The 288,358-nt window shown below is 45.9% G+C and overlaps 1 protein-coding gene, 4 long non-coding RNA genes and 1 other non-coding gene across 14 annotated transcripts; 1 reads left to right on the top strand and 5 right to left on the bottom strand.

Moving 5' to 3' along the window:
• Positions 1 to 33,937: 33,937 nt before the first annotated feature.
• On the bottom strand, positions 33,938 to 40,680 carry IRX6 (iroquois homeobox 6). 2 transcript variants are annotated; one of them, XM_015242265.3, is made up of 6 exons: positions 39,259 to 40,680; positions 37,999 to 38,256; positions 37,196 to 37,305; positions 36,711 to 37,018; positions 35,308 to 35,919; positions 33,938 to 34,386 (listed from the first exon to the last, which is right to left on the bottom strand). In XM_015242265.3, exons 1-6 carry the CDS (start codon positions 39,301 to 39,303, stop codon positions 34,382 to 34,384), a joined length of 1,338 nt encoding a protein of 445 aa, XP_015097751.2. In that variant the 5' UTR covers positions 39,304 to 40,680; the 3' UTR covers positions 33,938 to 34,381. The 2 variants fall into 2 exon arrangements, with proteins under 2 accessions (XP_015097751.2, XP_006207899.2); XM_006207837.4 differs by having other exon boundaries at positions 33,938 to 34,389; positions 39,259 to 40,678.
• A 35,307-nt stretch (positions 40,681 to 75,987) lies between these two features.
• Positions 75,988 to 90,308, bottom strand: LOC140698127 (uncharacterized). 3 transcript variants are annotated; one of them, XR_012075637.1, is made up of 5 exons: positions 90,219 to 90,308; positions 89,584 to 89,641; positions 87,752 to 87,829; positions 84,139 to 84,280; positions 75,988 to 76,136 (listed from the first exon to the last, which is right to left on the bottom strand). It is a non-coding gene; the product is annotated as an uncharacterized lncRNA (long non-coding RNA). The 3 variants fall into 3 exon arrangements; XR_012075636.1 differs by lacking the exon at positions 75,988 to 76,136 and adding an exon at positions 78,169 to 78,313; XR_012075638.1 differs by lacking the exon at positions 75,988 to 76,136 and adding an exon at positions 79,816 to 79,858.
• Positions 90,309 to 102,426: 12,118 nt separating this feature from the next.
• Positions 102,427 to 102,559, bottom strand: LOC116281975 (U11 spliceosomal RNA). Its single transcript, XR_004191449.1, has one exon. It is a non-coding gene; the product is annotated as a U11 spliceosomal RNA (small nuclear RNA).
• A 29,387-nt stretch (positions 102,560 to 131,946) lies between these two features.
• On the bottom strand, positions 131,947 to 208,080 carry LOC140698124 (uncharacterized). Of its 2 annotated transcripts, none has more exons than XR_012075627.1 (3): positions 207,889 to 208,080; positions 206,719 to 207,132; positions 131,947 to 132,025 (listed from the first exon to the last, which is right to left on the bottom strand). It is a non-coding gene; the product is annotated as an uncharacterized lncRNA (long non-coding RNA). The 2 variants fall into 2 exon arrangements; XR_012075628.1 differs by lacking the exon at positions 131,947 to 132,025 and adding an exon at positions 194,405 to 194,534.
• A 321-nt stretch (positions 208,081 to 208,401) lies between these two features.
• On the top strand, positions 208,402 to 275,527 carry LOC140698125 (uncharacterized). Of its 5 annotated transcripts, none has more exons than XR_012075631.1 (5): positions 208,402 to 208,923; positions 250,077 to 250,208; positions 259,290 to 259,458; positions 262,466 to 262,539; positions 275,356 to 275,527. It is a non-coding gene; the product is annotated as an uncharacterized lncRNA (long non-coding RNA). The 5 variants fall into 5 exon arrangements; XR_012075633.1 differs by lacking the exon at positions 275,356 to 275,527 and adding an exon at positions 274,685 to 274,837; XR_012075629.1 differs by lacking the exon at positions 275,356 to 275,527 and adding an exon at positions 264,484 to 267,920.
• LOC140698126 (uncharacterized) lies at positions 245,800 to 256,282 on the bottom strand. The gene is made up of 3 exons (XR_012075635.1): positions 256,161 to 256,282; positions 246,197 to 246,339; positions 245,800 to 245,907 (listed from the first exon to the last, which is right to left on the bottom strand). It is a non-coding gene; the product is annotated as an uncharacterized lncRNA (long non-coding RNA).
• Positions 275,528 to 288,358: the final 12,831 nt, after the last annotated feature.

The raw sequence follows: 288,358 nt of genomic DNA, 5'->3' as shown, positions 1-288,358 counted from the left end.
CGGAGCCGAATGGCTTGGGTAGGGGGGCCTTCTTAGGCCTGGGGCAGAGATGGGTGTGGGAGGGGGCACCAGGTTCCCCACCCCAGCCGTCTGGAGGGCCCCCAGCCCAGGGAACTCACTTGAGACTCCAGAACACCCCTGAGCTGGAGCTGGGGAGAGCGAGCCGAGCCGCACAGGGCTGGTTTTACGCTTTTAGTTCTGAGATAGCGATCGTAGGGGAAAATTCCCTGCGTTTGTGGAATCATAAATTTTTTAAAGTCTCTTGGCTCCACTTTTAAATTTAGTGCCTGAATAAAATGTTGGCTCGAGCTCCATATTCGATTATTAAAAATCATACTCAGGCCTGGGAGATGAGTATTTACACATCTTCCTGCTCATCTGAAGACCCACATATCAAAATGTGGCTCCCATCAAAGTGCTGTTTCCTGGGACAAGAGGCTCTTGAGAGCTGAGTGCTGCATTTGTTAAATGAGGGAGCGGAAAACTAGAAAGTCCTTAAAACTCTTCCTTATTCTAACATTTGTAAGTATTCTTGGCTATCCTTTCACCAAAAGCATTGTTTGTTTCTTCTCCTGATTTTTAAAGACGAACATGAATGCATACCGATGTGTGTCTGTAAATTAATTAAATTAATAAAAGAAAGATCTGGAAGGATACAGACTAACTTGATAACAGTGGGAACCAGGGTGAGAAGGGGTAAAGGTCAAAGGTGACTTTAACCTGATATGTAATGTTTCCTTTTCTTGAGAAATGTGGATTCACAAATTACTCAATTATTTTTCAACAAGCACAGGATCCCTGTAGATAATCCAGAAGCCATAGAAAAGTATAAAAATGAAAATAAAAATTCATCATGTTTTTCACATCCCAGATAAAATAGTGTTGGCATTTTGGCATTTTCATTTTAGGAAAAGTTTCCTAATTAACAGGTCCACTCACAGGAGGTGTTCCCGTCAGGGTTACAAGGACATAGCTTTTAAAGACAGGCCATAGCTTTGGTTTCACTGCCAAGAGGGACGAGGCATCCTTTCCCCTAAATAAAAGTCAATAATAAAATACCCTGAGGAGTGAGATATGGAACATGTCCATTTTGGCCCGTTAAAAAAAAAAACATCTGTACATTTTATTTTTCGTGGATTATGGATCATGAGTCCCAGGCATGGTAAGTATTTATACAAATGAGGGAGAGGGGAGAAGTCACTAACAGCAGCAGGAGAGATGGAAGATGCTGAGAAAAGGGGAAAGCTCATTTCTCTTTTAAAGGAAGTTTGGGAAAAAAAGATAGCTTCCTCCCAATGGCTCTATTAGACCTACAGAAATGCCTTAAGAACACCTGCACGAAACCTGTGTTGTGCGCATGGCAAAATGACAAAATAAATAGATTCCCTAAAAAAAGAAGGAGCCTATAAACAGCTCATCTGTATTTTGGCAATTTCTTTGCATGAACTTTTTTTACTGGATTTGAACAATAGCAACAAAGTATACGTGTGCACATATGTGGGGACACACACACACACACACACCTTAAACACATCAAAATGGAAAAACAAATGCCAGTCACTGAAAAATTTTTCAAAATATTAAATGAGTCTCAAAATCATGCCCCAAATATGAATGTACAGTACAATGGTAATCTATAATATTAAAAAAGATAAAAAGCCCCAAAGAGACATAGCAATGCCACTTCTGTTAAGACCATGGGAGACGGAGTGATTCAGCTTCTGTTTTAAAAAGGAACAGGTGGTTCTGGGTTGAGACGAGGAGAGAGAAGAGCAGCAGCATGAAGAAAACCCATGTTCGCATGCTTAGCACGCATGAGGTCCTAGGTTCAATCCCCGGTACCTCCGCTAAAAATACGTAAGCCTAATTACCTCCTCCCAATAAAATGATTAAATAATGCAATAAGAAATAAATGAAATTTTAAAAATCCCATATTTAGTAGGAACTGACCAAGACAAGAGCCCTCAGCCATCCGGGGCCTCCTGATACTCACGTAGGGCCAACCTGGGGGCAGTGTCCAGGTATCAGCCTTGGCCCCTGATCTACCCAGCCTGCAACTCTGGGCCTCTGGGGGCCAAGTTCCTTTTAGGGGAGCCCCTAATATGGTATGTAAAAGTGTTGGGTAACAGGAGAAGTGGGTAGGGTTTTGGGGTCGGGTGGAGGGGCCACATTCTTAAAAGCAATGTCTCGCTTTCTTTGCTTTATGCATGGAATCTCTCATTTTAATCATCTCCATAGCAACTCTACCCTCATCAACATAATTTCCCTGCTAGAAAAGCTGGGTCACAGATGAGAAAGACCTGATTCGAACACTAACCTCTGCATCCTGAAAACAGACTCACCACGGCTCGGGGCTGGGGGCGATGTCGAGGGTGTCTAGTTGAACCTGCACCTGATGCTTGAATTTCTCCGGTGACATCCTGTTAGGCGCTCTGCTCTTACACGCCCACAGGGGAGAGGAACTCATTACCTCCTCACATCTGAGAGTCAGGAACTTTTCCTCTTATTGAGTTAAAACCCAGCTCTAAAAATCTTTCATTCAATGGTCTATGCAGTGGAGTATCCATGACAACAGGCTGTCACATCTCCCTGGAGTCCTCCTCTGGTTTCTTTAACTATTTGTCACACGTTTTTCCAGGTCCCTCTCCCAGGATCTCATTGGGCTACCAATGCCCACCCCACAACCCACACGCACTTAGCTGGGAAGCTTAGAACCTCGTCTGGTTTGGGTTCATGGGTGTCTATAATTCTGTCGTTCAAGGCAGAGAGCCGATGGATGGAAGAGGTCATATTATTCAGGACTCCTTCCACAGTAAGGGGTAGGCCCAACTCAAAAGGGCTTCTGTTAAAAAAGGGAGTTGATTGGCTCCCATCACTGACAATCCCTGCATGGCTTCATCTGTGGGCTCGCTAATCTCCCATCTCTCCCCTCGGCTTCTCCCTCTGGGCTCCCAGGGGGGCAAGGTGGCCGCCAGCAGCTCCAGGCTGCCTTTCACAGCCCCGGGCCTGGGGGAAGAGAGGGCTGAGAGTTCTGGGCCTGATTCACATTGGCCTTAACTGAATCCTGTGCCCATCCCCACGCGGGTAGCTGAGGTCACAAGTGGCGTGTGGCTCTGACTGGCCAAGCCTGAGACCAACCCCCACACCCGGAGCTGGTATCGGAGTCAGTTTCCCCTCAAACACATGAACGGAGGGTGGGATTTTCTGGAGGGAAACGGGAATCCTGTCACCCGAAGGAGGGAAAGTGGAAAATGGGGGGAGTGAATGGTGAATGTCCATCAAATCAACTGAAGAGCTGTCATGGCTCCTGTCCAGGGCTCACTGATGGGGACAGTGGAGAAATTTTTGAGGAGTTCAGGAGAAGCTGTGGGTGGGTTACCGTGCAGGTCAGGAGCGTCCTTTGTCAGCACGGAAGCAGTCAGCCTCCCCCTGGGCTTCAGATAAAAGCCTTTCCTCACGGGTTCCTGAGCTTTAGCACCATCTCTCACAGCTTTCAGGTTGTTGCTACATTGTTCAGAAGGAAAGCTGATTTTCACACTTAAATTAGGTTGCTTTAAAAAAACCCACCAGCTGCCCTTCCTTTCCTCCCTCTCTTTCCCCCACTTTATTCAAAGACAATATCCCTTATCCTGGACCCAGCAGAGCCTTTGGGCGCTGGATGCATATCCCAGGCAAAGGGATGGAGGAGTCCAAGTCGAGACACTGCCTGGCCCTAAAGAGGGTGGTCACAGGAAGGTGGGTATTGCTGGAGCTCCAGGTGGTGCTCTGATGTGAAGTAAAGAGAGTTCAAATAGTCACAAAAGGGGAACCCTACTGGAGCGACTCCCCCACCCCTGCCACACACTACAGTCTCGGGGAGAGGAATGAACGAGAATGAGACTGCCTACCCACCAACGACTGCGTGTCAGAGCCAGATGCATGCCATGCCAAACTCGTGTCCTTCCAACGTTTTGATAAAAATACTAAAAGATTAGTTAAAAAAAAAACCCTAAAAAACAAAAACAAAAAACCTAAAAGGCCACAAGCAAAGTAAGGGAGAAGTATTTCTGTTAATACCGGGACAAAACATTAGCATCCCAGTTATACAGCATCCTCTTACCAATTCGTTCGACTAAGGTATATTAGTTCGACCAAGACAAATACCCCAGCAGACAAACAGGTAAAAGATGTCACCAGGTGGTTCCTAAATGAATAAATACAGATGCAAGTTCAACCTGCACAACTTCATAGCAATCAAGGAATGAGAAACACCAAAATGCAGTATTTGGGGCCTATGGAAAAGGCACAGGTATTTAAAATGATGCCACGCAGGGTTGCTGGAAGTGTGGGCATGCCCTCCTGGACCCTGCTCGGGAGCGTGTGAAGTGGTCCAATGTTTCTGGAGGGCACTTTGGCAATTTCTATCAAAAGCTTGAAAAATATGCATGCCCTGTGACCCAGCAAGTCAATATTTAGGAATTCTCCTGAAGAAAGTGTCATGAATATTTATGAAGATTTATGTGTAAGAATAATTACTGAAGCCTTATTTGCAATAGCAAAAAGTTGACAAACCGAAATTTCCAATAAGAGGAGATTGGTTAAAAGAGCCATGAAAATCGTACTTTGGAAGAATGTGATGACATGGGAAATGTTTATAATGTACCTCAAATTAACATGCAAGGTATGAAATAGTGTATATATTATGTGTATGAAATAGTGTATATATTATATGTCATATATATTACATAGGCTTAAAAGAAAGACTGGAAAGATAATCTCTGGAATGTTAACTCTACTTATCTCAAGGTTTGGGATAATGAGTGATCTTTTTATGTGTATTTTTCTACATTTTCTATCATTAAAAAAACCCCACAATGATGACAATGGCTACTATTTACTGAGGATTTAATCACACACCAAGCATTGTGATAAACTCTTTTCATAAATTAATTTATCACACAACAACCTTGTAAGATAGGTCTTATGATTATACCCATTTTACAGATGAGGAATCTAAGGGGATGTGACCACCCAAAGCCCATGTCCCTCTTCTAGTCCTTGCCCTCGAAATCCGGAGCCTAGTTTTCTGCTGAAAGCGCTCCTCTACAGCTAGGCCTACAGAGCAGGGCCAGTGGGGAAAGTGGGAGAGATTCACCAGCTGCCCAAGTCCTCTTTCATTAGTTAATGCTCACTGATGTCAGTGTGTGTTCTGAACCAACTTCCACTGTCCTTCATTATCCTAAAAGGGGGAAGCAGAGCATACCAGAAGGAGCACTGTGTAAAATTCCAGTCCTGGTTTGGCTGTGTGACCTTGGGCAAGTCACTTCCCCTCTCTGGGCCTTAGAGTTTCCAGCTAGGTTTAGACTTGCTGTTCTGATGCTTCATGACTCTACTCACTAAAGAGGGTCTCTAAATAACTCAGGGGACTTACTGGGAGCTGGAACAAGCAAATCCTCTTTGCTCAGGCCCTGAAGCAGGCTATCTAGGCTCACAACTCTAGGAGCCCTCTGAGGCACAGATGAAGAGATTCACTCATTCACTTGCTCATTTATGTAATGAATTCCTGGGTCCTACTTTCATGTGCGTGTTCTTATTCAGTCCTCCACAGGGGCTATACCGGGGTGGGTATTAAATGACTCATGATTGACCTTTGATTTCTGAAAAGAAATACATTTTTACATAGATTCATCAGCCATGGGATGAGAGTAATCAAAGACAATTAAAGTGTCCTTGTGTCCTCTTTGAACCCCCCTGGAGAGTTTAGTTGCAGAATCAGCTGTCGTTTTATTTGTCGTCATCCACCAACCCGTTGAGCCTGAGTGAGGTGTGTGGGTAGCACCCAGAGTAAGTGGGTCTTCACATTCTAGGTATTCAAGCCAGTCCTGACCCATTTTCAGTTCCGTGCACCTCAATGAGGTGGCTGCTATGCGTACACATTGTATGTAAGTACTGGGAGGGAGGTGAGAAGCCTGTGAATACACCCAATTCTATGCCTTAAAAGCCTCCAACAGAGACCGCAATTCAAACTCCTCACCTGGGGCCCACAGATTCCATATGATGAGGCCCTGCCCACCTCTCTGATCTCACCCTCTACTCTACACTCCAGCATCCTTAGCTCCAGTGCCCTGGCCTTCTTTAGACTTCAGGGATACACCAGCCTTATGCCCGTCCTGGGAACTTTGCCATTACTGTCCCTTCTGTCTGCAAAGTTCTCCTCCTAGGTGCTCACTGGTGTGTGAGCTCAGCCTGGATGTGCGCAACTGGCTGGCTCTTTCTGGAGTTGACTTTCAGTTGTCTCCTAAAATGCAGGGACCTGCTTTGTCTCATTCACCACTGAGAATCTCTGGTCCCTAAAACAATGCCTGGAACATAGCAAGCCCTCAATAAAAAACTTGATACATGAATAATTCTTCCAGGAGACATCCCCGAGTTCTGCCTGGAAGAGGTGGCATGCAAGCTGGGCACAGAACACCAAACAGCTCACAGGGCCTCCCTTCTTCTGGCCCGTTTCACATATTTCCATCCTGACACACACTCTTTCCCAGGATGACCTCATCCACGAGTGTACTCGCTTTCAGCTACTATCTTTGCTCAGGCCTCTCACTGCGATGCCGTTCCACCATCCCTCCCTTCCCCTCTCTTTGTCCATTCTCAGCTGTCCTATTTCTGGTGCTTAATTACAGTCCTGCTATGCAGACAATGACGATGCCATCATTCTCAAAAGATGATTGTGTCTGCTCGCTCTTTTGTCCTGAGCAGAAAGACGGCAAGACTGTCCAGGTCATAAAAATGAGTGCAGGGTTAGTTAGAAACCATTTCAGAAAGCCCTTGCAGAAACGCCGTCTGTCACCATGCTCACGGGGCTCACCCAAATGGCACACAGAGCTTCTGAGCTGCTCTGGGCAGGACGTTTTATTAAATTAATTACAATTTTTAGAACTGAATCCTTTTTTTTAGAAGCTTTTAATACAGGTTTTGTCTTGTTTTGTTTTTTGTTTTTGTTGCCCTTTTTCCCCCTCTTTGGTTTAAACTACAGGAACTGGAGTTCTTCCAGCCAGGAGCAAATTTAGACACTAAATAGTTTGGGTGGGAAACACGCTCGTGGGTTCAACTCCAGTTTAGGTCTTGGCAAATAGAGCTATTGCCTTCACTGAACACAACAGGCAAAGGGCCAGAGGCTCAAACTTTTCAAGGGCCTCCTACCTGGAGGGGAAAAAAATCACTGGCTGCAAAAGGAATAAAGAACACCACTCACTGAAAATGAATAAATCATGTTACAAACAAAACTAGATACTTCTTTCTCATTCTGTATAGTAAAAAAAAAAAATTACGTCTAATGTTGGATATTATGTGTTTTATAATTTTAATCATATAGTCTATAAATTATATAATTTTAACGTAGTTTAGTATGTTCGATACAGCATAGGAAGGAGCAATGGGAAGGAGGCAGATCCAGCCTGTGGGAACTTTCGCAGACCTTGCTGCTAACCAGGGTACCGTTCTCTTGTCTCCCCACCTCCCTAGAAGCCACTTGAATGCTCAGCGGAGAAAGCTTTTGTGGGAGAGGCTTTCTTTTCCTCTATCGCACATCGGAGAGTTTAAACTTCACTGGCAAGAGGAAGATGGAAGAATTAAAATGATGAAAACTTATAAAAATCTTTCCAACAGGACGGTAATTGCAGTAATAATCCCCTTTGTTATAGAAGCTACTGTATTATGGGTGACCTTGACTTCTATTATGTACTGTTACCTTTAACTCAGAATCTATAACTCAGGGGACTATTAATTATCTTGCCATAAGTGCTGGCCCGAGTGGGGGACTTTCTGGAGAAGTAAATGCCACATCGATATGAAGTGGAGCCCCTCGGTCGCTTGACGGCTGTTATCAGCGATTAGGGCTCAGCAGCCCATGGTCAAAGCCAGGAGATTATTCCTGCTTAGACTCCCACGCCGTCTCAAACTTTTCTCATCGCTTTGACCTCTATCTGTGATTCACCCCAGCTTGCAAAACAAAACAGTTTACATATACAATTTAAACGCTCTGGCTTTTTCATCAACCAATCCCTGGGGGGTGTTTTGCTGCCAAAAGTTGCATAAAAATAAAACACTGTTTTTCAATATTTCCTTCCTTGGGGCATTTTTTCCCCCAATTTATGTTTTTCCAGTGGAACTTTGTCTTCCCATCTTCCACCACTCATTATCATCAGGATAGAGAATGTTAATTAAGCCTCTATCTAGCTTAATAAATGTTAAATATGCTATGTTGAGGGGAGACACAAAGAAGATAGGTTTTAAAATGAGCTAGAAATCAGGTAAAAAAAAAGGGGGGGGCATTACATTTGCCATTTTTTTCTCCAAAGGGCAAGCCCGAGCCAATAGTCTGACTACCCCGCATCCGCTGGAAATTTTATCCTTCGATTCAATCTTCAGTTACAGCTTAGGAACTATTCTGAGAAGTTCTCAGCAGTCTTGACTAACCCCAGAGCAAAATTTCCATTTTCCCCCCTAATGCCCTAATTGAATTTAGGAGGTTGGCTATGTTTTGCATAGGCATCTACCCCACATCAATGGCATACGTTCAAAAAGAGCCTTATGGAGTGGATCAGCTAAATATGGGCTGCAAATGTGCTGATTTACCCCAGCTTGTAAAACAAAACAATTTACGTATACAATTTAAACATTCTTTCTAGTTTTTCATAAACCACATCCCTTGGGTGTATAATTGAGATTTCCTTGCCACCCAGAAGATAGCAAGATAGTCCACTGGGCTTTGCTCCTCTCCTTCAGGAGGGCGGCTGCAACTGCGAGCTGCTTCTTAGAAAGGAGCTGCCGGCAGCTTCAGATGGGAGGCTGTCAGATGCTGGACCCGGCTGGCGACGCTAGGGAGCAGACCGACACAAGGATTATGGATGCGCTGCAGACGCCCCGTCTGAAGAGGCAGAAGCCGCTGCAAATAAATGAAAGCGTTGTCTGTTTCCTCCTTTATTTCGGTTCTGGATATTGCCACAGAGTGGGGAAGAAAAGAAGGAAGGAGGGCATGTTTCATGCTCAAAGGCTCCTGCGTGTTTGAGTCAAACGGATCGGGGCCCTGGTATAAAAAAGGCAAGAGCAGCAGCCAAGGAGGAGGAGAGGATATTTTTGTACCTTGGTTCTCCGGTGACTGAGCCCTGGAGGAGAGGATGTAGATCTTCCCGTAGGTGAGGCTGTGGCCTGTCCTAGGACCTGAATGAAATCTACATCTATAATCAAGGGACGTGGACGCCATTTTCCTAACTGATGTCCGAATAACCTTAGTAAGCTGGTTCCTTCCAATCGCTCGTCAGTAGGGGAACGAATGAGTGAAAAATAAATTTAAAAAATTTAGAAATCACAAAATGGAATACTAACAGAGATGACATAAGTTGTGGAGTGGGAAAAGCTGGTTGTAGAATTTCATAAACACATCTGGTGATACTGTGCTGACTTAGGGAGCCCCATACATTTAGTAACAGTACAGAACTGAGGGCGAGAAGAAAACATACAACCTCCAGCCCAGTCTCTGGGGAAGGAGAAGGGAAGGAAAAGGGGTTAAGACAGAGAGAGGGGACAGAAAGGACTTATTTTATGTGCATTGATTTATGTCTATTAAAAAGATCTGTTGCAAATATGACATTAAATTTTTTTTTTCTTTCTGGGTTGTAGGAGGTTTTTTTTTTTTAATTCTCTGAAATTTTTTTGTTTTTCAGGCAATGCTTTTTTAAAGAAAAATAATTGGAAATATGAATGTGTAACCCACAGACAGAAGTCCACTTTCAACATAGCTCAGGCCTTGGGCCCATAAGCCCCTAAGTCAGAATATAGCTCAAAAGTTGCAGAAGTCAGTCACCTTTATAGTTTCAAATTGCACCATTTGGGTGTAATTGAGTCACTTTTCTCCCCCGCCCCTCTCCTTTTAGTCAAATTAAACTTATTGATTAGAACCCATTAGTATGTAATGGATTGTTAATTTGACTCTTTTTACAAATCATATTTATCTGCACCAATAAAATATTTGGATTTAATATTCAGATGTCACATTTATGGTGATGTTGATGGAGGGCCAAGCAATTTGAAGTGAAAGCAGGCAACTTGTCCTTTATTCACACAAGGGAAAATGCCCAATTAGCTGCTCGGACTCTTCCAAAGGTGGGAAGCTTAAATATAAAAAAAATTAGAGCAAAGGAGAGAGAGGTCCCCTGCCCCCGGCTTTTTCTGTAAGCTTGAAACTCCATATGATGTTTGCATCTTCCTTAGCCATGGACTAGAACTGGGGTACTCCAGCGCGGTGTTCGATTTATCGGTAATGTGGTTGCAAAGCCTCTGTTAGCAAGAAGAGTCTGATTTTTGGTAACCATCAGCTGAGCTGTGGCTTCTTGTCCTCATTTTACTTATTGAGGAAAACAGAACCTAAAGAAAGATCCACTCCTTGCCTTCTATGGCTGGCAGAAAGCAGTTAGTAGGCAGTGGCTCGAAGGGAAGCCACGAACATACTTTCTGTATGTTGTGAATGTGTATTTACTGAATACTGCAGGTGATAATGGCTCCTAGGAATGCAGGACACCAAATTGAAAACTGCTACCGTTTATCGAATGCCTCTTCCCTGCCTGGCTCCCGGGGTGATGATAAAAATATCTAACAACCAGTCCAGCATAAGCACCCACCAACTGGAGCGGAAGCCAGCCAAAAACAAAACAGCTGGTTAGGTCTGGTAAGTCGTCCTGGTGTCCCAGCTGAGTTTCTGTCCTGCTAGTTTCCTGAACAGGAAATGTAACACCTAAGTTCATTTAATGCTCCATTATAGGAGCTGTATTTGCCTAGGCTAACAATGTGTTCGATGATTTTCTTTCTTTCCTTTTTTTTTTTTGCCTTTAAAACATTTTGTTTTTATATTTGTACCAGTCTTAATGCATATAGTTTTCTATATTGGTTTTGGTTTTTGGTTTTTGCCACTTCTTCCAAACCTTCTGAGGAACCAGAAGGCTCTATGTTTTAAATAAATAAAAAATAAATACATGCTTTCCCTGATCCTGGCCAAATCCCATTATAAAGTGAACCAAGGTACCATCAAAATTCCTTTGTTGCCCAGGGGTTACCCTATCAATATTGTATAAAGCAAGCAGGTCATTGGCTAGGTCTCAGAATTCTTTCTGTTATTTCAAGGATTTGGGGTGATGTTTGTTGTAATGAGAGCCAATCTGTAAAAATAAAATCTCTTTTTGCAAAGTGAAAACAGAAAAGCCTTGCACAGCCAGTGCTGGGCTGTGACAATATTTTGTCCATGGTCTTTGCAGACAAAGAGCTAGGCTGGCCATCATTAATGATGGACCATGATCGCTACAACTTTTTTGACAGCCGGCTTCAGTAGAAACTCTACGCGGTCTCATGTCAAGTCATTTTACTGAGCTCAGGAAATTTCCATTTGTCACTGAGCAGCCATGTGTCAGAAGCCAGATGCTTTGAACACAAATTGTGATTTTTTTTTTCAGTATCTCCTAAGAATGTACGTTCTTTCACCACTATGAAATGACCTAGTTTTTGAAACAGTAACCTTTATAAAAACAAAACAAAACTATTAACATTCAAGTTTTCATATTGAATACCATCATAATTTTGTTTTCTCTACGAAACTCAATCCCCTTCATAAGCCGGCATTATTTTAGATAAGGAGGGAGGGTGAGCCAGGACACAGAGAGGAAGCGGGAGGTTTCCCTGGACTCGGCACAAATTTGGTGTCAGAAGCAGAAATTGCTCCTTTTAATACGAGGCTAATAGTTACATTAGTTCCTTTACAGCCTAGGTTCTAGGGGATAGATTTTTTTACCCAGATACGTTCTGGCTCTGGACTGAATTGTAAAATGCTAGAGAACAAGGAATAGATTCCATTTGTTTATTTCTCTCTGCGGGACCTAACAAAATAAGGATTTGTTGATTCCACGGTAGACTTGGGGGTGAGAAATATCCCTACAATCTTGACCAAGTTACTTCAAACTCTGGCAGTGCTGTTTTATCATCTCTGGACTGAGATGGTAATATTTTGAGGATTATTGAAACGTTGGGCAATTCTTGTGCTATTCGGCTGTTGTAGGAACTGAATAACACGGTGAAAACATTTATAAAATACATAATCATGATTCATACAGTAAGTTATACTCCCTTAGGCAAAGATGTTCTATAAACCACAAAGTATTTGGCCACTGCAACATTTCAGACATCTTAAGATACTTACATATCATGAGATTTCTAAATAGTTTAATAGTTAAATGAATTTAACTTTGAAAGTTACCTAATATTCTGTGAGGTTTGAGGTCAGAACTTGTTTTTCTTTTTTTGTGTTTGAATGGGCTTCATTCTGGTTGATGCAAGCAAGTTAGGATGGGTACTTAATGGCATATCATAAAGGATTTAACTTAATTCCACCGTAATGAATTAATTCTCCCAGTGACACTGTTTTCATTATAGATTTAATGACATCACCTTGGCCAAGATTCAGGAATCCAGAGCTCTAAGTTCCCTGAATTATCTGAAAACGAACATGGAAAGATGATTCTGCTTTGTGTTTCTGTGTACTCCAACGGCGGATAAGAGCACATGGGGAATATCTCTTATTTTGAGTAGTTGAGTTAAAAATAAAACTCCTGACACCAGTGAGGGAATTGGATCCCACATTCTCTTAAATTGTCTTTAGGGAGCTTCATTTTACAAAACACGAAACCAAGAAGAAGAAAGCTCTGATGTTTCTTTTCACTTGCTTATGTCATGGTTATTTGCTGTAAACATAAAAGGATAAATATGCAATCTCAAATCATAAGCCAGGAACAAGTTTTTACCAGCAAAGGAAAGGGGGAGTGGGTGCAAAAAATATGGATGCTGTGTTTTTAAGGACTGTGTTTGATTTCCTTTTGGATTTGTTTATTTTGTGGAATTAGAGGGATGGTGCATCCTATTTTTATAGGCTTGTATTGTTACCCCAGGAATGTTTTGGCAGATGCAAAATTAGAAACAAATTTTGCGTGTTCTCCAGTGCCCTTCAGGCCTTAAAGGACAGGAACAAAGTGTGGTGGTTTGTCATCAGGACTCCAGGAAGCCACAAGGAAACAGAGCTTAAGAACCAAATTGTTCAGAATTGGGAAGAAATGAAAAATGTGCAGCAGATGCTCTCAGCCCCGAAGTGTAAGCTTCAGGAAGAAGGGACCACCAGTAATGCTAATTGGTCTTGAACAATGGCTGCTTGCACAGAGACACGAGAGAGAGCCTGGTTTCCCTCTGATTCTGTTCTATAGACATCTTTCCAGGATTTGAAATAGATAATTGTAGACACAAAGATACACTTGGCCTAATTTGCCAGCCTATTGGAGTCATGGATGTCACCCCGCATGTCTGCATGTGTGCAGATGGTTCCTGCCGGCTTCAATAAAATTGGAAAACACAAAATCTGTATTTTTTTTTCTTTCAGACTATTGAAAGGGGCTGGTTGTCAGTGCCCTGGTTGTTGAAATGAGAAATGTTATGCTGATTTTTTTTTAGAAGTGTTCTTTATGCTTTAGGCCATCAGCCCCATCACATGTAGTTATTTGGGCTAAATTAAGGGATAGGAAATTAGAGCCAATCAGTAGATCACTGTATAGAAAGTAGAACCAATCACTAAACAAATCTGAATTAGCGAAAGCTTTAGCAGAGCAGACATCATTTCCGAATTCCATTTGTAAGCAGCACTTCTGCTTTAATCAGTTAAGTGTTTATTAATTTGCAAACATTGTTCTTTAAGTATCAACTTTCTGACTTTTTTGGCTGATCCAGGTACAACTTATACTAGTATTCACCTATTTTTTTCTGTTCAAACAGACTTCATTGTTTAAGTAAATAAATTAATTTTTAAGAGAAAATTTATATCACTTCCATAAATGGGAGGAAAACCCACCAATGACACTGCTTACCACCTTTACAAAGTAACCATCAAAATAATTGTTGCTTGCCTAAGGCTTTGTGAGTCCCAGGCCTTCTCTTTCTTCATTAAAAAGGGAGGTTATTGGTGTCCTGTGTCAGAAAGTTGCTAAAGATGTGTTAGTACCAGTGGAGAACATCTCTTTGATAATCAGAAGAATGTAAAGAACAGTGAAAAAAAGACTATGATTTGACTTCACTCAAAGTGCTCACCATGGTCCCATTCCTCTGGGCAGGAACCAGAAAACAGTTTTGCTTTTAAAATGCTTGCCTGCTGGGTTACAGAATATTTGCCCATTAGAATTGTTTATCTATCTATCTGTCTATCTATCTATCTATCTATCTACTATTTTTCTAGAGATGTGCTGAATTTTGTCATATGCACACTAAGTTTCATAGGAATTTAGAAAACAGCTAATTAGCAGCTGCCTTTGATCGAGTGCTTGTTTTGTGTGGGCACTGTGTGAAACGTTTCTCATGTACTCTCAGATTTAATCTTTACAGTAAATCTAATTACACAGGCATCCCACTTTACAGATGTGGAAACTGAGGCCAAGAGAAGTTAACAGGCCCAAAATCACACAGGTGATAACCCAATTTAGGCTGCCTACAATGTAGGAAGTCTTAGTGTCTACATTTTACAACAAATAAAGCTTTTTTTCTCTTGGTATTTTATTTATAGACAAATATAAACTCACTTCTAGAAAACTTCCCTTTTGTATTGGTTAGCTATTACAACAACAGTGCTGCGTAACAAGCCATGCCAAAACTCAGGGAGTTGAAACAATAATTGTTTATTATCACTTATACATCTGTGGGTTGATTGGAGAGATTCTGCTTCAGGACAGAGCAGCTGAGACAGCTCTGCTCCACATGTCTCTCATTCTCCTCCTTCAGGAACATTCAGGCCAGCCAGGATATGATCTTAGAGTGATGGCAGAGAAGCAAAAGGGCAAGTCTGTCTTTGCAAGCACAACTGCACAAGCACATTTCAAACCTCTGGTCACATCATCTTTGTGAACATCTTGTTAGCCAAAACAAGTTACAGGGCTGAGCTCAAAGTCAAAGGATGGGGAAATATACAACAATGTGACAAATGGCATTGACATAGGGAGAGGTGATGAATCAGGGCCAATAGACTCCAGTCCCTCTTTTTAAGCACAGGAATATATCCCCTCCTGTGACTTTATTGGGTACTCTCGATCTGGTAACGTTATTTACAGGTATATCATTCTCCTTTCCATTGGGAGGGCTCCTTGGGGGCTGAGTTCCTGCTGATTTAATCTCTGTCATCCCTATGAACTTATTAGTGTCTTTAGGTCAGACACAAGGATTCCCTGCTGCTCCATGAGTTCGTCCCAGGGCGCTGAGGGCAGTCCTGTGCCTGCTGTGGGAAGAACTTGATTAAATTTGAACTGTAACTAGTCCTTACATTGGCACTATATTTTGTGGTTTTAAGAAGCATTTTACAAATTGGAATTGTGTGCCATTGACTCAGTAAGTCCATATTCCCTGGGACTGATTTTAAAAGAAAAGAAATAGTAAAAATATATTGAAAATATTAAAACACAAAGATGTCCATGACAGTGATTTTTATAATAGCAGAAGTTTTGTAGCAAAGCCAAGATCCAACAGTAGGGAACTGTTTAAGTAAATAGTGCTCTTGTGTAGCCATTTCAATGATGTAAAAGTACATATGGAATAATATTAAACAGAAAATAAAATGCCAAACTGCATATAACCTATGACCAGAACATGAAAGTGCAATTTTTTCCCCAAAAGCACAACCCCAACCCCAAATCATGAATGATAACAAACTAGAAAAAAAATCCACACCATTAGTTGCTTTGGGTTGTGTAGATTTTAGGTAATGGGTTTTAAAATCTGTATCTGGGAATTTCTCTATTTTGTTGAACAAGTACTTATTACAGAGCCAGCCTCTTATTTCTTCTTAATTATTGTTATTTCTAATTATTGTTACTTCTTGAACATTGTTACTGCTGATCCTGAGATAATTTATATCTGTGTGATGGAAGTGCTATGTGACATGTGCTATTCCAGCTGTGTCACTTTACCCAACTTCATGGTCTGTGATGTTATACTGGTAGCTCGAAATTGGCATGAGTATTTACCCTCTGGGTATGAGTATTTACCCTCTGTGAATCAGCCCATTTTAGGACAGGGTTTCCCTTTTCTCCATTCTACAGAGCCAGCCAGTTGTTAGACCAATGCACCAACACCTGGAGCTGCCCTTCAGAGCCACTCACTCTAGTGGCCATTAAGTCATGTGGTTGAATCAGGCAGCCCATTGCTGTGGGAGACCAGAGGGTGGAGCTACCTCTGGGTCCCTGAGAAGCCACCATCTCATGAGGTTGCATGAGGAAAGCAGAGTTGAACCTGGGTGAGGAAGAGCCCCGGACTGAGATCAGTGTTGTGCTCTCAGGGCATTTGAGACTCGGCTATCCGACTCGGTTGCTGTCTTGCAAGTGGCCCTGTGACAGACGTGAATGAATGAATCCACTTTTCTTCTGTGCTGGTGGAGGCCATCAGATGAGAGACAAAGAGGAAGGAGGTGGGCAGTTGCTAGGGAGGGAGAAGAAAAGAAGAGGTCTGTGGCAATTTCCTCCCGGGGAATTTTAATAACTACTATTTGAAAAAATAGAAATTTATTCTCATGGTTTAAAATATTCTGAACCAGGATCTATGAAGTGTGAAAAGCAGAGTCATCTTCTCCATTCCCTCCCCAGCTGTGGATTCCTAGGCAGCCTTCCAGACATTTCTATGCAGATGCAGAGTTTCCCATTCTCTCCCCACCCCAACCCTCTCTGTGTTTTTCAGTAACTTGCTTTTTTTTCCTTGTTGTTCACTTAATGGCATAGCCAGGCTCTGCAGAGAGGCAGTGCAACCCAGCATCGAGAGCATCACTTAGGAGCCAGACAGCCTTGGCTCATCAACTACCAGCAGGATAACCTTAGACATGTTGCTCCCCTTTCTGATTCAGTTTCCCAATCTATAAAATGAAAACAGAGTAAAAGCTCCTGTCTCATAGGACTGTGTGAGCCTTCTGTTCATGAATATATGTCAAGTGTTAGAGAGGAAGTTGTATGTGTTATCTTTCTACATCAAACCATTTCTCTCACCTACCATTCCATTATATGAATGTACTAAACTATATTTAAGCAGATCCCTTTATATTTAGGTTATTTCCAGTTTTTTTTTTGCTACTACAAACAGTGCTGTAATGTACTTAGACAAATATATTTGCACAATTGTGTGAGTTTACACATGAGAAAAACATTCCTGAGAGTGAAACCACTGAGTCAAAATTTCATGGCTACTACCAGTCTTTCCAAATCAGGTTGCAACAAGTATATGCTTTCCAAACAGGGCATCAGAATGCCTGTTACGTTTCAAAGGCAACAATGGTGGGCATTATCCAACCGTCTCATATCTGCCAGTGCAGTGAGTGAAGTGTTATCTTATATTTACTAATATGTTTAACCGTCGGTCATATTTTTTATTATCCATTAATATTTCTTTAAAAAACATGAATGTTTATGTATTTTGCCCTTTTCTTTATATTTTTGTAGTTTGTCTTCTTTGGACACACAAAATATTGTTATGCAATCAAATGTATCAGTCTTTAACGTAACAGTTTCTGGCTGGTATGTCATATATAGAATAGCGTTCTTCTGCCATTTTATTAAAATACATTATGTAGATTCACTGTTAGTTCTTTTGTGGTTTTACATTTTCTATCTAAATACTTGAGACATCTGTAATAGTTGTAAAAAGTGCATTACTAATTAATCTCATTTATTTCCAAATATTTAGCCAGTTTTCCTAGCACCGTTTATTGAGTAAGCCAGAGTTTCTTCAAATTAAGGTAATACTTTTATTACGTGTAAGATCTCCATATGTATTTAGCTTGAATTCTTCTAATTCATTAATCTGCCTCCTTAGTTCTGCTCCAGGGCCAGACTGTTTTAATTTCTGCAGCTTCAAAATATGTTTTAATATGCAATAGTGCTAGTTTCCTTCAATATTTTTTATTTTCAGAATTTTCCTGGCTATCTTCTAAGATTGTTTTTCCATATGAATTTTGGTATCCTTATGTCAGGTTGCTCCAACAAAACCTATAAATGTTTAATTAATAATCTCCTCCTTGATGCATGTATTAATTAACCCAATGGGGGAAAGTCCTTTCACAATGTGTACAAATATCAAATCATTACATTGTGCACTTTAAATATCACAATTTTAATAAAACTCAATTAAACTGGGAAAAATTATCACCTCCTTCTTTGAAAAGATTTTTCTGTGCCATTTTTCTTTTATTCCTCATAATAATGCTGGGAATTCCTCTTTATAGGTAGAAAACCTGAGGCTCAGAGAAGTGATGACATTTGCCCATAGTCACTCAGCTGACTCTGGAGCAGTTAGCACCACAAAGCGCTCCAGAACTTCTTGCTAATATTATGTATTAAGTACAAGCATGCTGCTGCTTTGGGCTGCTGACTTAAGAAGGGAGGGAAAAAAAATGATAAGACTTTGATCTCATGTTTTAAATCTGGCTGTTAAAAATAGATAGAATTTCAGCTTAACTATACTAATGATTTTTTTCCCTATGCAAATTATATCGGTTTCTTAGCAACAGAACAAATAAGTGTTTCTCCTCCAATTCTGTGTATGTTAGTTTAGAGAAGGCACACAATAAGTTAATTAGAGAGTGGTTGGGGGTGATTCGTAAATGTCATATTAACATGTTACTAGCTTTGTAGCGACTGAAGACTTAAAAATAAATGGATGCCATTTGCTGGCATGGTTGATTTTTTATTTTTTTGTCTTTAGAACATTTCCCCAGCTAATATTTGGAATAAAAATTTGGAAGTGATATGTGATGCCTTTAGTTGCAACTTCTAATTACATACATATGTGCTCAGTTTTGAGGAAAACAGATATATAAAAATCTAACCTGCAAATGAGGAGAAAACAGAATATTGTTTAGAATATTGTTAGAATATTGTTAGAACCCCAGTGTATCAGAGGTAGTCCTTATAACCCTTTTGTTTTACCAGGGGGACAACTTGGGCTTAGACGGGGCAAATGACCTACGCAAGTCCCCGGTGTCTGCGCTTGGCTGTGAGATTATAGAAAATACCTATGGTCTTTGCCCCTGGTTCCTGGCACAGAGGAAACCCTTGTAATTTTCTAAGTGGTAAGAACACTAGGAGCATCTCTTGTTCTAATATTGGTCTTTGACCTCTCTTTCTGATCCAGAGCTCCTGAAACCCTTGTAATTTCCTGGGTGATGGAGTGTCTTTTGTTCTAATGAAGTGACTCTGGGTGGGCTCCTGGATGAGGGCTGCTCACCAAAATGACCACCTCATGATTAAAAGTTTAGAATTTTCTGCCCCACCACCCTCCACCCCCATTCTCTAGAAAAGAGAGAGGGATGGAAACAGAGTCCATGATTGATTATGCTTATGTGATGAAGCCTCTATAAAACCCCCAAAATACAAGGTTTGAGAGCTTCAGGGTTGGTGAACATGTGGAGGTGCTGGGAGAGTGGTGCCCCTGGACAGGGCATGGAAGCACCGTATCCTTTCCCACATTCCTTGCCCTACATATCTCTTCCATCTGGATGTCTATCTGTCCATCCTTTATCGTATCCCTTCATAAACTGGTAAACATAAGTGTTTCCCCGAATTCTGTGAGCCACTCTAGCAAAATCATCAGACCCAAGGAGGAGGTCACTGGAACCTCCAATCCATAGCCAGTTGGTCAGAGCACAGGTGACAACCTGGCTTGCAACTGGCATTTGAAGTGTGTGCATTGGAGGCAGTCCGGTGGAACTGCATACTTACCCTTTGGGATCTGACACTATCTGCAGGTAGATAGTGTCAGAAGTGAGTTAAATTGTGGGATACCAGCAGGTGTCATGGAGAATCGCTTGTTATTGGGGGGAAAAACTTGGTCCTTGGGTGTTAGTGCTGGCCTCTCTCATGGGTACCATTGTTCATCACTTTGCAATAAAAAATAAAATAAATAACCTGTGGATGAGGAGTTTCTAAGAACAAAAGTCTTGAGATATTGTCCATTTTGAAAGTTTTCATTCATTAAAGAAGGATGAACCACTCTTGAAATTTGTTTCAAAATCATTTGATGACCAGAAGTGTCAGAAGTGAAGCACTTTTTGTGAGTGTGGCAGTCGTGTGAGAGTAAAGGAGACACAGAGGGAAGAAATATACAGTAGAAAAGAGCTGGATTTTTCCCTATATAGGGGGGAAGTTGAGTTTTCCCTTTATGCTGGCGAAGTTTCTACTCAAACCCAGGGCTCCCTATTTTGTCTGCCATCCTTCACTTTCATGCCAGGGCCTGCCTCTATATTCCTTAAATTACCAGTTCTTTACTGTATGTTGGTAAGATTTTGTTTATACTTCTGTCTGTTCTGGACTTGATTTCTGCCAAAAGTTACCCTTCTGTTCCTTGCTCCCACCATGGGTGAGCTGCATGATATCTGATTCAAGAACTGATTTCAGGGAAGAGGGAAGGTGTATTGAGGGGAAGAATTCTATCATACCCAGGATAAATTCCGAGGTCTAAAAGCTGAAAAAAAGCTTTGAGAAAAAAATTAATTGATTCATTAAAATAATAACTTATCTCCTATTTTGATTGTTTCAATTGCATGCTGTATTAAGTTTCAGCCTATATTTATCTCTGTTTAAACCACCACCCTTATTTTGATTATTAAAAAATCTAAGACAAAGACTGTCTCTATATTTTACATCACCTAGCAAAAGGAGGAAGAACAGTTAAACAAACAATGATACAAACTCTGTATTCAGAGATAAAAACAAAATTTGTGTCTGTTAGGAACGCACTTAGCTGCAAGTAACAGAAAATTCGACCAATAGTGGCTTAAAGCAAAGGACATTGTTTACATTACATTAAGTCTGAATACATGCAGTTCCAGTATTGGTTGTGAAGATAAATGAATTTGGGGTTGAAGTTGTGCTCCCAGCTGTGCCACTGTCCCAGATCTCATGACCTCATGTTGAGCTGTCCAAAGGCAGGAAACACATGGAGGCCAGGAAGTGAGTGGTCTCCTTATGAATCACCTTCCTTGTAACAGGAAAGAAAAATCTTTGCCAGAAGCCCCCGGTGGTGTTCTGTTACATATCATCGGCCACAGCAAAACCAACCATAGCTGCAGTGATAACAAGGAAAACTAGTTCGCTGGGAGGCAGGCAAGGATGCAGCGGTTGGGCGTGCTGCTGACTGGCAGCCTGCAATGCCTACCACGTTCTGGTCCTGCTAGCAGAATGCCCAGCCCCTATCCCTTTGGCACTCACTTTTTTGTACACTGTCCATGCTAATTGCATTCTACTGTGAGGGGCCAAGGACTTTCTCTTGCCTACAAGTTGGCAGTCCCTTGTGCTGGGGAGTTATGCCTCTGGGAGTAAATTGGACATGGAAGACAAATTAGAGATGGAGGATTCATACCCCAGCTTCCTTGCCCTTGAGTGGGACCAAACTAAGACATATTTCTTACCAGTTCCCAGTGGTTTCCAATGGAACTGAGCCCCAGTTGCCCACTGATGTGTCCATGCACTCCAAACTGGCCTCCTTGTTTCTCTACCCTCCCACTGGTACTTCCTGAGGTCATCTTCCAAAGAAACCATTTGTATTCAAGTCTTGCTTTCAAGTTAACTTCCAGGGGAAATCCAGCCTAGGATATTAGCTATGTGATGCTCCCTACTTCTTCTGATTGTGGAAGGGAGATAATAATCCCCATTCAGGTGGCCACTTGTAAGGGTCAATGACAAAACATATATGGAAATGCATTGCAAACTGTAAAGCATAAAATGGACACAGGGATAATGTGGGCTGGAAAACATAATGTGTTTTTCACTCAAGCCATTGGTTTAGATGACATTTCTGTAATTTTACACATACCTGCCAAGGACTGAGTCTTTGGGCAGAGATCCTTTCCTTTGACAGGTAAAGGAAGTGTAATTGCTAAAGTGGTCCTTCCCCTCAATCTCAGCTAAGAGCCTTGTTTTTATGGCTGGTACTGCACTAGGATTGCAATTAGCTCTTACTCTACAGAGATGGGGGTTGGTGATAAAATGGTCTGCATGGTTGCATTATAGTTTTCAATATTTAGTATATTGACAAAGATAAACAGTTAATTCTCCTTCACAGCTACTCAACTGGAAATCTCTTAGGACTGCTTCAAAAAATTTCACCCCTGTTTTCATTTCTCCACGGGGGGAAAAAGGGCACCTCGATGTATTGGAGACAATCACCTTAATGAAGGCAGGCTTTTAAAAATTAGAAGCAAAGCCATCTATTTCCATGCAGTTGAAACTCTCATCTTTTTAAAAAAAATTGTATTATTATTTTATTGATGTATAGTTGCTTTACAGTATTGTGTTAGTTTCAGGTGTAGAGCAAAGTGATTCAATTATACAGATACTGTATTTTCAGATTCTTTTCCATTACAGGTTATTACAAGATACTGAATATGGTTCCCTGTGCTATACAGTAGGACCTCATTGTTTATTTTATATATAGTGGTGTGTATCTGTTAATCCCAAACTCCTAATTTATCACTCTCCACCTTCCCCTTTGGTAACCATAACTTTGTTTTCTATGTCTGTGAGTCTGTTTCTGTTTTGTAAATAAGTTCATTTGTTTTATTTTTTAGATTACACATATAAATGGCATTATATAATTTTTGTCTTTCTCTGCCTGGCTTACTTCACACAGTATGATAATCTCTAGGTCCACACATGTTGCTGCAAATGGAATTATTTCTTTTTTTTTTGAAATTATAACACTTTGTGCAACGTTTTGGTCCATTTCTAGCTTCTTTTTATTTTTATTTTTGTTTATTTTTATTTCATCCTTTTTTTATGGAAACCTCGTCTTAATATGGCTTGAGGTTTCTTCTCTGTGGTCACTGTTCTTATATTCTTGACCTCCAGCTGGGAACACTCCAGGCTCTATTCTTTTAACTCCCATCACTTCCTTGGTGCTTTGCTTCTGGCTTCACCTGACACCGCCCCCCTCTCCCCCCTCCCCCCCCCCCCCCCCCCCGCTGTGGATCTGTGCCCTCTCCGGGCTGGCTGCCTTCCATTCCACCTCCTTCTGATACGAGCACTTGTGCTGGGGATTTTCCAGCTGCCCCTCCAGATCCGTGCTCCCACTCTTCACCCTGCTCTGGGTCCCTGGATGTTGACATCTACAGACTGCCGCCCCAGGCTCCCTCGCTCTCTGGTTTTCTATTGGAGAGTTCTAGCGGGAGCTGGGAGGGCATCAGGAGAGAGGCGTGGGTGTTTAGGCCCCTGGTACTCCTGCTGGTAAACTGGTGTAGGGGTGAGAAAGGTAACCTCTCCAAAGGAAATTGGGGTGCCGTCTCCGCCATGAGGAAGCAGAGGGTGCCCTTGAGGAGGTGACTACAGAGATTTTGCCAAAGCATTATTGACAGTGATGTGGACTGAGGGAGCCGCCGAGGGCTAGTGCTTCACGCAGAGACCTGCAGCCGTGGAAAGCCGTTGCTGCCGCTACACCAGAAGGAGCCAGGAGCCGGCATCATTGGTAGCACCAGAGACAGCTTTACTGACGTGCAACTGACATACAAAAATGGCGCATCTTTAATAAATACAATTTGATGAGGTGGGACAGATGCAGTCACTGGTGAAAACACGACCACTTTCAAGGTAACAGATACGTCTGTCATCTCCCAGAGGTTCCTTGTGTCCCTTTCTGTGTGCATTGGTTTTTGTTTTGGGTTTTGTTTTGTGGTGAGAAGACTTAACATGAGATCCATCCTCCTAACAAATTTTTAAGTGCCCAACACGGTATTGCTAACGATGGGCAGGTTTTTCTTGAACAGGAATGAGACAGATAAATCACACTTTAGCCAAAAACAAACAAGCAGAGACATAAATACTGAGGGGTCCCAAGATCTTGAACTCAAGAGCAGAAACTTGGGCTCATTTCATATGCCTTTGATTTACTCCCTAACTCTCTATAAACCTCTCCCTTGGGCCTTGCTTCTTTCTCTTTTCTTACCTTCCTTTCTCCTTCCTCACTGGTTCAGCTTTCCACATTTTTTTTTTCTTTTTTGAGGGCATCTACCTCTGATGGGGCACTGAGCTCGGTGTAGAGAGCAAAGCGGATAAAACAGACTCCTCCCTGCACCCCGCCATTGACTCATCCTGCCACCTCTCTTTCTCTTCTGTCCCGAGTCACTTTCTATCATTCACATCCCACCTGTAGGCATTCATTTTCCTCTATAACTTACACCCTTGGAAACATCCATGTATTCAAGTGTCTTCTCCATCAGTCAGTATTCCCTAAACTGTCAGCTCCGTGCAAGAGGCCTCTCTCTGCTGGATTTATGGCTTGGTAAAGCCATTTCATAAAAAGTGATGAATGATCATTAACATTTTAACTTCAGGCCGTTTAATGGCACCCGACGAAGGGGTCAAGTGAAACTCATGGGTGTCATGTGTCAAATGTCACAGTTAAGGGATGGGGCTGAACAGTAGCTGAGAGTTAGGTGGAGAGAGTGTGGGAGGAAGTGAAGACTGAACTTCTGCACCCATCCGGGGGCTGGCTGCCCCCTTGGCCACCGTTAAAGGGATCCGTCTACACCCCAGATTAGAAGTACCTGCACTTCAGTTAAGATGCATGTTTGAGTATTCAGTTTTGTACAGAATGCAATAATAGCCCACTCCCTTCTGCCTCATGTGTTCAATGCACTGCATGCTGCACATTAAGGAAAGTCCATTGGACATCCAGCATTAAGGGGCTTCATTTCCTGAACGTCCCCACCCTCCTCACCCGACAACTTGTTCCTCACTCTCTGAAGTCTCTGAGCTGACATCCTCAATGCCCATCCATCTCCATGTCCTCCACCCTATCCACGCTTCATCTCTGCTTCTCTCCCAAGTCCTTCCCCTCTCTTCTTGCTCTCTGAAAGTCTATGGGTCCCACCAGTGCTCAGGAACCCCCTCCCCCAGGGTGGCCTCATCCACTGCTCTGCCCCAACCTCACAGATGGGGCCTAAACACCAACCACCATCAACAAAAAGTTGAGCATAAAATGAGACCAGGAACCAATGTGTTTCAGAAATGGAAAGTTGGAGTCCTGCTGGGAGGTAATGAGATGGACGATCAAGGACTAGGCAACATGGTGGACACTATGTGCTAGATCGGCATTCCGGGGAAATAGGAGCTTGGTATTGAGATAATGGCTGGTAAAAAAAAAAAAAGCAACACATTCTTGGTTCAGATCCCAATGAGGAGAAAAGTGTGGTAGTGAAACAATGCTTCCATCGGAGAGTGATATCACATGCCCAGATTTCATCTTTGGAGAATGGCTCTTTGTGGACAGAATTGGGACCTCACAGTGGGGTGACACCTGAGACACTCAGGACTGTAGTCTATCATAATCATAGCAGGTACAGGGATGGCAGTCTGTTCATCCCTTCCCCAGGGAGCCCAGTTGTAGTGGAGAAAGTTAATTTGATCACAGCCAACATTTACTGAGCACATGCACCAGTCCCTTTGCTGAACACTTACTATTTCTCAACTGAGTTCATCCTTACCATCCCATGAGCTAAGTTCTAATTTTATCCCATTTTGCTTATGAAGATACTGAAGTTCAGAGATTAAGGCACTAGCTCACCATCACCAGGTACTATGCAGTCGGTCTGGCTTGCTCAGCCTTCTATATCCATGTTCTTCCTCACACTTCCCCACCACCTCTGGACCAGCTGAATGTGTCATGATGACCACACAGTAAGAGAAGGGTGGGCATAAAGAGCGGGTAGTAAGACAATGCTCCCTTTTCAAAACCACTTATTAAAAATGTAAAAGTAAGTCTATTTAAAGAAAAATATCATAAATGCACCCCAATGTTCACAGCAGAACTATTTACAATAGCCAAGACATGACAACAACCTAAATGTCCATTGACAGATGAATGAATAAAGAAGTTCTGGTATACTTATACAGTGGAATACTACTCAGCCTTGAAAAAGAAATAAAACAATGCCATTTGGCAACATGGGTGGACCTGGAGATCGCCATTCTAAGTGAAGTAAGCCAGAAAGAGAAAGAAAAATGCCACATGATATTACTTATATGTGGAATCTTAAAAAAAAAGACACAAATGAATTTATTTTCAAAACAGAAACAGACTCACAAACATAGAAAACAAGCTTATGTTTAACAGGGGTGGTGGAAAGAAGAAGGGGGTAGGGAGGGATAAATTGGGAGTTTGAGATTTGCAGATACTAACTACTAAATATAAAATCGATAAACAATAAGTTTCTATTGTAGAGCACAGGGAACTATATTCAATAACTTGTAGTAACTTATAATGAAAATGAATATGAAAAGGAATATACGTATGTATGTGAATGACTATGACACTATGCTGAACACCAGAAATGGATACAACATTGTAAACTGACTATACTTCAATAAAAAAAATATATATCAAAAGAAAATAGTACACATTTGGATATGGCCTGCATCTTGACGGTGAAAGGAACACCAGTAGAGGCCGACAGCTCTGAAATGGACAGAGCAGAATCCAGTAAGTGGTGCTAGTGGGGGTGTCTGAGGCACAGTAGGGAAAAATGAAGAGTTTTCCAATATAATAGAAAAAACTTCTCCACTGTTAGGCCCAGTGACAGTCCCTGTGGTCGGCAGCTCTCTGACCTTGCCTCCCGTGTCAATGTCAATAGCTGTTGCCACCAGTCAATGGGCCTCCCATTTGGTACTTAGAGGTTCTCTTTATGCACTTAAAAGGCATCATTAGTACCAAGTGGCTATTAAAGCAGTCTTGCTGTTCAGAATGATTTTCTGAAGCAAATGCAGAGGAAACGTGTTGAGGGTTGAAGTCATTAGCTGCGACCACAGAAGGACTGACCGTGGGCAATGGTGCCATTAATCTTGATAAGGGGGAAGTGTGAGCAATTCATAAAATCTGCTTGGTGAGGTTTCTCCCTAAATGGACACCCGGGAGAATGACCCCATGTCTTTGCTTTAGGTAAGAAGGACACTTGTGAGCTGTGACATCGACTTGGCAGAATGAGCCAGGGAGGCAGGGCTGCTGGGGGTGGGGACACGACAGGGATTCCAGAACTCACTGGGGAGGCCGGAATGTGGCTGGGCAGTGGGGTAGAATAGCAGCAGGGGGAAGGTTGCCGCTCGAATCTTACATAATACATTCTACGGACCAGGCACAATTCTAATGCTCTGCATATCAACTGTTCAATCCTCACAACAGTCCTGTGAGGCAGGCACCATTATTATTCCCATTTTAGAGATGAGGAAACTTGAGGTTCAGATCGGTTATGACACTTGCTTAAGGCTGCACAGCTAGTAAATGGCAGAGCTGGGATTCAAACCCTGGAAGTCTGGTTTCAGAGGCTGTGCTCTTACCATTTCACTCTGCAGCATGATCTTAGAGGAGATGCATTCAGCCTCCTTCTACCTTCCCTTGGAGGACAGCATAAGCCTTGGGGTCACACAGTCCTGGATTGGAACCCCAACTCTGCCACTTTCTGGATTTTGCAACTTGGAAAAAAGGACTTCGCTTCTTAAGACTCCGTTTCTTCATTTACAGAGTGGAGAGTTTTTATGAAATTATACATGATGTCAGAAACACTTAACAGCTTGGGAATATACGTCACTGCCTCCTTCTTCCACATTGAGGCAACAGACGCTGATGGCCAGGGCAGGACACTGATGGGGGAATGTGATGGACAGATGGATGCCTGCCCAAACCAGCACCTCTGTGGCTAGGGACTGGCCCAGGCCATTGGCCAGAGAGCCAGAGCCCTTTTCTTCATCACTTTCTTCCTAGTTGGCCTTGTTCATTTTGGGTTCTTGGCTAGAGTCTGTTATGAACTCAATGTTTATGGCCCTTCAGAATTCTTCTGTTGAAGCCCTACCCTCTAATGGGGCTGTATTTGAAGACAGGGCCTGTGTAGATAATGGTCAACTGAGGTCATGAGGGTTGGACCTTGATCCAATAGGGCTGGTGCCTTTATAAGAAGAGGAAGGAATACCAGAGCTCTCTCTCTCTACCATTGAGGACACCATGAGGAGGTGGCCATCTGCAAGCCAAGAAGAGAGCTCTCACTAGGAACTAAGTTGGCTGTCACCTTGATCTTGGACCTCCAGCCTCCAGAACTGTGAGAAAACAAATACTTGTTGTTTAAACCACCCAGTGTGCGATATTTTGTTAAGCAGTCCAAACTGACTGAGACAGAATCCCAAGTCCACATGCTGAATGGAAGACTTAAGTCTGGAAGTACATTCAAAACTGTGCCTTCAGCAATTATCCCAATTTAGGTAAAGAGGACTACACATTGGATGCTACTCCTCCCATTAAATGGTAGAGTTGAATTCCTCTCCTCCTGACTCTGGACAAGCTTTAAGGACTTGCTTAGCCAAGAGAATACAGTGGAAGTGACATTCTGGGACTCGTGAGGATGGGTCATAAGAAACCTTGAGACCTCTACCCAGGCCTCTTGGAATCCGTGCTCTTGAAACCTACCTGCCATGATGGAAGGAAACTCACGCAGCCCATGGAGAGATTGGAAACTTCTGCAGGGGCTGGAACCCCACATCCTCTTTGGAAGGGGGTCCTCCAGTTCCAGTCATGCTGCTTCTTCTAACACCTCATGGGTCAGAAACAAACCATTCCCACTGAACCCTGCCCAAACTGCAGGTCCATGAACAACATCAGTAACTGTTGGTGTCTTGAGTCATTAAATTAGGGGTAATTTTCCCTCTGCCATTCACACCTCGGGACACTAAGAAGCACTTCCAAAGGGCTCCTACCCCTTCTCAGAGCCACCTCTGAGCTGTCCCAGGGATGACTTGCTCACGTGCCTAGGCTCTCCCACCTGGAAGCATCTCCCCTGACAATTCCACTCCACGTGCAGGCAGCTGAGATATGAGGTGGACAAGGCTCAGGGAAGTCTCCCCTGGCTTGATGCTGGCCTTTAATACCCAAGATTACATCCATCTTTGGGTTCCTTATAAATGATGTGATAAAATATAAATATTAGACCTCATTTCACCAGGGGAAAACTGAAATCCATAGAGGCTAGGGAGAAACCACAGGCTTCCAGACTCTGTCTGCCAAACCCCACCCTCTCCTCCTACACACCTAGACAATGCTGGGGCTGGAAAAGAAACAGCCTGGTTGTAGTTCACTGGTTCTCAACCTTGGCTGTACACTGGGATCACTTAGAAGTTTGAAAAATACTGCTGGGACTCACTCCTAGGGGTTGGAATTAATTGGTCTGGAGTTCAGCTTGGATATTGGTTCAGAAGATCAAAACAAAACAAAACACATTGCTGGCTGATTTTCTGCACCACCAGGGTGAAGAACAAATGCTCCAGCCTCATCATTATCAATGTTGGCATTATTGTTCTAAGGCAGGTTGTCTAAGACTTTAAATAAAGTCAAGTTGGAATCTGGAGATGGTCCCAGGCAATGAGGGAAGACCTCACTCTCTGATGATCTCAGAAATAATAACCTCCCTTTACATGAATACAGATTAACTTGCCAAACAGTCGAAGGTGTACCAGCAGTGATGTGAACTGGCCATGGCGTTAAATAATGCTGGATCTCAGAGTGACCTTCCCGCTTCAACTTTTTTCCAGTCCTCTGATTCGCAAAGGAGAAGCCTCTGTTTGGTGCTAGCTTGGCTTCAACATCTCTCTAACTCTTGGCAAAAATCAGGGCATTGGTTTGCCTCTGATCAAAATTCAAGGAACACTGATTTAAATCTTGGTTCCCATGGTGGCTAGAGAAATTATGAAAGAGCCACATGGTTCAACATGATCTCAACCTACCAGGAGAAAGCTGAGTCTTAGAGGCTTTTGGCGACTTACCCAAGGACTCAGGTCAGTCTCTCCACCCTCTCCAATGTAGCATTTAGTGAAGAAAACCATGCCAACAGAGGGGTCCTCCACCATATGACTGGGAGACAGCAACTGGACTCCATTCTTGCTCTGATCTCAGAGTAAGAGCCAAGCAGTCCCACTGAGAGGACGAGGGGAAGAGGATGCCAAGAGGGTCGGACAAAGAAGAAATCATGAAGGAGAGTAAGACTTGTGGGTTCAGGAGCTAGATTTCAGAAGTGACATGGCAAGCATTTGGCTCAGAAAAGAAAGAACTTTCTAATGCCACCAAAGATGCAACTGGCTGTATCAGGAGACAGCGAAAGACCCGCCCTCTCCATCAATCCTTTTATTTGCTCAAGATACAGTCTCTCCTTCCTGGTGGCGGCATTCCCCAAACGTGTAGGGATTTTGGAATGCGTGCTCATTTGGGGGACAGAATTCTCTTACACTCTGAGGTGCCAGGGCCTCCTAAGATGCTTCCAAACCTGGAATCCTAGTTAGCCGTCAGACAGCTGGAAAAGGCAAGTTAGTCTCCTAGGTTCCCCCACTCCCCTTCCAATAACAACACATCTTTGAGCTTCAGGATATTGGAGGGGTGCCGGGGGGGAGGGGGGAGCTGAACTAGATGAGGTGATTGCATGTGAATCCAGATTAAATAATAGAGAAAATGTTTGCACCTGTTCTTGGGATGTGATTTACTCCTGGCCAACAGCAGGCGTCCCTGGGCCTCATGCTGAGCTTAGGGTCTGGCCATCTGAGAGTCAGCCACTGCCACTCAGGTTAGAAGCCCATCAGGCCACCCAAGATGCTTGTCACACAAACAGATCTTCCAGCCCACCTCCCAGTGGGATTCTTTAGTTAAAGGCTGATTTTGATGGTGGCGATTCCTGGGCTACATTCTGCCAAACACTGAGCAGGGGTGTCTCACATAGCCATATCCCAGGGTGTGGGCAGTGGGGAGGGTGGCAGAGGCGCTCGGCCAGGATAGAGGGGCAGATCCAGGAGGCTCTAGAAGTCCTTGTCCATCAGACATTCCTGAGAATGGATAAAGGGCAACCTGGAGTCCCAGAGGCATGAGACAATAGACTCATAGAAGTCAGAGTCTCAGAAACATAGGCTCTTCTTCATAACAGAATCCAAGAATTTTAAAATAAGAGAATGCATTAGCAGTAGAGCTTGGTGGTTAAGAATCAGTCCTACGCAGAGTCTGACTTCTTTACTAACTGGGTAACTGACATCAAGTTATTTAACCTCTCTGAGCTTCTGTTCCCTCATCCAGTAGATGGTCATACAAGTAAGTATCATATAATGCTCCCTGGGACTCTTGTGACATATAAATGAGTCAATGCATTTAAAGGACATGGCACTGAGTCTGGCACATGGAAAGGGCTCCAGAAGCTCTCATCGTCATGACCAGGGTCATAGGATGTTTGAGCTGAGAGTGAGCAGAGAGATCTAGTGAGTCCAGTGCCAACATAGCGACTCCTGCCTGATGGGAAAGGAATCAATAAAGGAAGAAGATGTTTATGAGCTGTGGCTTCCCTGGCTCAGCTCTCTACCCAGCTCCCTGGTGGTTGCTCCCCCCAGCCGAGGGAAGGAGCACGTTAGCCATCAAGGGGTTTTGGGGGGCAACTCCTACAGACTCTCCCAACTGGAGAATGGCACCTTTCTGCAGTCACTCACTTTGCAGGGCTCACAGGCCAGCTGTCTGAGGGCACCGGCAAGCTCAGCTGAGGACAACAGGGCTGCACCCTCCCTCCCCTTGCTCTGGTGTTTCATCAAAACAGTATTCAAAATATGATTCTGGGAGATTATATTGGGAGATTTGCAGGAGGCTCTCCGTGGGGGCGGAGATGGTGGGAACAGATTGCTGCGGGGGGCCGGAGGCTGGGATAATCGCAGGCTCAGCCTTGCCTTTTGCAGGCCTTCACCTGGACTCCTGGAGCCCACCATCAGCTCCGGAGCGAACACCAAGCACCTGGGTGGCGACCAAGATCATCTCCGCACTTGACAGCTGGGGAAACTAAGAGAGGGGAAGGGGCTTGTCCACGGCCCCACAGCAAGGTAGTAATGGGACTGAGGCGGTACAGTGGTTTCCTAGGATTCAAGGCTACTCTTTTCAGCCCTTCGCACACTCGACTGCCTCCAGCCAACCAGGTCCAGATCTTTGGGACAATCCTGGGCTGCAGGCTCCTGTTCTGGGTTGTGGGAGGTGGGGAGAGGCTGGACCTCCCAGACCAGAGATGGAGAGACAATCTCCAGCGATCCTGGGTAGTAAAGCAGATGACCCCAGATGGGCCTCCTTTCCCAAGGCTCAGGGTCCTATAAAGGCTGAATGGCTGGGGGCCGTGTGCAGGTAAACCCTCCTCCCACCCCCATCCCCCACTCTCTGGACCCTAGTCCCAGTTCAGCCACGTGATCTCGGGCTTAGGTGGGTCCCTTCTCTCTGGCCTTCAGTTTCCCATCTGCAAATGCTGACCCAATCAGATGCTAAGGGCCCCTCTTTCCTCCACAAAGTGCCTAGCTGAAGCCCCACCCCCAACTAGAGGCCCTAGGAACCAGCATCTGCAGCTTCAGCAGCCTGGAGCGGGGGTCTACCTGGACCCCCCAGGAGGGGGTGGGGTTGAGAGCGCCTTGAAAGAAACCTCTAGCTAATGCTCTTTATTACAAGCGTTAATCCTGCAAAGCCGACTGGAAATAATGTTTATCTTTTCGCAGTTTAATTTCCCGGACCCTAAGCCGAGGGTCAGTGAGGGGGCCTGGAGGGTCCCCGGGGATGATGAGGGTAGGAGCAGCTGTTGCCCTGAAGCAAAAGGAAAACAGGAGTGGGGGCGGAGGGGCAGTTCCAGAGGAAGAGAGGGAAAGGGGGCAGTGGACCCTGAGGGGAGGGCTGGTTCTCTGTGACCCTGAGCCAGTCTCTGGCCTCTCCTTTGGCCTGTTTCCTCATCTGGGGAAGGGGTTTATGCTTTTATAATTCATGATCTCTAAATCCCCTTCGACTCTGGCCATTCTCTAGAAAATTAGGGGCTGGGAGGTGGCAGGCTCCCCTGTTTTTTTCAGCCCCCACTTTTCCTCTCTGCAGCCTCCAAGGTTCTTAAAATCTGCCGAGGAGGATGTGGATCCTTCCTGCCCCAGACTTCGGTGACCAGTCAGCTGGCACCATACAGGTTTGAAAGGCTGTCACCCAGCCAGGATGGCAGGGCTAGAGCCCAGCAGTGCAGACACAGCTCCCCAAGGATCCAGCCCCTGGGCGCACATCTCGGCTGCCTTCCCATCCCCATCAGCAACCCGGACCTTCCTCCTAGGGCACTGTCCCGGGTTCACCTCCCTCTTTTCAACTGTGTGCACTCGCTGGCTAAAGCCGAAGCCACTGGGTCGGGGACGCGAGCTCGGGGGTGGCACCGCCATCTTTAAATCTCTCACACACCCGACGCCCACCCAGCCCTACTCCCGACACGGCTCGCTGGGGGACAAAGCCCCTGCCCCGCTCGTCAGCTCCCATTGGTTGGCCTGTACCGGAAGTGTTTGCTGGCACTTGACTAAACGAAAGAATGCCCCCTCTCGCCGCTAATCGACCCGGCAAGCTGACAGACGTCGCCATTCGGTCCCACAGGAGGAGCGCGCGGGGCCCCACCGGCGCGCTAACGGAAGGCCAAGGGGATCCGCATCGCCCCTCCTCCCAACAAACTTAAAACCCAACTACGAGCCCGTTAACAACTTCAGCTTCCAGACGAATATCCTGACAGCTCCGTCCCGCTCCTCCCCCGCTCCTCACAGTTGCAGGTCCCCCCCCCCCCCCCAGCACACTTATCGGCCTGGCTTCAGCCAAACTCTGCAAGTTGGATGCCCCGCAGAGTTTGGTGGGCTAAGCCACAGGAGCCTTCGTCTTGGCCATTATCGAGTCAGTTCCCCCCCCCCCAGCTATGAAAGGGACTGAAATCTGCAGCTCATGCTGCCCTTTCCTCAGCACCCCTGACCACATTCCATCCTCCCCTTCACCCCAACCTCTCCAAGCACCCCAGGAGCAAATAGGCCACACAGCTCCGGCTTGGTTTGATTATTTTTAAGGACACAAGGAGTGGGAAGGCAGGGAGAAGACGCAGGTGGTCCTTGGGGGCCAGGTCAGCATTGAAGTTACAAAGTGAGGGTGATGGGAGTGAGCAGGAGAGGGAGCAGCTTCAGACCCTGAATCCAAAGGGGAGACGGAGACTTGGGCACTGAGTCGATGCACCAGGCAGACTCGCCCAGCCTTCCCACCTGGCCTTCTCCAAGGTGCCCTGCCACCTCCTCCGTGGGAGTGGGATCTGGCATGTCTGTCAGCCACTCCCAGCTCTGCGTGCAAGGAGGGCTAGTAGGAGGGTTCTGTGTGTCTGTCTCTTAGGCGAAGTGAGAGCCCCAGACCCTGGCGAGGTCTCTCAGCTTCTTAGTGTGGAGGTGAGTTCGAAAAATTAGGGCTTACTTCCAAGATTCTTCTGCAAATCGCAGCCATTGCGCTAACCTGCTGAGAGAGGAAAGGTTGATTAAAACCCAAAGGCCACTTGGTGGTGATTCCTAGGAAATCGGAGGTCGGTGGTGTCTCATCCAGAGGGAATCAAAAATCTAGAGGCAATTTGCTTGCCAGAGGTAACATTTGGACCCCGTTATGTGTAACTTCAAATAACAGTGTAACCCAATTTTCTAAGCCAGTAGCTAATCCTGAGAGAAATTACTTCAAAGAGCACAATCTGACAGTAATTGCTGGAGGCTGCCAAATGCTTGGGGAATGTCCCTTTGTCGGGTGAAATTCCCTTCCACCAGGCACAGCCAGAGAACCAGCCAGGGGCAGAAGACACTGATTGGCAGTCCTGCCCTACTTGGGGGTGAGCTCTTGGGGGTAAGTGCTCTCCAGGGACAGCACCCACCTGAGCTACACTCCCTAGGGATTTTAGTGGGTGACACAGAGGGCTGCAAGCTGAACTTAAGCACTGGCCTTAAATCAATTGTCTATATTTGACCCTTACCCTTAGACTTCTCAGAAAGCCCTGGTGCCTGCCTACCCCTAGCAAAGTCTTGGTATAAGAATGTCAGGAGCCAGCTGGCCTCTTCTGATGGGCAGGCACGGGACAAGGGTACCTGTGCCAGAGGGCCATGATGATGCCCACCTGGCACGTTCAGCTGAACATTGGAGAGATCTAACCTGCCCATCTCTTCAATGACTTTCTAAGTGTTCCCTAGGTAAGTTACTCTCTCATTCTGAAATTAGTACTATCATTTGGCTTTGAAATGTGGGTACTAGAACTAAACAGAACTCTCTAAGCTTCTGTTTCAAGGAATGCTGAGAGGCAGAGGGCGTGTCCAGCGGCTGGGGAGCATGCGGGTGAGGGATAGCAGCAGGTGTCTTTTGGACGGACACTCCCAGCGCGGTTGGGGGGCCCACTACCTTCAGCTCCCGACGGGTACTGGCACTGCGCTGCAGGCTCCCTCCGCCACGGACACGGCGCACAATTCGGCGGCAGACCCTGGAGGGCAAACGTGCGGTTTCCAAAGGCTTTGGCTACTCGAGAAGGCTCTTCGCACGCGGAGTCTCTACGGACCGTGGGTCTCGTGCCCGAGCCCGGAGGCTGTCCAGGAATCAGATGGCACTCAGGACTTCGCGTCCTGGGCAGGGATGGAGGTGCCCCTTCGACGCCGCCGCTGGCTGCCGCCGTGTGCGCCAGAGACCAGATGCGAGGTTTCTCGCTGCATGGGTAGTGCATGGTCAACCTGGGGCCTCCTGGCTCAACCCGGAGGAAGTCTGCTTCTCCCGACCCGCGGGGCTCAGTGAAGGAGAAGCGGGGCGCCGCCAGACTGCACTCCCTACGCTCCGGCCGGCCCTCTCGCGCGGCCGCACGTTGAACCTCTGGCAGAGACTGACTGTCTTTATGGAGCTCAGCCAGCCTGTCCGTAGCTGTGACCACTTCCTCTTCTTCATCTGCCTCCTCATCCTCTTCTTCCTCCAGGTCTTCCAGGTCACTCAGCCGGAGCCCCCGGGCCTCTTGGCTAGCAGTAGCGTCTGCGGGAAATCAGGAGTGGAGTGAGAAAAGCCCCAGGCCCCAAGGGAAACCCTTGGGAGTGCCCATCCCTGAGAAGCTTTTAGCAAGATGCACCCTGCACTCAGGGCATTCTCGGTGTAATTCACCAAGCTGGCCACACTGTCTCCTACATTTGCCCCAGGGCTGCCTGCCTGCCCTGGGAAAGAATTTCCACCCCCAGACCTGCCCCTACCCTTTGAAAGACTCCTCCCCTTCCATAGCCCAAGGAAACGGCCACTTTTCATTGCCTAAAGCCTGGATCTCAGTTTCTCAACGTTAAAAAAGCAAGGGACCGTTTTCACCCAATTTCAACACCCACAGCTGGGTATTATTTAATTCAGGAAATATTCACTGAGCGCCAGCTAGGTGCCAGAAATCATTTAGGCATTTAGGTCTTAGGAATTTAGAAACTACAGCAGTGGATAAGATACTTTCTAGTGGAGCGGACATTCCTGAGGGGGTAAGTATGGCAAAGGCAATAAAATAGGCTGATGTGACAGAGAATAAGTTGGGAAGCTAGTTGGCAAGGGTGGCCAGGGAAGGCTTTGAGGAAGTGACACTTTAGAGTGGAGAAGAAGCTGGTTCTGCAGGGAATCCCAGGCAGAGGGAACCACACAGGTAAAGACCCTGAGGAATGCGGGAGTTGCAGCTACAAGGGTAAGCCAGGGGCTGCCTTCTGTGAAAGGTCCCCCACGGAGTGGTTGTGAAAATCCAATCAAATTGCTTGATGGCTGGAAAACCCATGTCAGGTGGGGAGGTGAATGTTTGATACCTTTGGTGTCACCGTTTAGGCAGCCCAGCAATTCCTCTGTTCCACCCTCCACCTTCCTCTCCTCCCCGCCTTTGTTCTTGGGTGCCCAAGTCATCTTGTTCTCCTTCTTGAGGCGCCGGCGTGCATTGGCGAACCAGGTGGACACCTGAGTGAGGGTCATCTTGGTGATGATGGCCAGCATGATCTTCTCGCCCTTGGTGGGGTAGGGGTTCTTGCGATGCTCGTTGAGCCAAGCTTTGAGAGTGCTAGTGGTCTCACGGGTGGCATTTTTTCTGCGCCCAGCACCGCTCAACTCCACTGCTCCGTACCTGGGGGGAGAACCTGGCTCTGGGGCTGCAGACAGGAGACAGTCTGTGGCCTGGCAGTGAGGATCTGCTCCCCTCCCAGCACACAGCTCCCCATGCTCTGTGGATTGGTCCCACCTTGGCAGGGGAAGGGGAAGGGGAAGGACTTGCAATGCCAGTCACCAATGCCCCATGCCTTACCGGTCATACTGGTACTGCCCCAGCGTCGGCTCATAGGGATAATATGCTCCTGGTTGCGCCAGGCTGGGTGTAAAGTTCCCTGCAGCCTCCTTAAATTCATACTGTGGATTCTGATTGAGGAGGAAGGATGGATTCAGGACTACATTTGGGGAGGAGGAGAGGGGCGGCGTTGCTAAGAATGTGAACTCTGGAGTCAAGTCTGGTTCAGACTATAGTACCACAGCTTGCCTTGGCTGTGTGATCCTGGGCACAGTAGTTTAACCACTCTGTGCCTCAGTTTCCCCCTTGGTAAAATGGGGATAACAATAAGACCTATAGGTAATTGAAGAACAATGTTTGGCAGAATTCCTCGTGCAGAATAAGCAGTAAATATTAGTTGTTATTACTGTTACTCCTTGTCTCACTCAACCTCCCCTCCTATTACCTGGGGGAACTTCCTTTACTTTCCTCCCCCAGACTATTCCCTGGCTCTTTCTATCTCTATGACTTTGGGTAAGATTATTTGAGTCCCTCTGCACCTCAGTTTCCTCATCTGTGCAGTGAGCCTGGCGATGACTTGCACAGCACTGACTGAGGTACAGATGTTTTCTAAACAGTACGGAGTTCTGCAAACTGTAAAATGTGAAGATGTGGGTCCCCACCCGCATCCTTTATGTACAATCCTAACCATTTCCTTTCCTCAGAGTGGTGCGTCCTTCCTATGTTTTCCTAGATGGAGATATCACACTGGATTTTGCCCCTGCCGCTCCTGCTCCTAGGCCGGATGGGTTCCGGGTCACAGATCCAGGCTCCAGTGTACTCACCAGCGCCCCGTACAGTGCTGGCGGCTCCGGGCTGTAGGGCAGGTAGCCTGGGTAGCTCTGGGCAGCTGCAGCAGCCGAGTAGGGAGCTCCATAGATGCCCAAGGCCGCGCCCAGTTCAGGCCTCGCACTGCTCAGCAGCCGACTGTCGTAGGGTGAGCAGCAGAGTGCAGCCGCCGGGGTGGAGCCTGAGGCCACGTCTGGGACCGAGCGCGGGGCAGATTCGCAGCAAGTGGCGCTGGAACTTGCAGACACCAGAAACTACGGGGGCGAGATACGGGGCACTGGAGGTCAGAGACCGGCGCCTGGGACTGGCTGGAGCCAGTGGAGGAACTGCCAGATCATTCCTTCATTCAATGTAAACTCAATGCCACCGGGCGCCGAGCATTCTAAGTACTGAGACGGGAATTATCCGAAGACTCAATTTATCCGAACTGCCTATATAGATACTTATAAACCTTTGCTAAAGTTCTAGGGGGTCCGGGTCGTGGGAACGTTCTAAAGCTCAGATTGCAGAAGCCAAACTCCACAAGTTCCCTCGCAAACCCTCTCTCCCGGCTCACAGGATCTAAAAAGGCCGATCTAGAAGTTAGCTAGCGTTAGAGACCACGTCTCACTCCCGCTCCCTATTTTATAGATAGGGAATGAGGGGTAAAGGAAATGAGGACTAGAGACTTATCCTAGACCACAAAGCAGGGCAGTGGTCAAGTTGGACTAGCCTTCTGCACTCCGCAGAGAAACTGTAGACAGGGCTGAATGTCTCCAGAATTTCCCCAGGAAACCCTTGTCACTGCACAATACCCACCCTGGTCTGGAAAATCGAAGGAACCAGAAGCAGAGAGCTTGAATCTACCCAAGGAAGGGGGAGGATAAGAACAGAGGACAAGAAGTAAACAAGCACAGAAAACGAGTGAGATGGGCAGGTAGCCTCTGGACTGGAATTCTGAGACTCTCCCGGGCACCTCGGATATCTGTACAATAAGGCCTGTTTGGAAGATTACCGAAATCCACCCACCTCGGTGAGCGCGTGGTCAGAGTGCCCAAGTTTCGGGTCACACGATTTTTCAGCTTGCACTGGGGGAGTGGAACGTTCTCAGCCAGGGATTGGGGATGTCAGAGGGGTCCGTGGCACATTACCCAGGTGTCTGCTCACTCTGGCTTCCCCGGGGACTCGTGGGAGAGGAGGGTGCTAAAGGGCAGGCTCGTGCACTGGCCACCCCCTCCACTCAGTCGGCCCCCATCCTCCATGGTGGAGGCTCTTACCTGGGAAGCGCTGCCGTACGGGTGTCCGAAGTGCGAGAAGGACATGGTGGCTATACCTGACCCGCCTCCCTGTTCTCTTGCGAGTTCCCGCCTCAGCCCCGCGGTTCTGCGCCTCCAGCCGTCCGCGGCCTCTGTTCCTTACACGACTGCCCGTGCCCAGCGCCGGGTCCTCCGCCCGCTTGGCGCGACTGGAGGCAGAGCCGAAGGCAGCCTGGCTGCCGAGCCCTGCGCTCCAGAAGGCTCCCCTCCGGCCCGCGTGGTCCGGAAGACAGTAGGGCCCATGGATGGGCAGGGGAAGGGAGAGGTTGCGGGTTCCCAAAAGCGCGCGGTGGCAAGGCAAGGTGAGGCGCGGCGCGGGGCTGTGCGGCTCCCGAGGTGCCCCAGTCCAAGGTGGCCAGAGGCTCAAGGTGACGTCACGGTAATCCCGGGCCGCCAGACAAGCCCCCGGGCCCTGGGGCCCCGGGCCACCAAGCCTGCCGAGCGCAGCCAGCCCGTGTGCGCGCGCGCACTCTCGCCACACTCACACTTGTTCCGGAAGGTTTGTGCAGCTGGTGAGAACGTCAAAGACCCTGACCCTCTCTGCTTGGCGCAGGATCCTACCCCTTTTCGCCTAAGCTCACGCGCGCGCGCACATACAATCTCTCCAAATTACCCGGGAGAAGTAGTAGAAACGCCTCCCACTGCGCCGCGCAGGCCCCAGGCGCGGCGCGCTTACCTCCTCCCCTGCGGCCCGGAGGAGGAGAGAAGCGCCGGGCGGCGAGGGAGGAGAGAATACAAAAGAAGAGACAGGAGGAAAAAACAGGAGAAAAGTGGGGGAGAAAGGCTAGAGGGAGAAGGAGGAGGGGAGAGGAGAGAGATGAGGAGTCTGTATGAACAGAGGCGCGCGGGGGAGGGGACGGAATGGGGGTGGGCGAAGGCTGGGCGGAGGTTGAACGCTGGCAGGTGGAGGAGAGCAGTGGCTCGCGGAAGAAGCCTCCAGCCGGGCTCCCCCGCCCTTCCGCTGCAGGAAAGTTTGTTCACGCCACAGGCCCCGCGCTCCTTAGGGCAGCGCTGGGCAGCGTCAGTGGATGTCAGTGATCCGGCCGTCTTTGTCCACGGGGAGCTGGCTCTCCACCCTAGTCTCTCCAAAACTCTAGCTCGATTCAGGCTCTCCATGCCCTGGCCTTTGCCAGGGCCTTGACCCCGGGGCTTCTCTGTCGCCTTCTGGCCCTCGAGTAGGCCGAATAGCGCCCCCTCGAGGTCAAGGTTCAGATCCCCTCGGAGTCGGCCTGGAAACGCGCCCCTGGCATCTGCAGACCGCGGGCTAAGACCCCAGGGCATTTCCTCCGAAGGTGAAACTTGGCTGCCTTGTACGCACCGCGCTGCGTGTCCACGGGAGAGCGGAGAGCCGCAGGAAGGAGCTGGAGACGAACTGCAGCCGCTGCGCTCCGCTGGGGGGTGGCGCTGGCGAGCCGCGGTTCAGTGCGCGGGGAGGACAACTCATTCCCCTGCGCTCCGCCGGGACGCCCCGCCGGCCCGGCCCAGCGGCCAGACCGCCCCTTCATCCCAGAGGCCCTCAAAGAGGCACTGATGGGCGGAAGAGCTCGTTGGTGCCTGAGAGGAGGCTGAGCACTCTAGGCCTGACCCTCAGGCAAGCGGCCACCAGATCCTGCACTCCTGAAGGCTCAGTCTTCATGTCCGCAGCTACCCGCTTAGAGCCTCCAACCTGCGAGGTCTGGGGGCGTAAAGGGGAGGCCAGTCTGGTGGGGCTAGGTTTTGGGGGATGCTGCCGGGATCCGAGTGGAACTCTCGGGTTTGGGGGTTTGCAGGCCAGAAACCTCGGAATCCCTCGCCTTTCACTTATGGGGTTACTGGGCTTAAAAACGTTCTCCCAGGCCCAACTGCACCTCTCCAGAGGAATCAGGGGGGTTAGGTCAAGGGCCCAGTTTTATCTTCTAGTTGAAACTGATGAACGTGTGGCCCAGAAGTTAAGAGCAACCTGGATCTCTGCCCTGGGTTCTGGCGAGGCAAGGCGGAAGCCCAGGGACCGGCAAGATCTGGGGCCTGGCACGCGATACCTGGCGGAGAGCTTTCCTCTGGCGCCTTTCAGAGGAGACTAGTAGGCCCAGGAGCCCGCGACCTCTTTAGAACGACACTGGCTTTTTTCTTTCTTTCTTTCTTTCTTTACGGATTCTGCAGAACGAGCACAGAGCTTGAATAAGCCGCAAACCGCAGACTTCTCCGCCTAAGAGATTATTAACAGGAGGACAAGCTCCATTCTAAATACGAGCAAACCGAGCCAGATTTCCTGGCTGCTGCTGGGTGTCGTTACCTTGGAGAAACCTTGCGTTCAACCCGGGCAAACTCCTAGTTAGAAGAATTATAGTTATCGCCAGATGGATTTAGTGACAAAAATTCACCGTAATAGATAAGAGCCCTTGATTTTTCAAAATGCACTTTGGAGCCATCTACACATTTGCAGCTTGGATACATCTAAGCTATTTTTTTTTAAGTAAGAATTGGAGAGAATTCATTAAATTAGTCCCTTGGGGAAGATTACTGCTAATTAATTAATTGCAAACATTTCCAGAGGGAAGGTATGTCAATTGTAAAGTAATAAAATTAGATAGTTGAAATACTTACTCAGCAACTTTGATTGCCCGTTTGTTCCTAAGCAGATTTTTTTTTTCTTTTTTATGACAGAAAAATAGGGAGGGTGGTGAGGAAAAAGCATTAGTTCTGTCCCCTGGCGATCTGATTGCAAAGGAGAAACTACCATAAAGAATTTATTGATTTTCAGCTGATTTATAAGACCTCTGCGGTATCAATGCTGTGTGCAGGGCCTCCAGGCCTACCTCTTGTCTCTGCTCTCTAGGGTTAGAGGAAAGCAACAAGATTTTTCAAAAGGAAAAGGAAGAGGTGGAAGAGCAGTGGTAAAGTGAATTGGAAGGCAGGACTGTAAAAATACCTCAATGTTTTTCTTCATCTGCAGAAAAGAAAACAAACAAAAGAACAGGGTTTATGTTAAGGAATCTTTCTGTTGTGTTCAAAGTTGCTATAAGTTATCAGAACATTTGGGGAAGGAAGGCTGTTGTTTCCAGACATGAGAGATCTTAATTTAACATTTTTTTCCTTGGGGAGAGTCTGCACCCACAGGGCCACTGACAAATTTGATTGTCACAACTTTGAGTGTTTAGTAGGGTTCCCTTAAAGTTGTTCTTATGAGGTGTGCCTTTTCCCTTTATTTTGGGACCCTCATTACAAAACCAAACCAGCAGGCTTAACCAGTATCAGCCTCTGTCTGGCAGAAAGCTCCAGTGAGAAGAAGTCTTTCCTGGAAAGTGATTCAGGGATGCTGCCATGGAATTTGCTCTCATCCTCCTGACTGTCGACAGGCACTCACTTCCACAGCCAAGTGCTCTGAGCTTCTCTATAGTGCTGGCTTTTGATTGCTTTGTTCAGCACTGATTAATTTAGTTTTGGGGGAAAATACCCAACTGTCTACGTGTACACATTGAATTTCATTGAAGCAAGTAAATAAACCTATTAAATACAGACCCTCCCAGTTATATTTAAGGGTGTCATTCCACCTAAAGTATTTTATATAAATGATACAGATTCTTTTGTTGTATTATGCCACATGTCTTGATAATTCCTCTAGCTGCTCATTAAAACAAATATGAAACAAAGTAAACAGCCAAAGGCCTATTTGGAGTGGGGAGAGTGCCACATTGCTTTGCTTGAAATGCACTGAGGGACCTGAGCAGGCAGAGTAAAGGATATGTCTTTAACAATGAACTTGAATTGAATGCAAGTACTACCAGAAAAAAAAAAGCAAGAAAGGAAGGAAGGAAGGAAGGAAGAAAGAAAAAAAGAAAAAAGAAAAGAAAAGAAAACAAATCATACTGCATTATTTTGGGTTAAATAGCTATCATTTCTAAATGATTTATAAAGATAGCAGATTTTACAGGGAGGGAGTGACAACTTCCAAAATGCCCCAAATCAACTTCCAATGCCTCAAATCATAAATAGAATGTGTGAATATATGGGTATAATAACACAAATGAAAATGTGCTAAATTGTATTTTTTTAAGTATGATTTTTTTTCAGTGACTGTTTTTGAACTAAGAAGAATGAAATTTCCTCAAATCTATGCATGAATGAACAAGTGCATCTGGACAGAGGCATCTATAATTTATACTGATCAGTCACCGCAGGTCTCCCCGAGTGAAACCGAAATGAACACTAATTGTTTTGACGGAAGTAGTGTGCATGGCATCTGATTGTGAAACACAGCGAGCCCCTGCCTTGCCTGAATACGTATTGTCAGCAGCAACTCTGGCATCAGGAGGGGAAAATAAAAAGGCAGTAATTCCCAGATGAGGGTGCTGATGTTGCTTGTCAGGATGGTGGCAAATAGAAAGAGAGGATGAACTTCTGGATAAAGTAAAAAATGAGACAATGCTGAGATCCTGGTGCAGCAGGCCTGATACAAACCTAAGCTTAGAGTTAAATATTATAGCTTGTTAATAATAACATTCTTTTGCATTTATAGCATGCTTGGGAGCTATCCTAAACACCCCTGCTTTATCTTATTTGAGGCTCAGGATAAGGAGACTGGAGAGGTGGGAAGAAAATCCAAGATCATATAACCCAGTAGATGACAGAGGAAGAACCAGAATCCAGACCTCCTGACTTTGGGTCTTGCCACAGGACCGTATTTCAAATATATATAAAGCCAGATACAGCCATGAGATATTGCTAACTCCAGCTGGACCGAGAGCATTCTCATTTAGTGCCCTGGGATAACACACTGTAATTTAGCAGAGAAATTATCAAAAGAGATGCCATGGCAAGCACACAAGTTCAGGGTCTCTATTACATGCTTTTGTATCATCTTGGATTATGAAAGAGCTTATGTAATCATTTGAGAGTTTCAGAAATTCAATGTTGGTCGCTAATTAAAATAGAAAACAGCAAACAGACCCAGCTGTGACCGGTAAGAACATTAAAAAAACAAAACAAAGCCAGCAACAACAAAAATGCCTCTAAAAAAATCAAGCCAAGATTATGTCTATATTTCTATGCTGGTCTGAAAAACCATTAATGGCATTTAGTTAGTGACTATTTTCAGGAGGATGTATGTATATCTATGTGTGTATATATATATACACACACACACACATCTTTGTTTTTGCATCAGTAGATTGGTGGGGAGAATTGGTGCATTAACTTCTCACAAAGCAGATTTTATGTATAGAAATTCTTGATTATTTTTATCCTCTGGATGGTGACATCTTTCTAATGATAAGCACAAGGCATCTCAAGGAATTAAAATTGAAAGTCAACAACAGATGTATGGATTTGAAAACCAGGGAACAGTTTTTGAAGCCAAAGTCTTTGGGAAAGAAATGCATGTGAAAAAGAAAGACCTGAAAGAGACAACATAGAAGGCCTTGCCTGGATAAAATACAATGGCCTTTCTCCTCTTTGCAACACAGCCTAGGAGCAGTTTGAGTGTATAATTAGGGGACAGAGTTACGGCCTAGACAAACGGAAATGGAGCTGATTTGGTGCTGGCTCTGCCTCCAGCTAGGGGCTGTGTATTTTTTGGGTACAGCTCTCTAACTGGACCACTGCTAACAAGCAACTTTTAAGAATAAGATTTTGTCATCCTTCTCCCTAAAGGATTTCACTATCGTAGACTTTAAGGCTTCAGTGAAAATCTGAGGACCTCCAAGCCATATACGTTTTGTCTGATTAGTGGCATTCCCCCAGTGTTCTCTTTCACTGGGGTTTCTCCTACGTTTAAAGCTGAGCATTAGAACTGGCCAGGAGCCTTCTTTTTTGTGCCACCTGGGGCCCGCTACTTTAGGGAAGCTGGGACCATTTGTGATGTCACGTGCTGGCCCCAGTAAATTACGACAGATCTTCACAAATCAATAAAAATATGGGAAGTATATCATTTTTAAAGGGGGAGAAAAAAAAAGAGAAACACATGAGACATGCCCATTAAGGGCACAGCCATCCTAATACCCGCATGTCTGCCTGGGTCTGCAATTAAAAACATTCTGATAATAAATCTCCTTGCAGTCTCTTTTAATGCTTTTAACTTTCCTGAAGGTTCAAATTGGTATCCCAAAAATGTGCCAGGACTTTCACAAGGTATTTTATAGACTCATAAATAAATATGGCAATTAATCTCTGCTATATTTCTTTCATATTTGATGACAATTTATTATGGCATTCACCCATTTGGTGCACAAAAACTCTAATGCACTTAAAATTGGATTTCAAACCAAACATTTTATGGGAAAATATAGTATTGATCATCCATTTAAAGATATCATGAAGATGATTCATTACCTGCTGTAAAAAAAAGATCTTATGAGAATCTTACAAATGAGTGGGGTGGTGGGAGAGTCTATTCATAAAACCAGAACTGTTGGATCTGTGCCTCTTGTTTTCTTCATTTATCTTGGAGCTTTCCAGCACTGATGACTTTAATAAGTTGCTGTTTTATAAGAAAAATCTTTTTCCATGACATTTTTCACAGTGACAAAGGTTGTGAAATTTCACAGTATTTTTCTTGCACAATTTTCTGTTGAAATTCAGGAAGAGTTTCAGGGGCAACAGAAGATGTTTCTGTTACTTTGGGGTTGAAACTATTGTATGGCCTCTGCTTATTTGCTATTGACTGATCGTGGCGGCTCTAAGCAGCCTGGAGCCCCTGAGAATTACAGTCCTAACATCCTACGAATGCTTGAATATATTTTGTGTACACACCAGACGAGGGCTAGTGAGAATCTAAGAAAAATCTCAGGTGCACCCAGCCTTTCTGGGAAGAACCCATATCATTCATTCAACAAACATTTATTGAGTGTCTACTGAATGCTGGGCATGGTTCCAGGAGGTGAGAATTCAGCCCTGAAGAAACAGGTTCCTGCCCTCATGCTGGCTACATTCTAATGAGTTAAATAATCTCACATCATCCTGAAATCACTTACCTAGCACCATCATAATTTGGGAGAGTGGCCTAATATTTATTGAATGTTCAACAGACTCTAGGCACGAAGTTATGCATGTTTCATGTTACCCTCCATTCACTCCTTCACCAAGCATTCACTGAGTGCTTGATATTTATTTAAGAGCACTGACTTAGGGGCTGTGGATTTAGTGGTCAGCGAGACAGTTAAACTCTCTGGCCCCGTGGAGTTTACAGTTTAGCTCTAACGTCTACCTGAAATGAGCTATCATTTGTTTTACAGAAGTTGGAACTTCAGAGAGCATGACTTGCTCAGGATAGTAGAGCTAGTACTGAAAATCTGGGGCTTGAGCTCAAGCTGCAGGCTTTGCAGGCTGGGGAAAATAACATATTTCCAATCAAATGCTTAATTCTTAAGATGATGCCGTTTCGAGAAATACCCACCTCACCTAATACACGGTTGATCTGAGCTGCTATGCTTTTTTAGAGCCTGTGGTTGCCTTCCCCTCCCTTTTTAAGTTTATGCAATCCCAAATAGCTGCATAGAAATAAAAAAAAAATAAACAAATGGAGCAGCTCAGTAGCCATTTTGGTCTCGTTGACACCAACACCTTGGAGTCTCAGCTGATATTTTTTACATTTGCCTTCAACTGATGACCAGGGCCACATATAACGTCTAAATGACTAGGAAAATACATCTCATAAATACTGGCTGACGAGCATGGGGGAGGGAGCATTGCTGAGCTGGAGTTTTAGGGCATCCGTGACTCTGTTGCTTCAAGTCTCCCCACATGACCTGCTGCAGGTCTTACAGGCTCAGAACTTGCTCTCTTCCAGTCTCCTCGTTATCCTGGGGGTTCACTGGGGGAGGTGTTCTTACCCTCTTCTCACAAGTGAGCAACCGGGGTTCAGAGGGACTAAGCTGCTGGCTCAGGCCACATACTGATCAGCGTTTGAGGCAATCCCGGACCCACTGGGTCTCTGAATTGCTGCTTGGTCCTCTTATGGGATCCAGCACCTTTTGCAAGAAAGCATGGAGTCTGACCTTGGGGTTCTAGACAGGCTTTGGGGGGTAGCTCTGCAGCGTTCCCCACCTGTGGGAAGGTGGCACCTCGCTCTCTCATTTTGGTTTTGCTATCAGATTTCCCCTGGCAGTTTTCAAGCCACACATACCTCTGCTTTCTGGTTGTTCAGGTTTGCTTTCATCAAGAACTCAGAAAAGTTTGCCATGTTCATAGCAACCACACAGGCATGACACTGAGTATGGGGCATTCAATCAGCAATAATACATCCACCAACAGGACCTTGGGTCTCCTCGCCTGCATTTCTGAAACCCTCTGCCCCAAAGCTGTCACCTTGCAGAGGGGGTGCCTACCTTTGCTCCAGGCACACGCTGCTTTGAGTCTGCGGAGATGGGGACTTTGGGACAGTATCTACCTTGTGGCTTGGAGAAAATGGACCTGACGGAGACAGCATGAAATACACGGGTGGGATTAGACTGTCAGTGTAGACCGGAGAAATAAACCATTTCCGGTGTCACTCTCCAACTCAAGGGCAGGGGCAGAGCAGAGGGGAAACCTGCAACTATAATTACGGAATGTAAATTTATACATATATAAAGAGGAAGCCTCAGAGTGGATATTAACCACTAAAACTCCTTTTACATTATAAACACCACAGGGATATGGAAAAGCAGTGTGGGGATTAAGGGCATCTTTTTGCTTGGGGACAAATTTATTACTCTAGATTATGCCGTTAGCAGAGAAAGGGAAAATTGATACTTGGTTGTTTCTCTGTAAAAGTTAAATATGCGTGATGGGAGTGTCCTGCTCCTGGCTGTAAACACTTGATGGAGAAGGTGGCCAAGATCTTAAGGGAGCAAAGCGCTGGTGTGAGAGGCAATGTTGGAATCTAGCTCTGGTCCTGCTACTGATTGCCTGGGAGGTTTTGGACAAGTCTCTTTCCCTCTGGGAGTCTCAGTTGACTCATCTGCTAAATGGAAAGCCTGAGCTCCATGAGCTACAAAGGTCCCTTGGGCTCACATCTTTTCCAGGACTTAAAAACCCTTCTGCCACCTAAAAGGACAGACTCTCTGGAAAGTTCTTTTTTATTGTGATGGTGCATCAAAATCTTTTCAGCGTCTTCAAAAAGCACACATGCCCAGCCTCACCCTCTGAGATTCTGTGGCTTGGACATCTGTATTCAAGAAAAATATAAAATAAAAGTGGAATATGCACACAGTAAAAAGCCAAACTGACACCCGATCCCTGCTTCTTCCTGCCTAAGCACATGCTGATATTGGCTGGTGTAGCCATGTGCAGTTGTAAGCACTTGCTCCTGGCTGTCTTGAATCTTTTGACGGGGGAGAGGAGGATGCTATGTGAACCAATTTTGGCCAATAAGGTGCAGAGGAAGTGTGCGTGGAGGATTTTGGGACAGCACTTATTTCCATGATAAAAGAGGACAGAAGCTGTGGTGGCACCTGCCCTCCCTACTGAGTCTTGAACGCGGACGTGATGACTGAAGCAGCAATATTCATTCATTCACTAGTTCAACAAATATTTATTGAGCATTTACTCTGTACCAGGTAGGACTCTGAGGTGCTGGGGTGTGGCTGAGAACAAAAGCAAGACTCCATCCTCATAAAGCTGACCTTCTGGAGCAGGAAAAGGGCGATAAACAAGCTACCCAGGTAAAATGTAGAGGTGCTAGATGAAGATAAACGCTATGGAGGGCAAAGTAAAGCAAGGAAGGAGAGTTACCTCGAGCATAAGGCCAAGATAATTGCACAAAAGTAGCCCTGTTATCAGGGAGCCAATAAAACACTACATCTTGGACTTCTAGTTATGTCAGACAAATAAACTGATTTTGTCTGTCTCTGTTAATTGGGTTTTCTATTACTTACAGCTGAATGAATTCCTGAGCCAGTGTAGTGGGGGTACCAAGAGACAACTAAGTCATTTGATTATTTCATCCCCACTCTCCAGGGGCATGGACTCCTAACAGTTTCTTGGCTGATTTCCAGAAATTTTCTATGTTAATACAAGCCATATAAGTATAAGCCATATATACAATCTCTCCATCTCTATCTCATTTACACACACACACACACACAAACACACACACACACACATACACATACACACACACATAATTAATGACAGTGTAGCCTTGAGGTTGAAGGTCTGGATGTAGGCAACCTATATAGCAGGGCGTATGTATATAAATAGTATTGAGTGATATGCAGGCTGCCTCTAGAAAGGCTCCAACACTTTCTAAGCATGATTGTCTTGAATAAGTTTCTTAATTCCTGTTTTTCAATTTCCCCATCAGGAAAATGAAGATAACAAGCTTACCGCACAGTTTCTTCCGATGACTTAGCCCATTATTATGTTAAGCATGTAGAACTGGCCCTGGTACAACGTAACCGCTCAGAAATGTTCGCTACTTTACACACAATGGGTATCATCCCATTCCCTTAAACACCTACTCGTACATCTTCCCAACATGCACATAAATAGTCGTCCTTTTGAAACCTGCGTAGAATTCCTCAGTATGGAGATCAGTATTTTTTTCTTTTAAAGTCCAGGGGACATTTGAATGAGCCCTCTTGATGGAGGACCATGTCCTAAAAGGGTCTGGGTTGCACAGAAGCTGGCTAACAGCCCAAGGAGAATCAGCTGAGACTGGCCTTCTTTCTTCTTTGTTAGCCTTCCCTTTACAAGGCTCCCTGTCTCCCACTCTCTCTCTCACCCTACTCTGTACACCTTCCCCTTTAGTTATGTGCAGGGCCAGGCACACTCATGGGGCAGCATTTCTGATACATTCTACTTCAACATTTAAGAACTGGATCTTTGCAGACTTTTACTTTATGAGGCTGCATCTCTTGGATGGAAAAACAAACAAACAGACGCACAAACAAACATGGAAATCAACCCAGAAGTTCCCTAAGTACAGATGCGCATAATAGCTAATTTGGTGGCATTAATACCAGGAAAGAAGAAGTCTTTAAATAGCAACTAGTCCGATGGGGACACAGAGATGAAATATATCAGATAATAATACCATAACACGTTAAGTGTAATGAGGGAGAATAAGCATAAAGGGCAATGGGAGTGACTAATGTTAACTAATTGTGCCTTATAGCTGCGTACAGGAGATCAGGAAATGATCCGGCTGCGACAGACAAGCTGGGTTTCCACTCAGAGAAGGAGGAGGGGGCATCCTGGGTAAGAGAGGAAGTAGCATATGCAGGGCCATGAAGTGAGATACTGGGGATCCTAAGGGGTAAGTGGTGGGGCATGTGTGGGACGGGGCCAGAGAAGGTGATGGGGGCAGACTGAGAAGGCTGAGTCCTGAGTCTCTGATTAGCTGCTCTGGAATCCAGCAGGGTCATAAATAACAAAGCTGATGAGATGTAGCATCTTCTGGAACTCTAACCCTTCTAGCTTTCCTACCTTCCAAGCGACACCATTCTGCAGGGGCTCCAGAAGAAAGTGGGTGAAACTGCTGAGTTGGGGGAGAAATACAGAAAAAGTAGGTCACGGGCAGTGGGAAGGCTCATGATGACGTGCCTCTGTCTTGAGAGTGGGTGCTTAACACAGGTATTAGACAGGATTCTTTTGGTTGCTGCAAAAGAGGGACCCCAGCTCAGTTTAAGAATAAAAAGGTAAAAACAATATGAAAACGAATATATGTATGTATATGCATGACTGGGACATAGTGCTGTACACCAGAAATTGACACACTGTAACTGTACTTCAATTAAAAAAAGAAATCTATATATACCAAAATAAATAAATAAAAATGAAGTACTTTTGAAGCTGGGTTTAAATACGCACATCAGGAGAATAAGGAGTGAATACAAGAGAATTTCAATAAGCTATTCTTTGGAGATGCAAAAAAAAAAAAAGAACAAAAAGATAAAAGGACAGTAAGGTGAACGGAAGAGTTAGAAATCTGTCCTTAGGGAACCACATCCAGAGACCTCAGTGAGAGGCTCAAGGACATTCTCTCCAGGAGGCTGCCATTAAGCCATCTTGGCATCCAATAGCTATGTCCCTTTTAATAAGTATCATATTCCTGAAAGAGAGAATCTGACTGGTCCATTTTTGGCCTAGTATCGTTGTGGCTGGACCAATCAGCTGTGGCCACAGAATGACGGGGTGATGGCCCAAACCTGGGCACTGAGGCTCGAGGGGGCGCCAGTTATGAGCCAAGCGGCACGGTCCTCCCCAATCCAAAATGGTGGATCAAAGAGTAAATCAGGGCAATGCCCAGGAGTGAAGCAAAGCTGTCCTGCATTCAGGGCTCGGAGGGCGGCAGTTAGAGCTACCTCTGCTGGATCCAGGCCCTAAGAAATTTGGACTTCATAATTTACAAAGGCAACAGGGAGCCAACAAATCCATTCAGCACACATGAAATATTTCAAGTGAGGCACAAGGGACCTGGAGCAGGTCTTAGAGAAGATGGATTTACATCTGGCAATAAAACCCCAGCTCCAGTAACCTTTGCACTTAGGTCTGGATTTTGTCTGGATCTTAAAGCTTTTATAAGTGTTTAAGAGCATGAACTCTGTTAGGTTTGGAATTTCTCTTGCCTTCTCTCCCCCCAGGGACTGAGCTGCTGGGACAAGATTGAGGGGCCTACCTTTTTTCCTCCAAGTCCTGGAACTCTTGGGTGATGTACTTAACCTTACTGAGCTCTAGCATCCTCACCTGTGAAATGGGGGTATTCCTGCCAACCTCATAGGACCGTCATGAATGCACCCTCCAGACACATTTGAAAGCGTTTTGCAAAGCAACAAATGAGTGCATGTGTGATTATTTTGTGATCTTGTTGGAGTTTGGTTTTGGGGGTAGAAAATCATTGCTTTGGGTGTCAGCTTTTGCTTAGGAAAGTCCCCTTACCTCTCTGATCCTGTTTCCTCATCTATAAAATGGGGACACTAGTGCCTGTCTTGTGATGTTATTGTGAGGGTTAGACAATAATGCATGCAAGGGGGCTTGTCAGGGTCTGAGCACAAGGTTCAGGCAAAGCACGTGGTAACACTCCCCAGCTCCTGTGGAAGTGTTCAGGAAGACAGATCTAACATTCATGGTGGATGTGGGTCTCTCCAGGGACCAAGAGGCCTTTGGAGTCCCCACGTGTGGTGTATATACCTAGTGCTCACTTATCTGTTCTTCTCATTTCCTTCCTGGTATACTGGAGACAACACTTCTGAGCCTCCCTAAAGTTAGACAGGGCCACCTTACTAGTCTGGGCCACAGAAATATGAATAATGTGAGTCCCTTCCAGATGAGAAGCCTCTGTATGAGTGCCCATCATTCTTTTTCCTTGAGTCTGCAAGTATGCCTGCCTCTTGTTGACGTGGTGGAGCTGCTGGATCTCCAAGTCACTGCATGGAGGATGGGTGGCCTTAAGATTCTCAGACTGGTAGCAAACTTTGCAAAAATTAAGCCATGGAGACTTGGGAGACATTTGTTACTTCAGCACGTTCTAACCTAACCTGACTAATATATGATTCTATTGTTTACTACCTATGTGATCTTGGGCCAGGAATGTAACTTCTCTGAGTCTTCCTTTGTTTGTCTGTAAAATACGATAGATAATAGGATTAATTCATAGGATCATTAAATAAGAATATGCATGTAAACTGTTTAGCTCAGGGTTTGGCACATTGAATACACTTGATGAACATGGCAGTAGTGATGGTAATAATGCTATTGGGGTGATGATGGTGGTGATTCAGAAGCTGGGTGGAGTAACTGGATTCAAATCCTTCTGTTTAGGTCGAGGAACCCAGGTAATCTCCAGCTCTGGACAGTGGGTAAGAATCTTCTCTGGCACGTGCTGGTGCATGGTTTATTGTATCATGAGAAACCAGTGAAGTGTCAATACCTGTGGTTGTCTGTGCAACTGCCTAGTCTATTTATAAAAGGATAAATACAATAACATTTGCCTTATTTGGGAAGTTATTAACCAGAGAGCTCAGCCAGCAATGCGCTCTTCTATTCTTAGCATTACTAGTTACTTTTTTCATTTGACAAGAATGTGAAATCATGCATCGTGCGGAGAGCTGGCAGTGTGGGGATAAATATGGACCGGTGTGCACCCTCAAAGAGCTTACAGTCCATACAGTGTTTATAATGATTACACCGAGATACTCTAAGAACAGGAGGATATATTTTATTTATTTATTTGTATTATTATTTTTTAATCTTGTTTTTTATTAAAGTGTAGTTGATTTACAATGTTAGTTTCAGGTCTATAGAAAAGCGATTCAGTTATACATAGGAGTATATATTTGTGATCTCCACCCCTACTTTGCCCCAGTACGAGATTGTACACAGTGTGACTCCACGGAGAGAACTTGGGGTTTGTGGATAAAGGGATGCAAGTCTGAAATCCAGCTCTGCTACTTCTGAGCTGTGTCTTTGGGTAAAATCCTTGACCTCTGTCAGCCTTGGATTCCTTATCTTTAAAAAGTAGATGATCACTGCTATCATGTTATGAGAATTAATTACAATATATGTTACACACCTTGGGTAGAACTTAGAATTTAATAGATGTTTAAAAAGTATTAGCAGTTCCTAAGTTCCTTGAGATTGTACATTACTGTACAATTGTATTGGAGTGCAGACTCCCAACAACTTGACCACAGAAAGTGGTCCACGTGTATTGATGCAATGGGAGGCAGAGAAAACAATTTGCAACAATAAAGCACCATTTGAGGTATTTGTATAGTTTGAATCCATTTTCTATTTATACAGAGACTTCATTTGGTTTTAATTTAAAAAATTTGGACCTCTACCGTCAAATTCTGTTACTCATATTTTTCAGTTTTTAGCCAATTATTATCACTGCTTGAGTGAAGTCCTTGCTAACTTTATTTCCTTTTTTTAATGATTCTCATTTCCACTCCCCCTTTGCATGTAAGGGTACGGGTGATGTGTAAAGTCTGCAATGTGGTTCTGTGTGTGTGTGTTTAATGTATATGAAGTGGATTGTATTGAACATTTTGCTCTCCTTCCTATTTTTCTCATGAATCCTACTGTTTTGCGGCCCTGTCAACATTGTTCTATGTCCATCTAGTTATTGTTCCTCACTACTGTGTAGTATTCCATGTAGACCCTTTTTATTAACCAGAACATTGGATTTATCAGAACACCTTTATTCCCCAGCCAAGACTACTATATTGGAAGCACTGTCTTCATTTTCTATGAAGTCAGTCATTAAATTATGAACTTATGATGCAATTACAGCTATACTGATGGCCATGTCCCCTTGCCCTCATTGAGAATTATAGTAGGAGAGAACTGAAAGCAAGCTCTTTGATTTTATGTCTCTCTGTTATGTGTATGCCTGCCCATGTGCATGTGTGCTTTTGGCTATATTGTACTGTCCTATGTTTTAAATAAATACTCCAATTTACATAATTTTAGTGAATTTCCATGGTGCATGAAAATACAAACTCAGGGCTATGATGTCAATTAGGACAATTCATATCCCATAATAAAAGCAGCCTTGAGTTTTAGAGGGAGGCGAGCTACATTCAAGTTTGGGTTCTGCCTCTTATTAGCCGTGTGATTTCAGCCAAGCCATTTAACCTTTCTGTGAAGTGGTGAGTAATCCATTCAAGGCTGTCCTGAGGATAAGATGAAATGACAATAGACATGTGGGAGAAATGCAGCATCATATATTCTTTTTGTTTGTTTCAGAGATGCAGTTCTAAAACTGAATGTAATTAGCAAACGTTTGAGGGCCTGCTCTGATGCTGCCCTTTCTCATTTGTGCCCATGAAAGATGTTGCTAATTGAGCTGGACACAGCCCCACAGTCCTCTTCAACTTAGCACTCTGAGAAGACCACCAACTGATTAGGGATGACCTGCACCCCCAAATTTAATTTTCAGTTTTTGCCATTCCTGATTTAGGCACCATGATGAGACCACTGGGGAAGAGCAGAGATGAACATATCCTAGGTTTCAGAAAGCCTAAAGTCATGCAGGAGCAGCAGGCGTAATTAGCTCCAAAACAAGACAAGTATAATCTTACAATAAGTCCACCAAATGCTATGGTATGGATACACAGAAAAATGAGAGATGGAATCATGATTTTTCAACGATGTCATGATGGGCATCATTGGTAGTTTTTTGGAGCTGGTAGCATTTCAGCTAAGGCTTCAAGGTCAGAGATGATTTAGGAAGTGCACATGTTGTGAAGAAAATTCCAGGTAGGAGGAAGGGTCTAATCAAGTCTAAGATGTAAGAAGTGCAAAGTATGTGTGGAGAGTAGCCCAGTCTGGCTTAAATCCACATACGGTACTGTAATACTACTATTAGTAAAATACTAATACTAATTGGTATTAATAAAGCACCTGTGTTGTTCCAAGCACTGTGTTAAGCATTTTACATATGTGATGTCATTTGATAATCATAAAAACTCTATAAAATAATGTATCAGCTAGCTATCACCATCTAACAAACAATTCCACAATTTATTAGCTTAATATAACAATCATTTATTATTTATCATGAGTCTAGAGAGTCTGCAGATCTGGGCCAAGCTTGGCTAATTTCAGGCTCACTCATATGTCTGTACTCTGCTGATGGGCCTGGCTGGTCTAAGATGGCATAAGCTGGGAAGCCTCCGTTGAACGCTTTCACATCCTTTCCGTAGGCTAGCTTGGGCTTGTTCACATGCCTTTGTCAGGATTCTGAGATAGAGATCAGAAACATGAAAAGCCTCTTTGGAATTTGTTTGGAATTAGTACACAGTCACTATTCTATTTGGCCAGCCCAGATTCTAGGAATGGGGAAATCGGCTCTATTTCTTGATGAAAGCTGCTGCAAAATCACATTGTAATCAATCCACCACAAGTAGTAGCTACTATCATTATTTCTCTGTACTATAAATGAAGAAACTGTGGTCACAGGAGGTTGAGAATCTTGTCCAAGTCCCTGTAGCTGGTAAGTGAAGAACTTGAACTTGGCTTACTTGGTGGCAGAAGCCAGTAAAGGTCATGAGCACAGGAGTGAGGCTATTAGCAGAAATACAAAGAAGGGATATTTCTATAGCTAAAAGCTGGACCCATGGAGAATGCAAATCTTGATTATTCCAACATCAGGCCACTCCACTTTCAACTCAAGTTGGCCTTGGGTCACAGCATTTTCTTGGTTATGGTTTTGGCTTTTGAAAGACACTCGCACCGAGCCTACCTTTGCTCCAGCCCTTAATCCTCTGTGCCTTTCAGGGAAACTTCTGAGCATGTTCTGTGATTATGAAGCATCTTCAAGCTGATGGGGCCTGTCATTCCAAGGACTCATGTCACCTCGGCATCCTTGTATGGCAGCCATCATCACCATTGACTGAGGGCTCTGGAGAAGGTGGAGAATCAGAGTGGACCTCACATCCCAGCTTCCTCACTTGCCATCATTCAGAGGTCTGGGCATGGTAACACGAGACCCTTCCTGGAGCCAGAAGCAAATGTGAAATCTAACCTTAATCAGATGTAGGCTTAGAACTGCACACCTGCTAACTCTGGTGACTGAAGGTTAAAAGGCATAACGTGGCTTGATTTTCTCCTAGATCAAGGGCAAGAGACCTTTGGTAAGTAAAGTTACTCACAGATCACAAATTCGAGCCAGTGTTCCATTACCATTGATCACAGGTGGCCATCCGACCAGGAGAGTCTGTGTAGCTTAGTGGGAGGTTAAGAGCACGTGCTTTGAAAAAAGACAAATTTAGGGTTGAATACAGCAGCCTATTTCTTTTCTGTGAAGTACCTAGACAAGGGATTTAAATCTCTCCGGGTCTTGGCTTCTTCTTCATAAAGTGAAGACCGTAATATCTACCTAGCAGGGCTGTCGTCAGAATTAGGTGTGTGGAAGTCCTCCTAGTGGCCACTCTGATTAAGAGCAGGGTTGCATCATTGGAAGACGAAAATCTGAAATCTTGCAGAGCCACCCAGGAGAAAGCCAAGTGTGTGAAAAGAATCCACCACTGCTGCTCCAAGCCTTTGACAGTCAATAATGAACAGTTCTGCCTGTACTAGTGTGCCCTGCTTGGGGAGACCCTGATGCATCAGTGCTTCTCAAAACTGGCTGCACAGTACAATCACTTGGGGAGCTTTAAAATATCTCAATGCCCCAGCCCATCAAAAGGCCAATTAAACTAGAGCCTCTGGGGTGTGGCCCAGGAATCAGTATTTTTCAAACTCCCCAGGGTAGGAACTAGGGTAAGGCAGGGGAGCTGCCTCCAGTGCAGAATTTAAGGAGGCACCCACTGTCTAGCACCAATTCCGGGCTCTCTGGATCCCAGGGGTGAGTGCTTCCTTAAATATTTCACCTTAGGTGCCTCACTCTGCTCCCCCTAGTCCTGGCTTTGCTCCCAAGGTGATTCCAGTCATCAGCCAAATTTTCAGTAATTGTTAAAACTGTGAATTTATGTAATAAGTCCATGGGCCACAGAAAAATGACCTGGCTCCGTTCTACTTTTCTGTTCTGTCTTCCTTCCCTCCATCCTTTCTATTATTTCCATTAGAAGGAACTATTTAGCCCCGAGCTTCCAAATAACCAAAGTGTCCAACAAACAACAGGTCCTTTAGATAAACGGACTTATTCTCTTAAGTTTAAACTTAAGCACGTTTTTTTTTCTTGATCATTTTAGGAGGACCTCCCTCCCACTGCACCCCCATGACTTACCAAGATTTTTGACAGCGACTTCTCACTAACACTGGGCTTCCCAAAAGAACAGTCTGCTGAAAACAACAAAAAAAACCCCAATCCCCTCTTTATCTTATGGCTCTGATTATTATGTTACATTACAGTAGGCTTTCCCTGTGAAAATAAAAATCAAGTTCATTCATGGTTATGACACCTCATTACATAGACAATGGTCTGGCACATAGTAGGAATGTTGAAAAATGAACGAATGAATGAATGACTAGCTCTATGTTTAGACTTCATTTCATCTTCCCTTTGGACCTAGTGGTCCAATTTCATCATTCTCCTCCTTGGAGCTACTTGAGGGAGGAAACTGATGGTTAGAACCACATTTTGCACACAGTTGGAGGGCAGGAAACAGTTATTGCAATAAAGCAAAGCACCCAGTACCCCTGGAACCCACACCCTTTCTCTCTCAGCTGGTGAGTAGCTTAAAGAAGCTTCCCAGAAAAGGTGCTGACAAGAGCTCACGATTCCAAGCCGAGAAAAGCCTAGTGCTGGTAACGGAAGCCTGCTGCTGACACGTGATGGAGAATGCTGGAGCAGGCTGTGGCTTGTGAGCCGGCGGGTGGAGCGGGGCAGCTCTGGGGCTCTCCTGCTCGGGGAAGGCAAGCCATGGCTGGGAGGAGAGAGAGGAGCCTTCTTCTTGGCTCCCCAGCTGGCATCTCAGGGCCTGAAGTTGAGTCTGGGGAGGAAAGGTTGGAGGAGAGGCCGTGGAGCTCGATGGAACATCATCTCCACTACCAGCTGCCTCTCTGAGGACATAGATCTCGGAAAGAGGCCTGCAATTCAGACCCGTGCAGCAGCCAAAATCTTTTTTTTATTAAAATGCTTTGTGCTGCAGGATACCGGGGAGTTAAGCTGATCTGTCTCTGAGAGCGTGTTTGCCTAGAGCGCACTATTAGATACTTTGTCTTCTTTAAAATAATACTAAGAGATGGGCTTTATAAAGTCTCTCTGCTCCTGCTCTATATTGCCGCCTGCAGAAATGGGGCCAGAAGCAGAGACCACTTGCCCTGCTGGGAAGGGCCTTGATGCACCAGGAAGCGAGGGCTTTCCCACTGCCTGGCTCCCCGGCAGCAGCGTGCGAGCTGGAGCAAACAAACCGGGTTTGATTTCCGAGATGTCATTGGTGAAAACGCCGCGTTATCCGTCAGGTTAAAGATACTGCTGCCGTGTCTACAGCTCCTGTTACAAGTGCTATCAAATCATTCACAGTAGCATTCCTCTTGGATAAAAGATTTTATCGAGAGCATTTATTTATAAAGAAAATAGTGCCGATAGTGGCATCGTTACGTTCCCCCGTTAATCATCTCCCGTCTCTCACACTGTGTTCAAGCTCATTAGTATTTGTAAGATAAAATATACACACTTGATTATCTTTTGGCACCTCACGATTTAAAAAGGAAGAAGAAGAAGGGGAGAAAAAAAAAAAACAACCTGACAGCAAATCCTTGAAAGTGATTGCTTTTTACTGCGCACGGAATTTTGTGTTTCTCTGAGCATGCAAAGGCATCTCGTAACATCAATTCCATTGGTATCCTTGGCAATTTTAGGCATAAATAACCACCCTCTTAAGTGGTGCAACATGTATTATTTTTCTCCTGTGAACTGGGGGCCTCACACACACGATTCTCCAATTGCAAATAATAAAATGTGTGTGAGATCAGTAATCCTAATTCAAGAATAAACCAGAAGAAATGTCGTGTTTAAAACTGCATGAACACTGGGACTTGGAGTGACACACTGGCGAGTAGCAAGCGACTTCTCTTTCTGCCCAAATTTGAAGAATTGCCTAAGCCCTGCACTTCCCCGTTTAAATATCTCTTGCTTGGGTTGCCACAAAGAGCCTTTGTACGTTATTCTGAAAAGCTGTAGGCATAGGATTATGTGTTCTTACACGTCTTATTTTAGGCATCAGCAGCAAAGGATACCAAAGGCAAATTTATGTTTAGAGCTATCAATAAAACATAACCGAGAGTCTGCTAAATTAGTAATCATGAAAAAACCTAGCCAGTTCTTTCTCTATTCCTCTTGCTTTCTCTCTCTCTCTCTTTTTAATATTACAAAGCAACTTTTAAAATATTTGCCTTTGGTGTGAGGGTGGTCTCCTAAGACAAGCGTATACTTAAATATCTCAGAGGTACCTGCAGGCCTTATTTTTGGACTAGGGTATCAAGGGAGAACTACATAAAGTCTAATAATGGTTTTGAGTTAAATGCCTTCAAGTACCGCCAGGGGCCTTTACAATCTGATGTCCATCATGAAAGGCATAATTTATCAGCAAGATGGAAAAGATAGTGTTTGTCAGCAGTTGTTATTAACTCAAATGAATAGATCATTTTGCCCGGACCTCTAAAAGCTCTATTTCAATCTCACGGACACCAAAAACACTACACATGAAACCATTTAGCCAAGAGGGAAAATTACTCTCCATTTTACCGCAATGGCCCTGGATTTTCTGCAGGGAACATAAACAGTAAAGCAGGAAGGAAGATGCCCGCCGTGAGGCAGTGTCGGGGCGGGCCAGGTCCAGCCCCAGAGAGAAAGCGCCTTCTTTATGAGGGGTTTAATATCTGGAGGGAAAGATTTTCTTGACATTGGGGGTAACAGAGCCATATGGTACCCCCAGAAGGCGGCATGCAGACAGGCGTCTGGGTGTGGTTTCTTTTTGGTGCCTAAATCATTTGCAAGAGTTTGAAGGACTAGAAAACACAGACAATTATCTCCCTTGGCTGCTGGGATATGAGGGCTGGAAGGCCTCCGAGATCAGTTGGCAGAGTGGTTTTCATTTTCTTTGTAGCCTCAGAACTCTTTCTTCCTTCAAAATATAATACCAAACTCTGATTATAAAACAGATAAAAGCAGAATGCTCTGGTGAAGGTGGGGATAGGGGGCTCAAAATCCCACCCACAGAGCCCCGACCCCTCCTCCTCCAACAGTGAAGTGCCTAAGGGCTTGGCAGAACACAAGTTTAAAACCACTGCTTTATTAGCTTCACTCGCTCCAAATTCCAAGACTCAGAGAGGGGAAGTGACTTGTCCAAAGTCACACAGCTCACTAAAGGCCAAGAGGGACCATTAATGCCAGTCAAGGGCTTCGCATGCTTTAGTTCTTAAGATTCAAAAGCAGATAACTTGCCTCCTTGGTCACGCCTTGCCTGCAATGTGTTTGCCAGCTTTAGAAGCCACGCACATCCATGTGGTTCTGTCTTTCTCATTTCTTGCTTTATTCTTCCTGGCAGTGAACAGGCATACTTATCATTAAGCTGCTTTAAAGATGACATATAACCTTAATGACTATTCCCAAACATCATTTTTTTTAACATTGGATGCTTGCATGTATATTTCATTTCTTCAGGTCACTATAACTTTATAGAGAAGCTGGGACTCTTCCCACTGTTTGGAAATCTACAGTCCGGAGGCTCAGCACCTCCCAGGCCTTTTTCTGCTCCTCCAGCCACGTGGCTCCAGTAGGAGCTGCCCAGTTTTCACAGAACCCCACCCTACTGACCTCAGCTGATCAGCACTGGATGCTGAGTGGAACCACAGATATGAAACACAGAAGCTGTCACTCGGCCATGTTCCCTACCAAGAGATGATGAATTCTACCCACTAAGTCTGAGGAGGAGATAGTAAACTCCCAGATCCAGCTGTTTAGCTTTTACCAGCAGCAGACCAGGTCCAGCTGCAACCTGGTCCCTCATGTGCCCTGGCTGTCTCACCTGTCCTTCAATCACAGGTGATGAACAGGGCACTTCAGGTCAGAGGTGAGGGTTTGGGGGGTGGAGTCATGTAAACGCGGTCACGAGCTCTTGATCTAGAACAGGCCACTTAGTTATTCTTTCTGTTTCTCCATCTATAGAGTGAGGAAGCTAATAGGAACTGCTTCCTAGAACTATTCCAGCCAAACATTTGATAAGAACTCAGTGTCTAGGACTTGGTCCTGGAAAATCAACCGTCTGATAAACTGATACTCAGTGTAGCACATCAGGAATGTGTTGGCACAAGTGAGCAGAGAAGTGGCCAGACGCTGCCAAGAGTCAGGGAAGATGAGAGCCTGAAGGATATTAACCAATGACCTTTCTTAGGAAAATTAAAATGGAAATCCTTCATCCAAGCGAGTGGTTTCCTCCATGGCTGGGTCACTCTGGGGCCCTGATGGGTGCACCCTGTATCTTTTGCTTGGGGTAGCATCTCTGTAAATTTCTGCGGCCCTTGATATTATAAACTCACTATTCTCTGGGAGCATCTTTCCATCAATAACATCCCATCCCATTGTGACACAACATATTATTATTACTTTCTTTCCAAACGCTCTGCTAACTAGTTTGAGTTGGGATTTTCGCCCTTGCAACCAGGGGAGCCCTACCCATTTAGGTACATCTAGTCCCTGATTCTAAGCCCAAACATTGAGTTCCCTCCCATTGCCCCGTGTCTTTTACTGAAGTACCACAGTTGGGCTGATCTAAAGGCCGAATTTAACGCATTACCTCAAACATTTTCTGAGTGCCTGTAGGGAGATTAGTGGTAAATAGCAGTATACTGTGGTAAGGGCTCCAAAAGAGAGAGGAGAAAGAGGTCTGTGGGAGTGTGGGGCATAGCAGGATTGCCTCTGGTGCTGGGGGTTAGGAAAGGGCTCCCAGAGAAAGTGGCTTTTGCTCTGGGTCACAAGGAGAAAGGGAACATCAGTGGTAGAGATACTGGGTCAAGACAGTGCAGGGCAGGCTGGAGGTAGTGACTTTTCCTTAATGTGACACATCCTTGAAGGCAGAGATTGAGGTCTGGCAGTACCACGTGATAATCATAATGGACAGCGTTTTTTGAATGCTTCCTATTTGTCAGATTTCTTTTGTGTGCTTTACAGATAGTCATTCATTGGATGCTCACAGCATCTGCGGATAGACCCTGAATTGTCCCCACTTCCCATAAGAGTTCCCATGTGTAAGCAGCAGGGCTGGGGTGCAGTCTCCTGCCAGGCCATTGGACACTCATATCTACTAGCTGCTTAATTAATGGCCCCAGATGTACAGCGCCATGGTGGGACAGGCTGGGGAGATGCTGGTGAATAGGACAGCGTGGTCTCTCTCCTCTTGGAGCTTACAGTTCAGTGTGTATTATAAGAAACCAGACTCACTTTTCCTCATGTCATTGTTTTTATGAATACAGGTTAGATATGGCAGAATCCTCCCCCTCCAGTGTTGTGTTTGTGTGGCTTTCAAGTCTGTGTGAGGACACTGGTGGTTACCTCCCTAGTAGGCACTTCCCCACCTTCCCCTGCTTTCCCATCAGCCCCTGATTTTTGTGATTCTAGGCAGGCTGATAGCAGCCTGGGGCCCAAGGAGGAATGTGAGTGAGACCAGGGCAAGCCAATCAACACATTCCATCGACTGGCCCCAATCATTGGTTCAGGAGTGGGAGTGTGACTTCAGTGGATCTGATTAAATTGGTTTTCAGGTCTTTGTCTGGGAATACTGAGATAAAGTTTCTCTTTCTTCCCCTCCAGGGCATGAACAAAGAAATAGGAAGCTCCCCAAAGTGCTGAAAGCCGTCTTGAGACTGGGAGAAGAAACACTTGCTGAGGCTGGAATCACTACCAAGCAAATGGAGTTGAAAAATTAAGAGAGAAGATCTGGATCCTGGTGACATCACTGGGCTCCTGGATCATGCCTCACCTGAAGCCTCAGCAGTTCTTCCTCTGGATTTTATACTCATAGAAGCCAATTTGAATCTGGCATCCATTGGAATCCAAAGCTTACAGCTTGGGAGGCTGTGAGGGCCACTGTTGGCATGGGAAAGTCTCCTGTGGGTCCCAGTCTGCTACTCAGTCTTTGTGTGATCTCTGTTCTCCAAATATTGGTTTCTTTGTCTGTTACACGAGAAGGTCAGATTAAAATAACAGCAGTGATGAGGATGGTGATGATTATCACCACTTAGAAGGTACTTCCTGCTTCCATCTGCTCTGCCGAGGTTTTTTATATACAGTATCTTATTTAGTTGGTCCAACAGCCTCATGAAGTAGTGACCTAAGGAAACTGATGCTCATAGAGATTGAATCACGGTGCAACCAATACATGGCAGAGCTGAGACGTGATTCAGGCGTCTAACACCGATTTTTTTAAACATTTTTTTATTGATTTATAATCATTTTACAATGTTGTGTCAAATTCCAGTGTAATGCACAATTTTTCAGTTATACATGAACATATATAAATTCATTGTCACATTGTTTTCTCTGTGAGCTACCATAAGATCTTGTATATATTTCCCTGTGCTATACAGTATAATCTTGTTTATCTATTCCCCAATTTTGAAATCCCGTCTATCCCTTCCCACCCTCCGATTTTTTTTTTAAGAGACCAGCTTTTTCATTGCAAAACTCTTATAATCTGTGAACGTCTAGGAGGACTGGGGCCACAGTTATGTTATTCAAACTTTATTCCCCCAGCACCAAGCGTAATACCTGGCAAAGAGTGGATATCTACTATATATGGGTTGAATGAATGAATGAATAAATGAATGAATGGCTGAAGGAACTCCAAGAGCCCGTTCAGCTCTAAAGTCCTTTGAATTATGCTCTTTGCCTAATGAGAGTTCCCAGAAGCATTTCTCAGGTGAAGGGCAAACCCCTTTCTCCTCCTCTGAACTAGTGCTTGCTCCACTGTCTGCCCCCCACTAATGAGGGGACACAGCCCAAGGGGACCGTGTCTCCAGGCTAATTATTTTGTGGTTGCTCTGACCACACAATTCAAGATATTCAGGCTATTGTTGGTGTTTTACATCTTGCCACTGTTGCCCTTGCCAGCTTCCAAGGGCATGAAGCCACGGCCCAGCAGGCTGGCCCTTCCAAGGTCAGCTTGACGGCAAACACAAACTTAATTGAGCTGGAATAATAATTTTTTCCCCTTTGCTTGATGTGCAGGTGACAATACTTAAAATATCGACAAGCCTTAATACTTTTAAATTCAGTTGTTTGCTGATCAGGAGCAGCTACTTAAATTGACCAATCTATCTTGCCCAGCTGGAGATCAAGGGATCAGCACTTAATTTCATTCCCTGAATAAAGAATTTTTTTTTATATATCCACATGGAAATATCAGAACATGAAAGGTTAAATCAATATGGAGTTTTACATTGCTTAAAGGGCATTTGCATCAAAGCAGCCCTGAATGCAATTCACTTGTTTAATGAATTTTTTATGCTTATTTAATGAATTTCACAAAGGTTTGGTGTTTTTCATAAAATGGATAAGGACTTCCAGTTTTATGAAATAATAAAAATGGAACTGAAGTTATGAAATGAGCAATCTCATTAGTTAGGCATGATATATTCATATGAAAATGTACATGTCTCTGTATTATTGTCTGGGCACCATTATGCGAACAGTGGCTTGTCATAATAGCATGGCAAATATTCTTCTAGTTAAGATATCAAGAAGTGACAGAAGGAAATTGCATTTTCTCCCCATTTCTAATAATGACATAATTAATGCTCATTTAAAATAATTACCTGGGCATTGTTTCCCAAGAGTGCAGGGGCCTAACTCAATGCTAAATGCGTCCTGAGATACTTTTGAACCTCAGTAACTCAAATGACGTCCCGTGCTTTATAATTTGTTATCTGTTGAAGTCACAGCGATCCCCTGACTTTCCATTTTGATGTCCTGGTGCGCAAAACAGAATATGCCAGATTAAATATATCAAACTGTCCACATACAGAAGAAATATCTTGTGCCCTGATGGAGAGACAGAGAGAGAGAGAGAAAAGGAGGTTGGTTACACAATCGTGTAATCAATTCCTGGGCTCTTCTGGAGGGGCCGGGGGGCTTGTATATATCCTTGGACCTTAGGCTTTCCAGTGTTTGGTGAACCCGTCAGGTACTGTCCTGTTGACTCATCTTTGATTTTCAGAGGTCAGAGAGCATCCTGGTTAACAATTTAGGCTTTGAAACACAGCTGTATGCCTGATGACTGTTTGACCGTAAGCAAGCGACTTAACCTCTCTGAACCTCAGCTGTAAGATAAGGATCATACTTGGTAGTTCCCGCCTCAGAGGGCTGTGGGCAAGACTCGGTAAGTCGCTGCATGAAAAGTTCTTAGCCCAGTGTCGGGCATCCGGTAGGCACCCCATAAGGTCAGCTGTTGGCATAGAAGCTGCCGGTAAGAGGCTGTGTGTGGAGTTTGCTGCCTGCTCTGGCGTGGAGTCTGAACAGAAGTCAGGAATCAGCGTGAGGCAGGCCCTCGCTGGGGAAAACTCCGAACTGTCTCATCGCTCTTTCTTTGCCTATTCAAGAGGACAGGCAGCTGGAATGCTCCTCTGGCATTCAACACTGATATCAATCTCAGCAACATGAATAATACAGTGCAACCAAATTAATTCTGGCTCCTCTGATTTCACAGAGCGGACAAATTCAAATGAGCACTTCAGTGAGCGTGTCTGGGGCACCCACTGGGTGTAGGGCTTGCCCTACGAAAGGGGAAAGGCAGAGCTTCCTGTGTTCAAGGAGCCTGTAATCCTGCTAGGGCAACATGGAAGACCCAGGATGCAGTTTTACTGCCCCTAAAACTCCTTATATCTGTATAGCACTTTTTCCTTGTCAAAAACTTTTCAAGGGACCAGCTCAACCCTCAGGATGCTTTTGACAGTAGATTGAAATAATTTCATTGGCTGCAGAGAAGTACTTAGCATTGTGGTTAGCAAATTGGTCCCTGCAGTTAGAGCCCACTCTGCACAGTTCTAGCTGTGTGGCCTCCCGCAAGTCACTTAACCTCTCTGAGCATCGGTTTTGTTATCTTTTAAACGGAGATGATAAGAAGACCCACTAAATTTACTAGCGTATAAGACATATCGCCCCGACATTCCTCCATACGCTGAAAACTACTGCGTGTCCAATGTGCCCATCTTCCAGGTGGAAATGAGTGTTGAAGAGAAAAAGTAATGGAAGATGCTACCCCCCAGTGGTGGAGTTAGGGAATTCAAACTCTCACAGCAAGAAGAGTACCATTGCCTTTCGGTAGTAGGGGCAAGTTTTTTGTTTGCTTGGTTTTTTTAGTAGTGGCAAGGTTTTTTTGGTTACCTTGTTAAATTTTTTAAATAAAAATTAAAAAAACCACGTGACTGATTAGACTTTGACTTACTATTTCTGCTGTTTTCCAGATTCACTGACATATATGTGTATGTATACATATATACACAAACACACATTCACACATATGTAATTTGTAAAACTGTCATTTTATACTCTTGGAAGAGTTAGTTGATTATTACTAAATATACAAAAATTATGATTTTCCAGTGAATTTCAATATATAGTTAACTGTACTTATAATAACATATAAAATAGTAAAATTATAGAATATTCCTTCCCATATAAAATCATTTTAATATCACCTTTAATATAGACAATAAAAATACTCAGTTTCTTTCCCTTCATCCAAATTTTATTCTCGTATTAGGGTGGATCTTAATACACTGTGTTAATAATAATAAATTTCATAATTTTATTTCTATAAACTTAGGTCTTAACTCCCAAGATCAGAGACCCTTCTAAGACAGGACACTCTCTCATCTTCACATGTTTGTATCCTCACACGTTTGTATCCTCACTGGAACTTTAAATCTCAAGTTCTCGATCAGAGCACACCTGGAGACCTTTCTGACTTACACAAGCCCACAGCTCTAGCCAGAGAACGCATAGGTGAGCCCCTCGAGTTTGATAATAGCGTCATTTTATTTCACACCAGAAGACACTTAGATTCACAGGCAAAGTCCCCGGTCCCCGCTCCCTACACCTCCATCTCTCACACTGGCTCTGCAGGTGCTCAGACCCAAACCTCGGAGTCATCCTTGACTACACTCTGCCTCTCATCAGAGTCAGATGAGGGTTCCCCTCAACACCCCCGACCCCCACCTTCTGCCCTCAACAGCAAATCCCGCTGCCTCCACCATCGTAATCTGCCCAGAAACCCACCACTGCTCACCAGGTCTGTCACTCCGGGTCACCGTCACATGTAGCCTGCATCCTGCAGCAGAGTCCTCCCTGCCCTTCCCTTTCTTACTCCTTCCCCCTCAGTCTGTCTCCCAGACAGAAGCCAGAGTGATGCTTTTAAGATGTAAATCAGATCCCACTATCCCTCTGCTCAAAACCCATCTCAGAGTAAAAATCCTAAGTCCTTTTGGCAGCCTGGTGAACACAGAGGTCTCCTTCACCAAACTCCCAGGTGCCCCCCCGCCAGCAACCTTGCACTGGCCTGGCCCTCTGCCGGGATAGAATTCTCCTCCCCACTATCTGCAGGTTTCACTTCCTGCCTGAAAGGCCTCCTTATCCACCTCCCCTAAGGAACTTCCCACCCCTACTCCCTTAAGCTGCTTAATTTTTCTTTGCAGCACTTAGGATCACTTAACACAGCACTTCACTAGGACATGCGGACTTGTGCTACATCCTTACTGCCTAAAGCAGTGGGCACAGCGAGTGATGGATGAACACTTGGTGAATGAATGAATGAATGAATGAATGAATAACTAAGGCCCAGGACAACCTATATTCAATGTCTGAAACTATCTCCTTGTCTCTGCCCCAAACATAATTCTGGGTCAAAGAGGGACTCATTTCAATCACATCTTCATCTGACTTACTCTCTAGACCTGGGGTCGAGTTAAATGTATCCAGACCCCAGGCCCAGGCTTTGAAGACAAAAGCCCAAACTGAACAGAAACCGTCTCATCCTTGAATTTTTTCCCTTCCAATGGCCTTGTCCTCCTCCGAGGGGAGAGTAATTTATAAAATTCAGTTCAATGAGGTTTCCAGCTAATTGAGGCTTTCCTGAATATCCTGCTTGGTGCATTGATTAAGCACCTCTCCGTGCTTTGTGCCGCGGAGGGCTGGGAGGTGAAACAGCGAACAAGACGAGGCCTGTGCCCTCCAGGTGCTGACAACTCCAGCGGGGAGGGAGACAGACACACAAGCTCTCACAACCCAGGGCAGAAAGAAGAGTGAGTTAAGCAGAGCTGACAGCTGTGTGCTTGGGGCCAAGAGGGTCCATTACATCAACTCTTGTTCGGTCCAATTTATTACTCCCACTATTACTAATCTAATAATAATAATTTCTGGTAGGCCTGCCTTCTTTGATATCAAAGGGTTATTTTTCTACTGCCAAAATTAATGATAAAAGAAAACAACTCATTGGAATTAAAAGCAGTTGTGCTTGCTGACGGTTGAGAGAAGCGTGGGCTCTTCTCGGGAGAGTGGGGAGGGGGAGCTGGTGACTATCTCTTTAAGGACCCACTCCCCCAGGGACTTCCTCCAGCAGAGCCCCATGGCCTAGGCAAAAATCAAAGTCACACTGGATCTCTCTAACAGCTCTGCCATTTAATGTTGAACATCTGGGAGGGAAAATGACCTGAAGCTTTTCAAAATAACTGAAGACAGGCATTCCAGGTTTGTGGTGAGCATGGCAGACGGGGCTGGCATGTCACACATTCTGGAAGCCTGAGTCAGCCAAGGCATCCGGCGGTACCCAGCCACCCCACGTCACCCACAGGAGGATCTCAGGGGGTGTTTCTTGGTGCTTGGTTTGCCTTGATGTGGTTCCTAGATTTCAAAGGCGCCTCGACGTGGGGGTGGGTCAGCATTTTCCAAGCGCATTTTCCAACCCCATTTTCTGTTGCATTCCATCAGCCCTGAACTCACATTCCCACAATTGTCAAAAGCATCCTAGATCATTGGGCAAAAAGGATGCACCATTAGGTATCAGGGCAAAAGCTGAAAATAACTATGGATGTACTATTGTAGAAGGCAGGCGCTTGTCTTTTCCTGTGACTCATGAACGAGGTTGGTACGTTATGTGTCAGGCGATCCAAGTGAAAATGGCCACAGGTCAGTCAAGGAACGCAAGTGAAGTGGGCCAGGCTTTAGCACGTGGACGCGTTTTGTGAGAGGTGGAGCCTCAGCCAAACAGGAGGCCCTGTCTCCACACCAGACAACAACCATTACTCAGACCCCATCAGCTGCTGTCGGGCAGGAATGCGGTGGGCCCTGGCAGGAATTTGGGTTTTCTTGTGATGCAACAGCCCAGTGAAACATGCCTGAGGGCCACGAGGGTGGCAGTTTGTAAACATGGTTATCTATCAGTCAAAGCCATCTCTAAAAGCCTGATTATGGTCCTTGGCACTCAGTGACATAGACAGCATTTACATCCATGAATGTTCTGCCTTGTTAGCTTATTCATGGGGCTTTTAACCCAAATAATCCTTCAGAGTTGTGCAGTGTCTGACAGCGCAGGGAAGCACTTCCGTAACGATTACAGGCTTCGTTCTGCAGATGGGGATGAGCGTCGTTAGTGATATCTGTGTGGTGAAGAGGTGGGGCAGCAATTCTGAGCCTCAGTTCTTGTTCCAAGTGGAAAAGGCTTTGGTTTCTTCCCTGCTGCTTAATATACCATTGCGGTGTGTTTAAACATGGCTGCAAATTTTTGGATGCTTCTCTCATCAGAGATCGGTGGATTTCCCCTCACTTTGCCTCTGGGCTTGTCTGGATCTGCTTTGACCACTAGAATGCCAGGGAAGCGATGCTATGCCAGTTCAGGGCACAGCCTTTAAGAGGACTGGAGGTTTCCGCTTCTTTCTTCTTGGAGTCTTGAGCTGCCTTGTGAAAAGTCTGACTAGCCACTTAGAAAAACCATGTGGAGAAACCCTGAGATGACACAGAGAGGGGAGGGAGCCAGCTTCCAGCTACTCCACCAGGGCCAGACATAGGAGTGAACTTTCTTGGTCCCTCCAGACCATCCAGCTGCTAGTCGAACACCATGGAGGGACCCCTCCAGTCGATGGCACATGGAACAGAAGCATTTCCCCATCTAAGGTCTGCCAGAATTGCTGACACATCAACCACATTAAATAATAACTTGGTTGTTGTTTTAAGCCATAACATTCCAGGGAAGTATGTCAGCAGGTAACCAAAACTTTCCTGCACACCTACAACAGCACATCTCTGGATGCAGTACTCTTATCTGTCTGTCTGTCTGTCTATCTATCTATCTGTCTTCTAATCTATTTATCATCCTATCCATCTGTCTATCTCTCACTCTAATTCACATAAGTGTATCAATATAGTAATTGAAGAAGACAGGAAAACACAAAAAAGAAATAACCTTCTGTCAGAAGATTGTCACCAGGAATATCTATCCCTCCAAACCTTTTTCTATTTTTTTTTCTTAACAAAATTGAGATTATACTGGATTTACTGCTGTGTCATCTGCCTTTATTACTCAGTATGTTGGGAACGCTTTCCCATGCGATGGAAACATTTTTTTCAATGTGATTTTTAGTGGCTGCACAGAAAATCTGTGTTAAGGATGTACTATGATATATGTAACCAATTTCATATTGTTTGAATATTTAGTTTGTTTCCAAATTTTCTGCATTATAAATATTGTTGCAATCAATACTGGTGACCATGACCACTAATTCATATCACTGATTATATTTGAGGATGCACATTTACAAATGAAATTGTTAGGTATAAAGTTTATGCACAATTTTCCAGGCTTTTGAACATTGGGAAATTGCTCTGCAGACTAGCAGTATTTGAAAAGGACAACTTTTTCAGTATCTTTTCAAATTCTGAGTGTTATCATTATTTTAAAAATCCCTCTTTTTTTAGCTACTATTTGCTGGTACTGTCAGGCACTACTAAGAGCTAACAACTCTATGAAGTAAGTATGATTATTTGGTGTATTTTACAAAGAAGGTAAACAAAGTTCAGGGAGCTTAAGATAAATGTCTTGAGTCACACGCTGATTTGAATCCAGCTTGTCTGACTCTACACTCGTAACTCATCTAGAACGCCACTTTTTAGTATTTTTTAAAATGTCTTACTTCGCATATGGGTGGAGAAGAGAGACGAGCAACCTAACACATCAAGACTTCAGAAACAGAATCTTATACCTTTGGTTTTACATTCTCTTTGTCAAAGGGTATGTTCATTTAATGACTCAATTAGATCATCTCATAAAACGTCAAAGCTGGATGTTCTAGATCATCTGAGGCAATAGAACTCTTTTAAAATAAAATTGTACAGGAAGGTCCAATATCAGCAGGGATTCAAACCCAGGACTGCCCGATTCCGAAGATCCTGCTCTTACAACACGTGCTCCACAATGTGAGTTCCTAAATCAGTGTTGTCACCTGTGTTCTAAAGTAAGCATGTGGGCCAGGCAGGATGGGCTAGGTTATGCTGCAGTAACAAACAACTGAAAATCTCACTGCCTTAAGACAACAAAGACAGAGTTCTGGCACCTTGCTGTTCCCTGGGAGGTCAGGTGGAAGGCTATGCCCATCCATCTCCTCATTCAGGGACCCAGGCTGCTCAGGCCTCCTCCTCCTAGCAATGCACCTGTGGTCTAGTTGGACAGGAGCCTGGGGTGCCGAGAATTAAGTCACGTCTTAAAGGCTGAGCATTTTGTGGCAGAGTGGGGCAGGTGGGGGAAGGGAGTTGGTGGGAGGGATGTCAAGCCCCTTGTCTTACGGCTCCAAAATCTTGCACCAAGTAATTCAGACCTACTCTTGGATCACATTGTATTGGTTTTAGCTTCTTCAAAAGACATTTCATAGCTTTGGGTGTAGTACCTTTTGTTCCCTTGTTGATTCCTTTAGATTATCTACTTACCCTGTACTTCTGCTTTTCCAATATGCACTTGTTTATTCTGTTTTTTTGTCCTAAGACACTGGTTAGAACCTCCAGTACAAAGTTAAGTGAAGGCAAGAATTTGTCTTGTTCCTGATCTTAGACGGAATGCGTTTAGCATTTCACCATTAAGTATAAACTTAGCTGTCGAATTTTTCATAGCTGCCCTTTTGCATATGCCCTTAAAAAGTTTTTCTATTCTTAGTTCACTGAGAGTTTTTGTTATGAATGGATTGAATCTTCTCAGATGTGTTCTCTGAATCTATTGATGTGAATGTAAATTGTTTCCTCTTTATTCTTTTAATATGCTGAATTACATTGATTTTCAAATGTTAAACCAATCTTGCATTCCTGGAATAAACCCTACTGGGTCACACTGTATTATCCCTTTTTATATATTGCTGGATTCAACTGCTAACAATTTGTTAAGAATTTCTGTATTTCTGTGTTCATGTTCATTAAGGATATTGTTACATAATATTTATGAATGGCTTTAGTATTACAATAATGCTGACCTAATACAATGAGTTGGGAAATTTATCTTCCTTTATTTCCTAAAAGGGTTTGTATGGAACCCTTTGTTTGATATTATTTCCTTCCTAAATGTTTGGGAGAATCAGTGAAGTCATTTGGGCCTTAAGTTCTTTTGTGGGAAGATTTTAAATTATAAATTCAATTTCCTTAATAGATGTAGAGCCGTCTAGATATTGTTTCATCTTTAGTCAATTTATTAAGTGATGTTTTCAGGGAATTTGTCCATTTTATCTAAATGGTTGAAGTGTTACATAAAGCTATTAAAATATTTGATTACTATTCTTTTAATGTCTGTGGAAACGTAGTGATGCATTCTTTTCCATTCCCAGTATTAGCAATTTGTATTCTTTCCTGTCTCTCTCTCTCTCTTTCTCTCTTTCCTCTCCCCCTCCAACCCTTTCTCTTCAAATAGTCCAGCTTGAAATTTGTCACTTTAATTGATCTTTCCAAAGAGCTAATTTTTGGTTTCATTATTTTTTTGGCAAATTTATTTTCAACAATGTTCATGCTTATCTCTATTTCTTTCCTTCTAATAACTTTGGGATTAATGTCTTAAACATCCCCCTTGCTTCTTAAAATACAAGCTTTAGACCTTTCTGCTTTTCTAATATAAGCTGTAAAGCTAAACATTTTCCTCTAAACATTGCTTTATCTGCTGGCTACAACTTTTTATATATTGTGTGCTCACTATCATTGAATTCAAGTCATTTTCTAATTTCTCCCAATTTCTTCCTTGATTTATAGGTTATTTACAGAGTGTTGCTTAACTTCCATATATATGGGGATTTTCCAGGGATATTTTCTTATAAATTTGTTTTCCCCTTCCTGCTTTGTGGCCAGAAAGTACGTCCAGGAAGAAAGCTGGGTTGGGTTCACCACCTATATCTCCCTTCTCTCAGAGACAGAGTTGCCAGATAAAGAACAGAACAACCACTTAAATTCAAATTTCAGAAAATAAACAGTAAATAAATTTTTAGTATAAATATATCTTCAATATTGCATGGGACATATGTATATCTAAAATCGTTCATCTAAAATTCATATTTAACTGGGCATCATGTATTTCCTTGACTAAATCTGACAACACTCCTTGGGGATCACACAGGCCTGCACTGCCAGTTGTCCAATGTCAGAAAACAGCTGATTCATATATTTTTGTTTCTTTCAGTTTTCTAGTTGTTTATAGTGGGATGGGAAGTCTGTTATCTGTTATTCTGTCCAGGTCAGAAGCGGAAGTCTCATAACTCCTTCTAAAGGCTAATGTCATTGTGTTCTTGAAGAAAGGGACCATCTCCATCCCAAACTATACAGATCTGGATCCCTGATTCCCATATAGCAGTGCTTCCACAAGATGCTCCAGGTAAAAAAGAGTTTCTGGGTCAAATATGTTTAGGCAATGACACATTCTATACTTTCCTCTTAGAGACTCGCTATGCCCATTAGCTTATTTAAGGTTCTGTAAAGTTCTGCCTAATGAAACCTCATTTTATTTAGATCAATAGCTTCCAGCTGTATTCGACTACCAGAATCCTTGTTTTTCTTTTACCTAATACTGTAAAATACACAAATTTCACTCAGACCACGGGCTCACATTGTGCAAAAAGGTAACTTTTAACGCCGTCTTCTGTCATTCAATCTAAAAGTTATACCTTGACCCCTCTTTCATTTAATAACATAAAGATTTATTTTTCCTAAAAGATTTGTCACTGGTTTTTAATGTGTTGATCAGATTACATGTGTACAGCAATACATTCTTAGGGTATAATTTTAAAAATACAGTGAAAAGTTTTTCTCTCACTCTTTTCCCAATCTGCCCAATTCCCATCATCCCTTTGGGCATCCATTTTTGGTTTATTTATGTCTTGTGCGCCTCTCAAAATATCTTCTTGCACACTCAAATAAATATGAATTTATTTTCTTGTCTCTCTCCTAATAAAATATTGCACCTTGATCCTTTTCACTTAATATAACTTGACAGTCTTTCTGTATCAGTACATAAGATAATTGCTCAGTATTTTTACAAATGCATAGTTTTTCCTTGGATCATAAACACTTGCCTTCTTTTCACCCTTTCGCTATTATGAACTCTGCCACAATGGATAGCTTTGTGTTTGTCATTTCTCTCCATGAATTTATACCTGTGAGATCAGTCCTCAGAAATACAATTGCTGGGTCAAAGGATGCATTAGTAATTCTGATAAATTCCCCCCTCCCCTCAAGGGCTGTACAATTGATTTTCATACCAATAATACATGAGGTGTGCCTGTGGGCCACTGTCCTTGACAACAGAATATGTTATAAAATGTTTGAGACATTTTTGTAAGGGAGGATATAGCTCAGTGGTAGAGTGCATGCTTAGCATGTGTGAGGTCCTGGGTTCAATCCCCAGTCCCTCCATTAAAAATAAGTAAACAGAAATACACTTAATTGCTTTGCCCCCTAAAAAGTAAAAACTTGAGTTTTTGCCAATCTGATAGGCGAAAAGCAGTAGCTCAATGTACTTTCAGTAAAAGTCACTTATGTTAATTACTCTTGTCCATTTTTCTATTGAATGGCTGGTCTTTTTCTTATTTAGTCCTGTAAGTAGTTGTTACTTATGTTTTACTCTTTTGAGGAACTTTCAGGAATTAAACAAATTAATACATTTAATCAAATTTATCAGTCTTTTCCTTTTATGACATCTTGGCTTTGAGTCATAATTAGAAAGCTCTTTGCCTTTCCAAGGTGATAAAGAAGTGGCTCAGGGTTTTCTTCCAGAACTTTTATGATTTGTATTTTTAATATTTAAATATTTGATCAAGTTTTTTAATTGTCCAGATGTGAGGAATGAAGCAACCTTACTCCTTTTTTCTTCCCATTGGTTGGACAGTTGCTCCAGCTTCCTGTGTTGGATAGCCCGTCGTTTCTCTGCTGATTCAAGATGTGGTGGCGGCCTTCAGTCAGGTAGGTTGCATTCAGTCAAGTCCTATTTTCCCTAGGAAACAATAAGCCTGCTGACTCCCTGGTCTCAACCCAGAAACAGGGCCACAGGGATTCCCCACCACTCTCTGGGGGTCTATTACTCGTCCCCTTAAGTCGTGACTTGCACTAGGTGGCGGGGATGGACCTGGCTAATCTTGTTTGCTCTTAAAATGCTTGTCAGGACGTTTAGGGCTGCACCTTTTAACATTCAAACTTGAAAACCTCAGGTTTCAGAGACTCAAGACCTTGCTCTCAAACTATTGCTTTTGCTTTGCGTTTCCAAAGTCTATTTTGCAACACGAGAGCTGAGACTGTTCTTTCTCTCTCCCTTCTGCACCCTGAGGGCAGTCCCCTAGAAAGCCGGTCACTGCTGTCAGAGTGGGGATGGGGTGGGGTGGGGTGGGGTGGGGGGCCGGGGCGGGGGCAGGAAATACTGATCAGGGAGACCTGGGTCAAGATTTCAAAATATGGCTTCATCTCACTACCACACGGGTAGCGTGGTACTCGGGGACTGATGGTTGGAAGCTTGAGATAATTCCATCACTTGAACTATATTAAGTGGAGCACTGAAGGCCCCATTCTAGTCCTGGGTCTGCCAGGTCACCTTGGGGAAACGGTGACTTTTTATCGCTTTCAGCCTCAGTTTCCACATGTGCATCGCCCCTCCCCAGGCTCCCTGGGAAGACTCCAAATATGTCACAAAGGCAAAAGCGCTTTGTAAACTTAAAAGCGTGATACACATGTAAGGCATTACTGCTATCTTCGTTCTCATCAAAAACATTTATCCAGGGCCCCCCCCCCCGTGTTCAAAACACCCTTCCAACGCATCTGTTCTAACACATAACAAATACCTCTTTGAGATGTTTTTAATTGCATGTTAGCTCCCTTTCAGACCTGATTCATTTCTAATCTGAACAGCAACAAAGGGAGCTTTTATTGCTGAGGTTCATTTCTGGAAATTAAATTTCCATTTTCAACACTAAAGCTACTGTAATTCGCAGTGGTTTCTGTCTCTTTTTATTGTGTCTGACAGCGACCAGCCTATCAGCGTTAAGTGGCTGAATGCGAGTATGTAAATGTACAACATGAAAAGACATTTTTGAAAAGCGGGGGAAAGAAAAACATTTAAAGTAGGAAATTAGAGCAGTTACTGGATCCCACCCCATGGTTAATGAGTGCGCAGAAAGCAAACAGTTTCTGGCTCTGGGACCTCAAGCGTTACAGCCAGGGCAACGCTTCTCCTGTTTTTGGAAGGAAATCAGTAATAGCCGCCACACATGGGAAGCCTTCAGTTTGCATTTTTTAATGCCTCCAGGGAGGACAGGGTTTCTGGTTTCAAATCTGTTAAATTTTTCTTTAAAAGACGGGTTTTGTTCAGAAACCAAAACACAAATTAGCATATTAAGAATATATGCAGGTCACGCGTTTGCACCGGTGCTGGCAGATTTCATCAAGCGTGGCTTGCAAAACATCAGTGGGTTCCCAAGAAGCAGGGTGGGACTCGGTCACTTTTGCCTAATTAGGTAAAATCTCTTAAAAGCCCCACATCCCATTTTTATTAAGAATTATGTACGTAAAATCTGGCCAAATGCCTGTCTTGGTGTTTAAAAGTAGCCATTAAAAGTGGTGGTGAGTTGGGAGAGATCTTAACTTTCTTCCCCTTGTTTCTCTGTGTTTTCTAATGTTTTTAGAATGGAAGAATATGGCTTTCGAAACAGCAAAAATAGGAGGTACTTACAAAAAAGCAAAATGAAACCTCACAGGGAGTTTTGCTTTTCAGTTTTCTGCCTGGTGTACAGGATGAAGACTGAACTCATTCAAATTAATAAAAACCCTTTCACTGAGCACCTACTAAGTGTGGCATGGTTCTTTCCTTCTGTCTCCAGTATTCAACTTTGTTTTTCCTTTTACATGTGAGTCGTTCTGAGTAACCCCTCATGCCATCCAAAGACTGAACCGGGTTATGAGAACCTGCTTTGAAAGTTACATTGAAAATTATGAAAAATAAAAAAAGCCTTACCTCCCTCATGTAAATACAGGCTGTTTTGTGCCTTACTTCTAATATTCTAAGTGTCGGAGGTATTACTCTTAAGAACAGGCTTGTTCAATTAAACTTTGGAACATGGTGGTCCTGGAGTCATGATTTAGTCCCATCTTGCTTGTGTGAACTTGGACAAATCCTTCTTTTAGCTGTGGATGGACATTGGCTTAGTTGTTGGGATTAGGTTCTGAAAACTAGAACCCGGAGTAGGGGTGCCCAACGAGGGGAAAAGACAGGAGCGAGTCAAACTGAGTCATTAGGGGGAGCTGAGAGGCTGTTGGAGATTGCTTGCTATTTACCCAAAACCCATTTTTCTTCCTTTCCTTCTCCCCCTCCTCCCCCTTCTCCTCCTCTTCTTATCCATATTAATCATCAACATCATCACCACCATCATCCCTGTGGTCACTGTCCTCACGACAGAGCTAGCCCCCATTTCCATTTCTCTGTCTCCCCTACAAGGTCAGGCCATGTGACTCCGTCTCAGCCAATGGAATATGAGCAGCAGTGCTCTTTCCCCTTCCTCTGGCTGTCTGCTGATTATGGCAAGACCCTCACCCCCAGTTGGTAGAGCCACGCGACAGAAAGAGATAGGGTCCCTGAATCACGACAGGGAGCGAACCTCCACTACTTAGGAATATATGCCTAAAACTATTACATAAAGACAAGTAAAGGTCAGTTGTGTTGGAGGCATTGTGTTCTGGGATCTCTTTGTTACCAAAGCCTAGACTGCTTAATTGAAGCAGAATCGGACACCAATACCAAGAGCCTGGGGCGGGAGCAGTAGTGTGGGCCAAGAGCTGGATGTATGGGGTCTGAGTGACCCACTATACTGACATACAGGTCAATAATAAGTGAGATGAGGACAAGATTGTGGGGCTTCATGGCTGGCCTCTATTAATCTGGGGGAATTCTTAAGAGTAAGGGGTTTCTTGGTACAATTAGCTTCTCTGGGCTTTCTTTTCTCGTCTGTAAAATGGGGAATGTTGGATGGGACCAAGGATAGCAAAGGTGCTTCATTTTCAGGGCCAGCACTGATAGATTGGGCAGGGCTGCTTGGAGCACTGTATTGAGAAGGATTCTGAGGTTGGGTCATGAGGCACGTGATTCTCTGACATCCACGAGTCTCCCCACAGCACAGACCCCAAGGGCTGGAGTAGCAAATGTGTCCAGCTGAGGGTGACCTCAGAGACTGGATGGCTGGAGTCAATCCATCCCAAGTGAGTCCCTTAGTTTAGCAATTTTAACTTCAAAGATACCAAGCTGTCTGCCTTATGGATGCAAGGAAATTCTATCCAGGTTTTTCGTTTCCTTTGTGTGTGTGTGCTAGGTTATTCTGAAAGAGTGCAATGAAAAAGAAATACCAGTGAATTTGACCCTGGAAAAGAATTCTCATTGGGTTCTTACCAGGTCAGACTGATTCAGACAAAGATCTTTAAAAAAATTGAGATGATGTGTTCAGAGGCGTTGGAGTGAGCAAATAATTTTGATGTACCTTAGAAAGATAAGCCATTCCACCAAGGTGGTCCAAAGGAAGGAAACTAACTCTTCTTTTTAAACCCTGGGGGAGTGGTATCATGCAGTTAGGCTTGGTGACCAGAGAGCCAGGAGGCAGGGTTCCAGTTCCAACCCTGTTGCCAATTTGCTGTGTGGCCTTAGACAAATGACTTCCCCTCTCTGAGCCTCAGTTTCCTCATCTGTAAAATAAGGATTTAGGACTGGTTTTAAAATTGTGTTCTTTGGATCCCAAAGGTTCAGAGATGATGTTTAGGGTGAGGAGGGTGCAGCTGAGCTTGTGGGGTCCCAGAGCCCCCTTTCTGATTTCCATGAGTGACCTCCCTTGTAGCTACTCTATGTGTGGGTCAAAGCAGAGCTCTAGTGATACCCTGCCCACTCCCCAGCTAGGCTCGCCCTCCCTGTTGAGAGGTTGACTCATCAGGCTGCAACACACCCCAGGGGGCTGGGAGGAGCTCTGTGGAGGAGGGAGGCAGCGGGCGCTGCTCCAGCAGCAGGGGCTGCCATCTGAACGCTGTGCAGCTGCCTAAATATTTTGCCTCCAGGTTCTCCCCGCAGCTGCCCATGCTCTGGTTCATCTTAATTAAAGGGGCTCTCTCATTCTGCCTCTGGCTTTTTGTCAGTTCTTTCCCACCTCCTTGACTTGATATCAAATCCCCACATTTGGCTGCGGTATTATTTGGACTTGATTTTATTAGTGTAATAGTAGTGGTAGTAGTCACATATTAATCATAGTAATGAATATCGTCTCATGTTTTCAAACCACTTCAAATTTTAAAAGTATTTGACCTACATTAACCCATTTGCAGACAGAAAACCCACCCCCACTCTGCCTTTTCTTTTAAAATGTTTGCCTTTCAATGCAAATGTGATAAACAGTTACGTTTCATTAAGAACATCAACTTTGGTTGTAGGCTCACATGGTTTGAATCTTGGCGTCATCACTTACTAGCTGTGTGACCCTGGGTAAGTTACTTACCCCCTCTGAATCTGTTTCCTTATTTGTAAATTATAGATAATACAGGACCAACTTCATAGGATTGTATGAGGATTAAATGACTATAAAGTGCTTAGAATAATGCCTGGCATGGAGGACTTGCTTTATAAATACTGCTATTTTTTAATTAAAATTTTTAAATTGAAGTATAGTTGATGTACAATATTATATTAGTTTCACGTGTGCAACATAGTGATTCAAAATTTTTATAGACTATACTCCACTTATACTTATTATAAAGTATTGGCAATATTGCCTGTGCTGTACAATATATTCTGTAGCTTATTTATTTTATACATAATAGCTTGTATCTCTTAATATCCTGCCCCGATCTTGCCCCTTTCCCTGTTCTTCTCCCCTCCAGAGAGACTCGTTTGTTCTCTGTATCTGTAAGTCTGTTTTTCAAGATTGTTTTGGCTCCTCGGAGTCTTTCGTGTTTCTATACAAATTTTAAAATTAGTTGTTCTAGTTCTGTGAAAAATGCCAGTTATTTTGATAGGGATTGCACAGAATCTGTAGATTGCCTTGGGTTGTATAGTCATTTTAATAATATTAACTCTTCCAATCAACAACCACTGTATATCTTTCCATCCATTCTTGTCTTCTTCAATTTCTTTCATCAGTGTCTTGTAGTTTTCTGAGTACACGTCTTTTACCTCCTTAGGTAGGTTTATTCCTAAGTATTTTATTTTTTTGATGCAACTGTAAGTGGGATTGTTTCCTTGATTTCTCTTTCTGGTCTGTTGCAGAAATGCAACAGATTTCTGTGTATTAATTTTGCATCCTGCAACTTTACCATATTCACTGATGAGTGCTAGCAGTTTTTTGGTGGTGTCTTTAGGATTTTCTATGTATAGGGTCACGCCACCTGCAAACAGGGACAGTTTTATTTTTTCCTTTCCACTTTGGATTCCTTTTATTTCTTCTTCCTGTTTGATTGTTGCGGCTAGGACTTTCAGTACTGTGTTGAATAAAAGTGGAGAGAGTGGGCATCCTTATCTTGTTCCTGATCTTAGAGGAAATAAAGCTTTTCACCACTGAGTATGATGTTGAGTAGGGCTCTGCATCAAGTGTCCCTCATGTCCTCTCATGACTGTGTGAGTGACCAGACTGTGGAGACGGGAAAGCAGCCCAGATGACCTGTGGCCTGAATTTAAGCTAAACTGAGTACTTACTTGATTTTTCTACTTCCCAGCCATGCTTAATAACATTAGCTAACTCTGCGGCACCTTCACTACACAGCACACTCCATGTAGGTACTAACTCGGTTCATCGTCATCACAGCCCTAGTAGGTAAGAACTGCTGAGGCCATTTTACAGACAAGAACACTGAGGGCCAGAGAGGTGGCCCAATGATGTAGCTACTTAAGCTCCACCTACAAAAGCTTGCACGAAAAAAAAGACTGATTTTATTTTTATTTTCCTGTCCTTCACTGGAAATACACAGATATTTATAGCAGAGTTTTCATTTTATTTTATTTCTCCCACAAAGAGGTCCAGTAATGGACTGGGTGGGCTCTGAAGTGACAGTGACCCTATTAGAGTGTTGGATCTGCTGCTGTCTGGCCTCAGTTCCTCATCTGTAAAGTGGGCCTATGGATTACGTGAGATAATATGCATGGATGGACTAGTACAGAGCTTGGCATTCAGGAGATGCTCTAGAAATGGTGGCTGTTATCATAAAAGAGAAAAGAAGCAGAAGCAGGAGGGATGAAGAAGGCTTAGGATCACTGAAAAAAATGAATTTAAAAAATGAAGGGTGAGGGAGGGAGAGGGAAAGAGGGGGAAGGAGGGAGAAAGGGAGGGAGACAGAGAGAGGAGAAAGGATACAGACCAGGAACTTAGAATCAGGAATGTGGGAAAATGAGGCAGAGAAGGGGCGTGGGGCAGACTCTGTTGTCTGATTGCCCTGGAGACATTCCTGAGCTCCTCTCCCTAGGCTGCCCTGGACTATGAGGGTTGGCACTGCTTGATGCTCACATTCCAAATCTCTGTTATGGGCAGGGCTGGCCACACGACTCAGTTCTGTCCACTGAGATGTCAGGGGCAGTGTGCCTGGTGGCTTCTGGGAAGCCTAGTTTTCCTAAGAGAGGGGACATCCCAAGAAGACAGGTTGCAGCCTCTCCCCTCCCCAGATCTTCCAGTTTTGACCTGGTCCTGATGGCTTGGCTGCCATCTTGAGACCACGGGGCAAAGGGTATTGGGACCAAGGTCACCTGCTAAATAATGCAGTGGGGGACAGTAGAAAGGACTTGGGCTCTTTGAGATGTTGAGACTTCATGCCAACCCCAGGCTACCTACCTCTGGATTTCTTATGTGAGAAAATTAAGCGTCCTTATCCAAGTTCATCCTCACTGACTTTGGGAGGCATAGGTGGAAGTCTAAATCCAGGTTGCTCAGAGGTTCCTTCCTCTGTCAACATTTCCTAAATTCTGAGCGTGTCTCTGCTAAGTAACTGTGATCCCACAATAAAAACAAGTATTGGTCGTTTCTGGCCGCAACTCTGTGTCACACACCGCTGTAAGCTCTCTCCACGCACTGTCTCCTTTAATCTCCCTTAGTTCTCTTTGAGGTGAGTACTGTTATGTCCATTTTAAAGATGGGGAAATAAAGGCCCAGAGAGGTTCAGTGGCTTTCTTGAAGTTCACGGCTGATAAAGGACTCGAACTCATCATTGCCTAAGATCATGGTCCTGCACTCTGTCTCCTCTCCCTGCTTGTGGCAGATTGAATTATTGCCCCAATTGTTTACCCTGCTCTGTATGTATACCCTTTGTCATGTGACTTTTTAGTCCAAGGTTACCATGACAAGTGATACTCATTTATAAAATTCAGCCGTGGAGAATGTGGGTATCGATCCCACTACCTCTCACATGCTAAGCGAGCGCTCTACCACTTGAGCTAATTCCCCAGCTCCTGCTAGCTGCTTTTTCTTTTAGCTTTTCCCATTAGAGGTGTAATGTCCCAGCCCTTGACATCACAGTCCATCATGTGACTTGCTTTAGCCAATGGGATGGAGGCAAGAATGCCTGTGAGCCAGCGTAAGCCAAAGCCTGCAGTGTCCACACTTGGCTGTCACACATCAGGCTTCCCAGGGAGCTGCTCCCCTATGGCTGGGGCCCCAGAGTGAGCATCCAGGGAGTAGATCTGAGCCTGAGCTGAGCTTGAAGCAGCCGAGCCTAGCTGATCCACTCACACGGGAAATCAATTCTTGAAGTGATATGTCCCGAGCAAGATGTGGTTGCCGGTGGCTCTGCATTATTGTGGGAATAACTGACTGAAAGGCAAGCCTGACTCCCTCTCCCTCATGTTTGATGGCTCCAGGCTCTGCAGCACCTCCTGGGGAACCTCGTGGATGAAATTAGGTGGCAAACGTGGCCTCAGCATCTCAGCACTGGAGTCCACGTGGACTCAGGTCCCGCGTTCTGGGTTTTAGCCTGCCTGTTACGAGCCTGGGGGTCCTTACCCAAGTCCCTTGCCTTCTCCGGGCCTCAGTGTCTCCATGCAGGAAGGAGGGGCTGTGACTGGGTCTCCTCCAGCCCTAACATGCCCATGCATGGGATCCCAGGTGACTGAAGACTTGGAAAGACGTGATGTATAACTTTGCACTGAAAAAGGGACAACAAGTAGAGATCAGGGCTTAAATCCCACACAGTGGGATTTAACAGAAACACCTGGAGAAAAGTGTTTGAAAGTCAAGGAGTGAATTCTTGGAAGAGTATTCAGTTCCAGCAAATAGTCACGTAGAAAATGTCCTGTCAGACGAGTCTAATCCTGTGACATGTTAGATCTGTTACTCCCTTTTGATCTGGCAGACCTTGAATTACCCAAGGCAAGGCTCCCTCTGTATTTTTTTTAAGCCCCGGAGCAGCAGCAGTTATAAGCGTGGCTTCTGAAATCAGGCAGGCCTGAGGTTGAATCTGGATTCTTTCACTTTGTAGATTTGTGACCTTGGGAAACTGGCCCACCTTCCCTGAACCTCCTCCACTTCCTTATGTGTGAAATGGGACAATAAGAGCTTGGGCACACCGAGTTCTGACTGAGGGCCAGATCTGATTTTAATCACTTTGCTGAAATGAAGTGCCTTGGTGCTCACAATAGACCCATGGAACAGGTCACTATTTATTACCATTTTCATTTTCCAGATGGAGAAATTGAGGCCTAGGGAAATTAAGTAACTTGTAGCAGGTTGCACAACAAGCAAATGCTGGGCTCTGAGCTAGAACAGCTCTTAACCATGACCCTGCATTGTCTGCTTCACAGGGGGCACAAGATGAAGTGGCTTCATGGAGTGCCGGATACCCGGGGAGCACTCAGAACATCCCATGAAAAGACCCAAGTAACAAAACTAAAAATTACCAGGGGAAACCTCACCCATTTCACAGCCATCGGGTGTTGTACACATCAGCCTAACTGGGAAGAATATCTTTTTGCCTCTCTCTGAGCTGACTCAAAAGACAGAGAATTGGGCTGCGTCTTGCTCCATCCCCCACCCCCTCCTTTATTTTTTAATAGCCAAGAATGGCTGAGTGCCTGGGACTTTGTCCTCTGTGATAATGAATGGCCCCAAAGGGCAGAAGTGAATATAAGTGACACTTTCAGCCCTGGGTCCCCAGAGGAAGGCCATTAGATGGTGGCTGGTACGGAGCAGGTGTCCTATTGGGGTGCACTGCCTGGAGTGGAAATCTGGGTTCCCTCTCTGGGTCCACCACTGGCGTGAGAGATATCTTCTGGAGAGTGAGGTCGGTCATCTTATGCTGGTGCAGCCAGAACAAGGAGATGGCCAAGCTGACGTGGCCTGATTTGGGGGGGGGGGGGCGGGGGGAGATGAATGGAGACAGGGAAGGGGTGAGATCTGGAGATTTTAGAGTCAGAGGATAGGTGGGGGATGTTTGCTAATACCATTGACAGAATTACTTCAAGCCAAAAAGTGGTTAAAGGAGCAGAAAAAAATGGTAAGTCTTCAGTAGGGAGATAACAATCCTGGCTTGTCCGGGATAGTCCCAGTCAATAGCCGGGACCAGTCCTGTGGTCCTGAAGTCCCACTCGCTTACTTAGCTTTTGCCCCAACACAATTCAGGTGATAAATTGTATCGTCACCTCCAGTCTTCAGGCAGATTGCTTTTCAGCTGCCAACATGCTCCTCACTGCTGGAAAAGGTTGCTTATTGTCTAACTTAGATCCTTCCTGCTGTAATCAAAGCCTGATCCCACTGTCAGTGATACCAACAACCCTAGAACAACTGGTGTTTGTTAAGTTGTTCCAGAAACTACCACGTGCCAGGTGCTGTCCTGGGCACGGTGGGGTGTGGGGTGAGCTCAGTGGTGAATAAGACCTAGCCAGTTGCATCCGAGGAACTCTGTTCCGAGGAAGTACAGACAAGTAAGCAGATAATTACAGCACAGTGTGATTAGAGCTTCAAGAGAAGTAACTCAAGTGGCTCAGGGAGCCCCACCAAGAAGTGTCTTTTCATCACTGGCTGTTGCTGCAGGCAAGTCTTTCTAAGGTGTTCAATATTAATTAATGAGCAGTAATTGAGCACCTGGTCCCCTGTTTTCACCCTCATTCCCTGCAGTCCTTTGCACAGCCACCGAGAGAGATCCATTTAGAACAGAAATCTGATGAGATCGCTATTTTCTCCCAACAGCCCAGTGCTTCCTATCACATGAGTCTAGCAATCAAGTCTTTTGCCATTACCCTCCCTCCCAGCTCTAGCCCCCAGCTACCTCTCTGAGCACTCTGTCCTTGCTAGTGGAGTGCAGATAGAGCGCCCTCCATCCACAGGGTCTTGGAAGGCAGAGTTAAACCTGATGGGCAGAAACCAGTGGGCAAAACTGGTGCTCAAGTGAGAAAGGGGCTGATCTATAAAGTCGTGAATTCTCTGTCACTGGAGGTGTGCAAGCAAAGGAAAGATGCCAGATTGGAATATTTTACTCATCCTGGAAATTTCAAATGAATTACCACTCCCCTGGGAAGTCTTACTTGACCCTCTACCCTGCCCCAACCTAGGGGTGTTAGTCAGGCTAGGCTAGGATACGCTGTAGTAACAACCAATCTCAAAACTCTCAACGGGTCATCACAACTAAAGTTTATTTCTCAATCATGTCAAGTCATTTGCAGATCCAGGCAACTCTGCAGAGCCGTGCTCCTGCATGTATAACTCCTGGTTATTTCCATCTTGTAGCTCCACCTTCTCAACACATTTACCTCAAAGGGGAATGAGAGGCTGGAGAATCAGGGAGAGGTGTTTCAGTGGGTCATTTATACTCAAATTTTGGGCCAAAACCAGTCACATGACCCCAGTGGGCTGGGAAGTTAATCTGAATGCCAAGGCAGGGTGAACACTAGTAGCATCCTTTACACTAGACCAGGTTTCCTTCTAATTACTCTTCTGTCCACATGTACCTTCCATTTATCTATCAGTTAGTAACTACATATTTGTGTGATTATATGATGGATGTCCATCTTTCCCCTGAAATCTATTGGAAAGTAACTTAAATGTTGCTTATTGTTGAATGAATAGATGGATGGATGGATGGACGGATGGATGGATAGATAGATGGATAGATAGTTGGATGGATGGATGGACAGATGGATGGTTGGATGAATGAAAGGGTAGTGAGCTGTTTATAAGAAAAATGACACATTCACAATTCAGCATTACTTGGATGTATCTGATATTTCCTCCCGTGTTTCAGAACTAGTATAATCCTAGGAAGGGTTAATTAAGAGTTCCTGGGGGGGGGGGTTAGCCCATCTGAGATCTTTCAGAGAATTAATTACTGTTTGGTATTAAACTTGCAGCCAAAATCCCAGGAACAGTTATAATCCCTGAACTGTGGCCTGGCTTCTTTTCCCATTCCCAGGCTCGCTGACCTGCTGGTCCTCTCCATGGCTGTGAAGGGTGATGGGAGTGTGTGAAGCCACTGCTAGGAAATGCTCCTTGCCTCAGTAATATTATAGCTTCAGCTGCCTCTGAGCTCATAATCTCTGAGTGTAGATGGGAATCAAAGAGACAATAGGACATTAGCAGAAAATGTGCCCACCACTCCAAAACAGCATGTCGCACTGAAATGTACCTGCCTTTTCGATGGCTGAGGAAGAGTCGGGGGCCCACTCCAGCACAGAGATGACTTTGCAATATGTTAAAGGGGATCCTGCAGAAGGAGGAAGGAGATGTTTATGGTCCATCATAATCCCATTCCCTCCCAGGACCTCAGATTTCTCTTCAATACAACCTGGAACTTTATTTAAATAATCTACTTTTGGGGTGCATGTAGCTCAGTGGTAGAGTGCATGCTAAGCATGCAGGAGGTCCTAGGTTCAATCCCCAGTACCCAGATTAAACAAAAATAATAATGTACCTGTCTCTGTAGCTCTAATACTTTGTGAGAAATCACTTCTAGGGAAGTGTTTAAAATTAGTCACAATAGAATAGCCTTGCCAATTGGTTAACTGCTGGGGAGCTGAGTTTCATCAGAGGCCACATCAAGCCTTTCTTTGTTCCTCTCAGTGAAATTTTATGAAAACTGAGTTGCTACATGTAGTGGTGATTAGCAATGTCACCACCATGGTCAAGTTCTTCTCCATCTGGGCCTTGCCTTGGAAGGTGAACAGAAACGATGTGTTACTTCTGGGCAGAGACTTTAAGAATCAACATGCAATTCACCTTTTGCCTCCCTCTCCTGCCCCAGCCACTCCAGCCAGAGGAGGGCTCAGCAGCCTGCGTCCCTGAATGAGGACTTAGATGGACGTAGCCTTCCATCCCAGGGATAAGCAGTGTGAGCAGAACTGTGTCTTTGTTGGGTTAAGGCAGTGAGATTTTCAGTTGTTTGTTACTGCAGCAAAACTTAGCCCATCCTGCCTAGCCCACATGCTTATTTTAGAACATAGGTTAACATGCTGATTTAGGAACTTGAATGGAAGTGAGTCCCAATGGGGACAACAGACACCCAGAAGGAACATGGTGGAGCACGTGTTATAAGAGCAGGATCCTGGGTTTGAATCCCTGCTGAGCCACTTAAGAGTCTGAGTGACCAGAGACAAGTTACTTAACCTCTCTGGGCCTCTTCTTCCTTCTCTGAAAAATGAGGCTAGGACCCATCTCACAGGGTTGTTGTAAGGGGTGAGTGAGAAAGCACAGAGAGCTAAGCAAGGGCTCCCATTTAGTAAACACTCAATAAATGGTGATGGAGCCAGAGTAACTCACTCCACAGAGTGCAGCAAGTACAACTTTGCCTGCTTTGCTAAACAGCTCAATCTCTATTTCAAGGCAAGAGTTAGAACCTGCCAATTTAGTGTTGTCCCTTTTCCCTGGTGGCGTGTCTTTGTTCAAGCCAGGCGTGGGGGTGGGCTGGGGTGGGATCATGGGGTGAAGGCTGGGGCCCAAGGATGGCCATCTTCTGCCTCTGCTGGCATCTGCTGAGTCGTCCTCATTGCCATCTGGCTTATGGGCATGTGTCCACACCTGTCACTGCTGTGGCCTCCTTCCTGCTTGAGAAGACATTCCATACCTCCCTCTTGCCCCTAGGCTGTGCCCCCCAGTTTGGAAACCTCCCCACAGAGGGACCCGTTGTCCCACAGGAGCTCCGGTGAGGCTGTGTGACCCCTTGTCCGGTCACACCTGTCTTCTGCTCACCACAGCACCATCATGCTCCTTCCGTGGGCAGGTCCCGGTAATTTCAGCTTTGGAATTCTTTCAACATACTCACTCTGGGGAGGGATGGGTAAGCCAAGTTTCAAGCCCCTCCACCCAGATCCAGAGCTGTTTAAATGCTCCTGTTGATTTCCTCGGATGCTCCTCCACCCTCCGGAATTACTCCTCTGTCCTTGGGAAGGCAGGAAACATGGCTCCCCTCGCTGTGTGTTTTCTAAGGAGATTTGGGGGCCCAGGCGCTCAACCCACTAATACCTCTTCTCTGCTTTGTCTTTTACATCCTTTCCTTGAGGCAATGGATGACATAGTGGAGCTGCTGAAAAGGTACAAAGGGGTCAGGTGAGTGACAGGAAATATCAGGGAGAAACAATAATTGGTAAGTATTTAAAATGACATTGTTAGATATTAATATAACTCTTATAACTGTAATCACTATAGGCATATTGAGTTATGGGTTCTTTTATTAGTACGTGAACTCCCTTCACCTTGTGCACCCCCATCCAAATAATGTCCATTAAATTAAGGGTTAGCTTTTGCTTTACTGCCTCAAAAATATTTCCTGACCTCCAGCCCACGTGTTTCTTCCCTCTTCTCAACTCCTGTCCTGACTACTCTCTATGACACATATCAATGTATATTTTAAAGGAAACTTCACGTGTGTATCTATCTCATTTTGCTTTCTTGTTATAGCTGTCTCTTGCTGCAGTTATCGCTCCAATTAGCACCAAATGCGGCCGCTGTATCCTGTTCACGGAGTTTTTGTGTCAGGAATTAGGAAAGGGTAGATGGTTTGTACTCAGGTGTCTGGGGTCTCTACTGGAAAGACTCCCCCAGGCATAGAAGTGACTTGATGGCTGGGGCAGGGATCATATGGAAGTGTCTTTACTCACACGCCTGGCATTGGATGCTGCCTGCTGCTGGAACAGCTGCACACAGCCTCCCCGGGTGGACTGGGCTCCCTCCCGGCATGGCAGCATCAGACTTCTCATGTGACAGCTCAGGGCTCCAAAGGTAGATGCCCCAGGGGAGCCAGGAACAAGCTCTTGCTTATTATGAGCTAGCCTGGATGTCACATATCACCGCTGTAAGTCCCAAGCCTCCTTAGGTTCAGGGGGAGAAACATAGAGCCCATGTCTCAGGGAGAAGAGCGTCAAAGACACACTGTAAGAGCATTTGAGGTGGGAGGGGTGGTTGCAGCCACCTTGGAAAGTCTCATCCACCACACCCTGAGAAACGTTCCCTCTGGGACAGAGACCATGACTCAATTCCCTTTGAACCTTTTCCAGACCCATTACACAGGATCTTGAAAATAACACATGCTTAGCTATATTTACTGGTTGATCACTTGCCTGTGATGGAGGCAGCCCCTTGACTATTATGGGTTAGGACAATTGGAGTTGAATAGTATTTTACGAGGGGCAAATCACTCATATAGAGGCATCATTCCGATATCACTGAAATCACAAGAGCCCTGCCAAAGGAGGTGTTGGTAGCCTCATTCATGAGTTGACAGAGGCCTCAGAGAGCTTAGACAACTTGTCTAATGTCAACACAGCTGGTGGACGGCAAATTTGAATCCAGGATCTGCCTCCCAGCCTAGGATTCGTCCTCACCTAGAGTGGTGAATGCCCAATTGAAATAGGTGGGGAAAAAAAAGGCAGGTAATGAAGACTCTCACAATGTTTGTCTTGAAGGTTTTGCCAGTCTCTAATCCAGCATCTGCAGGCTGTTTCTACTTCCTGCTGTGCCCCTTTCCAGAAGGCTCCATCAGGAGAGGGCTCCAAGTTCAGTGTTGAAAGCCAGGCTCCTGGTAACCAAAGATGGTTGGCAAATGATCTTTGAATAACCTTGTCTCATGAAACGCCGGGTCGGTTTCACAAGTACATAAAACAACAACAGAATGAAAGACATAAACAAGAACAAGCCTGTAATCATCACAAAGCTGGGCAGGCGTGGGGGAAGGAAAGCGGCTTCTGATGCCTTTGCCCCTTCTGTTTTCTTTGCCGGCAATTCCAGCGCTCTGGCCATCTGTTCCTTGTTGTGGGCGGTTAAGTGAAATGGGCTGCCAATACAAATAGCCCCACTTGAGGTTTGTTTGCATAAATTGTTTTGAAAGCTTCATGACGAATTTTCAGGATTACTTGCAGTGGTAGGGACCTTGGTGGAGGCGGAAATATAAATTTAGAGATGCCAGTTGGAATCTATTAATTTGCTTGCAGCACGTTACCCTAGCTCTGCTCCTGGACTGGCTGTGTGACCTTGGGCCAGTGAATTAAACTCTCTGGACTTTAGTATTCTCATCTGCTCAATGGGATGTGATAGGCATAGTAGCTACCTTATGGGATTATGAATTGGAAACAAGAGGATGTATATTAAACGTTGAGCAGAGGGATTGGCATGTGGTATGCGCTTAATACGTGGAATCGACTAGTCTTTTTGCCGAAATGAGGGCAAGAACAGCTCCATTTGGTACTCAGAATCAGACAGCCCTGGGGTTGTGTCCCAGTTAAATAACTTGCTGTCTGACTTGGAAGAGTTATATTTTTGCTCTGAGTGTCAGGGTTTTTTTTTTTTTTTTAATTATAGTCGATTTACGATGTTGCTTTACTTTCTGGTATACAGCATAGTGATTCAGTTATACATACGCACATTCTTTTCCATATTTTTTTCATTATAGGTTATTACAAGCTATTAAATATAGTTCCCTGTGCTAAACAGCAGGACTTTGTTGCATTATCTAATTTATATATGGTGGTGTGTATCTGTTAATCCCACACTCCAAATTTATCCCTCCCCACCTTTCCCCTTTGGTAACCGTAAGTTTGCTTTCTGTCTGTGTGTCTGTTTCTGCTTTGTAAATAAGTTCATTTGTGTCATTTTTGTAGGTTCCACATATAAGTGATATCATATATTTGTCTTTCTCTGTCTGACTTCCTTTTCAGTATGATAATCTCTAGGTCCACCCATATTATTGCAGAATGTCTGAGCCTCAGTTTTTAAATTTGAAGAATAGGACGAACACCAGATCAGGAAGACAACCTGGCGGCACAGTATGTAAAGCACATAGCACTCTGTGTCAGATGCTCACGATGGCTGCCATCCTTGTTACTCCATGACGGCCGTGTGGCTCGGCTACTTCTGGATGAGTTTGAGCCTCTTACTGTCCACATCTGGGACGGCACACCCAGTCTGTCTCCTGTGTCTCCTGTGTTTGTTCTCATCTTGGTTGGAGCTACGTGGAGCAATTTCTTTAGAAAGAGTTACGTGGGAAAGAGCGATTGGTACTGTCTGCCAGAGGCGAGGAGCGAAGAGTCGGGGCACCCGAGCGCATTTGATGACCTTGCTGTAGACTCTGGCAGGGAAGACACTAAGACTACAGCCTGCACAGATTCTGGAAAAGGAAGAAGATGCACAGAGTGAAGGCTCAAGGTGGAGAGGAGCCCTAGCATGTGACTTCCAACAGCCAAATGTTGCAAACGTTGAGCTGGAGGTTTGATTCCCCTACGCTGCTGGCACCTGGGGAACACTTCGGGGGAATCCCCAGGGAAATAATTCAGTCGGGGCTGATTCTCTCGGGGTGAGAGAGAGAAAGAGAAACAGGAGGCAGAGAGAAGTAACAAAAGTGTGAGACTAAGGACAGAGAAACAGACAAAAGACACAGGGAGGTAGAGAAAAGATAGACAGGGCAGACAAGAGACATAGAGTCAGAGAGACACAGAAGAGGAGGAGATGGAGATGCAGACAGGTGGACAGAGAGGGAGAAAACCAGAGAGACAGACAAGGTCAGACAGAGACCAAGATGGAGACACAGAGAGAGACAGCCAGGGAGCGAGGAAGAGAGATACACATGCAGAGAATGAAATAGAGGCAGAGACAGAGAGAGGAGGAGAGATAAACAGAGACCGAGGGAGGAGAGAGATGGAAGAGGCCAGCGCCGCCCCTGGCTCCCACAGCTGGAAGCAACAAGGGAATCAGGTCCAACTTCCTCTGTCTGGAGATTCAGATCTGCATGCCTAGGGGCCCTCAGAAGTGGCGGTGGCCCCCACCTCGTCCCAGGGACACCAGCTGCCCATCAGCCCTCGGCCTGGCACACTGGCAGGACCTTTCCAGCTCCAGGGGGGCCTGAGCTGGTTCTTTCATCTTGCGGCCCCACGGTCCCATCTCCTAATGCAGAGCAGGAACTGCCCAGATGGAGTACAGGGCCAGGCCTCGTGGCCGGGCCGTGGAAGCATTTCTACCGATGACAGTTAAATTGTGGGAGCCTCTGTTCCTCATTTACATCACAGACGCGGGAGTCCTCCGACGACCTCCCCCAAATGAAAGCCAGCTGCCCCCATCTCATCCACTGAGCATTTTGCTTCACTTTAGACGGTCTCCTAACTTTCAACTCAAACTTGCTGTCTGCCTTGATAGGCTCTAGGGCTTAATGATATTTTATTGTGTGATTTCACCAAACCCTAGAGTTTTTCACTTATTTTAAGCTAATGGACTAAATCTGGACCCATTTGCTAAAACAAGCCCGGTTTTAGTAAGGAGTAGAGTGGTTACGCATAAATCAGGGTTTCAGGTAAGATATTAGGTTTCTATTGCATCTAAAGAAGCAACAGGCTATTCTTTTATGTGATTGGTAGGGCAACTGACACGAGGCAGGTTTGAAACGTGCTTTTCTCCTGGGAGGGACGCACAGCAAATGATTTTGTCCAATGCCCTCCATCATTTGATAAATGTTTGCCGAGCTTCTATTGTATGTAAGTCCTTGAGGCAGAGGCAATTGAAAAGCACGAACCAAAGAAGATTACATTCTGGGTAGAAATATTATGAAGTAGAAAGGGCTCAGTGCCTTCAAGGCAGACCAGGGGGCACGATTCTGAGCACCCTCCCTGGCAAGCGACTACATTCTCAGCTTTGTGGAGTGTGTGGCTTTGAGGGCAAAGCTTCAAGTTTGGGTAAAATTTTTGAGCCGTGGCTCTCAACCAGAGAAGACTTTGCCTTCTGTGGGAGCCTTGATGAGGTCTGGAAACATTTTCAGTTGTCACATCTGGGAGCACGGGGTATCAGGGATGCAGCTAAACATCGTTCAGGGTTCAGGACAGTTCCCCGCAGCACAGAATGATTTGATCTAAAGTATCAACTGTTTTGCTATCGAGAAACTCTATTTATTTTTATATTTTTTTGTACTGTGATTTTGTTTTCTTTAAATTTTTTTTTAAATTGAAGTATAGTTGCTTTACAATATTATATTAGTTTCAGGAGTACAACATAGTAATTCAATATTTGTATAATTATATTTCATTTAAAGTTATTATAAAATATTGGCTATCTTCCCTGTACTGTGCAACATATCCTTGTAGCTTATTTATTATATACATATTAGTTTGTACCTCTTAATTCCACTGGTTTAACCACTGGCTTATTCTCTGTAAGTTTGTTTCTGTTTTGTTATTTTTATTTGTTTCTTTCATTTTTTAGCTCCCACAATAAGTGATAACATACACGACTTGTCTTTGTCTGACTTACTTCTCTAAGCATAATACACTCCAGGTCCATCCGTGTTGTTACAAATGGCAAAATTTTATTCTTTTGAATGGCTGAGTAATATTCTACTATATATATATATATACCGCATCTTCCTTATCCATTCATCTGTTGATAGACATTTGGGTTGCTTCCCCGTTTTGGCTACTGTAAATAGTGCTGCTATGAACGTTGCAGTGCATGTATCTTTTCGAATTAGTGTTTTCCTTTTCTTCGGGTATACTGGCAGGAGTAGAATTGCTGGATCACATGGTTGTTTTATATTTAGTTTTTTGAGAGATCTCCGTACTGTTTTCCATAGTGGCTGCACCAACTTACATTCCCACCAACAGTGTAGGAGGGTTCCCTTTTCCCCACATCCTTGCCAACATTTGTTGTTTGTGGTCTTTTTGATCCTGACAGGTGTGAGGTGATACTGTATTGTGGTTTTGATTTGTGTTTCCCTGATGATTAGCAACGTTGAATATCTTTCCATGTGCCTGTTGGCCATCTGCATTTCCTTCTGCCCATTTTTTAATTGGATTGATTATTCTTTTTTGATATTGAGTTCTACGGGTTATTCATATATTTTGGATCTTAGCCCCTTATCAGTCATACCATTTGTATGTAAAGAAATCCTCCTTTAGAGCAAAGGAAGTGGGTGTGGTGGTATATATGATCCAGATGGCCAGGTGGTCAGGTATAGCTGTGCAGGCTGTGCACAAAGCAACTCCACTGGGGGCTAGTCACACTGCCTCTGATGAAAACGGGCCTCCTGGAGTTGTGCACTGCAACAGCCCTGCAGGTAGAGGGGAAAGTACAAGCAAAGGCCCAAAGGCAGGGCAGTTTGTGTGTGATTTGGCTTGAGCATAAGATTCTTGGAGGGGAGTGGAAGGGATTGAAAAGTTAGGGTTGAGCCTAAGGGCTAGGACTTTGTTCTGTGAGCACTGGGGAGCCATCAAAGACTTTGGAAAATAAAATGAAGGGATCTGGGATGTGCTTTGGAAAGACTCAGTGGGCAGCAGTGTGTAACAGAGATCGATGGCATCCTAGGGAGAGAAAGTTAGAGAAGGAGAGAGGCCGTGAGATGGGACACCAGCAGGAAAAGTGCTCCATCACTGGTGGGGTCTGCCTAGGGAAGAAGACACAGCCCAAAGGTGAATTAATGGGGTAAGGAGGGAATTGAGGCTGTCTGTGTAACGACGGCCACCATCTCCCGCTCCCTCTGAATAGACCCCAAGTGGGGCCTCCTCCCTGGACTTGATCATAAACTAAGCACTCTCACCTGTAATGTGTCCAGTCTTCCCTGAGGCTCTGTTTTTACATCATGTAATAAACGAAACATTGTTCTTTAACATCATAATAATTTCTTCATTTATGGTGACAACAAAACCCAGAGAAAGAGAAAGAAGAATAGACTTGAAAACGTCGTGAGGGTGACTCTCCAAGAGCTGAGAGCAGAGATGAGGTATCAGCTGTCAAGGTGAAGGGACGGTGATCTGGAAGCCATTCCGGTGAGCACCTGGGTGGCTCACATGCAGGGTCAAGTACACTAGACTGAGAATTAGCTGTGTGGGGTCCTAGTCTCTCCCAGCTACCTCGTGTGGCTGTGGGCAGTCCCCATCCACACCCTGGCTCCTAGTCTCCCCAGCTTTAAAGTGGCTACTTCTCCAACTTATTGCAATGAAAGTCCATATAATGGGTAAAAGTGGCGATGGACTAATCAGTTACGGGGTGAAGATCTGCTGGTTTTATTTACTATTATTAAAATGTATTTCCTTGGTTGATTACTTAAAAGGCAGTACAGTGTGGATGCCAAGCAGGTAGTCTTTGGAATTGCTTTCCGATTAGAAACCAACACTGCTCCGTAGTAAGTGGGTGACTGTCAGCTAAAGAGTGAAAATTTCCGTGCCTCAGTTTTCTAAGTCTTTACAATAGTGGAGAGAATAGTACCACCTTGTAGAGTTATTCTGGAAATGAAATGAGTTAGTAGGTATAAAGCATTTACATAGTAGCTGGCAGAAAGTAAATGCTCAATCAAACATTTGATGTACTGATCCTTATCGTTATTTTTTTCACAAGTCTTTTCTCGGCGCTTTTGCTTTAGGATTTGAGAGGTGGTCCTTACAGACCAGTTGGTGTGTCCAGTGTAAAAGATACTCAGCCAATTAAACACAGGAAATGACTCTGGCCCAGTCTCTCCAGAAGGTAGACCGTCTCTTTATCTGCTGTTTTTATTCATCACCACAATCTGTCTTCTCGGAGAGTTTGTTGAACATGAGGGTTGGTCTTTGGGAGTTAAGTGTTTCCTTGAATCAGACCCATGAGAAACGAGCTGCCCTCCCATTTCTGTGTCTGGCATTTGAGGTGCGGCATGGGGACCTGGTCAGCTCAGAGTGGAAACAGCCATTGACAGTTGAATCACAGCAGGTCTTAGCAGGCCAGAGGGAAACATCTATGGTTATGCCCAGTAAGTATAACAAACTAAAACAGAAAAAAAACCCTAATTTGGACGAAGTGATTTAAATTTGTGTGTATTGATGGAACCTGGGATAATTTAAATGAGGAAGGTGACAAATCTATGTTTCCAGAAAAACATTACCTGAAGCTGCATCCATTGATGTAAGCAATCACAGCGCCCCCTGCAGGAGGAAGCTAGTCACTTTATCTCGCTGCGTGTAAGTCAGGGATAGTGGCTAAAAGTGGTGCTGGACTGACCAATTATGGGGGAAGGATCTGCTGGTTGTATTTACTATGAAAATGTTTATTACATCAGTCGACTGTTTAAAAGCGTGGCTGGACCATAAGTCAATGACAAAAGATGAAATATTTGAACCTACTGTCCAAAGGTTTTGGGAAACCTGGGTGACTGAAAGCTGTCACCGGTCTTGGTGAGATGTAGACAATTCAGAATTGCCTCATGGTCAATAAGAGCCAGCTGTTACCAGGCCCTCCCCTGCTGCATCTCATTTAAATTCACACTGGGAACCCCCTCCCACACACACACACACACCCCGCCTCAAAACTGGGTCCTTTTTGGTAAATCTCATCAGCACTTAGACGGCAAGATAATGCCAAAATTCACCCGGCGAAACTCCAGGGGCTGGCTTTCCTGGAGTCAAGCCCTATGTGGCCCCACCGTGGGGCCATGACCTTACATGGCCACTGGGTGTCGCTGTGCCACTGGGCTGGGCCACAGAGAGCACTTATCTGGCTGTTAAAAAACCTTGCCTCTTAAGGAAAACAGTGGAACAAGACAGTTGGGTGACTACTCAGACAGGCCTTAATTATAATGCAAACCTTGTCAAAAAATACGATGTTTACTGTAGGAGGCATTTTACATGACTAACTTTCACATGCTAGGAGACATTTTAGATCCAGTTTCAAACAAAATAAAAAGAAGAAGAAAAGCAAAGCAAGAGAGAAGCCAAATGAACTTTTGCAATTCTTAATCCCCTAAATGGTGATATTCTGATATGTTATGTGGTTGTGTTGTGGGATGATCAATGCCAGGATGGATTTTGTTTTCCTTTTTTTTTTGGCTCTGACAGCTTTTATTCCCCCCACCCCCTTCCAAGAGCCACAAAAAAATGTTTTTCAAATGAGCACAGGCAAGTTTGTGTCACCCGGTGATTGATTGCTCACTCTGGTTCAGCTTTTGATAATTAAGTTCTACTCTTCACAGACGAAGGCTATCCTGCCAAATCCAAAATACCCTGGAAAATGTAAAATTAGAACCTTATGAGAAAAAGAGATTAAAAGAGCTAAATATATGTGTATGTAGTTTGGCTAAGTGGTGATTGGGGTGGGGTGTGAAGGGGGGGCACGATTTGATAACTGCCCACTAATCTCTATAGGGGCACATGGCAAGGAAGAGGGGGAGCATTTACACACAGGGATGGGGGGAATTCAGAGTAAGGAGACAACTTAAATAAAAAAAGAAGAACATTTAGGACAAGTATCACTATAATAGCCCTGACTGATGGGGGCTAGTACTTCAATTAGGATAGCGTCTCCAAGGGGAAGTATTAGAATTCCAACGCTCGAGACATTTCATATAGGTTTATCCTAGACACAGGCTGGCGGTACTATACAGAGACCAAAAAACCCTCTCCTGATCCCACAGGGGTGGGGCAGGTTTTCTTCAAACTCTTTCTATGTCTGTAAATCTTTCATTTAGAAGCCTTGAGGTTATACACCATTAAATACAATTTGCTAACTGGAATGTTCAGGCCCTCACGACTGGTTCTGAATCATGAGCTGGGGAATCCATGTGACTGCTTCAGAAGTCCACCACGAAATCCCGGCGGGGGTTGGAGGGGGCAGCGTCACAAGCTCGTTGGCCTGGAGGCTGCCATCTTGTTTGGCTGCTTTTGTGGTTCACCCGCTACACTCAGGCTGTGACTGGTGGAAAGCAGCCCGTCCTTTCACCAGGGATCAACACCACCGACCACAACAGGCACCAGAAACAGCTGAGTGATTTATTAGAAGGGACTGCAAAAGATACTTTAAAAGCAAATTCCCTTACCCCGCCATGTAATGTACCAAGGTTGTGGGGGTGGTGTGGAAGGGCCAACAACCCATGTGACCATGACATTCTTGGCAGAGAGCACCCTCTTAGCTGGCGTACTTGAGTGGGCAGGAGCTGGGTTTCACAAACCATTCCTATCTTGAGGACTTCTAGTGTTCATTTGATCGCCCTGAAAGCTGGATCCTTATCTGCCCCGGTAATTTATCTCTTTGGAAGGAGAAAGCAAGGGAAAAGACAGATGCAGTTGATAAAAACACTATTTTGCAGTGTACAATTAGCCTCAGTTAAATGTTAAAGTGCTACTGATGGGGGCTGCCTTTCTGCTGTGAAATTGATATTTTAAACTGCCAGGACTGGAGCTGGTTCTCCCCGGCCCCAACCACTTTCTTCCCTGGAGTGTGGTGGGGCAGGGGAGACACTTAAGTTTGCCCACTGGGAAATTTCTCAAGTCTGGAGGGAGGATGAAGATATGGTCAGGCCAGGCCAGATTGGCTTTTCCTCTTTGCCAAGAAGCTCTTGGATTTTGCATCGGATTTGTGTGTGTGTGTATATGCATCCAAGTGTAAGCCGGCCTTAAGGGTAGTCTGGCCTGACCCTCCGCTCAAGGGGAGAGAGATAGCTTAAACCTGCTTTCTGTCAGAACTCCCTCCCCATCGAGATGGCTTGGTGGGAACCCAGAGATAAAAAATGGGAACTGACTTCTTCCATGGGGCAGGAAAACAAGCAGGAGGAAAAGAGGCTTCCTGCCCCCTCTGTCAGCTGATAAGCCTAACTGGCCAGGTCTGCCTGCTGCATGTTGATTACGCCTCCTGACGAAGCACTGTCGATGGGCACCACGTGGTGTCACCGTGGTGCCCCCCTTGCGCAGTGTTCCCGCCTGTTATTAGGACAGCAACCTCGTCCCGTGGTCTGGCTTCTTAGCATTATAAAGTGGGTCCAAGGTGGGAAGCATGCACTCATCTTGGGGACCGCAGAACAAGTTGATGACTACTCCAGGCCCATGCAGCATGTTACCTCTTTGGGGCAGAAAAGATGCCTTCCTTGGTTTCAGGAAGAACCGAGTTACTAATACTGTTCTGAGTGTGGCTTATGTTTTCATTAAGCCCCAGAATTAAGACGAATGCTGTTCAAGGATCCCAAGCCCATGTGGTCGGTCTGGGGAGCAGGCTGGCATTGGGTACACACAGGCTTTCAGACTGAGATGGGAAAACAGAGGAAGGGGTGGCCATTGGGCTGTCTCGAGCCTTGCAACACTGTGGTTACAGCTGAAAGAGCCTGGACAAGTCGCTTTACTTCTCTGAGCCTCCATTTCCTCATCTTTACAATGGAGATAATAATAGTACTTACCTACAAAGACCGTTGCAAGAATTAAATCACCCCTTCCGCACCCCGACCACACACCCATAAAGCTTAGAGTGGTCCAAAGCAAGTCTGATGCATCTTTGTAAATATTAGGATGCCATTTCCCATCGTCATTCCTCTCATTCCTTCACTCAAGACCAGATTTTGATCTATGAGGGCACTAAGCACTGAAAATATTAAGGATATGAGGACTTGGGTGGGGACCCAAAGCACCTCTTGCTATGTTCTGAGATCATTCTGAAAGCAACATGGCAGCACTTGGTCAACTTAAGTATATGTATGACCCAAGGGCCAGCTGTTCAGACCCTGTGGATAAGCCCCGCGGAGATTCCCACACAGGTCACTGTAAAGAGGAAATACGTTGCATTGTATTTTCTGGTGGTGGAGACTTGGACAGACCATCTGGGTTCATCCTTGGGAAAATTGAGAATGCTCACCATAGAGAATGGAGAAATAGAAGCAACAGACTTAGTAACACACAGCAGTGGGAATCGGGTTTCAGTGGATGGCGTTATCGTGAGAAAGTAAGAAATATAATGAGAATATGCAGTGCGATGCCATTTATGTAAGTTAAATATACACCCACATGAAGAATACATATTTTGTAAGGGGACATGCAGTCATGAAGATAGACTTTAGAAGGACTCCCTGTGGGAGAAGAGCACAGTGGGTATTCATGGGAATTATCAGATAACCAGAGAAATACAGGGAAGTGGCTCTTGTCCAGAGGGATGATGGCAGTGCGTGGTAACTGAGGACAAAATGAACTCAACCCCTTGCCCCCGAGTTCCCAAAAGAGGACTGATTACCCCTACATGTTATGAAAAGTAAAATGATTATATAGTCATATGTTATATATACACATATAACAATGTAACATATTATATATACACACATAAAACTATGAACTAAGTGGAGAAAAGTTTAATAAATCTATGGATTTTCCTCATTTAAAACCCTTTTTATTTTGGAATCATTTTAGATTTATCGAAAAGTTGCAAAGGAAGGACAGTTCCTCCAGACCCTTCATCCAACGTCCCCTAGTGTTAGCATCTTACAGAATTATGGTATATGTGTCATGACTCAGAAACCAACATGATACATTACTATGAACTAAACTCCAGACTTTATTAGAATGTCACCATTTCCCCACTAACATGGAATCTAGGAGACTGCATTACATTTAGTTGTCAAGTCTTCTCCAATCTGTGACAGTTTCTCAGACTTTTCTTGTTTTGCTTGACTTGATGGTTTTGAGGACTACAGGTCAGGTAATTTGTAGAATGTCCCTAACTTTTGATTTTTCTGCTGTTTTCTCATGATTCTGGGTAATAATGTCACAGAGGTGAAATACCCTTCTCATAACACGATATCCGGGGTATATGATGTCAACATTATTTTTCACATGGGACATTAACTTTCAACCACTTATCTGCCAGGTTTCCCCACAGTAAAGTTAAGCATTTCTCTTTTTTTATATTCTATTATTTGGAAATGAGTCACTAAGTCTAGCTCATACCCAACAGGAGGGGAATTAAGCTCCACTTCTTGGAGGGGGTAAGTTTCTACATACATTTCTCAATGCATTTTTTCTTTCTTTCTTTTTTTTTTTTATTGTGGTAAGATACACGTAACACAAAACGACCATCTTAACTGTTTTTCTAAAGTCCTTTTGTTTCAGACTTATAAGTAGGGGCACCAGGACTGACCATCACCAGCTGCCCAAATACCAAAAAATTACGCTTCCGAAATCTCTCGATGTGGATTCTGCATGTAGAGCCATCAAGCTGCCCTCCATGAGCCACTCATGATTAACCACCTTTAAGTGTACAGTTCTCTCAATGAATTAAAAACATAGCTTTATTGAGATATAGTTTGTAGCCCATAAAATTCACCCCTTTAAAGCATAAAAATCAAGGATTTTAATATATTCACTGGGCTGTGCAACCAACATCGCCCCTATTAAGAATCATTTCTTATTCCCATCCTCCCTCCAGATCCTGGCAACCACTGACTCTATAGATTTTCCTATTCTGGATACTTTTTATAAATGGAATCATATAATATGTGGTTTTTGTGACTGGCTTTGCACTTTTCATCCACATCATAGCATGTGTCAGTAAGGCATTCCTTTTTATTGAGGAATATTTATAGTCCATATTCTATTTATCCACTTATCGGTTGATAACTATTTGTGTAGTTTCTACTTTTTGGCTATTATGAATAATGCTGCTATGAATATTCACGTGTAAGTTTTTCTTTTGCGGACATGTTTTCATTTCTTTGGGGTATATTCCTAGGAGAAGAATTTCTGGGCCATATGGTAGCTCCGTGTTTCTCATCTGAGGAACTGTCAAATTGTTCTTCCAGAGTGGTTTCACCATTTTGCATTTCAGCTAGCAGCGTATGCAGGGTCTGATTTCTCCAAATCCTGGTTATGATCTGTCTTTTTTTCTGATAGCCTTCCTAGTGGGGATGGAGTGGTATCTCATGGAGATTTTCATTTGCATTTCCCTAAGGGCTTATGATGCTCGACAGTTTTTCATGTGTTTATTGGCCATTTGCATATCTTCTTTGGAGAAATTTCTATTGAAATCCTTTGCTCATTAAAAAAATTGAATTGCTCGTGTTTTTATTATTGAGTTGCAAGAGTTCTTTATATATGCTGAATACCGGCCCCTTATCAGATGTATGATTTGCACATATTCTCCCATTCTTTTGATTGTCCTTTCACTTTCTTGATGGTATTATTTGCAGCCCCCAAAAGCTTTTAATTTTGATATGTCCAATTTATCTGTTTTGTTGTCATGGTTGCTTGTATTTTTTGTGTCATATCTAAGAAACCATTGCCTAATCCAAGGTCATAGAGATTTACTCCTATGATTTCTTCTAAGAGTTGTATGGTTTTAGTGCTAACATTCAGCTCTGTGATCCATTTTGAGTTAACTTTTGTATACGGTGTCAGGAAGGGGTTTCTTTTGCCTGAGGATGTCCAGTGGTTTAAGTACCATTTGCTGAGAAGATGATCCTTTCTTCCATTGAATTGTCTTGGTTCTCAGTGCCTTCCTGAAATATCAAGATTTCCGCACCCAAACTGTGTGGTGTCTCCACTTTGCCTGCCCTAAGCCCAAGCTGCTCAGTCAGCTTTACAGTGACACTGTTTCATGGAAAGAGCGCCTGCTTTTGGTGGGTTCAGACAGACCTGAACTTGTTGTCTAGCCCAGCACTTACTAACTCCACCTCTCTGGAACATCACTGAACTTCTCTGAGCCTCATCCCTTTATCTGAGAAATGTGAACGGTGCAAGGATGACGGTAGGTGGGGGTGAGAGTGCTTATTCAAGTGCTTTGTAAACTATTAATATGAAGTGCCCTGTTATTTGTTATTGACTGCTCCACAACAAATTACCCCCAATCTTAGTGGGTTTTTTAAAATGGAGGTACTAGGGATAGAACCCAGAACCTGGTGCACGCTAAGCACGAGCTCCCCCTTAGTGGTCTAAAACCGTAAAAATTTACTATCTCATGGTTTCCGTGGGTGAGGAATGTTGGCATGGCCAAACTGGGCTCCTTGGCTGAAGGTCTCTCCTAGGTTGCATCGGAGGTCTTGGCGAGGGCTGTGGTCATCTGAGGGCTCCACTGGGGAAGGACGCACTTCCAGACTTGCTGGTGTGTTGTCAACAGGACTTGGTCCCTCACAGGCTGTTAGCTGGAGGTGCCCTCAGCTCCTTGCCGTGTGGATTTCTCCACTGAGCCACTTACAACCTGGCAGCTTGCTTCATCAGGGCAAGCGAGAAGAGTCAAGGTGTTTACATGATGGAAGCCAGTCTTTTATAACTTAAACTCGAATGATGATCCATCACTTTTGCACATTCTATTTGTGAGAGATCCAACCCACACTCAAGGGGAAGGGATTACACAAAGGTGTGAATGCCAGGAGGTGAGCCTCTGCTCTTTATCTGTAAAATGAGGCTAATAAAAGTATCTTCTGCCTAGAGCTGTTGTGGGGTTAAATAAGTTAGTGTAGGGAAAGTGGACGATGCCCGGGACATAGCAAGCACTCAATAAATGCTATTATTGTAACACCAATATATTATATATTTCCCCCAGTTTATTTAAAAATAGGCACAAAATATTTAAAAAAATATTTCATGTGTATGCCACCCAAAATGACCTTGTGTACCCCAGTAACTCACACATTTCACACTTTCGAAAATGCTTCTGAAAGTTGTGATCTCTCAAGAGAAAATGTGTACACACACACACACTCCGGCAAAAGCAGCAGGAAATCCCAAAGAGGAGATAAAGTAATTGATAGTGGCTTTGGGAAGATACTGACAGGGCATCTGAGGGTGTGTTTGTTTCTGGATTACAGTGACAGAGCAATAAGGAAAAACAGACTCTGTTTATCCTGCTCGATGCCAGCTTCCAGAGAGGCCAGGAAACACATCCGCCCCTATCTAGTGACTGTGTTGTCGTGGGGCCCTCCTCGGTCCCTGTCCTTCTAGCTGGCTGCTGTGACCTGCTGAAGGCCTCCCACTGGTGTGTGTGGGGTTCTGCTTTGTCCATCTTTTTTTGGGGGGGGGCACTTATCTCTGGAGCCTGGATCTGTGCACAGAGTCTGTTTTGAGGCAGGAGGGCGCTGCTTCTGTGGCCTCAGTCACCTGCCTACGGTGGCTAATGGGAAGAATCTGGGCTAAGCTTGGTGGTATCGTTTGTGATTTTTTTGTGTTATTTCCTACGCCTTCTTCAAAAGCACCCTGATTTTGTTCTAGGAGAGCCCACCCTACTTCACTTTTGGTTCGTGGGCTTCAGATTCCTGGGGAGGAGCCTGTGACTGAAGCTAAGTCAGTCAGCTCTGTTCATCCATCTCACCACGGTGTCTGGTTTAGGGATGGGCACATGGCCCAAGTGGACCCACTCAGAACCATCCTGACTCAACACTGGGACCTTTGTTTGTGCTATCAGAGAAGAAGCCCCTCCTCCCCTGAACTGGCACTGGGAATATAGGAGCCCGAAATGGCCAGAGATGCCTGAGGATGGAGCCAACCCAGGGGGAACAGAACCAAGAGACGGATCTTGCTGATATTATTGGAGCCTGAATCACACTGTGCCTGAAGTCCACTATACTCCTGGATTTGTCTTTTGCAAGTTAAAAATACAATACCTGGTTCTCAGACTCACCTCTGGGAAAATTAGTAGTCTCATTAAACCATTCCATTTGAGGAGCTGCTGGCGAATGCTGGTGGGTGCGACTTTAAAAATTGGAAACCAATGTTATTTGCTTCTTAGTTCTATGGAGGAAATTATGGCCACTAGCTACATATGTCACTTTTATAAAGTCTGCTTCTTCTACTCAATACACACATCATCCTTCCTAGTCCAAGTCTAAGAACACCCTCTGGACCTCTTCTGGATTTTCTGAAAGTGTACCTGTGTGGTTGCTGAGGTTTTAAACAAGCCCCAATAACAGCTCATGATTATTGAGTGCATAGGCTACACCAGGCTTGTGCCGTAACTTCACCAGCACCACCTCATTTAAGCTTCAGTTAGTCATGTGAGGCAGATGCTAGGACTAATCCCATTTTACAGATGAGGTAACTGAGTCTGGGAGAGGTTAAGTCATTTATGCAAGGACACATAGGTGGTGAAGACAGGATTCAAGCCCAGGTACTCTGATTCGAGAGCTCGTGCTCTTTGCTGGCTTTATATTGTATTTATTCATCAAAATATCACAAAGCAATGCTGCCTTGCATTTTAAAATTTGATTTCAGTGTCCTTTCACATATCACCACATTTTATCATCGCTACCACTATGGGACACCTGAATTTATCCTCATTTTACAGATAAGGAAACAGAGATGCCTGAAGTTTGGGCAATTCAAGCCCTGACATGGAAAGAATAAACAAGTGGAGCTGGTTCGGTCCCTGGTCCTCTTCAGGGCCGAGGGTTCAAGTCTATGAGACATTAACTGTAATTCACTCACAGGTTTCCAAGAACTAGTTGGGGGTTACAGCATGGTTTTCGACAAACCACAACTATAAATGGACTGTTCGATTATGGATTAGCCTGGAGAAACCATCAAAGATTCCATTTTACTAAAAGCAATCAGCCTTATATCTTTGGGGATTCTAAGAATTTGAAACACTAGTATAAGTAATAGTATTGATAATAGTATTAACAGCCATAGTAACAAAACAATCAGCATGGTAGGTGCTTTTCTAGGATGTCATAAAAATTTGACCCTAGGAAATGCATACGGTGGGGATCACACCCATTTTAGAGATCAGGAAATCAAGGCTTAGAGTTGTTGGGTGAGTATTCTAGGATCACATACCTCACGTGTGATGGAGTCAGGACTTGAACCCCTGCTCCACAGTCTTAGCACTTACTCTAGGGCCATGCTGTTTCCTTCTGTTCACTTCATCTCTTTAACCTTCGTAACCTCCATAACACCCCCCTTTGCTCTGGGATATCTTTGCTGAGGCCCCCCTCACTCCCAAGGAGTTCCACCCACATTCATGAATCCTCATTGTTGCCTTTATAATAAAATCTCTTCGTAAATTTTAACCACTTGGCACTTGATTATAATGTAATAAAAGGACTATAATGTAAATTGATATCTTACATTTATTGTTGTTTAAATGATGAGAGAGAAGAGAAAGTTCATAAAATATTTAAATATTTCTTTTCCCTCGAGGGCTGTGACTAGAAGGATCTTTCCAGTCCTCTCAGCATTTTTTTTCCCTCCCCAGTTTTAGGCATCATAGGCAACTGAGAACATTCCAGTGCTGTTGCTCTGTCTGCAGATACAAGCATGCTATGAAGTGTGGCCTCATTTCTATATGGTCCTTATTGATATGGGCAGAGATTGCTTGGTTTCTGCTAACTCAAGCAAAAAAAACCAGGCAGTTAATCTGAAGACTGTGGAGGCATCTTATGAAATGTGTATCAGTCATCTATCACTGCAGTAATGCTGTGTAACAAAGCAGTTAAATCAACACAATGATTTTCGTTGATGAGTCTGTGAACTGTCAATTTAGGCTAGCTTCAGCAGGGGTGCCCTCCTGGTCTCTGCTCAGCTTATTTACATGTCTGTGGTAGGTGCAAGTCAGTTTATCTAGAACGGCTGTGGCTGGGCAGCCTGGGGGACTCAACTGGGTTCCATGTGTCTTATCACCCAACAGGATAGCTTGAACATGTTCTCACGGTGAAGGTTGAGGGCAACAGCATACATGGAAACACTCCAGTGCTTTTTCAAGCTTCTCCTGAATCATGAGCTAATGTCCCCATGAGTGCCTCATGACTGAGCCCAGAGTCAAGAGTGGTACTACACTTTACATAGCAAAGGGTATGAATACTGGGAGGGGCCATGAATACAACCAATCTACTGTGGTGCCCAAAGCAGGAAGGAGGAGTGGGCTTGTGTGGCTCAGGAATCAGATTGGAAGTTGTCACACACTAAGGCAGCACTCTCCCCTGGCAGCTACTCAACATATTATCTCTACAGCAACCTGAGCATCTTTTCCTCTTGCTTCCACAGAGTGCCTCCTCTGCTGCCTCTGTCCACGTTAGTGTGTGCGTTTGTGTCTTCACTGGAATGTCACTGCCCTGGCTCTTTGTGGGCATCCACATCAGGCACGATTCCAGTACCCTGGGTCCCAAACTCACATTCCTGGGACTGACAAGTGATTGGTTCAACCCAGCCTCTGGAATCGTGACCCTGGCTTGGGAATCTTCATTCTCCCCTGTATTCTTTTGTTAGAGCTGCTGTCACAAAGTCCCACAGACTAGGTGACTTAATCAACAATTAGTTTCTCATAGTTCTGGAGACTATATGTCTTGAGATCAAGGTATCCACAGTGTTGGTTACTTCTGAGGCTCCTCTCCTTGGTTTAGAGATGGCCGTCTTCTCCCAGTGTCCTCACATGTTCTTCCCTCTGAGAACATCTGTGTCATAATCTCCTCTTCTTATAAGGAATCCAGTCATAATGGATTAGGACCCTCCCTAATGACTTAATTTTTAACTTAACTCCCTCTGCAAAGACCCTACCTCCAAACAAGGCCACATTTTAGGTACTGGGGGTTAGGATTTTAACATAAAAATTTGGAGAGAATATAATTCAGAATAATTTAAACTTGTTCCTTTTCTTTCATCCACAGTTTGCTCAGTGGCACAATCAACAACCCATGTGTCCAGGATGAAAACTTGAGAGTCAGTCTTCATCCTTCTTACCCCCCTACCTCTCATCCAATCCATTACCAAACCCAGCAAATACTACAACCAAAATATTGGTCAATTCACTTCTCTCCATTTCCGCCACCCCCATCATCTGTATCCAGATCATCATCCTCTTTCCGGATGCCCACAGGTCCTAGTCACTTTCAATCCCATTGCCCTGTTTCGTTTTCTCCATAGCATTTACTCCTCTGAGATCATCTTCTTGAGTACTTGCTTATACCTGTCCCCTCAAAGCAGATAGCAAACTCCATGAGGATGGGGGACTTTGTCTACTTTGGTTAGTGCTGGATCCCGTGTCTGGCAGTCTACTGAGATTGGTGACTGGTAGGTTCTCAAAGTTGAATGAATGAAAGGGGTGAGTCATGTAATACAAACATGGCAGCAGCCCCCCCCCACATCCTCACCACCTCCTCATGCTTCATTGGTAGGCAGTTCTTTAAAAAAAAAAAAAGCCTCAAAAGGCATTGGCATACAGCCCCAGATGCCAAGTCTGGGTTAAGAACCCAAGGCTCAGGCTGAGCAGAGCCTTAGCCAAGCCCATGAAGTCAGGGTTCCTTGAGGCAGGCGCTGTGTGAAGAGGACGAGGAGTGAGGCAGACCCCGCTTCAACCTACTTCTGATGAATAGTGAGGATTCCTTTGTAATTAGTACAACCACTGGCCTACAATTAGTATGGAAGCCTGTCCTCTAATTTAGTCCACAAAGTGGTCCCAGCAGGACCTCAACTTAAAAATAATTTGTCAGCAATTAGATTTGCAGAATGGCAGTGCCCAAAGAGTCCCTGTAAATACTTAAGAGTAATAAGGCTGTATCCACTTAAAAAATATTCAATAATTCTGCTTTCTCTCTGGCCTGCTCCCCAGTTAATCCAAATGTGTTTATTTATGACGTCTAGGCTTCCTACTTCCCAAAAGGATTTGATGTGGCTTCCATGAAAGGCACATTTCAAATAGAGAGAATGGATTTATAGAGAGAAGAGATCAAGACAACTCCAGGAGGCTCCCTTGTGAAGCCAGGGGGGCAGGGCAGGAGACACAGCAGAGACCGGGGTCTCTGACTGAGGGGCAGAGGGCAGCCAGGAAGAGGGGTGGACATGGGAGGTGGGAGGTGCAGACCATTGGGATCTAAGGATGGGAACTGTCTCAGCCCCACTCCAGTTGTGGTGGGGAGGCTGTACCTGGCAATCTCTACTCCCTGGCCCAGTGTTTGATATTTTCTATTGACCTGTTGAGCCTCCTTCAAAGTGATGTTCCCATTTTGCCAGCGGGTAGCGCCTGTCCTAACCCTCTAGGCATATTCTCCCAAGTGCAGGAGGTGAGGAGAGGAAAGAATCAGGGGGAGAACGGGGGTTGATCAACACCAAGCAAGGCTTATATGTATATAGACCCCGCCCTGTGCCAAATATTATTCTAAGCACTTTGTATGAATTCACTCAATCTTTATTTAGTGATTCTATTATTATCCCCATTTTACAGATAGGGAGATGGAGACATGGAGAAGTTAAGAAACTTGCCCAAGGGCAGCACACAACAGAGCTACGATAGAAACTCAAGGACAGTGACTTCCAGGTCTCAGCTTCTAACTACTGGGCAATACTGCCTCCCTGTCAGCCAGGACACTGTGCTCGGGCGCCCTCACCCTCTAACTGGGTAGGGCTGCAAGGGTCTGACGCCCACCGAGGGGCAGTTCTCACTCCAGAGCTCCCTGCTCAGCTGCCTGGTCTTTGTTGGGCTGCATCACACTTCATCTTCTTCTTGAGCCCAGTCCTGATTCCTCTCACCCCCTTCACAGGTGTTGCTTCTTGAAATAAGCATATCACACCCCAAACTTTGTCTCCACAACAGGGGCGGAAACAATGATGGCGGTGTGGAAGGGAGGACTTTGGCCACGGCAACGAATTCTGCCGAGGAGCACACGATGAGGAAATGAACGGGTGTATCACATCAAATGCATGCTTTTAAGAAAGCCTTGGCCGACAGGAGTGCAGGAGACACCTAAACATTTAAATCACCTTTCTCTATTGATTAAGGTAAATACTTTACTGACTGTGTTAATCAATACCCCTATAAATCCTCCATGTGTGATGGTTTTACTGTGCATTTAATGTTTCTGTCTTTAATTGAGTTACATCCCCCTCAGCCCAAAATGATAAAGTGAAAGTTAGAAATCATCTTGGCTCTGACAAAAATGGGAAGTATTTTTTTTCTTTGTTTAATTGGAAGAACTAAACCCTTTGAACATAAGTCAGCAAGCCCGATTTGGCCACCAGCGGTTGGTCTCATCGCTTTACCTCTCTGGGTCTCAGTTTTCTCATCTGGAGATGGGGTAAGTGGCTGCTTTGCCCAGGAAAGAGCACAGCTGGGAGGGAAATGAAGCTGAAAGGGAGTCTTAATATAAATGACACAAAACAGGGACCTGCAGGAAAACTTAGAAGAATCTTCCACAGTACCCAGAGGGAGTGGCCACGGTGGTCCTAGAGCCTCTTAATTCTTTCCACAGCCCTCTCTCTGTTCTGCCATCAGCTGATTGATTTGCCCATTTAGTCAGCTGACTGTAAATATCCACCTGTCAATCACTCCATTATGCTAAGTGCCCAGCCAGCCCGGAGTGGTGATTTACACCCTTCTGTGGAAAGCCCTGGTCCTCCTGGCAGCTGTGCCATGTTCGTGGTAGGCAGAGTGGGGCACAGCAGGTTGCATCCCCAGGTCTACACTCCAGAACCTCAGAGACATGGTCTTGTCCTCAAAGGGAGGTCTGGATGACAAGTGGGAAGAATGCTCACATCTCTTTTTCATCCCTAGTCCTGCTGAGGGGATGACGTTCAGCAAACCTCAGAATCTAAAGGAACTAATTTCTTCTCCCTGAGGAGAAGGATATGCAACAGTGGGACAACACTCAAAGTCACTTTGTCTCCCAGGGCACAGTGGCAATGTCTGGAGATGTTTTTGATGGTCACGACTAGGGGTGTGCTCCTGGCATTTACTAGGTAGAGGAGGCTGGGGATGCTGCTAAACATTCTATGATGCACAAGACAGTCAGTCCCCCATACAGAGAATTATCTAGTCCAAAATGTCAACATTGTTACTGTTAAGAAATCCAGACCTACAGGGAAGACAGACTGTTGAGCATCACTGGGCATTAGGCAGCTCAAGGAAATATCCACAGACATAATGATTTGTTGCAAGATCGATTTGAGAAAGGCAGGCATAAGGACTGATGCGCACAATGGTGATGTTAGGAAATAAAAGAGCTGGTCAGAATCTCCCAGAGCTGATAGTCTTGCACAGTCTTCTCTTTACAGAGATGGGTTCTGAGGCTCAGATTGAAATGGACCAACTTGCTCAAGTTGGTGACAGATCTAGAATGGGAATCCTTATCTTTTGATTAGCACTTCAGAGCTCTTTTCAACATCAGAGAAGGGAAATTAGTTGAAGTGGTGGACTGGTAGCAGCTCTCCAGAGTGCTTGTGCCCGCAGAGTTTCTGAACCTGGCAGGGAAGGGAACGTGGTTTTTTGTTTTTGTATTTTAAAAAGTTCTCAAGCAGTAGAAAGGGATATATAATGCAAAGTGAATCACTGTCTTTCCCCAGGATCCAAGTACTTCTTCCTCAAAGGTGTCAATATATTTTTCTTTTGAATATTCTAGGTAGACACCTGTCATCTGCAAAAAAATGACTTGGGCTAGAACTTCCAGCACAATCAGGATTATGCTGTTTGTGTCTAGCAAGTAGAGGAAACTAGGATTCATAGCCATGAAATTTGGTAACAGAATACGTTTTTAATCACTATACCCAGACTTTAAGACAGTAAAGTTTCCCTTTTCAGGTTACTAAGAACTGGATGTTGAATTTGATGAAATTTCTTTTTCGTATCTATTGAAATGACTGGACAGTTTTATCCTCTGATTTATTGATGTAAAATTTTGCCTTACAAAAAAATAGATGTTAAACCCATCGTTTAATTCCTGAGGTAACTAATATTTGGAATTGTATTTGGTTAGCTATATTTTAACATACTGCTGGTATCAATTTGTTAGTTTATTTTAATTTAGAAAATATTCATATCAATATTTCCAAGCACAACTGAGCTATAGATATCTGTGCTATTTTTTGTCGTATTTTGCTATGCTATTAATCAGGATACTTTCTAACTTTTTCTAACTTTGGAAAGATGACCACTGTGGAACTAATTTGACCCCCTGGAAGTGTGAAAGTATTCATAATAAGACAGGCTAGCCCTGGAGATTTTTTTCAAAGGCAACTTTTTGATAGTTTTGAAATGTCTTAAATCAATTTGGATCAATTTTATTTTCTTCAAAACCATCCATTCCTTTGAGACTTTTCAGGGAAATTTACTTAGTATTTACATTTATAAAAGATAGTAGCCAATTTTTAACTTGACTTCCAAGATAAACATGTGTTAATTTTAGAACATTTATTTGAGAAACATAGAAAGGCAAATTTAAAAAACAAAAATCACATGTATTTCAAGTTCTTTTCAAGATTTCAGCCTATAAACTTTAGATCAATTTGTCAAGCTAGCTCCCTATTTTGCTTAATAAAACATGAAAGACTTTGTTTGGTATTCGTTTTCAAAAACATAATTTTAAGCACAGCATAATATCCTGTGCTACAGATGTAACATAATTTATCCAATTTTCTATTGTTACACATTTAAGTCATTTTGCTTTTTTCCTATGAATAATGCTGAGACATACAGTTTTGTAAATATGTGTATGTATACACATGTGACTATCTTCTCAGCATATATATTTGGGAGTAGAATTAGGAAGTCAAAGGTTATGAATATGTGAAAGCTTTTTGGTCCTTATTTCCAAGTTAGCTTGCCTACACTTTTACCAACTCTGGCTATTAGCTTTCAAATATTTGTCTTGTTTTATTTAAAATGCTTTTTGTTATTATTCAGATTAAACATTTTTTCAAATATGTACCGGGCATTTATAATTCTTGTTCTCTGAGTTACCCATTCATATTCTTTTTCTATTTTCTATTAGGTGCTCATATTGTTCTTATTAATTTAGATGATTTGAGGTGGGAGAATATAGCTCAGGGGTAGAGCACGTGCTTAGCATGCATGAAGTCCTGGGTTCAATCCCCCGTACCTCCATTTAAAAAATAAATAAATAAACAAATAAACCTAATTACCTCCCCCACCAAAGAAAAAATTTAGATAGTTTGTCAACTATCTATAGCTAAAATATTTTTTCCTAGATTGTCATATGCTTTTGATTTTTAATTTCTTGAGAGTACAGAAACTTTTCTTGTTTATGGAGTCTATTAATTTTTTCCCTTTATGCTTTCTTTTTTTGCTTTTTTTAAAATATTTTTTTCCCTTCCTTTGCTTTTATACTTAGAAAGGACTTCATTAGTTCATCTTACAAAAGCTCTTATCTCTTGTTACATTCCCTTTCTTATTTCTCATTTTATTTGGCTTTATTTTTGCTTTCCTTTGTATTATTAAATTTGCCAGAGTAAAGCCCATTTTCTTATAGCTTTAATGAGTCCTCTTATACATTTATACTCTGTTCTCTTTCTTGATCAATCACTTTTCATCTTTATCTGTTTAATTTTTAGCCAGCTTTCCTTGGGTTTATTTTGTTGTTCCTTTGCTGAGTTCTTGGAGCAAAGATTTATTCATTTATTTTTATTCTTTCTTGTTTAATAATAAAACAATTTATGGCTTTACATTTCTTTTCTCTAAGTGTAGCGTTGGCAGTTTTCCATCATCTTTGACAAAGCGTTGTTTTGTTCTCATTTTATTATTTTCTAAATAGTCTGTAACTAAAGTTTTTATTTCCCTTCTGACTCAATAACTATTTATGAGAATTTTTCAACTTATTTATTTATTATCCAGGTTTCTATTATTTTCTTTGTGGCTGTTAGACATGTTTCCATTTATTTTAGTTCTATCAGGGAATTTGGCCCATAAACTTCTTTTCTTTTTTTTTTTTTTGTTGAGGTTCTCTTGACTGTACAATTCATGGAAAGCTTTTGAAAATGTTCTACCAACACTTGAAAAAGCATTTACAGGGAACAAAGGTGGATCTATTATATATCTCCAGCCTTATTAACTGTATCATTCATGTTTTCCTCAGTTTGCTTGACGTATTGGAGGTATCTGAAGTTTGTTAACCCTTTCACAGCTGTGTCTCCCTCAATTTCCCCTGACTTTTCCAGAACAATTAAAAGGTTCTGGAGGTGTCATCAAGGTTTTATACCTTCATCGAAGACTTTATTTTTATCCTAATATAATGACACTCATTTTAAAGACTCAAATTATCATTTGCTTTCTCTGTGTATGAATTTGTCTTGTTTTTTCTCTATAACACCTTTTCTAAACCTAGTCTCATTTTTTTAGGCCTGGTCCATTGAAGTAGAATGGAGTCCAATTTTGCTTTTATTTCCTGCTGTGAGTCTTTTAATTGAGGATTCAAGGTCATTTACATAGACTGGGAGCCATGGTTAGCTAGAGCTGGTGGGGCCCACCTGCACCCAGGGTGTATATTCAGACACTGAGGGATGCCCTGGGGACTAGTCTCTCCCTGGAAAAGAGTCACTCTTTTTTTAAAAAAAATATATTTTTACTGAAGTACAGTCGGTTTACAATGTTGTGTCAATTTCTGGTGTACAGCACAATTCTTCAGACACGGAGGAACATACATACATTCATTCTCATATTCTTCACCATAGGTCACTACAAGATATGGAATATGGTTCCCTGTGCTCTATAGTATCAACTTGTTATCTATTTCATATATATTAGTATCTGCAAATCTCAAACAACCAATTTATCCCTTCCTATCCCCTTACCTGCCTGGTAACCATAAGTTTGTTTTCTATGTCTCTGAGTTTGTTTCTGTTTTGAAAATAAGTTCATTTGTCTTTTCTTTTCTTCAGATTTCACATATAAGTGATATCATGTGGTATTTTTCTTTCTCTGTCGGGCCAACTTCACTTAGAATGACAATCTCCAGGTTCATCCATGTTGCTGCAAATGACATTATTTTATTATTTTTTATGGCTGAGTAGTATTCCATTGTATAAATATGCCACAACTTCTTTATCCAGTCATCTGTTGATGGACATTGAGGTTGTTTCCATGTCTTGACTACTGTAAATACTCCTGAAAAATGACCTACAGGCAGAGCTGTAGAGATTGGGGAGGGTAAGTGGCTTTTGTTTAGGACACTGGGATCTCTCTTACTCACATATTTTGTGATCTTAGCCCACTGTGGGGTCATGAGTGATAGACAGATAGGGAAGGAATGAGATGGGGTAGAAGATGGTGGGGGGTGGAGACAGGGAATTAGCACTGCTACCAGCTCTGTAGGGTGTAACCCCTCCGGCAGTATTGTCTCAGAGCCTGTAGCTCAAAAGAGAAAAGACAAACCTTCTCCCATCACTGCCACACCCACCATGTGGCTCAGGTACCTCAAGGACCTCAGTGTGTGTGTGTATCCTGTGCCTAGGGGAGGTAGCAGTAATGCCAAATGGACCTGATTGGCACTCGGCGGAGCGCTCTGGAGCCCAGGGGATATAATCTGGCAGCTGTTTGGACTTGGTAATGAGCTCACGAGGGAACCCACCCCAGAGGGTTCAAGAAAACTTGACAACCTGAAGGGTACATTTCCAGAACCTAGGACCTTGCATAGAGAGACAAAAGCAAATAAGTGGTTAATTATTATACCAGCACCCTATTTGCCCCCTCATAGGTTGGTGATGCCAAGGGGAATGTAAATTTATTTTCAGAACTAGCATACGTGACCTCATTTCTTTCATTTTATTTTCTATTTTCCATTTTAAATGGTGTATTCATTGATCTTCTGCTATATAAGCCCCAAAGCTGTTTTACTTATTTCTGTTTTCCTCTCTTATGATTTGGAAAGTTTACTTTTTTTCTTTCTTTTTAAAGAAAGATTTAAGTTTTTACCAATTCAATTTCTAAGAAAGAGCTCTAGCTTGAGTTTGAACCACAAGCTCCCCTGGGGTTCAGACAAGTCTGGCGAGCTTCAGGGAGACATCTGCCAGGAATCTGTTTTTGTGCAGGGCTGAGGAGCTTCCTGGGAAAGAAAAATGTCTTTTCTCCACATTTATCATCTTCCTTGCATCATTTTCATCTATTTTTTTCCCCTTTCTTCTACATTCTGGTGTTTCTCCAGCTTATCCCATGACTTGATATTCATGTATCAATTCTGTTCTTTTTTTCTGTACGAATTCTGGATTTTAATTCTGCAGTTGCATTTTCAGTTTCCTTCTGGTTCTTCTTGATCTCATTTATCTTTATTTGCATATCATTCTGCCGGTCTTACCTTACCGTCCTCTTAGGCTTAGTGTTCTAGTTTCATGGAAACTGTATCTTTGTGATGCTCTTGAGAATACCAACCAGTGCTCTATAGTAGTATCTCCTTCTTGTGGATTGTGTTTTCAAAGTCTGGTTCATGCTCTACATCTTCAGAATTTATTCCCTTTCTCTTCTCCTCGGGAGGTGCTGATAACCCACAACGTCGGTTTTTTTCCCCTGTTTTTCAGGAAAGTTTTCCCCAGACACAAGGTGTTAAATATCTCTGTGTAGTTCTCTGTTCGCCAACAGACTGGTCCAATCTCATTTCCAGTCCAAGCTGAAAGGCACATCGATGCACCCAATTTTAGTGTGAGCAGCCCTAAGTCACAGCTCCAGCTGACTTTCATCTCTAAAGCCTCCAATAAATCAAGAAGGGACTATCTTCTCCACCCCCTGTTTGAGCCTCTCTCCTGGTCTGAATGTCTGCAGGGTTCTTCCCGTCTCCAAGTCTTTCTCCCACACCCTCAAGAGTTTCATTTCAACACACAGACACCAAGTTCTAGGACTGGGTGAAAACAGCAAACAGTCATTTGCTGAATAAATGAACACAATTCCTCTGCAGAGGAGTGAGTAAAGCACAGGAGTTCTGGTGGGTAGGGTAGGCTTAGCGCTAGAGCACGTGCTTAGAACGCTATGGTTCAATCCCCAGTACCTCCATTAAAAAAAAAAAAAAGGGAAGCATAGGAATTCTAGGGAAGGGCAGATTACAGGCAAGTTCTCCTCCTTTCTCTTTTCCCAATACATAAATTGTTACTGTAGGCGAAGGTTCTAGATGCTCTTGTGTGCATCTTTCTCTCCACCACTCCCAAGCACATCAGGCTACATCACTGCTCCATGCCTTTGCTTGTGCCGTTCCCTCTACCTGGAATGCTCTTTCCTCTCTTGCCCATCACACAGCACACTTGTCAAAGTCCTGCTTATCTCTCCAGGCCCACTTAAATGTCATCATGTCCCTCTTTAAACTTTGCTCCTATGTTCTCAACCCTGTTCTGTGCATGTATAGCCCCCACCCAGGTTTTGTAGAGTTTCTTACATTGTCTAGTTGAGCTATGGTTTAGTTGACATCTAGCTCTCTGAAAGATGGTAGGTTCCTCAAAGACAAAGGGTTGGCCTTATTCACTCTCGTGTCCTCACCCCTGGCAAGGTGCAGGTTCAGCACAATGCCTGACACAGACTAGGTCACATACATGTTTGTCGAAGGGGTTGGTGATGCTCTGGTCAGATCTTGCAATTGACTGAGCAGTCCATGGTCTCTTATCACCTCAGTGTCAGAAGCACATCTCAGGTAAAAAGATCTGGAATGTCAGAAGACCAGGCATTGGTGTACCTGTTGGTGGTCTGTTGATGGGAGAGGTGGTGCTGGCACACTCTGGCTACATGGGTGCCACCTCTGCCTTTGGTTGGCTCCTTAGATGTGGTCTGTGCAACAATATCAGTGGTGTGTTTGAGGGGAGAGGCTTGTGAATCACAGCCAGCCTTGAATGCCACATTCCAGAGTTTGCGTAGACTAAGAATGCACCACTAACTTGCTGTGTGCTTCTGGCCATATTCACTTCATTTGTTTCCCAGTCTCCTCATCTGTAACATGGAGATAATAGTGGTACCCACCTTGTAGGGTTGTGGAAATTAAATGAGTTACTACGTGTAAAGCACTAAGTATTGTTCTGGTTCATTGTAAGCACTATACAAAGGATGCAATCATTGTTGTCCTTCTCAGTGGAGATTGACTGATGTGATCTAACTGTGTTAAGAAGGATTCTGAGGCCTCATCTTGGCTCAGTTAGAAACAATATGCTGCTTGGTGTGCCAGAAGGAAAAGAGGTGGCCCTCGTGGCAAGCACTTGCTGACCTTGCTAAAAGTACCAGGAACTGGATAAGAGTTTATGTTAGCAGGTACTAGGGGATTATAGGGTACTTCTGGCAGCTTCTAGACAACTTCCAGAGTTTAGTTCCAATGAGAGGTCAAAGGAGGTCCTAACACCTCAGAAGAGAAATGACTGAGTGTACATGCACAAACCCATTCACTCCCGTTCTACACGCGTGTGACGCAATGGGCTAAAGCACCGCCCTTAATCTGTGACCCATGTTTTCTCACCCTCTTTCTCTGAGGTGAAGTAAAGGGTTAAGTGTCTCGAGAGGCTCCTGGACCCCTTTCTGCGTATGAGCATTTCCATGTTAATAGAACATTTAAGGGAAAATGCTCTCTGTCAATTGATTGTATAAATATTTTATCCAGAGTAAGTGGCAGCCACGAAGGTCTTTCTAAGTCTTTCCCTGAGAGCAGTGTGAGGGATAAAATTAGGGCGTTATTGTGGAAGAAATAAGACACAACGGGGAGTTACAAATACTTGATCCAAAGTGTAAAAAATGGTCCCCTCACCTCTGTGCAGCCCGGAGCCTGGGCCGATTAAATCCATAATGGAATGAGTAAGTTTGGGCCGCATAAATTTGTCTCCCTTCCCCAGGAATCCTGCCCGCCGACCAGCTAGATTAATGGCCAGGAGCCTCACACATAATGAAGTGCGCTACCCCGGCACCCGCTCATGAATTTATTATGGTGTCCACAATTGGGCTGGATGGCGGAGACATCTTTATAAATCCTGCATTTAGCGCTACCGAGATGAGCACTTCACTCCTAATGGCGAACCTGATTTATCACCCGGGGCCCTGCTCCCCAGCCAGGCCCCTCCCTGGCACTTCTCGAAGGAAATCCAGGTCATCTTGCTGATGGAAATGAAATGTGAAGGTAATTAGAGGATGCCAAATGGAGATGGGAAAGGGGGCACCATGGACATTTTAAATATGTTGGTCATCTTTTTCCTTGAAGCAATTATATCAGGCTGATTTATTTTTACAGTTTATAATCACTTAACTACCTGTGGCTGGGGATTTTTTTTTTCCTTTAACCTCTAGCTTTGGAACAAGAGACAGGCTTTGGATTTCTCTCTTCTTAGGATGGTCTAAGGGGAATTTGTTCTGAGGGCCTCAGGCTCTGAGTTCCTTCGCAATTCTGTAGCCAGAGCAGCTGATGGCTGGAGAGTCCTTAGTCAGTCCCTCTCTGGGGTACCCTTATTGCGTGTGTAGCCCTCAGCAGTTTTCAGGATCCATCTCCAGGTGAACATGTACAAATATCTACTTCTTCTGGAAGGTCATGGGGGCTGGCCAATGACAGGTGTAGAAAGAGAATGACTAAGAATTGTGTCCAAAAGGTCCTGGACTCCAATTTCAGCTCCTCCACTTCTTGGCCAGCTGACTCCTGGATGTCTTTAAGCCTCAGTTTCTCCATCCATAAAATGGGTCTTTTCATAATAATAGTATCTTTCTTAGGCTGCTGTGAAATTATATGGGGAAATGTTTGCAAACTCTTAGTACAATGCCTGGCACCTACTAACTACCGAGGAATGTTAGCTAATTGTAAAATATTCAGGGCCACCACTTTATAAGCAGGTCAACTCATATTTAAATTGAGAATTAATTATGTTTTAGATCCTGTGAATATAGACTTAAGGCTCCACCTGCCACTTTGCCTCTTGATTAATGGGTAAGGTAGTGCAGTAAAGACAATTTCAGTACAGAACTGCAGGGACAATGGGAGGACCGTGGTGGTGGGGTCTCCCTAAACCCTAAGAATGGTCTCCCTAAACCCTAAGAATGCTGTACCAGGGAGGGCTTCCTGGAAAAGAGGAACCTTATCTTTAAAGCATCAGTTACAGTGTACATACCATTTTTATATGTAGTATCTTATTTAATTTTTATAACAATCTTGTGAGGTAGACAATTTATAGATGAGGAGATGGGGAACAGAGAGGCTGGGTGGCCTCCAGGAGGCAGCACAGAGCACCAGAGAGGTCACAGGACTCAGGGTCTGCTGACTTGGATTTGAATCTTAGCAGGGCATCGGCTTCATGCACTGGTGATGCCCTTGGCACATTATACCACACGTATTAAAAGGGCCAGTCATTTCCCATTTAATATAAGTTAACCATCTAAGAGTTTCGTTGGGATGCCTTTAACTGGGTGACATAGTGTGTGTATGTGAGATATATAAATATAGATATAGATACAGATATAATCTCTTGCAGATGCTTTTACGATTTTTGTCCTCACCTCTGGTTTCCAATAGTTATTTTATGATATGTGTTTTTCTTTGTATTTAATCTGTTTGCAGTTTGTAGCACACCTTGAACATATCTCTTGATGTCTTTTGCAGTCTGGCCAAATTCTCAGCCATTATCTTTCTAAATACTGCTTTTTCTCTAGTCTCTATTGTTCTCCCTTCCTAGATATTTTTAGACTGGATATTTTCTACCCACATACTTTCCAGATCATCAATCCTCTTTTTAGTGGTGTCTAATCTTCTGTTAAATCCATTTATTAATTTTTGTTACTATGTTTTCCACCTCTAGAGTTTCTATATGATTTATTAAATATAGATTTTGGTCTTCAGTCAAATTCTCCATTTCTAATTCTATTTTCCTTAACATAGGAATGAAAGTCATTTTAAAGTCCATATCTGATAAGTCCAATATCTGGATTACCTGTAAGTCTGTTCTTTTGTCCTTGTTCTTTCGGTCTTGCCCCCTAGTATGTCTGGTAAGTTTTTAATAAATTACCAACTATTGTGTATTAAAAATTGTAGAGGCTCTGATGCTGTTTTCTTCTTTAGGGAGTTTAGCTTCTGGCAGCCAATTAAAGCAGAATCAGATCACCTTAAACCAATCAGGTATTGAGATGACCTGAGGTCAGGTCTCAGCCTCTCCATCTCTGCCACTTAAGTACTAGCCGATGTCTTGAGGAGAAAAGTGGTTGAGAACGTCAGGTTTGTCTCCATGAGTTTCTCTTCTCTTTGGAATTATGGGTCCTCAGGTCTTGGCTGCTTGGTGTTTCTCCGAAGCCTTCAAACAGAATTTTAAAAAATGTTTATCTAGTTTTTGAAGTTATTCTCATGGAAAGGCGATCTGCTACAAACTCATAGCCAGAGGAGAAGTCTGGCATATATTAAGTACGATTTTGTAGTTTTCTTTTCATATTTTAGTGCATGTAATTTTTATTTTTGTCTCAACTTATTTTCATAGGCTCTTTACAAGTTTGTAGACCCTGTACTCTGCAACTTACCAACTGAATAAGGTTAATAATGATACTGACAGTAACAACTGATATTTATTCAGTGCTTGTTATATGTCAGAAATGATTCTCACTGCTTTTACATATATTAATGTATCGGATCATCATTAAATCCATTTTATGGATGAGAACTGAGGCACAGAAAGTATGGCAGCCAGCATCCAGTATGGCCCCGAATGCTCCCTGTCTCCTGGCCATCACACTGCTATACCAGGCTTGCTCTGTATGACCAATAAATGATGGCAGAGGTGATGGTATATCACTGCTGATTTTTGGCTATAAGAGACACTACAGCTTCTGTCTTGATTACTCACTGACAAATCACTCTCACATATCACTTGTTCTCTCTCAGACCCCTTGCTTTGGAGAAGCCATCTGCCATGTCACAAGGACTCCCATTTTATGGAGAGGCAAGGAAATGAATGAGGTCTCTTGCCCACAGCCAAGGCAATGAGCTCAGAAGCAAGTACTTCAGCCCCAATCAAGACTTCAGATGACTGCAGCCCCAGCCTGCAGCATTACTGCAACCTCAGGAGAGACTCTGAGCTAGAACCATCCAGCTAAGACCCTGCTGGATTCATGACTCACAGAAACTGGGTGAGATAATATATATGTGTGATCTTCAGCTGCTAATTTGTTATGCAGCAATGGGTAATTAATCCAGAGAGGTCTAAAAATGTTCACACCGATAGTGTGTGGCTGAGTGGGATTAACTTGGGAAAACTCCCAGGCAAACTATTGTGGGAAAATAAAAGACTATAGTCTGAACATTTAAGTTGAAAAAACTTAAAATTTAAAAACAAGATTCTGTTGTTTTTAAGGGCTGAATTCTGGGAAGGAAGTAGGGAGAGCTCATTCGCCAGAGGCAGGGAACTTCCTCTCCCCTATTTCTTAACACATCAGACTTTCTTTTTGGGGTACAACCTAAGATCTCTTGAGAGAAACTGTTGGCTGACAGTCACCAAGAGAATAAAATCTTCAGGCCTGTGATGTCAAGGAACTGAATTCTGTGAACAACCTGGATGAGTCTGGAAGAAGACCCCACAGCAAGCTGGGGCCAACACCTGATTTCAGCCTTGTGAGACCCTGAACATAGACTCTATGCTGTATCCAGACTTTGGAGCCATGAAATTGTGAGATAATAAATATGATCATTTAAACCATTATGTTTGTGGTAAGTGCTATGCTACAACCAAAACTTAATACAGAGCTAAAATGCAACACTGAATTTTTAAAAGTCAGTAAAGTAGTATAATAAGGTTCTTGTAAAAGATTCCTTTCCCCATTTGAAATTAGAAATGATGGCTGACAAGAACAAGTTTTATTTTAGTCCCAAATCCAGTTTTGTTCTGAATATTGCTGAGTCTCAAGAATATCCAGATTCCCTTAGATAAGTAGTTATTAATAACTCAATTTGCAAGTTCTGGGTGCTCTTCAATTATACAGAGCTGGAAAGAGAAGCTTAATTTCAGGGTCTGTCCCAGAGCAATTTTGCTTGGCAGCGTGAGTTAATGGTGGTCCTGGGTATATTAAATTTGGGATCCAACATCTTGAGAGTCACAGGGATTTCTAAAAATTACAGTCTTAAAAATAGCCAAAATTATGTTTTAAAAAGAATTTTAAGTGAAATGTTTAGGAAATCTTGAGGGGCTTCCATCAAATCCAGGGCTGCAGAAGACAGGCAAAATCCCAGATTGACAATTTACCCAAGGACCTCCCAGCTGCACATTTTTTATTGATCTGAAATTATTTTAGAGTTCTTTGCCTCTTCTTTCATACTACCTTAGAAAGTCATTACAAGTTACAAGTATTAACAGATACATATACATGTGTGTGTATATGGTATTATATAGGTATTATAGATGTATCTGTAAATATATGAGGCGTTATATACATCTGTATATGCATGTATGTGTATGTCATATATATGATATTATATATGGATGTGCATTTCTGGAAAGGGAGCCAAGTTCTGAATAGGAGGTGGAGCTAAGAGCACTGAGGGACACAGGTTAATGTGTGTATATATATAATTACTTGAAAATACAATTATTTGAGAATTTGTTCCTGCATTTAAAGTTGTTAAACTTTAATCCTCTGCTGAATTTTCGTTTTGTACTTGGTGAAGAAGATCAGCATACCAAGGAGGCCAAAGAGATTTGATATCTGTTACAGCTGCCCTGGAAATCTGACTTCAGTTGTGCAAAGATACACAGTCTGAGAAGTAGTCCAGAGCAGGGGTTTTTAACATCAAGACTACTGACACTTGGGGTCAGATAATTCTTTGGTGTAAGGGGCCGTCCTGAGAATTGGAGGATGCTTAGCGGCATATCTCGCCTCCACCCACAAGATTCCAGGAGCATTGCCCCCCACCTCCACCCCGACTCTCTGATCATCAAAACCATCCAGCTGAGAGCCTTTGCTTTAGAAGAAACCAAGCTTCAGGCTTATAGCAGCGGTTCAAGAAAAAATCCAGTTTTCATCTTCTCTTAGACCTCTGTCACTCTGGCACTCAGTATTTAAGAATCTTCAGTCCTCTCAAACAGGAAAATTTTGTTGAACTCTAGACTACAGTTGATATAATCCAGAAATTATATAATTTCAAAAATTCCAATTTCAGGAATGGAGAAACTGAGACCCAGAGAGGGGAAGAAACTTATACAAGGGCACACAGAGTCAGGGATGGGATTTGAACCTTTCCCTGGTTGATAAGCTCCCCCCCATCTTCTCTGTCTATCTCTTTCTCTCTTGGACACACACACACACACATACACCCCCATCCTCTCCCCTGACCCCAGGAGTCTGCACAGATTGGAGCTAACACACATTCAAGGCAAGAAGGGAGGCGCTGTTCCATCAACTAATCAAATACACATAAAAGCTCTTTCTGAACTATAATTACGTTTGTTCACTCTTTGGGTTGATTTATTTTTTATTTTAATTGTCAGCCCTGCTCCACCATGATGCTAATAGAAATGTTATTGCAGCCAATACGCGCTAAAATGATGTCTAAAGATTATTAATGAGAGCAATAAGAAGGTGTCTTCATAATAAGTCAGCATTAACGGAGTAATTCATTTTACCTGATGTAATTGGATTGTAGCGTTTCAATAGCCTGGGACTTCCTCCTAATTGGGATTAGCTGCAGCTTCCTCCTTTTAGGGGAACATTTAACTCTTCCTCTTCTACTTTCCAGTGTTTTATGAAGTAATTAAATGTGAACTGTGGAACATTTCTGGAGAGGAAGCCAAGATCTGAGGACATGCTGGGTGGAGAGGGGACGGGGCGGAGCTGACTGAGAAGCCTAGTCCTGCTGCCTGTCCTCTCCTCTCTCCCTCCCTCCTCCTCTTCCTTCCCACCTCTTTTTCCCTTCCCTTACGCCTTCCCCTTTCTCCTCCCTCCCTTCTTCCTCCTCCCCTCCCCCTTTCTTCCTTCTCTCCCCCTCCCTTTTTTCCTTCCCCTCCCCCTCTCTCTCCTCCCCTCCTTTCCATCTTTCTTTCTCCTCTCTCCTGCCCCCTTTCTTCCTTCTCCTCCTCCCCTCCCTCTTCCTTCCTCCTTCCCTCCCTCCTCTTTCCTCTTCCCCTCCCCCTTTCTTCCTCCTCCCCTCTCATTTTCCCTCCCTCCCTCCCTCCCTCTGTTCTCTTCCTCCTGCCCAACAGATCTTTCTCTTCGTGAGTGAGTCTGAGGTCTTAGCGCACAGGGTAGAGAACCGAGGCTGGACACGTCTCCTCTGAGGAAGGAAACATACCTCAGCCTCCCCTGGTACTGGGGTTCAGGTCTTGTACTTTGCATTTGCTATTTCACCGAATTGTCTTGATGACTATGGAAAAGGCTCCAAGTGCCCTCGTTTTTCTGGTGGGGAAATCAGGGCTCAGGGATAAAAACCATGATGCCTGCCTGCCCTGCCTGCCACCCTTTTCAGCGAGCCAGGAACGCTGGGGCAGACTTCCCCAAACTGTGGGCTTCATGGTATGGGGAAAGGATTTTAGGGGGTGTAGGCCAAAGAGTTTTTACTGAATAGTTATGTGATTTCAACAGGAGTAAGGAAGAAAATGAGAATTACTTGCACATCAAACCCTCTCAATGCAAATTTAAGTAAAAAGGGAGTCAATATAAGGAAGCGCATCAGGTAAATACATACAATACACACTGTGTGGCTCCTGGCTCTTCAGTGGGGCCTAGGGAGGCCGCACAGCCTGGTCTCTTTCACGGATCACTCTGCACTCTCAGCCGCATCAGCTCATTTAAGGAGCAGAGGAATTATTGGGAGGATATTCCTGGCAAGGGCCATCTACGCCTTTGCACTGAGCACCAAGGTCAGGGATGGGGCCTCTGGGCCCCCAGACATCGTCATCAAATGACACTACAGTGAGCAGCAAAGCTAGTGGCAGTGAATCATCACAGTAAAGCCAGTCATCTTCACCATCATCTAGATAGAGACCAGCACATACTAAGTTGTTATCATGTGCCAGGCACCTGGCACCTCACATTTAATCTTTACAATCCTTACAGTGATTTTCTTTGTTATCTTACCTTTATTATGTCCACTGAGGCACAGAGAGCACAAGCAAGTTGTCCGAGCTCACACAGCATTCCCAGGCAGCCTGGAGAAAGAGGCTGAGATGATGGCTCAGAGTAGGGAGGCCAGGTGGCAGCCAGGACATAGCTGAATAATGCCACAGCCCCAGTCCTGGTCACCACTGCAGCCCCATAGCCTCTCTGACCTTTGACCTGGATGTGGTTTTCACTACCAGAACACCTCTCCATCCTCTGCCCTGCTTGGGACCACAAGCACCTCTTCCAAAGATATAGCTAGACATCCCCACTTGGCTAGTCCTAGGTCACGTGACCACATCCCAGCCACAGGGATGGCCAGGAAAGTGGTTGTCCAGCTTCTACAGTGTGGTGTGGGCTCTGCCCCATAAGCTGCAGGTGGTGCAGAATTTCTGAACAAGGTTACCCTCAAACTCTTTGGTTTACGACCCCTTTGCACTTAAAAAAAACTATTCTTATTGAGGAGCCCAAAGATCTTTTGTTTAGGTGGATTATATCAATTGATATCTACTGTGTTAGAAATTAAAAATGAGAAATATTTACTCATTAATTTATTTTAAAATAACAATAATGAACCCACTATATGCTTACATAGATAAGCAAATTTAGCCAGAAGTGTCACAATTGTACACTTTTGCACATCTCTTTACTATCTGACTTAACAGATTCTCATTTGCTCCTGCATCAATCTGTTATAACATCCAACATCATGTAGCCTCGGGGAAACCTTCTTGTATACACATAAGAAAGTCACAATTTAAAGAAAAAGGCAAATAGTATTACTATGAAGACAGTGGCTGGGTTTCAGGAACCCCCAGGGGTTCCCTGATCTCACTTTGAGAACCACTATCCTAACACACAGAGCAACTCCAGTGCTCAGACAAAAGCCAATACTTAGGTTATGACCCCTGCACCTATGACCTTCCTAAGGCTGAACTGAGTTTAGAGGGCGGTTTTTCCATAGTACACAGCCTTGGCACCCTCAGGAGCTGTCTGCAGAAAGCCCTGGACAATAAGAGGATTTTTCTGATCCCTCGGTATTCCTGGGCTAGTCGTTTGAGAAGATAGAGACTTTTAACCTAAGGACATGGTTCCTACCTCCTAGAGTGCCACGTAGGGCATTTTTCAGCACTGGAGGCATGTCCGAGAGACCAAGTTCAAATCCTGGCTCTGATCTTTACTACCTGTGTCTCCTGAGCAAGTTGCTTTTCTTCTCTGAGCCTCAGTTTACTGCTGTGTATATTGGGATCCTGCCAGAAGCCACGACAAGAGTTGATTGGACAATGCATGTAAAGAGGGTTCACACATAATATGTATTAAATAATACTATAGAGGAGTTCAACAGTCTGATGACAGACTAGATTGCATAGCTTTGTAAAGAGGATGCTACAGGACCCGTCACGCACGTCATAAGCACAGCTTCTAAAATGCTTGTGGAGGCGCACACAAGATGGGATTATGAGGCGCTGGGGTGGTACTAGGCACTTCTGTTGCATGGGAGGAAACTGAAACAACCCAAATGTCAAATGTAAGCCTGGAACTGAAGCCGCTGACTCAGGGAGATTACATTCCACCCCCCTGTCCCCTACACCGAGAACCAGGGGAGCTGGGACAGCATCTCTTGGTTGCTGAGCACACAGAGGACAGAGGCTGCCTGTCTGTCTGTCGGCAGTGCATTTGAATTAGCGTTTGAGGCCATCAAGATGCCAAGGAGGATTCTCTGCCAGGCCAAACCTGGGTTCTGTCCAAAAGCCACTTGCAAGGACAGCAGAGAAAATGTGATGGTCACAAGCCAGGCCTTGCGATGATGGGGGTTTTGCCTTCCTCCATTTTCCATCAGCCTGGGGTGTTTATCGTGGCCTCTCTCTGCAGTCTGGCTGGGAGTGGGGGGCACTGGGGCTAAGGTAGTGGGAAGTCTCCAGGTCTCCATCCTGAGAGGTATTTCTTTCTTAGGGGTTGCGGCAGGAATCGGCAGTATCTGGGCTGGAAACACAAAAAAGGAAGTGGTGCTCCCCCGTCCTGAGCACCCCACAACCTCCCCTGACTGCCACAGCTGCGCTGCTGAGCCTCAGATTGTCCCACTATTGATTCCCCCCTCCCATAATGAACTGTAACAACAACTCCATTACTCTGGGCTCGTCCATTGGCTAAGGATAATATAAAATTAGCCAGCGTGCATGGGGCCTCTTAGGATCGATTTCCCTACTCAGATTACTTGTTACGAAAGAATAGAGCTGTCTCCCCCGTAATTGAACAAGTTAACTCCTTGTCTCATAAAATGTAAGCCAGTATTGATTGGCTGTTGTGGTGTGCAGAGGGGGGCTTGGAGAGGGGTGGGAGCACAGGGCATGGGGATGCTCTTTCTTTCCCCCACCCCTCCCTTGTGCTCCCGCCCCGCCCCCCCTCCCAGCTTTATAGGTTGGTGCATCAATCCTGAGGCTGGATCCTTGGTCTGAATACTTATGAGGAGAGTGTCTCTGAACCTGTTTCACACCCTCACCCCCTGCCTTTCCAGGTGGGTATGCCTGTCAGAACACTTGAGGCTCTGAACTCACACGGACCTGGGTTCAAATTCTGACTCTGTCAAATGCTGGCCATGTGACCTTGGACCAGGTACCCAGTCCATCTATTATGGGGTAATAGCATAACCACCTTAGAGATCACTGAAGAGGATCAGATGAGCTAACTCACATACCAAGCCAGGCTTGCAGGGCAGGCAGAGCAGGAATGGCTATTAGTGTTTTTGTGCTTGTTTTAATTTATGTCAGTCATAGAAACCCATCAAGGTAATGTATGCAATTAAGACACATGGTTTTTTGTTGGGTGAGTGAGTGGAGCATTTAAGCAGTGGGGCCAGAAAGTCCAGTTTTCAATACCTCTTACCATCTTTCATGTGTGGTCAAAAACCACAGGCGTCATGATGGGCAGGGTGATTCTGGCACGTTTTCAAACTGGAGTGGTGGCTTTGGCACTCTGGAAAGGAAGGGCTCACCTTGCTGACCACATCAGCTCGCCAGCCCCACCTGACCCTCAGCCTCCCCACCAAACTGTTGCAGCCCCATCATCTCACGCAGCCTGGGTGGACGTGGTGAACGAGACCACCTGCTGTCGGGAGAGGGCTCGTGTTCGCTGAGTTTGGGACCATTTCCAAGGGTCTGCACATCAAAGGGCAGTGGGCAGTGTGTGCCCAGGGAAGTCCAGTTTTCAAGGCTATCATCTCCTAGCGACTTTGGCTGGGATGTCAAAAAGGAGGGGACGGGGGCAGTGAAGAAAGGAAGTAAACAGCAGCCCAGGACCTGGGTCTGGGTTCATGGTTTATGCTCATGGAAAACAGTAGCCCATCAAATAGAGTATTGACAGATTTTCCCCTTAACCTAGGTGTGAGGTAACAGGCTCATTCTACAGCAGGGAAGAACAGTAAACTCACTCAGGAATGACTTCTTCATTAGCCATGCAATTTGGGAATTTTTGTTCCGGTAATGTCAGTAATAATAATATCCACATTTACTGGGCTTACTCTGTGCTGGGCTCTGTTCTAAACACTTGGCCAGTGTTTCCTTACAGAAACCTGCCAGCAGTCTTCTATCTGAGTGACATTATTACTGTAGCACGCATCACTTGGTTGAGCCCTAGTCTGTGCACAGACTACAGGAAGTGTTCTGTAAGATTGTCTCAATGGTCCTCACCATGAGGATGATACCATCTCCACTTTCTAGTGAGGAAACAGATTAAGCACCTTGCACACAACTGTTAAAAGAGAACTGGGTTTGAAATCCAGGAATGCCAACCTCAGAAACCGGTGCTTGAAACTACTTCCCTCCGCTGCATCTCTCTCATGTGAAAACTAAGACTGATGAAAGTGACATTTTAGACTCTAACGGACAAAAAGCCCTTGCTATAATTTTCTGGATTGCTTTCGGTGGTGGTGGTGGGACAGGTTTATGTTTTATGAGCTGAAGAGGTCACTTGTTTGGTGACAGAGGAGGCAGCGTGGTCAAATGAAGCAGCATGGGGTTCATGATAAGAAGAGAGACCTTCAAGTGCTAGCTTTGCCATTTACTGGCTGTGTGACTTTGAGCAAGATCCTCAGCCTCTCTGAGTTTTGGCTTCTTTATCTGTAAAATGGAATAAGAATAATCTCTGTCTTGGAAATTACAGAGAATCAAATGAAATAATGTACCTAGAAAACACTGTGAAGCACTACGGAAACATTCATGCTGTTAGCCTAACAATATGCCGATTAATAATGACAGTAAAATTGAGAGCAGCAGTAGACCAGTGAATTTCCCAGGGAGTATTGAAATATTATGAAATTATAAATATGAAATATTATGGGGTGCTGGGACTCTGTAATCAAGACAGTACTTTCTAAGCTTGCTTTTCTTACTGGGTGCTGGAGTATCAAGGGCACATGCAATGCAGAGTGGAGAGAAGGCAGCAGACGATCAGATTCTCGCCTGCTGTGCCCCCTCAACCCCCCACAAGTTAAATGAGTGACCTGGCACAGTCTCTTTCCCCATTCTCAGTCCCAGCTGTCCTAACTGTGAGGAGACTGGGTCAGAGAGGGGCTCCTAAATGTGCCACCCAACTCTGATCTTTTTTCACTGTTTTTTTTCATGTGGAAAGTAGCAACAGGCACCCTTCCTGGATGTCCTCCAGTCCCAACTGTCCCAGCACACCTAAGTCAGAACTCTGGGTTGTGGCCCCATCTTGCTCTTCCCTGTCTTCCCATCTCAGGAAGTGAAATGGTCATCCAGGCCAATAACTGTGGGGCCACTCTGAACCTCTGTCTCTCTTACTCCTCATCCAGCCCATCAGCAAATTGGGCTCTGGAAGATGAAATTCCAAAATTCCAAACAATTCCAACATTTCAGTGGCTTAAAACAACAGATGTTTACTTCTCCCCGACACAACATGTCTATTACCTGTTGTCTGGGGGCTCTGTTCTGTTGCATCTTCCCTCCAGGATCCAGGCTAACGGAGCAGCCTCCACTTGGAATGGTGCTTGTCACTGTGGGGAAGAAGAAAAGTGAGCTTTGGAGGGCTTCATGCCAGCAATTAAATGCTTAGCCCAGAAGTGACATATGTGACTTCCACTGCCAACTTTTTGGCCAGGACTAGTTACATTGTTCTACCCAATCACAGAGAAGCAGAAAGTACAATCCGACCATATACTTAAAATGGAAAGGGCCAGAAATATTTGGGGAACGGCACGATAACTACCACAGTTTTGTGGTCCCTGCCTCCAGACCCACCTCCAGTGGTCTTCCGAGGAGTAAAGCAAGGTAATTCAATGGAAGATGAGACAACAATATCAGAACCCCTATATCCACTCTTACAAATAATAAGGTAAAAGATTAGTTCTCTGTCATGTAATAGAAGGGCAGAGGTAAGCCATCCGGAGCTTGTGTGATGCTCCACAGTGCAAACCTCTAGGGTCCTTTCACCTCCATGCTCTGCTACCAGGGGTCCACCTAAAGGTTCAGGAAGGATGTTCAAGTTCCAGCCATTGTGTTCATATTCAAGCCAGGGGGAAAGAACATCTATTTTTTTTAAAAAATTAAGAGATTTATGGAGCTATAGTTCACGTTGGTATATAATTCATGCATTTAAAGTGTATAATTCAATGTTTGCAATATATTCATAGGTATGTGCAACCTTTATCATAGTCAATTAATTTCAGAACATTTTTGTCACCTCAAAAAGGCACTCTGTGTACTTTAGCTGCCACTCATACCCTTAAACTCCTCCAGCCCTTGCTGCTTGCTTAGACGCATGCAAGCTTAAAAAATATTGAGAAAGTCTACCAGCGAGGTGAATTCATATCCTTATGTAACCTAAGCACAGCAGTGACATCCCATCGCATCCCAAGCGATCACCTTTGCCATTTTCTTCCTTTTTTTTTAGTTCAACTTTTACTTTTCATAACTTTACATGTGAATTGCAGGTTCACATGCAGTTGTAAGAAATAATACAAAGAGATCACAGGGACCCTTTAGCCAATTTCCCCCAATGGCAACATTTTACAATATCACAAGTAGGACACTGACGTTATGCAGTCAAGATAAACATTCCATCATCACAGGATCCCTCATATTGCCTTCAGTAGCTGTACTGCATCTCTCCCATCTTCACCCTCCCTGTAAGCACTGGCAACCATTAATCTCTTCCCTGTTTCTATACTTTTGTCACTTTACGAATGTTACATAGTTGTAATCATATATTATATACATACATTTAAAAATTTCCTTTTTTTTAAAACAAGCTTCTTCAGGGATCAGGCTAAATTCATAGATAATATTCCAAAAGGGACACAGTGACACATTTTCTTTGTCACATTGGTCTGCTTTAAATAAATAGTGAACTTTTTCATTTACAAAAACTCATTCCAGCTTAGTGAATTAGATTAGAGTCCCTGGAAACTTACTCTGGGGCAGAGGCTAGTGTATAAATGGTCCATTGGAGTTTGGTCCCAGTAGATACCCCTGTAGAGAAGTGAGGAAGGCAATACTGGGCAGGAGGAGATGCTGCCCCAAGGTGCGGTTCCAACTGACGTCTCAGCTCATCTTACAGGGAGCTCTGAAATCAGATAGTTTTTCAGAGTTTTCCCAAATTAAGGAAGGAGACTGGACCTGTATGTTTCCATTCTAGGTCCTTTGATCCTTCCTATACATTTCAGAATCAGCTTGTAGATTCCTACAAAGAATCCTGCTGGGATTTTGATTTGAATTGCATTTAATCTACAAATCAATTTGGTAGGAATTGACACACTGAGACTATTGGATCTTTGAATCATTAAACATGGTTATTTGGTCTTCTTTGATTTCTTTCATCAGTGTTTTATAGTTTTCAGCATACAGATCTTCACCTTTGCCATATTCTATCGTTTAGAAGCACAGCAGAAGTCCCTCCCACACTTCAGGGAAGTGGATCACACAAGAGTATGAATACCAGGAGACAGAGATCATTGGAGACCAAGTTAGAGTCTGCTGGCTATCGTCTCTGGGTGGTGGTGATTCTCAGAACTTCCTGGCTAAGAGTACCCTGGTGTTCAGGGGCCCCAGTGCTCTGAGAATAAGCCTCGTTGTGGTCCAGAAGGAAAGTAGATGAGTGGGAGGAGGGAGCTCAGTGTGTGTACTTGACCAGGTCCTAACCTCCCTCCCACCTGGGCTCTCCCAGTGTCCCATGGTGCTATTCTTTGTACATACTCCATGCTCTCCTGCTGTTCCCAGGGATGAGCCTTCAGCCTGGAATTAGATCACCCACTTTCTCCATCTATCAAAAATCTGACACCTATTCAGAGCCTGCTCAAAGACCATCTCTTCCAGGAAGGATTCACTGAATTCCTGGTAGAATCAAGCTCTCCACTGGACTTCTACTATATGCTGATCATACCCCAGGCCTGAGACATTTCATTCTGTCTTTTTTTAATCATTTGTGCATGAATCAATTACATTCTCTCTGATGTGACAGTAGACCAGTTCAAGTAAAAAATGTATTTTATTGGCTCATAAAATAGAAAAGTTTAGGGGGTAGACTGACTTTGGACACAGTTGGATTCAAGGAATCAAACAGTGTTTTTAGGACCCGGTCTCTCTCCATCATCTGCTCCACTCTCCTCTTTGGGCCCTTCTTCATAGGCTCTCAGGGGCAGCAAGGTGCTTCCCATGGTCCTAAGCCAACTAAATCTACCTCCAACTAAAAGAGGGAGGGCCCTTTTCTGCCCATAGAAGGCCCTGGCTTACAGCTCACATCTCTGACTAAACCGTGTGTCCATCCTTGCACCAATCAGGGAGGCCAGGTGACATGGCAGGAATCAAGGTGAGGCTAGTTTCCATGGAGAAATCCATTACATTGGAACCAGAAATAGACATGGATGCTGAAGCCTGACCATGTCCAGACCTGTTACACCCCCAGACTGTGAACTCCTGGAGGACAGGAACTGTGTCCCTTCCTCTTTTATGTTCCAACACTTGGCTCAGGGCTTGGCACATACTTAGACTCCAAGTGTTGAGTCGATGTTTATCCAATGAATAGATGCGTGTGCAGCCATGTGGAATAGAATAGGAGTAGGCCAGCAAAACATTCCCACAAAGGGCCAGATAGTAAATATTTCCTGCTTTGGAATCTGCCTGTTGTAGCAGAAAACAGCCACAGACCACATAGAGGGATGCGGCTGTGCTCTAATAAAACTTTATTTATGCACACTGACCTCTGAATTTCATGTAAGTTTCACGTGCGTGTCAGGAAATAGACCAGGCTCACTGGCATACAACAAGTAGCGGTAAGCTATGGTTTGCTACCTCTCAGAGAAGAGATGAGCGCAGGACAGTAGACAAAGAACAATCCACCTCGGGTGTCACATCCTCCTGCAGTGTCACACCTTGCCAAGCTGACTTTGTGTGAGGCCCATTGTTGTGCCATCAACACGTGAAAAGGTAACATTTAATTTAGGTCGCGCATCTGGAGCGGGCAAGGCGCCTTCATCAGGCAGTATTTAAATTTCTACATTCCACACCAGTGCCCCTAAAATTGTTAAACTGCGTCGCCCTTGCAGCTTTATTAAACCTCGCCCCTGTTCCAGCCATGCTTGACGAACAAACGAGCAGAGTTCCCTCCGAGTTGAGTAGATCTGCGGGCGGGGATCTCGGCTCCTTCCCAGCCGCTCCTGGGAAGCCAGCACTGTCCCAGCGCACCCCCCACCCCCTCCTGGCCCTTTGTGCGGGGAGCCTGGCGCCCAGCAATTGTGTCTCTAATCAACTGCCTCTAAGCAGGTGAGCATTTATCTCAGTCAGTTACCCCTTATAATTACTGTATTGAACCTAGTTGTCTATAAAATGAATGGTTTGTTCAGACACTTTACCCAAAGAGTTCATTAGGGGTTAAACAAAATGCAATCCCATTTGCAAAGAGTATAATAAATTGTTTCATCTGTGAATTTAGCTGTTCTCCCTAATGCAGACATGGGTGTTACAGTGGCTTTCCCTTGATAGGGTTATGGGTTAATGAAATGCCTTTTCTGTTGCTTATTTTCCTCTCTTCTGTGCTGAGTGATAAGTAGCTAACCAACGAAGCTTGTAATTACAATCTTACAGAAACCGGGCCGATCTGTATATAAATCTCACCATCCAATTACAAGATGTAATAATTTTGCACTCAAGCTGGTAATGAGGTCTAATACTCGTGCATGCGATAATCCCCTCTGGATGCTGGCTTGATCAGATGTTGGCTTTGTAATTAGACGGGCAGAAAATCATTATTTCATGTTCAGGAAAAAATTAGGTTGGTGGGAAGTTAATTTTCTCACCGCTCTCTGAAGCGTAGACAAGAATTTAATGATTTAATCATGATTGTTAGCTCTTTTGCAATCAATTTGTAATGATTGTGTAGCAACTCTCTTCAAGGGAAGCTGCTTTGGAGAGGAGTTTGCAAACAGCCATCCAGTGGGGGCTGGCCTTCGAGGGACACGTGACACCAGGCCATTAAAGCTGCCTTCAGCGTGACTGACAGGATGAGGGGAGGCCCAGCCTTCCAGCTTGCAGATGTGCGCCCCTCCCAGGCGGGTCTGAGGAGGTAGAGCATCTTAGCACCATGGGCTGCCAGAGATTCCATCCTCAAGGAATGGATGCAGGCTCCTTAACTGCCAAGCCCAGGGAATAATTTTGTTGATGTCATGCACCGTAGATCTCGGTTTACAAACTCAAGTGTGCAAACAAGAGCACATTCTTTCATTTTCTTTAAATTTACTGAATTCTAACTTGGAGACTCATGCTGCTTCGTTGGTGGAAGCTGAAACTCACAGATAAATTGAGTTCACCATCTGACCTCTAGAGAAAGGGAGACATCTTGGATTGTGTACAGTGCAAAGGCCCCTCCTGTCTCAGCGTGCATGGTCCCTTCAGGCTCCAAGGCTCCTCAGCTCCCCTTCCAGGCATAAGACGCAAGAACCCTTGGGGAGGCTGAGAGCCGCGGGCCCTAAGGTCTGGCTTCCAAAGCTGGGTCAGGGAAGCAGCTAGGCCCTGTGAGGTTTCACATCCGTGGGGAACAGGAGCCAGGTCATGACTTACAGCAGTTTCCCTGCCCAGGTCTCAGGCCAGCTCACTGTTTCCCAAGTTCAGGCTCCTCTGAGGTGCCGCCAGCTCCCCCCAGTAACCCTATCTCATAAGTTTGCCTTTTTCAAAGGATCACAAGAGCCTTTAACTTCGGGCAGCTTCTGTTTGCAGCCCAGCTGAAACTCCTGAGGCTGAGAATTACAAAGCCTGCCTACCTGCTTGAAGGAGAAGACAGAGGGAGAGCAAACTCTAATTAATATTTCAATAAATTATCCTCCTGTATTGACACAGACCGCCTCCTGTGTGTTCACTCGATGATTTATTTTCTGAGTGCCCCAAACACATTTTCCCTCCCGATATTGGATGGTGTGATTATCACTTGGAGGTGTCTGGTTGTCCCATCCAATTCAATTCTAGAAGTTTTTATTATGCTCTACCCAGATGCTTAAGACTGAGCCGGGGAAATCCTGTGTGTTTGAGGGGGAGGGCAGTGATAAACAGTGTTATCATTTATTACTGCATTTTATTGAAGTTCATTGAGGCCATCAATTGTAAAATGCATCATTATTTTATGTACTAAGAAAGCAAAAAGTTATTGCTGAAGAAGATACATATAGTGCTTCTTCAATCCCTTAGAATTTTTATTTTGTACTTACTGAAAGTCTCTTTCATACTCATATAAACAGATTTTTTAAAATCATAGATCACTCACTTGCATACATAAAAAGAAAATGTAAGTGAAATAAACTGGCAAAGTTATTCCTGAACTATCTTAATATTCAGAGACCAGATATTCTGAGCTCAGTGTCATTGATGTCTGTGTTTTCTTAAAAGAAGGCTGCACTATTGTCTTTGGGAATTTCTTCTAAGCAATGACACTTTTGTGCAAATTTTGATGCCTGTGTGCTAGTAACGCCAGTAATATCAGGATTGCTCCTGGCCAACATCAATCTTAATCTCAATGATGTTAAGATGCGTAACAAAAAATGCTCATCTCAAGACTGATGAAATACATTAAGTATCTGGTGTTGGACAAAACAACCAGGGCAGGTGGAGTGAAGACAGAGAGAGCCTGAGGCAGGCTGTGGTGAGAGGCAAAGAGAAAGCTCTGGTCCGGGTGAACATGTTTTCAACAGAGTAAGAGATGAGCTCAGCTATGCAGCTGGCAGGGTGGGTAGGGCTGAACTCCGAGTTCCGGAAGCTCAGAGTCACTCTAAAGCCTCCTTAGGGGATAAAGAAGATGGCTAGACCCCTTGAGTGCTCCTGGCTAGTCCTAGCAACAGAGGAAGCCCAGAGGAAATGAGGAGGAAGCTGATGCCTCTAGGATTCAGGGCACTTGAATCAAATATGGTATCAGAGTGGGTACCACCAAATGGTGCACTAAACTTTCCACTCCAGGCAGGTGGATTTCCTGGCTACACATGCTCGTTCTCTCTATGAGGCCCTGTCCAGGCTGTTTATTCCACTTGGATACCTTTGTGCATATGGTTACTTGTCTTTCTGCAAGTACTGCCCTGATGCCTTATATCATCCTTAGGGAGTAATTTGGCTTGAGGTATTGCCCCCTATTAAAATTTAAGTTCCTTGAGAGGCTTTTCAACTTGCATTTCACTGTCTCTCACTCTCAGTGCCTGGTAGCCCTGTGCTTGTTTTTTATTTCCTTGTTTTTGTATGGTCCCTCTCACCACAGGACCTTTGCACATGCTTACCCTACTACCACAGCATTTCTTTCTTTCCCTGCTCATCCTTCAGGCTTTGGCTCGAGCACTATCTTCTCAGGGAAGGTTTTCCTGTAGTCTAAGCAGATCACACTTTTCACTTAAGGGTCTCCCTAGGCCACATGACTTTCCCACTTATATATAAATGATGAATGTGTGAATGGATCATACATAGATGGATGAATAAATTAGAGCATGGGTGATAAACATAAGAGGCAATTCTGGGAAAAATAGGAAGCAATCTTGACTCCTGCTGAGGGTGGAGTTGCCCTCCCACCAGGCTTGGGTGACAGTGAACTTTACATATGACACTTAGATCACAGAGTGCCTAGTGAGCCCTTGGAAAAACTATGATGAATGTCATTGATTTGAACTATTCCTCTTTCATCCAGGCATTGCCAGTCTAAATTCCAGTCATAGAGTATTTTGTCTCTGAAAAACTGCCTCCCCTAACTCTAGACCTCATGATCATATTCTGCCTGGTTTTGTCTCCTGATGACTCCGGACTCACTCATCTGGACTCTGCAGCTGCCCTTGGAGCCCCCAAGAGGGCAGGAAGGGACTAGACCCTTCTTCCACCTCGTAGCTACATATGCCATCCTTGGAGGCAGGTAGACAGCCTTCCAAGATTGTTCCATGTCTTCCCTGGGCTTCAGTTTTCTCTCCAATTGTTGGTTTCACTTTTCTTCTTTGAAATTTTTTAAAAATTGTGTTAAAATATACATCACATAAAATGTACCATCTTTATCACTTTTAAGTGTATAGTTCAGTGGCACTAATTACATTCTCATTGTGCAGCCATCACCACCATCCATCCACAGAACAGTTTTCATCTTGCAAAACTGAAACTTCGTCCCCATTAAATAATAACTCCCCATTCCCCACTGGCCTCTAGGAATCACCATTCTACTTTCTGTCTCTATGAATTTGACTCCTCTAGATGCCTCACCTAAGTGGAATTATACAGTATCTGTCCTTTTGTGCTAGCTTATTTCACTTAGCATAAAGTCCATCTATGAGGTAACGTGCCAGAATTTCTTCCCTTTTTAAGGCTAAATAATATTCCATTGTTTAGATAGACCACATTTTGTTTATCCATTCATCCATTGATGGACATTTGGGTTACTTTCACCTTTTGGCTATTGTGAACAATGCTACTATGAACATAAGTTTTCTTTTCTTCTTCTTTTTTTCTCTTAATGGAGGTGCTGGGGATTGAACCCAGGACCTCATGCACACCAAGCATGCACCCTACTGCTGAGCTATATCTCTGACTCCTTTTTAAATTAGAGAAAAAAAATTTAGCAAATATTTCTTTAAGACTGTGCTTTTAATTCTTTCGTGCATATACCCAGAAGTGGAACTTGCTACCTTGTTGTTCTTCATAGTGGCTGCGTCATGTTACACTCCCACCAGCAGTGGACAAGAGTTTCAGTATTTCTATATCCTTGTCAATGCTGGTTATTTTCTGTCTTTTTTTTTCTTTTAACAGTAGCCATCGTACTGGGTGTGAGGTGTAATTTTTCTTTGTGACCCCAAAAGCCCCTCTTCCAATTCTTCCCAGTGATGGAGGGATTTACCTTTCAGTGAAATTCAGCAAATAACACTGAAGTGCCTTCTCCGGGCAAAGAGCTCTGTCAAGGGTGCTGGAGGTGGGGCGGGGGAGTGAATAAGAGTGTGGACTCTGCCTGTAAATCCCCACCTGCTGCCACTTCCTAGCTCTCCCCGTCACTTCCCTGCTCTAAGCCTCAGTCTCCTTACCTACAGGATGGAAATGACAACAATGGGGTCCATTTCACAGGCTCCTTGTGAGGATTAATTTATTTAATATATAGAGAGAGACCAGCATAGTCTGGCATGTTCCTGTTCTTTTTATTTAAATTATTCTTACTTGCTACACAGAAGAGGCATAGCAGGACACATTTCCACTTACTAGAAGGAACTAAAAGGACCCTCCCTGAGCACCCAGGCCCCCTGCTGCCCTGTCCCAGGGTCTTATCTCACCTAGAAAGGTATGACCCAGGTATCATCAGGACTCCCTCTGGGAGATGGGGGTATAGATTTCCTCTTTCTACTTTTTTCCATTTTACAAGCTTGAAAAAGTGGACATAATTCTTTTATAATCACAGATAACTGTTACAATAATAATGACATTTAAAATGAGCACAGACTTCTAGCTAAAGATAATAAAGTCATTTTTCTGCCCTTATCTCCCTTAAAGTCCACATAAAGCAGCCACGAGTAAGTAAAAATAGAGATCAACTTGGATCTTGATGGAACCAGGACAAGTCTACATCCCCAGACCATCATCTCTCTTGTATCTGGAACAAAGCACAGCAGGTGGAGAAAGTGGCCAGGTCCCTCCTCACACTTCAGGCGGGATACGAAGATAAGGTTTGGCCTCCTGAATTAGAGGAGGGTGATTGAAGAGACCAGAAGTGAGGATGGGGTGTCCGGAGAGATGTGGAGGCATACCTGTGCAGGTCCCACTGGACGTGGATGGAAGGGGAGGGGACATGGTGGAGAACTCATGGGGACAGGCAGTTTCTCTTCTCTGGGAACCAACCTCCCAGCAAGGGAGACCATGGGAGGTGAGATGAGGTGAAAGATGATTAAGTGGTGACCCGTGAGCTTAGCACAGAAAGACTGGGACAGTTATACCTCCCTCTCCATCATGGAAAACTGAGGTGCCCTCTGCCCCGGAACACAGCAAGTAGACTTGGGGAGAAAATACCTGAGACTTCATCTCTGAACTAAAGCGTGGGCTTTCCCAGCTCATTCTCCGACCCCCACCCCTCCATACCTCCTGCATCCAGCATCTCAAGAGGAGGGATAGTCAGAGGAGTCAGCACACGCCCTAGGTACACAAACTGAAACACTTAAAAAAAAATCAGGAAGGAGGAAAGAAATATAAGCAAAAGCCACTGAAGAGTGTGCAGCACAGAAAAAGAATTTACTCAGCATCACAGAGGGAGTTGGACAAAGGGTTATCTGAAGACTCAAAGAAATTACACACGGTGCGGTCTTTCTACAAACGGAACTCAGAGAGTTGATGAAAGGCAAGCTAGCAAAAAAAGGGAAAGCAGAAGCCAGACAGAATTGAACACCACACTGAAAACAACAACCAACAAAATAAACATGGCCAAAAATTCAGCTGGGGGGTGGCGAACAGGGCAGAGAAAATCATAGGGGTGGAATGGAAGAGAATGCAAAATTCAAAATATCCAAATACAGAAGACGATCAACACAGAAGACAAAGGAGATCAAACACACATGTCAACAGTGGACTTGAAGGTGAGAACAGAATGGCACATAAATAAATACTCCAAAATACAGCGCAGAAAATCTTTGTGAAATCAAATTTTAACTGTACGTTGAATGGGAATAGGAAAAATGGTGTAGAAAAATTGGTGAGATTCCTAAAGTTCCAGAAACAACCAAGCAAACAAAAAAGAGAGCCCTGTCAGTATCTAGAGCAGAAGATACTGGGGGAAGAAAGTCAAGTACGAGGGGAAAAAATTGGACAGACATCAAACTTCTCCACAGAAGTTCGCAATTCATAAGACAATGGAGCAAGGTTTAGGCTCTGATATGAAAACATAAAAGCTTCAAGTTTATGCCCCAGCAAGCTACCACTCAAGTATAAAAACAACCCATTTTCAAGGTATATAAGAACTCGTGTAGGACCTTTGGCCCCTTCTTGGAAATTAAAAACAGAAAGGAAGAAAGAAATGCTTAATGAAATTCAGCCAGCCTCGAGATGAATCAAACAAAGTTAAGGATTCTGATGTGAGAAGTAATAGAAAGGCCTGGGAGAGGTGTGATATACCCCATTTTGATACATAAACTCAGATTAAAGAACAAGTATGGGTTGTGGGTACAGAACAGTGCACATGGTATTAACCTAAACTATAAAAATAATAACTAAAAAAAAAAAATCAGTGGTGTATTAGTTTGCTAAGGCTGCCGTGACCAAGCGCCACCAACTGGGTGGTTTAAACAACAGAAATGTATTGTCTCCCACTTCTGGAGGCTGGAAGTCCGAGATCAAGGTGTCAGCGGGGCTGGTTCTTTCTGAGGGCTTCTGGTGGTTTGCTGGCAATCTGGGGTTCTATCTCTGCCTTTACCTTCACATGGTATTCCCCCTGTGTGTGTCTGTCTCTGCGTCCAAATTTCTTCTCAAAAGGACACCAGTCACTTTGGATCAAGTTTCACTCTGTTGATCTCATTTTAACTTGATTTCCTCTGCGAAGATCCTATTTCTAAATAGGTCACATTCAGATGTACTTGGGGTTAAGATTTCACCACATGGATTTTGGGGGATGTATTCAACCCTCAACAAGTAAAGAGAAGGAGAAATTGGAAGAAGGAAAAAGTATACAGACATTTCTACAGTTAATAGGTACTATGTAAAGTTGGAGTTTGAAGCTTAAGAAATAAAACAAATCCAACCTTTTAATGTTTTGGTAAATTTTTTTTCCTTAACTTTAACTTGGTCTTGGAACAAATAGGTCTTGAAGCAAATGAACAGTTAGCTAAAAGGGTAGCAACTCTTTCCGATTTGCTTCTTTTTTTCCCCCTGTTACATTAAGTTAAAATAAATTTCTTTTAATTGAGACAAAATTTGTAATTTAAAAAATGTGTTTTAAATGTCAAGGGAGAACACAACTCCACAATGGAGAATTCTAGCGTACTCTAGAAGGTGTTCCATTAGAGCACTGGTTCTTAACCAATGGTTCTCCAACCTGGGGTGGCGTGGGGGACACTTAGCCATGTCTGAATCATTTTCAATTGTCGCGATTTAGTCATGAGTGAGGTGCTATTGGAATCTAGTGGGTGGAGACCAGGGATGCTGTAAACAGCCTACAGTGTGCAGGGCAGCTTCTCCCCTCCCCCAACAAAGAGTTATTCAGTCTGAAATGTCGACAGAGCCATGGTTGAGGAATCCTTTACCAGTAGGATGGACATCAAGCTGTGGGCAAGAAGGGAGACTGCAGTTTTGCCCTAACACTGCCCAGAATTCATTTACCTGTGACATCAGTGACTATCCTTTGGCTCTCAAAATAATTTTAATTTTAAAAAGCCTGCTGGGAGAGGACACTGCTTATCCCCATCTTTAATGGGGACCTATAGTTACCACATCAAAGGGAGAGAACTTGGGGCAGGAAGGCTTTTCTGGATGGCTCCGAGCAGTACCAGTGAGCAGACCACCATTCTCTGCTATGCAGCCTTGATCAAGACACCTCAGTCTCATGGGCTGTCCCGTGTTTTGTGAGCCCTCATGCCCCTTAAACTCCCGCAGCCCCTCTCCATCCACCCCCTTCCCCATCAGTTGCTGAAGCCTCCTACTTGCTCGCTGCATCCCAGGAAGTCCCCTCCCCTGGAACTGCCCCTACTTAGCCATCCATCTTGAGTGCCTTTGAAGATTTCCGGCTTCTCTAGTCCGGAAGCCGCACACAGGGTCAGGCATTTGAGCCCGATAATCACTCTGCTCTGCCAGTGCCCGAGTGCCACGAAGCCTCTTTTCATGCCTATTTAAAGCCTCCGAGGGGCTTTCAAGTGCTCTTTGATAAATCATAGTAAGTGTTATTCTGGCCACTCCAGCTCAGTACCTGCTCGCGCCCTCCCCGTCTCCCGGGCAGCTGCTCCCCATCACTGCATTTCACTGGCGACAGTAATTCATTCCACTCGAGCTGACGAGCTTAGTTCCCATTTATTTGCACATTATGAGCTGTGTCACTCCACTTACCCTCTAGACAGTAAATGGTTTGAAAAATGCAACTGTAACAAATATTCGGCAGAGGATAAGAGAGAGGAAAAAAGAATTGAGAGAGAGTGAAGGAGGGAAATTAAACCTTTGAATTCAGGGTCCAAAAACACCCAGATAATGAATAAATAATGCCCTTGAATTATCTCAATCAGCAACAGCATCAGGGATGCCATAGAAACTTCCAAGGCTTCCTCGAAAATAAATCTCATTCTTTTCCTCTCTCTGCTTTTGAGTCTGAGTTCTCTGAAAGTGGGGCTAAATCAAATACCGTAGGAAAATAATTAGGCTGCAGTGTTGGCTTTTGCCTTTGAAATCAGAGAAGCCTGGGCTGTTTTCTCTGCCTGTTGGAGGCCAGGGGCCCCACTCTATAGCCCCACTTTCTCTGTGATGATTAGGATGGCTTTCAAGGAAACTGAGGCAGCTCATAAAGGTAATGCTTCTTTTTCTAGGTCTCAGAGCTTATACAAATTCGGACTTGAACCCAAGTCTTCTAAAACTCGGTGTGACTTGTTTAATGCAGCCTATGTAGCACCTTTGTGAGCAGTATAAAAAGCTGCCCCACCTCTCCTAACTCGTAGCTAGGATGCGGCTTGGCTGGCTGATGGAGCCTTGTATGACGAGGAGGTGCCCCTTCCTCTGGGCAGATACCATGCTAGGACACATGACTTGCCTTGTAGTGTGTAGGCTGGGTATTAGCTTTGCATATATCCCCAGCCTAAAGCCTTTGTACAGTGCACATCCTGCACAACCGTACATGACATCTTTCCATGATAGTCCAGGAACGTCCACTTTCCTTAAGATGTGGGGAGTAGTTACTAGAATGTTTAAGGCTAAATCTAGACTGTATCTAGGAAGATAGAAGCATGTTGCAAAACCAAGAGCAGAAGCAGGATGGGAGAGAGGCTACAGAATGGTAGGGCTAGACCTCAGAGGGTTGTCTGCATTCAGGCTGCAGTGGGAAAAACAGATCTAGACAAGGGGTTTGGGGTGATGATGTGCATGCAGAACGTGCCTGGGGTTCAACACATGCTGTGAGGTAGGCCAGCCACTTAGAGGAAGCCCCTGGGGCTGGAAGCATATCCTGTCTCTGGAGCCATGGCAACCGCTTGGAGGCTAGGATTTGGAAGTAGATACCACGTGATGTATGACTAAAATCATGATTTGAATCCTGGCTCTATCACTATGGTAGATGAGGTCTTTGATCAGCAAGTATTTACTTCTTCCCCTATCTCAATGGTCACAAGGTACTTCCCACCCCTTTGATGTTGGGCTGAGCCATGTAACCTGCTTTGGCCAATGAGATGCTGGCCATTGTGATGCAAGCAGAGGCTTAGAATATGCTTGCAAACCTGCCTCTCATCCTCCTGTCACTGCCACAGGAACATATGCTAGTAAGCCCAGTGGTCCCGCTAGGACAAACACATAGAGCAGACCTGAACCAAACCCAGATCCAGGCACAGCTGACCCCAGTCTAGATCAGCCAAACTGGAGCCAAACCTCAGATCATGGTGGTTGTTTGTTATTCAGCAATAGCTGACTCAGACAACTTCTTGCTATGCCATCTTTGACAAGTTCTTTTATCTTCCAAAGCCCTCATTTCTTCATGTATAAAATGGGCAAATATAGAGCTATGGTAAGAATTAAATGAAATGATAGCATAAATTACCTCACAGATAGTATATAGTCAATAAATATTAAATATGATTGTGATTATTATTTGACAGCAATCCCTAGTTCCTTCCCCCATCCTTTGCCTCCTTCCCAGGCATCTCTTCCTACCCTAGAGATCACAATCACCAAAAGTTAGGGATGCATTTGGGAGGGTGAGAGGCCAGCTCCTAGCCCATCTTATCAACTACTGCTTTGTGGGAAAGAAAAAGCAACATAAAGTCTACTCACTGTCACAATAAGACTGAACGCAGGAAGCATTTCCTTGCAGGGGATCAGGCCCCAAACAGAGATGTGACAGGACCTAAAGGTGAGCTTTTCTGAGCACTGGTCCAAGGCCCTTGGACCAGTGACGCATAATACAAAGCCCACTGATAGAGATATGCACCCGGACCTCCAGCCCCAGAGTGACAGTGCTGCCCCAGGAAGTCTTAAATTTAAATGCAGAAAGGAACTACCTTAAGCCCTTGTGTGTGCACTGCCCTTCACAGTTCACAAAACACCGATGCTTGTGTTCTCCTCAGTACCTTGCAACAGCCCCAGGAGAGAAGGCTATGATGGTCTGCACTTTGCAGATGGGTAAGTGAGGGCTTGAGCCAGGCAAGGAAGTGGCAGAGCAGAGGCGAGCGGTCCTCCAGCTTAGCTCCCACTGGCCAAGGCTCTCCCATCCCCTAACCCTTGCCAAGAAGGCTGATGGGAATGGTTCTCAAGGTGAGATCAAGAGCGACTGTCATGCTCAGCAAAGTTGAAACAATCTGCCAAGGTTCGCAGGCACATCTGTTCGCAAATGTTCACAGACGTGAAGGGCAGGGAGAGTCTCAGAGATTGTTGAGGGCAGTGTCGTCCCCAAAATGAGTCATTTGCACAACACCCTGAGGGTTTCTGTCATGTCCACATGACTTTATCACTTACTTTGATGGCTTCTCCCAAAATAGAGCCCATGTTTTTACTTGAATGTCTTTATTTTCAAACAAAATTTGATCGTATCTGCAAAGTCACAGATCTAATGTGCTCGCTGTATTTTTTCCCAATACACATTCAAATAAATCTCTGACTCTTTAAACAACAATGGTTCATTCACAGACCTCCTAAAATCATCACGTGCATGCACCCAGGAAACATTACTATGGGAAATGCTGATCTAGGCTAAGGGTCTCCTTTTTCGGAGGGAAACTGAGGCACAGAGAGGCAGTGGGTTTTGCCAAGGTCACACAGATAGACGCAAAGGCACAGCGTGATCTCCCGATACTGCACTTGGGCCATCCTGCCTCACCAACGGGCCCCAGTGGGTTCCCTAGGTTGCCAGTTCTATTCACAGATGCTGTTCTGTGTGATCAAGGATTCTGGGCCCACATGAGTTTGGGAACTGCCAGGCTAAACTCTGTTGAGAAGGGTCGCTTGGCATTAAACTGATGTGACCCCAAGAGGGTCAGTCATGATGCTTCCAAACGTCTCTGGTCAGGGGACACTTTTACACTAATCAGCTTACATAAGCTTCTGGAAAGGTGGCTTGCTGGTAAGCTTGTCTGAGGCTCTGGGCCCAGCCATTGAGGCCCAGGAACCTCCCTAGAGACCTAGGTTCACTTTTTCTGGGAAGCCAAGTTCCATCTGGAATCCTGGGTCAGGAAGGATATCCCTCCAAAGGGGGCAAGAAATGTGGGCATGGCTGGGAGGGCTAGGAACCCAGGGCTTGGATCCTGGAGGCAGCAGGGAGGCTGGGGAGGGAGAGGTGCAGGGGTGGCCACAGGACAGCCTGGCTATGGGGCCAGCTGCTGTGGCCATGTCCTGGGCCTAAAGAGCCCTGGCTCTGTCCTGTCCTAACTACAATTGCACCAGGGTTTCAAGATTGACTCAGGCTATTTACCATGGCTTTGCCTCTCCCCAGCTGGGTGACCTTGGGCAATTTAGGACCTCTGACACTCAGGTTCCTCATCTATATATAAAATGGGATGATACTATTCACATCGGTGTAATGAGAAAATGTACATCAAGTACCCAACACAGCCCCTGGTGGGTAGATGTCCAATAAAAGGTCATTATTATTATCATCATCATTAGCAGCAGCAGCAGCCTTGAATGCTCCCCATCCCTTCCTAAATCTGTGATTCTGATCACCCGTCTCTCTCTTTCTCATTTCCTGTGCTATCTCATGTCCCATGGGAATCCCTTCTTGGCTTTCAAAAACACCAAGTGTTGGGTAGGCAGCGAAAGTACTTTCTCTATTTTCCAGATCATCACATTCATTTCTGTTTCGAGCACTACACTGAGCAGGTGGGGAACTTGAGTTCATTATTTTGGTATCCTGCCCTCTGCCTTCCTGCTGCCAGGTCAGTCTTGCTGGGTGTCAAGGCATCGAACCAGTGGCCTCAGTGGTTCACAGAGGCGCCAGTGGAGGCTTTGAGGCAGACACTGTGGGCTGCCTGCTCTACAGCACCCCCCTGTCACCTTTCTTCAAATTATCATTATCAAATCTGAAAATGTTGAATACGTACTTATATCTAAATGTCCTCTGAGAGGTTTTTGGGAATCACCTTAGCAAACAAGGAGGGCATCCCAGCAGTTAGCCCTTTTATATTTTCTGGCCCCTCCCATCTTGCATGTACACTGTAGTGTGAAGATGTGATGGTTGGGGCTGCTGCAGCCAACTTGCAACTATGAGGAAAAGACCGAGAAAATCCCATAGATGTTGATTTGGGTCCCTGACACCGCTGAGCTGCCAAACCACTACCACTGGGTAGACAAAGGTCACAGGAGATGGGTTCAGTCAGTTGGGCAAGATCAGTCTTCCACGGAAAACAAGCACATGTTGCTGAATGCTGGGTGCTGAGTACTATGTTAGACCCAGAGATAACAAAGAAAGAAAAACCACCACAGTGACTTCCCTCCACCATAACATCTGTGTAGCTAAATGACATCTTAACCTTGCAAACTTCTCTTTAGCTGGTCTTCCTAGGACTGGGTTCCAGATTCAAAGTCTGGTGGTTCATCTTGGGGCAATTTATTAAAGTGATTCTGACCTGAGTTCCCATTCATGGAAAACGAGGACAGTTATATCTGGCTCATAGGGTTCTTATGGGATAATGGTGGTAAAGAGCTGAACACACTTCAACAGTTAGTTCTCGAGAAGTGAACCATGTGACTGCTGCAGTTATTAATGCCCTGGTGTCATGAGACCGCTGCTGGAACCCTCCTAACAGTCACACCTAGTCTCCCGGACTGGGCCCACGTCTGGGATCCCAGGTCCCAAGGGCCTGTCCGGAGGGCAGGGTGGCTTCACACAGGGCCTCCACATCCTTGCAATGGAGGCCCCGAAGAGAAATTAATTCTCTCCATTCAGGGTCCTCCTCTCTATTACCTATTCATCAAAAATTGCCCAGCGTTTGTGCATTTTTCATTACAAGAGTCAACATTTGCCACGTTAATAAAGCAAGGGGCTGCTTTTCTCCTCTCAGAAATAAAATATGTAACGACATGGCCCCTTTGATGTTTCTCAGCCAATACAATACGTATCTGAATAAGGATGAAAGCCGTCCTGTTAGGGCCAGGCCGCTGAGGGACTGTGACGGAGGGGGCCCGGGAAGGGGTGTGGCAGGGTCCCTGGAAGCAGCTCAGTAGGGCAGGGAGTGGGCCGGACTTGGAGGAGAGAACCCGCTTTCCATGGCCTCCTCCCCATCCAAGCCCCTGAGAGACCTCGCAGGGTGAGAGAGGTCACAGGAAGATTCTTCGGCCCTCTGGGATAGCCCTGCTGCAGTAAATCATGACAATCAGTGGCTAGGAGGTGACATGGGATGCTCGAGGAGTGTACAGATGCCCAGTTCCTGGACCAAGGGCGGCAGTGGAGGTTAGTTACAGGGTCAGCTCACGGTGTCTTAGATGGAAGATGATCAAAGGAGACAAAGGTGCCTTCTCTCTGGGTTGTTTGCGTGCATGACACGGGACCATGTACATGCGTGCACTTGTGATGGAAACATGCACCTGATGGGAGAGAATTATTTTTGTCTTCAGAAGCTACCGCATGTCCTGAACACCTATGATGCCAGTGCACTCAGAGTGACGCACCGGTGGAACCCTGTCTTGGTCCACGTGGAGCTGACAGTCACCGCCCACTCCCTCCTCCTGGGCATCCCTGTCGGCCTGCCCCATACCCGGACCCAACCCCGCAGGTCGGGCCTGTTGGGCAGAAAAGCAGCCAGAGTACCCCAGCGCCTGGGAGGGCTGTAACACTTTAGGACTGTCTGGTGAGACCTGGTCATACACTCACAGCCCTAAAGTAGGCAGCAGGGCACATTCCTGGCTCTGGGCTTACAGCAGATGCTCTGCTCAGCGTCTTTGCTCCTTACAGTAGCAAACCCATTTTCACCCTGGCTCCTTGTGGCTCCAGCCTTGCTTCATGGGGCCCACTGTCAAGCCTCCTCTTCGTCTCTCCAGAAGGTCTTTGATACCAGTAGGAACTATAGCCAGTGAAGGTGGAAGGAACGAACCAGAAAGCTCAGAGAGAGGCAGTGGGCTCACAGAGGAGCTAGAAGCCATCATCTGAAGACTCAGCTCCAGCTCCAAAGGGGAAAGCCTTTTCATCATGCTGAGCCTCAGTTGTCTCATCTGTAAAATGGCGCTCCCATTACCCACTGGCTCCTACTTATGATTTGCAAGGATCAGTTGAGGTGACCTGTGTGTAAGAGGTCAGTGGGGTGGCCAAGAGTGCCGAGACCAGAAGCAGTGCTGACAGCCTCCAGCTGAACTCCAGCTTCAGTTACTGGTCGGCAGTGAGGGATGGCAACAGAACCTTCCCAAAAGAGCTGCCGTGAGGATTCAGAGACCATCTATGCACAAAGTGTCCAGAGCCATTCCAGGCACCAGGGTCTACCTCTGTTCTCAGGGGCTCCCACCCGCGTGGGGGAGAAAGACAACAAACAGACATCTAATGGGGTGCTGTGCACAGAGTGACCACGTGTCTCCTGTTACACCTACTGTCCCTGCAGAATTATTAATAGCGCCCCCTTTCATACGCAAAAGTCGTCTGGTTTGGAAGATCAATTCTATATTCCTTGTCACTGTAAAGAAAATGAAAGAGAAGGATAAATAAAAAAGTGACCTAGAAGAGCATGTTTAGAGTCATGAGTCAGAAAGGCCATGTGACATCTTCATTAAGACCTGAGTAAAGGGAAGGAGTCGGTCATGTAACCATCAGGTCAATAAGAATTTCAGGCGGAGGAAACAGCAAGAGCTAAGGCCCTGAGGCACCGCCGAGCTTTGGGTGGTAGAAAAGCAGGAGGAAAGAGCATTGAGGAGAGGAGAAAGCAGTGTAAAAGGAGGGCCCAGGGGTAGGCAGGGCCTGATCACAGATGACCTGGTGGGCTTCAAGAAGGGAATTTAAATTTTGTTTCTCTAGGTCAGAGGACAGCACACTTTTTCTGTAAAAAAAAAAAATCATAGAATACATATTTTAGACCTCGTAGGCCATAAGTTCTGTGTTGCATCTACTCATCTACTCAGTTCTGCTGTTGTAGCACAAAAGTTACCATCTTCAATATGCAAACAGAAGGGTGAGGCCGTGTTTCAATAAAACTTTCTTTACAAGAACAGGGAGCAGGCCAGATTTGACCCCAAGCTGTAATTTGCCAACTCTGCTTTAGGTCACAGGGACCATGGATGGATTTTAAGCAAGGGCTTGACCATGGTATGACATGATCTGATTGACATTGTTAAAATAACCTCTCTGGTTGCTGTGATGATAATGGATGGCAGTGGGTCAAGAGAGATTCCTGTTAAAAAGAAAAAGAAATTTAAAAAAACTACTGCAGAAGTCCAGATAAGTGCTGATGGACCCAAGAACTAGCAGAGGAGACAGAGAGAAGTGATGGATTTGGAAGCTGTTCTGAAGGGAAGCAGCCCAGAAGGGAGGTTTGCTACTGTGAAATATGGGTTAAATGCAAGGTATGATCATCAGCCCTGTTATCTGTACCTTTTTGCTTGTCAAGGGGCTGGCTAGGCTGACAGCCACCAGACCCATGCAGGAAGCTTTGCAGAAATTGCCTCCTCTGTTTAAATCACTTACAAAAGCTCAGGCTGCAATTATAAAGCTTCATAGCTGTGCCGCATTCATAAAAAGAGGTAATTTTAATATTTGGTTCAACTTCAAAGCAGTAACTTAGAATTATATATACCCCATTAAAATATAATGTTTCTCCCCTAAACTAATCAAATGGCTAAATCAATTGTTGGTGGATTGCCAGTGGCCTAAGGATCAATGGGAATAGAAAATGTATTCTATATTTTCCTTGTTACATAGAGTTAGAGCACATATTTTATTAATGTTCATCCTTTAGAGACCAGATTTGTGTGTTCGTTAAAATAAATACACAATCTTTAGGGCTTGGTTGGATGGAGAGTGCAGAAGTGTGAGGGCAGAGAAGCCCTTCACAAGGCAGCAGCCACTCCAGAGCCCTGGTGGGGTGGTGGGAAGCACCTGGGGCTGGGATCCAGGGAACCTGAGTCTTGCATCTCCCACTCACGTGTTGAATGACTTTGGAATATGTCCTTTCTCTTCTTCGTCTCTCCATTTGTCAAATGAGGAGTTTGGCCAAGATCAGTAAAGGTAAATAGGTTTTGTGGTAATTTCACTTAATTAGTGCACTGCATGTGGCCTTGCACAGAGAAAGGTTCTGAAACTATGGTTGGATTCAGAGGGAGGGAGTGTGGCAATTGATTAGTAGTTCTGCCATGAGCATAGGTGTGGTGATTGATTAGTAATGTCTGCTATGGGCAAGGGTGAGGCATCTGTGAGCCAGGTGTTTGTAATCCTTGGACGAAATGACTCTAAGGTACCGTCTGTTCTAAGGCTGAATAAAGGTCTACTAGTCTGAGTACATAGTTTCCTCCCTGACTTGTAGGATCTTCTAATGCCCTCCATGGATGACCTCTCATCCTTCCTTGTGGCCAGCTTTGGCTGGACTGGGGCCTCATTGAGAATAATAGATTTCATACTTTGTGTACAGTATGTTAGTTGCTAAATGTCAATGATGTGTACTGTACATCAGGCACTACAGGTTCAGAGGTTCATAAGCCATGGCTGCAGCTCATGTGAGCAGGGAATATGGAGAAGGGTGTTCAATTTAAAAAAGAACCATAAAGTGACAAAGTTCTAATGTCTCCCTGAATTTTCTATCATACCAGGGAAAAGTTAGTCAACAGGGTGAGTTATTCCCCTCATCAACTGAGTCTCTCACTTCCCTTGGTGGGCTGTCACCTCCCTTATAGCACTTGCAAGTGTTTGGTTGCAAGCAACAGTGACTGACCTAGGCAACAAAGAGATTGATTGGAAAGCTACACAGAAGAGCTCACTGAGTTGATGGAAGGCTAAAGAGGAAAAGTCTCAGGAAAAGGCAGCACTGGGAGTTCAGGGTGCTGGAACTGAACAATGATGGTGGGCACTGCCCTTGAGATGTGTTCCACCCAAGATTCTGAGTCCTGGGAGAGAGTTCAGTTGACCAACCTTGAGCTACATGCTCTTTTCTTGGCCTATAAGAAGCCTTGATCTATAGGCTGACACAATGGAGTAAAGAGAATACCCCCAAAGAAGACAGGGTCCAGACACATGGAAAGGGGAGATGGATGTTGGGAGGTCAAAGAGAGAACATATCTGGAGGAAGAGGTCTGCAAGTTCTTCTGCCTTGGCAGCCAATAGGGGGCTCTTCTAACCGTAATCAAATGTCAGCTTAGGCTGCTGGCTCTGCTGTTTTCTGAGCACAGAATTTGGTCGCCAAAGTAGTTTCCCATGGCTACGATAAAAAATTACCATGAACTGGGTGGCTTAAAACAATAGAAATTTGTCCTTTCACAGTTCTCAAGGCCAGAAGTCCAAAATTAAGGTGTTGACAGGGTTGCCTTCCCTTCAGAAGCTCAAGGGGAGAATCATTCTTTGCCTCTTCTACCTCCTGGTGACTGCTGACATTCCTTGGCTTGTGGCTGCATCATTTTCATGGTCACATTGCCTTTTCCTCTTTTGTCTGTCTCAAATTTCATCCTGTCTTTCTCTTATAAAGACATCTGTCATTAGATTTAAGGCCCATCTGGATTAACCAGGAGGATGTCTTTATCTCAAGCTCCTTAACTTAATTCCATCTATAAAGATCCTTTTTCCAAATAAGGTCACATTCACAGGTTCTGGACATTAGGATGTGAAGGGGCCACCATTCTGTCCACTCTACCTCCGCTAACATTATTCTTTCTTGTGATCTGTCTGCTTCTCCCACAATGCCTTTTGCTGAATTCTTTTTTTGAGTTTTCTATTCAGGGTAGACACACTTTGTTAGAGTTTGAAAATATCTAGAGTTTCTATTATGTGCCAGGCATGTTTACATGGAAGATTTATTTTGAGCCTTACAACTGCTCTTCAAGGATAGGCTGGCTTCCTATTCTTCTAGTCCCTGTGGCTCCAGATGGTACCCAACTCAAGTGATGGAGCTGGGATTCACACTCAGGCCTCTCTGGTTGTCACACCTACACACTTTCACTGTAATCATGCCCATTTGACTTAACCCTTGCTGTTTGTTTTTGCTCATTTCGCTAAGAAATTTAGAGGGAAATCCCCTGAAGACTGAGTAAGAGGACTATGAGCGGCACCCTTGATGTCACACCTAAAACTGTCCCTCACTGCCAAAATTGGTCTGCTTTTGCAGGTTGAGCTGGGACCCTTGGAGACACAGAGAGTCACAGCGAACTCAAGGGCATCATTTGTGGGCTGCCTGCCCTTCCCACAGTCATCCCAGGCTCCTCCAGGAGGTCCTTGGGACCTACAATGCATTTCCAGGTAGTCCTCCAGAGATCACTTGGAAAAGTGGGAGCCTGGGATCCCTCCTGAAGTCTGGCCTTCCTCTCAATCCTGAGGCTAACCATCAACCCTTCAGTGCAGAAGAACTGAATTACAGGCCTCTGTTCTCCCTTGTAGTGCTGCAGCCAAGATCTCGCATTGAAAGTCTGTGCATAGGTTTATGGCCTTGGGCATTATGTTCACTCCAAAAGCAGAACTGTCTTACCAGTGACTGTAGTCTGAGGATGTGAACTACTGTGGGCCCCTGAGTCCCAGTGATGATGGAAGGAGAAAAGGTTGAGCTGCACAAAGGCAAAAGACCTTTACAGAAATGGAAACTGCCCAACTCTGAGCCAGTAACTTCTCTTAGAACTTGAAACTCTATCAGCAAACATCTAGTCGAAACTTTTCATATTCCAGATGGGAAGACTGAGGCCCAGGGAAAGGCAGAGACCTTCCCAAAGCCCCAGAGAACTCACATCTCCTGACTCCTTTCCTGGGTGCTTCCTGCAACACCCTCAAGTGGGCTGCACTGAGCAGTGGACCAGCCAGATGAGCGAGAGCCCGTGTAGACAGCTAGAGAACAGAGCCCACCGATTAGTCTGGGAAAGTGACAAGCACATGAAAAATGACCGAGAAAAGAAACCTAGACATTTTACAAGGAAAATTGCACTTCCTCACAGCCTCAAAATATTCCCCATAAGGTATCCTGGCAAAGTATCTCCGAGAATATGCGACATGTTGGGATTCCATCACAGGCTACAGTTAAGTGTTTTCACCTGGGGGAGAGTTTTGTTTTTCTACTTGAAAAATAAGAAGGATCAACTTAATGGCTCAAAGGAAATGCCTCCTTAGAAGGAGAACAGTTGTGTTTGCAGAGACGCATTTGTCCATTCTTTCATTTAATAAGCATTTTTCTGAGCCGTATTATGTGCTAAGCAGTAAGGATACAACAATGAACAAGAAAAACATAGTCCCGCCCTAAGGGTGACAGGGATGATGATGATGAAGGTGATGGAGATGGTGGTGCTGGTGAGGAGGATGGTGGTGGTGGTGGAGGTGATAATGATGATTGTAACATTTAACTTCTATTAAGAATTCAACCTGTGCCTTGCTCCTTCATTGATGATCTCACTGTATCTCTGCAACAAGCCTTTTACTAGCTCCTTCTTACTGATATGGAAACTGGGGCATAGAGGTGTTAAGGAACATTCTAGTGCTAATCATTTAGAAACTGATAGAGCCAGGTTTTGAGTTAGCCAGTTGGGTCTAATAAAGACAATAGACGATTAACAACTCACCTCTAAAAAAATAAACGTATCATCACAAACTGTGACGACTTCCACAAAAGACAAGTTCACTTATTTGAAGCGAAAGTAAAGAACCCTTTGTGTCAGGGTTTAGGGAAATCCTGAAGGGTGAGTTGGAATTAGTTCAGCAAAGAGGATGGGTAACTTGTGTTGCGTTTTTAAATGGACAGAAAAATCCTTTCTTTCCAGTGGAATTCCACATAACACTCTACATGAGAAAACAAGACAAGAGCACAGCCTGCAGGGGGGAGCCTGGAGGTACCCCCGAGTCTACTACTCTCCTGACCTTCCTCTCTAGGGACTCCCCTCACCCCATCCTGTAGGAGCCTGAAGCCCCCAGGAAGACAGTGTAGGACCCACCGATCTGGGGATTTCAGCCAGGCTTGGGGCCAGTGGACAGTGGCTCTGTGGGCAGAGGTGTGAGGAGAGGTCAAAGTCCTCCAGTCACCTGACACTGGCATTGGCTGCAGCCAGCACAGTGTTTGGTGGTTGCTCAGAGTGGTGAGCAGGTGGAGCACAAAGGCAGCCTGGAGCAGCAACAGGCACCGCCCCTCTTAGCCTGGAAGCCAAGTGATGGCTGCTCCCACTACTGTCCTAAATCGGCGCCACTGCTTGGGCCTCCCAAGTGGACCTAATTTACCTGCTGTACTGTTACTGGCCATCAGTACATACCTAAGTAATCATCTCTAGAGACTCCGAACTGAACTGTGATATTATCCTGTCAGCCATTGGAATCAGCCAGAAATTACAACAAAAAAGAGTCCATTCACAAGAGACTTAAAAGGAGTCACCAGCCCAACCAGAAAAGGGCAGGAGCAAAAAAATAAAGAAAAGAAAAGAAAAGAAAAAAGGGCAGGAGCAAAAAGAAAAAAAAAAAAAGAAAAAAGAAAAGGGCAGGAGCTTCCTGAAGAAGAGTACAAAGCTTTCCTGAGTCACAAAAAGCTCGAATGATACACATATACTGCTCGTTTCTGGAAAGATTAAGTATTAGAAAGTTTTTAGTTTTGTCCATAGTGACTTAGAAGCTTAAGATCACCTAAATCACCAAGGTACCTTTTAAGGAACTTGATAACACGATTCTAAGGTATACCTGGAAGACTTGATGGGAGAGAAGAGCCAGGAAGTTTTTGAGAAAAGAAGCATCATTAAGGGGAATTTGCTCATTACCATGTTTGGGGAGCATATTATGAAGTCATGGTAATTAAAACAGTGTGACACTGGCTTTGAATGACAGAGAGATAAAAGACATGCAATTAAATATTTGCTCTATGATAAAGGAGGGGTTTCATAGAAGTGAGGAAAAGTATATCATTTATACCCAAATGAATTCCAAATGGATTCAATGTTTTCATGTGAAAAAATGAAACTGTGATTTCCTCTCAAAAATACATAACCTGAATTTAATCAAAGTGAAACATCAAACAAACCCTGATGGGGGACCTTCTGCAACATGGTTGGCCTGGAATCTTACAGCTGTTAGCAGCCAAGCAGGCAGAGGGTGGAAAATGAGCTCACAGCAGCTCACCTGGCTCAGTTTCCCTGCCCGGGAAGGAAGGATAGGACCACACCCACCCTGGGAGTGTTGAGGGACCAGGAGCTGGCCAGGCCCCCCTCCCAGTTGGGGCTCAAGGTCTCGTTGGCAGACATGAGGCAGCCCTATCTTATGTGGCATCTGGTGCCACAATCTGGGGAAGACATTCCCACTCTACAGGTTAAATCTAGTTCAGGCCGAATCTCCTGGGCCCTGAAGCACCAGATCTGTGGGAAACAGGATCGTTGGCAGAGCCCAGCCCCTGAAACCGTCCCTGGCTGGGGGAAAGTTCTGGAGAAAAGCTTTGTTCCTAATTCCTCTGGTCTCGCAATTCAATGCTTATTTCCACACAAGCTAGGCTGCCAGCAGAGTTTGTCTCTGGTGTCCCTGCCCTAAGCCTTGATCATCAGTTTCCTGGGGACCCCTTCAAGACTGCACGCCATTCATTCATTCATCCAGTCATCCACCACATACTTATTGAGCCCTTACAAGGTGTCAGACACTGGACTAGGTGTTGGTGAGATGGTGATGACTGATGTCCCGCCCATGGGGAGCTCATGTCATGTTACTCCAGCTAGACAGGGCTGGATGGGGCATTGGTGGACTTTCTAGACTGGAGGGCGCACATGGTGACCCACAGTCCTCACATAGACAACAGATACATTTTGTTTGAGCTATACAGTTATTTTTTCCCTCTTTATTTACTAATCAATGTGTTCAGATCGGAAGATTTGATATAAACACCTGGCTTTTCAGTTTCCCATGAAAAGCTACAAGCTAACCAGGCTCACATTTCTATATGACTAGGGTTGGCACTGAGTAGCAGCTGCCCTCTTTGGTTCACCACAAGCACTCTTCCCAGTCCCCATGTCTCAAGCACAGAAGACAGAGATTGGGACCCACTATCATGGTTGTGTTGTTGTCTGTCTTGTGGAAGAGTGAAGAAGACAGTGACATGTGACTTATTCTCTTATTTCCATCAAAAGAAGGAAAACAAAAGCTAAAAAGAGGGAGTCGTGCATTTTAATAGAATTCTATGATTAACCCATTTGATTTTTACATTACATATAGTAGCGGCCAGGATACTCTGGGTTCTGCTATGATAACAAACAACCCCAACATCTCAGTGGCTTAAAAAGCAACACTTTATTTCTTACTCATGATGTTAAGTCTGCTAAGCTGACCAGGGACCTACTCCATTTCTTCTCACTCTGGGACCAAGTCCATTGGAATGATCATCATCTTAAATATGGTGGAGGGAAAAGGAGCTCTGAGGGTTTCCCACAATTAATTGCTCAGCACAGAAGTGGCACATGTCACTTCCACTCACAACTCAACTGGCCAGAACTAGTCACATGGCCCCATACAAAGGAAGCCAGGAAGTGCAATCCTACATGTGTCCAGAAGGGGGCAAAATGGAGCTATTTGGTTAACAGCATTCATTACTCTCCCACCACACCCCTATAACTGCCTGGTCCTTCAGCATATGAGTTTGTAGGCCCAGCTCTAGTTTGACCTACCCATTTTACAGATGGGAAGACTGGAGCCTGGAGAAGGGAAGAGACTCAACAATGATCCTATGCTGGGTCCTATGCTAAACACTTCCCACATGTAAATTCTGCAGTTTTAACTGCCTGTAATCTCAAGACAGTCAGATCTAGGAGTAAAGTCAGGTTCTACCACTTGCTAGTGTGTGTTCTGGGCAAATTCTAAAGCTTCTCAAGCTTGCTGTAAATGGGATAACATCAGGACCTGCCTCATAGGGCCGTTTCCAGGGTTAAATAAAATAATGCATGACTGAAGGGCCTCAGCACTGTGGTAAGCCTTTAGTGAACAATGGCCACTCCAAAACTGAGAACATTTTGTGGATGAAACTACCGAGGTTCTGGGAAGTTAAGTGATTTGTCAAAGTTCATGCAGCAGAAGTGGGTTTCAAGCCCAAGTCTCTGACTTTGAGGCAAGTGTTTCCAATTCTACGCTTAGTTGCCTTTTCTTACTTACCAGTAGGGACATTTCCCAACACAGGTGGCCTTTATGATCTCCTCTCCAGAATCAATGCTTGGCTTTCATGAGTCTCAGAAAACTGCATGCTGCTGTGGTGAGTTGAGCAGTCAAATAAACACCCATGCACCTGCTGCTGTACTTGGTGCAGATGGGGGATCTCCTAACTGGGGCTCAAGACTCACTGGTGTTTCTTATATGGGTTTGCTGTGTGCCCCTGAGGAGGTTGCTTCACCTATGCCTTGGTGTCCTCGCCTGTACAATGGGCAAGTTAAAAACCCTCCAAGTGCTCTCTTAACTCTAAAGCTCTCTGGAGGACTGCACTTCCTTCCTTCCCGGTGGCACTGGGAGGACCTACTCAAATCACAGATGTGGAAGTATCTTGAAAATTCAAGAACTGAACCCTGGCTAAGAGTACTGGCTTTGGAAGCCAACAATTCAAGGGTTTAAATCTCAGCCCAGCCCTTACGTGTTGAACCTGGGGAAACTTTCTTAAGCTCTCTCCATCTCAGTTTCCTCATATGTCAAAAGGGTATAATAAAAGTACCTCACTCACATTGTTGTGAATATTAAACAAGTTATTGTAGGGAAAGTGCTTAAAGCAATGCTTGGCGCCAAGAAGTGCTTAATAAATATTAGCTGTGTGCCAGGAGCCACTGTTATTTTAAAAGCCTCTGTTCTTAAAAAATGTCTGCGCTCATGGGGAGACAAGAAGTGCTTCTAAAGTACAGTCTGGGGACAACTGGATTGTATGGAATTCAACATAAATTCAGAGAGTGTAGTGTAGGTTTAAGACCTGTAGGAAAGCAGAGAAGGGTGGCCCAGAAGAGTTGGGAAGGCTTCTCTAAGGAATGTGTTGATGGGAAGATTTAGCTGAGAAACAGTGGACGTCTTCAGGAGGGTGTTTTGTAGAGAACCCTATCCCAGTGAGAGAAAGAATGGACCAGGCATTGCTTCACTTGGTCATTTATCTCTTTAAGGATGCTTCGTGTTAGGCTCAGTGTTTGGTGCCACAGACACAAGATGAATAAGGCAATGCAGTGTCGTACCTAAGACCATGGACACTGACTCAGAAATACTTGGTTAAAAGTCCCAGTGCTGTTGCCATCAAGCTGTGTGATCTTAGCCAAGCTATTTAACCTCTCAGAGCTTTACTTTTCCATTCTGTAAAATGGGGATGATGATGGCACTTTGTCATGGGGCCACTGTGAGGATTAAATGAGCCTGAAAAAGAAGTCAGCCCATGGGAAGTGATGGTCATTGTTGTTCCTTTGTTATGTATGTCTTTTGCATTAGAATGTTGTGGGGAACATGGCCAGTGTGAGAAATATAGCTTATGACTGGGAACTGTACATAACTCAAAGGATAAAAGATCTAGGCTGCATGCAAGACTCTCTAGACTATGAGATGGTGCTACACATGAGTAAAAAAGATCCAGAATGGTGTTACTCAAAGTGTGGTCTGTGTTCCCACACCAGCCTGCGAACTGTTTGAAAGAGATCTCTGATGAGATAAATATAAAGGTTGAGGATAAAAGCTTTGAAACTTTTATAGAAATTTCACATTGATGTGACATCCAAATGCATGGTTGGTAGACTTGTTTCACTGAATGGGGTGAAGACTAGTCCAGTGATTGTTGAATTTGCATGGTGCAGTGCATGTGGCTCAAGCTGCATACCAGTCATGGGCAGTAGGACCATGTGTCAACCCATGAAGGATTGGAAATCCTTAGAAATAGTCCTTTGCAAAAGATAGTTTGAGAAATGCTGTTTTATAGGTAGGCAGGGAACTTTAATTTTGAGTGGGTAGATAGATAAGCCAGGGTCCACCAGGAAAACAAAAAGTGCTCTAGGTGTTTCAAATATAGAGAATTTAACAGAGGGGACAGATCACACAGGCAACAGAAGATTGGGAAGCCAAATAAGGAATGATGATACAACCCAGAGAGTGGCTACAGCAGGAATCTGCTACCACTCCTAGGGCTGGTGGGACAGTAGGAGGAAATGGTGCAACTAAAATCAAGATTCAGGGTTGTCCAGAGGGAGCTGGACCCATGGTTAGGGCTTCCCAACTGGAACTGGAGCCATGGAAGAGATTTAGGTTCTGCTTTAGATGCCCCTGGAAAAAAGGAGAGGTAAAGAGAAATACCCCAGCTTTTCTCCTCCTTCCATCCCCTGGTATCTGCCAGTACCTTCCATTAGTTGGAACCTACCCAGAAGCCAGTTGGCAAGGGAGCTTGGGAACAGAGGGCAGGGGGAGGACAGGGAATGGATCTGAGAGCAAATAAGGAAAAGACCATCAAAAGGTGAGGGGTGAGACCAGCCAGACAGAAATGACTTACAATCAATTTCTGACCACAGCGGTAGTGGAAGTGGTGGTGATGGATTAAGAGTTCTCACTAGCTGTCTGTCTCTGGTTATTGAGAAGACCAAGTAAGATAGTACTCCCCTGAGACTCTGGAGGGACAGAAGTAGAGAAGAAGATGGAGTTTCTGTACCATCAACCTCAACAACAGGAGTAAGAAACAGGATTAAAGTCTGTTTCTCTAGATTATTATCCCTCCATCTCCCTCTTTTAACTTCCAAGTGGGAAAAAAATTCCATGAGGTCTGTGATGTCCTCCATTTTTTAAATGGCACTGTTAGAGCCAAAAGATGTGTACATTATGGAGAAGATTTGAGAGAATTTCTTAGAAAACTGAGAAAGAATTCCAGAGAAGTTAAAAAAAAAAATCCAGCAACAACAACAAACCAAGAGACTAGGAGAATAAAACACTTGTGAAAAAACCTGCCAGGCTAGGATGCAGGGAGAAAATTGATATTAATGAAACATCATGAGCGAATTAAGACAGCCAAAGTGCTCTCAGATGTCTGTGGGGACTGCTCCTCTCACCGGCTTTTGGAAAAAGTTAACATGTAAAACTTCCTCATAAACAAAAGTATTTTAAGAATTTCAACTCGGAGACATTCCTGGCTAGCATCACTCATGCAGTTGGGAATACCTTTGATTAATTCCGGCTGGTAATTAGGTTGGAGAGTGTTTGTGACAAGCGCTCCTAAGAGCTGCATGAAGGGTGAGGAGGGAAGGCAGGACACCTGGGGAGAGCCCTCACCTGGCCTCACCTAGCACTCCTCCTCCAGCTGGGTGGAGACTTCTGGATTTAGGATTTAGACCAGAACACTCTCAAATTAGCGCCAGTCATCTGTAAGACTGTCGCTCAAACAACGTGTGTGTGACTCCAGGAGACACAAACTGGGGTGTCTGTCCAGCTCATGACTCCTTCTCTGAGATCAGCCTCTCCCTACCCTACAGTCATGTTGTAGTCACAGATCCCAGCCCTTGATGCAGCAGATTGGACCAGGAGTGGTCACCTGACTAAAGCTTAGCCAAGCAGATCCACCCACCCCAGTATTTGGAACTAGCATTTGCAGATGCTAGTTAGTTTCTTCTTGTTGCTTGAACTGCAGAAGTATAAATTCAAGGTACACTGGCTGGCTGCCTTTCGTAGACAAGTTGGTTTACGGAGAAAGAAAGATGAAGAAGATCCAGAGAAAAGAAGCGATTCTAGGCAGTGAGTCTTGAGAGGGAACCTGGTTGTGAGGAGTTCCTGTCCTCCATGAAGCCCAGTTTCATAAACTCTCCTTGGGTTTTGAGAGATGCACCCCAAAATAGAACTTTTTTCATTGCTTGTGCAAATTTGGGTTTCTGCTCTTTGCCACCAAGACACCAACAGTACGAGAAAACGGTGTTCGTCATATCAGGGCCTGAGTTGATCCCAGTGGCTGCTGGTAATACCAGTCAACAGTACTTTCTCATTACTCCCTTAAATTTAGGAAACATCTATGCAATGCCTCTTAATTCTCTCTCCTATCTGAGGATGCCAGTAAGGACAGAAGTGGGTGAAGTTGCTGTGCAATTTGATGGCTCCCCCAAAGCTGCCCTGACCAAAAGCAGCCCCTACCCACCTGCCTTCTGTCCTGCTATTAGAGTCATTCCACTCTATGTAGGGCAACACACTATGCTAACCTGGAGAGGGAGAGAGCCCACTGTACAGAGGACATGACTGAGGCTCAGAACTTAAGTGACTACTCTTTTCATCATCTAGCCAAGTTCTAGGTACCAGGTTTGTACTTGGCATTACCAACTTAGCAGCAGCACCAAGCTGAGATCTGTGACCCAGGTATGGTCCTTGTTGAAATCTTGCAGCTCTCTTGGGGAAATGATTATCAGTGCTTCCCAACTGTGGCTGCACCTCAAAGCTGTTTGGGAAGGTTTCTGGGGAAAAAAAAAGTCTAATGCATGGATCACACTCCTGACCAACTGAATCATAGTCTCTCGGTTCGGGATCTGGGATCATTATTTTTTTTTAAAGTTCCCAAGATGATTTTAAGACGCAGTCAGGGTTAAGAACTACTGAGCTGGGTGAATTACTTTTGGGGAAAAGGAGAGATTACCTGAGCTAATGAGTGCTGGGTTTCCCTTGCTGAGTGCTGAGCATGAACCCCCTGAGGGCCTTACCTGGGATGGGTGGAAGGAAGGGGAATGAATGGGGTAGACAGGCCAGAATTGAGTTTAGATGTTTCATATTGCCACTGAGGTCAAACCAACTTAGACTATCTGAAGTTTATCAGTCATTATACTTCATTCATTTAGATTCAAAGTGAGAATTTATGAGTATTCTCAAACTCCAAGGACATAGCTTTACTCAACAGAGGAAAGATGTAAATAAGACAGCCAGACCTTTGGCCTGTTTAAGAGAATCAACCCTACATGCACACATGCACGTGCGTGCACACACACATACACACACCCACATCCCAAAGGTGGGTTTGCTAATAATATATTGGATTTTAGTTAGTCATTCATGTAGGTCCTTGGGGACCACTATTTGCCAAACACTGTTCCTGGCATATGGTAGAGACTCAATAAATATTTGCTGAATGAATGAAAAAATGAACAGATTGTCACTGTAGAAGTCACCACATGCTGTTTGGATTATAGAAGGTTTTGAAAGAAATGTAATATTTTGAGGTCTAAACAAAAATGAACTGATCCCCCCCTATCTGGAACCTGGGTGGTCACAGGTCAGAAATCCCAGATTTGGGCTGGACAGTAATTTCCACTGGTTTTGCTTTCAAGGTTCCCAAGCTCTAAACTGTCCACATACTCCAAGGCTGGATCCAGCCTGGCTCAATTTTGGACAGTAATAAAGGGGCTTAGGGGGGTGCCTCTGGACCTCACATATGTCCTGTATGGGGGAGGCAACTATCTTCTCCACTGGGCACTCTCTTTGGGCATCACCCTGTCAGTGGACACACTGAGAGCCCAGGGCCTCTCAGACTTGCCAAATGAAATATCAAGAAGGGCAGAAGAGCATGAACTTATAATCTCCATAATGTAGGGGCATTTCCTTAAAGCAACCAGTGCCTGCAGGGTTGCTATGGACTGAAGTGAATTGTGTTCTTCTGCCCCAAATTCCTATGTGGAAGCTCTAACCCCCAGCATGACTGTATTTGGAGATAGGGCCAATAAGAAAGTAATTAAGGTTAAATGAGGTCATAAGGATGGCACCTTGATCCTTTAGAGTTAGTATCTCTATAGGAAGAGACACAGAGAGCTCTCTCACACTCAGAGGAATGGCCATGTAAGGACAAAGCAAGGAAGAAAGCAAGAGGGATGCCTTTGAAGTTTCTTGAACTATTTAAACAATTTATTCTGATGTTGTAATCTACTGGACAATAAGGTCCTTGTTTGTTTTAATATTAAAACATAGCTGTTACTTAAAATAACATTTTCCCTAAAGTTTCACTGAATCCCTACCTCATCTCCAATTACCTTCCCAGGTGCATGTGCCCAGTCTGAAAAGTACCTGATGTGCTAACTTGAAAAGAGGCTTAAACAGGGAGGGAGCCATGATATGGGCCAGGAGAAGTATTTGTAGATACTGGAGGTGATTTTCCCTAAGAGGAGAAGGGTGATGGTCAATGTCAAATATGACAACTGCCTTCAGATGTCAGATAGGGAACCTGCAAGATAAATCAAACAAACATCTTTGTTCTTAGCAAAATGCCATGCCCCCTTTTGATAAATAGAAAAATCTTGTACATTCTGTGTATCCTGGTACCTGTCCCTTGAGAGGACACACGTGGTTCTGCCCTCTGGGTATCCCATCAGCCAAGGTTTATCAACTTTTAATTGTATCACAGACAAAAAAATTTCTTTTTCATTTTTTCAGCTTTAAGTATCGTAACTTGAGTTGTGTGTTTTCAAACCATGTATACCCCTGATGCTCTCTCTGTTCTGGAGATTCTGACATACCCATCTAGTGACTTCCTTACCTCCCTGCTGAGTTTTGCTATTTTAAGTGTGTGGCTCCACAAAGCAGAATCCGGCCAGTTGGGGGTGAATTACAAGAACATTCTAGAAGTTAGAGCCATCTGGTACATAATGGATTGACATTGTAGGTAGTGAGCCCCTGGTGGCTGGAGGTATGTAAAAAGAAGCCAAGTAACTACTTGTGACCAGAGAAGCTATTGGAGTCTATGATTTCCAATTCTGACTTTCTGCTTCAAAAACTGAGATGTACTCTGTGTCTCTGGACAAACAGCCACACCTTCACAGGTTAGTATTTTTTTTTTTAATTTTTAAATCATTATTACCACTGTTGCTACTATCATTATTATCATTAATTTAATTGAAGTATAGTCGATTTACAACGTTTTGTTAATTTCTGGTGTACAGCATAGTGATCCAGTTATACGTATATATACATATTCCTTTTCATATTCTTTTTCATTATAGGCCATTATAAGCCATTAAATATAATTCTTTGTGCTACAGTAGGTCCTTGTTGTTTATCTATCTTATATATAGTTGTTGGTATCCGTAAATCCCAGTTTTAAAGACTGTTCTCCATGCTTTCACTCCCAATTCCAAGAGATCCCTAATGCTTTCTCCCATCCAGTTTGGGAAGTTGAACCCAATCTGTCTGAGGTCTGGAGGGCCCTGGAGGAGACACTGGAGGTGTGGAGGCTCCAATGGTGCAGGTGGAGAAGGTGGCAGAGAGGTGTCTTATGAAGAGGACATGGGAAGTTCAGTCACTTCAGCCTTTCTAAGCCAAAAGAGCCATGGTCCATTCCTTATACACCTGGAGGTCCCAGTGCTTCACTATGAAAAACTAGCCTGGCCCTAAATCACTCCATGCTGCCCTACCATGTACACACTGCCATCCTGAAAAGTACCAGTTCGTCCCTCCCTCCTTGCTTTCCTGCCTTAGGCCTGACGTTACCCACAGGCTCATCTCAATGCATTGGGTTTGACCAGGAGGGTGCTGCTATTTCTGTTTTGTGATCCCTCCTCTACCAAACAAAACAAAATAAGAGATTTCATATCAGGAATCCATATTTCCGGTTTCTCTTTAACACTTGTATGGCCTGCATCCCAGCAGGGCACAGTTCACCTACTGTGCTGCCCTCCCCCTCTGTCACCAGCTGTCCCTTGTCTTAGTTTGGCCTCTTCCCAGAGTAGAGCCTGGGACCTGGATTGAAGAGCAAGTTATTTACTTGGGAGGTGAGCCTAAAACACACGTGCAGAAGGTGGGGAGGTGGGACTGGGAGGGGAGAAATCCCATAAAGTTACTATTATGGGCAGCTGGAGTTTAGTCTTTTTGGGGGTCACTGTGAGAATCAGTGCAAAACTTGCCTGTGTGTCCCTCCCGAGAGGGGAGAGAGCTGGGGTATTTGTACACCAACTCCTGTCAATCACAGGTGGAGGTTGCTCAAGTAGAGAGAGTGCTGGTGGCCAGAAGGAGCCCTGGGGCAGAGAGAGATGGGTCCTGGCAGCAGGGAGGCCAGAGTGCACTGAAAGAGTAAGGCTTGCATGAGGTAGGGGTGGAGGGAGGAAGTGCTGGTGGCTTCTGCTGCATCTCTGTAAGAAGTTTGACTCTAAGAAGTTTGCTTTAAACCACTTTGTCCAGCCCCATTAAAAAAGGAAATTGCTCCTCACTGCCATCTTTACCTGACTTAATTCCTGTTCCGTGCAATGTGGGCCTGGCAGGAGATGCAGAGCCAGGCAAGTTATTTGTTGTCCCCTAAGAGGAAAGTCATCTGCCTTGGACAGCCTTGTCCTCTCAAATTCCTGGACAGGGCTGACCTTGAAGCAGCTGAGAGTACCAGTGTCCTGGGTCCTCTCTTTCCTCATCTTCATCCAGCCAGCCTTTCCTTCCGGAACACTTAAATTCCTCAAGGCCTCTGCTCTCTTGTTCATTCTAAGTGAACCAGCCAACTGGTTTCGATGGCGAGTTGTAGGGGGGATTAATTGGAGGGGAGGGATTAGCAATCCTTTTCTAAGTCAAATCTCCAGCTCTGGGTCATTAAAAATGATGCCTTTTTAAGTATTTCCATCTTTGCTGGCATCCCTTTGCTGACCAGAGGAAGAACGACAAGCACCAGACAATAGGCTCCCATCTGCCCTTGTGGCCACAACATTTCCTGGAACCAAAGGGCTGGTAATATGTACAAATGAGAGGGGCAGGTTCTCTGCCAGGTCCTCCCCAGAGGGGAGTTAATCTTCACCGTAGACATGCTTTATTCTGAGAATCTGTCTTGTAAATCCTGCTCAGACAGCTGTTGTTTTCATATTAGAGAGCCTGTTGACAGTCACTCCTTCAAAGGATCTATGGTTTGGGGCTTTTAAACTTTGGAAACCATGCCCCCTAGTCCCTGCTGGATTCATTTGGCCAGATGTGCCAGCCAAGGGCTTCTTCTTTTCTGTGTCTTTGCACGCCAGGGCTTGGGGTCAGGACTGACTGTAGCCTCTTCCAGATCAAGTGAACTTTTTTTGTCCCTTTCTCATCTTTTTCTGGCCTTTTTCTGTGTGTCTCTTTCTCAGATGCTATAAACTGAGACTGGGCAAGGCCAGTTCATCAGATGTACCCCAATGGTTCCTGCCTTCTGTGATGTCTAGTTAGACCAGCTGTGGAGAGTGGTAGGAATGGGGCAAGAACACAAAGGCACTAAGCCAGATGTGTGGGCCTTGAAATGTACTGCTTAGGGCATGAGGCACCAACCATTTACCAGCTGTGTGCCCTTAGGCAAGCCACTCAATTTCTCTCTGTCCCTGTTTCCTGGGCTATAAAATGGATAGCACCTAACTCAGGGAGCTATGGTAAAGATAAAATGAGAAAATGCACAAAAAGCTTCTTGGCTTGCGCACAGTAAGGGTTTGATAAATGAGAGCATTTTTTTATTATTTAAAAAAATTTTTACTGAAGTACAGGTAATTTACAATATTGTGTTAATTTCAGGTTACAGCATAGTGAGAGCTGTTTTGCCTTTATCCTCCCCCTCCTCTGCTTCCTGCTCAACATCTTGGCTTCCAGAAATATCAACACCGATTTTCAGAAGAGGACTGGGCCCCATCCTCAGCAAAGGAGCAGAGGTCGCTTCTTAAACTGCAGGGTTGCAGAGCAGGGATGGCCAGTCAGCAAAGAGAGGACGGCATCGCGGGTGGAAAGAACCAAGTAGGGTGTGAAAGGAGAGATGCCTCCGTGTGCTTAGGGGATCAGCAAGTAGCATATTTAGCTGGAGTTGGGGTAAGAGATGCAAAGAGTAGGGAATGAGGCAGAAGACAGAGGCTGGGCCCGGCCCAAATGCCCAGCTTGAGGGTGGACACCATGCATAAGCTTTAAATGAAGAGACCTGTTTTCATCAGAGCAGGGAGTGTCCATGCTCAGAAAAAACAACTCTGCTTTCTAAGAGAGCTTCTCAACTAAGCTTCTCAATTAAGAGAATTCTTTGGTCTTTACGAACTGGCCAATAGGACCACACGCTTGGATGTTCCATTCGTCAAATTACATCCTTTGCTTCGACAGCAAAACTGAGACCCTCCGTGACGCACCCAGGGTGGGACATTTTATTGGACAGATTGAATTTGTTCAGACCCCTGCAATTCCCATGGATACAGGGTCAATTTACCCTCCGACCCGAAGCACAAAGTTGATAATCAGCTGCCACCGTATATGGGGGAGATGAACTCCTTTGCCGAGCTGTTCAATAAATCTGCTATTAGCAGGGAAAGTGCTTACATGCACTTAAAAAAAATTAAACAACGAAATAAGAGCCGCTGATTGACAAGGCATCAATAAAGCCATATATGTGCACTGCTGACCTCCCCTACCCCCAGCTGCCAATCTGTGTTTATTAGAAATCAGTTCCTATAAACAGCTTGTGGCAGGGAAAACAGTGAGCTGCCTCTCAGATGTGTGATTGTGAGTGCTAACTCTTTAATACTTGACTCTTGGTTCCATTAGTTGATTGTTTGCTGCCACTGACACCAGGGAGCGACATTAGTAGAGAAGAGCTGTTGTCAAGACGTGGTTAATAATTTTTTATCCCCTGCTACCCTTGAAGCAGAATTTATCAATTCACCACCCCAGATTGGTTCTTCCATTTTGTTGACCAAATGGGTCCCAATTTGTTTCCAGGTTAGTTATGTTCTGTGCTAAAAAAGAAACAATGGCTTTCCCATACTTCTCTGAAGTTTGGGTTGTCCACACAGCCCTGGCCAATGAAACACAAGATGAGGGTTTCAGAGAAAATCTTTGTCAACATGATACATGCACCATCTCTTTCTCTTTCTTCCTTCCATGTTCCTCCTGCCTGGAATACGGATGTAAGTTACAGCAGCCATCTTGTGACTATGAGGTTACCAGCTTGAGGATGAAGACCACAGTACTAAGGATGGTGAGGCAGAAAGATGGATGTCTCTAAGGTCATTGTTTAGTCACTTACAGCTCTAGGCCACATAGTCATAGACTTTTTGTTATGGGGTAAAAATAAACTCGCATCTGTTTAAGCCACTGTAGAAAGGTTGTCTGTTAATTACAGCTGAATACATCCCTTACTGATGAAACCTTATTCCAGAATCTCATCTCAAATTTATGCTTGCAAGGATGTAAAGATCACATGCCCAGCACTGGCCACTATTCTATGTGGGTAAAGAGGAGCAATACGATGGTCAAGAGTACTGTGATGGGGTGGGTGGTGGGTATAACTCAGTGGTAAGGCACATGCTTAGAATGTAAGAGGTCCTGAGTTCAATGCCCAGTACCTCCATTAAAAAAAAAAAAAGAATAGAGTGTGCTGGTTCTTGAATCAGCTAGACTTGATTCAAATCCAGAAGCCAGCTTCTGCTTATTAGCTGTGACCTCAGCCAAGACTCTTTACAGGTCTTTGCCTTACCTATAAAGTAGGGTGATAATAATAGTTACTCCATAGGTTGTTACGTTCTACGGTGAATACAGAAGCTCAGTCTTGCGGAGAATAAGAGGCCCTTGCCTGAGGATGGGTGAGCCACTTTACCTGGCCCAGGTGGGCTTGGGCATAGCTGAAGAAGTTCCAAGAAGTGAGTAGACACAAGTGACTAACTACCTTGGACAGCTCGAAACAGAGGGCACTGGGCAAGGAGCCCGGGGGCCCGGGGTTTGGTTGGTCGTAAGTGCACAACTTCCTGCAGTCCAAGGAAAAAACCCCTTGGTGTAGGTTCTGCCATGAATTATTTTCCTGGGCATCTGTCATCTCACTGCACCTTCATTCTACAACCTTTGCTGGGCATCGCCAGGTCCCAGACACTGTACATTACTGTCTCATTTATTTTCTCATCACTCCTCTGAATGGGTATCGTTAACCCCATTTCACAGGGGAAGCAATGAGGCTCATAGAGTTTACCCATTCATCACCCTTTCTCATTCAAGTCTAGCAACAAATGACAAACGTTTCCCGAGAGCCTGCTATCCACCAGGCACTGTGCTAAGCCCTCTCTGCTTTAATTCTTAAAACAATATTATGAAACAGATACTATGACCCTTAATTTCCAGGCTCAAAAAATTTATTGATTTCATTCATTCTTTCAACAAATTGTGAAGTAGGCCAGCTGACCCTTACACCCAGGGGCAGAAGTGGCCAGAGCATAAGCCAGGCCAGCTGTCTCTCCGGGAGGCTGTCCATACATCCTCTTTCCTCCTGGGGATGAGTTTTGGCCTATTGTCCCCTGGCTGCAGGCCTGAAGGTGGCAGGTTAGTGGGCAAGACTTCAGGCATCTTCCCAGACCCCTGCCCTCTGGCCCGGCTCTCAGCTTTGCAGCATTGGTGGCCCTACATTGGTTTATTCCAGCCTCTCATTGGCTTTCTAAGGGGAACCTCCTGTCCCCATTTTACTAATGAAGATGAAGGTAAGTCCCTTAGCCTATGCAGTCTGAAATCGCAGACCGAAGTGTGGGGAGCTTCTGGTCTCCCTCCCACATCTCTGTTAGGCTGGTGCATTCAACCCTCAGTGACTGTGACTGCTAATTGGCTGCTAATGGCTCACAGGTGCCCATGGAATTACCCAATCTTCCTTGGCCAACAGTTAAGTCCCCTGACTGGGGAGGTTAAAGTCCCTAATTCCTGAGAACAACCAGCAGCCAAAGATGGACTGACAGGAGGGGACCAAAGCCTGAACATCTTGCCTGAGGGTGGAACTGCCCTTGAGTTGTCATTCATGCTCCAGACCTCCCCTGGGGCTAGATTTCAGCTAAGCCCAAGTTCTTAAGTAGCTCTACTCTACGCTACTCCCCTTACTGTCTCTCTCCTGAGAAAAGTGAGCCACTCAAGTTCCTGTACTGTGCCAAGCACAGTTCTAGTGACTTCACATGTACTAATTCATTTCCATCTCTCTACAGTCCTCTTCAGTGCGAAATATTATTCTCATTTTGCAGATGAGGAACCCAAGCCCTGAGAAGAGCTCTGAAAGGGAAGCAGTGGGGCTGGGATGCTACACCCCTGACTCTTGACTGGGGCTCCCTCTTTCTCCCCTCTCCCCATCCTCCTTCAAACAGATGCAAAAAGGAAGGCAGATGCTTCTCAGGGGCAACTCTGAAATGTGGACAAAGAGATGTATTTGGATGATGACTAGCCATTTGTAACAGTAAGTCCTCCCAGAAGGTAGGAAGAAGGGGGAGGGGGAAAGATTAGGCACTGTGACCTTATATGTCTCCTTTAACCAAGAATGCACCAGCTTCCTCAGAACCCCTCCAGCAGATTTCCATTTAGGTCTCATTGGCCAGAACTGGGTCCCCTATTCATCCCTAGCTGCAAGGGAAACTGGGAAAACAGAACAGGATTGTCACCAATCGTTTACATCCATCGTGTTGCATCACCAGAGACAGGATTCAGTTAAGCAAGGAAGAAGGGGAGGAAATGGATACTGAGTCATCAGCTCCTTGAACCTGTCACACATTCATTTGTTTAAAATCTATTCCAAAAATCTTGGTTGGCCACCTGTTCCATGCACTATGTTAGCTGCTTTCTAGTGTCTCAGGCCATCCTGACTTCTACCCAACAGGGCCCTGAAACTTTCCTCCCCAAGGTGACCAGGAACCAAGGTAGACAAATCCCTGAGACACCTTCCAGGGATCTTCCTCAAGCTCTTGGCCTCTTAGATGCTTCTGCCAAGGCAAGGTCATCTCTCTTCTGTGGGGTTCCAAGGAGCAAATCCCAGGGCTCCAGAGTCAGACATGGAAATCGTATGCCCACCTGTGGAGGTGGTCTCCCCAGCCACTCCATCCAGAGAAGGGATGATGAAGAGCCAGAAGCCCGACCCACCAGCCATGTCCCTGCCTGGTTCCCTGGAGGGCAGCTGCGACGGGTCTTTCCCATCATTTCTGATGCCTGAACCAAGTTCTTGTTCAGAACGTATATAAAGTTATTTGGGCCAAATTTCCATGTTAACTGTTCAGATCAGAAATGCTCAATGTCAGTTAAATTTGGTTGGATCATAAGACAATACAGTCAAGATCAAGAACATGTGGCCTGATTTGATTTAACCCAGAGAAGAAATGCCTTTTCCCTTCTGCTCAGCTATAACATTATACATATAAAGATACATGCGCTTGCTCTCTGCCAGAAATGTCAACTGCTTTTGATCTCTCCCTTTAGATATTAAAGTTTCCCCTGCTTGCCCCTCTGCTTGGCAGGCCCCTTAAGGGCTTTCAAACCAATAAACAAGCCTGGAGCTGCTGAGAGGGTGAAAGCTGTTTGCCTTTTTTGAGCTGGAGCCCCGTGGCCCGAAGGTCGTGTTTAATCAGCCTCAAGGTTTTGGTTAACATTGACTTGGAGTTTAAAATAGCATTTCAATAACCTCAGCCCCTTCCTGCTCCCCCATCAGCCATGGGAGGAGGGAGACAAGAGGCCCATGGGTTTGGGAGTTTGTGTGTTTGTTGTTAAGGACCTGAAGCAAATGAGCTGTGTTTGGCTAGTGGCCATGGCGCAGAGCTGCCCTCCTGGTCTTGGGGAGGGGTTTGGCCCAAATGCCAGGACCTGGTCCTGAGTGAGTGCTCGCAATAATAGATTTATTGTAGCAGATGCCAGCTGGAGATTGGAGTTGCATTTCTTTCTTCTCTTCTCAGACTCTAAAGATAGCCAATGCTCTTTAGAAGAGGGCAAGGGGCCACCCTTGTGTATTTCTCAGTGATGCCCACAGTATCTGGTGGAGGGTGAGAGCAGGACGTTACAATCCTACCTACGAGCTGACTGCAAACTCACCCAAGACTGAAGATGGTATAAAGCACTTGCTATTCCTTCCCTGAGACGGGTCTTGTGTACCACACAAAGTCTCCTGAGATGGGGATTGGCTGCTTCTACTTGCTCTGGTTCTCCTCCCCTTGACCTTCCCCTACCTCTTCCCCACCTACCCGGGAGGATCCTGGTCCTCCTTGGTGGCATGATTCCTCACCGACTCCTTGGAACCTGGTGTCATCTAAGACCATTTTGGTTCATCTTATAGAATCTGCCTGTTAAAGCATTCTTTCCATGCATTACTATACTTAGAATTATCCTCCTTATCTGGCCCATTATCGGGGCATCCCCATTTTTCACAGAGGTAGAAACCAATGCTCAGATACACTAAGAGTTGCGTGCAGGCTCCAAGTTGGTAAGGGACAGAGGGAATCCTGACCCGTGGTCTTCTATTTCTTCGCTCAAGTCCCTGGGCCTCTCCCATCTCAGTGGTCTGTGTTTCTTCCTTTGCCTCCTTCCAGAAACTTTGGGGCTCAAGCCTTCCTGTCCAGAAGAGAGACCCCAAATTCATTCCCCAGTGAAACCTGGGGACTCGCTGTGCTGCTCTGACCACGTGGGAAGAGAGTGATTTTTCACCCAAAAAATGTCACAGTGTATAACTCAAAGGCATGGACTGTGAAGACTGCAGATGGCTTGAAGGCCAAAAGGGCGGCAGGGAGAACTTTCAGGGGCGAACAGGGAGACTCACTGCTGCTCCCAAACCACAGCTCACCTCTCTTGTTCTCCCCTCAACCTGGACTGAGGCTCTAAGGTGTTTCCTTTGCTTCTGAACCTGCTCTCTTTCCTGACTCTCGGTCAATTCCGAAATGTTTTCTTGAAATATTTCAGTGACTCTATCTGAGATGAGGGACAGGCCTCTGGGACTTAGTGTCCTGAATGATCGTGTTGTTTGAGGCCATACCATGGGCTTTCCAAAGGACCTGGGTGGAGGAATTCACTAGAAATCCCAGGAAGGGAAGCCCCTGCCCCTGGCTCTCACCCGCTGAGCAAGCCCCATCCGAGTCCAGGCAGGTGTGAGCTTCCGTGCCCAAGTGGAAGGGGGCTAGTAATATTCCCTCTGAGCTTCTGCAAACAGATGTCTCCCAAAGCCTGTGGATTACTTGCCTGGCAGACACAACCTGCTAATTAAGTTTTACTATTTACCTCTGGAAAGAGAAGGGGCTTCCTGGGCTCTGGAGAGGGCCCAACCCCTCCCCTCTCTCCTTTTCACCCTCCACCCCAATCAGGCTTGGAAACCCCTCTGGCTCTAGAAGGAGGGGGTAAATCTTTGGGATCTGGAGATGGGCAGAAATTGCATAAGCCCATGTTCACCCCACCACCCTCCCCTCCAGAGGCTGCCCCTAAGGGTAAAAAGCAATACTAGAGGGCAGAGGGTGAGAGGATGAAGCAGTTCAGCCAAAGCTAATTAGCTCCTTCTTGCTACTTGACCTTGATCTCTCTGAAGGTCATTTTCCTCATTTGTAAAGTGGAGGAAATAATCATATCTACCTGTGAGGATCGTTAGGAGGATTAGAGGAGAGAGTGTTTGTGTGGGAGCATTTGCTGGATGCTCACCCAATGCCCATTTCTCCCTTCCTTGTTACCTCCAGGCCTACAAGTCTTTATTTAGGCAGCAAAATGCCCAGATAAAAGACTGTACTTCCTGGCCTTCCTTACAGCTAGGGATAGGAGATAGGAATGGATGTTATTGGTGGTGGTGGTGGAGTTTCCAGGAACATTACAGGGGTCTGCCTTAACTGAGAGAAAAGCCTATTGCCCTTCCCTCCCTGCTTCATTCTCCTTGCATGGAATGCAGACTTGATGGCTGGAGCTCCAGCAGCCATTCTGGAGTATAAAATGCTCTTGAGACTAAATCCATTGCCGAAGATGGTGCAACAAAAAAATGGAAATGTCACACAGGCTCTGGACTCTCTGTTTCTGGATTTTTTTCTAGGGAATGGAGAATTAACCTCTATTTTTGTTTAAGTCAGTGATTCTCAAACTCTAGCCTGCATTCAAATTACTTGGATAGCTGTCTAAAGCAAAGATAGCTAGGTTCCAGTCCCAAGAGTTTTTGATTCAGTAGGCCTGGGGTAAGGACTTGGAATTTTGTTCCTAACATGTTGCCAGGTGATGCTGATGGTGCTCATAAAGGTACCACACTTTGAGAGCCACTGGTTCAAGCCACCATCAATCAGGTTTTCTATTTTATGAAGCAGAACCCAATCCTAACTTACATAGCAGAGTAAGTACTTCACCCTCAATAAATGTGGTTAAATTTTTGTACAGAGATGAAGTGATACTGAAGGGGCTACCTGTTCCCCTCCTGGGGCCCCACCATGGGATTAGATCAGAAGCTCAAGGGGCTGGGAGGACAAAGCTGCCACAATGGCTGGCCTGCCCCTGCCATTGAAGGGCAGCCTTGACCTCAAGAACCCCAATGAGACTGGAGAGTCCCAAGGCCTTTGTGTCAGGAGAGGCTGAGGTCCCACTTTGCACAGACCTATCATATAGACATCTCTTATTCCTCTGAGTTTCCCAGAAACTAAACAATACGAAAATACATAATGAGAAGATTTTTTTTAGAGCAGGGACCACATGTAGAGCCAAGTGCTCTGCAGGCATTATCTCACTTAATCCTCATGACCCATTTCCCAGATGAGGAAACTGATGCTAACAAAGGATAAATAATTTGTCCGTAGTCACAAAACACTAATGAGTGATGGAGCCTAGATTTGAACTGGAAAAGCTACATCCCAAACGGCTATTTAAAGCTGGAGTTACGCTGCCCTGGCATTGGGCTATGCTCAACTGCATTCCCAGAAATAAGAAAGCAAGAAGGCTTTGGGGCAGCTTTGAGTGAGGATGGGGACAGAGTCTGGGGCCACCCTCCCACCTTTGTGTCTATGGACCCTTACTAAAGACTGAACAGCCAGCCCTGAGAGGTTGAGGGGAGGCAGCACCTCCTCTGGGTAGGTGGGCTGTGTTGACGGATAGGAAGCCATGCCTTTCCTGAGGTGAGGGGGTCAGTGGCCCCGCGCTGCCAGCTGTTTCAGTAAAATATGAAGTTCGGAAACTCCAGGCAATCTTCTCTCTCCACTGAGTGATGACCCTGTAATTGGCTCTCAAGCTAGCTTGATTTATCAACTCCAACCTGGGCAGCTGGAAAAGGATGAATTAGCTCCTGGGGCTGCTGATGAGAGCAGGGTCCCTGGGAGCAGGGATGCCATGGGCGTGGGGGCCGTTTGTCACCACCAGGCCCTACTTAATTGTGGGAAGATGAAGTGAGGAGGTGTCAAATCGCACTGTATAAATCACAGTCTTTTGTAGCACAACCTGGGGCTGAGTCGGCCAGGAGGATGCTCTATTTGAAGGGGAGCTCCTGGGCACAGACCTGCATCACTACCCCTTCACCAAAGAAGCAGCTTGGACACAGGGAGGGACTGGAGAGCTAAGTAGCTAAGTGGTGTTTCAGCTTCAGGGGAACCTTGTATACTTTGCAGTCAGTGTCCTGAGTTCAAATGCTGGTTCTGCCATTTACCAGATGAAAGACAGTGGCTAAGTCAGGTAACTTCCTCTTGTTGGACATCATGGTTAAGAGCTTTGAGTCTGGATTTGAATCTGGGCCCTGCCCCTTACTGGCTCTGTGGCCTTGGGTAAGTTACTTAACCTCTCTGTGCCTCAGTTGCCTCATCTGTAAAATGGGGATAATAATAGTCCTTACCTTATGGGACTGTATTTGTTTACTAGAGCTGAGATGACAAACTGCCACAAGCCAGGTGGCTTAAAACAACAGACATTGATTCATGTGGAGGCTAGAAGTCCAAATTCAAGGTGTGGGCAGGGCCATGTTCCCTCCGAAGGCCCTTGGGGAGAGTCCTTTCTTGCCTCTTTCACCTTCTGGTGGCTCCAGAGTCCCTTGGCTTGTTGCTGTGACACTCCAATCCCTGCCTTTGTTTTCACACAGCTGCCTCCTCTTCTCTGTCTTTCCCTCTTCTGTCTCTTATAAGGACACTTGCCATTGGGTGTAGGGCCCACCCAGTTAATCCAGAGGATTGCAACTCAAATCCTGTAACTTAATTACATTTGCCTGGACCTATTTTCCAACTAGCTCACGTCCAGTATATACATGTATAACTGAATCACTTTGCAGTACACAAGAAATCAACAAAGCATTGTAAATTGACTATACTTTAATTTTTAAAAAAAGGTAAAAAAAAAAAAAGAAAGAAAAAAGGGTCACATCCCCAAATTCCAGATATTAGGACTTGGGCCTGTCTTTTTGGAGGCCACCATTCAATCCACCACAAGGGCTGGGGTGAGAATGAGTGAATTAAAATATCTGTAAAGTTCTAAGAAGAGGGCCTGGCACACAGTAAAGACTATACAAGTATCCAATACATGAATGTGTGTATATATAAAATTATGTATCTTATATGTGTAAGATTATCTATATTACATAATGTATATTATATATAAGTATATAATACATATTTATTTGTATACTTAATATATGCAATATATATATTAATATATACATTACAGTGTTATATATTAGTAATATTAATAATCTATATTAATATTAGTAATATAGTAGTTATACAATAACATAATATTAACATTACAATATATCATAATATATTCTATATTATGCAATATTAACCTATATACATTAGCACATATAATCAATCTACATGTATGAACAGAAAGTAATGGTACATATTTTGCAGTGAGTCAGGCTGTTGGAAGGATTAGAGCTGATGATGAGGACACAGCAGCTGTCATTGTGCTGAGGATGCAGCAGATACTCAGTCAATGGGAGCTTTCCTTACTATGATATCATGCCAGATCCAGGGGTGGGATGGTCAATCACTCACCTATTCCACAGATATTTATTGAACATCTATTATGTGCCAGTTGCTTATTAGGCACTGGGGAGACAGAAAGGGGTTAAAAATAAGAGTCTCTTGCCTGCATGGAACTTATACTGCAGTGGGGAGAACAGATGAATAAGAAAATAAATGTACATATGATGTCATGTCAGCCAGTGATAAGGAGAAAGGAAAGGACAATAACAATTACAACTGTAACCCCAAATCAAAGTATGTCCAGATAGAGCATGGGGAGACAGATGTGAACCGATAATCCCAGCCTAACCTCTTAAGGTCTGCAAGTGAGGAGAGGAGGGTGGGGCTGACAGGGCAATCCAGGTGGCCTTCTGGGTGGAGGGGAAGAGGTGAGCCTTGAGGTATGAGGAGGGGCCCACCAACCAGAGGCGAGTGGAGAGGAGGAAGGCACCTTGGCAGGTGGAATGGCAGGAGCAAAGGTGTGCTGGCCCAGTGGGGCTTGGCGTTCAGGGTCAAGGCCTGCAAGCAGCTTGGCCTGGGTGGGGTGTGGGCAGTGGAGGGGTGTGGGTTGGCCATGCTGCAGAGGGCGCTGGGGACCAGTGAAGGCTCCGAGTCTCAGCTTGTTGCCTACAGGGTGCTGAGTTGCCCTGGTCTGATGAGGAACATTCCTGAACCTTTGCGCTCTGCTTGAAACTAAAGTTCTGAGAAGATGGGGATGAACAGATAGGGGACATGGAGCAGGGGAGACAGGCAGAGTGTTGGACTATATGGAATGAGATAAACAACATACCTAACATTTATCTCGTATCGGGCGCCAGACACCAGGTTTAGAATTGTATTCGCATTTTCAGATTTAATCCTCACATCTGTAAGGAAACAAGGTTCAGAGGGGTGCAGTAACCCACCAGAGGTCACACAGCCAGGAAGTTATTTCCCTAGTCAAAGCCCTCTCCTTCCTATGGTCTGGAAGGTCCTGTGTCTGGCCCCAACCTACATCCTTGACCTTGTCCTTTTCCCTCTCCCTCAGGACCCTGTTCCTGCCACAAGGTCCGGTTCACCCTTCCCCTAGGGCTGTTACACTTGGTGTTTCCACTTTCTCTGCTGAGTAATTCTTATCCCGAATGCTTCAGCCTGGATGTCACCTCCTCCAAGAGTGGTCTGAGCCACATCCTCAGGCCGCCAGGGATTCTGGCTACATTGTGGGTGGCAGACGGTTCTGGATCAAACTAGCAGCATCTCATCCCAAATGCCACCTCACCACTCAGCTTTTCTCTTGCTGGCTTTGTCCAGAACCTTGACAGATGCTCAATGTGTGTATTGTGGGGAGTAGAGGGGAGGGGGGAGGTTCAGGTGAGGTAATGCCCCACTCAAGCAATGAGGGACAAGCAATGAGGGACAGGTGGAAGTCGAGAGATAAATGTCACAACTTCCTAACTTTCAGAGGGACAATTCTGAGTCATGTCCTGTTCAGCATCTCAGAAGGTCCCCAGGGGAACTGGGCCCCTGTGATCGCCAGAGTAACCCACTCACTGAAACAACTGCACCCCAGTTTTCTTTTCTTTACTCTTCTCCCTTCTCTGTCTCAATTTTCTTGATCCCTCTCTGCTTCCTGAGATCAACTTCTAGATCAACCTACCCGTACCCAAATCCTTGTCTCAGGCTCTGCATTCAAGGAACCTGGAACTAAGACACGCACCTTCCCCAGAGGGTTGTGTTTATTTTGCTCAAATCACTTACCATGATCTGTAACTGTTTTGCTTGCTGGTTTTGGTAGGTAGCCTCCAAGATGGTCCCAATGTTCCCCACCTCCTTATATTCACACTCTTATGCAGCCTGCTCCCTGACATGGTGTCAGAGTTGTTGGGTGTGACTAACAGAATTCTGGGGAGGTGATGGTCTGTGATGTCTGAGGTTCAGTCAAAAGACAATACACTTCCACTTTGATGACTCGAACCACTCTGGGGAAGCCAGCCACCATGTTGTTAAGGACACTCAAGCAGCCCAACAGAGAGATCCACGCAGTGAGTAACTGAGGCCTCCTGCCCACAGCTCACATCAACCAGCCAGCCCTGTGAGTCAGTCGTATTGGAAGGAGATCCTCCAGCCCTAGGAGAGCCTTCAGATGACCACAGTCCTTTCTGCCATGTGAATACAACCTCCAGAGAGACCTTGAGCCATAATCACCCAGCTAAGCCACTCCTAAATTCCTGACCCACAAAATGGTACCCAAGAATAAATGACTGTGATTGTTTTAAGTCATTACACTTGGGGTTAATTTGTTATTCGGCAATATATAATTAATACATTTACTTAACTGCATTTATTTCACAAATATTTATTTGTGCTTCAGGTGCTTATGCTATAAGACTGATCACGGCAGACAGATGCAAACACTTACAAAATTACAGCTGTGCTAGCTGCTGTGAAGAAGAGGACCAGGTGCTCTGGAGAGTGCAATGGGAGGAGCAGACTTTGTCCAGGAGGAGGCAGGGCAGGGAGGGGTCAACTCCAAAGGGAAGGGGAGGGGACGGACTTTAGGGGAAGATGAATCTCTTCCCTACTTTGACTGTAATAGCTACACAACTGTGTTTGTCAAACTAGCAGAATTGTACACTACAAGGATGCCTTTTACTGAACGTAAATTATAATTTAATTTAAAACTGAAAAGAAAAATCATCTCTAGAAAAGGTTCTGTTGCTACAGAACAAAAGCTGGAAAATCCCCCAGTTGGGGCAATCTAAAGGGCTTTCCCAGTGCAGCAGTGGGGCTGCTTGTGACCACTCAGCTGCTGCCCTGCCCCACTCTGAGCTGAGGCCAGGGGCTTGGTCTGTGGGTCTGACACCCGGAGTCCGAATATCTGTTGGGGGCCCTGCCTGGGAGACACTGGTCCTCCCCACCCGGCCCCTGTGTAGCCTCCCTGAATAAACAATGACCCCTGCTGTCTCCACCAGTTCCTCCCTTTCAGCCTGGTCTTAGGGCCAGAAAATTGTGGTCCATCTCCAGGTCTGGGGAAACCTTGGGTGCAGAGGTGGGGAGCTGGGGCTGGGACGAAATCTGGGGCTTTCAAGGGGTGGAGGAGGTGCTAGGGCTGGGCTTGTGCCCCTTCCAGCCTGGGGCTGGGGCACATGGAGCCAGGATGGGAAGCCCAGAGGCTCCCAGGACCACCTGGCTGCCTAATTGCTGGTCCAGGTTTCCCTGCCCAGGCCTGGATGTGGGGCGTTGGGGGGGAAGCAGGCATCAAGGGGCTCCAGAGATGGGGGCAGCCCTGGGGGACAGACCCACAGAGATCACGGGCTAAGCAGAGGGAAGTGCTACCCCTGTCCAGGCCTCAGTCTCCCTAGCCCTTGAATGGGAATATCAATGCCTGCTCTCCTGCTCCCCACATGGATTCATTTATGTACTGAGCACAGGCGCCGTAGAACATTCTGGGCATAAAGGGATGAACATCACTGCCTGGCCCCACAGAGCTCACAAACCCACAGGGACTGAAGCAGGGTGTGGCAAACGTGATACCCAGAAGCTGTGGACATGGCCAGGCCCAGACTACGGAAGGGCTTGGGACTGGTTTACTGTTTACGCCTTCCTGGGCATGACCTGGGGACTGAGCTGAGGAGAGGCCAGCTGGAAGCTGGGGGTGTGGGTTGCAGGACAAGATAGATTCTGGATTTCCTTGGCAACTTCTCCATGACCCCCCCATCCCAGATCTACACCCCCTCCAAAGCTGTCCTTGGATGCTTCTTCAGATGAGACGACACCAGCCCTCCAGGGCTGTGATGGTCCAGCTACTTCTGGGTGATCATGTCCAAGGAAAGAGGAGGCCCTTGGGGCCAGTGACAGTGTGACTAAGATTGTGTGCTTATGTGTGGACACTTGCCTACATGGGTGTTTGTGTATGTGTGTGCCTGTGTGGACATATGAGTGCTTATGGATGCTTGCCACAGGCATGCATGTTTCTGCTCGTGTGTGTGTGTGTGTGTGTCTGTAAGGATAAGGGGACATGGTCATGTGGATCTCTGTATCTGTGTACTTCTCCAGGCGTGTGTAAGCGCAGGTGTGTGTCTGTGCATGTCTGTGTCAGCACATACCTGGGTATGTGCATGACATTGTGGCCTGAGTGTGCCTCTGTGTTTCTGTGTGAGCACACAGTCTGAATCTGTATGCACTGCTGCATGAGCTCATGTACATATATCTGGACCTGCAGGGACATGGTCTGTGCATGTGTGTTGGGGGTCTACAGCGGGTGTTTGTGGTGGGGACAGGGCTACCAGCAACCCGATCCCATCTCACCTCCCCAGGACCCTAGTCTGAGGAAGGGGCTGCTGCCCTAGATGCTCAAGGCTGAGAGCCCAGAGAAGCTCACCCCTGCCTTCTTCGGAGGGGCTGCAAAGCCAGAGCCTCCCCAGGTAAGAGCAGCCCCCCGCAGGGCAGGGTTGGGCAGGGCACAGTCGGCCAAACACTGATGATCTCCCTTCATGTGGTAGCTCGGACCTATTTCTGTCTTGTTTGGCTCATCCTGGCCGGGTGTTCCCGTCCAATAATGCCCTGTTTCTCCACCCGGCTATTTCGGCTGGGGAATGTGCTGTTTGTGTCTCAAGCAGAAAACCAAAAACCCCCATTATGGTTAGCTGTCCTGCGGCTTCGAGCAGCCACTCACTTATTTAGGTTTCTCCTGGTCTATATTTGTCGACGGATGACATGTTGAACTTGGAAGGCATGGCTCGGGGTTGGGGGCTGGGGGGGGGAACTAGGGCCTTTTTAGGGAGGCGGGGGCATCATCTCAGCCCTCCCCACTGGGCAGGGCAGCGTTTGACTTCTCCACTAGGGGGAGCTGGGCTTTTTGCTCTCCTGGTCCCACCTTGGGCCGCCCAGCCACCCCTGTGCATGGTCCCCCAGGCCTTCGGACTCAGCGTGTTGCTCAGGCCAGCCGTCTCCTTTCCCTGCTAGCATCAGTTGGAAGCCCCCCCACCACTCCACCCCTGCAGCATTTTTCCCCAACCTTGCTCCACACACCGAGAGCAGCACAGGGGAGGGTAGAGTACAGCACCTAGAACGAAGCCATCTGGTGTAAACCTTGGCTTAGCCATCTCCTGGCTGGGTCCTCAAGCCAATTACTTATCTTTTACGTGTCGCTATCTCTTCATCCATAAAACAGGAATAATACTCTATTTCGCTAGCTTTAAGGTACACATTTTCACATTTTGATGCTGGCCTTACCATCAACAGTCTGGCATCGTTTAATTGGTTACATTTTTCTCTCTCTTCACGGTACATAAAATAACAGGGGAGTTTATAATCAATGGTGTTTAGGGTTCTTTGAAACACACTAGTGTCAGTACTGGTGCTATAAAAGATAGCACATTCAAATTAAGATAACATGAGGAGATTTTAATAAAGGAGCACAAGATGTGGGCAGGATGTAGGGGAACCACAGGCCATGGCAAAATACCTGGGACTAGTAAGAGAAGGGTTGTGATAATCCCAGACCCCAAGACAGAGGTTAGGGGAGTGGTTCCCAGCACCTTGAATAAGACAGTTGGCACAGAGGACAATTGAGAGCAGTGGCCTTCAGTGAGAGGCATACAGCCAGGCCCTATTATCTATTAGCTGTGTGACTTTGGGCAAGTCATTTCACTTATCTGTGCATCATTTTACTCATCTGCATCACAATGGTCCCTACCTGCATAGGACTGTTGCCATGCTTAAATAAGAAAAGACATATCAAGAGTTTGGAACACCTCTCTAAAGACCATCCATCACTATCTTCCTCACCCCACAAATGCTGCCTGGAGTACATCTTTCTGCCTTGGTGTTCCAAGCTTCCCTGGTTCCCATCCTAACTCCATAACTAACAGACTCTCCACCTTTCTGTCCATTTTGTGAACTACATGGTATCCCTGAAATAAGGTCTTGGTGGGGGGTTTGTTTGTTTTTGTATTATTTTGTTTTACTTAAGTTAGCTCAAGTTGATTTCTGTTGCTTGCCACCAGAAAACCTTAACTCTACAGTGACACAATGATGATATAGGATTGGGTCAGAGTCCTCCCCTGCAGACACGAATGATGAAAAAGTCTCTACTTACTGCTGAATGCCAGCCTACATCGCACCCTACACAGCTCCCACAGGACTAGAGCACAGAAGGCAAGCTACCCTGGAGATTTTCTGATTGACATGGGAGTCAAGAGCCCTGCTCCTTCTTTCCCCTTCCCCCTTTCCCCTTTTTCAACCCCCCAGCACCTCAGTCCTAGAATCTTCTAGAACACTGGCTCCCCAACAATTGTGTCTACAGTCCACTTTGGACAAACCAAAGCCCCCAGACCCTCTGTCTCATCCAATACCACAGCCAGAAGGAAAAAGAAGGTGATGATGACATGGAAGAGCCCCATGGGAGCAGCTGCCGGAGCTTTGTGTATACATCTGCTTGAGAAATAAGGGCATAGGGGTGATTCATAACCAAAGTGCAACACCTACATGTTTCAGAGTCTGGTAGTTATTGGAAAATGATGGGCCCCACACTCTGCTGGTGCAAATATGCATCCCTACATGCTGTGGGTTAACCAACCACCCGCCACAAGCTGCAGTGATGACGAGGGAACCAAACCAACAGCGATTCATAATTAAAATGTAAGAATAGCAGCAACTGAAAACCGGGACCAGCCCGAGGCAGCCCTGACTATGCCCGAACATCTCGAGAATGACATCTCCGCCTGTGGGAACGTGTGGTAGCATTTTGCAATGCTGCCAAGCATCGCACGGCAGCCCGACTTCTTCGCCAAATGCTGAATCAAGTCTTCAGGAAGCTCTCCTAACCTGCTAATTTTGAGTTATAAATACCAAATTTTAGTAGCTCTCGTTGACTCACTGGATCTGTCAGTGAGTGGCTATTTGTTTGTAAGGTTGTGTATCCTTTGCTGGAGAAAAGCTCTTCGCTTAGAAAATCATGCCATCTAGAGCCTTGAGTTTTAGGGAAAATAGCCTAGAATCATCATGTAAAAGTCAAAACCCGGTGATACACAGTCTGAGCCTCTAAGTCTCATAGGAAATTATAATGGGAGGTTGTATCAGCTGCAACAGGTTGGCTCACTGCCTTGGGCAAAGAACTGGGAGCAGACTTATAAGAAACTGTGCATTGCACTGTAGTGGGGCTTCCACCAGGGCCAGGATGGATTCAACAACTCAAGGACATTTTCAAGAACCGAGAAGCAAATGCACAAGGATGATATTAGGGAACGGCCAGTCTGACCCTGAGAACGGCAAGGTCAGGTGCAAGTGTCCTGGACATTCAGGCAGGTCTGCAGAAGGACTGGCAAGGCCTTCGAGGAGTCCTAGGGCCACAGTTACTCAAGTCCCCACTGGAGGAGTCCCGTGTCTCCCTGGATCCAGCTCATCTTAGGACTCCTGCAACATTCATTTACTGGCTGGGAGCCGCCCGAGGGAGGGGGGCCTGAAAGCCAAGGTGGAGATGGATTTCAGAGCACAGCAGCTGCTGGCCCTTGAACAGTTACGGTCCCCAGGGTTAGAAGCCGGCAGGAGGAGCATCAGTCTTATGGCTCAGGTTTTATTTTTCAAATGCCCGTGCCATTGCACCTCCCACAGTGTTACCCTCCACAAGGACACTTTCTCGGGTAAAATCTTTGACAATTGAGTGACCTCTTTGTGCCAGGGATTATCTGGCTCCACCCACCAACCAGGATAGCATCCCCTTCTCCCACCAGGTGCTGGGAGAGTCAGTCCTAAATCCTCATCTTACCACCTGTTTTCTCTGGCCACTCCTGGTACCACAGGAGTTAGTATCTGAAAAGCAGACACCAAGGAAAGAGAGAGGAAAGGAAAGTTGAAGATGGGTTGTAGGTGGCTGTGCAGTCTCAGCGTGGTCTGTCACAGGCTGAGAGCAGCCAGTGGAAAGCAAGGCCTTGGCACAGAGGTGGTGACAGATTTCAGAGCAGCCGAGACATATCCCCACCTCTAGAGAAACAAGGGTCCCACAAAATGCCATGTGCCGATTGGCTCAGATAAGCCAGCTTCCCCTCCCAGAGCTGGGAACGGGATGGATGGATCCCAAACAAGACCTGTGCTGTCAGGAGGCAGGAAAGGGTGTTGGGAGGGCCACTACTGATGCGACCTTAGAAAGAACAAAACCCCTTCTTCTTGCAGATAGGGGAGGCAGGGGTCTAGAGTAGAGATGGGAGGGGTGTGCCCAGGCTCTCACTGTGAACTGGGACAGAACAGGACGGGGACCCATGTCAGGCCTCTCCTACAACAGTTTCACACCATCAGTTTCCGGCAGCCTTGGAAGGAGCAGGGCTGGACCGAGCCAGGGGATCAGGGCCCCGCTCCTTACTGAGCTGGCTTGGTGCAAGCTCTCCCTTCCCAGAAATCTCAGCTCACTTAGCCATTTTGGTTTCCTGAGCCCCACCTGGGGTCTGGCCACTTGTCCCTGGAACACTGGATTAGCCCTTGGGGGTGAACTCACAGCTGGCTGTCATGAGATATTTTTAGAGCGATTAAATGCAGCAATAATTCCTCACTTTCTCTCAAGGCTCATTTCCTATTTCTCTATTAAAAGGAATAAAAACGCATCCTGGAAGGCTGCCCGGCACCGTCTTTGGGGAGGGAGGTGGGACCGGATGCCAGGCAGTGCTACACAAGGTCAGATGGAGTTTGCTTGTGAATCCCCCATGAGGCTTGTCTGACGAGCACCACCCCACCTCAGCTGGCTCTCCAGAAGTGATGTCTGAGTTCCTTCCGCTGTGACCTGGGCACCAGGGATTGTTGGACAATGGGGGCTGGAGAGGCCAGCTTCCTGATGTGGCTCAGGAGGCAGCAACAACTCTGTCTCACATCACCACCTAAATCATCCTCACCTTCCTGCGGGCCTGCCAGGAAGTCTACGCTTCGGCATTTCCTCTTGTTGGGTAAGCAGGGGGTTAATTCCACCCTTAGATGTTTGCTCTTGGGGGTGGTCTCTCTGCAAGCTACTGACTTTAAAAAAGAATACCCCCAGGAAAGAAGATCCAATGTCTTTGTGACTTAGTTGGGAGAGTGTTGAACTCAGGCTCAGAAGCCTGTGTTTGAATCCTGCATCTGCCATTTATAAGCTAAGTAATGTTGAGCAAATCATGTCCCCTCTCTGAGTCTCAGGTGTCCTACATATCCACTCTGAACATTTATCTTTATAGGACCTCTCCCCTGGGCTCTTGTGAAGATCAAATTGAGTAATGGTTAAAAACAAAAAGTGCTTTGGAAGCTGTAAAGCTGATTAGTTAGGTTAGGTTAGGCTGTGCTAATAACCACCAGTAACAAGCAAACCCTGAATTCTCAGGAGCTTAACACATAATTACTTCTCATGTCAGCGTCTCTGGTTCCATCTTTTGGCTTCACAATCTTAATTCATAGTTTCCTGAGTCACCATGGTAGGGTTGTAAGATGTGGAGGGTCCACATCAACCTTTAAATGCTTTGGATCTGAAGTGACACTCGTCCCTTCTGCTCACAGACTATTGGTCAGAATTAGTATATGGCTCTGCCTGAGGGCAAACAGGCTGAGACATGCAGGAGGCACGTGCGTATGTGGTGAGCTGTCAATGTCTCCACCACAAAAGAGGAATTATTGTTATCAGTAGTGATGCTAGCAAGAGCAACTTTTTCTGACTTTGACTCATTCTGACACGGAGCAGGAACAGGGATGAAGTAAAACTGCATATGGGACACGATGAAGGTCCTGAATGCTCAGGGGGAGAGTGAAGGAGCTAAAGAAGATACTTGACTCATTGTAGTGGGCAAATGTGGGGTGAGAGGCAGCAGCCTACCTGGAATGCATTCTCTGCTAGACGTAAGCTGGCCAACACCACGTCGCCACGGTCCACTGGCTCCTGCCCAGGGTCTCACTAGCACCCCCAGGTCCCCACCAAGGCCAGCCAGGATCCCTCAGTTCTCAAACTGTCTGTGGCTCAAGATCAGTTTTGTTCTTAATTTCTAATCTGTCAGGATTTTTATAAGATACATTAAAAGCAAATTACTAGAGAATTTAAGCAATCTATCAATCTAGAAAATAACTATAACCTAGGATGAAATAATCTAGAAACTAACCCAGTTAACATAAAACGACTTTGAAAAATTTCTCAAAAGCAAGAAAATCTAAAGAAAGTAATCTAGAAAATAATCTAGAGGCTAAAGAAAGGAAATAATGTGTTGTAAATGTTGCCAAACTCTAAGGAAAGCAGCATTACTAGGAAAATGAAATGAAAGGCATCCCAACTTGTCTGAATCCCATTCGATGAGATGAGTCCATTGATCAAGCCCTCAGAAGCTGTGCCAATATCACACTGCTATGCCAACGTCACACTTCCTCTTGGTTTCCATACTATCTCATGGTGGAGTAGTTTTGAAGGTTTGTAGCTCACTGCCAATCCCTGAACACACCTCAGCGGCTCCGTTAGATGCAAGCTCTTGAAGGGCAGAGCCCATGTTTCCTTAACAAGGAATGTGTGGGAATACCCAGCGTAGCAGCCCTCAGTGTCGGAGATACAAGACCCTGGCTGATGAGTAATGGAGACCCCCAGCCTTGGCCAGGAACGTGCCAAGGAAAATCTCCCCAAGTCATTCATGGAATGCTTACCCCCAGGTCAGAGCCTGGCCCCTGGAGGGGTGTGTTTTGAGTTTTCCTCTCTCCAGATTCCATGTGTGCCCCCTTGGCCACACACATCCACACTCCAGAATCACTCACATGCATTGATGGCTTTTGACTACTCAAGTCTATATTAATTAAAGAGTGGACTCGAGATAGGCGAGCCAAGTGTCTTATTTCATAACGTAGATAATGTTAGAGATTTTAATTTACAAGGAGAGCGGAGACCAGGGTCTGTCTGCCGCAGAAAGAGCTGCAGAAAGCTTCGTCGTTTCTGAATCTGATATCTCAAGACTCTCTGAGTTGCCATAAATTCTGATAAAATGTCTTCCCAGCGGCAAAAGATAATTTTTATAAGCTTTTGGAAGGGACTAATAAAGCAGTAATCCACCGTCTTCCATTATTTAAAGACCTGGCTCGAGGGATGTGATTTGTAAGGGTTTTTATATATAAATATATAGACATATATTAATTATATGTCTCAATCCATCACCCTCTCTGAAAAGGAATTGTAGCAGGGAGCTTTGGTTTCCCCAGGACCGGCCTCTCGCCTCAGCTGAAGCTGGAAAGATCTGTCTCCCAGAACTATCCCTGCAGATCTCCATGCCTCCAGGAGAAGTGATCAAAGGTGATAGTGCTAACACTCTTCATCCCTCCCCTGGACCCGTGTGATAACCTTGGGGTTACATTTCGTGTCTGACAAACACGATTTCACTGTGACAAGGCCTGGTGGCGATGAGGGCGGCTTAGTCATCATCTGACAACAGACACATGTTGGGGATTTTCCCATCTGCCCCTTGTCCAAGGATTCTAGCTCTGGGGTTATCGGGCAGACACCAGCCTGAGCATCCAATAACAACAAGCTTAAGCTCAAAGCCAGAGAAGGCAGCCCCTGCATCTTACTCCAGGAGCCTGGAACCCCTGCTGGGTAAGGCAGAGCAGATTTTCAAGGCTGTGGGATTTGTGTGGCTTATTCTGTGAGAACACATCATGTCCCCGTAAAGCGTTTGAGAGGCTACAGGGCAAATATATGGTCCAAGTCCCTGCCCATCAGCCTCGCTGCCTCAGTTGAGCCAAGAGGCCTTCGGATGATGGCAAAAAGTTGAGTGAAGATACTCCTTAAAGGGACAGAGGTTGTTTCATATTTGCCAGGTTTCCCCAGCGTCCTCTCACACTCTGAGCACGCAAGGGGACCCAACACCGTGAAGATGCCAGTGAGAGTGGTGGTGTTTCATTCCTGATCTCTTCTCCCTTCCTCATGGTCTATGACCTCCAAAACACAGGCAAAGAAACTGGAGGTCCAAAGTCAGTGCTGGGATTCACATCCAGGTCTGGCTGACCCCACGGGTTGTGCAGTTTCTACTACAAACATTGACTCAGAGATAAGGAGAATAAATTTTTTAAAAGAAGAGAGGGAGGGAGAGAGGAAAGAAAGGAGGGAAGGCTTGGCACCATTTGAATTAGCCACCTGGATTAGTTGCAGATTGCCGTGCTAAAGGAGGAGAGAGTATGGGGAAATTGCCCACATGAGGAAAGGGTAGGAGCAGAAGACCCTCTAAAGGCTGCACAGACTGCAAGAGGCTCTGGAGGGCAGCTGGCTGGAGGGCCCAGAGCTGAAGCCGGGAAGATGAAATTAGAATGTCTGGCAGTCAATTCCAAAGCAAGAGGTCTCCCAGCTCCACGGGAGAGAGGCATCCTCCCAGCTGAGACTGGACCCTGAAATAGTTGCTATCTGGCTGGACATGGAGTCTGGACCAAGGTACAGGGCTTGCCACTTTATCTGCAGTCACTTCTCAAAGCTATCGTACAGCTTCAGGGCTCAGGTATCAAGATCTTGGGGGGCATTACCCTCCCTGTTAAGACAAGAGAGGGGAGGCAAGATTCTCCCAGTCATGAAACCAGCAGCAACTAGGCTTCCCGTGTCCCTTAGACTTCCTCCTGAAAAGCTCACACCCTGGGGCCATGTGCGGCTGAGGTCACAGAGAGCAGCTTCCTTACAATGATTCGTGAACTTCCAGATTTCCCGAAAGTCAGCAGCTGCCTTCCCAACCCTTGCTTCCGCCCTACCCTCTACCACCTTTCAAGAACTGCACCATTTCCCAATGCCCCGAATTAAAACCCTCCCTCTAGGAAATACCCAGAGCGACTCCTGGTTGCCTGGTTGAATCCTGAGTGAGTTGGGGGGGCCAAACTGGAACATCTGAGAGTAAGTTTCTGTCACCCAGAGGAACAAAAACTTAATCCGGTTTTGGAAAACTAAGAGATCTTTCCAAGCCTCTGCCCACCTGAGAGTGCAGACTGATGGTCCTATTTGCTACGTTTTTGAGGCTGGTCAGCACCTCCTATCTGGTTGCAGGTCTTGATGCTTACAAAGGACTTTCACAGGCACCCCTGATCCCATCAGCAAGTCTAGGAGGTGGGCACGATCCCCATTCAGTGGATTAGAAATGTGGATCTCCAGGACAGGAGCAAATGGAACCAAATGCTTGAACTTTGCATTAGTCTGCAACAAATACCCAAGGCTGCATGCCTTAAACAACAGAGCTTTATTTTCTCATGGTTCTGGAGGCTGGAAGTCCCAGATCAGGGCTGGGCAAGGTTGGTTTCTGGTGAGAGTTCTCTTTGTGGTGTACAGATGGTGTCTTCTCCCAGCCCTCATGTGGCCCTGCCTCTGAGCATGCACAGGGAGAGGGACCCAGCTCTCTGGTTCTCTTCTTATAAGGACACTAATCCTATAGATCAGGGTCCCACCCTTAGGACCTTATTCAACCTTAATTACTTCCTGAGAGGCTCCACCTCCAAACACAACCACACTAGGGGTGAAGGCTTTAACATATGAATTTGGGGGTTGGTGGTAAGGGGGACAAACATTCAGGTCATAACATACCTCTTAGCCTACTGCTCATACTATCACACTAGGAAACTGAATGCATTAGGGAGAGGCATCTGAGGAGGGAGAAAAGAGATGGAAAAAAGGATGGAGGTAAAGGTCTTTGCCTAGTTTCAGCCTAAATCAAAAGGCACAATACTTTCCAAGCCTTGAAGCAGACACTCCCCAACATATTGAATCTGGAGTGGTCATCCACAAGCAAACTGCAGAGGCTTTTGCTTGGCCTGAGTAATATCTTTTAGAAATCCGAATATGCCCCCCATATTTAAAGATTGGAAGAGTTCCTGTAAAAATCTAGGCTTCTCTTGAAAAAAATCAGGTTTCTTCTCACTGGGGCTGTGTGTCAACACAGCAACCATTGGCCCGAGTTTGGGAGCGGCTACTTCCAATGGAGCATCTGACTTGTTCCCTTCACTCACTCCCAATTCCACCTCCGGCCTGGGCCTCCCTGGCCGCCCTGAGCACACACTGGCCCCCTAGGCCTGAGGAAGATGGGGTGCCTTGGAGCAGCCCAGCCTCCCTGAGCTTCCTTGCAGAGGCAACAGCACAGCATGGGTCCTCTTTGATTCCAGGGCTGCCCATCCAATGTCCAGCTGCTCCTTCCCCCCCATGACAATACTGCATAATTCACATGAAAGCGGATTAATATACAGTCAGGAAATTCAGACACTCGATATGACTTCTAAGGGCCTCTTTATTTGTATGAGAAAAGGGATCATCCCAAAATATTCACTTCTCCTCCCCTCTGGGTTTTGAAGATCCCCCAAGACCCTATCCCACTGACCATTTGGATGATAACCAGACAATCCTGTGGGCTGAGGATGGGCGGCTTCCTGGGTACCCCATGCTGGCTACAGGCACCCCAAGGCTTCTACTTAAAGGGTCCAATCTTGGCGTTTATTTATTATTAAAAACTCAGTCTCTAGCTCTGAATCCTTTGCTGTTTTTTGGCTCTTGCCTGAAGCCTCTCCCACAACCCAGCTCCTCTGATCATTTGTGTCAGAAAGTTTCCTCTCTTGGCCCAGGAGGAAGCAGGCCTGTTACCCCATCGTGCTGCTCAGACCTGAAAAAAGTAAGCTGAGGATATGGTAATGGTTCTTCTTCATCCCACACAGCTCCCCACTCCTTAGCTGCGTGACCTTGGGCAAAGCACTTTCCCTCTCTGAGCTTTTCAATTGTTCTTCTGTTAAGTGGTGGTTTGCCACACCTCAGGGAAAATGTACTGCAATAGTGGATAAGGGGAAAAAAATCTTTGAAAGATAGGAAACAGTGTATAAGACTTAACCAAAGTGAATTGGTCAGGGCCCCCAAAAGGAAGGAAATAATGCTTCCAAACAGGGTAACAGAAGGAGAGGTTAATAAAAGGACTATTGACAAAGGAGTGGGCAGGTTTGAGGATACTGACAAGGGATAGGGCATACCCTGGGGATACATCTATGAAGGTATAAGCAAAGGAGTAACCATCGCAGAACCCAGGAGCGGGGCTGTATTAAGAGGGCTACCTCAGAGAAGCACTGGCCTTCAATACGACGTGTAGCCAACCTACTGTGACCTGGCGATGGTGCGGGGGCTGGACGAATTAATATCCCAACAGTCTTACCCTCCACAGTCCTCTTGGGGTTTTCCATTGGTTAAAGCCAACCAGAATGAAGAGGGTGAGGGAGCTCCTCACTGCTGTCCATGGGCATCCATCTCTCAAGCCACAGAGCAGGCTATAGAAGAGATCAGATATGGAGGGGCAAATGGAGGACAACTGGAACCACTTGGAGTAAACAGTTGACAGTGGCTGAGTTTGTTTTTTTCAGGCTTCGTTCACTTTATTTTTTGCATCTAAAACCATGTAGTGGCCACAGCTGGAGCCTGGGTCCTCTGCACAGAAACTCTGGTGTGGGTCTTTATGAGATAGCCAGTGAATTCCTGATAGGGAGACTTGGTGAACCCTGTCTTTTTCCAGAGATAAACAGTGGCTGAGTTTTTAAAGTGCACCAGACACCATGGCCATGCTTTGTATTACCATATCACTTTCTCTTCTCACCAGCCCTAGGAGGTGGGGGGCTCTATTATCCCCATTTTACAGATGAGCAAACTGAGGTTTAGGCAGGCAAATTGCCACCCTCAGGATCACTCAGCTACTAAGTGGTAGAGGCAGGAATTGAACCTAGGACCCTGGACTCCTTGAGGACACTGCTATGTGGCCTCTTAGGTTGAGACAGAGGGACACCCACTCAGTCATCATCCAGGATCACAGCACCGTATTGATGCTTTCTGCCTTGCTCAGCCTTCAAGTGTCAGGGCCACATGCTCTGCACCATGGAGATTTGCTGTGCTGGTCTCAGGGGCTCATCATGAGCCCTGTGAAGGCAGGAACCCACAGCCATGAATGCAGGCATGCAGGATGGATGGGATGGGCAATGCAGATGGAGAACCTAATGCTCAGTGGCCTCCGATAACCCTGGAGCTTCCCTAGTGGGGAGCCCCATGTTAACAGAAGTGGAGGGAGGGGAGATGGAGACGAGAAGTTCATTCTGAGATGCCTATAGAACATGCAACTGGACACGTCCAACCAGCTGTTGGACTCTGTGGGGCTTTGAGCAGGTTATTTAACTTCTATTTCCCAAGGAACCAAAGAAGCAGGCTGCCTTCCCTAATTTTTTAGTCATCTATGAATTAATAGAGAGGACAGCAAGGACCTGGGGAAGGTGAAGCCAAAATAATGGAAGAGCTCAGGTCTAATCACCAAGGGGAAGTTATCTGAGTTCCAGGCACTCCTGCCTTAGACTCATAATATGAGTGAACAAATAAACTTTGATTGTGTTAGTGTGTTAGGCTACTGAGGTTTTAGGGGGTGTTTGTTACAGCAGATACAATGAACTTGCCGGTACATGGAGCTTCTGTGTGAATCAAATCCTGTTTGTAGAAAGACTGCAGGATGGGAAGCTCAGAACTGCCTCCAGAGGGACCCCTGGCTTCTAAGAGTGGCTTCTTTAGGTAAGACAGAAAGAAGCACGTCTTCCTCGAAGGAGCCAGGAGCCGGCTTGAGCCAGGGTGATGAAAGCCCGGGCTGAGAAGGCATTTACTCCCCAGAGCTGGGGTACCCGAGGGATGGGCTTCTCTTAGGGAATCTGTGCAGCTGGGTCCCCTATTCTCCAGTGACCTGGAAGTGGCTGGGGCTCTGGTGCTCCACATGTAACTGCTCTGGCTTTAACCACTGGCTTCAGGGTGATGAGGGTCTGCAGGACTCAGCTGGCAGGAAATTTATGTCCGATCCCCTCAGTTTCTGAGTGCATATTGATTGAAGCAGTTCTTATTCAGCTAAAAGTCTCCAATGGCCCGATTCTTGTGTGTCTTTTTTTTTGGCGGGGGCAGGGGCGTAGTTAAGAAAAAATTTTTTTTCCCAAAATGGAGCCACTTTCTGTTGAGGAACTGAGACCCATCTAGCTCCCTCCCTCTCCACTGCCGGCCCCACCACCGGTCTCCCAGGAGCCCCAGAAGAACCAGTGGGGCGGCAGCCAGGGCTTCCCAAACCATGGCCTAATTCAGTGCTATTTGATATTCCTGCAAACCCAGGACCCACACGATGCGCTGGGACAGTTTGTTTGGAGAACACATTTCCGCCCCTTTGTACTGCAAGCCCGGGACCAAATGACATGCGTGTCTTTTCTGCAGATCTGGAGGGAAGACAGCTTGAAACCACATAGACACACTACAGTTTCTCTATCCATGATATGGGAACACTGCTGCGTGGCCCAACCACCTCCAAGGGTCATTAAGAAATCGTGTGGAAATGTCTTTGTTGGTCAGGAATGCCAGTTTCAAGGAACAGAAAAGCCTCTGACTGTGACCTAAGTTAATAGGGGTTTCTTTTTCTCTCATTACAAGCTATCTGGAGATTGGCAGTTTGGGACATTGGCTTGGTGGCTCTGGGACGTCATCAGGGTCAAAGATCTATTTCATCTTTTGGTTCTATCATCCTTCCCATGTTGACTTTTGATCTCATGCCCAGAGAGGATTCTACTCTCCTAAACTTAGAATTTAAGGATTCATTCTAAGAATACTTGGCAATGATCCATCTCACTATATTTCTCTTGCCCCTTCTTTGTCCTTCAATCCTCCACTCTCTCCCTCCTTTCCTTTCTCCTCTCTCATTCCTTCCTTCCTTCTAGCCATCCAGAAGCAGTTACTGAACAACTACTATGTGGCAGGTGCTAAAGATACAACAATGAACAAAACAGACACAGTCCCTGCCTTCCTGGAACTGACACTAATGGGGAGACAGGCACCATGGTAAATCTTAAAATAAGCATTTACTATCTGTACGTTGAGGGTTAAAGGTATGAGTGGTAAGAACCAACAAACAGAGTCAAAGAGAAGGAATCAGGGAAGGCTTCCAAGAGGAGGTAGCATTCAAGTTGAATCCTGAAGGATAAGGAGGGGTTAGTCAGGGTTAATAAATACTGGGACACACACTCTGGTTGCTGTCAGCAGCGTTCTAATTGCCCACTACTGCCCCCTCTCCAGAGACTCATCAGCTGGGGGAGCCACTTCACCTGGAAGTGTCTAAGAGCTCCCACTATCCGACTACCCCCACGAGAGGGAAGGCTCCAGTCAATGACTGATTTGCAGGAACAAAAGCCCAGACCTCTTGCCTTAAGGAGGGACAACTCTGGGGTCATTACTCTCTAGAGTTCCCTGTACAATCAGGCTGAGGATTGACTGTTGCAGAACCCACAACTTTGCTTAACTTCTTCCCCTGCCCTCTCCTTTCATCACTCCTACAGGGTTCTCCTGGGAACAAGTCTCCAAAAAGTCACTTTATAAGAATCTCTATGTTAATCAATTTTTAGGGAATTTATCCTAAGATATCAGGTGACCCACCGCTCCAGCACAAAGAACAGCTTCTATAAAGCTTCTTGGCGACAAGAGAGAATAGGGGGCGTTCAGGAGAGCTCTAAGTCTCAATTCACTGTTGAGTGGCTGGACTATGGAGTCAGAGCACAGGATGGTGCCCTAAAGCTGCCAATCCACCCTGCAAGGCTCAGTTTCTATCCGGACCCAGATCTGGTAGGGTACCGACTGGAACCAGCCTGAACCCTCTGCACTATTGTGGTTTCAAGGAGCACAAAGCCAGCCTGGCTTTGAGAGAACGAGAGCAAGAAAAAGGCATCCAGGGAAAGCCCGAGGTATGCCTTGCTGACCTTAATGCACCAAGTGTTTTGCAGGCCCTGTGGATCGATAGCAATGCATAATTGAGAGGCTCAGCACTGGCTGGTTACTCAGCCGCGAGCCTGAGAGAGGCTGCAGCCCTTTGCCAGCCCCAGAGTCCTTCTGAGGCTGGCTGCCTGGCTCCGAGACATCTCCCTCAGCCTCTCCCCCTCCACATTCAGGTAGAATAGCCTCCATCTAGCAGAGGGGAAGTACACACCAGACACAGGCAGTGTGGGATGGCAGTTAAGGATGCAGGCTCTGGAGTCAGACTGTATCAGCTATCTATTGCCACAATAATGCTGCATAACAAACAAACAAAAAAACTACAAAAATCTCAGTGGCTTTTAACAACAGGAGTTAATTTAGCTGATGTCTCTCTGAGTGGGCTGAAACAGCTCCACCGACCTTTAGGTGGGTTTGCTGATGTATTTGTGCTTTTGTGAACTAGGTTGTGGAGCCAGAAATATTTGGCAATATATTTTGTTTCACAAGTTTATTTTTCTTCTATCAAGTTAAACATATTCAACAGCTTTTCTTTAAAGTGGCGTGTGTAGTAGGAGCCCATTTTTAAAATTTGTTTCTGTTTTGATCCATCTGTCTGTCCATCTTTCTAACCATCTACCTATTGCTCATTAGCATAAATGTGAATGGAACAGCAGGAGTAATATGCACTAATGTGAATGATTTACCTAAAGACCTGTTAAGTCTGTTCCACTTGTCTGTTATCTTTCTTGGTCCAGGGAGCTAGCCAGAGAAATGTTCTCACAAGTAAAGAAAATGGCAATGGGAAATTTCTTATGGCCTAGATTCATTTCTGTCATTTCTGTCTCATGATCTTGGCCTAAGGAAGTCACATGATTGAACCCAATAGCAAAGATGGGGAAATATACTCCAACCTTTTACTGAGAGGTACTGTAAATTCATAAGATCAAGGGTGAAAAATCAAGACCAATAATGCAATCTGTCCCAGACTGCTTCTTTGGAATTCTGGCTCTGCCACTTGCTAGCTGTGTGACCTTGAGCAAATCACTTAACCTCTCTGAGCCTCAGTTCTCTCATCTATAAAAGAGAAATACTAATGGTAGCTTCCTTTGGGATGGTTGTGAAGATCCAATTAAAGCTGGGGAGGTAGGTAAGTTACTGTTCTGTAAAGTTAGTTATCTTAGCACCAAAAATCCCTGTAGCCAGGAAGAAACCATCCTTGGGGCAGAGCCACCTCTCGGGTAGCAGAGAGGAGAGAGAAGGAATCTAATCCTTGAAATCAATGAGCTGCCTAATCGGGTGACCAGAAGCTCCCAAACGCTAGATTTCTGTAAATGTATAAATTCTCTTGCTGTTTAAGCCAGTGTAGGTCACTTTTCCATTGCCTGCAGCCAAGAGCTTCCCTTCTGATATAGATGTCTGTCCATTTGAATTGCTATAACAGAATACCATAGACTGGGAGGCTTCTAAGCAACAGAACTTTATTTTTCACAATTCTGGAGCCTGGAAGTCCAAGATCAAGGTGCCAGGATGATCCAGGTCTGCCTGGTCACAGACTGCAGACTTCTCACTGGGTCCTCACATGGTAGAAGTGGGGAGGGAGCTCTCTCAGGTCCCTTTTATAAAAGCACTAATCCCATTCATGAGAGCACTACCCTCATGACCTAATCACATCCTTAACGCCCCACCTCCTGATACCACTGCCCTGAGAGTTAGGTTTCAATATGTGAATTTAGGGTGTGGGGGGACACATTCAGACCATAGCAGTTAACCAGCCTTTTAGTGTTTTCACAATGTTTTTCTTAAACCTTGATTCTTTTAGGAATGAATAGCTCTTGAAATATTTGGCAATATTTTTTTGTTTCACAAGTTTGTTTTTCTTCTATCAAGTTAAACATATTCAACAGCTTTTCTTTAAAGTGGCATGTGTAGTAGGAGCCCATTATTAAAATTTGTTTCTGTTTTGATCCATCTGTTCATCTTTCTAACCATATACCTATTGCTCATTAGCATAAATGTGAGTGGAACAGTAGGAGTAATATGGACTAATGTGAACAGTGGTTATTTCTTAGGAGTAGAATTTAGAATGATTATCCTTTTTCCTTTCATTTTAAAACATCTTGTATTCTTTTAAATCAGCAGGCAAATTTTTATTTTACCCCAAAAATAAAATTATTACATCTTTTCTTTGTAAAACCTAGCTGCTGATAAAGACAATAACTAGCATTACTTGAGTGCCCAATACATTCTAGGGGAATTCTAGATTCTAGGGAAATTCTCAGGGAATCTAGTCTCTCCCAAAGCAAACTAAAGGTTGCAGAGCTCTGATCCAGCCTTCTTCTTCTTCCTCCTCCCTCTCTTTGGGCCAAGTTCAGCTCCTCAAAGATCTTTCATCACATTATCTTATGGCCTCAAGACACATCTGTGAAATTGCAGGTCAGACTGTAATTACTAACCCTATTTGGCAGAAGGGTGAATTGCATCCAAAGAGGTTAAGTGGATTGGTTCAAGTCCCCCAGCCAGAGCCCAGGTCTCTATATTATTCCCAGGCTGGAGCCTCCCAGGTTAGGACTAGTAGGAAATTTTGGGTGCAGGGCCAAGAACTTCATCTTCTCAGTCCAGGACTTAGCTCATTAGCTCCCTGTCTTCTGCTGGAATCCCATTTGTGTTCAGACTGATCTGAGAATGTCTCAATGAGACTCCCATTCTAATGCTCAGAGAGGTTTTTATGAATAACAATCAGCATTGGGGACATATTTTTAAAAGTTGCTAATATTAATTTTACAGAAATAAAATCTAATTGAATTCCTCCTGGCTTTCCCCATTAACTTAATGTTATGGACTTTTAACGGATGTTTTAATTAGATGTTCCTAGTAATGGGAATATGGCTCAATTTTCAAATGAGGGCCTAAGCTGCCAATATTCCCATTTGGACTTTTAATTAAGGTGAGAAAATATTAACCATTTACACTGGGTTATTGCCTGGACTATGTGTAGGATGGTGAGGTCACAATACAGCAGGCATGCGAGGGCCTGGGGGTGAAGAAGGGTGAGAGTTGGGGTTGGGGCAGTGGGGAAAGGCAAGTCAGGACCTTTGGAGAAGTTCCTGTATCAGCTATTTTTCCATATAAAGATGTGGATGTGGAAGCTGGTTCCAAATACTTCTCTGAATTTCTCTCTCATTTTTCTGGGTTTGTGGAATAAGTAGTTAGCAAAGTATCAATTTGCTTTTGCCGTGTAACAAAGCACCCCCAAATGTAGTGACTTTAAAAACAACCATTTATTATCTCACAACTTTGCATGACAGCAACTTGGGCTGAGCTTAGCTGGCCATTCCTTCTGGTCCGGGCAAGATTTGGCTTATCTTGGCAAGGGCTATTCATGTATCTGTGCTCAACTAGCAGACCAGCTGGGACTGGCTGCATGCTGATGGTCTTGGCTGGGACACTTGGGATAACTAGGGCTTCTCTCCATGTGGGTGCTCATCCTCCAGGAGGCTAGCCCAGATTACAGAATTTCAAGAGCTGCCAGAGGGTAAGCTCCCATGCCCAAATGCTTTTCAAGTCTCTGCTTGCATTCCATTTGCCACTATCCCATAGGCCAATGCAAGCTGTGCAGAGGGCACAACCCAAGGATAAGGACTTTACAAGAGGCATGAACAAATGGGGACACTCCTGCAATTAACCAATCACAGCAGGTTAGGCAAAAAGCAGATGAAGCCTAGAGGTAGGAGTGGCTGATCCAGTTCTGAGACACTAAATCAGAGATCCCCAATACAAATGCCTGCAGGGCATGACATAAGAATAAATGAAGCAGGCCTGGCAGCAGGCACTGAGGGACCCTGGTGACCCACACCCTCACTAAAGGGACTCTCCACTGCTCAGCCCCAGCTGATCACAGCCATGCGGGGACATCGGCCAACAGTGGCCAGGGAGTCCACCTTTTCTGTTGTAACCTGATGTCTGTATTTTAGTTAGAGTCTCACCATTTTAAAAAGTTGGAAACAAATTAAAAATTATCAATGCTAGGCAGCTATTAGAGAAATGTGAAGGAAGTTTAAACAGGAACTTCACAAAAGAGGAAATCCAAATGGCCAATAAATATATGAAGTGGTGATTAACCTCAACAGTCATCACAGAGATAAGAATTAAACCCAGGATGAGGTACAGTTCATACCATGATCTCAGATGCTGCTGGTGGAAGTGAAAGCTAGGGCAAAAATGATCTAGAAGAGTTGAAGATATGCATAGACTGTGTGCAGAAATTCCACTCCTTAGCACATATTAGGAAATGTGAGCCCATATTCACCAGGTGATACAGTCAAGAATGAGCATGATGGCATTGTACCAAAGAACCTAACACTGGAAACAACCTAAATGTCCATCAACAATAGAAATGATAAACATGTTGTTGTGCAGCAATACAATGGAGTATTATATAGCAACGAACATGACCAAACTATCAATATATGCAACAATGTGGGTGAATCACAGATGTAGTGCCAAGCAACATCTAAGGTGACAAAAGAATGCATACTGTAGATTCTCATTATAGAAAGTTCAAAAAGGAGTACAATTAAACTATATCTATATAAGTGTATACAAATGATAAAAATAATTTTTAAAAGAGATGAAAACATTATGAAAACCTAGGTAGTGGTTATCTCTGGGCCAAAGGAAGGGAGGTAATTGGGAACACTCCAAGAGCTGTCAATGCTTTCCTGACCTGGGTGATGAATCAAGTGAATTTCATGAGTTGGGAGTATAAGTGGGATTGACTGGACAATTCTTTTGCTGCAAGTGGCCTTGCCTGGGGTCACCTGGTGGTATCCAAGATGCCTTAACTCACATTTTTTCTGAAAGACTGGGCTTATCTGGGCTCCTGTCCCTCGCCATGTGGTCTCTCCAAAAGGCTAGCTGGAATTCTTCTATGGGCTCAGGGCTCCAAGAGTGAGTGTACCCAGAGACAGGAGGTGGAAGCTGCTGGTCCCTGAAGGCCTGGGCTGGAAACTAGCATTTCTATCATATTCTATTCAGTACAGCAGTCACATTGTACCCAAGTTCAAGAAGAGGGAACATGGCCCCAACTCCCCATGGCAGGATGTCAAAGACTCTGGCCATCTTTAATCAGCCACACTACTACTACTTTATTATTACTGCTATTGTTTATTAATGATTAGTACTATCCCAGGGTTAGACATTTGAGGAGGCAGCCCTGGAACCAAGATCCTCCCATCGCACTTACTGAAGAGCAGCCCTGAAAACCAGCTTCTTCCTTCACCTGGAGCCGGGGCCCTGGCTCCGACCCCTGCCTCTGTGACTGGTCAGATGGAGGGAGATAAGAAGGTTTTTGGCAGACTCTTGCCCCCAAGGACATAACCTTCTTTCCTCCCACCCTCCTAGTGTCCACCGTTACAGACACCCCTTCCCCTCTCCTCACCCCCATGTCCCATGCCCTGGGGATTCCTGCCCTGCCCCACTCCCAGGGCCATGGTGTGCAAGTCTCATGGTGACTCTGCCAAAGGCTCTGTGGCCAAGAGGAGGCTATGCCTGACTCGGCGTCACACCTGTTCCCTGTTCCACCCCAGGATGCACCTTTTCATTTCTTATTTGTCAAATAGCTTTTTATAGAGTGGCAGATTGATACAGGGGAGACATGCTTGCAGTTTGGAGCTGAGCCAACAGGGTTCAAATTTTAGTTCTGTGTGGCCTTGAGCAGGTTATTTACTGTCTCAATGCCTCGGTCTCCTTGTCTGTCCCATGGGGATAAAAAGAATGATATGCCCCTGGTGTGGGGCCATCATGAGGATGAAGTGAGTTAATATAAACAGCACCAAGAATGGTACCTGTTCACTATGTCAGTGGCTGCCCTTATTTTTATTATTGCAAAGTGAAAATGCACCTAGTAAAAAACTGTACAGAATAGCATACAGTGAAAGGCCAGTCTTCCCACAATTCTGTTTTTGCCTTTCTCCCCAGATGCACCCTCTGCTAATAGTTTCTTGGATCCACTGGCAAAAGTGTTCATTCAAGTGCATGTACACATGCAGGTATGTATAAGATGTAAAAAATCATATATACACACACATACACATGTTGCAGAATAATGAATACTTTTAGACACTTGTCTATACTTTGCTTTCTTCCCTTAACTCAGTATCAAGATTTTTACTGGCACATCTGAACTCAACTAGAGCCCTAGTGGTAGAAGTTCAGGATATTCAGGCCGTTAGGGAAGAAATCAATGGAAGAAAACATCCTTTAGAGGGGATTCCCAAATCCTACCATGTAGGTAGTTCCTGGCCGTCCTTAACGCTTTTAAAGGTTTTGGTCTCATTGACTATGCAGCCTCGCAAAGTTCCTTCTTCCTGGCCTCAGTTTTCCCATCTGTTAAATGGGTATCGGACAAGGCTATCTCCAAATCCTTCTGAATCAGGATAGTCCAGGGATTCAAGGGTATAAGAAGGCTCTGCCATGGCCAGAACCCAGGGACTTCAGGATGTCAGCCTTCTTTTGCAGCCTAAGAAATGCCTGGCCCCATGTCACACAGCCTCTGTGGAGGAGCTGGGGTTGTGTGTCACTGAGGCATGGAGAGTCGGGTAATGAGGCCAGAGTGGGAATGAGGCAAATGTCCTGGGACTGCCTGAACCGAACCCAGGGCATCTGGAGACGCCAGGCGGGCGGCCTTGGTTTGTGTTGGACGCCTCACAGCCCGCCCGTGGTAACCGAACCGGCTTTTGTTTGTTTGTCTAAATAGGAAGACAGAGGCTCGGGGCTGCCTGGGATGGCTCCACAAACAGGCCCGCGGCCAGAGTGGGCGGCCGGGGGAGCTGAGCTGGGCAGCCAGAGGCCTGGGACAGAGAAGGGGGCGTCTGGAGGCCAGGCTAACCCAGCCTGTGAGGGGATAGCGTGGCGGGCAGGCAGGACGAGGGGAGCATGACGGTCAGGTCAAGTGTCCCGTGCAGAAGTAGGACAGAAAAGGAGACTCTGGACTGGCCCACAGCAAGGCCTCAAATAGGCCTCCCTCTCTCTGCCCTGGCCCTGCCCTGCAGCCTCTGACCTCATCCCAGGGGATCCAGACCTGGGTCCTGACCCCTGTGGGCTGCATCTTCCTTGCCCATCAATGGCAAGTCAGTGTCAGATGGTTCACTGATCTCTCCTTTCTGCTGCGGAGTGGGCAGTGGCCGGTGAGTTACGGCCTCCTTTGGTCAGCAGAGGGAGTGGAGGGGACCAGCTTGCTGTGAGGCCAGGAGAGCCAGACAGCTATCTGTCTGCCTTCCTAACCCTCAGGTCCTCAAGGCCTTGTTTTCTCTCCATCTCAGGGCAGTCAGGCTCCTGGTGCAGGTGGGAGAAGGGTGGTACCCCCAGATTTTGAATTAGAGGAATGTTTCAGTTTTTTCGGTGCAAGAAAATGAGATCTGGATATAGCTTATATCGATTTGGTATAGTTATATAGCTGAACCATTTGAAAGAGCCATTTCTATAGATCAAAAACACTCTAATATTGTCCACTTCATGTGGTCCAACCTAACAACTGTAGTGACAAGGATATAAATATAATGCTGACACAGATACAGATCTACACACATATACACAGACATATAAATACATATGCATAAAATGATATGCTGGTCATTGCATTTATCAGTTTTTTTTAACAAGTGCGGACAAACCTCACTAACCTTTGCTCTGCCCTCTGTGCGCCTCCCCCACCCACCCCTCCAACCATGGAGAACTTGATATAGTCTAGAGCCTCCCAAGAGCTTCAGGGCTCACTTCTACAGTGACCAGCCCTCCAGGGGTTGCCGACCAGGACTTCATCTCATTCACCCACTGCAGGGTTGAGCAGCAAAACAGAACTTTGGCATCAGGTAAATCCCACCCTCACCACCCCCACACATACTTTGTAACTTTCTACTGCTGCCACCTTAGTTAAGGTGTTATTTCCTGGAGCCTCTGTTTCCTAGTCTATGAATAGGGGGTTACAAACAGGACCTACTTGGCTAGGCCCCTGTGAAAATAAAATGGAGTGATATACAGCAGGGCCTGACCACTGACACGCAGTGCAGTCTTAACAGGTGTTGTTCTTCTCTCTCCCTCTCAGCCTCTCCTTACTGGGCCCTCCTTAGCCGTCAGGAGGGAAAAACTGCTTGGGCTCCTGTGCATAGCAGAGACATGTGGACAGTATATAAAACCTTTCTTTCCTCCATTTTTTTTAACTGAAGTATAGTTGATTTAAATGTTGTGTTAGTTTCTGGTGTACAGCTTAGTGATTCAGTTATACATATACATATTCTTTTTCAATACAGATTACTACAAGGCGTTGAATATAGTTCCCTGTGCTATACAGCAGCACCTTGTTGTTTATCTATTCTGAACACAGTAGTTCTGCCAATCATTTGTTAAAATTCAGAGCCATCAAGTAAAAGAAGAAACTAAGCCCCGAATCCCACACCCTGAGGCCATCATTGTTAGTATTCTGTAAGTAAAGGGAATACTTAATTTACAATTTGCAAGTAAAGAAAACCTAACTCAAATAGCTTCAGACAAAAGGGATTTGATGAGCTCATGTGACCGAGATGTTCAGAGGAAGCTTGTCAGAGGCAGGCACAGCTGGCCCAGGTGCTAAATGATGCCATCAGGAGTATTAGTCAGCTCAGCCAATATCACAGACTGGGTGGCTTAAACAACAGAAATTTATTTTCTTACCGTTCCGGAGGCTGGAAGTCCAAGATCAAGGTGCTGGCAGGGTTGGTTTCCCCTGAAGCCTCTCTCTTCGACTTGCAGATGGCCACCTTCTGTGTCCTCAAGTGGCCTTTTCCTCTGTGCATATACACTCATGGTATCTCTACCTCTTTTCATATGGATACAGGTCCTAACAAATTAGAACCCCACTACTATAACTTGGTTTAACTTTAATCACTTCTTTAAAGGCCTTATCTCCAAATAGTCGCACCAGGGGTTAGGACTTCAACATATGAATTTTGAGGGGGCCACAATTTTGTCCAGAACATCAAGGATCTACCGTTCTCCATCTTCAATCTGATTTTCCTCTGTGTGGCTTCATCCTTTGGCAGGAACGATGTCCACCAGCAACTCTAGGCTGACATCCTAATTCTTTATCTATAACAGAAAGAGAACACCTCTGTCTGTCTCCATGGCTCCCACAAAGGTCCCAGGAGACAATTTGTTCGGTCCAGACTGGGTCATGTGACCACTCCTGAACAACTACTGTGTTCTGATTGGGCAGGCCTGTGCCACTTGTTCACACTGGTTCCTGGGAATTGAGTCAGCCACATGAAAGCACAGGGCCTGAAAAGCACCCCAGTTCCCCAAAAGAAATTGGGGTGCTTTTTTCCAACTGGAGGGTACATGGATGCTGGATAGACAAAACAACTCATGTCCATTACACACTTCGAATATAATCATATAAAAATATATTTTCCCCCCATATATGGTCAAAGTGTCAGGGAGCTGGGAGGGATACAGACGCTCACCATCCATTCAAATGCCAGTTTTTCAGCTGTTGTTTTACAGTTTTATAAGCTATACCCTGTGATTTCTCCCACAGGTGGTTTTGCCCTCCAGCCCCCACTTCCAGCCCCACTACATGGGCCACCCCCTGAAAATTCAATTTCCCAACAGACATGATCCCTCTAGAAAGAATCAAGGTGACGTCAGATCCTGACAAAGCAGAAACCTCAGGAAAGAGACATTGGGCCTCAAAGACTTTGAAAAGGAAAACAGCATCAAATACTATCTGCCACCAACTAGAAGGTGATCACTGCAACCAGGGGAAGATTAGGATCCAGTGCTGCCCCTTTTCTGACTCTACTCTCTGATCCCCAGCAGCCCCACCTGAAGAGGAAGAGCTCTTACCTTGGGTCTCAACTCCTGATCTCCTGAAGTCAGCATCCTGATTTTCCTTTGTAAACTCACTCGTCTCCCTCTGAGGCATATTTGGGTGTAAACACAAATGCAGGGGTATACCACACTATACGGAAATCAGTCCTCTACCCTCCCCTCTGCAGCAGGTGGTCAGGTGTGGGATCCAGATGTGGCCAGTCAGAAGCTCTCACGGGGGCTTTGTTCACGGAGCCAGTGACGCAAGCCCTGAAGACACGGGTGGCCTGTCTCGTGACCAGGCCACTCCTACTGTGACCCCGTGGCTGTGCTGGCTGCTCCCTAGGCTTCCAGAGCAGCCTCGCCACAACCCCAACTGGTGATTCCTCGACGTCCTGCCCCTAAGATTCCTAATACTAGTCTCTTTCTGTTATAGCCCAAGGACCTCAACTAATCAGCATTTTAAGAGCCCTTTCAATTCTAAAGTCGTGTGAGAAAATAGCAACGCCAGAGGCGGCTCCGGACCTACAACTCCACGTCCTCCACTTCCTCTGGGCTACACCGCTGGATTGTATCCCAGCGTCCTTAGCAGTTAGGCGAGACCATGTGACTAAGTTCTCGCCAATGAGATGTGCGTATTCTGTGACGTGATCATTCTTTGATGTGCGTCACTTCCTGGCCCCGCCCACAGAGCCTCCGTGCAATTCTCCACAGAGAAGACAGGAGAGGACGGACGTCCTGGAGACTGGCAAGGCCATGAGATGTAAGGTTCATCCTCATCCCCACTCCTTGCCACCATTTTGACTTCACACGAGTGAGAAATGGAGTGTGACGGCCTCAAGCCATAGAGACTCTGAGTGTTGTTATGGGCCTTATACGTATACAGTAATGCTCCCAGTAAAGGGTCCTGTGTCTTCAAGTTGGCAGAGAAGACGTGCATCGAAGCCAAGAAGTGACCACCAGCTGCTGCTTCCCTTGTTGGCCAGAGAGGCCAGCTCCCCCGAACCAAGGGCCAGGCCACGTCTCCTATAACACAGAAGAGGCTTGATTAGGAAGGAGACACAGCTGGAGGTGAGTCATGCTGGGGCTGTTCCTTTATTGCTCCTTCAAGTATAACTTCCAATTACATTAAGAGTGAATTTTCATCAGGGACCTGGGGATTTTGAAGTGACTTTTGGATGTTCTGGAGCCATCCCCTCAGAGTTCACTGACTGGGCTCCTTTTCCCAAAGCACTCTGGGAAGATCCTTCCCGGAGTAAAGGAGCAGATGTTGATTTGCATATATGCATGTTTCTGGCCTCTGATGAGATTAGGAGGTGCATTTTTAATCAAAGCCTCCAGCGAGGCTGGGCCCTGGGAGGCAGACTCGAGGGGGGAAGAGGAAATGTCACAGCAAAGAGGGTGTGGGCCTGGGAGAAAGGGACACTCAGCGCTGAGCCTTGTTTATAAAATCGGAGAGGGGCTGGCGGGGCTCTGTGGCTGGTAAACAGGGCTGAAGATGGAGGATAGACTTGGAACTGAGGACATGTGCCCCAGCCCCACTCGCTGTCTGTAAACCCTTGGACAAGTTCTGGCTTCTCTCTGAGGTTCAGTGGACCCTATAATATGGAGGGTTGGGGTGATACTTTTGGACCCACTAACTTTTCCAGGTTATTGTGAAATGAATGAATAAATTTTCATGGACAGGAAATTTGCAAGTATTTTGTCCTAATTATGCAGATGAGAGGAATTATCTCCTGACAGGGTTGTGAGCAGGGAGCCCTACCCTCCCTAACCCCTGGGCCCCTGAGCCTGCAGAAGGGGCTGCAGATCCAAGTCCAAGGGGTCAAGGGTTCTGTCCTAGAGGGAAGCATCCTTTTCTCACCATGATGCTCCACTTAGAGGCTGGTGTAGGGTGGAAACTGCTACGGCCCTTCAGGTGAATAGGGATGCCTTGCTTTTTTTGGAAGAGGATTTTTAGACATGATTCCCAGGTGAAATCTGTACTCCTCGAGGTGTCTCATTCCCGAAGTAGAATACTCCAAAGTCTTTAAAAACGATGAGCTACGTCTACATGTATTCCTTGAACACATCAGGACCTCAGAACCTTTGCACTGACTGTTCCCTCTACCTGAAATACTGTTCCCTTGTTTACTCCTCACTTTGATCCATGTCTCTCCTTGAATGGAGGTAACATTCACAGAGGCAACCTGACCATCTTGGCTTTCCTGCCCATCCTCGTTTCAGCAACTCTTTTCCATTACTTTCCTCTAGCCCAGGGCTTCTCTGAACTATTGATATTTTGCACTGGATAATTCTTTGCTGTGGAGGCTGTCCTGTGCATTTTAGAATGTTTAGCATTTCTTGGCTGTACCCATTAGATGTCAGTAGCACCTACCCTCCAGAGGTTATGAGAATCGAAAATGTCTCCAAACATCATCAAATGTGTCTTGGGGGCAAAGCCTTCCCAGCTGAGAACCAGCAGTCCAATCTGTTCTATTTTCTGTATAGGGCTTGGCACTACCTGAAATATATTTTACATGTTTTTCTGATCATTTGTTTATCATCCATTTCCCCCGCTGAAATGTGAGGTCTGCTCAGGCAGGGACCCTGTCTTACCTTGTTCACCAGGGTGGTCCCAGGCTCAGAGTAGCACCTGACATGTCAAGGAGCCCAGTGAATGCTTGTTGAATAAATAAGCAAGTGAGAAAAAAAAGCAGCAGCTTCAGCGAGCGTGTGTGGTAGGATCCCTTTAATGTCTGTGTGCACGTGTGTAACAAGATGCAGAGAGCTGTGTTCTTGTGGCAGCTGGTGCAAAAAGCCTTTCAGGGAGAGGCCAGGCTCCACCTGAATGGCACCATTCCTCACAAATCCTCTTTGAGTGTCCCTGTGGCCTCTCAAGGCCAGCTCCCACCTGGGCTTCTGAACAGGATTGAAATTGCTCTTCATGAGACAAATACACAACTTCTGCTGGTTCTGACCACATTCACAATAAAAATTAATGTGCATGTGATGAAATGCAGAGATCCTACAGGACCTACACCCCATACCTCTCTGACTATCATCTCCTTTATTCTCCCCCTTGTAAACTCTGCCCCTGCCACACTGGCCTCCTTGGTATTCCTGGAACACTCCAAGCACACGCTGCCTCAGGGCATTTGCACTTGCTGTTGCCTCTCTATGAAACACTCTTATACTTCTTACATGGGTAATTTTCATGATTTGCACCCTTCCCAACTCCTTTAAGTGTCTACTCCAAAGTTGCCTTTTCAGGGAGGCCTTTCCTGACCGTCTGATTTATTTAATGCCTGTATTATCTGTCTTCCCCTGGAGAGTGTCATCTTCTCCAGGCAGGAGCTCTTGATGGTTTCATTCACATAGATTGTTGCTTGGCATGTTCTTGGTCATGTGTGGGTGTGCATAGGTGCATGGGTATGACTTATTTAACACTGTGACACCAGGGCGGAAAACAGTGGCTGGCACACAGGTGGGTGTTTAGGCGGGGTTCCCCAAGGCAGACCCTGAGACAGAGTAGGGTGAAAGTGATGCATTAGGAAGCATTTCTAGGAACAATTTATAGGGAGTAGGGAAACAGGACAGTGAAGGGAAGGAGGCCAAGAGAGGGTGCCTATCAAGCAAAGTCCTACAGAGGGGACCTTGGGCTGGAGATAGCACGGGTCATGTGTTTGAGCTGTCCTGCATGGGAGTTGAGGGGGTGAAGCCTTTACACCCCACAGCCATCAAGCTGCTCTAGAAAGATGTACCAGGTACTTCCGGCTATCTACTCATGCAGGCAAAGCATGTTCTAGCAACTTGAGAGCAGCCCACCAACAAAAAGACTCAGGGCTGGCTGTTAGGATAGACGGCATAACCAGAGCGGGACTCCAGTGTGCAGCAAGAGGAGGAAGGGATCCCAGGGGCTTGTGGGTGGAACTCTGACAGTGTTGCTACAACAGGCATGCTCCCTAGGTGTTGAATAAATCCTCCAGGCTAGCTCACATGCAACTGGAACATCCTTGTAGCTAAAGAAATGACTTTGGTCTATGCTACCACACTTCATCCCTTGTACCTCACAACTTGTACTAAATTTGAGGATGCTGGGACCTGGCTGCAGAGCTTGGCCTGGGCTAAATGAGTGGGCCTGTGCCGGACACCCACATGCCCGCTCCCTGAGGCCCGGGCAGAGCTGCTCCAGTTTAAGGCTAGTTCGTCTGCTTTGCATCCTGAGGTTAAGCCTGCAGAGGATCCTGTCACCGGAACAGACCTCATTTTCATCTGCTTCCTCTGCTGCAACTCAAGTAAATTTCTGGTTTGTCCTCTCACTCCTCCCTGCCGCTGCAGAGGCCAGGCCCTCTGCCTGGAATGCCCTCTTTACCATTCTCCACCTTGAAATACACTCTCCACCTTCCCTTCCTTCCTTCCTCCCCCTCTTCCTTCCTTCCGCTCAAATAGCACTTCTGGAGTGAGTGAAACCGCCCTGCCCCCAGCTTTGATCACACAGGGCTGCGCTTGTTGGTCTTCCTGTTTGGGCAGCAACTGTGACTCTGTCTCTCTGGTCCCCCAGTGCCTGCTCGGTGCTTGGCTTCTAGGACATGCGAGACAGATGCTTAATAGGTGAACACATCAACCAACTACCAAAAAAGATCAGAGGCAGGAGAGATGCCATTTAAACCTTACCCCTTCTCCATGGCACCTTCTCCCACCCTACGTGGACCTGGGATTGAGCATTCGGAGACTGTCTGGCCTCTAAGGTTGCACTAAGGACCCTCCTTTTTACGGACCCTCCTCTCTGGTACCTCTATTCTGTTTCCCTCACCCCAGCTTCCCTCCTTTCGGCTCCCCCTCTCCCTGGTTCCCTTCCTCCCAGGGGTCTGCTCTGGTTTCCCAATCCCTAGGGCCTCAGGGATTCTCTCCACTTGATTTCCTGCCCCAGAAACTTCTGGAACCAGCTCAAACTCCAGTGCCCCAAGAGTTAACCACCTCAAACTCAGCTCACACCATTCACTGTCAAATGGATTTCTCGGGCCAGCCAGAGTGCCGGGAGCCTGGGCCGAGCTGGGTCGAGTGGAGGTTTATTTTTCTGCTGACTACCATCTCCCAGCTGAGTCTCGTTCCCAGGACAAAACTCCGGCCCCGGTTTCCCTGGCTCTCTCTCTCTCCGTATAAAAACAACTTTATCTCTAAAGAGCAAATAACACCCAGCGCTCATAACAGATGCCAAGAACTGTTTCTGTTTTGATTTTTGAAAATAAAAATTCAACTGTGTTCAATAAAATTCAGAAGCCGCTTCCCTCTGTGGAAATTAAAGGAATCCAAGACGCCGGAGAAGCCACCGACCTTCCTAATTAAAGCTGCAGCAACGGCGGGAATCTGCTTCCTACAACCAGCCCGCTCTTGCTGAGCAGAGAACAAAGCCGACCCCCATCAATATTTCATTCTCTCTTTTCTTCCACGATAACAATGCTGTGTGTTCTGAGTGCGCCCCCCAAAAAAGACATGCAGAGCTATGTTAATTAGGGTTTAAATAATTGACGCCCCAGATCTCGCTGTGTTTCCGGAAGTGTGCAAGATGGGTTGTTGGCTCAGCTCATAATTGCATCTGTTTGCAGTCACAGTCTCTGTCCGTCTGTCCAGTTTGGCAGGTCTCGACATATGGAAAGACTAACTCCAGTTCCCAGAAATTGCTTCCATCCTGAGGTTTTGGGTGCTATTTTGCTTTGAGTTGTAGACTGGAGTCTGATAAGATGTGTTAACTTGGGGCCTACTCAGAGGAAGGGTCCCCTGCACCTCTTCCTATCCTGGCCAGGCACCAGGCGACCCCCCAGGCCTCTGACCCCATTCTGGGCACACACTCTGGATACCTGACATGCAGGAAGGTTATAGCAAATAGTCTTTCGGTGGAAGGAAGGGAGGGAGGGAGACAGGGAGGATGAAAGGGAAGGATGCAGAGAAGGAAGGAGAAAGGACAGATGGATGGATGAGTTTGTCCTGTGGGTCCATGGTGATTTACCTCCTCCTAGATGGGACATTTAAAACAGGGGAGATAGTCTATCTGTAGATCCTTATGTGTGGACAGTACCTTAGTGCTTTGTTCTATAAACAGCAATGAGAGGAACTGTGATGTGGCGGTGAAGAGCATGAACTTTGGGCCAGACTATCAAAGTTTGAATCCCAGCTCTGCCACTTATTATATATATGCTGAATACTTGGAGAAGGTTCTTGGCCTCTCTGAGCCTGTTTCCTCATCTGTAAAATGAGGATAACAGTAGTACCTATGTCATAGGGTTACATATGTTTACATCAAGTATAAACCACTATCACTATTCCAGCTGTTCATTACAAAGGATTGAATTTCAGGCAGTGCAGCAAAGCAAAGAGAGTGAGGGAGAGATCTCTGGGGGGACATCCAGTGACTCCAAGACATAAAGGCATAAAGACAGCCAAGGCAGAGTTCCAGTGGGTAGAAAGGGGACGAAGGCTGCTGATCACTGTGCTAAAGACATACTGAGCAAGGCTCTCTTGGCTGCTGGGAGGACTAGCAAACCCACTGTGTCTTCGTGGGGCTCTGCACCCATTCCCTCTTCTTTCAGTAACTGTTCTCTTTTGAAGAAGAACCCGACCTTGCCCATCTCCACGCAGTCCTTGTTGGATTAACACTTGTCTCAAGCCAGGTCCTGTAACCCTAGATGGCACCTAAAGGGGAAAAAGCTCTCTTTGTGCACTGGGGTTGGGAAACCCTCAGGGAGGCGGCATGGCTGTCAGCTTGTTACTCACAGGGAGAGCCTGCCAGAGGGTGAGGCCAACACAGAGTAGAGCAGGGCTGAGAGATGGAGTGAGAGTCAGTGTTCTTAAATGTGTTCCGCTTCTCCAAATCTCAGGTTCCTCCGCCTATAACTGAAGAGCCCTGAAGGATGTACCCACCTTCCTTCCTCCTACCTGCCCAGCCCTGGCCCTGGCCGAGCCTCCCTACGTCCACCCCACACATCTGCTGGGACCGGTTTGACTAACCTCCAGAAACCTGGCCTTTCTTGACCCCTTGCGGTGTCCATTAAGCAAACATTCATCTTTAGACCCTAGAATAGCAGATAAAGGATAAACGTTGTGCCTGGGTCTGAGAGGTGCACTAGCCCAGCTAGGGAAATTGACACACTCAAGGTCCTACCCCAGGGCCTTTGCCTGTGCTGAACCTCAGCCAGGAATGTCATCTCCCATGTACCTAATGAAACCTTCCCTGCTCTTTCAGGTCCATCTGAGATGCCACTTGCTCCAGGAGCCCTTCTGTGATGCCCCCTTGTGAAGTTCTCCCTCCTCTGGTCTGTCCTCTCCTAAGACGCTTAGCAGGTCATCTTGTTGCTGTGTGTGTGTCTGTTTCTTCTCCCCAGCTGGGAGTCTGAGGAGAGGAGGGCATTTCCTTGCCCACCAGGGGTCCCCCGATGCCCCACAGTACAAATGAGACATCCATCCCCAATTTGAGGTCCCTCCATCTTTCTTGTCTCAGTTTGGTTGTTTTGGCCTCTGAGGACACATTCAGAGGTGGGTTATTCTCCCATTTCTGCACACTGTTCTAGGATTTCCAATCAGACCTGCCTTTGACACCGTCGTGAGTCTGGAAGGGCTGCTACAAGTCATGGAGTCCATTCTCCTGCCTACTTACCTGGCAGGCAGACTCTAGGGATGATCAGAACAGAAAGTTTATCCTCAGGGGCCCATAAACTCGGCAGCTGGGCTCCCCACAACTCTGCTCTTGAACTTGCTGGGTGACAGGGCTTCCCAGAGCCACATGGTGTAGGTGAGATGTGCTTCTCTCAGCTCAACCCCGTCTGGAACAGGCCCCGGGGGAGCTTCTGGCCATCCAGCTCTACCAGCCAGTCTGCTCCTCTTGGGCTCACAAGCTGACAGACACGCCCTGCCACGTGCTCAGTGTATGGAAGGGAAACTGAGGCCTGGGGCAGTACATGCCCATGGTGGTCACCTCCCTGGCAGGGGGGTGCCAGGAAGATGGAGCCAGGCAGGACCACACTGACCAATGGATCCTTCTTGTCTGGGACAAAGCAACTGAGGCTTGTGGGCCAACATCTGGAAGGGGCCCCAGGCAACCCTCTGGATCTCCCACAATGGGCATTTCTGCACAACTGGACCCCCAAGAACCATAGGCTGACACAACTGAGCCCTCATGCGGTGCTAGGCCATTGAAGGGCTTTGTAGTCATTACATCACTGTGTACTCACAACACTATATGAGATGGACCTCTCACTATCCCCATTGTATTGACAAGGAAACTGAGGCTCAGAGAGGTGACAGGACCTACCCAAGGTCACAGTTTTAGCAAGCTGCTGAGCTGGTATCTGAACACAGTTGTCTGACCCACATGCCCCACCCTTCCAGGCTGCATTTGAGCTGGACTCTTCCACCCTCATTGACATCTTGTCCTTTGGGATCTTCACAAAGAGCCCTGTGTGCAGTGGAGATGAGCATCCCCATTCTATAGATGAGGGAACTGAGACCCAGAGAGGGACAGTGACTTATCCAGAGACACACAGCAAGTCAGGGGTACAGCTGGGGCTTGAACACAGGACTCCAGATGCCCAGGGCCAGCCTTGTGTTCTACACCTGGCAGCTGCAGGAATCACAGCCTCTGGCTTCTCCCGTAATGGCCACTGTTCTCTCCAAGGTCACTCACAAGTGGTCTCTTTGTTCCTAAATCTAATGAGATATCAGTTAGTTGGTTTGGAGCCTTGACAGCACATGACAGTGCTCATGCCTTGGTCCTCCCTCAAGCATGCCTTTCCCTGACACCTTGCTCTGTGGTTCCCCCCCCCCCTTTCTGGCTGATCCTTCTCAGCATCTTCCAAAGTACCTTTCTCAGTCCAGGCCCTAATGGGCCAAGTTCCTCAGGGCTTTGTCCTTTCTTTTGCTCTGCTCTCCCCTCCCCTCTTCTCTCCCCCCATTCCCTTTAACCCTCTTTCTGGACACTTGCATGAACCCCCATGGACCCACTAACCAATACTAGGCCAATATAGACTCAGACCCCTCACCTGAACCTCAGATTTGTCTATCTCACTGCTCATCTGGTGACATCACCCAGGTGTCTGTCCTATAACCACTTCCACTCAGCACATTACAAGCAGAACTTTGTGAGGTGGTTCAGACCACACACTCTCGAGCCAGGCTGGCTGTGTTCAAATCCTGGCCCTGGTACTTGCTGGCTGTGCAGCCTTGGGCCAGGGACTTAGCCACTCTGTGCCTCAGTTTCTCCATCTGTAAAATGGGAATAATGATAGTACCTGTCTCATTAGGTTGTAGGGAGGATTAAAAGACTATACAGGGAAAGTACCTTGGAACAGCCCTGGATCAGAGTGAATGTTACATGGATTTTTCTATTGTGTTTCCTCTTCCCCACAACCTGCCCCTTTCTCAGCCTTCCCCTCTCAGCAAAGGGCACCACCATCCACCCTGGAACCCGAATCTCTTCCTGCAGCCCCTTCCTCATGGCTGCACGTGTCATCACCCAATGCTGTGCATTCCCCCTGCTGAATATTTTTCAAAAATGTCCCCTTCTCACCTTCCCACAGCCACCTTCCAGATCCTCATTCCCTCCCCTCTCCCCTCGGCTGGCCTCTGGTGTTGGCCCCTTCCATCTGCCCCCACCCAGAAGCCAGGGTGGTCTTCTGAAGTGTCAGTCTGAGCATGTCATTGCCCCCAGGATCAAGTCCCAGTGTCTGAGTGTGACCTCCACAGCCCCTCACCATTAGCTTTGCTGATGCCCACTCCTCACCTCCTATTCTCCTGGCCACCTGCTTAATGCCAGGGCCTTTGGACATGCTGCTCCATCCAGCTGAAACCTGCTTTCTCCTCCCATGCCCTCCCCAACCCTTCTTCCTCCTCCCACTCCTCCTCCTCTCTCCCCCTCCTCCCACCCCTGAGATGGGAAGGTTGATTCTGGAAGCTGTAGACCTGAGGTCTTTGCTCCCTTTCCTCCCCCAGCTCCCCTTCTTCCTCCCCCTCCTCCTTCCCTCCCCTCTCTTCCTCCTTGTCTCCTCCTCCTCTTCACCCTCCCCTTCCTCCCCTCTGGAGCCTCCCTGGCTCTTCCCCGACTCCTCTCCCTTTGCCAGATCTCCACCAGAATCCCCACAGCCTCCTGGCTCACCCCTGTGCCAGTCCCAGTCCCACTAAATTGGAGTTGTCTGTCACCCCCACCAGACTCCAAGAACCACAGGAGCCATGGATTAATTTTCTATCACTGCTTTAAATACAGACTCAGCAGCTTAAAACAACATGCACTTGTTACCCCCTGGTTTCCCTGGGTCCAGAGACCGGGCATGGCCTAGCTGGTCCTCTGCTCAGGGTCTCACAAGTCCACATTCAAGGCATCAGGCAGGCTCCATAATGCTGTGATTGTTGGCAGGACTCAGGTGCTTGAAGCTGGGGGCTGGAGGTCCTTGCTTCCTTGCTGGCTGTCAGCTGGGGCTGGGTGTGAGGAGATGCTCTCAGCTTCAAGAGGTCACCTGCAGTTCCTTGCCACATGACCTCTTTGTAGGCTCTCTCACACATGGCTGCTTATTTCTCCAAAACCGGAGGGGAGAGTCTGTCTACCTCTTCAGGAAGGGCCCAGTCTCTCTTTTAAAGACTTTTCTCCTGATTCAGTCAGGCCCACGAGGATAATCTCCCTTTTGATAGACTCAAAATTAAAAATCCACTGATTTGTGACTTTAATTACACCTGAAAAAAATCCCTTCACCTTTGCCATATAATATAACCTGATCACAGAGTGAAATCTCATCACATTCCTGAGGCCTGCCCATGCTCAAGGGGAGGCCATTACCCGGGCCTGTACACAGCGGGCAGGAATCCTGGCTGCCACCTTAGAATTCTGTCTCCTGCAAGAGGGAACTTGGCTGCCTTATCAACCCCATGTTTCTAGCCCCTAGCATATGGCAGGTGCTCATAACCTTCTTTGAACATGTGAATGAATGAGTGAATGAGTCGAATGGCTGTGAGGCCCAGACCTTCCTCCCTTGGGTAGGAGGGAGTTACAGATTAGCCAGGAAGGTGACCCCTAATTCACCATCTAATCAACTCCTTTGAAGAAACTTTCAGTTGTCGCTTTTCCTGGCACAGACCAGGCTGGACACGTGGAAACACAATCCCTGCAGCTCCTCAGTGATGAGCTGGTGGATGTCACTTGAGAGTTGGCCCCTGTGGAACAGAAGCTTGACTTCCCCAGTGTCCCCCCCCCAGGCCACCCCAAAGTGAGAAGACATCTCCCCTTTGCCAGGAGCCAGCTGACTTGTTTCTTTATGCCCCCACGTTGGCACACATTGTGTCCAGCTAGAGTCAGTGAAGGATCCCAAGGGACACCCTGACTTTGGGCAGGAATCAGGGATAGACATTGTGTGCAGTGAGCTGCAAAGAGTCACTTGCTGAGAGGCCCATGGCATCCTTTATTTATTTGCGCTGAAATATTTATTGAGATGTGAGGCATCTATAATAGATACACCAGTCATTCGGGCAGGCCTGCTGGGGGAGAAATCTGGGTGGCCTCTCTCCTAGGCATCACTATATTCATTCAGTGAATAACTCACCTGGAAAACATTTCCTGGGGACCCACTGCAGACCAGGGACTGTGCTATGGAATCAGATTTGGTCACTGCCCTTCCAGAAGAGAGGGAGATGAAGAGGGGGCAGGGGAGAAATTAGTGTTTATTGAGTGCCTACTGTGTGCTAGGCATTTTATACAAATTCTCTCACTTGATTCTTACAACAGCCCCATGATGTTGGTGGCATAATCCTGTCTCCTGTAGAGATGAAGAAAGTGAAGCTCAGAGAGGTTAAGTAACTTGCCAAAGGTCACACAGTCTCATTGAATCTAAAGTTCAAGGTCTTTCCACCAGGCCGTCCTTTCTGAGACCTGAATTGAGAGCTCTTCATAAATTTCAACAACTGAAGGAAGTTTTGGGGGTTAAGGATAGGCAACGTGTTAGAGATGGGCAGCACACAGGGAGGAGATGAAGGGGCTGAACCCCAGCAGAGAGGCTAAGGATGGGATCACTGTGGTCCTTGTTTGCTGGGCCCTTACTCTGTGCCAGTCCCTATTCAAAGCACTTCAAGTCATTTCCACCCTCCAACAACCCTCTGGGATAGCTATTCTAACCTTCATTTATGGGTGAGATAATGGGGCTCAAGTTGGGGAAGCAACTTCCCCACGCTCATGAGGTACAAAATGGCTGAGCTGGGATTTGGAATTCAGGGTTCTACTGGGTGCATCTGGGAAGGGTTCCCAGTAACAGCAAGGCTTCCTGGGTCCTGACTCTAACCAGGTGGCTGCTCAGAGGCCCTTACATACACTGGCTCATCCTAGCCTCCCCAGCACCCTTGCAAGTCATGCATTGTCGGTAGCCCCATTTTACCGAAGGGGATATTAAACCACGAAGTGGTTAAGTCCATCACACGGCCAGGGAGGGACGGAGCCAGGATTTGAGGCCAGGCAGTTTGGGGCCCAGAGCCAGTCTGTTTAATCCTTGAGACTTACTGCCACCCTGCTAAATGCCAGGGGCTTGGCAGTGGCCTGTAGACTGGGGCCAACACCCCTTGGGAGGCGAGAGGGCTTTCCCATAAGCCAGGGCCAGGGTGCCCGGGCCCAGACACCTGTGCTTCCTGGGATCCCTGCATTTCTGATCCACTGGCTTCCTGAGATACTGCTGTTTTTGCTCTGCCTGCTGCCTGGTATCCATCATTTCTGCTTTGCCCTTGACTTTCCTTGGTGAGCCTCTAATGCAGGGGACTCTGCAGGGCCCCAGAAAGATCTTTCCAAGTCCTTCCAGGCTCCTGCTCTCCATCCAGCAGCAAATCTCTGTCCTTGAGCACTGCTTCCCTGTCCTGAGTCTGATCATGTAGAACATGTCACTCAGACACATAGACACAGACATAGCTGTGAAAGGCCCAGGGGAGAAATACCACAAACTTAACCTCTTTGAGGGGCTGGCCTGCTTCAGAAACAAAGGATGTGTGTGCGTGACTTTATTATTTTTTTCATTAAGGGAAAATATCAATGTAATAAATATATGTGGCTTTTAAAGAAGGATGATTGGATGACTTTTTAAGGTTTAATGACATACAGAAGGCTTCTGATTCCTTCTCCCACTTCCTCACCTGCAAGTCCCACACCTCCAAACCATCCTCTTTCAACTCTTAAAATTCTTTCTTCTACTATTTATCACACTTCTGTATAACATTCAGCTAATTTTAAATTTAATAGCTTTCCCTGGATATAACTAACACACTGTACATGTTTACAGTATATAATTTGATAACCTTTGACATGTACTTACACCCATGAAACTATCACCAGTCAAGATAATGAGCATATCCATCATCTCCCAAAATTTCTTCCTGCCTCTTGGCGATCCCTCCCTCTTGTCTCCCCCACTCCCCTTTCCTGCTCATCCCCAAGCAACCCATGGTCTTTCTGTCACTGCCCATTGGTTTGCACTTTCTAAAATTCTATACAAATTGGATCATACCATAGGTACTCTTTTTTGTTTGGCTTCTTTCATTTAGCATGATTATTTTGAGATCTGCTCATGTTGTTGCATTAACAAGCAATTAACAAGTTTTACTGCTGAGTTGTGTACCATTGTATGGATATATGACCATTTATCCATTAACTTGATGGGCATTGAGACTGTTTCCAGTTTTCAGCATTACAAATAAATTTGCTATGGGCATCCATGGACAAATCTTTGTATGGTCATATGCTTTCATTTCTCTTGGATGAATACCTAGAGGTGGAATAATTCAATGATATAATAAGCATACATATAACTTTTTAAAGAAACTACCAAACTCTTTTCCAAATGGTCGTGCCATCTTACTTTCCCATCAGCAGTGTGTGAGAGTCCAAGTTGTTCCCTACTCTCTCTAAAATGGGAACGCTGAGACTTTTTAAGCCATTGTAATACATGTGTATCTAATAGATGTGGTAATGGTATCTCATTGTAGTTTTGATTTGCACTTATATAATGACTGATGATGTTTCATATGTTTTCATGTGCTTATCTGCCATCTTCTCTGGTAAAGTATTTGTTCACATCTTTGGCTCTTTTTATAATTGGGTTGTTCACGTTCTTATTATTAAGTTTTGAGAGTTCTTTATATATTCTGGATACAAGTCCTTTATAACGGAGTTATGATTTGCAAATATTTTCTCATAGTATGTGGCTTGCCTTTTCATTCTCAAAACAGTGCCTTTCAAAGAGCAAAAGTCCTTAATTAAGAAGTCCTTAATTTTGGAGCATGTTTTTGATGCCTTTTCTAAGAAATCTATGACCTAAGCCAAGGTCACAAAACTTTTTTTCCTTTTTTTTTTCGTGTAATTCTATAGCTCTAAGTTTTACATTTTAGGTCTATGATCCATTTTGAGGTCAATGATTAATTTTTAGACATGGAGAGAAGTATGGATTGATACTCTTTTGTTTACATATGGATATCCAATTATTTTTCATCATTATTGAAAAGACTGTCCTTTCGTCACTGATTTCTCTTTGCACTTTGGTTGAAAATTGGTTGTCCATATACATGTGGGTCTATTTATACACTCTGTATTCTGTTTCATTGATCTTTTTGTCTGTCTTAATACCAGTACCACACTGTACTGATGACTGTGTTGATGACTTGATGTCAGATAGTGTTAGTCCTCCAACTTTGATCTTCATTTCCAAAAGTATTTTGACTGTTCCAGGTTCTCTGCATTTCTATGTGAATTTCAGAATCAGCTTGTCAATTTCCACGAAGAAACCGTCCTTCAGATTGAGATTGCATCAAATTGATAGGTCAATTTGAGAAAAATTGATATCTTAACAATATTGAATCTGCCAATGCATGAATATGATACATCTCTCCATTTATGTAGGTCGTATGTAACACTTTTCTTCAGTGTTTTGTAGTTTTTGGTGCACAGATGTTACATATCTTTGTCAGATTTATCCTTAAGTATTTCATATTTTCTAGTACATGGTATATTCCAATTTTAAATTATTTAGAAATACAATTGATTTTGGTGTAGTAATCTTGAATGCTGCAACCCTATTACATTCACTTATTAATTCTCATAGTGTTTTTGTCGATGCCATTGGATTTTCTAAATAGACAATCATCAACAGATGACTGAATAAAGATGTATATTTATACAATGGAATACTATTCAGCCACAAAAACCGACAACATAACACCATTTGCAGCAACATGGATGTTCCTGGAGAATGTCATTCTAAGTGAAGTAAGCCAGAAAGAGAAAGAAAAATACCATATGAGGTTGCTCATATGCAGAATCTAAAAAATAAATAAATAAATAAATAAATAAATAAATACAAAACAGAAACAGACTCATAGACATAGAATACAAACTTGTGGTTGCCAGGGGGATGAGGGGTGGGAAGGGACAGACTGGGATTTCAAAATGTAGAATAGATAAACAAGACTGTACTGTGTAGCACAGGGAAATATATATAGGATCTTGTGGTGGCTCACAGCGAAAGAGAATGTGACAATGAATATATGTATGATCATGTATAACTGAAAAATTGTGCCCTACACTGGAATTTGACACAATATTGTAAAATGACTGTAACTCAATAAAAAATGTTAAACTTAAAAAAAAAAGACAATCATATCATCCAGGAACAAACACAATTTTATTTCTTCCTTTCCAGTAGGGGTGCTTTTAAGTTGTTTTTCTTGCCTTATCACACTGGCTAAAACCTTCCTGAACAATATTAAATAGAAATGGGGAGAGTAGACATGTTTGCTTTGTTCTTGATCTTAGAGGGAGAGTAATCAGTGTTTCACCATTAAGTAAGTTAGCTGTGGGTTGCTGTACATGTCCTTTTCAAGTAGAGGTAGTTTCCTTCTATTCAGAGTTTGCTGCAATTTTTTAAAAATCAGGAATCAGTATTGGATTTTGTTGAATGCTTTACATGTACCTATTGAAATATTCATATGTGTTTTTTTTCAGTTTATTAATACAGTTAATTCCATGGAGTGATTCTCAAATAAACCAACCTTACATTCCTAGGATAAACCCTACTTAGTCATAATGTAGTAGCCTTTTCTACATTGTTGGATACAAATTGGTAAAATTTTGTTAAGAAATTTGCCTCTATATTCAAGAGGGAAATTGGTCTGCAGTTTTCAAGTGATGTCCCTGTCTGGTTTTGGTATCAAGGTAATGCTGGGCCTATAGAAGCTGGGAAATATTTCATTCTCTTCAATTTTCTGGAACAGTTTTTATAGAATTGGTACTATTTCTATATTAACTATGTAGTGGAATTCATCAGTGAAGCCTTCTTGGCCTAGTGTTTTCTTTATGAGGAGGATTTTATTTTTACTAAAATTCAGTCTTCTGTAAATTTGGCTATTCAGAATATCCATTTGTTTTTGGTAGTTTGTGTTTTTCAAGGAATTTGTCTATTTCATGAAAGCTATAAATTTATTGGCATAAACTTGTCATAATAGTCCCTTATTATCTTTTAAATGTCTGTAGAACCTACAGTGATTTCACCTCTTTCAATGCTAGTACTAGTAATCTATGTCTTCTCTTTATCCAGATCAACCTGGATAATGATTTATTAATTTAGTTGATCTCAAAATACCAGCTTTTAGTGTCCAAGATTTACTCAGTTGTTTTTCTGTTTCATTGATTTCTACTTTGATCTTTATTGTTCAGTTTTTTTCCTGCTTACTTTGGGTTCAATTTGTTCCTTTAGTGTTTTTTTTTTTCTTTCTGGTTTCTTAAGCTGGAAGTAGATGTCATTGATATGAGACCCTTATTCTTTTGTAATATGCATGGTTAGTGCTATAAATTTCCCTTTATACTCTTTTAGATGCATCTCACACACGTTTTTATTTGTCTTTTCATTTAAATTCATTTCCAAGAATCTACTTTTCCTTTGATTTCTTCTTTGACCCATGGTTTATTTAGAAGTGTGTCATTTAGTTTCCAAATATTTGGAGGTTTTCCAGGTATTTTTCTGTAACTGAGCTCAAATGTAATTCCATATGGTCAGAGAACATACTTTGAATCTTTTTAAATTTATTGAGACTTGTTTTATGGCCCAAAATATGGTCTATCTTGTGAATGTTCTGTGTACACTTGTGAAGAATGAGTATCCTGCTATTGTTGCATGGAGTGTTCTGTAAATGTCAATCAGCTCAAGTTGATTGATACTGCTAGACAAATCTTATATAGCCTTACTGATTTTCTGTCTACTTCTATCAATTATTGAAAGAAGGGCATTGAAATTTTCAGCTGTAATTGTGGATTTATCTATTTCTCCTTGCAGTTCTATCAGGTTTTGCTACACATATTTTGAAGCTGCGTTATTAAGTGCATAAATGTTTAGGATTACTGTATCCTCTTGATGAATGGACCCCGTTATCCTTATGAAATGAACTTCTTTGTCTCTGACAGGATGAGAGCAGCAGTCTAGGGCTAATTATTGAGGCAAGACTCTTCTGAGTACTCTACTCCAAGCTCCATGAGTTATGAGGGATTTCCACTCTGGCTGGTGGGCATAGGTGTAACCACAGGCCCTGTATGAACGCCAGATACTGTTCTCTTTAATCCTTCTGGGTGGTTCTTTCCCCACCTTGGGAAGCTTCCTCATATGCATGTGCTGAGCAGCACCCCATGAGTGCTTCAGGGGACCTTCTGCAGGTCTCTTTGCCACTCCCTTCTTTCCTGTACCCTTCCCTGTACATTTTAGCTGCCTAGTCTCCCTATATCCTTCATGCCATCTCCTCACCAGGGATCCACTGTGTCCTACCTGGGTTTTCTCTCCCCATGCGTGGCCTAGAAACTTTCTCTAGGTAGTAAGCTGGGGGTGATCGTAGGCTTACCTCATTTGTTCCCATCCCTTTGGGATCTACACCCTTCATTATCTCATGTACAGTGGCTCAAAAACCATTGCTTCATATATTTTGTTCAGTTTAATCATTGTGTCAGATGGAGAATAAATCTAGTTCTTGTAATTCCATTTTGGCTAGAAGTAAAAGCCTTTAACTTTTTTTTAATCTGTTCATTTTTAGGTTTCTGTGTTGACCTGTGGCTGCAAAAGCTGAGGACTTAGGTTTCTTAGAAAAGATTGTCGACTTTCCACCCCACACCTTTTCCTTTCCTTCAGCCTCCCAATATAGACTTGGTTAAAATAGCATTAAATATTCACATTATGATGACTCTGAAAATATTACTCACACCTGAGTCATCTGGTATACTGAGACTGAGGTCCTTTCTTTAATATCTTTGAGTTGTCAGTAGAGTTAATATTTGTCTTTTTAAAAGATTTGCTTTCTTATCTGATGGTTTATTCTTTTAATTGAAGAGTTTCATACTCAAATAACATGAATGCCAGCAGTGTCTCGAGGAGGGAGATTGTTGAAGGATTTGGGCTACATGGGCTGAGGCTGTTTTCGTATCTCTAGCATGGAAGAAGGGTGGGGCAGGGACCCTGGTTTTGACACACAGGCCTGGCCCTCTGCATTCACCCTACATATCCCTGGCATATTCTGGGAAAGAAGGAAAACATGGGAATTGGGATAAACAGAGAAGAGAAGAAGCATGAACACAGAACCGGACACAGGATTCGAGTCTTACATGTGTTGCTAATGTTCTGTGTGACCTCAAGCAAGCCTCTTCTCTGTTGAGACCCCAGTTACTTATCTGTGACATGAACATGAGGTTAGATGGTTGCAAAAGTCTCTTCTAGGTCTCCAAGTTTGTGCAGGGATAGGGTGTCCATGGAGACACTGAGGGCCTGAGCAGTTCCCTGGTCACCTGCCTCAATTCAGCCAAGAATCAGGCAATTCTTTGCATAAACAAAGAGAGCAGACATGGTTGTTTGGGTTCACCAAGAGATCTAATGATGGGAGCCACAGAGAGCAGGTTTCAGACCAAGATGTTGATCGATTGAAGGAAGATAAAGCCTCTTCAGATAATGAGCACCCCATCACTGGAGTGTGTGAGCAGAGCTTGGACCAGCCTGAGGCAAAGTTCTACTTCTTCCATTACAGTCATCATACTGTATTGTCATTGCCTGTTTCCTTCAGTGGCTCCCTGACTGGACTACAAGATACCTGAGTGTCTAGCCCAGTGGTTCTCAACCAGGGCAGTTTCCCCCCTGGTAACATTTGGCAATGACTGGAGACATTTTTGGTTGTCCCAACTTGGGGTGGGGGTGGGGAAGGTGCTACTAGCATCTAGTGGATAGAGGCCAGTGATGCGGCTAAACCTCCTACAAAAGACAGGCCAACACAGAGCAAAGAATTATCTGGTACAGGAGGTTGAGGAGCCCTGGACTAGGCTACCATCTCAACCCAGCGCAGGGCATGGGGTCTGGCACATGGGAGGCAATCAGTACGTGCAGGAAGAATGAATGACAATTCTGGGCAGAATCTGCTTGTCCAATGTCCCCTGTGCCTCCCCAGGGATTCAGCCTCCCTGGGCACGGAGCATGACAGAGGAAGAAAGACAATAGATCCAGTTGGGGGGGGTGGGGGTGCAGGTCGTGGCTGCTATGGTCTCCATGTTTGTGTCCCGCCAATTTTCATATGTTGAAAACTTAATGCCTAAGGTTGAAGGTATTAGGAGGTAAGGACTTTGGGAGGTGATTATGTCATGGTGTTGGAGCCCCCATGAATGGGACTAGTGCCCCTATAAAAGAGGTTCCAGAGAGCTGGCTCACCCTTCCACCATGAGAGGACATAGTGAGAAGTCAGCAAACCTGGAAAAAGGTCCTCACCAGAAGCCGAATGTGCTGGCACCCTGATCTTGAACTTCCAGCCTCCTGAGCTATGAGAAATAAATTGTTTATAAGCCACTAAGTCTGTGGTATGTTGTTATAGCGGCCTGAATGGACTAAGGCAGTGGCTAATAACCAACACATTCATTTTTTTAAATTATCCATTTTCCTATCCAACACATAAGATCCATGAGGACAAAGACTTCATCTCTTTTGGTTATTACCATGTTCCCAAGTACCTAGAACTTTGCCTGGGTGCTGGTAGGTGCCCCACACATGATTGTTAATGAATAGATGAAACAAAATAAAACAAAAGATCTAACAGTAGAATGTTTTGTGGGCAAGAAAGTACCTGTATCTATATGAAGGATTGCCATATTGTGGTGAGATTAACTTTTTGCAGGTGGTTTCAGAACAGCACAAGTGAACCTGGAAATTGAGCCTGCCCATGACCATCGTTGTCACTGCCTCATTCCCTACCCCTACCCTACCCCAAGTTCAGGAGAGATTTCTGGAGGTCCATCTTTGCCACATGTGGCAGAGAACAGATTGAAGGGAAGGAAGGATAACTTTAGACACCTTTTCCTTGTCAAAGTAAAAGGGTCAGGGAGCCCATTGGTGGGTGAGATTGGACTGGGACCTGCAGCAGGTCAAATCTCCAGAATCCTCTGCCAACTCTGGATGCAGCCCCCAGGGTACATCCACTGCCAAGCTGCAAGGTGTGAAATGCTTATTTAAGGAAACTTTAGACCTGCCCTGGCTCCCTGCAGGTTCACCCAAGTGGGTCATCCCAGTATCTTCCCTTATAGAAGCTTAAGCATTTTTAGACCCATGGTCCCTTAATTCAGAAGGATGGCTATCACGGTGGAATTTCAGGCCGAGTAGCGATTTAAGAGGAGATTATGTCTCCAGTAGCACCCCAAAACAGAGGGGCTTCCCCGGGCCACAGAAGTTGATGCTAAGGACTTGGGATGCTGAGCTCACTCCCAAGCCACACCAAAGTTTGGCTCCCATCTGACCCAGCCCTGGTGTAGGGTGGCTTGGGAGAAGTCAAGCAGCTTCCTCTTGCTAGCTCTGAGACTTTTACTTGTTCATAAATTAGATTTCACACTTTATGTGACTGTTCTGAGGATGAAATAACTCAGAAAGTCCCACCAAATGCCTGGCACATAGTAGGCACCCCCAAGCCCCTCACTTTTCTGGCTTCTCATCTTACAGGCCCTCCGGAGACCTTGTCTTTCCTGTAGCAGGGATAGTAGCCAGACAAGCCATCCCATCCTCTACCCGGATCAGGCTCTCTGCGTTTGAAAACTTACAAAGCAGGAAAACTTTTTCCCCAGGCCGGCTCCGTCTCCGCTGCCACCATGAAAGCCCCTTCGCCTTCCCCCTACGGGCCTGCCGCCGTCTTAAGAAAAACCCTCATCTCCTCAGCCGGGCTCAAGAGCCGAGCATCGTCGCTAGGAAAGGAGGGAGGGAGCCGAGGGGGACGCACTAATGGGGGACGCCTCGGCAGAGGAGAAGACACAATGGATAAAAGAAGAAAGCGCATCCAAACACGAGTTCTTGTTCTCGAGAAGAAGGGCCAAGACTGACTTTATAGCAACAGCTTTGAGAGCAGCAGCGGTGGGATTTCATGGCAGAGGTTCCGCGGGAAAATCAATAAGCGGGGCCGCTGTTTGGAGAGGCAGCAAGAAAGGCCACTAACGAGGCCAGATTGTAACAGTTCTGCGAGCAGCCACAATGCTCACCTTACACGGCGCGGCCGCGCGTTAGTAAATAATAAATCACAGCGGCCGGCGGGCGGCGGCGGCGGCGCCGGACAGAACGCAGCGCGTTTGACTGCAAAGCAGACCCGGGGCCATGAATTATTCACCGCCGCGCGGAGATAAAACACGGCAGCGGGAGGAGGCGCAGCCCTGCAAACAGGTGCCCGGCGCGGAAATCTGCCTTTTGATTACGAGCCTGGGCTGGGACTGGGCCGGCCTGGCCGCAGTTCGGGGGCATCGGCGCTCAGGGCACAGGAAAAGCTGGGATTAATCAGGGGCGGCCGCCGCCGCCGCCGCCGCCCCGCAAGAGCGATTTGCCAGACTCCGGGGCTGGGAGCAATTACAGGCGGGCCCGGCAGGGCTAGCGGTGTGAACCTGCAGGGGCGTGCGTGCGTGAGTGCGTGTGTGTGTGTGTGTGTGCGCGCGCCCGCGCTCCCGCCGTGTGCACGGATGCTGGGGGCGGTTAAACGTGCATGTGTGCTTAAGCATACGTACACCACGCATTTGTGTGTGCGTTTGCATATATGCTGTGTGTATGTGGTTATGTATGCATGTATCATCCCTTTGTGTGTACGCAGAGTGCGCTGTGTGCATAGGTGCTGTGTTCCGTGTGTATGTGTGCACATATGTGAATGTGATTATGTGCATCTGTGGTGTATGAGTGTGCAGACATGCATTTGCCCTTGCCTGCATGGCGTGGGTGGGTATGTGTGATGTTACACACTCATGTAGGCATGCTTATGCAGTGCATGTGTGCTTAATGTGTTGTGTGTGTGCACAAGCAAGTCTGCACGTTTATCCCTGCATATATAGCATATGCAGACATGCATGTGGGCATATGCCGGGTATGCGTTTGTGTCAGCTCATACCTGCATGTGAGGTGCTTTCATGCATGCACACATGGTGCCTGAGTGGGTCAGCTACATGTTCTCTCCTCAGTGCTCCCCTACACGTAAATCCTAAATGTCATTGCATCCACAAAGCAAAGCCCAACACAGATACATCTGGATAGCACTGATGAATAATGTGCATTCTACTCTAGGTTTCCTGGGGAGACTGAAAGAGGCTTTATACCGTGCATTGCACTTCAGAAATACTTTGAAAGCCACTTAAAACGCCTCTATCTTTGTCCAAAGTGCCCCACGAAACTGTCTCGTCTTTTCCTTCCACCTCACTCCCCTCTCCTCTCAGCTCTCCTCCTCCTTCACCTAGATACCCCCACCAAAGCACACCACCCCCTTTTGAAGCAGAGTTTACCACTCTCTGGGTTTCCTTTAACTCCATCAGCAAAACCATTCCTCAAGATCCTCTGTCCTTAAAAAGCAAGAATGTGGAGAAAAGAAAATGTAAATAAAATAGAAATTAGTGTTTTTTCAGTTGTGTGTTCACATCGGTCGTAGATGCATGCAGGTTATGGGTGCAGAATCACCTCCACATCTACTAGCAGGTGATGGAGCAAAGAGCATCCTGATGCCTGGGACCTGGGAGTCATGTTTTGAGGATCATTTTCATTTTCTTAAACTCTTATTTTGGAAAAAAGCTTGGCAGAATTAAGAAGTTGTTCTTCAATTATTCGGCAAACATTTACTGAGTACCCACTCTGAGCCAGAACTCTGCTAGGCCTGGGCACCTCTGCTGGGAGATATATATACCAGCCACTAGGGGACACACAGTAGGAAGTAGTTGCTTCCTACTGTGTGTCCTACTGGCTGGTGTAAAAGTCTCACCTACACTATTTTCCCAGGCTTCTCAACTCTGAGATTCTGTGTCTTACTGTTTTTTGCATCTCCCAGAGGAGAGAGAAAGAGAGTGTCAGAAAGCTCAGAGCAGGGAGATGCCTCACGGGTGGAGAACCCAGAGGTCTTCCTGGAGGAAGTGGCACTGAGGCTCAGAAGAGTGGGGAGGATTTGACTGGACTAAGACACAGACATAGGTGGGAGTGGAGACTGAATTCCTGGTGGAGAAGTAGAGAAAATAAAGGCCTCATGGGTATGTCTCAGCTAGGATTCAGTTAGGAAACAGAAACCGTTTCAGATTATTTTAGCAGAGAGAATGTAACGAATTGTTAACCAGAACTGAAAAGGTATTGAGAGAATTAGAGAACTGAAAAGGTAAAAAGAAGACTAAGTTTTCATGGAGTTTGCAATTGCAGAAAGTGACTGCCAGCCCTAGAGCTAGGAAAACAAAAAGAGGAAATTGGAATTATTAAAATTTAGAAGCTTAGAGGCAGAGCCTCTGGGGTCTGCGATCCAGACCTCTGAGGTCAAGGACCCAGACTGCTGGAAAGGGGCACCGTCAGCTGGTGCTGGTATCTCTGAGGGGCTCAATAAGGCAGGTTCTACAAGAATTGGAAAAAATGCAAACTGGGGTCAGCTATTGCCTCGGGTTGGAACTGCTGTTGCCAGCGTGAAGAAGCATCACTGGAGTATGTTCCCATGGACCACAAGCAGACAGGAAGTAATCCAGAAGGAGCCAGTCCCTTCCTCCTTCAGCCCTACAGTCTCCCTCTAGCGACCCTATTGGCAGAGCTAATGTGGAGCCAGAAGTGTGGCTTGCAGGGCCCCAGCCCCTGCATCACACAGCTGAGGATGGGAAGGCATTGTGGAGCTGAGAGACAATAACTTAATTAACTGCCACAGTCTGCCCTTTGGTTACTTGGCAGAGGTGAGCACCCTTTATACCAATTTGGAATTCCACACAATAATAGAATAACTGGGTTTCTGCCTGACTCTGGATTTTATTTATGTAAATAAAAACATGTTCAGCTTCTCCCCAAAAGGAGGAGACACATTCTCAGCTGACAGTGTGCCCATCTCTGCAAGACAGTGACAGGGTGGGAAAAGAGGGGTCATCGTAGGAACAATGAGAAATCCAGACTGACCTTCCTGACTTGAGTGCCACACAGACACCTTGGGGAGGGGTCAGCAGATGGCTCAGAGAGGGGTCTGTCCACCCAGAGAGACAGAAAGGTAACTAAGCCAGCTCTGTGGACCTTAGAGTCCACATATGTTCTGGATCCCAGAAGTTTTATCAAGCCATTTCCCCAGTCTGACCCTCGGCTTTGTCTTCTGTTAAAGGGACTGACTGCCCTGTTGTGTGTTCACAGGATGCAGGCAGACCTTGTAGTCAAGCTCAGCCACCTCTGTGTGACTTGGGGCGAATGGCCTAACGTCTCAGTGCCTCGGTTTCCACCTTTGTAAAATGGGGATAAGAATAGCTCCTCCCACAGCCACTGGGAGGATTAAATAAAATGATAACAAAAATGGTTACCACCCTATGTGAACTATTCCAAATGCTCCATGTGCATTAACTTGTTCAAGCAGAATCCTTTTGAGCAGGAACTATCAGTAACCTCATTTGAGAGAGAAGAAATCTGAAGTGTGGATCAATTAGGTAGCTTACAGTCACAGCTACTACGGGGCTGGGATCTGAACCCAGGCAGGCTCTGACTGCAGTGTGATACCACCTCTCTTGTGTAAGAGCATATGTGGAAAGCTCCCAGCGTGGTACCCAGCCCCCCATAGGGCCTCAGTAACTGTAGCTATTATTTTATTTCTTGGATTGCAGTAGGTCCTGCCCGGTGTGGCATTCTCTCTGGAAACCACTATGTCGGCTGTTGCTGGGAGTCCACAGCCTCCCATGCTTCCCAGTGCCAGTGCCTGTGTCTGCAGGAACTCCCAAGCCCTGATGTCCGCAGCTCGCAGACCCTAGAGCCTGCCCCTGCCCCTCCCTCCTCGGAGGCATCTGTAGGTCTGCAGTTGACACACACTTAATTAGTTCTGCCACTTGCTGAGCCCTGGCAAGGGCACTATCAGTCTGTCTCTGGCTCAGGCACTGATGAGTTCCCCATAAGCAGCTTTGGAGGGAGATGGTGGAGAGATCTGAATGCAGAAACACACTCTCTCCTTCCTGCTTGCAGATAAAGTGGCAAGGAACCACGCAGGCTTCTTCTGGAAGAAGGTGCCTAGAAATGACTTATTTCCAGCTAAGCACTTGGGCCTGTGAGGGAAAGTTCCTGATCTCCAGGCCTGTGATCTCCAGGTGCCATCCTGGATGCAGTGAGCCTTGCTAGTGGAAGGGCCAGGGATGGGAGTGACACACGTGGCCCTGGCTGAATGGTCCTGATCCTCTGAGCTGATCCCAACTCAATCAGAGGGGCAGGAGTGTTCCCTAATCCAGGCCCTCCCAGGCTTCACTCTTCCTTAGGCAGGCAGGTTGTCTCTAATTTAAGATGTGCCTAAAAGCTCCATCCAGTGAATACAGTTTTGTATGTTACTTGTCAGAGGCAGCATTGCTGAGTAACAAACTGGCTTTGAATCGGAGTTCTACCACTGACAAGCTGTGTGACCTTCAACAAGTGTCTTGACCTTTCTGTCCCTCAGTTTTCCAATTTATAAAATGATGATGTAAATGTCTATGTCACAGGGTTATCCTAAGGATGAAAGATCTTATTCAGTGTGGAGTACCTAGAATAGTGCCCCATGCAGAGGAAATAATATCTATGAGTTGTCTTTGTTACTTTGCTGTTTTCCACATTATAAACAATTTGTCATAAAGTGTGGCAATGTATTTCCCTCAGCCATTAAGGGCTCTGATGTAGCATGGCTTCTGGACAGGGGTTGCCCCTGACCCCGTAAGAGGTGGTCCAGGGACAGAATTTTTGGAGTGAGGACTCATCGTTCCATGCAATGATTGATCGTGGTTGCCCAGAGCTTTGGGCATGGAAGGGTTCTGAAGCCTTGTCTGAGCCCCAGAGGAACAAGCGATGTGATTGATTAGTGATGTCTGCCCCAGGCATGAGCTGGGCAAGAAAGGTCTTTTAGTTGGCTTCCCCTAAAAGGAGGCGGAGACAAGTGCAAGGAGTTTATTTGGGAGGTGATGTCAGGGAGCCCTGTAAGCAGGGCAATGAGACAGGGAAGGGAGAAACCCAGCGAAGGGGGCAGTACGGGGAGGGCTACTGCTGGGGCAATGGGATGGTGAGGGAGCTCATTTCTTCTAGGGACCTTCTGGAGACTAGCACACACCTGAGCAGCACCCCACTCATGGGCAGGGCAGCTGGAGTATTTTAGCCACTGATTCTCATGGCTCATTCCTGAAGAGTCACTCTTCTGGTCTTAACCGCTTGGCACTTGCAGCCAGTCCTGGATGTGGTCTGAGTATGCTCCCACAGGCAGGAAATCGCCCTCTAGTAGGAAGATTCAGTAAGTTGGAAGAGAGGCCAGGAAGGGCTGCCGTGACCTTTGGGTGGGCTAGGGGCACCCAGTACACAAGTCATGGGTACTCGGGGTGTGTCAGCACACACCGGAAGACCAGGGGAGCTGTCACCTGCCCTCCCTCCTGCCTGCTTTCCTTTTCTCTGCACTCGGGCCTTCCTTTTGTTTTCTCTCTTCCTCTCCTCCTTCCTCCTTCCTTTCTGCAAACATCTTCTGTGTGTCTCTGTCTTGTCAGGTCTTATTCTGAGAACTGAGAATAACAAAATAAATAAAAACTTGCCTCTGCTCTTAGCTGCTCAATCTGGTGAAAATGGCAGAGACCTCCCATCTCCCTGGGGATGGGGGCAGTGAAAAGACACCCAGAGCAGCTAATAAATGGTTTCAAGTGGTTCCTTTTCAGGCACTTTCATTTTTAAAAGCAGGGCCCAAGGGCGGCTGGGACTGGCAATTAGAGGCTGCATCTCTGTGTTTGAGAAGAGGAGGGAGACGCGAGGAATCCGGACACTTGGAAAGAGTAAACTTATTAGGCAGAGGAGGATCTTACAGAGTATGAAATTTACAAAAGCTTCATCCGAAGTAACACTAATGACAGGCCACCTTATTGATGTTTAATTCAAAAACAGAAGCTAATGCAAGTGCCCCTCCCTCGTAGTGAGAAGGAGGCGGGAGACTTTCTTCCTAATAATTTACTTAAACTGAATTTCATATGGGAAATTAATTTGCCTGGAATAAAAGCAAGATATCACTCCAGAAGTAAGACGTCACCTTGAATGAGTCCATCCTTACAAGAATGGCTCCCTGTCTTCTAAGGCCAGAAAGTTCCAACTGTTAAGCAGGCCTGGGGTTAGCACTACTCTATTTGGGGGTCCTGGGGGAGCTTTATGAGTTTTCTATTGCTGTGCAACAGATTACTACAAATTTAGCTGCTTAAAACAACACAAATTGATTATCTGTTTCTGCAAGTCAGGAGTCCAGGCATGGATTAGCTCAGGTCCCATAAGACCATGATCAGGTGTTGGCCAGGGTCAGGTCTTGTTTGATTCTCAGGTTTCCTTTCCAAATCCATTCAGATTGTTGCCAGAATTCAGTGCCTTGAAGCTCAAGGTGCTTTTCATCATCTTCAAGGCTAGCATGAACAAGGTGTTTCAGCTCTTCACTTTCACCTGATTAGGCCAGGCCCACCTGGGATAACCTCACTTTGGTTAACTCAAAGTACATTGATTAGAAACCTCATCACAGGACTGAAACCACAGATTCTCCCCACACTCTGGGGAAGGGGGCTAGACAGGGTGTGTACACCAGAGGGTGGGAATCTGGGGGACCCTCTTAGAATTCTGTCCCCCACACAGGCAGAGGACTTGGATCCAGCTCAGAGACTGTGGATAAACCATTTCATGCTGCTTGGCCTCTTGTGTTCTCACCTGTACAACAAGTTAGCAATCCTAGCTCTGCTGACCTTAAGAGAAATAGAGGTGTCTTAAGCAATTAGTTGGGTAGTAATTCCGTAAACTGATAGTGGGAAATCATTAGAAATGGCATATACTTATCTGTTGCAAGCATTTTATCTTAAATTTGGTAAATGAATGTACATTAATTGATTTTTTTTCACATAGGACCAAGGCAATTTTGGGGGGCATGACCTTCCCCACTGGACCTCCAGGAATAATTCTTACTAGAATGCAACCCATAACAGTCCACCATGAATTTCTAATGTTCTTTAATGTGGAGGGAGAACTTCATATACGCAAAACAACGTGAATGCAATGTGAATGCAGAATCCATCTAGATGTTTACAACTTCTGCAGCCTCTTTCTACTTATTTCATTCCTTCTTGTTTGAGAGTGCATTTTCTTAGAAAATCGCCATTCCTGAGACTGCAAAGCCTTCACCTCCTCCATTTTGCACTCCCATTTCACTGGTTTATGTCATATTTAATGTAATTATAAGAATGAGCACAACTGGCATATAAACAGGTCTGGGAATGAATTCAATCAACTTGGGATGAATTTACCCAGCTCCATCAGGGTGCACACACACGTAGGCATGCTGGAGAGGGTGTACCAAGCTAATCCCACTGGGCAATGACCAAGCTAATTGGAGAAGAAATGGATAACATTGTCTAATCTGCCAAGTTACTTAGGAGAAGGGTGGTTGGGAGAGCCTCCACTTTACTCTGAAAATGGGATATGCTTTGGCAAGTGTGAAGTTCAGTATTAGTCTGAAGGGTGTTGGAGGCTGGCCCTCCTGTCCCAGTGCCTCTTATTTATTTGATTACCTTGAGGCCAGACCTCCTGCTCAAAGTCACGGGGGTGGGTGAGGACCCCAGGGAAGGAAAGACCATTCCGGGGGCCTCTGAGGGCTGTCCTGTCTTTCTCTGGCCAACGCCGTCACTGCCCTCTGAGCACTGTAGGAAAACCTGATTGAGGACGAGATCTGTAACTAAGTCCCTGATCCAGCAAAAAGCACTAGTTTACTCTATCCAGATCCAAAGGCAGAGGGGGAAACCTTTGGTTTCTTGCTCCTGTCCTCAAATTCTAGGCAGCCTCCACCACCCCTGGCCTCCCCTCAGAAACTCAAGGCACTCTGAAATGCTGCAAGGATAGAGAAATGCCTAACAATAACAAGAGTATTTATTATTATTATTTGCTCCCTTATACTGAACACTTAATACGAACCACATCCTAAGCTTTGTGCTTTACCCTCATCAGTCCCTTTAATCTTTGGATTAACCCTATGAGGTGGTTATGATTAACTCCACTTTACAGATGTAGATACCAAAGCACAGAGATGTCAAGTAATTCACTCCCATGATAAAAATGATGAAGCTGGAATTCAAACCAAGATCTAGTTGACCCCAAAGCCATTGCTCTTAACACTTCAAAATTGGTTCTTGGACTTTAATGGGGGAAGAATCCCATTGGGGATGGGGAGGGGACTTTGATAAAAATGCCACTTCCTGGGGCCATACCCCCACTGAGTCTGACTTCGTAGGTTTGAGGTGGGGGGTGCCTGGGGATGTGTATTTCTAACACAGGTGGCATGAGAGCCGAGAGTCAGCAGATGCACCGTACAAAGCCATGCCCTCCAGTAGTGCCCTCACTTCAGGCCTGACCTGCTGCGTTCGAGAGAGGTTAACCTGATTCTGAACCTGGTCCTGAGTCTGCTGGGCACCCTGACGCAGTGGAGCCCTCCAAGATGGCCCTGGGGCATCCCATTGAATGGGCCTGGCAGGCACAGCATGGCTCTCTGCCAGCTGCACAGTAGAATCTTGGGATAGCTTTAAAAATACTGGACCCCTCCCCAGAGGTTCTGATTCAGACTTTCTGACTCATCTCCATTGATTCTAAGGTGTGGCCAGGATTGAAAACCACTTAGTTGAAGGAGAAAGATTTCAGACCTTTCTACCTTTTAAAGCAGTCCAGGACAGGGAAGTCCACCTTGGGAAGTCATGAGCTTTCTGATTTAGAAGCATGAAACACAGAACTAGATGACTGCTACTTGTGATGGAGGATGAAGGGGCGCTGGCAGGGGGCGGAGCTGCCCTTGGGAGGCAGAAGGAGTGAGGGCTACAGCCTCTAACTTGCTGCTATAAGTGAGCAAAACAGACTGGGCTGGGGCAGGGAGTCAAAGGAACCTGGGAGGCCAGATTCAGTCCAGACCATCTTCCCCTTCAAAGGGAGGACAGTCATCAGCCTCATCATCATTACGATGACATCACTCACGGTAATAGTGTATTAAGGACCCCTGTCCTGGACCCTTTAGATCATGATCATGTGATTCAATTGTTATGAAAAGCTTCTGACCTTTGTGATGTAGCCTCCATTTAACAAACAGTTTAAGCGACGTTAAGACAAGACGAAACAAAACAAAACCTCATCTCAATCACAAGGGAATTTGAGCCCAGCTGGCCAGATATTCTCTACGTTTATAATCAACCAGGCTGCTTCCTCTTTTTCAGGCAACACACATGCACACACACACACGTGCACACACACATGCATTCGCACACACAACTCCTTGCACAAGAATACACTGCACATAGAGCAGCTCAGCCGCCGTGTCTCTGTGTATCTGCCTCATTCTCCTCCTGCCCCCTCTGGTCCTCTGGTCTGTCCGTCTTGCTTTCTGTGTGTCACACGGGCTGTCTGTCCAGTCTGAACTCTCTTCTGAGATTTCCAAAGAAGGCCCATCCACCTGCCTAAGCTTTACAGTTTCCAGTGAGATGTGTGGGAGGGGCCACCAGCCTCGAAGGAACTGTTCACCCAGTTTGGTTTGCAGGGAAGGCCAAGCAGAAACTTCTACAAGCCTGAAAGGCTAGAAAAACCCTGGTGTTTTCAAATTGTCGATGAAGCCAGGAAGAGCCCCCAGGGAAGAGGATGATGAGGTAGAGAAGGGGTGGAGACAAATTGCTAGGACTAGGCATGCCCACGCCGGGGTCACCCTCTCTACTTCCATGGGCACAGGGCACTGAGGGTCACACCAACATCTACTGGCATCCAACAAGCCCTGGAGAGGGGATGAGCAGACAGCGTCATCCCCATTGTACAGAAGGGGAAACTGAGGCCAAAGAGATCCAGAGACGCTGTTCAGTAAGCTACAAGTATCAGAGGCAGGAATCAAACACAGAACCTGCAGTCATAGAAGCTGCAGCTGAGAATTCAGTGGAGAACTCAGCAGGGCTCACAATCTGTGGGTCTACAGAACTGCGTACATTCTGATTGGTCAGTGCCCATGCCTTACCGATTATCAAATTCCTTCACTTATTGAATCCCACCTTGGCCCCAGGCTGGGCACAGTTGGGGGATGGAAGGGATTAGACAGGGAGAAGCTGGCAATCTCTGGGGTCAACCAGAGAACCCATCTCTGAGAACCCTAACGGGGCTTGGCTTAGCTAATGAGTTTGGAGGAACCCAGCCCAACTTCAAAATGGGTTTCTTCACCAATAATTCCCACTGATGGAAAAGACACGTTCCCTTCCGCCTTGCATTTTCTGCCCCTGAAAACTGAATGCATTACTTGACTCCTCGGGCCACTTTCCAAGCCACCTTCCCATCTGATCTGTACCTTGGCCTCTGATAGATTTACAGGTCCAGCCTTGGCCCCGTTTCTGTGCCTTCCCGTGTGCTGCTCAGCACGGATGTCTTAATACGCCAGCTGAGACTTCTTAAATCCACATTGAAACAACTGTTGGGTTTTTATACCGTTGTAAAACTCTTTGTAGGGTATTCATAGAAAATGTTTTATTAATTGCCATATGTTTATTGATTTCTCTTTCATGTCGGTTCTTTTGTTCTTTCTTTGTAGTGGCAAAAGATCTCTCTGCATCATCATTTGCAAGTTATCTAAAATGTCAAAGGTGTTCTTTTGAAGTTTATTACAGATCACATGCCATAAGGCCCGGACGCTGGGTATTTACAGCGAGGGGGGAATTCCTGCACAGACTTTCAAAGCTCACAAAAGAATTGAGATCATATTGGTTTAAAACAAGACACACACACAAAACCTCAATTTATCATTTTTTACAATTTTTCCCATTTTGAGGAGTGGGGGCTGGGTAGGCAAAGGCATTTCAACCAGGAGAAATGAACAAACGTGCTGGCCTAGTTATAGCATGGGTCTCCCTCTCCATCTTGCAAACTCATTATGATCCAGGCTGTGGAATTGCTCCCCAGCCTTCAACCTGCAACCGAGCAAACCTTCAGTCAGAGGTCCCCTCAGCTACCCTGAGAACGAGGGATAACCCACAGCTTTTCTGAGCAGATGCCAGCTTTTGCTTCCCCAGTTCAACAGTGCCTGCTCCTGGTGAGTTGCTTAGGGGGGACCCCTGGCAAGAGTAATCCCCCCCACAGAGCGGAGGTCCTAGAGGTACATAGACTCTGCCTCCAGGACCCAGGGGAGGATGGATGGGGGGAGGGCCAGTAAAAGGAAAAAAAAAGTTAATAGTGCAATTCCCCAAGTTTTAAGTGAGCTATTGATGTCTAAGTCAGCAGAGCACTTTCTTTTGAAAACCCAAAAGTCATTTTTTTTTAAAAGCCTAACCAGGAAAAACTTGCACTTTGATCTAGATGGGATTCAAATGAGATCCACGCACTTATCACGAAGGCATGAGGAACTATTTTCCACGTTCCCTCCCTTCCCAAGGGAAGGATGCTTCCAGCAGGCTGGAATCCAGTCCAGGCTCGGACCCTGTCATGCTGGTGCCCTTAGGTGACTCACTGTCTCTGCAGGAGCCTCGATTTCCTCATCTGTTAAATGAGCATAATGATTCCTAGCTGACCCTGGTCTTTAAGAATTCGTGAGGCTTCACTGAGAATGGGTTGTCTGGATTCCTGCCTCCTTGGTCTCCTCTGCTAATTGCCAATGTCCCCCAGGCTTCTGGTCCTCACTGCTTGGCTGGGAATTGGGGGTGGGGGTTGGGGGGTGGGATTCAGACTGAGGACTCGATGTTTTGTTGCTAACCTCATCCAGCTGTGCCTTTCTCCCTGAGCCCGGGCAGAGGGCCTGTAGCTGGAATCTGGCAAAAGGGCTAAAAGGGGACCACGCCTGGGGCCCTGTGCTGGCTCTGCAGGAAATGGAAAAAGAGAGACTCCCTGGACGGGGAAGTGGAGAAGTCGTGGTGGGTGGAAGGGAAGGAGGGTGGATGGAAGGCCAGAGGCTGGGCCAGAGACTCCCAGGGGAAAAGTGCTTCAGAGAGGCCTGTTGGAGGCCCTTTTGGTCACTGTCCCAAAGCCAGTCTCTGGCATCCTGGTGGGGGTCTGAGCACTGCCCTGCTTCCCAGGAACCCTGGGCCTGATTCCCAGTAATGCCAGTATCATGCTTTATGCTCCTGAGCACTTTACATCCTGTATTGGAGCCTCAGTTTCCTTATCTATGAAATGGGCACAGGCCAGGATCAGGGTGAGGCAATCCAAGTGCATCCAGGATACAAAATTTAAGGAGGCACTCACTCACAGGCTCGAGCAAGTGCAAGGTCAGCACCTGAGACTGAGCGCCTCCTTAAAATTGGCCTCACCTGAGTCTTGGCCCTAAATGGAAACTTAGCCATGCCCCTGAATTTTGTAAAGGTCTGATGGGCCAGTTACTGGCTGCCATAGTGTGTGTGTGTGTGTGTGTGTGTGTGTGTGTGTGTGTAGATCCAGAAAAGAGAACCAAGCATCGTTGATTCACACATTAGCCCTCATATGGGACAAGCTCTGTCAGGCACTGGGGACCCTGAGAAGATCCTGGCCCTGCCCCAGTCTCCAGGAACCCCCAGTCCTAGCCAGAATATCTCCCAGTGGCACCCTGGGGTGGGCCGTGAGCCTTGGGGGTGGGTGCAGTGGTGAGTACAGAAGTGACAGCAGTAGGGACACTTCCTAGAAGTGGTGACCTCTGTTTGAGCTGGGACTTGGAAGGGGATGGGACCTTGGCTGGAGAGAACTTTGCCAGGCAGAGGCAAGGGCTGTTCCTGGCAGAGGGAATCACCTGCACAAAGGCTTGGGGGCAGGAGAGAAGCTGGAAAATGATCGGATGGGGAGACCTGGGGAGCATTCCAAAGAGATCCTGGCAAGGCAGGTTAGGGTGGGGCCAGGCAGGGTCATGGGGTGAGTGGGCAGGGTTGGGGGCATGGCCTTTGGGGTATAATGCCTGCTCGCTCTCAGCCCCTGAGGCTAAAGCCTGGCTGGGTCCACATTCCCTCTCTCCTACCCTTCACAATGGAGAAGCCATTTTTTCAAGGTCCCCAGGGCAGGATTCTCCATCATCTGGTCATTTGTGGACCACAGGCATTTCAAGTCCCAAACAAGTACCAAGGTCTGGGCTCCCTGTGGGCTCTTTCAGATCATCAGGAAGCAGAGGTGACTCCTCAATGTGGCCCCCTGGAAAAGGACTCAGACAGCCTCTGGGCTGCGGCTCAGGGCACGGCTCAGTCCCAAGAGGAGTCCACTGGGCATACTTCCAGGTTCCTGATTAACAAGGTGGCCTAATAGAGATGCTCTGCCCCTGGGAGCCCTCCAAGGGGCTTCCCGAGGGCAGCGCCCAGTTGCCAAGCTCTAACTATAGGTCACTGGTTTGAACTGGAGGATATCTGGAGAGGCGGCCTGGGTCAAGGTCCCAGCTCCCTGGCCTTCACTCCTTCTGCACTCTTTCTCTGTCACCTTCAGTAAGAGAGCCTGCTGGCTCAGAGCCACCAAGCTCAGTTCCCATCTCAGCTCCCCTCTTTCCACGTGACCTTGGGCAAGTTAATGAATTAATTAGAAGAGAAGCTTCATGCGTCTTTGCTTTCTTCTATTCTCCATCCCCAGAGCTGGAAACACAGTGTGGCACATAGAAAGTGCTCAGTAAATACCTGTGGACCCTCCGAAGCTCTGAAAGCCTTAAACGCCTTGGTTTCCTCATGTGTGTAAAACAGGCAAAATAACAGTACTTATCTCAAAGTTAGTTGTGAGTGTCAAATAGAATAATCCACTAAAAATACTACTCCGGGTTCACAGAGCCCGGGAGGCCCTCAGTAACTAAGAGATCATAGCGTTATCACCACTATAACCATCGCCGCCGCCCTCACCCTTTAGAGCCCCCCAAAGCGCTTTCAGTCACATGACCGCTCGGGAGTTTCTCAGTAACACTAGGGGATGTCAGGTGTGCTGCACGGGGGTCCAGAGAGGTCAAGACTCTTTCCCAAGGCCACACTGCTCTGAAGTGGCAGAGCAATCTGGCTCCCTGACCACCCTAGCGCCTCCCGGCTCCCATCTAGAGAGGTCTACCTTGGCTTGTCCTTTCAGGTATCCATCCCGAGCCCAGCATAGTGTCGGGCTGAGGAGTTACCCAGGAGACTCTCTGACTGAATGAGGTTGGTCACACCCCCATTTTATTTGTGGCTAGGACATGGTAGAGGAAACTTAATGGTGTAAGGCGGAAGTCAGCAAGCGTCTGTAAAGGACCACATAAATATTTGGGCCTTTGTGGGCCACGTGGAGTTTCTGCCTCAACCACTGAACACAAAACCAGGTAGCCCCAAAGCAGCCTGAGACCATACATCAGTGAATGGGCGTGGCTATTTCCAATAAAACTTGATTTACAAAACAGGCAACAGGCTGGGTTTGGCCCAGAGGTCACAGTTGGCCAATTCTTGATATAAGAGGACAAACTTAAACCAACGGTGAAAAATTGGGTCTGCTTTCAACCTACTGGCTCCTTTCCTTTGAGTCTCAATTTCCCCATTAGTACAATGAGAGGGTTGAACTAGACCATTGGTCTCACACTGAACTTCCTAAAGGACAGGCAAATAGGACAGAAGTGTGACGTGGTTGGGGGTGGGAGGGGGACAAGCTGGAGGCCACCTCTCTCTTCTTGGGTAGCTGTGACTTAACTCCTGCTGATGGTGGCCAGGTCTCCGGAGAATAATCTCAGCAAGCAGAATTGTACGTGAGCTGCTGAGATTTGTAAAAACTTTGTACTGCCATGTAGCATGCGTACGGGAACGTGCACATGGCTTCATTATCCACCTTGATGAATTTTCTCAAACTGAATACATCCATGTAACTAACACCCAAACCAAGAGCAGGAGGTGACCAGCACACCAAAATCCTTCCTCCTACCGCTTTCCAGGAATCAATCCCAAGGGAACTGTTTCTTGACTTTGTTCCAGTTCTTAATGCAGCACCTAGTTCTCTCTCTCTCTCTTTAGCTCTGTGTAGACTAAATGCTTCGAAAGGCCACTGTTCAACACCTGGCTTGGGCCTGTCCGGCACTCAGTGACTTGTTAGTGATGACACTTCCAGACACATGAAATCGCAGGCTGCTGCCGAGAACAGGCCAAGCAGAGCGGACAGCCCTGCGGGGCAGGTGGGCAGGTGGGCAGGGCCCGGGGAGTGAGTGGCCGATGTTTTCGTTCCCCTGAAGGCGTGTGCAGCGAGCAATCAGAGTGACAATGCAGCCCAAGGGGCATCTAAGTGCCTTCCGAGGAGGGCAGCGGGAGGAGGCCAGGCCGGGCAGGCGCACTCGGCCGGCTTATTAAAACCACTTTGATCCCGGGCTGCTTTGATATCCCGGGTCTTATAAAGAATTCACTTTCAGGGGTAAATATAGGTAGTTCAGAGAGATTTTATGACATACTGTACAGGCTCCTCTTCCAGAGACTTACTTAATTACTGCGGTGGGGAGGGCTGGGGGCAGCAAAAATGCTGACAGAGAGGGGCTGGCCTCGGTGTCGGCTGCAGTCCACCGGCAGCACTGCCAGGCTCACCCCGCAGCCCCTGCCAGGGGAGGGAGCGTCTGTGTTGGCCTCGCCACCACCCCTGCCCAGGAAAGGCCGAGGCTGGGGGAAGAGGGAGGACCCCGCTTTCCGCAGTTTGATCCAGGGCATTGGAAGAGGAGCGGGGCGAGAGGCGGGGGATGCAGGCCATGCCGCCTGATGGCCAGTGCCTGTCACAGTCAGACCTGGCTTCTAATGCAGGCTCTGCCACCGAGTTACCACAGGCCAAAGCACCTCTGAGAGCCTCGGTTTTCTCATTTGGAAAGTGGGAACAAGCAGCGCCCACCTCCTCGGGCAGGGGTAAGGAGGTTATAGGCTCGGATGCAAGGGAGGGCCTGACAGTGCTTAGCACATGGTCAGAAGAAAACCCAGCTTCACTGGTACCAGAACCATGCCCTTTGGTGGACCCCAGGCCCCATCTCGTTCCCTCCAGGCTGTAGGAGGAGATGCTGTGCTGCTGAGGACCCACTCTTGACATGCTCCTGGCTCAGACCCCTCCTCAGTCCGGAAGACTTCCCCACCTACGCTGGTCCTGCAACACAAGACTACAGAACCAGCAGGATGCGGGATGCGGGTAGGGTAGTAAGTGCCCATGGCAGGAGAGGTAAAAAGAGGCCGGGGACGGATTCCTGGGCTGCAAAGGAGCATGGACTAGAACAGTGCTTCTCACCCTTAACGTGTGGAGCTTCTCAAAAGGCGGATTCCGATTCCGCAGGTATGGGGCGGCGAGATTCGGCCTTTCTGCAGCATTTCCGATGCTGCTGGTTGGCAATCTGCCCTGCAAATTGAGGGCCTAGGTGATCCCTGGGGTTCTCCCACCATGCACGTTCCCTGTCTGAGCCATTCAAAGGGTGCTCAATCCAGAATAATTCCTCATCTGTCAAGTTCTCCGGCATTGGAGTCATCCAGAGAGAGGACACACACAAACCACTTCAAATAGTGCCGAAATTTTAGTCCGTGCTCAAAAATGACGATTGAAATTGTTATTTTATTGGATCACCTCTCAGGACAGAGACTCAGCATCATTTATATCTATCAAAGCTTCTTTTGTTGACCATCTCTGCATATTTGATCCTCTAGAAAAAAACCATGAAGATAACAAGGCTGCGGCGTAAAATCTCACAAGAAATTGCTATAGTCAGCACCACTTTATAGACGGGAAAACTGAAGGTCAGGCAAACGGGCTGATCAGTGAGTAAGCCAGGATTGGAATCAGCTGAGAATGTCAAACCCAAGTGTTTTCTGCTACAGCCCACCCTCAGTGAGTTCTCCCATCTGCTACACACACACACACACACACACACACACACACACTTTGGTTCTACCACAGCACTAGGCACATAGAACTCACGTACCCTTTGTTACCTTGTAGAGTTGTTATTTCGTTTTCATGCCAAATGTCCCATTAGCTATACACTCTTGATGGGCAAGAGTCACGTCTCCCTCATGGTTGATTCTCTGGAATCTAGCACTGGTCCTGTTGTATACCGTAAGTGCTCCATAAATGCCTGTTTAATGAAAAGAAGGACTAATTCAAGAAATGAGCACATTTACTAAAACATCCTTGGAGAGGGGCAGTGAGTTGGCTACCTTTCCAGTAACCAGCTAAGTCAGTTCCCCCAGCCTTCCTGCTGGGTCTGGGGAATAACTGCCACGTGGCAGACAATGAGCACGTCAGAGAAAAATGGTGCCTGAAATCTAGACAATACCTCCTTTTGCTGTCATGGCCTGCTACCTCATCCCCTGTTCTCCCCAAACTGCAATCCAAGAAGGATGAGATGAAAACAGAATTTCAAAGCAGAGTCGACTTCAGGACAGAGAGAAAGAGGGGCCTTCTACATTCCCGGGGCCCCTCAGTGCCCTAGCAGAGGTTTTCCACATAGCAGGTGCCCACAGATGCTTTTGGATGAATGAGTCAGTGTTGGGTTCAAGCAGGAGAGCAGGATAACTGCCCCCAGGTCCAGTCACACACACACACACACACACACACACACACAGACATACACTTATGTCCATATATTCACACCACACACACCCTCTTGGCATGGGAAGGAAACTGCCTGCAGGTGGAAGGGACCCTGGCATCCATCAGTCTGGGGACAGGAGCCCTCTGCTCTGATTTTTTTCTCCTTCCTCTCCCTTCGGCTCCTCTCCTGGCCCTGGAGCTAAAGCAGTAACTAATATTGTTTCCTGGCCTAAATAGATAATTGCCCTTCTGGCTGGATAAAAGATGTCTCACAGAGCAGAGCGAAATATCATTAATAAAGGAGACTGATTTACTCAGGAATTCCTCCAGAAGTGAGATTAATAAGCCATCCCCTGGTGTTAGATATAATCTTCAGTTCTCTCCTCACCGCATGACTTATTTTTGCAACAACTGCACTATTCTGTCATTAATCATTACAGGAGGCCAGCAGTTTATCTAGGCTAATGGGCCTGATACACAAACACAACAACTTTTCCCTCCTATTTGACAAGGGAGAAATTCAGGGGGAAAATTCATCAGCTGTATGTTTCTTTTTAAGGAAATAAGCTACTGCTTTCCCAGGATTCAGAGCATAGACACACCGTGGTGTACATAAACATGACGTATGACTTTGGATAGGTCCATATATGTGGAGGACATCTGTGGATAGATAAACACAGGGCACGACCATGTGTGTGCATACACGCCATGTGATTCTGTGTGTGTTTAAAAGTACATAAGCTATGTTTGTGTATGAATGCATATAGGGCACAAACAAATATATTCAAGTATCAGAATCTCCGAATATCTGGCATGGGAGTGTGTGCTCAGCTTTACATATAAACGGACAGGTGGCATGAACCTATGTATGTGGAAATGTACTTGGTGTGTGACTGTGTGTGTGAATGTATATGCCTATATATGACATTGTGTATGTAAATATATGATGGATGATTTTCACTATGTGTAGCCCAGCTAATGAATGTATGCTCAAGAAATGTTTCCTATACTAAATTTAAAGCCAAAAATCTGTTCAATCTGAAGAAAAATTATTAGCAAACTTCTAAATTACCCATTTCTGCTCCTCTGGATTTTCTTTCTTTCTATCTATGTATCTACCTACCTACCTACGTATCTAATGATCTCCTTATCTGCTGTCTTAGGCTGGGCACCCTAGAAGCAGAAATAAGACAGAGAGTCCTATAGTTGATTTATGGGGTGGAGGAGAGGTTGCCTTCCCTGGCATTGAGGCAGAGGGCAACCTCTGCAGAAAGTAGCAGCTGTGAGCCGTTAGCATCCAACACTCACAGCAGCTGGGGACAGGCACAGCTGCCCAGCACAGGGAGTCTGGGAGCGGCGCCTTAGAATCAATGTACCTACCCGGTCAAGATCGGAGCTAGACTGGAAGAGTCCTTAACAACCAGGATCTGGAATTTCCTAAGACTCGATAGTGTGGGGAAGAGGGTACTGATGGGCTTCAAAAGTTCTAAGATTGGAGCTGGGCTTCAGGACAACAGCCCTCGGGACTCTTAGAAGCAAAGCTGTGATGGTCCAAGAGATACCCGGGGAATTAATGGAGGTGCCAAACTCCCAGGTGCTACAGCCTCCATCCTGGTCCTTCAGGGGCCTACTGAGCCACAGTGCCCGGTGGGGCCCCAAGCCTGTGCGCACAGAGCCCACAGTGGCCCTGCCAGCCCCTCCCCCAGCACACGGGCAGTTCTGGCCACCGTCAATGGCAGCATTCAGCCAGATGGGTTCCTGTCCCTTGGCCACAGAAATGCCTGATCCCAGTGGGGAGGTGAGAGGCCGCTGGGTGCTTATTTATAAACCAAGCTCCCCGTCCTTGTGGCGGCCCGTGTGGGCAGCCGGCCCTGAGCCCAAGCTCCGACAGAGCCCACGCTTGTCTGGGCATCGGAGGGCAGCCAGCCTGGCCCCCGTCTCGGGCAGGAACCGGGCAACAGCCCGCAGCTTGGGTTGCATCCTTGCCCCCTCCCCGTGCCATGGAGGAGTCGGGTGGTTACACAGGCATTTCTGATGTTGTCTCATGAAACCCGAGTCCTGAATTCTGAATTACGGCCACGCTCTGGCCGCTTCACTCGGTGACTAGAAGGAATGTGAAATGGGGCAATTCTGGCCACCTCTGCCAATTGTAGTTCGGAGAATGTGGTATTTGTAGATGGAATTAGAGGCAGCTTTCATGTTAACAGATTGAAATGAGCAGGGTTGGGTTTTGCAAAATAAACTCCTCTCGGTCTGAGCTGCCTGGTGGTAGCCCAGGCTGCAGACACCTCCATCTGACTCATCCGGGCCCTGACACCCACGCGCACACCCTCACAGCCACCCATGCACGACACAGCCACATCGGAGGAAAGGCTCCTCTGTCCAGCGGTTCAGAGCCCAGAGCCTGCTGGGTTCAAATCCCAGCTCCACCACTTAATGAATGAGCTGAATGACCTTTGCCAAGTCCTTGGTAGTAGAATGTCTTCACACTTCCCTAATACTTGTTTATCTTCTTTCTCAACAAAGAGAGAGCCTCACCTTGAACTTGGACCTTGAAGGGCCACAGCAGCTAGCTGGAATGGAAAACTGCCGTGTTCCCTGTGCTCCTTTTTATCATTTAATGCTCTTTATGCCAAATGATCTTGATTTTTCCGTTTCCCAGTGGGGAGGTGTCCAAGGTTTCTTTTTCAAGTAAATTTAAGTTTACAAGTGAGTTGATTTAAAAATAAATATTGTAACAAGGGATGGTCAAATTAGTCTGTGGACGTGGGGGAACACAAGCGAAGGAGGTCTTCCAACGACTGCAGTAAGGAAAAGGCTGCATTTTGCTTTCCTGCTTCTCCAACCTGGGCAACCCGATCCCCGAGCCCTCTCTGTGGGAGTCTGAGCGCTGGGGCAGCCTTAAATGGATTCTGCCAGGAGAGTCCATGGGGCCGGGACCTGCCCGTGGCCCTTGCAGGGTGGGGAGCCCCTTCCCTGCGCCCTGCTGATTGGAGACACTGTCTAAACAGTTGGCCCAGCCTCCAGCCCTCAGCTGGAGTTCTAGAAATTCAATAAGACTTCTAGCTGGAGGGGAGGACTGTTTTAAGGGTCCAAATGGATGCAGGGGGGGCTGTAGTACCTTCCTCAAGTGAGACTCCAAATGTGGAAGGAAGAGAGAGAACGGGAGGGACCCCCCAACACACACACGCATGCAAACATATACACAAACTGACAAATACACACATAAACACACGTGTGCAGACACACACACTCACACAACTGCTTTCTCTCTCTAAGAACCAGATCCTGGCAGAGGCCAGTGCAGTGGAGAGACCAGCTCTTCCAGGGCCTGTCTTGCCTCTGGTCCAAGGCCCTCCTCCCTCCTCCCAAAATGGAAGTCGTAACTCCACACAGCGCCTGACGGAAAAGGTATGTGCTCCGTCCTGGCCTAATTACAGGGGCCATCCTGGGCCTGGCCTGGCCAGCCTTTCCCTGCTCCCCTGCCCGTCTTCTTCCCTGCGTGCCGGGGCGTCTCTGGCCAGGCTATTTCCCGGACACGGTGTCCATTAGGCCTCAATTACCCGGCAGGGCCGCGGCCTTTGAAGTGGCTGCAGAGGCCGCCGGGAGGCTATTTTTCTCTCACCTGTCACCACTTATTTTCCTGGGCTCCTGGCCTGTGGCCCGGCATTTTTAACTAATGGGGATTAAATAATCCAGCTGTAATACAAATGCCCACTCCCGGCCCCTGGGTCCACCTCGGAGTCATTAAGACCTCAGCCGGAGCTGGCAGGCACTCCCCGTGGAAGGGGTAAGGAGAGGCTGGGCCGCACATTCTGGGTTTTTTTTTTTTATTGCCTCCTCATTATAGCTATTATCCACAAACACAACCGCTAATGAGAGGGCTGAGGAATTTGGGAAAGGAAAGGTTTCATTTGGGCTGGAGAAGGAAGCCATCGTCTGCCCTGAAATAGCAAGGCCGTGTCTGAGATCGCCTCTCCCCCAGCACCCCCCAAGCCAGGGCGGGAGCTGGGGGAGGGTGGCTGAGGGCACAAGGGGGCAGGAGAGAGACCTGCAAGCTGGGGTTCCGATGCCTGAAAAGAAAGGGATGCCCAGGTCTCACCCGTGGGGTTGGCAATAGTTACTGCCCTGGCCACGGGTCCATCTGAGTGCTGTGCGGGGGCCGTATAATTTATCACCCAGACGGGACACTCCTAAAAGTGAAAAGGGGCGCTTGTAACAGTTTTTCCAGGACAACAGGCATAAACCAGGCATGTCCAGGGCCGGGACGAAAGTGAAACACAGGAGGCACTCCCCTCGGCTGCCAAATTTAAGGGTGCGCCAAAATACTCAGTGATCAAAGTAAATATTTTAAGGCGCTATTTTAAAAAAAAAAAAACTCCAAATTAAGTACCCCCTCAAATTCCACAATGAACAGAATACCAAAATGGTAAATAGAAGCAGGATCTGATAGGGCGGGGACTCAGGTGAAGAAAGTGAGGCCACATTGTTCAAGAGCAGGGTCAGAGCCTGTCTTAAAAATATTGATATTCTGTCTATCATGGATTTTTTGGACTTAATATTGACTTTTAAAAGTATTATATGAAAATATTATTGATCTTAATTACTGAATCTTAACTTTTGCACCCAAGGCTTTGCCAAACCAGATTTGGAAAATCAAAGCCGTATCTGACCCCAGCTCTTGTCTCTGTCTCCCCAGCCCTCTGTGCTCTGACAAATGAACTCCGCTGGTTCCTGATCTCTTACTTCTGAGCCTCCATCCAGGCTGTTCCCTCTTCCTCAGACTCTCCTGTTCCCTTCCCTATAACAATGACAAAAGTGGACATTCATAACCACGTCCAGTGAGTCAATCCCTGGCTAAACACACAACACACTTCCGCTCCCTCAGTGTGCTTGACTGTTTGTAAGTTAGGTATGGTGAGCATCCTCATGTTATGGATGAGGAAGATGAGAGAGAAGCAGTAACTCACTAGTGCCTAAGCACTTAACGCCGGTCTCTCCTGCCTCTTCGCTCAGGCAGTACTGACTCCATGTGCCGTCCTGTTCAAAGCACCAGTTCTGGGTTCACATCGTGGCTCTGGCTATGTCCAACCACACATTCCAGCCAAGTTATGCAAACCTTGTGCCTTGGATTCCTCAGCTATAAAATGGAGATAATCATAATACCCATTAATAGAGTTATTGTAAGGATCGAAGAGGTTAATATATGGAACATGCTTAGAACAGTGTCTGACTCGTGGCACTTTCCGGGTTTTGGCATTGAAAGTCCCACATCCTAGGAAACTCCTCAGTCCCATGCAAATCAGGATGGTTGTTCATCCTAATGGGAGATGTTCAAAGTTAAATATTATTACTATTCAACTAGTGTCACTGTATCCCAGAAGTCTTCTGTGATCACCCACACATACTCCCAAATAGCCCAAAGTCTGGGTTAGGCATCCCTTCTTGTTGACAACACAGTTCCCTAAATCACCTGGTCATAGTACTCATCACATGGGATTGTAAACACCTGTTCTCATGTCCCTCACTCCCAGGAGACTGTAATCTCTAAAAAGGTGTCTCTGAGAGACAGCCAGAGCCATGATCTGAACCCAGAGCCCATGCTTTAACATGACTGCTCACCACGTCAATCCGACCTGAGTGGAGAGGTAGGACTGTGACCACTCAGCCCTATATCCTGGCTTGTGGGGTGGTGCCCACCAGGTGCTAGGTGATCAAGAAATGTTTGTTGGATGAAGGGATGAATGAATGAGACACAGACATCCAGAAGGATGCAGTCTAGTAAGGCTGATAAAACTAGGCATAAAATATTAGAAACCCTACAAATCAGTCCCTTCTTCTTCAGGGGAGGTGACAACACCCAGGGAGGTGAAATGGCCTGTCCCATCACACACAGCAAAGAAATATGAAGGCAGAGTTTGAAGGATGGCATAGAGTCCCTTCTTGCTTGGATAGACCAGGTCTAGGCATGTCTCCTGGCATCGCCCTCACTAACAAGAGATAACCTAAGCCCCTCTATTCTGCCCAGTGATCTCGAGGAAGGGCCATGGACTGGAACCAGGAGATCTGGGTTTCAGCCTCTTCAGGGATGTTGATTCTCATCAGGAACCTCAGTTTCCTTATCTGTCAAATAGCTATGCTGTCTGCCTGCCTCAACTCCTAGGGCTAACATGAACAAATAATAAAAAGAATAAATAATAACAGAATAAAAAATAATAACAGAAAAATAATAAAGTGATGGACCTAAATCCAGCCATATCCATGCTCTCACTAAATGTTTATGGTCTACCCACTAAGAGGTTAATATCCAAAATATATAAACAGTTCACACAACTCAATATGAAAAAAGACAACCCAATTAAAAATGGACAGAAGACCTGAATAGACATTTTTCCAAAGAGGAAATGTGCCAACAGGCACATGAAAAGGTGCTCAACATTGTTAATTATCAGAGAAATGCAAATTAAAACCACAATGAGATATCATCTCACACCTGTCAGAATAACTATTATCAAAAAGAACACAAATAACAAACATTGGCAAGGGTGTGGAGAAACGGGAATCCTTGTACACCTCTAGTGGGAAGGTAAATTAGTGCAGCCACTGTGGAAAACAGTCTGGAGGTTTCTCAGAAAAGTAAAACTAGAACTACCATGGGACCCAACAATTCCATTCCTGGGCATATATCAGAAAACAATAACTATAACACTAATTTTAAAAGATACAGCACTCCAGGGTTCAAAGTAGCACTATTGACAACACCAAGATGTGGATGCAACCTAAGTGGCCATCAACAGATGTCTGGATAAAGAAGATGTGATAAACATAGTGAGATATATATATATCATACATATGTATATATCATATATAAATGCAATGGAATACTACTCAGCCACAAAAAGTGAAATTTTGCCATTTGTCACAACATACAGGGTATTATGCTAAGTGAAATAAGTCAGACAGAGAAAGACAAATACTATACGATATCACTTATTTGTGGAATCTAAAAAATAAAACCAACTAGTGAATATAACAAAAAAGAAACAGACTCACAGATATAGAGAACATTGAACAGTGGTTGCCAGTGGGGAGAGAGCAGTGGGGAGGGACAAGATAGGCCTAGAGCATGAAGAGGTACAAATTATTACACATAAAGTAAATAACCAACAAGGATGTATTGTACAACACAGGGAACATAGCCAATATTTTATACTAACTATAAATGGAATATGACCTTTAAAAATTGTGAATCACTGTGTTGGAAAACTGAAACTTATATAATATTATACATCAGTTATACCTCGATAAATAAATAAATAAATAAAAGAATTTAATTCTGAGCAACTTCAAAAAAAAAGAAAAAATATTTATGGGCTAAACACTCTAATTAAAAGGCAGGGACTGTCAATGAGAAATGAAGGTCATCCTAAGACCAGAGCAGCCACATGGGTGAATATAGGCCTGATATTTACCTTGTAGGGGCTGATACAGCTTAGTGGTTGTGAAAATACTGAAATACTTCCATACCAGTTGCTAACTGGACCTGAGTGCCCGCTTCATCCTAAACCCTAGCCCTTCCCTCTGAACCCAAACCCCTACCCGCCAGCATCTCAACTCTTCATGCCTAGCACAGCACAGGGACCCTGGGACCCTGCTCCAGCAAGAAGGCCATTGTCCATTTAATTTGATATTTCCAGTGAGGCACCAGTTGGCAATCTTTTGAAGGTCACCGCTGGATAAATGTCAAAATTGAAACCAGGAGTTACAAATGCCTCACTCAGGGTCTTGCCAGCCTCAGTATGTGGTGTGTTTCAGTATTTTATTTCTTGCACACATTATGAAGAGGGTCCTGACTCACACCAAAAAATAGTTTCAAACAGTAACAGTTTTACTTTTGTATTAACAATTCAACTTGCAATCTCAGGATATACTTCAATTTAACAAAGGCATGCGCAGAGTTTTATTCCAAGGTGTTCTCCACCCTCTCGGCCAGAAAGTTAAATTGGCAGCATGTAGTATGCAGCAATGATCTCCAGCCAATTTCAACTGGGGAACATACCTTGACATGCGTTTTGATATTTTTAATTTTCTACAATATTGTTTTTATCATAGCCTTTTTATTGCCATAAACATATATATGACAATAAATATCAGATATATCACACTTTATTAAACATATATTGAATATATATTTTTATGATCCATATGTATATATTTCTCCAGCTATAGTATAACTGGGGGTGGGTGGGCAGAGTTATCTTTTTTTATTATTTTATTTTTATTTTTATTTTTTCACTTAATTTTTTTATTGAAGTATAGTCGATTTACTATGTTGTGGTAATTTCTGGTGTACAGCATAGTGATTCATATATATATATATATATTATATATATGTATATATATACACACACATATATATATTCCTTTTCATGTTTTTTCATTATAGGCTATTACAAGATGTTGAATATAGTTCCCTGTGCTCAACAGTAGGACCTTGTTGTTTATCTGTTTTATATATAGTTGTTAGTATCTGCAAACCCTGAACTCCAAATTTATCCCTTCCCACTCCATTGCCTCTAGGTAACCATAAGTTTGTTTTCTATGTCTGTGAGTCTGTCTCTGTTTTGTAAATAAGTTCATATTCATGTAATAAGTTCATGTAAATATTATAGCTTTTTAAATACTTAAGACAACACAAATGAAACACTGTAATTCAACATTTGAAATGCTAAGGGCTATGTAGACCATACTTGAAATGTCCTTCCGCACTCTGTGAATGTGTGTGCACGTGAGTGTGTTGTAGGTGTGTGCAGGTGTGTGTGCTATGTGTAAACACGCATGGAACGACCAGCGCCCTTACACAAGCGTTATCTCCTAGGTGTTCACTAGCATTCTAAGGAGGAATGGGAGATGACAGCCCTGTTTCCCAGCCTTTGCGCTCTGCCTGGTGGATGCTCCCCGCTCCCCACCACGCCCACGAGCCCTGCCCAAATCCCATCCCGCCTTGAGACGCTGGAGGCCCCGGTGTCTGAGTGCAGAAAGGTCAGAGATGGGGTTTTAGAGACACTCATGATTACCTCCTGGGTGACCTCCGAGCCGGGCCGTTTTGGGGCTGACACCTTTCTAAACATAGCACGGGGGAAGGGCTGACATCCCGTTCGTCACCAAAGCCACTTACTTACCCACCCAGACAGTCCCACACGCCAACAGGAGCCACTTATAGCCGCTTTCAAAGGGGCCCAGAGTGGGTGCTGTGCCCGGGGAAGGGAGGGAGTGCCGCTGTGGCCTGAGGCCTCTTGACCAGAGAAGAATCTCAGGAGCATGACTTTTAGAGGCACAGAGGGACCCGGGTTCAAAATCTACCTCGGCTCCTGCCAGTGTGGGATCTTGTCACTTCTCTGAGCCTCCTTTGTCCCAGTGGCAAGATGGGGATATTGTTGTCCTTGACAGTCCCTAAGAAGCAGAGCCTGCTGCTAGGAACTGGAACTGACACCCCTCCCCATTCTTGACCTCTCTGAGGCCCCGTAGCTGGCCAGAAGCAGGGGCAGCTCTGGGCATGCGCGGGGCTACAGCTGTGCCTGCGAAGATGTTCTGATTCAGCGCCGTCTGTGCTGTGTGTTTTTGAGTGAGCCACTCCCCTACTCTGAGTCTAATCTCTCTGAGTTGCCTCCTGTCCTTCCAGATCTATTGTGAGTCCCGCTTGAGCCCCTGGTCTCTAATGTCTGCATAAAACAGGCTTCATCACAAGTCTGGCTGGTTTTCATTGTGGTCTAATTGCTCTAGAGCCAATCCAGCCCTGGGTCCCCACGAGGGCTTGGGAGCCCCCAGTAATGCAGAGAAGGCCTGTTTTCCTTCCTCTTAGCACACATTCTCATTTGTACTAGGGGCCCAGGAGCTTCCGTGCTGCCCTGAGGCTTCTGTCAATGCAAATTAAGTCACTCCAAGGTGGCAGAGAGTAAATGTGTCTCCAGACTCATTGCCTTTTCAAAGAGGAGCTGCAAAGGGCAATGCTTAACCCAGCAGCATGACTCAGCACCGGTGGCACCTCAGAGGCCCACCGGGAAGATGGGAAGATGTCGAGGAGCCGAAGCTCCGTAAGTCACAGGGCGGAGCTAACAGCTGTGTCCCTCACTGGGCACAAGTGAGTAGGATTCTTCAGGGCTTCCTGTCTTGTTTGTCCAAGGATCACTAGGTGGCAGGAGGAATGGGATCCAGGGGCTTGAATGTAGGTGGACCCCCATCCTCAGGCAAGTCCTGCTGGTGTGGAGGGCTGCTCTGGGTGAGTGTGGGATGTTTTGGTTCTCAACAGCCCCTCTGCCCGTGAGCTCAGCCCCTCAGGACGTTGTGCTTTGGGGCAAAGGGCATTCCAGGAGGTTGCCCTCCTTGGCTTTGGAGTCAGGGAGGCCTGCATTTGCATTTTGTCATAAATGTGCAAGTGTTGCCCTTTCTGAGCCTCAGTTTCTTCACCTGTGCAATGGGGATAATATTTCCTCCTGCATGGGGTTGTTGGGAGGATCCCATGAGCTGAGCTGCGGAAGCGTCCCTGCACTGAGTGAGGGGCATGACCAAGCCTTCCAGAGAAAGAGGCCCCTCCCCGTGATGGTGAGTCAGGAAGAGGAGGAAGAGGACCACGTGTTTCTGGAGATGGTTCAGGAAGCAGGCCCTAACTCTGTCAGCGGAGCCAGGCGGGCTGTGCGCGCCTCTCCCTGCCAACGATGCTCTTTGCCATCAGCGACATCTGGCTCTCTGCCCTGGATGTGTATTAGGAGTGATTACGTGTCCCTTTAAATTCTGGGAGCTGTCGCTAACGGGCGCCGAGGTTTATTTGCACCGTTTATTTCAGTTCCCTTGCAGCCGCTGCCCCTCTCTCCTGAGAGGGGCAGGGAAGGAGAGACACCTGCTCAGTGTGTTTAATTTCCATGAAAAGCGTGCTTCCTGAGAAGGAGCCCCTTTGATGTGCTCCGAGTTGGCTGGAAATGAGTCCCAGGAGGCAGCCCCCACCCCAGACGTGGGGCTCCGCCTTCCTGGAGATGGGGAGAAGAGGAGCCCTTTCTAGGGGGACAATCAAATTGGTTGGAAATTAGGGTAGAGGGGAAGAATGGTGATGAACCCGACCTGGAGGTGAGGACCAAGTGGGTCTTTGGAGTCAGATGGGTCTGGGCTCCTGTCACTTGCTGGTCAGTTTCAAGGCATATTTCCTAACCTCTGTATAAAGAGGAAAAACCAAGCCCCAGCACACGTGCGCGCGCACACACACACACACACACACACACACACACACACACACACAGAGTTGAGAGAAGTAAATGTGCTAGAAAATGTTGGACCCGGATTTCAAAGGTAGACAACACCACAACCACCCAGAACATTTGTGGAGCCAAAGTCAAGAAGCCCCCGCTTTTAACATTCCTCCCACAACTCTGTGGCTCTCTGCCCTGGATGTGTATCAGGAGCTTCTCACTCCCCAGGCCATCCCTCCAGCTCTGTCCACACACTGCCATCCCCTCAGGCCCAGGGGTGCACACACCAGGTGTGTAGCTCACCTTTGGAGAGATAGACTCACAGGAGAGACCCACACAGGCCCTGGAAGGACCATTTGGGCAAGAAGTTACAAGTTCCAGGCACCTAGAGCATCATCTAGAAATGTGAGTGCTGGCTCTGAGTAGGCAGCTCCCTTTGATCCTTGACCTCGCCCCTGAAGACGCCTCACTCTGCGGGGTGGGTATGGCACCAGGCTGGGCACAGCTGGGCTCCTCTTGTCAGGTCTCCGTGGAGTACTGACATCAGGATCTCGGGAGGATGGGGTTAAACCCCTGCCATCAGCCACTACCAGGAGGAGCAGGAGTGGGCATAGCTACTTTGGAGAGTAGTTTGGCAGTGGCTACTGAAATTTCAAATGTACATAGATCCTATGACCCAGAAATTACACCTCTTCATGGCGACCCCCAGAAAAAAACATCACTGTGTCCAAAGAAGTGTGTGCAGAGAAGTTACAACAACTTGACTTATGACAGTTGAAAAACTGGAAACAACCTATATGTCCATCAGGTGGGGAGTATCTGATTAGACCACAGCGTGCCCATGCCATGGAACTCTGTGCAGCCATGAAAAAGGATAATGTAGGTCTATGTAGTCTCACCAGGGACAGTCGGGAAGGCATGTCAGTGGGCAGAAAGAAGCATGATGCTTTGAGCCGATTTATAGCAAATCAAAACAAAACGCCACCATATATTTGCACAAGTATATACACAGGTATGTAGACACACAGAAACATGTCTAGAAGAATTCACTACAGTGTCATACCAGGGATTGTCTCCGGGGAATGGAGTAGAGGACCAGGACAGGGAGACAGTGGTCAAAGGAACTTTAATCTGTAATGTGTATATCTGCATAGAGTCATGTGTTCCTGGTGTCATTAAAATTTAATCAAAATTTCAGCCGGGTGGACACTCAATTGAGACCCACCGATGTTCCCTTTCTTTTCGTCTTTAGAGCACGTGACCGTTTCCAAAGCATTTCTCACCCAGAGTTTGTAAATCGGCAGAGCCTAGAGAGCCCCATTTCACAGATGGGAAAAACAAGGTTCACTGCAGGTACTGATCAAGCGTCTCCAAACCCCTCCTAGTGAAGACTCTACCTCGGAGAATTAAGAGAATGGCAGGTAAGGAAAACATCTAATTTCTTTAATGAGATAGAAAAAAAAAAGAGAAAGAAACCCATATTCTCCTTATCATTACTCCTTAGCTGATAAAATATTATCATCTGAGTGCCCTGCTTCTGCTGTGGCCTCTGTCTGGAACCTCTGCCTATTTGTGTTCATATTTTCCAAATCTCGGAGGTTGTCCTCGGGGAGAGCAAGATTCAAAAATGTTTTGGTAAATCCATGGTGCTTGGGCCAATTTCATCTTCTTAAGATGATTAAAATATTGGGACAAATTGATAAACCACCTTAGAGGTTAAAGTCACTCCCGTGTCACTACCTGACCCTGTCCCACCTGCTATGGTACCTTCTATGCTGAAGGCATCCGTGCTTGCCTTCCTCCATGGTCTCATCTTACCCAGAGAAGGATGGTCCCTCACAGGCTCCATCCTACAGCTCTACCAACTGGGGCTCCCAGAGCCTGGGGAACTTGCCCAAGTTCACGAAAGGCAGGCAGTGCTCCTTCCTCCATGTGAGAGGAAGGGATAAGGAACCCCTCAGCTGGAGCCTATTTTTAGGGCCAGGCAAAGCCAAAGAGTTGGACTCATTCTCTGAAAAGCTCTGAATGGAATGCAGCCTTGCAATAAACCATAATCAAAACCTGACTTTGCAGAGCAGGGAGGGAAAGAGCCCCTCCTGTTAGTCCTTAATTCCAGTTTTCCTTGGGAAGGAGCAGGGGCAAGGCTGGGCCTGCATTTGGTGGGTGATGCTACAGGGCAGAAGCCCTGGATGGCCATGGTCAGATCATGACTGTCTCAGGGACTCAGTGTCCGTGACTCTGCCTTGAGGAGGGTTGAAGTGATTTTATTCAACCCCTCCAGCCTCTCCAATTCCAGAAAACCTGTCTGCTTCAAGGATGGTGGCCCAAGGACCCTTGACAGGCTCAGATCTAAGGATAGTGGAGATAGTAGGAATCTAGGAATAGGTTGGGTGAGAAGGGTCAGCTTTCCCTGCTCTGGGGCATCGTGGTCCTCAGGACCACAGTGCACGGTTGTGCAGGTTGTTCACTGTACCAGAGCATCCCTAACAAAGCTGAGGAGAAGAACTTCAGCTTCTACTTCATTCTCCCAGCCAAGTACCTGGTGCAGGAGCTGCATCTGCCCTGACGAAGGTGCACCTGTGCTAATTAGCCCAGAGCACGGCATGAGCTAGTGAGGGGTCCTGGTGTTGCCCTCCCACTGCGTGCTCACTCCCCAAATGACTCCACCCACATTTTCTTGTCAGTACCCTAACAACCAACCCCAATGTAGCACCCATTCATGAAACTGGTACACCTTGTGGCCTGAGGCTGAAGAGAGTGTGAGCATCAGCTGTGACCTTGGAGCCAAAGGTGGGCAAGGGCATAAGGGCTGGGAGCAAAGGGCACAATCAGGTGTGTGCCGAAGCCAAGAGACCAGGCCAGTGACCCAGGGACCATCTCAGGACCTGGGCTTGGACAGCCTCATGGTCCAGGAGCCATTCTACCTCCAGCTCCCCATGTCCCAAGTTTTGGACAAGTTGCTTTCTCTCCCTGAGCCTCAGTTTTCTCATCTATCAAATGGGGATTATTCTCCCAGGCCCGGCTGAGGGTCAGGGGAAAGGTGGATAAGAAAGCACGCGGGGGGCCCCAGGACCCTGCCACGGCCAACTGACATGTGTGGCTCAGGGCGTGTGGGAGCTCAGCCTCCCCGGGGCCTCCCTGGATGACTCAGCCCTCCCTGTCCCTGGCCTTGCACACACAGGCTGCTCTCTTCTTTGTCCTCAGAACCTTCTCACTCCATGTAAACCCAGCAGTGCTGCCCACCTGCAAAGCTCATCTGGAAGCTATGGATGATGAGACAAAAGGATGGGGAACACACTCCCCATCACAGGAACTGTCAGCCCCATCTTTACTGAACTTAAGGGTCCCTTTCCCCTGCCAGCTGTGGTCCAGCTGCCATGGGGGAGTTTGAGAAGGCCGAGGCTTGGGAGCTAGCCCAGCTGGTGGGGAACAGAGGACAGGCTCCAGTACCCTGATGCAAGGTCATGGACACGTCCACAGACCTAGGGCATGACCTTTATGCTCTGCTCACAGGCGCAGAGCCCTTCATCCCCTTCAATGACCCCTCTGCAGTGCCAAGGCTGACGAAAGGTGACTATTCCCATCCAGGCACAAGGCTAAGGCCCAGGAGGGCCTTAGCTCCCCAATTCAAGGCCGAGACTGGGCAAGTGCTGTGTGGGTATTAATCAGCCTCCATCTGAGGCGTTTGGATCATTCGAGGTGACGGCTGACCCAGCCACTTTCTGTAATTGGGATCAAGTGCCCTCTTGGTGTCTGGGGAGGAGGCTCTGGGGCACAGAAGACCTGCCAAAGTCTGGCCTCTCAACATCCCAGGAGGAAGGAGGGGCCAAGACCAGCCCTACTGACCAGCCCCCTGCCCCACCTGCAGCCCACAGTGGTCTCCCCACCTTTGTTGCCAGCCCCACTTACTGGAGAAAGGGCAAGGTGGGGCAGGGGCAGGGCCAGGAGCTTGGAGAGCCCACTTCTCCAGGCACAAATGCAAGGCGGACCTTCCTTTTCCTCAGACCCCCCCTCTTGCCTCTAGCACTCTTGGCATAGTCACCAGCTTGAGTCAGACAGATCTGGGGTCCTAGCCCAACTCTGCCACTTCCTGAGTAGAGGCAAATCCCACCCATTCCTGAGCCGCAGTTTTCATATCTGCAAAATGGGCACCTTTCTATCACCCAGCCAGTGTGGCTAAGAGGATTAAAAGATGATGTATATCTATTGTCTGCCTGGTGTTGATGCTCAAGAATGTTAGCTCCCCTCCCCCACATCCCCTCCCTGCATAACGTGGGGAGGATGACACCAGCCTGCCCAACTCCCTAACTTAGCAATGGGTGTTCATCTTCCTTGTTAGCTCAAAAGTGCTACGCAAATACTTATTGTGATTACATCAAACATGAAAATCAACATTAATGACAATAGGCAATAACTATGTGTGTCCAGCTAAACAGATACCTGTGTTCAATAGATGCCTTTCCTCGCGTTGTCTACTTGAATCTTCACATCAGCTCAGTCAGGTGGGTACAACTGCCACTTTCATTTTACAGATGGGGAAACTGAGGCATAGACAGGTTGAGGAGCCTATTCAAGATCACGGAGGATGGTGCAGTGCAGGTTTGAAGTTGAGTGTGACTCGCTCCAGAGCCTGCGTTCTTGACAGCTAAGCCCCGCTGCCCTTATTAGCCTCTCACTGTCTTTACTGAGGCCCCCAGGACCTGGCCTCCTGCTAGGGGCTCCCACCTAGACAAAGGTGGGCCCTCCCCTTAAGGTCCTGTTTTAGCCCGGGGGCCATCCGCTGTCCCTACCCTGATGCCCATCACAGAGCCTGCGCAGAGGCGCTGGCAGAGGGCGAGAGGGCCAGTCCTGGGAGGCTGCTGTGAAGCTGGTTTCCAGCAGCACCCTGGCCACTGGCTGCCTCCCTTCCTCTACTCCATCCATGGATCTCAGCACGGGTTAGACTCTGGCAGCTGGTCCTTAGGCTGAGAAGCCAGCCACACCCCCTGCCTCCTCCCCTCCCACCATCCCGCTAGATGGTGTTGAGTCGAGTGGTATAGAGCAAAGTTTGGAGGCTTGTGTCTTTTTCCCATGAATACCACCCCACCTCTGCCTGGCATCTGCTGTGCCTGGGAGAATGTGAACTTCTAGCATTGTGCAGAAGCTGAAAACTTTGTGAAAAAAATAAAATGTCACGTGGGTGAGAAAGCCCAGGGCACTGTTGGGCATTGGTGAAGGCTGGAGGGGGAGATGAGATGAGATAAGGCTGGTACCTCACAGCTCAGAATGCTAAAAGCCTCGCGCACTGCACGAAGGCATCCAGCCTCCACTCTGTACAGGAGCCATGGGAAGTTGGAGATCGGGAGACTGAGACATTCAGAGATAACTTTTAGGAAAACAACTTGGGCTGCAGGAGTGAGGATTCTTTCATCCATTACGGAAACATTTATTGAGCACCTGCTATGTTCCAGATACTGTTCCTGGCTCTGGGGACTGAATGCTGAACAGGATTGGCAGTGCCCTTACCTGAGTGAGCTTTTATTCTAGGGGGAAGGCACACTCCGCACTGGGATGGCTGGGAGGGTGGGGAGGAGGCTCTCAGGGGAGTTCATTTCTCTTCCCAATTCCCTGCTCCTCCTCCCCAGCTCAAGCAGGGCCACCCTCCATCAGGCTCTACAGATCGCAGACACTGCCCCTGAAAGACAAGTTGTTCTACCCTAAGCATCTGCAAGATGCTCTGAGCCACTGTCAACCCCTAACCAACTCCCCACCCCCAAGGAACTCTGATCCCTTTCTCTTCCTATGTCCCCAGGCTGCTCTGCTAATCTGCTGCGTCCTGGCTTGTCTGTGCCTGGCTCGTATTTGGCAGCATCCTTTTTCTTTTCAGTTGTGATAAAACACACAGAACATAAAATTTACCATTTTAAGTGCACAGTTCAGTAGTGTTAAGTATATTCAAACTGTGGTGCACCCAATCTCCAGAACTTTTTCATCCCCTTTAAACAACACCTACCCATTTCCCCCTCCCCCAGCCTCTGGAAACTGGCATTCTGCAGTCTCTGTGACTCTGACTACTCTCAGTATCTCATACAAGTGAATTGTACCGTATTCATCTGTTTTTGGGACTGGCTTCTTTTAGTTAGCATAACGTTCTCAAAGTTCCTCCATGTTGTAGCATGTGTCAGAACTGCCTTCCATTTTAAGAATGAATAATATTCCAGTGACATATAAATATATATGTGTGTGTGTGTGTATATATATATATATATATATATATATATATCACATTTTGATTACCATTGATGGACAGTTGGGTTGTTTCTACCTTTTGATTATTGTGAGTAATGCTGCTGTGAACATGGGTGCACAGATACCTCTTTGAATCGCTGTAATTCTTCTGGATATATACTCAGGAGTGGAATTGCTGGATTATGTGGTGATGCTTTTTTTTTTTTTTTTTTTTTGAGGAATCCTTGCCAGTATCCTAAGTTGGTTAATCAGTATAAAAACATATCTTCAAACATGCAACCAGTTAAAAAACTGCCTCTGCCATGGACTATTCAGACAGGTCAGACACCTCCCCGGAGACTGCTTTTTCGGCCAAAACCCCCAGGAGTAACTGGTGTCCGGAACCAGAAACGACAATTAGCAGACAATGGTTAAGATCTAGGCTTACTGACCAGGGACAGAGTGATCCTTTATAGCTTCAGGCAGCATTGGCTGGTGATGTCAGCGTGCAAAGACTATGGGGGAGTTTCATGTGGAATTCAGATGCAATGGGATGGATTTAGCAAGCTCTTCATGGGCACGAAGAATCTACTAAAAGGAAAGTGGCTTTAACAAGGAACAAGCAAATAACACCTGACTAACCCTGTCACGATCGCTGTCACCTGTTTCTCCATCTCTGACATTTGGAACCAGATGATTCTTCACTGGTGGGAGGACCGCCCTCTGCATTGTAGGATGGTTAACAGCCTCCCTGGCCTCGACCCACTAGATTCCAGCAGCACCTTCCTCTCAAGGCGACAACCAAAAGTGTCTCCAGTCATCCCAGATGTCCCCTGGGGGCAGAGGTGCGGAATCGCCCCCAGGTGAGGACCACGGCGCAGCCAGAGCACCGTTGTCGAGTGAGGCAGTGCCCACTGCTGCCGTTTAGACTGTGATGGTCGGGTAACAGTAAAACCGTATACGTTTGAACAAAAGCTATCTTGGGACCCCAGGGTCAAGAGTGTTTGTGAGAAGGACGGAGAGAGGACCACTTGGCCCCTGGAGTCTGCTGATGTTCCCTTCTGTGCTGCGTTGGGAAGTGGACTTGGAGAGCAGAGCCTGCGCACAGAACTGCAGGGGGCAGATTTGGCCTTCTGAACAAAACCGGCTTTCCAGGGGCTGGGCGTGCAAACTGCCGCTGCTGTGTGCTAATTATAAACGATTATGAATTATTCTTCATTGCTCGGGAAAGCAGGTCTGGGGCACAGCCTCTGTTACTCTGTATGTGATCTGAGATGAGTGAGCCTGGATTTGGGGGGCATTTTAAAGAAGGAAGGCCATTTCCACACCCAGAACATTGTTGATGACACCCCGGGAAGGAGGCTGACCTGGAGGTGGGAGGCAGAGGGGTGTGGAATCGCTGCCGCTGTAGAGGACCGCCGGTCAGGGCATCAGGCTCCTGGCGAGACGGGCCACGGGGCCCTCTCTGCTCTCCCACTGATCCATCCTCCGCGTGCCAACCCTGCCTCCAGCACTCGTGCCAAGTGGAGAGAAACCGAGTTCTCAGAGGATCCAGTGTGTTCCCATCACCGGCCTGTTTTTCAGCATTAAGAAATCTGTACAGCTGTTTAAATGAATTGCCTAAAGTTTACCTCCATCCGGCTCCAGGTTTGTCACTAGGCCCAGACTGTCTGTGCTGCTCAGACCACTGGGCCATCCGCCCCTTCCCCTGGGCCCTGGACCACTGAACTGCCAGAGCTGGATGCTCTGGGCTGGGTTGCCACCGTCTGAGTGTGACGCTGCCTCGGGTGTTTGTCACTGGACTGGGCCACCACCATCTGAGGGTGACACTGCCTCAGGTGCAGTAGACACTCGGGCCCCCGGAGCGTCCCCAGCTAGGGGACTGTACACAGAGTCCCGTTTCCCATTCATGTCAGCAACCAGCTGGATGGGCCCGCTCTGGGTCTCCAGTCAGATTAAGCCACCACTTGTGAAGTCCTCAGGAGACATGGAAAAGAGGGGACCTTGGAGCTGGGAAGGCTCAAGTTGAAGCCCAAGGAGTCATCTGTTAAGATTCTACAGAGCACATGACTCAGGAGCACAGACTGGCCTCCCAGGGTGGGGGTTCAAAACCTGGCACAGACACTGTGACTCTGGGCCGGTGGCTTCACCCTCCCTCTGCACCTCAGATCCTTTACTTATAAAGGGGGTTGGTGATAGCCCCTATCCCAGAGGACCCGTGTGCTGAGGAAGTGAGTTTACTAATAGAAAGCACTGGAACACTCCCTGGCATTCAAGAAGCCCAGCGTGAGCCTTTCTCTTTATAGCGTAGCCTCCAGCAAGTCACTCGAGGCTCTCTGAGCCTCAGTTTCCCATTGTGTAAAACAGAAACAGTAACGCCTTCTGAAGAGACAAAATCAAATTAAAAACCACATCAGACGTATGGAGTCCATTGCCAGACACATGGCAGGAGTTCAGTCATTGGCAGGAATTATTTTTAGGTGATTGACAAAACCATGTCCGCTCCCTTCTCATTGTATTGTTTTCTCTCCCTCTTCCGTGTTGGAAGAGCTGTGGGGTGCTTTCAGCTCATAATTACTCCTTTCAGTGAAAGGGTCTGTGCCTAGAATGTCCATCTGTCAGAGCAGTATGCTGAGTGAGCTCAGAGATGGTCGCCACATCCCACTCTTTCCCTGGCATTTACCTATCTGGTGACAATTTCCGTGGAAAGCAATTATGGCCACTGAGCAGATAATTAGAGAAAGGCTCCATTTTTCCTCTCCCAGCTATGCAAATGTCACTGCTGGCTTCTCATCCCTGAACACAGCGAGTTATCAGGAAGCAATTAAGCCCATTGCTGGGGTAGAGATAATGCCGTCTAATCTATACCTAGCTACCCCCTCTGGGGGCGTGATTCTATCCCTAACTTGCTGGTTGACCCTGGGCAGTATTACTTAATCTCTCTGAGCTTCAGTTTCCTTAGAGAAGTACTAATAATATGAGATCCTCAACACTGTGTTAGGACTTCTAGGAGCCAAAACAAAGCACAGGGCAGGGCCCCTCTGGTGTTATTCAGAAGAGGGCATACTGGTCTGGAATTCAAGGGATGTGGGTTCTCAGCCAGTCTGGGTGACCTCAGACAAGCCACCCCACCTGCCCAGCACTTGTATTGCACGTCTGTAAAATAGGCATTACACACATGAATCAGTTGTTTGTGTTCCTAGCTATTTATACTTTGCCTGCTTCCAAAAAGGATTTGAGACAGCTTGTAATCAGATGCTGTGAAAATAGACATGGAAAAATCAAAGACCATGAGGAAGAAGAAGGAAGAGGCAAATATACCAGCCACGCGGACCAACATAGTTTCTGTGGTTAATCTGACCCTTTTTGCCTTGGATCCCAGGAAGCTCAGGACTAAATTTATTATTCCGAAGTTACACAATCCAGACAATTACCTGTTCAAAGAAAATCCATTCTTACCAGTTGTTCAAGAGAGACAACCTTTTTCCAGAAGGAAATTCTGAAAATAATCCACCGATACCAAACCTCAGAAAATGCTCTATAAATACTCATCTTTACATTGATTCACTTAATAACTATTTCTTGACTAAGATGCCAGGCATGGAGAATGTTGAAGACACAGGATGAACAAAGCTAATAAAGTAGCTGCCCTCCTGAAGTATATTTTAGTAAAGGGAAACACACAATATATAATAAACAACACCAAATCAATAAACAAGAAATGATGAGATAATAAACACAACTCCAGAAATGATAGGGTGAGGGGTGGTGAGGGGTGACACTACCTTGGAGGGTCAAGAAAGGTATCTTCGTAAAAGTAACATTTGAGCTGAGAGCTGCATGGTGAGAAAACAGAGGCCTTGACAGTGTTTGAGGAGAGAGGATATTTCAAGCAGAGGGAACAGCACATGCAAATGTCCTGGGCAGGGGGAGAACTTGGCACTTTGGAGGAAATGAAAGAAGAGTGGCAAAGCATAAGATGAGGAAGAGAAGGATATGAGAAGAGAGATGAGAAGCTAGATCATGAAATTTGGAGGTTCTCACACAGAGCTATGCATATCACGTGGGGAGCTCTTTAAACCATACCGTACTCTGGCCCCAGCCCTTGAGATGCTGATGTAGTTGGTCTAGGATGGGCCCCAGACCACAATTTGTTTCAAAAGCTGGAGAGTGATTCTGTGGGACACCAGGGTGAGAACCAATGATGTAGGGCCTTGTGGACCATCATCAGAAGTCTGCTCACTGAGATGAGAATCCATAGGAGGAATTTAAAAGTCTTCTCTGCTGCTGGGTGGAGTATAGATCTAAATAGGGTAAGAGAGGAAGGAGGGAGAAAGTTATGCCTAGGGAGCCTAGGGTATGCAGGGCCCTGGGCAAATATTTTTTCAGGGCCTCTATCTATAGAAACAATTTGAGTCACCCAAAATCAGTGAGTCAGCACCATTCTGGTGGCCAGATCTCATAGGATCCCACAAAACAAATACTACACTGGCTAGTGTGAGTGATCTGCTTGCCAGACTGCCCTCCTGGAACCATGGCCAGGCTCCAGGCTCCAGGAAGACCCCATAGGTATACATTATGGAGCTCCTTGGGGCATCTGATCAACTCAGTGTGTGTGTTGGGGAGGGATAGGGGGATGAGAGGGCACAAAGAAGGAGAGAGATGGGGACCATAGCCTAAACAAGTCCCTGTGTGGACTCAGGGTGCCCAGTGACACTGCCAGCCATAACTGGTTCCAGGCATTAGAAGGGGACTAAGACTTACAAATTTTCAAGAAAATGACTCCAAAGCACAGGACCCACTGAGACCCAGCACCCAGAACAAGTCTAAGGATGGCATTGGGAGAGAGCACAGGTATTGGAGATGAGAGGAAATGGCAGCGTGGGTGAAGGTAATAGCAGAGCATGAAGAAAAGTGGATTGATCCCAGGATCCAGTATACACTGGGAGGCAGAGCTTTTCATCAGAACAGAACTTATGACAATGATAGTCATCAGAGCTATTGACAAATACCAGGTCTTCCTGTTTGAGGGCGCATGGTACAATCACACTTCTTTGCTCATGTCAACTTGTCTGTAGACATGTGAGTGGCTCTGGCCAATGAAACATAAGAGGACGTGACATCACTTTAAACAGAAGTTTTGAGATGGCTCACAGCCTGCTATGTTTTGGTCCCCAGGGAGACAGTGTTGAATAGATATCCCCCCCACCCCCACCCAGTGCAGATGTCACATGATTGAAAAGTCATCTCTGCTCTAGGAAGTCTGAGATTCTGAGCTGGGGAGGTATTTGTTACAGCAGCATAACCGAGCTTGTCCTGACTGATGCACTGGCTCTTCCCTGGCCAAGACCGAGATTTCTCCCATAGTTTCCTCTTGTCCTTGGCCCACTTCCAAGCCTTATCCACTAGGCAGGACCCTAGCCCTATTAGACAGCCATTGTCTGGGCCTTCAGCAGTCTCTGGAGTGAAAACAGGCTGGTAGAGGACGTGTGCGTGGCCCTTACCCCGCAGGCTGGCCAGCCGGGGCTCCTGTGCCCCCACCCTGGCTGTGGGCTCATTAGATGAAAGTGCTATCACCTGTCAGACAAACTGCTAGAACTGTGATAAATTAATGATCAAATGGTCCAGTCGGCGCAGCTACTGTACTGCCTCGGCTAGTTACAAGCCGGCCGGGTGCTTAAAAAATGCAGCCGGCATTAAAAAAAAATCAAGCGTTAAAGGAAAATGTCACCCGGCTTTTCAAAAAGGATCTGTTTTAAAATGACCACAGACGGCTCGGTTTCAGAGTCTTTATTTGATTCCTGTTCTTTGTATTTTGTTTTATTGCTCACAAGGAAGGAAGGGGAGGGAGGTGGTGGAGTCGGGAGAGGACAGAAGGAAGGTTGGAATTTTTTTGACAATTTCTATCAGCCTCTAGTCTCCAGGAGCATCTGATGAGGGATTCAGACCCTCTTGACAAACACAGAGAGGTTCTTCCCAGGGCCCAGCTGGGTTGAGTGTCTGAGCAGTAATTATCACACAAATAGAATAGTTAACACTTTTTTTTTAACTAAGATCATTGCTTTCTTCTTTCATTTACTCAGCTTAATAGCTCTACTAAATGGATAGCTGTATCCCCATTTGTCAGATTAAAAAAAAAAAAGATATTCAAAAAGTTCCCTTGGTTAACATTCTTTGAGTGCTAACCATGTACACTTTATATGTACCATCTCATACAACTGCTACCGTGGACCTGCATGGATACTAACATGATCTTCATTTTAGAGACGGAAGGGAGGATCAGAGAGGTTAAGTCACTTTCCCATAGTCACACAGCCCATAAGTGGTAAAGGGTGGAGCTCCACAGTTGTTTCTGGTTCCTGTGTCCCTGAAATCCATCCCTGAAGGCTTATGGGTCAATTTCTAAAAAGAAATAAGGAAAAGACTTCTCTTGACTTAAAACCCAGGCCGAAACCTGTACTTCTAATCATGGTGAATACTCATTACATAAATGTATAGGTTTCCTCTGTGAGTGTGTCAGCCCCTCCTGGTCCTTCCACCTCCAGTTTTATGAGCTTAATTTATTCTTTTTAATATAAAATCTCATTACCTGAACATGCTACCACCGCTTCCACTTTATCTTTGATATAAGAACAGAGAGAAACCTAAATCAAACCTTTAAATAAAGTCTATAATCATGCAGCGCTTTCACTCGCTTTTCAAATTTATAAACAAAATTAAGTCAAAATACCTCGAGGAGAGGAGTGTGGAAAGGGAAGGGGAGTCAGTGTTGGGGAGAGCCCCGCACGTGGCTTTGCTCGGCAGCCACCGGGGATGTGATTACTCAGAGAAGAAAACCAGCTTCTGCTTGATGCTTGGCTCCTGTTATTCTTTGCCTCCCTGGCCCAGGTTTGGAGCGGGAATCAAATGCATTCCTCCTGAACCCGTATGTGCTGGGGATTGATCTCGAAAAGCCATTTGCCTCACCTTGATGTATATTTCAAGGCATTTCCTATCCAGCGTTAGTTTTCATAAAGGGAAAATTGATGATCAGTTTAAAGAAACATAGTCGAGGGTTTTTATTCCCCAGGAGCCTGAGGTGGGCAAGTTGAGGCCAAGGGGGATCTTGGTAGCTGAGGGTGGCAGGGGTTCCTGGGAGAAGGAGCTGCTTCCTGACCTCAGGAAGCATGGATTTGAACCAGATACGAGCGTACACAGAGAGAGAATTTCAGCTCTGCTGCTTGCCTTGCAGGTAACTGTGGGCAAGACAAGTCAGCACTCTAGTCCCCCACCTCAGTTTCCCCATCTGTGAAATGGGGATGAACACATAAACTTAAAATAATATATGGGAAAGTGTCCAACCTGTGTCCACACACACGGTGAGTGATACCTGTTGTCAAAGCTGGGCACGAAGAGCTGGACCCCTTCTTTCCTGCCTTTAGCACATCACTTATCTCAGGATCTGGCCAAAGTCTCTTCCTCTTCCAGGGAGGCTTCCTTGCTTTTGGATACCGGATCTGAAACATCCATGATTTCACTTTCTTTAGACTTTAGGTAAATAGCACGCATCATTGCAGCTTCCAGGAGCAAGCAGGCTCTGATGTCGGCCAGACCTGAGTCCAAACCCTGGCTTGCCATGTCCTCAGTCATGACCTTGGGAAAGTCATTTAACCTCTGGTACCTCAATTTCTTTTCTGTAAAATGAAAAAATTTCCCAGAGTCCTGCTTCATGGCTATTGTTTAGATTAAATGAGTTAATTGCTGTTAAAGAGCTTAAAAAAAGTGTCCTGGGTAATTTGATAGGGATTGCATTAAATCTGTAGATTGCCTTGGGCAGTGTGACCATTTTAACAATATTGATTCTTCCAATCCAAGAGCATGGGATATCTTTCCATTTTTTAAAGTCTCCTTTAATTTCCTTCATCAATAGTTTATAGTTTTCTGTGTATAATTCTTTCACCTCCTTGGTTAGATTTTATACAATGGAATACTACTCAGCCATAAAAACCAGCAACATAATGCCATTTGCAGCAACATGGATGCTCCTGGAGAATGTCATTCTAAGTGAAGTAAGCCAGAAAGAGAAAGAAAAATACCATATGTGATCGCTTATATGTGGAATCTAAAAAAACAAACAAACAAAGCATAAATACAAAACAGAAATAGAATCACAGACATAGAATACAAACTTGTGATTGCCAAGGGGGCGGGGGGTGGGAAGATATAGGCTGGGATTTCAAAATTGTAGAATAGATAAACAAGATTATACTATATAGCACAGGGAAATATATACAAGATCTTATGGTAGCTCACAGAGAAAAAAATGTGACAGCGAATATATATATATGTTCATGTAAAACTGAAAAATTGTGCTCTACACTGGAATTTGACACAACATTGTAAAATGATTATAAATCAATAAAAAATGTTAAAAAAAGTGCTTGACACAGAACAAATCTCAATCACGATTAATTAATATTATCAGTGCTACTACGGTCATCTAAAAGCAGCTTCAATGGCTGTGCGTGTGTGTGTGTTTATTAGTCTTATGTAGGTGATGTTTTTTACTGAAGTTTGCAAACAGAAATACGAACATACCAGAAACTGAAAATTTTTCACGAAGCAAACACTCTTGTGTAACCGGCATCCAGATCAAGACACAGAACACCACCAGCTCCTGGGAGGAGCCGCTTGTACCTCTCCCAGGAGGAGCTGTCTCCTGGAATAGGTCGAATTTGGGAAGATGCCAGTTGGATGGTCAATCTTAGAACAAATACTTGGCCAAGTTGGGTAGATGGACAAGGCCTAGACAGGCTGTGATGAAAGCCCTCACAGATATTTTTATCTAAAACAGACCCCAGGTCTAGCCTCTGTCTCCAGCTGGCTGTGAGACTAATCCCTTTCTCTCTCTGGGCCTCAATCTCCCCTTCGACACAAAGAGGCACTTGGTTGAGATAACCTCTTATAGCTCTAAGGTTGTATTTAGTCATTCATTGACTTAAATATCTGAGTACCTACTATGTGCCCGGTGCTGTCCTAGGTACTTAAGACACAGCAGGAAACAAAATAAATACCCATCCCTGTCCTGAAGAATTCCACATTCTAGCAGGTGGAAATGTACCATCAATACTAGACATAATAAGTCATTACATGTGATTCTGTGATTCCAGGGGCGTGCCCCAGCTAGCGGTTAAAGGGTAGCCATCTGCTACAACTGTCTTGCTTCTCCAGTCCCCCTGGGTTTGTGTCATGGCCAGGCCACAGGTGGCTTCAAAACTGATTTTTCTGAACCGTTTTGCTGGCGTGTGAGCGTCAGAGTCTCTCCCTGAGGGGGTTGAAGGTGCCGGGAGAGATTTTCCCATCTACATCATTTTTCCCAATTTGTCCAAAGGAGGACAAAACATTGCAGACGCATGAAAGGATCGCCATAGAAATGAACAGCCCCTAGCTTCTGAGATAGAGTTGAAGCTCTTTGTATCCATCCCTGATTGCGCGGAGGTATGAATTCTCCTGATAAGCAGCTCCGCCCCGCCCCCCTGCTCTGCAGATTCGAAGGAACCAGTTCCCACGTCCCTCCAACACCTGCCATTTTCCTGAAAATGAGCACTTTGCCTCAGGGATCCCCTGCTTTCTGCCCAGAGAAAGATCTCATCAAATGCACGGAGGCCTTGGAGACGTTCCCTCGGCAGGATGAACACCTCGCTGCCATTCTTCCCCCCCGGGAGCAGGGGGCATATGGGGCGAGGGGAGGCGGGGTGCACAGGCTGAGCCGGCCAGAGGTGAGCCCAGTCTGGGTGGAAGAGGCGATAAGAGGCTGGTGGGCGGTGGGAGTGAGGCAGCAGAGACCAGGCAAAGGCTGGCGTTAAATACCTTCGGGGGAAGCCAACTGTGAGAAATGGTCCTTGAGTAATGGGATCAGGGGTGATACTCCAATTATTTAATGAATGCATTGCATGCCCCCCTCGCCCCCCAACCAGGCTTTCTGGAGCAGGTTCCGGGTGGCCCAGGCTGGGTCAGGCTTTCCACTTTACTTGCTGGAGAGCCTGGAGCCGCAGGGTGGGAAGGCCCTCAGGGACTTGCTATAGCAGCTATTTGCCAACTGGTTGAATACATTTTAATATTTTAACAACCAATGTGACCTGGGCTAGAACAGCAGACACCTAGGCCTTGAGTGTAAAGAGTCCTGGAGAAAGAACATTAATGTCAGGCTCATCCTTGAGAAGAGGAACTTCTATCCCACCTTGAGTTTGAGGGTCTAACTTTATTTCAAGCACAGAAAAAAGGCAGTTTTCTGACATCAGTAGCCATTTCAGGCATGAGTGATACAAGGCTGCCAGTTGGCTGCCTGTAATCCACACACCAATTTGTTGAAAACAGAGTATTTTCTTTAAAAACTGTCATTAGTTGTACACATTTCTAAATGGGAGAAAAATAAAAAAAAAATTAAATCTGATCTTCCAGTTTCTCTTAGCAAAACAGAAGAGGGAACCGCTGTGGACCCAGCCAGCCTTACCCAGTACCTGGAGCAGCATGGGGGCTGCTCACCCAGATACCGTGTGTGCACACTCCGGGTTGCCCAGGTCCCTCTCCAACCCACTTCACTTGGTGATGTTTCCTGCCAGGCTCTGAGTTTGTCACTGCTGAGAAAACAGAAAAAGAAGAAGATCTGAAGCCCGGAAGGCCAGCGTTAATGTCTTAATCCTGCCCTTCCTGAATTCATCTAAACTCTTGGAATTTCAGTTACTCCATCTGTCAAATACAGATCATAATCATTTCTTCTTCAAGAGTGGTTGTGAGGATCCAATAAATTGTACAAATCCTTGAGAGGCAGGACCACACGGAGATAAAGGGCAGAGGTATCAGAATCCGATCATGTTTAAATCCTGAGTTTGTCACGACCAGGCTGCATGACCCTGGACATATCCTTTAACCATCCTGTGCCTCATTTTTCTCATCTGTAAAATGGTTATGAGTGAAGGTCAACTGACAGGCTGTTGTGAGGATTCTGTGGATTAACACATGCGGACGGCTTAGCACGCTGCTACATCATATGTGCTCAATAAATGTGCATTATCATTATAATAATTATTCAAATTACTCTTACTATAATCTAACTTGCTCTTTTTGTGCAGCTGAAACTTATACCCCTGGATCCGGGCAGAAGATCTGTCTGCAGAATATCACAAGAGCAATCTCTCTTCACCCAGAATATTATCCCAAGGGAGGATAAATCGTTAAGTTGGGAAATTATTATTTAAAATAATACTCATGTTAGTAAAATAAAAGCCAGTCAACCAATAATCATTATTGTGTTCAGTGGTGCTCTTTGGGGGTACTTTTTATACAGTCCCCCAAAATGCTTCACAAATCAGAAAACTCAATGGTGTAATAGCTCTCCATTCATCCTTTAAGCATCTTCCTAGGATGTCTTTCTGCTGTGAGCAGACTGTGGAGCTATATTTTGAGGACAAAATAAAAAGGCTTAAACCATCAACCCTGGGCATCTTTATTGAGTATGGAGCTGTGCTGGAAAGCTGCTTAGAATGTGTACAAAACCAGTCTTTTGTCCCACAGCAGGAACGTGACCATGTCCCTCGCATTCTGCGACAAAAGCAGACTCTCTCCCCTGCCCAGAAGCAATCTGAGGAGAAGTCATCTTAATGGCCCATCTCTGATCGGAAGAAAATGAACAGGATGACAAATGAGGGTCAGGCAGCCTGGGAACTTGTCAAGGATGGAAACCAATCAGATGCTTCCCTCCGTGATGAAAATCCGTTCCCCCGTGTATCATGCCTACTCCCTCACCTGTGCCCCTGTTCCCAGCAGGTTGTGCACATGGTGGGTGCTTTTGAAGTCCAGCCAGTGGCCTCCCAGTGGCCTCCCAGTCTCCACTTGTTTAACGCTTACTGCAAAACACACCAGCCCCGGCAGCATGAGCCATTATCATTTTTGCCCTGGGAGAGAAAAGCAGAGATCTGAAACAGCTCTGGGAGATCCAAACAGGGAATATTTAAAATACCAAAGGAATAGGAAATAGGGTCGGAGGCATTTCTTTAATTTGCCACCTTTGCGGCAGCAACAGGAAGTGTTTTTTGAGCACTTTAGGCAGAAGGGAGGGCCGAGAAAGCAGGGATGATGTAGGGAGCCACGGTGCTGCTGGTAGGAGGCAGGATGTAGAAGGTGGTAAAGAGCAGAGTTCAGAAAGGCCCCCTCCTACCGAAACCCAAATCACCGAGGTCACAAGCACAGACTCGTGTGCATGCCCTGGGCATCTTGTTAAAATGCAGATTCCGACCCAGCAGGTCACGGGTGGGGCCCAAGTTTCTGCATCTCCAACCTGATGCTGCTGGTCTGAGGACGCCACTCTGAGTAACAAGTGTCAGAGGGCTGGTCTTGAAGCTGGAGTTGCAGTTTTTACTTAGGTTGTGCCTGATTTGGGGAGGTCTTGGGATATCTGATGGAGATTATCAAGGGGCTACAATCCATCATGACTTCCCTTTGCCTTCAGAATCGAGTTCAAACTTCTTCCTAAGACCTGCAGAGCCTGCAGCATCCACCCTAGACCCCTCTGTGGCTTACTGCCCCCAGGTCCACATCCTGTCCATCTCAACCTGACAGTGCAGAAACCAGCCATCTGAACTGCTTGTAGTGTCTGAACACCTCCACACTCTGACCTTTCCAGGCCTTTGCACATGCTGTTCCTTCTGCGTGGAACCCCAATGCCCAAATCTCTGTAGGGTGAAATACTCTGCATTCAGGTTTCAATTCAGATGACTCTTCCTCCAGGAAGCCTTCCCTGACTGTGAGGATTAATTTTATGTGTCAACTTGACAGGGCCATGGAGTGCCCAGATATTTGGTCAGGCATTATTCTAAGTGTGTCCGTGAGGGTGTTTCTGGATGAGATTAACATTTGAAGCCATAGAACCAAGCAGATTGCCCTCCCCAGGGTAGGTGGGCCTCACCCAATCTGTTGAAGGCCTGACTAGAACAAAAAGGCTGACATTTGGAGTGAGGGACACCTCCCCCCGAATGACTGCCTTCCAGCTAGAACAATGTTTTTTTTCCCCTGCCTTTGAACTTGAACTGAAACATCTGCTCTTCCTGGGTCTTTAGGCTGTCAGCTTTCAGATTAGAGCTATATCATCGGCCCTCCTGGGTTTTTAGTTTGCTGACTGCATATCCTGGAACTTGTCAGCTCCCATAATCACATGAACCAATTCCTTAGGAAAAAGAAAAGAAAAAAATACATATGTATGTGTGTATGTATGTGTCTGTATATGTATATATATCTGTATACACACATATGTATTATTGTATATACACATGTGTACATATACATATATACATACATATACACACACACCTATATATATTCTGTTGGTTTCTGTTGATTTTCTTTCTCTGGAGAAACTTGACTAACCCAGCATTTTTGCTCTCATTTCTGTTTTTCTTATGTTTTCAGTTTATAGCAGAGATTTCACCTTGTACCAGTAAAAATACCATAGTTGCATTTTAGAGCTTTCCATCCAATAAGATAGCCACTAGCTCTGGGTGGCTATTGAGCATTTGAAATAAGGAAGCGTGAACTGAGAGGTCCTGTCAGTGTAAAACACACATCAGAATTTGAAGACTTAGTATGAAAAAAGAATATAAAATCTTATTAATAATTTATTGTATCGATTACCTGTTGAAATCATAATAATGGTGATATGTTGGGTTAAATCGAATATATTATGAAAATTAACTTCACCTTTTTCCTCTTTCCTTTCTAAAGTAATTACTAGAAAATATCAAGCTATATGTTCACCTCATGTTTATATTTCTGGTAGATGGTGCTGGTTTAGAGTAAGACAGAGTGAAAGGTTCAGATCCAACCAAGCTGAAAATGCTGGAAATTATCGGAGCCTCCCAAGCTCCAAAAGTTGAATTCCCTCAAGATGGTTTCATAATAAAATATATCTTAGGCACTAGAGTAGGGATGAGCAACCCACAGCCAGGGGGCCAAATCCAGCCTGCCACTTGCTTTGTAAATAAAGTTTTATTGAAACGGAGGCATGCTTATTCCTTCACATATTGTCTAAGGCTGCCTTCACGCTATCACAGAAGGATCCAGTAATTGCAACAGAGACCATCTGGGTTGCACAGCTTAACATAGTTACCATCTGGCCCTTTTTGAAAAAGTATGCCAGTCCCTGGTCTAAGGCCAAAAGGTTAAGATTACAGTTTTGGGAGGCAAAGAGGCTAGTGTTCGGGTGCCGGCTCCGCTGCTCTTTATCTGGTGACTCTGGGCATGTCACTGTGGAGCTCTGAGCCTCAGTGTAGTTGTCTGTAAAATGGGATACTTCTAATTGTTGCTTCATGGGTTGATATGAGGATTAAGTGAGAGGCTGCCTCTAAAAAGGCAGGTCCCTAAATAATAATAATCATTTACTATATGTCTTTATTTGTTTATTTGTTATTTGTTTTGCTGAGTGAGGGGCCCTGCAGGGCTATCTCTCTGTATGATACCTGTCTGCTTTTCTGCCTGCTTCCTCACCCGGACCATGAGTTCTCTAAGGGCAGGAGAGTCTGTGTCTCCCTGCCTGTTGAAATCACAAAGCTGGTGTCAGGGAGCGCTGACTGGCTCCCTCTGGCCGAGGTCCCTCACTCCTCTTGCTCAGTGAACAGCTGAGAGAGCCCTTCTGTGAGGAAATCAGGTGAGAATGTGGCTGCCACAAGGACCCTCCCAATATGGAATTCTCTTCAATGGTCTCCTTGTTTGGGTCTGGGGGCTACGGGACCCTGAGGGGCTCGGGGAGGCAGCCTCTCTCTCCCTGCAGTGCTTTGTCAGACCTGTCGTGTCTGGCAAACCTGACCGTTTTCCACCCCGGCTCCTTATGGGGTCCCTCCGAGTCATCGAGAGACCCAGAGCGGGCTTCCAGATGGGATGGAAGCCTATTTTTACCCCTATTGATCTCTCTTGCCCAGAAGCCGTCATTACCCTGGTGTAAAATGGCAGCTCCCAACGCAGGAGATTCTTGGCCTCTCCGGTCGATGGGTACCCAGCAAATTGCTCCAAGCCACACCGGGCGGGGAAACCAAAATAACTTCACGAGACAGCCGTCCGGCCCAGCCCGGCCCTGCTGGAGTTCTCGGGAAAGGGCTAACTTTGACCCTTTCTAACATTATCCACAGCTTTTCTTGTCTTGTCGTTTTGGAAACAAAGATGAAGCTAGTCTCTAATTGGCCTGGTGTCTGCAGCTCTCGGCTCTGCCTGGCAGCTGGACAGAGGTGCAGGGCCTTCGCCAGGGTCAAGCCAGGCAGACGCTGATCCCCGCAGAGCACTGGTGGCCCAGGGATCCGGGCTCACAGAGGGGTAGCGGGGACCTCTGTTCACCAAAGGGCAGCTGGGGCCGGAGAAGAGGACGATGTCTTATCCTTGTCCAAGTTAAAACCGAGCTCCCTCTCCCCATCGAATAGTCTGGAAATCAGCCCCTGCTCTTCTGAGGGGACAGATGAACAAGCTCATTGATAATGCGCCCAGAGCTGCCCTGCGGTGTGGGCATCAGCAGGGGAGAAGCAAAATGCGCGAACCCGTAATGCAGGGAGCACAGTCTTGGTATTTGGGCAGCCCGCGTCCAGTCCCGTGGTGTGCCGGGAAATAGTTTGATAGCCGACTTCTCGGGGGAAGGGAGGAGCCCTTATGTGTGGCATTTGCTAATTCCCATCAGGCTGTGAATATTACCCTCATGGCTGATTTCAAGGCACCAATATGACTATATACAGAGTCTGGAAAAGGTGCACATGATTCACTCTCGTGAGCTGATACATGCCAGCCCCAGCTCACCATGGGCTCCAGCTCTATCATTGCCCCTCTGTGGCCTCCGACATGTTACTTGGCCCCTCTGTGCCGTAGGTTCCTCAAGTGTAAAATAGGAATAATAATAATAGAAGTAGCTCTTAAATTGACCATAAGATGTAAATGATAAATACGTGGAAAACATTAGTGCTGGGCCTGGTACATAGTAAGCACTCAGTAAATGTTGGGTATAATTAAAACCCTTGGGATTATTGTTACTCAGTTCATAACTGAGTTGGCAGGGTGGCACTTGTGTACACGTACATACATACACGTTCTCTCACTTAAGAGACATGTGCAAGCTAGTGCATCACTAACTTGTGAAAGGCCAGGCAAGGAGAGATGAACATGGGGTGGATCATTCCCAGGAGGCTTCCTGGAGGAGGAAGGATTTGGATCCCAAGGAGGTAAGAGATGAGGAAAGCGAGCAAGAGGAAGATCGGGGGCCAGAGAGAGGAAACACCTAAAGAGGAACACATGAGGACTCAGAGATGGACAGCAGGAGTCAAGGGAGTGAGAGTTGAGCTTAGACAGTGGGCTCAAACCCACTGAGTGTGGGCTGGCTGGTGCAGACGAGCTCAGCATCCCGGGGTTCTTGACAGCCATCCCAGAGCAAAAGTCCAGGCCATGGGGAGTCTGGAGCAGGGCACCCGGGCCCCTGGGGTTTCCCCTGACAGGCAGTGTCCTAGAGAATTGTCCTGAGCAGCAGGTTTTGTACCCCAAGATGCCCGGCGTTGTCAGAAGTGCCTCCTTCCATGCCTGCCGCCCCAGCACAGCCCGGCTGCCCTGACTCGGGTAATTGCGAGTGATAATTATCCAGTGTGTACAAAGGCCTGGCTTGTTTTCTCATTTGGGTGGGGGCCTGGGTGGCTTTGTTTGGGCCGGGAATTGTCGCAGAGCCTCTGTTTAGCCAGTGCTGTCTCCTCTTTGTTAACATTCCTCACTAACTGTGGCTCCTCGGGGGCTGGAGCGGAGGGAGGAGAGGCGGCACCCAGGCCCTCGAACTTCCGTGGCCCCGATCCTGACTCCTCAAACCCCTGGGAAACCTTGTCCTTGCTTCCTTCTTGCCAGAGCCATGGGGGACAGGCCCAGAAATAACCCAGCTCACCTGGCAGGTGCAAGACTTACATCTCAAGCAATTGCCCTAAACACCGGAGCCTTCCCTGCTACCCAGTGTAGGCTGAAAACAGTCATTAGGTGTCACTTTCTATAGCGGCCTTCTCTCTCTTTGGGGGCAGAGGGGATAATTACACACCTGGGCCCTCCCCACCTAGCACAGCCCCCAGGACAAATGCTACCTGGGTCCTCTCGGTCCTGGGAGCCCACTCCCACCCAGCATTTACACGGCCGACAAATGAATGTTTTTGCCTGTCCTCGGTTCACATAAATAGCCACAAATTCCTATAATTAACTACAGTAAGCTAGGCTGGGATTAAAACAAAGACGGGCTTGTTTACTGGGATGTTCTGAAACAAGCAATTTTCAACATTACAGTGTCAACTGCTGTCTCTGTCTTTGTTAAGCAAGGCATTGGGGAAAGGGGGGTGGGGGCAGGTCTGAATGGTGAGGCGCCCCAGCTGGGAGTTGGGAAGGGGTAGAGATGATCGCTTCTGATGTTTCAGCCAAAATCCCTTTGTCCCTGGGTCATTGGGGCCCTGAGGCTCCAAGACCCACTCAACGTCTAGAGGAAGAGAGTGGAGTCAGTCACAGCCAAGGAGACACCCTCTCCTCTTCCCGGGTGACATGGTTTGAAGACCCCCGGAAAAGCTTCCTTCCTCCCTCCCTCCAGGCGAATGTGTCTCCTTCCACCTACCCAGCAAAATTCCCAAAATTTCTACTGTTAGGTGTTAAAGTTTGGAGACCCTCTGGCCCAAGCCCGCCTTTTCCAGAGGGGGAAATGGGCCCCCAGAGGCTACCATAGCTACCTGCTCATGGCTACTTGGCGAGGTGATGCTCTAGCAAGGACTTGACCCCAAATTTTCCGATTACTACAGAGATCAGCAAACTCGGCATGGGCCTGGTTTTGTTTGTTTGTTTGTTTGTTTGTTTGTTTTTTAACAGCCTGAGAGCTCAGGAGAGTTTTCACATGCTTCAATAGCTGAAAAAAAATTTTAAAGAGGAATATGCCAAGGCATGTGAAAATTACAAGAAATGTAAGTATTTATGAAAAAAAAAGGTTCCTCTGGAGCACAGCCTCTGACCGTTTGCAGGTTGTTGGTGGCTGCTTTCGACCTACAGGAGTTGAGCGGTTGCCCTGGACTGTATGACCCACAAAACTGAAAAGACGTCCTGCCAGACCCCTGACAGGACAAGTTTGCTAGTGCCCCTGCTAGTGTATTACATGCTGCTCTATTGCTCTATTTTAAAAAAAGTTTCTTCCATACAGCACGGGGAACTGTGTTCAATATATTGTAATAACCTTTCATGAAAAAGAATATGAAAACAAATATATGTGTGTATATTCATGACTGGGACAGTGTGCTGTACACCAGAAATTGATGCATTGTAACTGACTGTACTTCAAAAAAAAAAGGACAGAAATGTTTTGTTCAAGAGTTTGTTTTCTACTTGGCAGAACTCTTTCTTCAAACAAAATCTTGGACAGATCCTTGGTGCATAGCACTCATCAAAGAGGGTCTGTTTCGTTTAGTTGGGTGGGAGTAAGGTAAGAACCCAGAGGAGATTTTGTGGGCTCCCAGAACAGGTGGAGGAGTGTCTGAACCCCCAGGTAAAAATAGCGTCTCTTGCTAAAGCCTCCCTGTCCAACCCGGAATGCAAGGCTGTCCCCGTGGCCTGCGTTACAATCATCATCGGACGAACCAGCTCTTGGGACAGACCCATTCTGAGAGGGGAATTGCAAATTGACGTTTCCTATGGGATGGCCTTACTCCACGTGTGCTAGGCAAATGAATTTAACATTCAGTAAATGTTTCCTGAGCTTCTCCTTTGTGCCAGACTCTGTGCTAAGCTCTGTGGACACGGAGATGAACAGACTGGACAAGATCCCTGCCCTCCTGGAGCTGACATTCTAGTAGGAGAGACAGAGCGTGAAGACATGAAGTAATTCATGTCAAGTAGTTACACATTATAAGGGAAAAAAATCAAGTGAGGGGTTAGAGAGAGATGAGGGTGTAATATATGATAAATATATGATAAAGGGGGGAAGAAAGGAGGTAAATTTGAACACAGAAGAAATGAATGAGCAAAAAAAAAGGGGGGGGTAGAGAAAAAAATCTAGACTTTGGAGAAAGGTTCTCTGAGTTTTCTAGTCACTAAAGAGAAAGCTTAGGGAACCATAGAGGCAGATTGGATATTGAAAGATGACCTTGAAAACTTGGAGATTTGTGCTGGGTAAGAGTTGTGGCGCGGTCCCCCTGCAGACACAACCTTAAAACCCTGTGTCTCATCACTTGTGATCCTAGTCAGACCAACCCCTGCAAAAGAACCCCAAAGCACAGACGCTTGTCCCCACTGGCAAGATCAGGTATCCAAGGCACAAACTGATCCATGGAGAAAACCCTGGCATCCAGGTCCCCTCACCCCCTGAGAAGCCTTCCTGGGGAGGGTGGACTGTTGGGGGCCACGGGCAGTGATTCCAGGTCACACCCTGCTCGCAGTGTCACGTGTCTGCAGCCTGTGCCCTTGAGTGGAACTCTCTGATGTCCAACCTTTTATCAGTGAATTTGTTTATCTCGATGATTGGCTTTACTAGTGCTGCCGTAAAGGCAACTCAGTTTGCGGCACGGTGGCAAAGTCATAAAATGCCGAGAATGTGTTTAACAGCCACCCAGTGGTGATGAGGGCTCCTGCTGGCGCTGCCTCCCTGGCCCAGGGGCCAAATAGCTGCAAATGCCTTAGTCTGGGCCCAAGTCTGGGCCGAGAGGGTGGTGCACCGTGAAAGCAGAGGAAATCGAGAGATCCTACCCAAGGTGACCTTTCGCAAGCCACTTACCCTCTCGGGGCCTCTGCTGCCATCTCTGAAAAACGGGGAGAAACTGAATAAAAATACAACCTCTTGGGCTTGCTATGAAGAGCCAATGAAATGACATGCACGAAACCCTTTAAAAACCATTGAAGAGAAGCCCCACTGATGACATGATTCACAGAGGCAGGGCGATGAGCGTCCAGTCTGGCCAGGGGAAGGTCACCACCTATCTAAAGCAGGGGCCTCGTTCGACAGCAGACCATACGTGCAGAAGTTAAGACAGAGCCTCTGGGGCCAGGCTGCCTGAGCTCAAATCCCAGCACTGATACTTAGGGGTCATGCAATTTGGGTCAAGTCACTTTTATCTCTTGGGATCTCAGTTTCATCATCTATAAAATGGAGATAATAACGAGTCTTACTGTGCCTGGGGTTACTACCAGAACTGCCCGTGTTAGTTATATAAATAGAGCAGTTAGAAGGAGCTTCGTTTATTGTGACTAACTGGGACCATCTCTGCCACCCAGGGCTGTCTTGAGGACAGAGAGTGGACTCTGAAATCAGTAGATTTCATGGGGAGGATTATCTTACTGATGTTTGGGGGCTGGCTGGGGGAATTTGGTGCCGGTGGGGCCTTGCTTCTTGTTTCTGCCTCTTCCTCTGGCTTGTCACTGCGTGACAGAAGTCCCGGAATGGACCAGATCTGCTGTACATAGTGGTTTCCTTTTTCATCAAATGATTTGCTAATGTTGAATTTACTGAACTCCAGGCATTAGTCTAGATGCTGAAGACATGAAGGGGAACCGCCAGCCCAGGGCCCGACCTCAGGGAGCTGACGTTCTAGTGGGGGAGGCAAGAGATAACAGATGCAAACAGATACCTAATACCATGCCAGGGCATGAGCGGTGCTAAAGAAAACTAAAGCAGGTAAATGGCTATCGACACGGCCCTGCTTCAGTAGGGAGGTGGCGACTGCCTAGCGCACACCTCCTCTCTGACCCTCGGTCTCTTCATCTGGATAACTCGTGTGACAGGAAGAACCGAGCAAGATGTTCCCTCTGGTCGCTGTGCCCACCTGGTTGCTGCCTTCCTGGTGCCATCCTACTGCAGGCCCTGAGGCGTCCATCCCTAGCGAGGCCAGGGGCTGGGGCGAAGCTGGTACCTGGCTCCTCAGAACCGGTGCTGCCATCAGCCCTGAGCAGAGCTATTTTTTTATTCAGACCAAAGGTACAATTAACAGCCTCCGCTTGGGCCTCGCCCAGCCCTGGGGCCTCTGCTCAGCCTGACTGACCGGCAGGAGGGAGGAGACCCTCCCAGTGCCCCTCAGTCCACTGCCAGGGCTATTTTGGTGACTGTTATTTGGGCAAGGAGTGGGCTAGTGGCTTGTGGGAGGGAGGGAAGGAGGGAAGATGCTAAAAATACTGAGGCCAGACTGAGGTGACCAACCTCTGCCCTGTCACGGGCCCGGCCTCCCTTCCTGGGTCAGGAGGGCCTGGTCCTTGATCTCCCCTGCGGACAGGCTGCAGAGGGCTCAAACCCACCCGGGAGCACTTTGGTTTGGGCTAATGTTAGTCATGGTCACTGTCAGTCTTGAGTCTCTGGGGGGCAGTGGTTCAGTGACCTGCAGAGGTCACACAGCTGGCAGGTGGAGGACAGATGTCTGAGAAGTTGAGAAACAGCTGTAATTGGAGCAAAGGGCAGCCGGGTCAGAGAGGCGTCCTGCCAGGGGGATGGTTTGGGAGAAATCTGCAGGATGGCGTCACCTCCCCAGGCCCTGCCAGCCCTTCCCTTGTTCCCAGAAGACCCCAGCCACGCCCCCACCACCTGTGCCCCTTCTCCACACATCTAATCCCACAAGCGAGCCCCGCTTCCTCCAGGACAGCTGAAGCGAGGACCCTGGTCAGCTATATAGCTCTCTTCTCTGCTTTCTCATCTGCTGAGTGGCTGCGCCCAGGGGACCAGGACCCTTCTGAACCCCGGCTCGGTCACACCTTGATGGTGGGTCACATCACCCAACTTCCTGGGCCTCAGATCTTTGGCTCTGATCACCATAGCTATTGGGTGATTCCCTGTGGTTTCTACCTGATGGGAGCCCCTTCAGAACTGTGGTGTATTCAGCTTGAAAGTCAAGGTCTACTGCATGAGGGAGCCCACCTCTACCTGGGGAGATGGATCCCATCGGGGGAGGGAACCTAAGAGGCCCTTGACGTTGGAATCTAATCAGTCATTCATTCACTCTTCTGTTCCTTTCTTCAGTCATTCTCAAATACTTTTTGAGTAAGCACCACCCACATATAGACATTTTTCTAGGGACTAGGAATCCAATGGGGAGCAAATCTAAGGCCTACATCCTTGTGGAACTCATGTTGTAGAAGGAATAGACAGACGGTGTACCAATAATGAATCAGTGTGGTTGGAGGAGATGGGTGCCATGAAGAAATAGTGTGTGTGTGTGTGTGTGTGTGTGAGAGAGAGACATGTAGGGGGCTGGAAATGGTGATCAGGAAAGGTCTCAAAGGACTCAAAGGATGAACCAGGACTCAAAGGATGTGCATATAGGAGCCATTTAACCCCTGGGGGAGGAGCTCTCTGGGAGAGGGTATGAAGCACAGAGGTGCTGAGGGGACAGCATCCTCAGAGGAGAGAGAAGGAAGGACCTCCACACCCACGTCCACCCTTCTGCCCCGCAGGTCCTGGGGGCAGAGGCAGACCCTCCACTCTCTTTCGCCATCACAGCCCCCTCTCCCTAGGGCGGGCCTCGCTCCCCTCTGCGCCCCTGGTGAACCTTCACCCTACAATTACCATCCTCTGCCCAGGGCTATTTCCTGCAGACTTGTAAATAGAACCTCTTTCAGCTCCACACACATTATGGTTTGTCTAAAACGGTGTCAAAGGAGCCAATTTTCCTGAACGGGGACCGTTGACGAGAGGTAAAGTTTACAGAGGATTCCCGCAGGACCTGGGTCTGCAGGAGTCAAAAATAAGGACCCAGGGGTGACGCAACAGCCCAGCAAAGCCAGTTTGCATAGAGGGGCAGACCTCGGGCATCTCTAGGGTGGATTTTCTTGAGGAAGTGGAAATAAGACACTTGGGCCACAACCTGACTCGGGTTAACGGGGCGGGGCCCCAGCTCAGGCTCAGGTAGCGGGAGGGCTTGGGTGCTGGGCCTGGCCTCTCTGATCTTTCTCCCTCTGCCTGGTCATTCTTACTCTTTGTGAGCCGACACCAATGAACATGACTAGCCAGCTGTGACAAGTTGCCGCCATCTTGCAGAAGGGAAGGAGGTATATGATTGGAGAGAGGAAAGAAGTGTGAGGAAGGGTGAGATGTTTCTAAGGACTCTTCCCACACAGACCCATATGATATGTGTGAACGGAGAAACAGCAGCCGCTCTGGGCAGAAGCAGCCCACAGGCACGGGGCTTGGTTGAGAGGAAGGCAGGCTGGACTGGGGTCCCGCCGTGAAGTTAAGGTGATGATCTCCATCCTACAGATAAAGAAACTCATGTTACACATTTAATGCTCAAAGTCACACACTTGGTAAGTGGCAGAAGCGGGATTTGAACCTAGGCCTGGCTCATCCCAAGGCCCAAGAGTTTTCCACGCTTCTAGACACCTCCCAGTCCTGACCCTGCTCTGCCTTAGCAAGTCCTGGGCAGAGCCCTCTGAGCAGGGATCTCAACAGATCTTGACCTTCCCGCGGCCCCAGAGGAGCGGCCCGTGCCAGCCCTGCAGCTGCCGGCTCTTTCCAGGGGCCAGTCCTGAACCCTGCAAGGCAGATGCTGCCCGCTTTGGCTCAGGTTCCAGTCTCACTTATGCTTCTATGAATAAAGGTCCAGAGAGCATTTTAGGAACCAAAACCACCTAGTAATCTTCCCTGTCTTTAAAAAAAAAAAAAACAAAAATAAAAACAGAAAGCTAGAACAGATGTTCATATCCTAGCTAGAAAAAGACACTCACTTGGATTATATAAAGATGGCCGAGGAAACAGAGGTCCAGGATTGGGTTCTGGACCCAGATTTACCTCTAAGTCATTTAACTTCTCTGAGCCTCAGTTTCATCATTTACCAAATGGATAAGTGTTAATATCCACCCTGTTCATATCCCATTTGCCTCGAGGGATAGCTGGATGGGAAATAGGGCAAAGTGATTAAGAACACAGATTTTAGGATCAAAGACACCTCGGTCTGAACTCTCCACCTCACCGTTTCTAGCTGTGTGGTCTCTGGCATCCGATAGTCCCCCCTCTGGGTCTCAGTTTCCTTAGCTGCAAAATGGAATTAACAGTCCTTGCCCGGTCTCTCTTCCAGGGTGAGTGTGAGGCTCCTGAGAAGCAGGGGAGTATAATGTATCAGAGAGTTTTCCTTCTCCCCC

Source organism: Vicugna pacos, chromosome 9, assembly GCF_048564905.1.
Source record: "Vicugna pacos chromosome 9, VicPac4, whole genome shotgun sequence".
In the NCBI taxonomy this organism is placed as follows: domain Eukaryota; kingdom Metazoa; phylum Chordata; class Mammalia; order Artiodactyla; family Camelidae; genus Vicugna; species Vicugna pacos.
This window is presented reverse-complemented; position numbering and strand designations above follow the sequence as displayed.

Coding starts and splice junctions, on each gene's coding strand:
- IRX6 (XM_006207837.4), bottom strand. CDS start 39,303: ATGTCCTTCTCGCACTTCGGACACCCGTACGGCAGCGCTTCCCAG. Junction 38,257..39,258: donor CGTACGGCAGCGCTTCCCAG/GTAAGAGCCTCC, acceptor TCGCCCCCGTAG/TTTCTGGTGTCTGCAAGTTC. Junction 37,019..37,195: donor GGGCAGTACCAGTATGACCG/GTAAGGCATGGG, acceptor TTCTCCCCCCAG/GTACGGAGCAGTGGAGTTGA.